General features: G+C 37.2%; 7 protein-coding genes, 2 long non-coding RNA genes and 1 pseudogene across 12 annotated transcripts; 7 read left to right on the top strand and 3 right to left on the bottom strand.

The window, feature by feature from the left end:
* Positions 1-27290: 27290 nt before the first annotated feature.
* LOC104103650 (respiratory burst oxidase homolog protein E-like) lies at positions 27291-35409 on the top strand. Of its 4 annotated transcripts, none has more exons than XR_004508948.2 (15): positions 27291-28232; positions 28406-28565; positions 29487-29535; positions 29771-29884; positions 30770-31195; positions 31272-31655; positions 31732-31827; positions 32568-32683; positions 32759-32929; positions 33019-33175; positions 33268-33456; positions 33615-33743; positions 33979-34053; positions 34602-34740; positions 34978-35409. XR_004508948.2 is itself a non-coding variant. In XM_009611563.4 (15 exons), the coding sequence occupies exons 1-14, from the start codon at positions 27566-27568 to the stop codon at positions 34709-34711; spliced, it is 2847 nt and encodes a 948-aa protein (XP_009609858.3). In that variant the 5' UTR covers positions 27291-27565; the 3' UTR covers positions 34712-34740; positions 34978-35409. The 4 variants fall into 4 exon arrangements, 3 of the variants coding, with proteins under 3 accessions (XP_009609858.3, XP_009609859.3, XP_018628783.2); XM_009611563.4 differs by having other exon boundaries at positions 33979-34057; XM_009611564.4 differs by lacking the exon at positions 34978-35409 and having other exon boundaries at positions 34602-34889.
* Positions 32314-33379, bottom strand: LOC117278584 (uncharacterized). Its single transcript, XR_004508949.2, has 2 exons — positions 33240-33379; positions 32314-33142 (listed from the first exon to the last, which is right to left on the bottom strand). It is a non-coding gene; the product is annotated as an uncharacterized lncRNA (long non-coding RNA).
* On the bottom strand, positions 33635-36295 carry LOC104103651 (uncharacterized). The gene is made up of 3 exons (XR_011409457.1): positions 36000-36295; positions 34128-35707; positions 33635-33773 (listed from the first exon to the last, which is right to left on the bottom strand). It is a non-coding gene; the product is annotated as an uncharacterized lncRNA (long non-coding RNA).
* Positions 36296-49493: 13198 nt separating this feature from the next.
* On the top strand, positions 49494-247829 carry LOC138895194 (uncharacterized; annotated as a pseudogene).
* Positions 73947-76024, top strand: LOC104103648 (peroxiredoxin Q, chloroplastic-like). Its single transcript, XM_009611560.4, has 4 exons — positions 73947-74223; positions 74331-74468; positions 75354-75443; positions 75558-76024. The coding sequence occupies exons 1-4, from the start codon at positions 74026-74028 to the stop codon at positions 75774-75776; spliced, it is 645 nt and encodes a 214-aa protein (XP_009609855.1). The 5' UTR covers positions 73947-74025; the 3' UTR covers positions 75777-76024.
* LOC104103649 (probable flavin-containing monooxygenase 1) lies at positions 76154-79550 on the bottom strand. The gene is made up of 5 exons (XM_009611561.4): positions 79031-79550; positions 78444-78684; positions 77406-77584; positions 76942-77294; positions 76154-76733 (listed from the first exon to the last, which is right to left on the bottom strand). Exons 1-5 carry the CDS (start codon positions 79475-79477, stop codon positions 76391-76393), a joined length of 1563 nt encoding a protein of 520 aa, XP_009609856.1. The 5' UTR covers positions 79478-79550; the 3' UTR covers positions 76154-76390.
* On the top strand, positions 226300-227395 carry LOC104102694 (uncharacterized). The gene has a single exon (XM_009610481.4). The coding sequence runs from the start codon at positions 226605-226607 to the stop codon at positions 227223-227225; it is 621 nt and encodes a 206-aa protein (XP_009608776.1). The 5' UTR covers positions 226300-226604; the 3' UTR covers positions 227226-227395.
* Positions 230454-231370, top strand: LOC104102684 (uncharacterized). The gene has a single exon (XM_009610472.4). The coding sequence runs from the start codon at positions 230641-230643 to the stop codon at positions 231199-231201; it is 561 nt and encodes a 186-aa protein (XP_009608767.1). The 5' UTR covers positions 230454-230640; the 3' UTR covers positions 231202-231370.
* Positions 247830-251650: 3821 nt separating the features above from the next.
* On the top strand, positions 251651-252250 carry LOC138895193 (uncharacterized). The gene has a single exon (XM_070179862.1). The coding sequence runs from the start codon at positions 251651-251653 to the stop codon at positions 252248-252250; it is 600 nt and encodes a 199-aa protein (XP_070035963.1).
* Positions 252251-272597: 20347 nt separating this feature from the next.
* Positions 272598-273508, top strand: LOC104102679 (pectinesterase inhibitor 3-like). The gene has a single exon (XM_009610464.4). The coding sequence runs from the start codon at positions 272788-272790 to the stop codon at positions 273391-273393; it is 606 nt and encodes a 201-aa protein (XP_009608759.1). The 5' UTR covers positions 272598-272787; the 3' UTR covers positions 273394-273508.
* The last annotated feature ends 14850 nt before the right edge of the window (positions 273509-288358 follow it).

Below are 288358 nucleotides of genomic sequence, written 5' to 3'. Positions count from 1 at the left end.
ATGCATTTGATGAATAATGTGTTCTAGCCATATCTTTATTTATTTGTCGTAGTAGTTATTGATAATATTCTGGTGTACTCACGTAGCCAGAAGGAGCATGCACAACACTTGGGTATTATATTACAGAGGCTGAGAGAGCAGAGACTTTATGCCAAATTCTCTAAGTGTGAGTTCTGGCTTAGTTCGGTGGCATTCTTGGGATATATAGTGTCTAGTGAAGGAATTAAGGTGGATCCGAATAAAATAGAGGCAGTTCAGCATTGGCCCAGACCATTTTCAGTTACTGAGATTCGGAGTTTTCTTGGCTTGGCCGGTTATTATCGTCGTTTTGTGGAGGGATTCTCGTCTATTGCATCACCTATGACTAAATTGACCCAGAAAGGTGCTCCGTTCAAGTGGTCGGATGAGTGTGAAAAGAGCTTTCAGAAGCTCAAAACAGCTTTGACTACAACTCCAGTATTGGTGTTGCCTACAGGTTCAGAGTCTTATACTGTGTATTATGAGGCATCGCGTATTGGTCTCGGCGCAGCGCTGATGTAAGACGGTAGGGTGATTGCCTATGCGTCCAGACAGTTAAAGGTACATGAGAAGAATTATCCAGTCCACGATCCTGAGTTAGCATCTATTGTTCATGCCTTAAAAATTTGGCGGCATTACTTGTACGGTGTCCAGTGTGAGGTATATACCGACCATCAGAGTCTACAACATTTGTTTAAACAGAAGGATCTTAATTTGAGGCAGCGGAGGTAGTTAGAGTTGCTGAAGGATTATGACATTACCATTCTCTATCATCCCGGAAAGGCCAATATGGTGGCCGATGCCTTGAGTCGTAAGGCGGAGAGTTTGGGCAGCTTAGCATACTTATCGGTAGTAGAGAGTCCTTTAGCCTTGGATGTTCAGACCTTGGCCAACTAGTTTGTTAGATTAGATGTTTCCGAGCCGAATCGAGTTTTGGCCTGTGTGATTTCTCGGTCTTCTTTATATGATCGCATCAGAGAGCGCCAGTATGATGATCCACATTTGCTTGTCCTTAAGGACACGGTTCGGCACGGTGATGCCAAAGAAGTCACTATTGAAGATGACGGTGTATTACAGATACATGGCAGGCTATGTGTGCCTAATATAGATGGTTTGTGTGAGCTGATTCTCCAGGAAGCTCACAGTTAGCGGTACTCTATTCATCCAGGCGCCGCAAAGATATATCAGGATTTGAGGTAACAATGTTGGTGGAGGCGAATGAAGAAAGATATAGTTGGGTTTGTAGCTCGGTGTTTAAATTGTCAACAGGTAAAGTACGAGCATTAGAGATCATGAGGATTACTTCCGAGACTTGAAATTCCGGAGTGGAGGTGGGAGCGTATTACCATGGACTTCGTAGTTGGGCTCCCATAGACCTTGAAAAAATTTGATGTTGTTTGGGTAATCGTAGATCGGTTGACCAAATCTGCGCATTTTATTCTAGTTGGTACTAATTATTTTTCGGAGCGGTTGGCTGGGATTTATATTCGCGAGATTGTTCGCCTACATGGTGTACCAGTGTCCATCATTTCAGATCGGAGCACGCAGTTTACATCACGAGATTGGAGAGCAGTGCAGCGAGAATTGGGCATACAGGTTTAGTTGAGTACAGTATTTCACCCTCAGATGGACGGACAGTCCGAGCGCACTATTCAGATATTGGAGTATATGCTACGCACTTGTGTCATCGATTTTGGGGGTTCTTGGGATCAATTTCTGCCACTCACGGAGTTTGCTTATAATAATAGCTACCAGTCAAGCATTCAGATGGCTCCGTATGAAGCTTTATATGGGAGACAGTGTCGGTCTCTGGTGGGTTGGTTTGAGCCGGGTGAGGTTAGAATATTAGGTGTTGACTTGGTTCAGGATGCTTTAGAGAAGGTCAAAGTAATTTAGGAACGGCTTCGCACAGCGCAGTCTAGACAGAAAAGTTATGCCGACATAAAGGTCTGTGATGTTGCTTATATGGCTGGGGAGAAGGTTCTTCTCAAGATTTCACCAATGAAGGGTGTGTTAAGGTTCGGGAAGAAAGGAAAGTTGAGCACTCGGTATATTGGGCCTTTTGAGATACTTAAGAAAATTGGAGAGGTGGCTTATGAACTTGCTTTGACACCTAGTCTATCAGGTGTTCATCCAGTGTTCCATGTATATATGCTCCGAAAGTATGTCGGGGATCCGTCTCATATTCTGGATTTCAGTACAGTACAGTTGGGCGGTAATTTGACTTACGATGTGGAGCCAGTGGCTATTTTAGACCGAGAAGTTAGAAAACTGAGGTCAAAGAGCATAGCATCAGTGAAAGTGCAGTGGAGAGGCCAGCCAGCCGGAGAATCTACTTGGGAGATTGAGCAGGAGATGCGGAGAAAATATCCACACTTATTAGAGACTCCAAGTATTGTTCTAAACCCGTTCGAGGACGAACGTTTGTTTAAGAGGGTGAGAATGTAATGACCCGTCCGGTCATTTTGGGTATTATAATCCCGTTCCCACATTTACTGCTCAATTTATGCTAAATAGTTATTTTATGACTTACCGGGTTAGTTGGTTCGGATCCAGAAGGAATTCGGAGTGAAATGAGACACTTAGTCTCATAATTAAAAATGTAAGTTAGAAAATTTGATCGGACATGGACCTATGTATAAACGACCTCGGATTTGAATTTTGATGATTCCAATAGCTCTATATGGAGATTTTACACTTAGGAGCGTGTCCGAAAAATTATTTGGAGGTCCGTGGTGGAATTAGGCTTGAAATGCGAAAGTTTAATTTTTGGAAAGTTTGACCGGGGTTGACTTTTTTTATATCGGGGCCGGAATCCAATTCTGAAAACTGGAATACCTCTGTTATGTCATTTATGGCTTGAGTGTAAAATTTGAGGTCAATCGGACGTGATTTGATAGGTTCCGGAATCATTTGTAGAAATTAGAAATTTCAAAGTTCATTAGGCTTGAATTGGGGTGTAATTCATGGTTTTAGCGTTGTTTGAGGTGATTTGAGGATTTGACTAAGTTCGTATGATATTTTAGGACTTGTTGGTATATTTGATTGAGGTCCCGAGGGGCTCGGGTGAGTTTTGGATGGTTAACGGATAAAAAAAATTGGACGTGTACAGCTGCTGGAATTTTCTGATATCTAAAGTTGTTTTCCTTCTATGCGATCGCGTGAATGCGTCTGTGATCGCGTAGGCTTAGTTGGTCAGTGGGGGTTTTGTTCTACACGATCGCATGGGGATATTTGCGATCGCGTAGGGTTAATTTTAGGCAGTGAGATTTTGTATTTCGCAATCGCGTGAAGCGGGACGCGATCGCGAAGCTATGTGAGTTTGTTATTCACAAACGCGTGAAGAAGTTCACGTTCGCCTAGAGGAAATTGGGTAGAAATGGAAATCATGCGTTTGTGCTTTGCGATAGCGTGGTTTGGTCCGCGATCGCGTAGGGACAAATCTGGGTGATGGAAATTGTTTTTTGCGATCACGTGGAAATGTTCGCGATCGCGTAGAGCAAATGTTTGGGCAAAGAGTTCAAGTATTTTCAGTTTTTGACGTATTGGAGCTCGGGAAGAGGCGATTTTCGGGAGTTTTTCAAGGAAAGCAATGGGGTAAATATTTTTAACTCAATATTGGTTAAATTATCTGAATCCATGGTTGTTTATATCATTTAATTGGTGAATTAAGTTGGAAAAGTTTGAAAACCCTCTTAGGTTAAATTGAAGATTTGAGGGTCGAGTTGGGGTCGGATTTGATAAAATTGGTATGGTCAGACTCGTGGTTGAATGGGCTTCCGAATTTTGTAACGTTTGTTGATTTCCAATACATGGGCCCCACGGGAGATGTTTGAGCTAAAATTCGGAGTTTTATGAAAAATTATCATTTTCTTATGGAATTAATTCCAATGAATTTTATTGACTGAAACGAATAATATAAATGATACTGCATCACCCTTCGTGCTTTTACACTCTTTCTCACCTTGGCAAGGATAATGTAAATAATATAAATGGCACGGCATCACCTTTCGTGCTTTTACAATCTTCATTACCATGAAAGTGATAATATAAATTTGGAAGAGTATTTAAATGCGGGGATATATACTTATCAATCAATTCTATACCAGAATACCGATCTTACCTTCCAAAATATTCAACAATAATTAAACTAGCAATAATCTCATGAAAAATGATCAAATAAACAATAATAACTTAAGCAAGAATATCTTAATTAAATAGTCAATTATTCACAATAAATAAATTCCACCCGCATACTTTGACTCAACCACAATGCAAAAGTACTCGTCACCTCACATATATAACACGTTGTACCCGCACATTAAATCACGTAGTAAATAGACAAATAAGTCTTACTCCCTCAAGTCAAGGTTAACCACGATACTTACCTCGCTTTGCAACCAACTCAAAATTCCAATAAACCTTTGCCTCGCGAATTCATGTCCGAAAGTTTCAAATCTAGTCACAAACAATTCAATATACTCAACACGAATTATAGAAATCAATTCTATATGAAAATACTAAATTTTCCAATTAAAATCCGAAATTTAACTCAAAAATTGCCCGTGGGGCCCACGTCTCGGAACACGACAAAAGTTATAAAATATGAACGCCCATTCAACCACGAGTCCAACCATATAAATTTTACTAAATTCCGACATCAACTCGACCTTCAAATTCCCAAATCTTATTTTCAAATCCCTAGGCCCAAGTCCTCGAATTTCATCTCAAAAATACGCAATCTAGTCGGAATAATCGATGATAACTCAATATTATTGACTAACAATGATCACAAGTAACTTACCTCAAGTTTTTTCGTGAATTCTTGCTAAAAAATCGCCCCAACCCGTACTTGAAATGTCCAAAAATGAGAATAATCTCGGAACCCCTCTGTTTTTAACATTGTTAGTGTTTTCGCATCTGCGATGCACTTGGCCGCATCTGTAGTCTCACAGATGCGAGGGTGGAGGTCGATTCTGCAGTTGGCTCGCTTCTGCGGACAATAGTCCGCTTCTGTGATGACCCAAAAGGTCATCTTTAAATTTAATAATTAATTATATGTTTTAAGGCCTCGAAAAGTACTATTTATCACTCCGCGACTTGCGTGCGCAGTCCGTATAATTTTTCGAACAGTTTTTATGTGAAAAATGGATTAAGATGTGAAATAGAGCCTTAAAACTCAACTGAGTTGACTTTGGTCAACAGTTTTGAGCAAACGGATCCGGATTAGTATTTTGATAATTCCGGTAGGTCCGTATCGTGATTTGGGACTTGGGTGTATGCCCGAAATTTAATTTGGAGGTCCCTATCTCAAGTTATGGTCATATAACGTAAACTAGTAATTTAAAGGCTAAAGATTTCCAAAAGTTTGACCACGGAGTTGACTTTTTGATATCGGGGTTAGAATCTGATTTTGGAAATTGGGATAGCTTCATTATGTCATTTATGACTTGTGTACCAAATTTGAAGTTATTCCGGATTCATTTAACATGTTTCGGCACAAGTTTTGAAAATAGAAAAGTTTGAAACTCTTAAGTCTGAATCGAGGTGTGAATTATAATTTCGATGTTATTTGATGTAATTTGAGACCCCGAGTAAGTCCGTATTATGTTACGGGACTTGTTGGGATATTTGAATAAGGTCCCGAGGGGCTTGGGGTGAGTTTTGGACGTGTTTTGGATCATTTTTGTAAAAAACTTGCAGGTCTGGTTCTGGTGTTTCGCACATGCGCAAGTTTAGCCACAGGTGCGTGGCCGCTTCTGCGATTCATCGATCGCTTCTGCGAAGGAGTCGCTTCTGCGCTCCTATTTTCGCTTTAGCGCCGCCGCTAGTGCGGCTACATTGTCCGTAGATGCGGACCCAGACCTAGTAACTCAAGTTCGCAGATGCAAACATCTGCCCGCAAATGCGATAGTGCAGATGCGCTTATTTGTCCGCAGATGCGGAAGTCCTGGGCAGAGAGTTTATATTCGAGGGTTTCTCCATTTTCTCCACATTTTGAGTTTTAGACTTCGGTTTTGGGAGATTCTTCGTGGGGTTTTCAAGCAAATCGACTGGGTAAGTATTTTTCACCCAAAATTTATTCTTTTCCATGATTATATCTTTATTTTTATCATCGATTTAGTGTCTTGAGTTGAGAAAAAATGGGGATTTTGAAGAAAACTTTCAAAACGAAAATTTAAGATTTGAAGGTCCATTTGATATCGGAATTTGATAATTTTTGTATGGTTGGACTCGTCTCGGAACGGGTGTTCGAATTTTGTAAGTGTTTCCGAGATTTGAGACGTGGGCCCCACTGTCAATTTTAAAGTGAATTTCGGATTTTATCCGGAATATTAGTAAATTAATATGGAATTAATTCCTATGATTCGTATTGAGTATATCGAATTGCTTGTGAATAGATTTGAAACTTTTGGAGACAAATTTAAAAGGAAAAGTTGTGGTCGAGTAATTGATTGAAATTGCAAAGCGAGGTAAGTGTCGTGGTTAACCTTGACTTGAGGGAATAGAACCCTTAAAGTATTTGTTATGTGAAATGCATGTGAACGACGTATAGGCGAGGTGACGAGTGTCTATACCTCATCAAATTAATTGTTTGCATAATTATTTAAAAAACTAAATTTATTTTAATACACGAATTAATTGTTATGATAATTGTTTCTCATGCTGATTTGATTTATGTGCATTAATTGCTACTTGACATTTAGCATATTAAATAGTAAACTGCCTATTTTCTCCCTGATTTTCACAATAAATTACTATTTGTCATTGTTTGTTTCATAATTAAATCATAATTATTGTATGCTTGTTATCTTAAAAAATTTATATTAATTGTTGCATTTATTGGGGCAATTTCTTTTATAAGAATTGGTAAATTGATATATTGGGGGATCGGGTTACACGCCGCAACAGACTTATTAAAAGTCCATATTAGGGGATCGGGTTGCATGCCGCAATAGACTTATTCAAAGTTCATATTGGGGGATCGGGTTGCACGCCACAACAGACTTATTAAAAGTCCATATTGAAGGATCGGGTTGCACGCCACAACAGACCTATAAAAAGTTCATATTGGAGGATCGGGTTGCACACCTCAACAGACTTATTAAAAGTCCATATTGGGGGATCGGGTTGCATGCCGCAACAGACTTGTTTAAAAGTCTATATTGGGGATCGGGTTGCTTGCCGCAACAGACTTATTTAAAGGTCTATATATACTTGATTAAAATAAATATAAGGGTAGATTGAAAATGAATATGTTGTGGGAGCGGGTTGCACGCTGCAACGGAAATTGATTGAAATAATAATTGATTATGACTGTTGAGTTGGCTTCAGCTATTAGAAATGATTTATCTGATTTAATTCTATTATTGTGGTTATTACTACTATTGCGTACAAGTTAATGTAAGTGACATGCCTTAGCCTCGTCACTACTTCGTCTAAGTTAGGCTTGACACTTACCAGTATATGGGGTCGGTTGTACTGATACTACACTCTGCACTTCCTGTGCAGATTTCAGAGTTGGTCCCAGCGGTGTACCATAGACTTGCTCGGATTTCAGCTACCAGAGGAGACTTGAGGTATAACTGCACGCCGTCCGCATTTCTGAAGTCCCCGTCTACTTTACTTTAGCTGTGTGTTTGTTTTCAGACAGTTTTATTTTATTCAGTCCTTTGTTTGTAATATTCTAGAAGCTAGTGCGCTTGTGACACTAATTCTGAGATGGTATTTAGACACTGTTATTTTTATGGATTATTCACTACATTTAGACTTTACTTCCGCATTTATTTCTTTGTTATTAATAAATTTAAAAATTATTTTAAAATGGATAATATTATTCTAACGTTGGCTTGCCTAGCAAGTGAAATGTTAGACGCCATCACGGACTGAAGGTGAAAATTTCGGGTCGTGACAGCTTCTGTGGTCCAAGGCCCCCTTAGCCCAGGCCGCATCTGCGACCATTTCATCGCTTCTGCGGTCGCGCTTCTGCGACGCGCCTTCTGCTTCTGCGGACCATCCACTTCTGCGAGTCCTGGCTCGCTTCTGCGAGCTCGCACCTACGATCAAAATTCCGCAGGTGCGATTACACCAGAATGCCAAAATTTTAAATTTTTCTTAAGTCAAAATTTTGATCCGTTAACCATCCGGAATCCACCCGAGGGACCCGGGACCTCAACTAAATACACTAACAAGTTCGAAAATATCATACGAACTTAGTCGAAACCTCAAATCACATCAAACAATGCTAAAATCACTAATTATACCCCAATTCAAGCTTAAGGAACTTAAGAATTTTTAACTTCTACATTCGATGCCAAAACCTATCAAATCAAGTCCGATTGACCTCAAATTTTGCACACAAGTCATAAATGACATAACGGACCTATAAAAATTTTCATACGTGGATTCCGACCCCTATATCAATAGAAGTCAATTTGTGGACAAACTTTGGAATCAATAAGCTTTCAAACTTCTAATTTTCAACAAATGGCGATAACTCAAGCTAGGGACCTCCAAATTAAATTTCGGGCATACGCCCAAGTCCCAAATTACGATACAGACCTACCGAAACTTTTAAAGCACTGATATGGGTCTATTTTCTCAAAACATTGATCGGAGTCAACTCAAATGAGTTTTGAAGTACTATTTCACATTTTTAATCAATTTTTCACATAAAAACGTTCCGAAAAAAATTACGGATTGAGCACGAAAGTCGGAAAAAGCTGAGTGATGCTATTTGAGGTTTTAGAATACAAAAATAATTATTAAATCTAAAGATGACCTTTCGGGTCATCACATATACGACATAATTTAAATTCGACATAACTTATAAATAATTTAGACAACCGTCACAAATATGTCGAAGTAAAATAGTGAAAGCGTAATACTTTTTGGAGGTGATTCAAAAAGGGACAACTATATATTTCACTTTAAGCCAAAGTTATAGAAGGAAACATACACCAAAAACGTCATCTATAAAGAAGTATCAGATATGATTCTACCTCACCGTATATTTATTTACTATAAATAAGATACTTTCTAACTTAACTAAATTGATCATCTTTGTAGGTTAAGCTGATATCATTTTGAATTAAAGTATTATGTTAATGTTATAACATTAATTTTTAGCATTTAAATTATTATTGTATTTTTATCATGTTAATTACTTTATAATGATCATTTCATCTTGTAAGTAATTTGTTACTAAATTTAGTTAGTTGTTCTTTCACGTAAAAGTTCTGACTAAAGATTTACGTGCAATACACGTACATAGTAACTAGTACTATATTAAAAGTACGGAGGTCTTTAATGAAATGTTGTTCGCCTTTTTTACCCTTTAGAAATAAATTTCACATTGGACATAATTGTAATTTAAGTTATTTTCTTAATATTTAGGGCATTTAAAACACATTATATTTTAGTTATTAAATATTTTCTTATTAAACTAGGTAAGAAGTCCTAATTTTTAGCCTCTATCCATCATACAATATTAATTAAATAAGAAAGCGTGAGTATTTTAGATCCAATAGAATACTATTAAATGCAATAATATTTACCTAGAATTAAATACTAAATTTAAAACTAATATTTCTTTTCATTTAAAACTTGATCTTTATCACCAAAAAAATATATTCTGAAGTCCCTCAAATTTTATGTTATATATAATTTGACACTTTATTTAATATTTATTTAATTACTTTTTAATATTTAAGAGCTTAAAATTGATTAAAATTTTACTTATTAATTTGTTTTCTTATTTGAACAATCTAGAAAGTTATAATATTTAGAGATTTATTAAAATTTCACTTGTATAAGTCTTACACGTAAACTATATATATAAATGATGAAAAAAATAGATAAAGGAAGAATAAAAAGATTTAAGAAAGAAGAGGTATGAGTTCTTGGACAATAACATAGATAGTTCACTTTTTAAAAATATACAAGATTACTGTATCAATAATATTATTCAAAATTATACTTTTAACTTTCAAGAGTTTTAAATACACTATTACAATTATACGCAATGTTGAGCAAACATCAATAAAAGAGCACAAAATAAATAAGATAATTTATGAAATTCTTTAATTTTTAATCCATTTATACATTTATAAATATGAGTCTGTTTATTGGCTAGCTTTCAATTGTAGATTCTCTTATTAGCATGCTTTATTCTTTTTCTTAATGTCTTTTTTTGTGTTTGTTATTGCACTTTTCAATTTTGTGTTTATTTATTATTAGTTTCCTACTATGTTGTAAATTGTATCCTTCAAGATTATTTATATTTTCGATGTTCTTTCCCATAAATTTGAAATTATAAAATTACAAACTTAGAACAAATTTTAAGCTGAATTATTGATAACTGAGGACTTATGAGATAGTTTCTTTGATATGGCTTTTTGGTACTGTCCCTTATTATCACGACCCAATTTTTTCTCTGTTGGGTATCGTGATGGCACCTAGTATTAGGGACTAGGTAAGCCTAATATTTATTGAATAACAACAATAATTAAATAACATCTAACAATTTTTGAAAATAGAAATCTCTATAAAATTTACAATTCCCAAAACCGGTAGTACAAGTCATAAGCTCTACAGAGTTTGCTACAAATTTCAAAATACAACTATTTGAAAATAGGTAAAACAGCGTGAATACAAAATAGGAAGATGACTCAGAAGCCTGCGAACGCAACAACAAGTTTACCTTGAGTCTCTATAGCAACAAGTCTGCACAGCTAGCTAATGATCAACTGACTTCGAAATACCTGGATCTGCATAAAATAATGTGCAGAAGTGTAGTATGAGTACACCCCGGCGGTACCCAACAAGTATTAAGACTAACCTCAGTGGAGTAGTGACAAGGAGTAGTCAAGACACCTACTGGACTAAATAACCTGAACAAGTATAAGTATAGAAACAACAGAGTATGATATCTACATAAAGACTACGCGAAGTGACAATTAATACAGTAATTGCAATAAGGAAGGAAAACAACAACTATCAGCCGAACACCATAATAATGACATAGAAGAATGAACGGAAACACAGCCTAAGTCCGATAATCACAGATAAAGAAAGGACAAGTAACAACTCAACAATACGACAACTTTCACACCGGGTTTTAGTCAATAAACTCCACGAGGTACCGAACCTCATACTATTCACAACTCACGGGTTCCAATACCTGAACCCCAACACTTCGCATCATGTGCCCTTATTACACTTCATAACCGCACTGACGACTCACGTGCCAAATAAAGCCATTCTCACATAGAAGGCAAGTAAACAAGGGTGTTCATCTATACTCAACAATATCAAGAAAACTTCTTAATTGATAAGAGTGCTCAACTACGTGTATGCTTGTGCAAGTATCCTAACATGGTTCATGCCAGCTAGTAAGTACAGGAAAAGAAATGGACATCACGTAGAATATTTTCACATAACTTTCCACAAGATAAAGCTCACACAGGTAAGTATACCACTACACAAGTATCAACAATAAGAATTCACCCAGGCCATCACAAGTAATCACAAATCAATCCCTGACACAACCCACCTTGTCTCGCCATGTGTGCAATAGTAATATAAATGCCCGCCTTGTCTCGTCACACGTGCATAATAATATTCGCACCTTGTCTCACCACATGCGCAACCCATATATATATATATATATATATATATATATATATATATATATATATATATATATATATATATATCCCTCCTTATCACGCCGCACGTGCAAATATCAATAGTAACAATAGCACAGCAAAAATCTCGTGCAACCCCATAACAATAACCGCACGGCAGAAACCTCATGCATCACAATAACAACAACCGCACGGCAGAAATCTCGTGCATCACAACAACAACTACAACAGCAACAATGACAATAATACAAGGGTACGACAAATAAGTCAACTCCGAGATTCCAGAACTCAAAGAAATAGAGGAACTAATTCACAAGGAGTAGCCACAATCGGGAATGCTGGTCATAATAAGAATAGCTTAACAAGAAAGGAAAGACTATGTAACAACGGTCCACAATATACAGTTCGACAATGAAGGAGCTAACACAAGTCGAATAATTCCAAATAAGGACAAGTCAACTAAAATATATGATATCTAACTTCTTTTAAGGTTGAAAAATTAGGAAAGAGATACAACAAATTCAGCTAAGAAGAAGCAGTGGAAAGATAACAATAACCTCAATAAGGCTAAACAATTACAGAAAAGATAGTAATAATTTCAAATAAAGATAAGCAGTTAGGGAAAGGATAACCTGGCAATAGAAAGGTAACAATTTCAGTTAAGGCACATATGAATCAAATAAATAATAAGAGTAAATCATGAAGCAATTAATTCTAATTAAGCAGGTAGAGGTAAAACTAGTAATTAAGAAGCTTAATCATAACAAGAACAACTGCATATTCAGTGAATACAAGGGCCTAAGAACCCTAAAAGGCCAATTTTCCATAAATAAGTCTGAGAACATACTCGTCACCTCGCGTACACGGACTACAATTAGCATAGAAGACTCAAATCCTAAGGGGCAGTTCCTCCACACAAGGTTAGGCAAGATACTTACCTCGAACCAAGCTCAATCAATCGGTAACGATGCCTTTTCCATGAATATCCGACTTAGAATGGCCCAAATCTAGCCAAAATCAATTACAAACCATAAATACAACTATAAGAAACTAATCTAATTAATGAAATCAAAGATAAAGCAAGAATTTAGAAAATTGCCCCAAAAAGACTCCCCGGACCCACGTCTCGGAATCGGGTAAAAGTCACAAAATACGAACACCCATTCACTCAAGAGTCCAACCATACTAGAATTTCTCAAATCCGACCTCAAATCGCCTTCCAAATTTCAAAAACTTAGTCTAGGAAGTTTCTACCATTTTTACCTAATTTCCAACTCAAATCCTTAATTAAAGGGTGGAATCAGCTATAGATTAATGAGATATAACCATAAAAGAGTTAAGAATCGTTACCCACAAGCTTTCTCTGAAAATCTCTCGAAATGTCGCCTCAATCCGAGCTCTCTAGGTTCAAAAATGGAGAATGAAATCAAACCCTCGCACTTAGCCCTTTTCTGCCCAGCGATTTCGTACCTGCGGGCCATGAATCGCACCTGCATCACCGCACCTGCGAAATTCCTATCGCATGTGCGGATTCCACTTAAAAACTTAGCATCCGCTTTTGTGATCAAAGGGTCGCACCTGCGTGTGCGCGCCTGCGGACCCATGTCCGCTTCTGCGGGTCAATAAGCACTTCTGCGGGCATCGCAGATGCGGTACCTCCTTCGCACCTGCGACCCCAGGCAGCTCCTCTCCTCTCCGCTTCTGCGCTTTCCTCTCCGCACTTGTGATCCCGCACCTGCGGTCTCCCCACCGCAGGTGCAAAAACACCAGAACTCAGATAGCTTCAGTAATTGCATAAGTCCAAAACTCAATCTGTTAAGCATCCGAAACACACCCGATGCCCCCGGGACCTCAACCAAACATACCAACTAGCCCTAAATCACCATACAGACTTAGTCGAGCCCTCAAATAACATCAAACAACGCTAAAAACACAAATCACCCTCCAATTCAAACTTAATGAACTTGAAACATCAAATTTCTACAACTGATGTCGAAACCTATCAAACCACGTCCGATTGACCCCAAATTTTGCACACAAGTAATATTCAACATTTCGGACCTACTCTAACTTCCGGAATCGGATTCCAACACCGATACCAAAAAGTCCACTACCGGTCTAAATCTCCAAAAATCCGACTTTTACCATTTCAAGCTAAATGAGCTACAGACCTCCAAAACACAATCCGGACACGCCCCCAAGTCCAAAATCACCCAGCGGAGCTAACGGAACCGGCGAAATGCCATTCCAGAGTCGTCTTCACATAGTTCCGACTACGGTCAAAATCCTAAGGCTTAAGCGTCCATTTTAGGGACTAAGTGTCCCAATTCACTCCGAATCATCCGGTAACTGAATTCAACCACGCATGCAAGTCAATACACATAATACGAAGCTGCTCAGGGCATTATGCCGCGAACGGGACTTAAATTCTCAAAATGACCGGCCGGGTCGTTACATCTTTTCCCTCTTAAACAAATGTTCATCCTCGAACGTGCCAAGAATCGCCTCGAAGTATTCAAATCACTGAAAGCACATATCCAACATACACCCGCGGGTGACCCCATGTCACCCCAATCCACATAAACCTGATGACACCATCTCAACTGTAATTCACCCTTTCTACCAACACCGATAAGCCTTAGAGTCAAAATTCTCATCTTCTATTCATCTCCAAAAGACCCGATTCTAAATCCATACACGATATCAATCTCAACCAACTATAACAACTCATGCCTACACCCACAAGGTACTACCAACCAACATGACACACCACACATAGGCCCATAATAACATTTCTGATCACAATAGCTGCCCGTAATCAAAACCAGCACCGGCAATTAGCCTCATAGCTGTTAGAGACCCATTTCAAACCTCCACAACGATGACAATGATGCAAGAAGCATGAAGACCTCATAACTATACACCCGGATCAACAAGTCTCATCTAACGCCACCGGGAACATACCCCTTAAGTTAAAACTCAAATAAGCACAAGACGAAAATGACTGATTATGTAAAGAGAAACACATAAGAGAAATATCAAACAAGCCCGACAGGCACAACTCTCTATCTGTATCATCCTACGAATCAATTTAAAAGGAAAAATCAAAGTATATGAACAAATCACAAGGATCTCATCCTGATATAACCTCCACCGCGACACGTAGCCCGGCTCAAACATATCAAATCACATGGAATCGTGAGGGTCTCACCCTCAACTCTGAACCACAAGCCGAATACATATCATACCAATTGAAATCTTCCACTAACTCAATTGTGCCAATAAAATCACATAACTTACTGAACTCTCACCCCGGTAGAGTATCAAATCACAAATCGTAACCAAATTACTCAGGAATCACATCAAACTTGCCATAATAGACAACATGAATTCACTTCTAGTCTCGTAACTTTCAATAATAAATTAAAACAACGTTAGACATGACTATCACTCATAAAATCTCTCAACAGGGGCAAACACATAAACATAATACTAAGTAATGAACTCACCCATAGGTGGGACAACAAATAGGGGAACTCGCCCCGATAAGCAGAATCGAATCAAAATACGAATGGTGCCCCTCTGTAACAAATCAAAAGCATACTTGTATGACATCATCTGGCGCAGTGGCCTCAATCCTACTATATGAAACACATCAACGGGCCGGGCCTTCCCCTCTTGGGCGCCCTCTACTGGCTTGAATACTCCGTTGTGACACACATGTCCGGAGTCTAGGACAATCTCTCACCTTGTGGCTGATATCTCCATACTCGAAGCAATATCTCTGCTGGCTTGGTTGTGGGAACTATGCGGTACGGGTACTCTGAGACCCATGAGCACCTGAAACACTGTGCGAAGCCTGAAGTGCAAACTGAACCGGCTGACCCACAAAACCTCTACCATGTCGTACTCTGCCTCCAAAATAAGGGCCAGTAGATCTCTCCGGTCTACGAGGTCTCCTCACCTCCCTGTCCTATCTCTCTCCTGACCTCGCATGTCCTCTCTCTCATGGCCCCGCCTGTCTCCTCTCTCTTGATCCCACATGCCCTCTACTTGGCAAGAGATCCCTACCACCTGCTGAAATTAAATATTCAACTCTAAATCCGGAGCCATACTAAACCGAATATCATGCCTGAGCCCCTCAATGAATCTATGGACACGCTCTCTAACTGTAGCGACCAAAGCAGGTGCATGTCTGGCCAAATCACTAAATCTAACGGCATACTCTGATACTAACAAAGTGCCTTGGCGCAGCTGCTCAAACTCTGCGCGCCATGCATCTCGAAGGGACTAAGGTACAAAGTCTCTCAGGAATATCTCTGAAAACTGAACCCATGTAAGTGAAGCTGACTTGGCCGGGCTACCCAACTCATACACCCGCCACCACTGATAAGCCGCTCCCCTGAGCTGGAACGTAGTAAAAGCAACCTCGCACGTCTCCACAATACCCATAGTACGGAGAATACGGTGACACTCCTCCAGAAAACCCTGGGCACCATCTGTCGCCAATCCACTGAAGGTAGGAGGGTGGTACTTTTTTCACCTCTTAAGTCTAAGTTGTTCTTCCTCAGATCCTGCTTCCCTAACCACAGGCTGAACTGGGACCACAGGCTGTGTCGCCATGACACCTGGAACCTGACCAACATGAACTCGCTGCTCTGGAGTGTGGGCTGTGGGAGTCTTAGCTCCTCCCCAGGTCAGTGAAATAGCTGGTACAACCGGAATCAACGCCGCCTGAGCCAATATACCAAACATGCTCAAGAACTGTGCTAAGGTCTCCTGAAGTCCTGGGGTAACAGCAGGCGCCTCCGGTACCTGCCCCTCAACTGGAACTACTAGCGGCTCCTCAACTGTTGCTCTGGTAGGTTCCCTAGCTGTGACACGTGCTCCTCGTCGGCCTCTACCTCTGCCCCTAGCGACATCTGCTCCGGGGGTAACGTCATCAGCAACTGCAGCTCGTGTCCTCACCATCTGTGAGATAATGGAATGATAAAAGTTTAAACTTTGAGACCAATGAACTCGCACGATAGGAATGAAGGAAGTGAAACTGTCCTAATAGTTCCGTAGCCTCTCGAAGATAAGTACAGACGTCTCCGTACCGATCCTCAAGACTCTACTAAACTCGCTTATGACTCGTAGTACCTATGAACCTAGGGCTTTGATACTACCTTGTCACGACCCAATTTTCCCTCTGTTGGGTATCGTGATGGCACCTAGTCTTAGGGACTAGGTAAGCCTAATATTTACTTAATAACAACAATAATTAAATAAAATGTAACAATTTTTGAAAATGGAAATCTCTATAAAATTTACAATTCCCAAAACCAGTAGTACAAGTCATAAGCTCTACAGAGTTTGCTACAAATTTCAAAATACAACTATTTAGATATAGATAAAACAATGTGAATACAAAATAGGAAGGTGACTCCGAAGCCTGCGAACGCAGCAACAAGTTTACCTTGAGTCTCCACACCAACAAGTCCGCACACCTAGCTAATGATCAACTGACTTTGAAATACCTGGATCTGCACAAAACAATGTGCCGAAGTGTAGTATGAGTACACCACGGCGGTACCCAGCAAGTATCAAGACTAATCTCAGTGGAGTAGTGACGAGGAATAGTCAAGACTCCTACTGGACTAAATAACCTGAACAAGTATAAGTATAGAAACAAAAGAGTATGATATCTACATAAAGACTACGCGAAGTGGCAATTAATACGGTAATTACAATAAGGAAGGAAAACAACAACTATCAGCCGAACACCATAATAATGACATAGAAGAATGAACGGAAACACAGCCTAAGTCCGATAATCACAGATAAAGAAAGGACAAGTAACAACTCAACAATACGACATCTTTCACACCGGGTTTTAGTCAATAAACTCCACGAGGTACCGAACCTCATACTATTCATAACTCAAGGGTTCCAATACCTGAACCCTAACACTTGGCATCCTGTGCCCTCATTACACTTCATAACCACACTGACGACTCACATTCCAAATAGAGTCATTCTCACATAGAAGGCAAGTAAACAAGGGTGTTCATCTATACTCAACAATATCAAGAAATCTTCTTAACCGATAAGAGTGCTCAGCTACGTGTATGCTTGTGCAAGTGTCCTAACATGGTTCATGCCAGCTAGTAAGTACATGAAACGAAATGGACAGCACGTAGAATGTTTTCACACAACTTTTCACAAGATAAAACTCACATAGGTAAGTGTACCACTATACAAGTATCAACAACAAGAATACCCCCAGGCCATCACAAGTCATCACAAATCAATCCCTGACACAACCCACCTTGTCTCGCCACGTGTGCAATATTAAAATAAATGCTCGCCTTGTCTCGCCACACGTGCATAATAATATTTCCACCTTGTCTTGCCACGTGCGCAACCCATATATATATATATATATCCCGCCTTATCATGCCGCATGTGTAAATATTAATAGTAACAATAGCACGGCAGAAACCTCGTGCAACCCCATAACAACAACCGAAGAAACCTCATGCATCACAATAACAACAACCGCACGGTAGAAACCTCGTGCATCACAACAACAACTACAACAGCAACAATGACAATAATACAAGGGTACGACAAATAAGTCAACTCAGAGATTCCAGAACTCATAGAAACGGAGGAACTAATTCACAAGGAGTAGCCACAATCAGGAATGCTAATCATAATAAGAATAGCTTAACAAGAAAGGAAATACTATATAACAACAGTCCACAATATACAGTTCAACAACGAGGGAGCTAACACAAGTCGAATAATTCTAAATAAGGACAAGTCAACTAAAATATAGGATATCTAACTTCTTTTGAGGTTGGGAAATTAGGTAAGAGATACAACAAATTAAGCTAAGAAGAAGCAGCAGAAAGATAACCATAACCTCAATTAAGGCTAAACAAATACAGAAGAGATAGTAATAATTTCAAATAAAGATAAGCAGTTAGGGAAAGGATAACATGGCAATAAAAAGATAACAATTCCAGTTAAGGCACATATGAATCAAATAAGCAATAAGAGTGAATCATGAAGCAATTAATTCTAATTAAGCAGGTAGAGGTGAAACTAGTAATTAAGAAGCGTAATCAAAACAAGAACAACTGCATATGCAGTTAATACAAGGGCCTAAGAACCCTAAAAGGCCAATTTTTCACAAATAAGTCCGAGTATGTACTTGTCACCTCGCCTACATGGACTACAATAAGCATAGAAGACTCAAATCCTAAGGGGTAGTTCCCCCACACAAGGTTAGGCATGATACTTGCCTCGAACCAAGCTCAATCAATCGGTAACGATGCCTTTTCCACGAATATCCGACTCCGAATGGCCCAAAACTAGCCAAAATAAATTACATACCATAAATACAACTATAAGAAACTAATCTAAATAATGAAATCAAAGCTAAAGCAAAAATTTAGAAAATCGCCCCAAAAGGTCTCCCCGGGCCTACGTCTCGGAATCGGGTAAAAGTCACAAAATACAAACACACATTCACTCATGAGTCCAACCATACAAGAATTTCTCAAATCCGACCTCAAATAGCCTTCCAAATCTTAAAAACTTAGTCTAGGAAGTTTCTACCATTTTTACCAAATTTCCAACTCAAATCCTTAATTAAAGGGTGGAATCAGCTATAGATTAATGAGGTATAGCCATAAAAGTGTTAAGAATCGTTACCCACAATCTTTCTATGAAAATCCCTCGAAATTGCGCCTCAATCCGAGCTCTCTAAGTTCAAAAATGGAGAATGAAATCAAACCCTCGCACTTAACCCTTTTCTGCCCAGCGATTTCGCACCTGTGGGCCAAGAATCGCACCTGCGGAATTCCCATCGCAGGTGTGGATTCCACTTAAAAACTCAGCGTCCGCTTCTGCGATCAAAGGGTCGCACCTGCGAACCCATGTCCGCTTCTGTGGTCTTCTTCCGCTCATGCGGGTCGTTAAGTGCTTCTGCGGGCAACGCAGATGCGGCACCTCCTTCGCACCTGAGACCCCAGGCAGCTCCTCTCCTCTCCGCTTCTGCGCTTTCCTCTCCGCACTTGCGATCCCGCACCTGCGGTCTCCCCACCGCAGGTGCGAAAACACCAGAACTCAGATAGCTTCAGCAATTGCATAAGTCTAAAACTCAATCCGTTAAGCATCCGAAACACACCAGAGACTCCAGGGACCTCAACCAAACATACCAACTAGTCCTAAATCACCATACGGACTTAGTTGAGCCCTCAAATCATATCAAACAACGCTAAAAACACGAATCATCCTCCAATTCAAACTTAATGAACTTGAAACTTCAAATTTCTAAAACCGATGCCGAAACCTATCAAACCACGTCAGATTGACCCCTAATTTTGTGTACAAATCATATTCAATATTACGGACCTACTCTAACTTCTGGAATTGGATTCCGACCCCGATATCAAAAAGTCAACTACCGGTCAAAATCTCCAAAAATCCGACTTTCGCCATTTCAAGCCTAAATGAGTTACAGACCTCCAAAATACAATCCGGACACGCCCCTAAGTCTAAAATCACCCAACGTAGCTAACAGAACCGATGAAACTCTATTCCGGAGTCATCTTCACACAGTTCCGACTACGATCAAAATTCTAAGGCTTAAGCTTCCGTTTTAGGGACTAAGTATCCCAATTCACTCCGAATCATCCGGTAACTGAACTCAACTACGCACGCAAGTCAATACACATAATATGAAGCTGCTCAGGGTCTTATGCCACATAATGGGACTTAAATTCTCAAAACGACCGGTCGGGTCGTTACACTTATTGTCTATATATTCATTAATGTGGTGCTTATACTTTCCTGAATTGAGGGTCTATTGGAAACAACCTCTCTATCTTCACAAGGTAGGGTTAAGGTCTGCGTACATATTACCCTCCCCAGATCTCACAGCGTGGAATAAATTATTATACACAACCAATATTCATGATCATCTTAAGAAGCTTACACTTTTATTTTATAAATGTTTTTAATTTGTTTTATACGATTTGAGATAGGATTCACGTGTATCGCGCGTACCCTAATACTAGTATATATAAAATATATATACTTATTATGTATAAGATTTGTATATTATATATTAATATATAAAAATATATATTAACCCGCTATTATTATTATTATTATTATTATTATTATTATTATTATTGGGGGTCGCTATACTATGTTAGTTTTCCCAAAAGAAGTTGTACAATCAAATTGAGGCGCTTGTTCCCAAATACTCGTATGATTGTTGGGTTAGTGAATAAGAAGTTTCCTTGCTAAAGTAGCTTACATTATATTACACTTTATATGCACCAACCTCTATAACATAAGTAAGCTTTTAATTGCTTTCTTCACCAGCAATTTAGAGAAACAGGTCTACGAAAATGGGTGTAATCACGAATTGTCTTTAATAATGTCTCAATCAAATGCTAGAATCACATTCTTTCACCTTGTGTTCATCTCCTCCCCAGAGGCGGATGTAGCTCACTGGCTACGGGTTCAACTGAACCCATAACTTTCGACGCGGAGTAAAAATTTGTATGTAAAAATTCATTAAAATTGCAAAAATAGTAGATATGAACCCATAACTTTAAAAATATAATGGGTTTAATGTTAAAAATCTTAAAATTGAACCCATAAGATTTAAATTCTGGATCCGCCTCTGCTCCTCCCCTATCATTGACAAATTGACTTGACTATATCTCTCAGGTAATTAGAAGTTTAGTAGTCTATGCATTGTAATATGTGACATGGACGTTAAAAAATTGCTATTTCTTGCGTATGTTTTTCGCCCATTGCAATGTGTGATATGGACGTTAAACATGCACGGTTAACTACACGTCCACTCGTTTTTAACGAATTAACGATAACAAAAAGGAAAAACATGTACTTCAACGTATTAACTACAGTAAAATTTAGCATATAGTTTCAATAAAAATGATTTAGAAAATCATTATCAAAGAACAGTTTGAATCTCCAAAGTAATAATTGGGAAAAATAAAATAGGATAGAACTATTACTAATTTATGAAAAATAGTAGCAAATGAAATAATTACATATTCTAACTTTTCAGTGTAATGGCTCCTAAAAGAGTAATTGAGAAAAAGAACACCAAGAAAGAAAGCATTTCTGCAAATGGGCTTATCGAATTGGTCTGATATCATGTGAAAAAATCTAAATATTCAACCCATAACCTTAATACAATAGGTGAAGTAGTCCATGACCGTTTGGAGATTTTTATACAACCAATGATGAATAATGATAATATTCTCTAATATATGCACAATATAATTTTTATTGAGCTGCCTTCCGCTCCAGGGACCTTGATTATACGGAGAGCTAATTCACGTGTTTCTAAGACCGAATGAAAGTTATATATGAGACTTAATTACCCTCCATGGAAACTCAATATATAGTAAGGTTATTCAAAGAGGTCAAGAATAATTTTCTTTGTCTTATGTCAATTTCAATAGTAAAGTTCAAAATATTTAGCCATACGCAATTTTCTCCAACCATGTAATATCAATTTAATGATCTTCACAAGTTCCCAACCTGCAGTTTACACGACCATCAACCTAAATTAAAATTTTTGCCATTTTTTTGCGAGCTGATTAAGTACTCTTCCCTACTTTTGAAGAAAAAGACATTTAGATATTATATGGACTAAACTTTGTTAACCTAGATTTATACTATTTTTCCTTCTAGAAGTTGTTTCCTTCAGAAAAAGGCATATGAAAAAGACTGGATTCATTCATCTCTCATCAGACCAAAGACAAATGTGAGTTATTAAAGTTTATGAATGTCAAAGCTAAGTTAGTTGAGTTTTACCTTTCAAATTCTAAATATATTAGATTCTAGAAACGTCTCATGCTTTAATTTCTCTTTTTTGACAAAATCAAATTACTAGTGAGATATGGCTTTCAGATAACGTTTTATTTAGTCTGAAAAGTTTGGTAAGTTCAATAATATAAACAAATAAGCGAATAAAAACCTGACTCTAGCTAGGCAGCTCTAATGACTCGTCTACCTTAGGCTTCCACATGTATAAGTTGGTACATGATACTATATATTTAGCCAACTTTATTAGTGCTGGTGAAATATAAACTAAAATTAGTTAGCAGTCGTTCACCAGATGAGACATTATTAATTGGGTCTGTTTTTGTTGACATTGCAATTAAATTTAAGTAATTCACGAGATCAACTAATTAAGAATAGACAGACGTAGTTTAGTACTAGCCCTAAGGTTTAATATGGGTATGAAAGTCGGAACCTTGAATTTCTTCTTAGCTTTTGTATGGGAACCATATTACTTATTTAATCGGTAAAAGATTCTTTTGATACAAATCATACAATTATAATTAGTGTAGAGTTATGAATTACCAAGCTAATCATTATTCTACTGCTATATGACGTTAGAGTAAAACTAAACTCACGTGTTGAAATTCCAACAATGGATAATTACTTTCCACGAAAAAATGACAAATAAAATAAATACAGTACTCCATATAATAAGCAAGATAAACATCAACAATAACAAACCCACTAAAATCTAACAAGTTGCTGTGTCTGAGAAGGTTAGTGTATATGCAGACTTTACTCATACCTTGTGAAGGTAGAGAGACTATTTTCGATAGACCATCGGCTCAAAGAAAGATGTAAAAGGCAACAACACAAGCGGTAACAACAACAAGGTAAGATGATGAGAGATAGCCAAAGACGAAAGAAACAACAGATAGTGATAAAATTCAGGAATAAGAAAATATGAGAATAATACTAATACTACTGATATGTAGAGACTACGTACTTACCTTCTACTCTAATTCTGGACCTCCACATCTTCCAAGATAAAAATTTAAAAAAAAATGAAAAAAGATATTACTTGGTCCTTAATTGGTGCTGAGTACCAGACAAGCTAGAATTAATAGAAATGTAGTACTACAAAACATGTAAGTGTTGGTAGGATTTCTAGAAGGAAAGTACAACACGACCTTTGTCTATTCCTTAGCCGTAACTTTGCTAGCCATTTTCTTCACAACTATTTAGTTCATTGGTTTTCCTTTGTTAACTTTTAAGTCAAATTAAAGGCATGTTATCGTTCAAATATTAAGCCAGGGTATATGCTGACAACAACCAGGTAATAAGCTAGCCCTGAATAATTACTATATGTGCAATGATTTATAAAAGTTTAGTACTAATTACTATCCACATATGTTTATTCAATTTACTGAATTTCGTATGCATTGACGTTTCCTTGTGCTATTCTTTTTGTTTATATGTTTTTAATTTACTTGAAATAATAATCATCATCTTAGATGAGGGATGAGTACACCCTCCCCCCTCTCGTCCAAGGAATTTTGAAAGTCATAATCCTCTATAATAATACTTTACTATAATGGTCAATATTTTATGTCATGTTATAATATATATTCTATATAATATCAATTTATTATAGCAATAAAAAAATATCGAAATTGTTATAGAGAAGTTTGACTGTATATGTATAAGAATATGGTAAGCTACCGACCGGCGTCTATAAGGATGATTGGGTAGCATGAACTTGGGGGAGGTCAGAGTGGAACGGAAGACACGGATATGAACGCTGGAGGACTAATTATTTAATTATCAGTCTTTAGTCTGAATATATATGATTGGTTATGACTATGATATTAGTATAAAAAATTACTTAAAAGTTTATCATAGTCGGAGCATACTAAAAAGCTTTTTAGTTTGGTATCCATAGTTTTCAAAAGGAGTTTCGTAGTAGTTAGTTGTTTGATTTAACTAATTCTTGATGCTGTCAACGCCACCTTCTGTTTAAATTTGTCATGTCTTTCGTAATAAGAAAGTTTAATTTCAACATAATTATTTCAAAAGACGTTGTTAGTATATATATCAAATACAATAATCACCTCAACTGCACACGTAGAAATATTTGAAAATCAAAAAGGTTCCACATATGATACATTGTTCCTCTATTTCTTTTTAATGTAATAGACACATTGATCGTTTAATTGATATCATTTTGTTAGCAACTATCCAATAACAAAAATCTAAATACATTCCTTAATTTGATAAATAAACAAAAATCTATATTCCTTCTCCCTTTTTTAAAGTGTAATAACTATTTGGTTAATCTATCGAGTTGGTGTAGTGTAGGAGTTCGTTTTACTCTGTAAGGAAAACGTGGTTTGGAAAATTGTAGAATATAATGTTGGAGAAGTTAATCGTAATTAGTCAAACTTGTGGTTGTTAATTGAATGAACACAAAAGGTGTGAGTTTTTTACTGTTACATATGCATCTTAATTGCCTCAATATTAAGAGAATAACTATTGCTGCTTTTAGCCCTAAAGTTCGTATTCTAGCAGTCACTGCAATAACCTGTTATTTTATATTTATTTTTTTTACTCAGCTCATTTTATTACTGTAGTATAATCATGGCGGAGCCACCTTATGCTAAGGGAGGTCACACTCATTCGTCAAAAAATTACACTGTTTAGTTAAGTTAAAAGTTTATTTTTATACGGTAGAAAATCGGCTAATCCTGGTAAGTGAGATAGCCACCTCTAATTTATTTTCACTAATTTGACTTCAACTTAAAAATTCTCAGGCTTGTCGTTAGGCTGTTCCTTGTCTCTCCCTCTACCAGAAAAATGTCAAATACTATTCAGTTAAACATTATTGTTCCCAACAAAATTTAATAGATAGAAGACCCTCTCTTAAGTACTGTCATTAACTTATAATAATTAGAGTTTCTTAATCCAGCTCAATTATCAGCTAAATTTACTTGATTATAACATAGAAATTAAGTTCTTCCAATCCCCCCCAATCCCATGTGGCGCAACAGATGCCGTAGTTTTAGCTGAAGTTTTCATCAAATTATCTTAGGCTTCACCAAGTTTTAAATTTAGGAAGTTCTGATCCCATCTTCTCTGGAAAATTCGAAAACTCTTCTTTGTGGTAATAATACCAAAATATCAAGTTGGCGCATCCGTCTTTATCTTTATTTTGATACTTATAGGCCTTTTGAATTCTCTTTTTCCCTATTTCATTAATTATGCCGTGATGTCGTCACTATTTTGTTATCGTGAACGACATCACAAGCAGCACATTGCACAAAGTATTTCACGTTCACGTGAGATTCGGGGAAGAGTAGCACCCCAAGAGCTGTCAACATTACACGAAATGCTTTGTGCGGCCCTTTTTCGGATCCTGCGTGAACACGAAATACTTTATGCATCATGCTGCCCGTGATGTCATCCACGATAACATAATAGATTTAGCTTAGAGTTTACTGCATGTGTACTAACGGCGATTGGTATTCCGACAAAATTGGTAACAAACCTAATATCGCATGTTAAATTATACTAATAGTATAATCTTTTCTAGCAGATTACCTACATAATTTTTACCCACATAATTTTTCAGGTTATTAATAGTACTTAGTATATTAATTATAGTTATAAATTTAAGTGACTTTATACTGATAGTATAATTAATTCTCTTACTCTATCACTTTATGAAATTTAAACTCTAAAAAAATATATGCATCAATAATTTCTGACAATTTTAGTGAAAAGATCAACTCCTAGGATTTGAATTTTGAAAGGAGAAAGAAAAGAGATGCAGTTTCTTTTACTATAGAATTGTTTTTCTAACACGCGTGTAATTCTATGGACGTAATATGGGTGTGTCACATGAGGTAACACTCTTCAAAGTTACATTTTACCTACTTAGTTTAATTCGCATGTCGTGTCCTAATTAAGGAGCCTTCCACGTAATTTACATTTCATCTGTGTACCATCTTAAAATAGCAATATTGAATGCTTACGAATTGATTAACCAAGTATTACGAGTTACTAGTAAAAATCAAGAAAAGGAAAATGGTAGATACGTAGTGGGTATTATGTTAGGAATGTACAACGATAGTTTACCAGTAACTTTTCATAAAAACAGTACCCCTAGGGGTCGTTTGGTACGTAGGACAAGAAGATAATAATCTAGAATTAGATGTCGGATTATCTTATCCCGCGTTTAGTTGAATTTTTGAATCCGGAATTAGCAATCCCAAGATTAATTAATCGCACAAGTAGGTATTATTTTATTCCACATTGAGGGTGGGATAATAATCTCAAGAATAATTAATGGGATCCTTACACAAATAGCCGGTAATATTCATTATTTACTTTTTTAACCATATACATAAATTATAAGTTGATTATACATAATTATACATATATAATACATAAATTAAAATGACAAAGATGCCCTTCTCCTAGCTCTTCCCCCAAAATGTTTTAAACAATTCAAAATTAAAATTAAAAATAAAAGTTTATCCCAACTTATCTTGTATACATCAAATATATGTTTATATTATATCTCATATATCCCATTTTTAGTTTAATGAACCAAATTAATATCTTTCAATAAAATATATTTATTAAATAATCTTGTCATTATTTAATTTCCCTATTATAATCTTATTGTTATAATGTGGAGGTAACTTATTTCCTTACCAAACAACCCTTATAGTAATAGAGAATAGTACAATGTAGTTATGTGATTAGTATATTATTAGTCGTAGGCTATTCTTTATAGAGTTTTCTTGAACAAACCCCAACTACTTTTTTCCTCTTTCTCTCTCTCTATCTCGCTTTCGACATGGCACCAATGTGAAATTGAGAGAGAGAGACTGGCAATGCTTAACCAAAAAAACGTTGAATTCGTGTTCAGAGATCAGTTGAGAGGTGTTTGTTTTAAGAACATTTCGGAACGAAGCGTGTGATCTCAGCCTTTTTTCTCTATTTAGTAAAAATTTCAAGCTCTATTATGAGCTGATAATTTATTTTGGTTTTACTATTGTATTCAGAAAACAATGCAGCTCAAACAATTCTTAAGATCATCATCATTTGGGAGCTGCAGCTCAAAGCGATCAACATACAGTAGGAACTTCGACTTACCGGAAGATACGCCGGCGACGGAGATATTGGACACCGGGCCGGAGTATGTCGGAGGAGCAATGTTACCGATTTTCCTCAACGATTTGCGGCAAAACAGCGACCTGCAGGATTTAGTGGAAGTTACGCTAGAATTGGATGATAATTCAATTGTTTTGTGTAGCGTAGCACCAACACCAACACACAATGCAGAAGGTAATGGAAGTGAAGAAGAAGCTCCCAACGGGTTTTTAGCACGTAGTGCGTCGGCGGCGTCGAAACTTCGCCGGAAATTCTCGTGGATCCGATCGCCGTCAGTGAGGTCACGGACGTCGGCGGCGCCATCAGAAGATGATCATTTTCAGTTTCATAATCACAACAGTAATCATAACAATACAACAAACACTGCACGAGAAGAGATGAAGTCGAAATTGAAGCTTGTAAGGAGTAAATCAACGGCTCAGCGCGCGCTTGGAGGATTAAGATTCATAAGTAAAACAACAGGTGAATCTGATACGAATGTGCAATGGAAAAAAGTAGAGGCGCGGTTTGATGCTTTGGCAAAAGACGGTTTGCTCGCTAGAGAAGATTTTGGTGATTGCATTGGTACATTCAAAGTTCTCAATTCATGTAAACCATATGAAATGCTATCTTTTTATTTGCTGAAATTATGTAAATAATGCATGAAATTAGTTTTACTGAAATGAAATATTTTTATATACTGTAGATATAATTAGTGTTATAGTGAATAATTATATTGTGTGGGGATGCATGTGCAGGAATGACGGATTCGAAAGAGTTTGCAGTGGGAGTTTTTGATGCACTGGTACGGCGGCGGCGTCAAAAGACGGCGAAGATAACTAAATCTGAGCTTCACGAATTTTGGTTGCAAATTTCTGATCAAAGTTTTGACGCTCGTCTCCAAATTTTCTTTGACATGTGGGTTCTCTTTCCTTTTCGTTTCCTTTTTACTTTTTTTGTTTTGTTTTATTTGAATTATTTCTTTCCACTTTGTTCGAAAGCATGCATTATTATCTTAACTTAACACGAAAAAGTAACCCTTTTTCTCCTATATTAAATAAGAATCTAATTTGTCTATCGGTATGTTTAAACTATCAGTCGTATATGCATTATTATCTTAACTTAACACGAAAAAGTAACCCTTTGTCTCCTATATTAAATAAGAATCTAAATTGTCTATCGGTATGTTTAAACTATCAGTCGTATAACATATTGGTTATGATTGGTCCACTTCTTCATTTTTTTTTGTTTCTCACCCGGTGTCCGGTACCCATATTGGGACCCTACTAAATCCGGATTCACGGGGAAAAAGCGTTTCCTAACAAAGATGACTTCATACCCAGGGACTCCTGATTAAGGATGAAGGAGTACTTACCACTACACCACACCCCTTGATTGGTCCACTTCTTGTATTACCTAAAGTAAATTTTATCTATGGTTTAATATTTGACCGTGCATCTGATAAGTTAGCCTGATTATAACAAAAAAGGGATTACACAATACTATAATTTACAGTTATCCATACTATATTCATAATTCAATGACCCACTTCATTCAAGAAAAAAAAAACAAAGAGAAAAACCAACACAAATATCCATACTAAAACGTATAGTAGTAGTGCAGTACCATACTTGATACGTGTATGCATTTTCTGAAGATTGAATGTTGGAAAACGAAAAAAGAAACGAACTACAAAACTAATGTATAGCATAAAGAAAAAGAACCCTCAACGCTTGTGGAAGAAAGGTAACTAAAATTATGGAGTAACTATTGTTATTATTTCATTTATACTTTTTAAAATTTTTTACTTGATGATGATATTACGTGTAATTTTTGTAGGGCGGACAGAAACGGAGATGGAAAAATCACGAGAGATGAAGTCCAAGAGGTAAGATTATCATGGGTTAACTGTTGAATCAAAATTTAAAAAGGTTTAAATTTAGGTCAAACTATATTTTATTTGTCCAGCATCCATTGGGAATAGGGGCATCTTCAATAATTCGGAAATGCATTAGTTTAGTTTTAGTTATATCATACATTAATGGAGGAGTTATATTTAATGGTATTAATACTGTTTCCTACAAGGATTTCTTATCCTATTTTATATTTTGTTCTTCCAACAGCTAATAATGCTGAGTGCTTCCGCAAATAAGTTGTCGAAATTGAAGGAACGTGCAGCCGAGTATGCTTCTTTAATTATGGAGGAATTGGACCCTGATGATCTTGGTTACATTGAGGTAACAATATCTTGTTCCTCAGATTATTTACAAACAATACCAGCCGAACATTTGATCGATTCAAGAGATGTTATAAAATAGATGTGAGCCTTCTACTTTAAATCTTTAAATCTTTAATTAGAGGTCTCGAATTCAAGGTTCGAAAATAAAAAATTCTTAAAAGGAGTCTTTCCTCTACTTAAACCATACGGGATATGAATTTAAATTAATCTAGTCATTAAACTTTGAATACCAAATAATTAAAAAAAATATATTTTATCTATCCTAAGTATCTATTAGCTGTGTTGTCCCAATCATGACTAGTACATACTCGGACCCATGATCTTCCACTTTTTTCCTTTTTTTTAGGGGTTAGTCTTTGGCACGACCTTCTTTTAGACGGCCAAGTATAAGTCAAAACATAGGGAATCCTTACTGTGTTTGGACTTTGGGGACCACTAGAACTTTTTTGAGAAAAGAAAAAGATTGGATTTAGAAATTCTGGTTTCTAACTTTTTAACCAAAGGAAAGGAATCAGAGCTCTAACTTTCAATGCTTAACAATCATTGAAAGTTAGTGCAGCTGGTTTCCACTAATTCTGTTTTGTGTAAGCTTAAGGTTATCTGACTACAATGTTATAATAGGTACATGAATTATATAAATCTATACGATTATTGAGTGAAAGAGATCACTTAACACTCTCGTTAAAAATCATTGTCAAAATTTAAAAGAAAGTGTGCCAAAAATCTTCCTATATTCTATTATTTTTTTTAAAAAACATTTCTATATTTAAAAAATTTTAACTTTAAAACTTCTCATTCTATCCTTAGTGATATTTTTATAGCCATTAAAGTATCATGACATGTTTAAAACTGCAAGTTCTAAGAGTATTCCCTTTCCTTTCAGTTATGGCAATTGGAAACACTTCTTTTGCAAAGGGACAATTACATGAATTACAGCAGACCGTTAAGCACAACAAGCGTCGGATGGAGTCAGAATTTAGGAACTCGTAGCAAGACCAGGAACTTAGTAAAGAGAGCAAGTTATGGACTCAAATGCCTTGTATTAGATAACTGGCAAAGGGGCTGGATTCTGTTGCTATGGGTGATGATTATGGCTGGACTTTTCACCTGGAAATTCTTGCAGTATAGGCGAAGAGCTGCATTTCAAGTTATGGGTTACTGCTTGACAACTGCTAAAGGGGCTGCAGAGACTCTCAAACTCAACATGGCACTTGTCCTTCTACCAGTTTGTCGAAACATTTTAACATGGCTACGGTCTACTAGGGCCAAGCTCCTTGTTCCTTTTGATGATAATATCAATTTTCACAAGGTAAACTACAACAACAAGAGAACATACTGTGCACCTGACAATTTCTCGATCTTAACAGTGTTGTTTCAATTGGCAGATTATTGCATATGCCATTGCAATTGGAATCTTGCTTCACGCGGGAAACCATTTAGCGTGTGATTTTCCTCGTCTGATTAACTCATCTCCTGAGAAATTTGCACTAATAGCTTCTGATTTTGACAACGTGAAGCCCACTTTCAAAAGCCTCTTGACCGGTATTGAAGGTATTACTGGCATTGCTATGGTGATTTTGATGGCGATTGTCTTCACACTAGCAACACGAGGCTTCAGGAGAAATGTATTGAAGCTGCCACCTCCTTTCAATCGATTAACAGGGTTCAACGCATTTTGGTATTCTCATCACCTTCTAGCAGTGGTCTATGTACTCCTAATAGTACATGGAACGTTCCTGTTCTTGGTTCACCAATGGTGGCAGAAAACAGTAAGGACATAGAACACCAAGTTGCTTTATAAAATCTAAAGATTGATATGCTGACAATATGTTTCCCATTTTGCAGACATGGATGTACATCTCCATGCCGTTGCTCCTCTATATAGCCGAGAGGAGTTTGAGAACATGCAGATCAGAACACTACACAGCAAAGATTTTGAAGGTGACTGGCTTTATCAAAGTTGTTTTTCCATCTATACAGAAATTACGCAAGAAGACTCCTTTCTGCATACAAATAAGCTTCAACTAAAACCTGCTATTCGCCTCCCTGTCTACAACCCCTCACCAATTCACCTCTCTCCAACGGTGTCAACACAGCTTAATACCTCTTTAAAAAGTTAAAAAAATAAAAAGGAAACATGCTCTAAGGTTCACAAATATAGAGCAGATGAAACGATCCAAACACCACAGCAAAACCATATATTCAATCAGCTACTTCATAAAGCAACAGAGTTTCTCTTATCCCATGCCATACTGTCCAGTGTGTACATCATAAACATGACCATCAAGCACCATCAGAAATCAATCCAAAACTCACACATTCCAACCACCAGCACCACAACATTTTTCACAATCGTCTATTGAGGAACTAAGATCACTGAGTAAATTTACAATTAAGCAAACTCAAAGTCAAGAGAGATACTCAACATATATAAAATCATTGAGTTACGGTAGGCTTTTTGTATTTAATTTGCAGTTCTGTATTCCTAGAGATAATACAAGCATCTGGTTCCTAATGACATGCACCCCCCAAGACAGTAGTAAAGGGGGAAAAAAACGACTGAGATAAGAAGACGTGGGTGAAGGAAAAAAAAAACAAGACAGGAGATCAATGAAGATGGTTTTCCTTTTCTTTTTTTTTTGAGTAAGCAATGAAAATTGTTTTTCTTTTGGTCTTTACAGGTTTCTGTACTTCCAGGAGATGTCTTTAGCCTTACCATGTCAAAGCCAAATGGTTTCAAATACAAGAGTGGGCAATACATATTCCTGCAGTGCCCAACAATCTCCTCATTTGAATGGTAAGTGTGGTGTTTCTGCATTTAAGTTAATCATGCCTCCACCAACAGGCATTTAACATAATGATGTTTCTCCAGGCATCCATTTTCTATAACATCAGCACCAGGAGATGACTACCTCAGTGTTCACATCCGCATTGTAGGAGATTGGACGAACGAACTTAAGCGGGTTCTCACAGAGGATGATAGTTCAGCATGTGAAATCGGGCGGGCTAAGTTTAAAGAACGTGGGAATGTTGATCAAAGAGGGTAAAACTCCTCTATTTGATTTTTGACCTGTCAAACATTATAATCGAGATTTCCTTATTAAGAAGTCTAAAGGGCTTGTAATGACGCAGTTTACCTCGATTGCTTGTTGATGGACCATATGGCGCCGCAGCACAGGACTATCAAAATTATGATGTCTTACTCCTTGTGGGACTTGGTATTGGCGCTACCCCTTTTATAAGTATCCTAAAGGATCTATTGAACAATTCAAGATCAGAAGAACAACTGGTACAAATTTTACTTCCAAGTTAATTTAGAACTAACCAAGTAGAATGTTAAGGGTCCAACTTACAGTCTCTCTGTCCATGATGCTACCTTAGGATTCGAATACTGAGACCAGCGCATCAGATGACAGCTGGACAAGTTATGCCTCTTCAAGCGCGGCATCAAGTGGAAAAAAGAAATCAATAAGGACAAAAAGTGCACATTTTTATTGGGTTACCAGAGAACCTGGATCCTTTGAGTGGTTTAAAGGGGTGATGAATGAAGTGGCCGAAATGGATCACAAAGTAATGTACACAGATTTGTTACAGGATATCTCAATTCCCCTCCCTCCTCCCCCCCCCCCCCCAAAAAAAAAAACCATTTATCCTCCTTTCTGGGATTCTGCTATGATCCATAACTAATTGGCTCAGCTATATCTTTTCTGATGATTTCAATGAAACAGGGTCTGATAGAGATGCACAATTATCTGACGAGTGTGTATGAAGAGGGCGATGCCAGGTCAACTCTCATCACTATGGTCCAGGCGCTCAACCATGCAAAACATGGTGTTGACATCCTGTCTGGCACTCGGGTATGATCCATCACCACTCTCAACCAAACCCTATAAAAGAGAAATGGAAAAGAAACATATAAGAAAGAACAGTTTTCAGCTTAGCTCAATGAGTGCCATGTACTAGATAGAGAAATTCTATTACTCGAAAGCTGCTAAATTTCATGAGAAGTCTTCAACCACAACACGGAATAGAGAAACAAACTTGAGGTGAATCGTTCTCCAGCTAGTACTAATTAAACTAATTCTACTGCAGGTAAGGACTCATTTTGCAAGGCCCAAATGGAAAGAAGTATTCAGCAAAATAGCTTCAAAACATCCATACTCCACAGTAGGTAAAGAATTTCTACAACCTAAACTTTGATAAACTGTAAGCATATGTGGTTCCAAGAAGTGTTGTGTTACCTGAACCTATTTGTTCACCTCTAGAGCTAAAGGACACTTCACCAATATGTCCAAACCTCCTGCCCATGGAAATTATCACATAATAGAGGCGAAGAAAGAAACTTTATATATAAAATAGAACATGAAACTTGAAGCGGAACTTTAGAGACAGAAAATATAGCTCACAATAAGGACCAGTATGTCACTATAAATCCTAACTTTATCTTTTGAAGGAATCTAAACAGGTAGTAACAGATGAGATGAAAAATGTGTTCTTTAAACTTTAAAAAAAAACTCATACAGTTGGATCAAGCTGATTAGAGAAACTATGTTAGTTTCTTCGTGACCATTTAGAAGAAAGAAGTAACCAACGGTGCGTTTCCGTGATAACATTTTTGTATTTTAGAGGGGAAGGGAAAAAGAGCTAAAAAGAAAGGAAGAGTTTTAATCAATCAAGCTAGATTTGTTAATAACACAGTTACACATGATTCACAGGAGTCTTCTATTGCGGGTTGCCTGCCTTGGCAAAGGAATTGAAGAAGCTATCACAAGAATTGACTTACAAGACATCCACAAGATTTGACTTCCACAAGGAGTACTTTTGAAATAGCAAATTTCGCAAATAAGCGACACGGTATACTTTTTTTCTTTTTATTTTTTGTAATTGTCCATAGATTAAGAGGAATGCATGTACCAATACACATTGATTCAGAGAAATGTAAATGCATATATATCATACAAGTTACAATAGAGAAAGAAATCAAAAGAGTAGAGTTCTATCTATTGGAAAATGTAAATATTTGTGCTTTTGGGATCTCCACATAAAGATGTTCCTACTGATACGAGAAAGCAATCATGTTTGTCGTTACAGTGTCAAATACATAGGAACAATATTGTCCCACTACTATGCACCTATGTGCAGTGTGTGAAGAAGGGTATATGACATCCTCAGTGCATGTGTGAATATCACTAAGCAGCAAGTGTGAGGATGAAAAGGATAATTAATGAAAAGAGCGCAAGAGAAGGAAGTAAATATGGAACCGGAAAAAAAAAGGTGTGATGCTGCTTTATGAGGGGTGAGTACATGACAAATCAAGCTACTACAAGGCAGTTACATCTATCAAGTGTCCTAACCAGCGATAGAAAGGATTATTTTCTTACTCCAAGATAAATAAATTGTCTCGTGTATTTGTTTCTAAATTTTGTTACATTTTCTTATTTTGTCAATAAGGTCCATTGACATATCAGAAATTACAGAGTGGATGAGAGCTGTCAATAAAGAATACCGAAGAAAGTTGATATATATTTTTGCATCAAACACAGGGAAACAGTGAATATAAATACATTTCAGCACTTATGCAGCAAAGAATCATGAAAGACTTCTCTATATCATGGGAAATAACAGTACAATGGGTTACCTACATGGAAAATGCAATTACAATAAGAAACTGTAAATATCCAAAACTTGTTAGTCTTTCAATCCCTTGAGAAGTTTGGAAGCCCATCGGCGTACACGACGCTTCAGTGTATAACCTACAACTACTCCAGCAACAAAGCAAATGGCACAGAGCTTTGAACAAGTCCATAGTGATACTGCTTGCCTGCAATCAAAGATATACAGCTTTACCATAAGAGCAGCACCCATTTCCATTTGTTACATTCCTTGCAATAAGGTGTTAAATCCTCATCAAAGATACGAGATTAACATCACGCGAAACAAGGTCAAATTGTAACAAATAAAATAAAACAAAATAAGCCAATATCAAGAACAAACTGAGCAAGCTCGTTCGGATAACACAGTTATAAAAGAACGAACTGCGCAAGCGGGCTCAGACACTACAGTTATAAAAAAACATATATGTATATAAAAGAGCAAACTGAGAAAATTAATACATGGGAGACCGAGTAAGCAAGAGTTGTGATTGATCAGCGGACGAAACAGAAACAGAGCCTGAAGATTTTACGGTAGGCTTTTGAAGAGCAGCAGAAATGGAACTTAAGCTGCTATTTGGATCCTGAGACATCGCGCTACGATAAGCCTTTTGTAACCCCTCCATAGTATCAGAGGCAAATTCACGAAATTGGGTACCCATTATCAATTCAATCTCCAATAATTTAAGTTTGCTCTTCTACTACTAGGGTTTTTAGGAGCTTGGACCGGAATGGGTCTTTCATTTGCAAACAAGTTATATTAATATATTAATAAAAGAGCCAAATATACATATCTACTTTAATATATTGTCCACGTCTATCCTCCGTTATACTATCGGAACATATCTATGTTTACCGTTAGCCAAACCTTTTAAAAATACCCTTCACCTAACGAAAAGCCACCAAATTAATAAAATAATAATTTAAAAAAAATCATTAACCCATAATCTGTTAAACCCATCATTTAAAAATTTAAAACCTAAATTTGTGAGACTTCTTAATACATTTTATTTATTTAGAGAGAGACGAGAATGATGGTGGAAGTAGAATTAGTAAGAACTTATATTTTTGATTACTAGTTGTTCATGGTGGCATTAGGATGTCATGTTATCACTTTCGATTATTTTTTTTGTGTGAATATAACATGGCATCCCTTTGTCTAATGTAATGCACACTTGACAGTTGGTTTGTATGTTGGTAACAACTGATATATACTTTAGTAATACTTGTATTTGGTTAATACATGAAGTTAGTGTACTTAGGTTGTTAAGTTGCTTTCCAACTTATTGGCGTACTTTCTTTCATTCTTGATGAATTTATTAGACGGTAGTTTGATATTAAATTGAATCTCCTCTAATTATTTTCTAGGTTGGAATCTAACGTTGGTTCTTAAGGCGTGATTTGGCGATAATTATTTGTTGCCCAAATGCTTAAAGCATAATAAGAAAATTATGGTACGTGAATACTCATCAACAAAGGCTCACTGCCGGAGGAAGAAATACTTCGGTAGTTGCCTTAAGACTTCAGAAGTATTAACCTAATAAGATGCTATAAACATTCAAATCATAATGGAAAGAAAATCATGATGAATACTCGATACAGTTTGACACGGTGAAAAAAACAAAGAGACAAGCTAGAAGAAATTTTTTTTTGGAAAAGTTAGAATATAATAAATATACAATAAGGATATTAAAAGAATCGGGACTCAATATATAAATGAATATATAGTTGTCGGTATTTTTATGTCTTTCAATTCTTGAGTTCAACAGGTAACTACGAAACAGATGACTAATATGTGAGGAAGAAGTATAGTAAATGAAAGGGGTTTAACGGGTTATTAATGGGTTTTAAAAAAAAAATACTTTTTTTAATTTGGTGGCTTTCCGTTAGGTGAAGGGTATTTTTAAAAAGTTTGGCTAACGATAAGGGTAGATATGTCCCGATAGTATAATGGAGGATAGATGTGAACAATATACCAAAGTAGATGGGCATATTTGACCCTTTTCCCTAAAAAGTATAGTGGATTATAATATGAGAATTAAAAAGTCTGTTTTGTCAAAGATTTTGCAAGTTCAAAATACTTTTTTTCAGCAAAATGTATTTATGAGCAGCAATATAAGCAGTTATGTGTAGTAAAAAAAAGGTTAACAAATTTCTAATTATGGATTAGAAATACCTTTGTAACAACTAAATTTCGTTCCTGAAAAATAATAATCAAGACAAGAAATATAGCGACAAATATTATATTCAATTTCAAGTGATGGGGTTATAATCTCTAGAATATCTCGAATCTAAAAAGACGTGGTCCTCTGATTCTTCTCCTCACGAATGATGGTTCAAGAGCTTGAGAGTTTGATCTTGAACTTGACGGATTTCAAATTTGCGGTGCGTCACGAACAACTTGAAGCTCGTCACGAACCAGGATTTGTTGTTGGGTTATCACGAACGGAAGATTTGAAGCCGCCCGCTTATGATTTGAGTTCGCCTTTGGAATTTGACCATAGATGATGATTGCAGATATGGATGGAGACCTTGATGCTATTCTTCACTTTAGCCTTTCCTTCTGCTTACTTGCTTGTGTCTTAGCTTTCTCCTTTGACCCCTTATATAGGTGTGGGGTGGAGTAGTCTCCAAGAAAATCCAAGTGGATCATTGGGCTTGAGACTTATGGGCCGACCTATTTGATAGAAGACCAATTGATGGGCTAGCCCAATAATACATTGGACTTTTATTTAAATCAATTCATTTTAGATTTAAATAATCGACCCGATTATACTAGCCCATAGTATCATTTGGACTAATATGTATTTAATACATGATGAAATCCAAATTACGTGTGGATTTAAATTTAATAAAATTTTGTTTATCTACAAATGCCCCCTGCTTCAAGGCTTGTCGAGATTTAGGCTTGCCGAAATGAATGGCGAGACTTGAAGTACCGGTGATGATTGTTGATACCCAATTTTCCCCTCATATTTTCTAAAAATGCATATATACTTTCAAAATGGCACATTTGCATCATCATTTATTTTATAAACCTATACAAGTATTTTCTATAACTTTCCATAATTTTTAAAGCTCTAAATCAATTTCGTTCTACATTTATATTATATAAATATCAACTAATTATCCTTTAAATTATTTTGTGATGACTTAATCATCCAAACTTATTATTTACACCAACATATATGTTTTATAATATTTTACTTCATTTTTTCAATAATTGCATTTGCATTTTTAGGCTAATTGCATATTTTTGTAATAATAGCCTATATTCATGTAATTATATTATTTGTGCCAAAATAGCTTTTTATATTTTTATAATATTAAGTTATTATTTTCAATTATTTTAGTGCACAAATAATATTTTTTGTTGTTTATTAATTATTTTTATAAATTATTTTTGATAATTTTTGGGTATTTAAACAACAGCCCAATTTTTAAACCAATTTCGGACCAAATGAATGGCCCAAACACTCAAATATCTAGCCCAATTATCCCAACCCAAAGCCAAACGACCCATGTCTAATACCCGATCGCGGCCCGCTTCTAAACGACCCGCCCGTCCAATTTTTTTATCTCAGCCGTTGATCTCTCAAGATCAACGGCCATCGTCCACTCCCCCCTCTTAAATTAACCTAACCCAGAACCCTACCCATTTCCCCTTAATCCGCCGCCCTAAATGCTCAACTCTCATATTCTCTCTTCTAGAGAACCCTAGCCGCCTCCCCTTAATCCCCTCTCCTAATCCCACTGATAATGGGATTCGACTACCATTCTCTTGCCATATTCGAATCATTTTGGTACTTGTTGTCCGTTTGTGTTATTACCTAGGTGCTTGCCTAAACATGGCAAGCAATATCTTCTGAAATCAAACCAAAAGTGGTTCGAATCTTTGATTTTGAGCACTATTTCGTCTATATACGTTCAATACCATACTGTGTGAGTTCGATTTTGTTTGGATTCTGCTAATTTACACTTTCCCTAAAAAAACTAGTGTTTACAGATTTTCTCTCTTAAATTGATTTCAAATCGATTTGCATGTTTCTTTTCCTTGTTTGTTGCTTAACTTATTTTGTTTCCTTATATGTTTGCTCGATTTTGACTGCTATATAAATGCCTCCCCCATTCCCTTTTGGACGGATTGGAATCAAAAAATTTCCACTAAAAAGCTAAAGATTTTCACTCTGTTGTTCGCTTATTCTTTTGTTCTATTTTGGCTCTTGGCCGGCTGAAAGCCAAGGCCACCGGAATTCCTATTTCTCTCGACCTTCCTTGGGTGTGAGCATTGCCCTGAGTTCCTTGAAGCCCTTAGGAACTTGACGCATCTAATGTCCTGGGTTATACTGCTTTGTTGATGTTCAAAATGATTCTATTCTTTTCTTGTTTGTCTACTTGTCAATCAGTAACTGGTGAGTTCTTTAGCCTTTGCAATGTTCATTCTCTTATATTCCTGATTAGCATATTCATGCCCTAGAAATTGCATAACCTAATGTGTTTTTAGACTATCTCTATATGTAACTCTACTTATGATATGAACCTCTCTAGCATTTGCTCATGCCTAAATTATCAGTTCTAAACTGTATTTGTGTTTAACTTGAGCAATTTAGACTGTTTGAAGTTCGTTTAGCTTAATGTATTGGTACTTTGAGTGTTTACATTGGTTATATGATGTCAGTTTATTTCCTGCCTTGTCCTGAATTTCTATAGTGATTGATTTGTATCTGTGATATGCCCCAATCCATGCTAAGACCCTCATTCTAGCTATGATTTGTTCCTATGATCATTTTATTCACTTAGTATGTCCTTACCGTGCCTAACTCTGTACTCCCTAGCAACTAGTTGGAACCTTTTCGAATAGCTTCTTAACTTGCGTTCCCTATAACATTTGATTCTGTTATCCTTATTGGTGTGAGTTGCACTGTTCAACCCATGGTGCTTAGCATAATTTGACCCTTAGGCTTGAACCTGTTAAGTTGATGTTCTGTTGTTTGTCCTATTTGGCATAATGCCTTGCTTATTAATTTCGTAATCCCAGAAACCATAATCCCCCTTGCTTTCTTACAAATGTTCCTTGCCTCAATGTGCTAAGTGTGGACTTATAATATTAACCTGTCTCTTGAGTTTGTTTACCCTCTGTGTTGATATGTTCATTGTGTGATCACTCTTGCAATGCCTGTTCCTAAAATGCAAATGCACTTCTTCAAACTCTGCTATTTGACTACTATTTTTGTTCTCATTGGTTGTTTACCCTATTCTAAACCTATAATTCTTGGGCGGCTGAAAGCCAAGGCCACTAAAGCTTTCTCTATTAACCTCCCTAGTGTGAGCACTGCTCGGGGTCCTTTTTGAGACCCTTGTGAACTCTGACACACTAGCGCCTGAGGTTCTTTGGCCATTTTCCTTACTACTCAGTTATGTCCTTCTTTCTGCCTGTTGAATGTGCAAATTGACTTGTGTAAGTGATTGTTTCTTGGATCCTATGATCAAACCATGGCTGTTGGGTTTGGTTCGAGTTTTCCTATGGTTTTTGGGCTATGCTGAGATATGTGTGGAGAAAGAGCTTAGTTGAAGGCTTGTCAGTGCTAGGTATCTTTTGGGCCTGTCTTGGGCCTACTGTTATTGCTTGTACTACTTTGTAATTTATTCATTATTGGGCCTGTAATAATTCTATAATAACAATTGGGGTGATAGTGAAATTGAGAAATGGGTATCTCTTAATATTTGCATGAAAAAGGGTAGAAAGCATGTTTATAGGATTTGTGTGATCTATTTGCTATCCGACTTGTTATATGTGAATCTCTTTGGGCACTATTAGAAATCATGTCATTAGGGGATCACACACTCACATAATTAGTATGTTTTCAATGCATGAGTATTCTATCTATTCTTGTGTCTACTGCTATGTGTTGCTAGACAGCATACCTATAGGAAATAATTGCTAATGACTGCTCCTTAATCTGCCCAGTAGATATCATGCCCATAGGATTTTAACTAATTAATTCGCTATTGCAATCTCATCGTCCATCTAGAAAGCATGCCTATAGGAGCTAATTGTATGAGAATCAGTTCCAATCACCAAGCTTTAGAAATCATGCCTATAGGACATCAATACTCGCTTTTCAAACACTGTTTTATTGTTTATCCACGCGATTATTAGGAAGCATAATAATTTTGAGCATTTCTAATAAGTTCCGTTGTTCCTTATTGTATAAATCACTTAGAAATCATGCCTATAGATGTATCAACTGATAATCTGTAATAAGCCACTTAGCAGCATCTAGCATTTACCAATTGGTATTTTGGAAATCATTAAGTCTAAAAATGGCTTGCACATCTGAATCAGATCATCTAGAAACCATGCCTATAGAGTTTAACAACTGCAATCCCTTCAATCTGAAAACTGCCTAGTATGTGAAATCTGTTTGCGTGCATTTGTTTGCCTAATTGCGGAGGCTAATGTGTGCCTTTAATTGGATCTAATTGCAGTCCTATTTGTTTTGAATTATCGCCTAGTTTTAACATCTTTGAGAAGCCTAAGTCAAATCTAGAACCACCCAAAAATAGAGGTCCAAATGCCTCCTAGACCATAGGCATGGGACGGGTAGTGCACGTATAAGGCACGATTTAGAATCAACTAGTGCGCTTTAGGTAATAACTTAAAGATGGTAATCGGGTAGCAGAAGATGATAGTCTGTACCCGCTGAATAATACGAGTAACACCCCATCTTGAGGGAGTTACGAAGTATTATTTATGTTGCACGGGGTGATCCTTTAGGCTAAAAAACTTAGGAGCCCCCATTTTATCCTTGAATCAAGTATTTGTATTTACTCAAAGTCTTTGATAATCAAACTTCCCAAACTTCTTGTTTTCTCTGTCTTTGTTTATCTGACTAATTCATATAATTCAAGTTCGGCCGGGACCCACAGTTGTGGACCTCGAAGAGTGCCTAACACCTTCTCTTCGAGGTAATTTCGAGCCTTTACCCGATCTTTGGTGATGCAAACTGGTCAAACCCGAGTCATATGCAAATAGGTGCCCTAACGCACCTTAAAAATCGTTAGGTGGCGACTCACCTCTTTTAATACCTCCTTTAAAAAAGTTGTCACATGTCGAGGCCCGATTTCGCGAGAAAACTAGGAGCGACAGCATGGCGACTCTTCTGGGGATATTTAGGCTCTTACCATAGCAAACTTGGTTTATATGAATTAGTCTTCTCTGATAAATGTGTTTCTTTGTTCTTTTATTATTTTGCTGCTACATGAATATCCCGCTCCTGTTTCCCTTTTTATTACTACATGCACACCCTTTCCCTTATTCTCCCTCGATTTGAATTCGTATTAATATGTAAATCCCTTCCCTTATTTTCCCTTCTTCGCTCAAATTGGCTCTAGCATGCGTGTTCCTTTTTTAGTCGTACTTATTTTCTCCAAGTCGCCTTCTAAATTACTACACCATGTTTCTCCCCACCTTTACTCCCTCGCTTACTTTTTACGATTTCCACATTGCACGAACTAACTTTTTCTTGTTTTCCTTTCTTTTCATGTCTTTTACGTTTCATTTTAATACTGCATTTACTGTTTTCATCATGCAAAATATTTGACAATGTGTTGTTTATCTTTGCATGAAGCATGCTCCACATCATATTCTACTCGTTCCCAATTAATACCATAGCGGCGCTTGATGAGTGTCCGCGCTCTTCCAAAATTACCCTTTAAATTTGGAAAGGCTTATTTGCGGTAAAATTAGTCAATCAGCGGTGCAGTCGACGGTTTTGTGCCTTTCCCTCTCAAGTTGTCCACTTAAGGGTACCAGTCTAGACTCTTCTAGAAACCCCACTCTAATATTAACTGTGCATGCATCATGTCAAAACCTAGTATGGGTTAGAACGCTGTCCGCGTGATAACCCGCTGAGGCAAGTCTTTTCCAAAGTCCGTCGGGATTTCCGTAATCCCAACGGATACCATCATGATATGTGCATTATTTGGAGAAAACATGCCCGTATACCGATAATTAATTTGCAAATAGTCAAATCCGGAGGGGGAAAGGACTAACTTTATTTGTTTTGCAGAAATAAGGTACGAAGTCCCAGGTTCAGCATGGTTCAAAATATCCCACCTTTGCTGCTGGATTGGTGGAAAAACCTCTCACCAAGTGACAAAAACCATGTAAAAAGAGTCCTCGAGAATTTACCCTCTTTATTAGACATTCAGCCAAACAATGCATTAATTGAGGCTGCCACCATGTTTTGGATGAGAAGAGAGTCGTCTTCCGTTTTGGCGACATAGAAATGACTCCTCGTTTAGAGAAAATAGGAGGTTTCGCTGGACTCCCATGGGATAGCCTTGGTTTGTTGGTACCGGAAAACCGTACTTCCCGGGGTTTATTGAAAATGATGGGTTTCAAGAAAAATGATGAGTTACTCTGTCTGAAGAAGTCTTATATACCATTTGAGTTCCTTTATGAGCATTATGGGCACAACAAGTCATATCGCCTTTACCATGATTAACTTGCCATTACTTCTTTGGTTTGGACATACCGTCGGGTTTTCGTATTCATTGTCTGTTTCTGGGAATGCTGATATTTCCGATGAAGGGAGAAAGGATCCACACTCGCCTAGCTATGGTCGCTAGGACTTTAATGGAGGGAATTGAGGGGCAAACTTACACCATTGTCCCTATTATTTTGGCGGAGATGTACGGGGCTTTAGACCGTTGCAAAAAAAGGTATGGGCACTTCTAGGGTTGCAATCTGTTACTGCAGGTATGGTTGTTAGAACACTTTCAGAGAGGTGAATACCGTCAAGAACTTCCGAGACGACCATGGAAGGACCACATAGCCTATCATCATCCGAAGAGAATGACTTTTATCCCAAACAGGTTTGCGCAACCAGGAAATGTTGTGAGCTGGGTACGTTTCTTCAGCAATTTGACTGATGAAATAGTGCATTGGATGTTCGAATAGTTCCCTTGCAGTGAGTTCATCATTAGGTCAAGAGAGACTCCTCATCTAGTGCTAATCGGGTTGAGAGGAATCTATCCTTATGCTCCTATAAGGGTTATGAGGCAAGCTGGGAGAAAGCAGGTTATACCTAGGGTTTCCAACATGGTCCAGTACAAAGTAGATCTCAAGGGGAACACCATTCCATTCAAGTTCGAGGCACAACATATGTGGCATCAAAAGATCATTCTGGAGAAAGATACCATCAAGCCAGATTGGTATCACGCCGGCCATGTGTACTTCTATCCATCATGGTTGGTAGATGATATAGCGGGAGATGTCAAGCCAGGGATTAATCTGAAGAATAGGGTTATAGACGATGCTGCTGAAGCAAAAATCAAATACAGGATGTTGCGCAAAAGGGTTTTCGAGTCTGAAGCCAAGCATTTGGAACAACATAAAGTGGACATGGAAGCAATCAATGATTGGAAAGGAATCGCTACTAAATCAATAGAGAGGTTAGAATATTTGGAGCAGGGATTGATGGAGCTTGAGGGAAAGATGAGGAAAAAGATCTTAGACTGTCATAATACAGAGGGCAACGAAGAAGGGCATCTAGCAAGGGCTTATCTGCTGTTGGACATGCGCGACCTGGGGAACCTGATTGATGGAGCTAAGAAGGCCAAGCATGGAGAAGGTCCCTCTGGGACCAAATAGATTAGGAATAATATTTTATTTACTTTCTAGACTCGTTTTAGACTTTGATTGTAATAAGGCAAATGCCAATTATTGTCGTTTTAGTAGAGATTTGGTTCATTTATCACATTAATGAAATGACACAATTATTGGCATCAATTTTCTCCAAACCTATATGTCTCTTAGGCCTACCTCGGGCACAATGAGGTCCCCAAAATTAGGACACGAATTTATAATACTGCAAATATCCTCTTAATAACCCTTACTGACTTGGTTACCTTTTTTGTTTTTCTTTTCTTTTGTTTATTCCCATTCCCCAAAGGTTGGTTCGTGCATACTGGCATCATTCGCATATCATACTAGATCCAGAGGTCCTCCACCTCCTCCTCCACCAAGTGATCCTAAAGGCAAAAGCAAAGGGAAAGAAAAAATGGACGATTTAAGCGGTATCAGAAAGGACAATGCAGAGCACGTTGAAACCTCGGACGACCGGAATAATCCAGCACATAACGAATTGGTCCTACGTCTGGAACAGAAAATATTGGAGCTACAAGGGGAACTTGAGAAGGTCCGGAACTTGGCAAACCTTTCCCTCACCCTAAACGTCCCCGACCTTAACCAACAAAACACAAACGCCCAAAACCCGGTACCTCCCCAAAACACACAAAATCCGCCAAATCCTCCCGTACCACATCAATACGCCATACCTCCTCAGAACCACAACCCTCAACCGATACCTACTCCTCAACAACACCATCACCACCCAACTCAACACCCATAAATAACCACATACCACACCTCTCAGAATGCACCGTAGCCTACTTCTGACCCGCAAAACTCAACCAATGACCACCATTATGCCTAAATTTTCGGAGTCCACCAAAGCAATCCCATATATATGGAAACCTTACCCCACACCCCACAACAGACACTATACATACCCGAATCCGCCGAGAAGGACCTGCTCATCAAGAACATAGTGGAGGAACTCAAGAAACTTACTGGCAGAGTTCAAAGTGCCGAAAGGGGCAAAGGCATTGAGGGTTTGAATTATGAAGATTTGTGTATTCAGCTAGATGTAGAACTGCAAGAGGGTTACAAACCTCCTAAGTTCGAAATGTTCGATGGAACTGGTGATCCGAAGGTGCACTTGAAAACATATTGTGACAAGCTTGTAGGAGTTGGCAGAGGTGAAAGAATATGCATGAAGTTGTTCATGAGGAGCCTCACCGGAGATGCCCTGTCTTGGTACATCAGTCAGAACCTAAAGAAATGGGTTAATTGGGTGAGCATGACATCGAATTTCATGGATCGGTTCAGGTTTAACACAGAAAACGCACCAGACCTTTTTTACATTCAGAATCTCAAGAAGAAGCCAATGAAAACTTTTCGCGAGTATGCTACTCGGTAGAGGTCTAAAGCTGCAAAAGTAAGGCCAGCACTGGAAGAAGAACATATGAATAAGTTCTTTATCAGAGCTCAGGATCCGCAATACTACGAAAGACTGATGGTTATTGAAAATCATAAATTTTCTGACATCATCAAATTGGGAGAAAGAATAGAAGAAGGGATGAAAAGCGGAATGGTGACAAATTTTGAAACACTCCAAGCCACAAATAAAGCCTTACAGTCAGGAGGTATCTCCAAGAAGAGAGAAGTAGGTGCGGTGATGGTAGTCCAAGGTCCAAAATCTCCTCTTACATACCAAACACTCCCACCCACATATCAGCCTTCACTTCCCAGATACCAACAACCTTACTGCCACTTACCATACTTATAACACCCAGCCAGCATACTACCACTCACCACCAGCCCGCCAAAACTACCAAAAACCTAGACCAAATTTCGACCGCAGACCACCCAGACAATACACCCCAATTGCTGAACCTATAGACCAGCTGTACGAGAGACTAAAGGTTGCCGGTTCTATCACTCCCATTCCCGTTTTTGCTATGGAAAACTCTTCCCAGTGGATTAATCCAAACAAGACATGTGCCTATCACTCAGTCATGAAAGGTCATACTATTGATGAGTGTCGTACTTTAAAGGATAAGATTCAGACATTAATTGACACCAAAGTCATACAGGCAAATGAGGCTGCACCCAATGTCCGTTATAATCCTCTTCCAGATCACAAGGGTAGAGGAGTAAACGTGATAGAGACCGATGAAGAATGGGACTCAGAGGGGTTAATTGGACTCATTCGAGAAGGGGATAATTCTGAAACATCTCCAGTCACTCTCACACCTATCATGGTACAGACTCAGGCACCAATTGAAGTTGAGATAGCTGCACCACCTCCGTTTGAGGTTGAAGTAACAACGCCCTTCACCGTGATGGTAGCACCTACGCCGTATTATAAGTCTAATGTTATACCATGGGATTATGTTGCGGAAGCAAGAAAGAAAGAAAAGGCAAAAATGGAAGAAATAGGTGCAACGTAAGCATGACCAGAACTGGTAGGATTTATACACCCGAGTATTTGGGAGGAACAAGCAAAAAAGCCGCCTCTAAACCGCCTGTCATTGATACTGGCCCAGATGATCTTTGGAGAAAGGTGCAGGCAAGAGAGTATTTTGTGGTTGATCATCTAAACAAAACCCCTGCTCAAATATCCATTTTATCACTGCTGCAAAACTCCGAGGCACATAGGAATGCCCTGATAAAGGTGTTGAATGAAGCATATGTACCCAACAACATCACCAGTGGAGAGATGGCCAACATGGTAGGGCAAGTGTTGGAAAGCCACAAGATCACTTTTCATGAAGACGAGCTGCCACCAGATGGACTAAGTCACAACAGGGCACTGCATATCACAGTGCAGTTTGAAGATAAGTTCATTGCTAGAGTCCTGATAGATGGGGGTTCGAGTCTCAACATATGTCCACTAACTACTCTGAAAAGATTGGGTAAAGGCATGCACGAGATACGAGCATGAAGTATGAATGTGAAAGCATTTGATGGGTCTTAAAGGGCCACAATTGGGGAAACCAACCTCAACCTACAGATGGGCCCAACCTGGTTTGATGTTGAGTTTCAAGTGTTGGACATATCTCCTACCTACAACCTATTGTTGGGACGACTTGGATACATGCCGCTGGGGACGTAGCTTCTACTCTACATCAGGTCGTGAAGTTTGAGTGGAACAATCAGGAAGTGATCATCCATGGGGATGGAAGTAATCCCATTTACACAAGTCAAATTGTTTCGGTCATCGAAAATAGAAAGAAGTTGGGTGGAGAAACATACCATCGCATCGAGCGCGTCAACGCAATTAAAAAGGACAAATGGTGGAGCAGTAAGATAGAAGGCATATTAGCATGGACAGTTTATGAGCTTGGCAAGGGTCTCGGTAAGAATCTCCAGGGGATCACCAAACTGATACAGCTAAAGCGTCATGACACAACTTTTGGGCTTGGGTTTGAATACACCTAGCACGAGTATCAGAATTGGTCGCCACCATGGCGTGGTCCTTATTACCCTCTAGAGCAACCAGTACCACATTTGAGCCAATCATCTAATCAAGCTGACATGATGTGTGAGTCCGAAGAAGATAAAGTTCTAGCTGGCATAAGGAATCTATTTCTGGAGGATGAAGACATGGATTGCGGTGCGATAGTTGAGGAGGAGGAGGAGGAAGGCCTCATTATTCAAACTGTGGAGGAGGGAGCTGTTCTCAAGAATTAGACTGCTGCACCATCAAGGGCCCGTCGAGTTCCTGGGTAGCCTGGCAATTAGCATTATTTATTTTGAAAGCAATTTTATGAGCATCTAAGACATTTTCAGTATTTTGTTTTAAGCATATTTTGTTTTGAAATAATTGCTCGAGTCATCGAGCCATACTTGTTTGGCATTTTCAAGATTTATCTAATGCATTGTTATTATTAGTATTTATTATTATTCTTTACATTTTTCTCTACATTATTATTATTACCTATCCGGATAAACCTACGACTGTGACATGTAATGAGACAACGCAACATAAGAATAATGATTCAGAGGATCTGGAAGATGATATAATACTCAAAAAAATTGTCAGAGAAGTGGAAAACTTTGAAAACAAGCCTAAGTCCAATTTGGATGAGCCCCAAACAGTTAATTTGGGAGACTCCGAAACGGTCAAGGAGACGCGTGGAAGCATTCAACTATCACCGTCAAAGAAGGAAGAGTATGTCCGGTTCTTAAAGGAGTATGAGGATATTTTTGCATGGTCCTATGATGATATGACCGGTTTGAGCACGTCCATAGTGGCTCACAAACTACCTACCAACCCTATGTGTCCGCTTGTAAAGCAGACGCTCAGAAAGTTCAAGCCGGATATGAGTCTAAAAATAAGGGAGGGAGTCACCAAGCAGATCAAAGCCAAGGTTCTCAGAGTGCTTGAATATCCGACCTTGTTGGCTAACATTGTGCCAGTTCTAAAGAAAGATAGGAAAGTCAGAGTGTGTGTCGACTATCGGGACTTAAATAGAGCAAGTCCCAAAGATGATTTCCCGTTGCCCAATATACATATACTGATCGACAATTGTGCCAAGCATGAACTCTAATCTTTTGTGGATTGCTTCGCTGGATATCATCAGATCTGGATGGATGAAGATGATGCCAAAAAGATAGCCTTTATTACACCATGGGGGGTGTATTACTACAAAATGATGTCGTTTGGCCTAAAGAATGCTGGAGCCACCTATATGAGGACCATGACAACCATTTTTCACGACATGATACACAAGGAGATAGAAGTATATGTGGACGATGTCATCATCAAATCCAAGAAAGTACAGATCACATAGCAGACTTGAGGAAGTTCTTTGATCGGCTTCGAAGGTATAATTTAAAATTGAACCCCGCAAAATGTGCTTTTGGGGTCCCTGCCGGAAAGTTGTTAGGATTCATCGTCAACCGCCGAGGAATTAAGTTGGATCTGTCAAAGGTCAAGGCTATCCAGGATTTGCCACCTCCGAGGAACAAGAAAGATGTGATGAGCTTCTTAGGCCGTCTCAACTACATTAGCCGCTTCATAACACAATCAACTGTGATCTGTGAGCCAATTTTCAAAATGTTAAAAAAGGAGGCCGCAAATAAGAACATCAAGAAAATATTGAGAAAGTTGGTAGACAGCCATAAGCAATGGCACGAGAAATTACCATTTGCCTTATTGGGGTATCGTACCATAGTCCGCACATCAACCAGAGCAACCCCTACTTGCTGGTCTACGGTACTGAAGTTGTCATTCTCGCCGAAGTTGAAATTCCTTCTTTAAGAATTATGCAAGAGGCTGAACTCAGTGATGCAGAATGGATACGAAGTCACTATGAAAAATTAGCTCCTATTGACGGGAAAAGAATGAATGCGGTATGCCATGGTCAACTTTACCAAAACAGAATGTCCAGAGCTTTCAACAAAAGGGTCAGACCTAGACAGTTCACACCGGGGCAGCTGGTACTGAAGCAGATCTTCCTGCATCAAGATGAAGCCAAAGGGAAATTTTTACCCAATTGGCAAGGGCCCTATATGGTTCACAGAGTACTAACAGGATGAGCACTCATACTTGTGGAAATGGACGGAGAAATTTGGCCAAAGCCCATCAACTCAGAAGCAATCAAGATATACTATGTTTAGATTGTTCGCATTTCTTCTGATGTATCTGAACTACGCTTGACTTGATTCCTGTTTAAGAGGGGATACGTAGGCAGCCCTGTGGGTTCGGTCACAACTCAATAAAATCTTCATTTTTACCATGGTCAGAAACTGTGGCAGAATTTTGAGGAGGATCCTCAAAAGTCCGGAGCAAGTCCAGCCAACTTCGTCATATGCAGACGGTCAAAGAATCGCTTATTAAACTGGGGAAGAATTTTGAGGAGGACCCTCAAAATTCTAATGCAAAGAAGTCGTAATGTCTCTAAAAGTGTCACAGTCATTGGTTCATCTAACTTACTTGATATTTCATACTACTATGTTTTAATTAGCTACATTCATCAAATGCACACATATTTTCTCAAAAACTTTATTTTATAAACAGCCAGATGCTACCCAGGACAACTCGAAGAGGATCTCAAAACAAGAGCAAAAGCAAAACAAGAAGGTGAAAGCACGGACCAACCTTCCCCGCAAAGCTCACGATTTTTCTTTGGATGCAGGCACAATGAACATAACAGGAATATTCACAAAAATCACTATTTTCATAATGATAAAGTTGCCAAACGCAAACATATCTCCAGCTAAGAAATACTCTACTATCACTCATCGCCCTCTTTTTGCATGAGGCTAAGCATTGCCTCTATAATTGCATAAGGCTAAGCATTGTCTTTCTTTGCATGAGACTAAGCACTGTCTCCTAATTGCATGAGACTAAGCACTGTCTCCTTTTCCTTGCATGAGGCTAAGCACTGCCTCCCTACTTGCATAAGGCTAAGCATTGCCTTTCTTTTCATGAGACTAAGCACTGTCTCCTAATTGTATGAGACTAAGCATTGTCTCCATTTCCTTGCATGAGGCTAAGCACTGCCTCCCTAATTGCATAAGGCTAAGCATTGCCTCCCCTTGCATGAGACTAAGCATTGTCTCCTTTTCTTGCATGAGGCTAAGCACTGCCTCCCTAATTGCATAAGGCTAAGCTTTGCCTTTCCTTGCATGAGACTAAGCACTGACTCCTAATTGCATGAGACTAAGCACTGTCTCATTTTTCTTGCATGAGACTGAGCACTGTCTCTTTTTCCTTTCATGAGGCTAAGCATTGCCTCCCTAATTGCATAAGGCTAAGCATTGCCTTTCTTTGCATGAGACTAAGCACTGTCTCCTTTTCCTTGCATAAGGCTAAGCACTGCCTCCCTAATTGCATAAGGCTAAGCACTGCCTTCCCTTGAATGAGACTAAGCACCGTCTCTTTTTCTTGCATGAGGCTAAGCACTGCCTCCCTAATTGCATAAGGCTAAGCTCTACCTTTCTTTGCATGAGACTAAGCATTGTCTCCTAATTGCATGAGACTAAGCACTATTTCCTTTTCCTTTCATGAGACTAAGCACTGTCTCCTTTTCCTTGCATGAGGCTAAGCATTGCCTCCCTAATTGCATAAGGCTAAGCATTGCCTTTCTTTGCATGAGACTAAGCACTGCCTCCCTAATTGCATAAGGCTAAGCACTGCCTCCCTAATTACATAAGGCTAAGCACTGCATTCTCTTGCATGAGACTAAGCACTGTCTCCTTTTCTTACATGAGGCTAAGCACTGTCTCCTTTTCTTGCATGAGGCTAAGCACTACCTCCCTAATTGCATAAGGCTAAGCTCTGTATCCTAATTGCATGAGACTAAGCACTGCCTCCTTAATTGTATAAGGCTAAGCATCACCTTATCCTTGCATAATACCAAATGCTACCTCTGTTATGCTACTTGAAATCTAGCACTATTTTCTACTTTCCTGGGGCTAAGCTCTGCCCCAATATTACACAAGACTAAGCTCTGTCTTGTTTCGCTTCGCATATGACCAAGCATCATGTCTTTGCATCTCATGGGCTGAAACATCGCCATTTTGTCCAAAGGTGTCATAGTCTAAAGGCATCATCCGTATAGGCGGAAGACACCATGCCATGGCCTGAGGACCTCTCAATATTGCACATCATTATTCAAAGGCGCCATGGTTCAGAGGCGCCATTCTCATGGCCCGAGAACATCATTTCATGGCCTGCAAATCCTTTATCACGCGATTCATGGCCCATGACATCATGGTCTACAGACATCATCCTCATCGTCCAAAGACGACTTTCATGGTCCAAAAGGAATTTGCATCATGTTTAAATTCTCGCAATAATCCCATATATACTTGCATGCATTGTGTTTAAGTTTTGCAGGTAATCCAGGAGGTAACCGTTCTCTTAACGGGAGCAATCTTTGCTCCGATTTTCGTTCAATGCTCACATCCTGCAGTTATTTCAAACACAGTCAACCACCATCAGTTACCCATTTTTACTTGATAACTGTTCAGATGCCCGTTCTAAGATACATCCGTTCACGATTTCATATAAACTCATTTGATATTGTCCTATCTAAAAGAGCCTTTCCGAAGCACACGACTATTCCTATAACAACTCCATCGGTTCAGTTCACCGTTGGATCCAGAACTACACACGGCCTGATTCCCGTAACACCAGGGATATGTAGGTAACTCATAAACCAGAGTTCGGCCTCCATTTTTCAAATCATCCCATTCGGTCAAAATTGGTCATCATTTCTTTACCCGACAATTCTTTCATCATTCCCGGGTAAAGAGGGGCAGCTTGTGATACCCAATATTTCCCTCATATTTTCTAAAAATGCATATATACTTTCAAAATGGCATATTTGCATCATCATTTATTTTACAAACCTATACAAGTATTTTCTATAATTTTCCATAATTTTTAAAGCTCTAAATCAATTTCATTCTACATTTTTATTATATAAATATCTAATAATTATCCTTTAAATTATTTTGTGATGACTTAATCATCAAAACTTATTATTTACACCAACATGTATGTTTTATAATATTTTACTTCATTTTTTCTATAATTGCATTTGCATTTTTAGGCTAATTGTGTATTTTTGCAATAATAGCCTATATTCAGGTATAATTATATTATTTGTGCCAAAATAGATTTTTATATTTTTATAATATTAAGTTATTATTTTTAATCATTTTAGTGTACAAATAATTTTTTTGTTATTTATTAATTACTTTTATTAATTACTTTTGATAATATTTGGGTATTTAAACAACATCCCAATTTTTAAACCAATTTCGGACCAAATGAATGGCCCAAACACTCAAATACCTAGCCCAATTATCCAACCCAAAGCCAAACGACCCATATCTAAAACTTGATTGCGACCCGCTTCTAAACGACCCGCCCGTCCAATTTTTTGATCTTAGCCGTTGATCTCTCAAGATCAACGGCCATCGTCCATTCCCCCCTCTTAAATTAACCTAACCCAGAACCCTACCCATTTCCCATTAATCTGCTACCCCTAAACGCTCAACTCTTGTATTCTCACTTCTGGAGAATTCTAGCTGCCCCCCTATTAATCCAATCTCCTAATCCCACTGATAAAGGGATTCGACTACCATTCTCTTTCCATATTCGAATCCTTTTGGTACTGGTTGTCTGTTTGTGGTATTACCTAGGTGCTTACCTAAACATGGAAAGCAATATCTTCCGAAATCAAACCAAAAGTGATTCGAATCTTTGATTATGAGCACTATTTTGTCTATATACGTTCAATACCATACTGTGTGAATTCGATTTTGTTTGGATTCTGCTGATTTACACTTTCCCTATAAAAACTAGGGTTTACAGATTTTCTCTCTTAAATTGATTTCAATTCGATTTGCATGTTTCTTTTCCTTGTTTGTTGCTTAAATTATTTTGTTTCCTTATATGTTTGCTCGATTTTGACAACTATATAAACCCCTCCCCCATTCCCTTTTGGACGGACTTGGAATCAAAACATTTCCACTAAAAAAGAAAAAAGCTAAAGATTTTCACTCTGTTGTTCGCTTATTCTCTTTTTCTACTTTGGCTCTTGGCCGGCTGAAAGCCAAGGCCACCGGAATTCCTATTTCTCTCGACCTTCCTTGGGTGTGAGCATTTCCCTGGGTTTCTTGAAGCCCTTGGGAACTTGACGCATCTAAGGTCCTGGGTTATACTGCTTTGTTGACGTTCAAAGTGATTCTATTCTTTTCTTGTTTGTCTAGTTATCAATCAGTTACTGGTGAGTTATTTAGCCTTTGCAATGTTTATTCGTTTATATTCCTGATTAGCATATTCATGCCTATGAAATTGCATAACTTAATGTGTTTTTAGACTATCTTTATGTGTAACTCTGCTTATGATATGAACCTCTCTAGAATTTGGTCATGCCTAAATTGTCAGTTCTAAAATGTATTTGTGTTTAACTTGAGCAATTTAGACTGTTTGAAGATCGTTTAGCTTAATGTATTGGTACTTTGAGTGTTTACATTGGTTATATGACATCAGTTTGTTTCTTGCCTTGTCCTGGATTTCTATAGTGATTGATTTGTATCTGTGATATGCCCCAATCCATGCTAAGACCCTCATTCTAGCTATGATTTGCTCCTATGATCATTTTATTCACTTAGTATGTCCTTACCCTGCCTAACTCTGTACTCCCTAGCAACTAGTTGGAACCTTTTAGAATAGCTTCTTAACCTGTGTTCCCTATAACATTTGATTCTGTTTGCCTTATTGGTGTGAGTTGCACTGTTCAACCCCTGGTGCTTAGCATAATTTGAACCTTAGGCTTGAACCTGTTAAGTTGATGTTCTGTTGTTTGTCCTATTTGGCATAATGCCTTGATTATTAATTTTGTAATCCCTAAAGCCATAATCCCCCTTGCTTTCTTACAAATGTTCCTTGCCTCAATGTGCTAAGTGTGGACTTATGATATTAACCCGTCTCTTGAGTTTGTTTACCCTCTGTGTTGATATGTTCATTGTGTGATCACTCTTGCAATGCCTGTTCCTAAAATGCAAATGCACTTCTTCAAACTCTGCTATTCGATTACTATTTTTATTCTCATTGGTTGTTTACCCTATTCTGAACCTATAATTCTTGGCCGGCTGAAAGACAAGGCCACTAAAGCTTTCTCTATTAACCTCCCTAGCGTGAGCACTGCTCGGGGTCCATTTTGAGACCCTTGTGAACTCTGACACACTAGGGCCTGAGGTTCTTTGGCCATTTTCCTTACTACTCAGTTTTGTCCTTCTTTCTTGCTGTTGAATGTGCAAATTGACTTGTGTAGGTGATTGTTTCCTGGATCCTATGATCAAACCCTGGCTGTTGGGTTTGGTTCAAGTTCTCCTATGGTTTTTAGGCTATGTCTAGATCTGTGTGGAGAAAGAGCTTAGTTGAAGGCTTGTCAGTGGTGGGTATCTTTTGGGCCTATCTTGAGGCTACTATTATTGCTTGTACTACTTTGTAATTTATTCATTATTGGGCCTGTAAGAATTCTGTAGTAACAATTAGGGTGATAGTGAAATTGGAAAATGGTATCTCTTAATATTTGCATGAAAAAGGGTAGAAAGCATGTTTATAGGATTTGTGTGATCTATTTGCTATCCGACTTGTTATATGTGAATCTCTTTGGGCACTATTAGAAATCATGTCATTAGGGGATCACACACTCACATAATTAGTATGTTGTCAATGCATGTGTATTCTATCTATTCTTGTGTCTACTACTATGTGTTGCTAGATAGCATGCCTATAGGAAATAATTGCTAATGACTGCTCCTTAATCTGCCCACTAGATATCATGAAAATAGGATTTTAACTAATTAATTCGCTATTGCAATCTCATCATCCATCTAGAAAGCATGCCTATAGGAGCTAATTGTATGGGAATCAGTTCAATCGCCAAGCTTTAGAAATCATGCCTATAGGACATCAATACTCGCTTTTCAAACGCTGTTTTATTGTTTATCCACGCGATTATTAGGAAGCGTAATAATTTTGAGCATTTCCAATAAGTTCCGTTGTTCCTTATTGTATAAATCACTTAGAAATCATGCCTATAGATGTGTCCACTAATAATCTGTAATACCACTTAGCAGCATCTGGCATTTACCAATTGGTAATTTGGAAATTATTAGGTCTAAAAATGGCTTGCGCATCTGAATCAGATCATCTAGAAACCATGCCTATAGAGTTTAACAACTGCAATCCCTTCAATTCTGAAAACTGCCTAATATGTGAAATCTGTTTGCGTGCATTTGTTTGTCTAATTGGGAAGGCTAATGTGAGCCTTTAATTGGATCTAATTGTAGTCCTATTTGTTTTGAATTGTCGCCTAGTTTTAACATCTTTGAGTAGCCTAAGTCAAGTCTAGAACCACCCAAAAATAGAGGTCCAAATGCCTCTTGGACCATAGGCATGGGATGGGTAGTGCACGCATAAGGCACGATTTAGAATCATCTAGTGCGCTTTAGGTAATAACTTAAAGATAGTAATCGGGTAGCAGGAGATGATAGTCTGTGCCCGCTGAATAATACGAGTAACACCCCATCTTGAGGGAGTTACGAAGTATTATTTATGTTGCACGGGGTGATCCTTTAGGCTAAAAAACTTAGGACCCCCCATTTTATCCTTAAATCAAGTGTTTATATTTACTCTAAGTCTTTGATAATCAAACTTCCCAAACTTATTGTTTTCTCTGTCTTTGTTTATCTGACTAATTCATATAATTCAAGTTCGGCCGAGACCCACATTTGTGGACCTCGAAGAGTGCCTAACACCTTCTCTTCAAGGTAATTTTGAGCCCTTACCCGATCTTTGGTGAAGCAAACTGGTCAAACCCGAGTCATATGAAAATAGGTGCCTTAACGCACCTTAAAAATTATTCGGTGGCGATTCTCCTCTTTTAATACCTCCTTTAAAAGAGTTGTCACATGTCGAGGCCCGATTTCGCGAGTAAACTGGGCGCGACAATGACTACAATATTTCCCCCATCATTTTGTAAGATACCGCACTGACAATTGTTTACATATTCTATTTTCGAAGAGTGACTTGACATCATCAATGATTGGAATTGGCAACTCTTTTACTTCATTCAAAGCGAGCCAAAACGACCCCTAATAGCAAGCTTGGCTCTTGTAGCTTAATTCCCCTTCTCTAGTGATAAAACGAATTTGGTGGCCTTTCTTATGTAGTATCAACTTAATTAAAGAATAATTAAGTTCATATCGAACTAAGTCAAACACATCCACCTAGGACAACATAGTGCTCAAAGAAAACTCTCACAATATGGTGCTCTTCCAATTTGGCTGCTACAATAATATATTTTCCTTACTCGTTATTTCCTCCTATGAATTGGAGAGACTCCACATTGGCCAGCATTAGTAACTTGACTATATCAAACATAAAAAATTTTAAAGCATTCCCCACTGTCCGATGGCATCAATCATGAAATTTTTTAAAGCATTCCCCACTTTCCCGTAAAAACACTTGGGCTAACAATAATTTTCCTTTTCTACTTTGATTTCCTAGTTTCAAACCTATTCATGTACAAATCAGACATGATATTTCCTTATTTGCACATGTCAGTAGTTTGAACACCAAGAATTTCCTTAATTTTTTTCTTGCTGGTTCCTATAAATTGACCACTTTCTCCTTGTATCGTTATCATAGCAGCAATGCTCCGCTCTTGATGAAAGCAACAGTACCACCTTTTGGTTAGTTTTAGTAGGTACTCTTCAATAGTTGGCATTACGCAATCCCGTTGCTTGATTCTCCAATTATCAGCTTTGCGCGTCTATCGGAAAAAAATCATATCTCATCGTAGGAGCTTCTAAAACTCAATCTGTTTGATCCTCCAAAAAGTAGACACTTAGAGACAAGACACGTTCAAAAACTGAGGTTAAATTCGTTTTGTACTGTCCCATGTGAACTTCTTAAACTTGGTTCCAGGTTCTGTCGTGTTCGATATTTTGGTTTTGCGCTTCTTAACCAAACAAATCATATCTTGGTGTAGGAACGCCGAAATTAGGAGCGGTTTGCAGCTACAGAATCTAGACTCGGAGTACTGCAACATATCAAAAATTTTGATTTAAATTCGCATTGTATCATCCCAAGTGAGCTTCCTAAACTTAGTTCAAGTCCTATCATGCTCAACATTTTAGTTTTGCGCGTCTTAACCAAAAAAATCATATCTTCGTGTAGGAGCATCGAAATCACGAGCGGTTTATGCCTACGGAAACTAGACTTCTGGAGATACGATATAGGTAAAAATTATAATCAGAATGTGCTGATATCTTCCCAAATACTTTCTCGAATTTAGGCAATATATTGTGACATGCTGTCCCATTCAGTCTTGCTGGTTTTCATAGATTCTTCCTTTTTCTTTTCGCAGACTCTCGGAGCAGCACATCTGACTATGAATTCCATCAGCAAGGATGCATTTTATCGACCACGATACACCATATCCAACCTTGAGATTATTAGCGACAAGCAAAATCCGCGCGCCCATGTTCTCGCTTTAAAAGTTCATCCTCCGGTGATAGGTGCTTTCGCGCTTGCTAGGAAGCCACTTGATGCCTCCCTTGATCTTGTAGAATGGTCGAATAGAGAGATGAAGGATGCATTGGACAGATTTTTGGGCAAAGCAACCAACATGAAGGTCGTACTTTTGAAGTCCTCTACCCATCAGAAGGTCGCGTCTTCTAGTCCTCCTCATCGTGATCATGATGGACGTCTCGCCTCTTGGAGTGTTTCTCCTTCCGGCTTTGGTAAAGTTCGCTATACGTCCAAATATTGGGAGTGGGTAGAAGATGTTCTTGCCCGCAACAAGTTGACTCTGGATGGCATCAAGGTCTATAACGCCATCTTTGCTTCGTTGTTCACATATGACTACAATGAGAATGTCCTCCGTGCCTTTTGTGAGCTTTGGCGTCCATCTACCAACACAATTTCTACCTCTATTGGTGAACTCTCCATCTCTTTGTGGGACTTGCGAGCAATCGGAGGCCTTCCGGTGCATGGGTCCTTCTACAACGAAGTTATCCCCTCGTCTAAGGAGTTGACACAAGCAGACGATCAAGGAAAACTTTTCCTCCCAAGAAGTTGTCTGCATCTGTTCTCGGCGTTCTACAAACTCATGAAGGATGATGTCCACGAGGTTTCCATTCGTGATTGGGTGGAGTTTTGGTTTCGAGGTCTGAGTAGGTATGCCAATCATCAAGGAATCGGACTAGAAGGCCGACGTTGAATCATAATCCTTCTGGAAATATTGACGCGAGCTTCCTACCACTAACCGATGAGGAGAATGCCCCCTTTATTGAGCTTGGTGTGGAGGAGTCACTTAGAGCTGAGACCTATTTGGCAGCTTTCCTTGCATGTTGGCTTTGTAAATTTGTGTTCCCCAATAAGAAGATAGACTACATACGTGCTGGCGTCTTCAAAATCACAAGTTTGATGACTCATGGAGAGAAGTTTTCCTTGGCGGTTCCAGTCCTTGCAAGTATCTACCATGGCATGAATGAGGTCTCCACTTCTCAAGATTTGGGTGCCTGCAAAGCACTCTTTCCTATTCATTACGTATATGGATGTATATAAGCATATTTCGACACCTACTATCGTGTTAAGTGTCCACAATGAGATCCGCAAATGTGCAAGGTTTCTGGCGAGAAGATGGCCAAGCATTTTGACCTTAGTAATGCCCGTGAGTTGTTTCAACAAGTTAGTGCGTGACAACTTCACCATTTGGCTATGCTACAAGGGAGGGAATTTCATCTTACTGATCGTGACGAACAATCAAATTCTTGGAGTGACTTTGTTTTATAAGTCTTCGCTCAAGCTTCATCACCCTTAAGCATGATGACATTCATATTGTGGAATCTTATAGCCCCAATAGGTTTAGTCATCAATTCAGCTTTTGTCAAGATGTTCCTGGCAACCTCATAGAGCGACCTTATGACGGCTCACTAAAAATGCTAGTGCAATTCTAGGACTCCTGTGTTCGTATTGGAGGTTCTTCAAAGGTTATTGTCCCTACGCGTCCTTCAGAAGAGGGGCCTCTAATGACTCGTGAGTATATAGATTGGTGGTCAGCTCGTTGAGTGCACTCTTCCCGACAAAGTACTCACATCATTTTGAAATTTCCAAGGAAAGATGATATTCCTTTATCCTCCAAAGATGATCAACGTCAAAAGAACACTCACGAAGGGTCTTCCAAGTCCAAGTTAAGATCGAAAGATCCTTCGCCAAGCACCAAGGTCTTATTCAAGTCTACCCCTTCGACGGGCGGGAATGCCCATGTGGAAAAAGGAGCTAAACATGTTTTGTTGACTTCCAAGACAACTACTGCCACTGTGGAGGTGACGATCAATCCTTGCAAAATGAAAGCGCCTCCTACTTCACCAAACAAAGATATTGCAAAGACAGCCAACGTCGTGCCAACAAACGAGGAAAGGACTCAAGCTTCTGCTTTGCCCAATGAGGTTGTGAATGTTAGTGCGACTTCCAGTTCGAACGAGAGTGATGTTAGTCACGACATACATTGGAATCGTTCAAAGAAGAAGGCTAAGGACACGAGCCATAATGAGTTTGTTGACTTGGATGCTCTTAGTATCGATACTGGATTTTTCGTAGAGGGTGACCCTATCTCAACAATGCCATTGTCTGAACTGGAGAAATGAGTAAATATTATTTCCTTCAAATTTGCTCCTTTTTTTTCGTTTTTCTTGTTTTTTTTTTGAACACCAAAGTTATTATTTTTTTTAATTGCAGTTGGATGTCGATGAGTTGTATGATGATGTACTTGGTGGCAACATGGTGGAAGACTGTGTTACAAGCCCAAATTCCCTCGGTGTGGCCGCAAAAAGTCCTCACACTTCATTTGATGGTGTTGAACATCATGATGCAAATAACGCTTCGTTGACAGATTTGAGTCTACCCAAAGAGTCACACCTCGTTCTTCCAGAAGATGTTGTGCTTTCCAAGCCAGCCATGACAAGTAAGATGGAGGCTACCGCAAGTCAAGCAAAACGTCAAAAAGCCTTCGAGCCTACTCCATGGCCGTTACATCTTGATGCTCCAAACTTCAAACCACAAGAGACTATTTCCCGTATTAAACTTTCTTTTGTTAACACGATGTGGCATACCTTGTGTGAATGGATCGAAGAGTTCTCTCTTGATTCTCTGGATAGCTTCACAAAGTTGGAGGAAAGTATCGCTTTGACTCTTGAGGAAATTAAGAAAGAAAATATTATTGATACTTCTATTTTAGAGGCTCTTGTTGAGGCTTTCTTCAAGACGTACGCAGATTACGATGCTTTAAGATCGTCCAAGATGACTAAAGAATTTCACCAAGAGTCACTTTCTGATGCACGACGACTCCTTGATGCTGCAAAACAGGAATATGAAAAAGTGAACGAGTCTGTAGAGAAACTTCAAGCCAATCTTGTGAGTGTTGAACAACAGCTAGCTGCCTTGGCCTCTAGAAAGAAGAAGATTGTCGCGCTCTTGGATAAACAACAAGTGAAGTTGGCTAACAGTCAAGAGAACATTGACATTATCGAAGGGGAGATTTATACCATTGAAGCCAATCATCCATTATCTGATGATGAAGCAGAGAAATTATCCCTCCTGAAAGGGGCAGTTGAGACAAGCCGCTAACAAATCCTTAGCTTCAAACCTTTTCCATGATTTTAGAGTTTTTTTTTTGCTTAGGATTCTCGACTTACGATTTTTTTTAATTATTTTTTTTAATTTTTTTATAACTAATATCATGTAATGGAGTACTTATTTCTTGGAGCAATAAAAGCATCTTTAGTTTTAGTATGTGATATCTCTCATTGAGACCTGGATTCCTTCTGTTACTCCCAATTATTTCTTTCTTAAATTTCAGCACATGTCTTGTGCGTTGGCTTTGTTGCTTCGCGCGCTCTTGTTAAAGAAAGTCATATCTTGAGCTAGGAGTGTCGGAATTACAATCTGTTTGCACCATTAGAAAGAAAACTCAGAGACCTAAAGTACCTATAAATTTCATGGCAGAGCTCCTTTCGGGCTATCAACAGAAAATTTGCGACATCGACTTAACTATAGTGAACTTTTAGATTTGCGTACCTTCGGCAAAAATAATTTTATCTTGAGCTAGGAGTATCAGAATTATAATCCGTTTATAATGTCAGAAAGTAGACTCAGAGATCTAAAATTCATATAAATTTCATAATAGAACTCCTTTCGGACTGTCAACAGAAAATTCACAAATTTGACTCAACCGCAGTGAACTTTCAGATTTGCGTACGTTGCAAAAATAATTGTATCTTGAGCTAGGAGTATCGGAATTACAATCCGTTTGTGGTGTTAGAAAGTAGACTCGGAGATCTAAAACTCATATAAACTTTATAACAGAACTCTTTTCGGACTGTCAACAGAAAATTTGCAAAATCAACTCAAGCGCAGTGAACTTTCAGATTTGCGTACTTTCAGCCAAAAAATCATATCTTGAGCTTGGAGTGTCGGAATTGCAATCCGTCCATACCGTTAGAAAATAAACTCAGAGACTTGAAGTACCTATGAATTTATGGCAGAACATTTTTCGGTCTACCAACAGAAAGTTTGCGAAGTCTACACAACTGCAGTGAACTTTCAAATTCGCATGCATATAGCAGTCTTTGCGGTATAAGACCTTCTGGATTAATCAAAGTTCCAGATCGTGTATTGCTTGACCCTTTGGAACCCAAGTTAAAATATTTCACAGTTAGGCCACATGATGGGGGAATAACTCACATTGGATTCAACTACACAAAGCTTTATGGTAGCATCATATTTTGAAGAAATGAAGCGAACTTGGAAAGGCATTCAAGACAAGATAGCGACAATCTTTCGCGTCAATTATTTTTATGACTTAGATTCTTCGAATAGGACAAAGTACAAATATTTTCATACTTTTAGTCTCTTGACAATGATGTATCAAATCCTTGTAGTATTAAAGCAATGAAATGTCTATTTTGGCCCGATACAAATTGCATTCTTTCTTTCTGCAATATGCGCCTATTTGAGTGATCAACGTGATGCCTCGGCTCGAATTTTGATGATCATGTCACGTTGAAACACATTTTTTTAAAGTTGATGCGACTGAACTTAGAATGAAACTCTAAGCTGCCTACGTACCTCGGTGAAGAGGATCAAGTCATAACGTAGTTCAAAATAAGTGAGTTATTTATTTTTTGTTTCCTAGGCCGCCTCTTTCAAGGTTTTCAACCTAGCGAATTTTTTTATGTCCTAACTTTTTCCTAGGCCGCCTCTTTCGAGGTTTTCAACCTAGCGGACTTTTTATGTCCTAACTTTTGCCTAGGCCACCTCGAAAGCGGACTTATTATGTCCTAACTTTTGCCTAGGCCGCCTCTTTCGAGGTTTTCAACCTAGCGGACTTTTTTTTTTGTGGGTGCCGTTCACAGTTTAGGCTCATGCAGGCCAGGAGCATGTCTTCTTCAAGGATAATACCTTTTCAAAAAATTTCCATTGATAGGGTCAATTCTCATACCATCTGCATCAACTAACTTGTAAGCTCCACTTGAATAAGCTTCTTGCACAACATATGGACCATCCCATTTTGAAGTGAATTTGCCTCCGGATTTGCGAGAGGTGATAATAGTTCTTCTTACTGCAAGAACTTGATCGCCAACTTGGAAGGACCTCAAGCAAACCTTTTTGTTGAAAGCACGAGAAAGACGAGCTTGATAACATTCAAGACTTTGTTGAGCTTCTAGCCTTTTTTCATCAAGGGACTCTAGTTCTTCAAGGCGCAGACGAGCGTTTTCTTCTTCAGTAAGACCTTCTTGGACAGGAGTCGCAAGGATAGTATTTGACACTCAAGAGGAAGAACTGCTTCGACTCCATAAATAAGAGAATAAGGAGTTGCTTGTGTCGGCGTGCGTTGAGTCGTATGATATGCCCACAAAGCTTCTTCCATTCTGTCATGCCAATCTCTTTTAGACTTGGAGACAACCTTCTTTAACAAGTTGCAAAGTGTCTTGTTAAATGCTTCGGCTAGTCCATTTGCAGCAGCATAATACATTGGCGAATTACGTTGCTTGAAGCCAAAAAGTTCACAGATCTTGGTCATCAATTTGTTATCGAACGGTTTACCATTATCTGTTATTATATAACTAGGAATACCGAAACGATATATGATGTTTACTCGAATGAAGTTTGTGACATTCTCTTTCTTCACTTCCTTGAGAGTGATGGCCTTGACCCATTTTGAGAAGTAATCAGTTGCAGCCAAGATGTATAGATGTCCTCCAGAAGATTTTGGAAGTGATTCAACAACATCTAATCCCCAAGCGTCAAATGGCCAAGATGCAACAGTAGGATGTAACATTTCAGGTGGTTGGTGTATAAAATTTGCGTGAAACTGGCAAGCCTTGCATCTTCGAGCATAATCTAAGCAATCTTTCACCATTGTCGGCCAGTAGTAACCCATCCTCTTAATGTGAAAGTGGAGCTTCGGCCTAGATTGATGTGATCCACAAACTCCAGAGTGTACCTCTTGCATAGATTGAGTTGCTTCATCTTCCCCTAAACAACGCAAGAGAACTCCCTCAAATGATCTTCGATACAAAGTGTCCTTGTAGTAAAGGAAGCGAGGGGCACGCCGACGAATTTCGGTCTTTCTCCTTGGATCTTCTGGGAGTATCCCATAACATAAGTAGTTGATCATGGTTTATCTCCAATCAACCTTCTCAGCTTCAGCGACGGCTACCAAATGCTCGAGCTTGCTTTCTTCATCCTCGTTCTCATCTGGTGGTACTATCCATTTTTGGCAGATAGTGATTTGTTTTTGGCCGGGCAGAGTCAATGTCGAAGCTAGAGCAGCTAAGGCATCGGTTTTCTTATTTTCCTTCCTTGGCACATGCTGAAGAGTTACATTGCCAAGCCATCTAATCAATTTCTGCGCATAATCATGATAAGGATGCAATTTTGGCCTTTTGACCTCGTAGCTACCTAGCAATTGATTCATCACTAACTCAGATTCTCCAAAAATATGTAATTGGAGTTGTCTCATATCAACGGCCATCTCAAGCCCAAGTATGAGTGCTTGATATTCTGCAACGTTGTTGGTGCAATGTTGTGTTAAGGTGAAAGAATATGGCAAGACTTTTCCTTGAGAAGTGATAAACACAAAACCTGTACCAGCTCTTTTACGATGTGCGGCACTATCAAAATACATTTTTCATGGTGGTTGCACTTCGATGACCATTGCATCCTCATCAGGTAGTTCATCAGTCAACTCCCAATCATCAGGTATTGGATGATCTTCCAAGAAATCTGCCAAAGTTTGTCCTTTCATAGCTTTTTGTGGGATGTACACAATCTTGAATTGTTGAAATTGGAGGTACCACCTTGCTAACCGATCATTGAGGACGGGTTTTGACATAACAAATTTGATCGGGTTCACCCTTGAGACGAGACGGATGAAATGAGCTTGAAAATAGTGCTTCAAATTTTGAATTGCGAAAATCAATGCCAGACACAACTTTTTGATCGGAGAATACTTCAGCTCATTTGGGGTCATCATTCTACTCAAGTAGTAGAGGGAATTTTCTATACTTTCACCATTTTCTTGGGCCAAAAGGGCTCCAACTGACCTTTCTTGGGCTGCAATATATAGAATCAATGGCTTTCCTGGTATAGGGGCTGCCAGAATCGGAGGTTTCATTAAGTAGGATTTGATACTTTGGAATGTGTTGCTACAAGCTTGGTCCCATTCAAAAGGTACACCCTTCTTCATGAGACGGCTAAAAGGCTGGCACTTCCCTGCTAGATTTGAGATGAATCTTCTAAGGTACGCCAATTTTCCTTGTAGACTTTTCAGTTCATGTATATTTCTGGGCTCGGGCATCTTCAAGATTGCATCAACTTTGGCTTGATATCTCCGGAGTCGTTCGAACACCATTCTTAAGCCTTGCAAGTGGTCTCCTCCCTTTCTTGATTTCACCACTAAATCATCCACACAGCATTTTCGCATACTTGTGGAGGATGTCGTCAAAGATATTCTGCATTGCCCTTTGATATGTGGCACCGGCATTCTTCAAGCCAAAAGGCATTACTTTGTAGCAATAAATTCCTTTAGGAGTGCGAAATGCAGTAAGCTTTTCATCTTTCGGTACCATACGTGTTTGATTGTAGCTAGATGATCCATCCACGAAAGACATCGCCTCATATCTGGTGGTGGCATCAATCATAAACTCTGGGATGGGGAGCGGAAATTCGTTCTTAGGGCATGCATTATTGAGGTCTCTAAAATCGACACAAACTCGAATTTGGCCATTCTTCTTCTTCTTCTTCACATGAACAATGCTTGAAATCCATGTAGGTTATTTAATCTCCTGAATGAAACCAGCTTCGATGAGTTTATTGGCCTCAACTTCGATTGATGGGATCAATTCTGGCCTGAAGCATCTTTGGGCTTGCTTAACAAGACGAGCTCCTTTCTTGACCGCGAGATGATGGACTGCTACTTTAGGATCTAAACCAGGCATCTCTTTGTAGCTCCAAGCAAAGACATCTCTATATTCTTTGAGTAGCTCCACATAAGTGATTTCTTCATCTGTGGTTAGTAGGGCACTTACATAGGTGGGCCTGGAGTCTTCTGCAGTGCCAAGGTTGACTTCCTTCAATGCGTCAACTGTCATTTTAATTCCTTCTTCTAGTTCCGAAAGAGCATCCTCGATATCTTCGTCTTCTTGGGGATCACCGTCATTAAAAGATATATGGCCACACAAAGAGGCATCTCCCAAATTTTCGTCGACCTTCCTTAGAAATGAAGTGTATTGCTCCTCATTCGCAGTAATGTGATATGCAGATCCTACATTTTTTTCATCTACGTCACGCTCTCTAGTGTGGATCACTGTGCGAGTCTTCACTTTGAGTACCTCTCCGTATGAAATCAAAAGTTCTGATTGTCGCCTCACTCTGGAAGGGATCAGGCTTTGACACTCTTTTGAGATACTTTGGACTCTAGATGGCAAAGGTCTTCTTATTTTTTCATAATTTCTTTGGGACTTGTTCTTCTTCCTTTTCAATGGCCCCAACCTCTCAAATACAGAAGTTCTTGTAGTTGGTTCTCCAAGTCGATCAAATACAGAAGGCCTTTTATTAGGATCAACGTGTTCATCTTCCATCGTGATCTAGTTACTACTTGCTCTTCTAATGGAAATGCGAACTGGTGGGGGTTGTTTGTAACCCAGACCCTTACGTGATTGCTTCGCCACATGCTCCTTATTCTTCATCGTGTTTGCTTTCTTAGTAGCTTCAGGTGGGAGCTTCCCTAGCTTAGACGGTTCGTTGGGATCATATCCAGCCTTTGCGAACAACCTGTAAGCATTCAGATCAAAACCTTCATTTGTGCGTTTCGTGGGGAGTGCCTTATTTTGAGGTATGTTAGGGGCCACAAACTTTTCCAGTAGCTTTGAAGATAACTTTATGGTATCGATCTGCTTGATAGGATGGTTAATTCTCTTAGTGCCTCTTTTTGGAGGCTTGATGGTTCTCCTTCATCTTTCTTCACTTTTGGGACGTAACGAAATAAAGGAGCTATTTTCTTGCATGCAGTTGCAGCATTATGTTTGTGAGCTTTCGAAACTTGGTATGCTTCTATTGTAACTTTATCTTCACCAGAAGCTACTTCAACCCTTTTGGACACGATATTATCATCTTTGGCCTTCATGATGTCATCAACTTTTACTCCCTTCACGATGTGGTTCTTCAAGTAGAACTTTGTATCAGCGAAGTATGCCTCGGCTTCAACGAACGGTTTGTCGTCAGCAACTATCTTCTTTTCGACTCCATCTTTATTATATTTCAAACATTGGTAGTAAGTTGATGGGACAACTTTGTTCTCGTGTATCCACGGCCTACCAAGCAACAAGTTGTATGAAGTCTTTGCATCAATCACATACATACATGCAGTTGATTGCATATCTCCCATGGTGATTTCCAGTTTGATAGCTCCTATGGCCCTTTGTCCCCCTTGATTGAATCCTTGAATCATCAGTCGGTTTTCAGAAAGTTCTTCAGTTGAGATGCCAAGTTCTTTCATTATGCAAATGGGAAGAATGTTAACTGCAGATCCGTCATCTATCAAGATTCTGTTTATCCTCCACTTGAGCACATAACCCACCATAAACAAAAGGGTGATTGTGTAGTGTCTCAGCAAGTAGGAGATCGTCTTCAGTGAAGGTGATTTTTGCATTACAAACATCTGCTTCTTGGAAGGAGGAGATAGTGATGGAGACAGTGTTTGTGTGACATCATTCTTTTCCTCTTCTTCTTTATCAGCATTACAACACAAGGCCTTATCATCATCATCAGAAATCCTCATGCGAAACCAACTGGGCAAGAATTCACCCAAAGTCACCGGGTGGCATGGCTTTTGGTGATGATGTGTCTCTATATCCACCTTCTTTGGGTTCTTAACCAGTAGTTTCTTCTTTGGTCTTCTCACCATCTTATTCCTCGTAGGTTGCTTCGTTGATCCTTTTTGCGGACTCAATTTACGGCGTCTTCGACGAGTCACCAAGATCCAACCTTCTTCATTAGGTTGATCAACTCGGACTTTGTCATCCTCCAATAATTCTTCATCTTTATTCCCTTAACAGGTGCATATCTCAATCGGATCGAATGAGCCAAAGGCAATGGACACATGGTTTGTGCTCGCCTTTTCGTCTTCAAGCTCGATCTTCTTTTGACGAGCCTAATCCATAACTTTGTCCTTGAAGACAAAACACTTCTCAAGAGGGTGACCTATAAGCTGATGATATTTGCAGTAATTCGGGTCATTGCTTTTTCCAGCTTCATCTAGCCGCTTCATCTTTGGCAGCTCAATAAGCTTTAGCTCGAGGATTTCTTCAAATATTGCAGGCACATCGGAGTCTAGAAATGGGTACTCCTTTTCTTGCATCTCTTTGAGAGTCAACTTTCGATTTGCATTGTCTTGAGAGGAAATTGTTTTCATACTCTGTTCTTGCTCACCTTGGTAGTAAACTTCAAAGGAGAGGCATTGACGTTCATGGATTCTTTGCTTTCATTCTTGGGTACGAACTTGCTCCATTTCTTGACTTCTTGCTTGTCTCTTCCCTTGCGAGGTTCGTAGATGGGCAGCCCTTCATTTCCGGTAGAAGCCATGCTCAACTCCATATCATGAGCACGAGTGGAAAGTTCTTTAAATGTCTTGGGCTTAATTCCTTGCAAGATGTAACGAAGTCCCCAATGCATTCCTTGGATGCACATCTTTATGCCAGAACCTTTGCTTAGTCTATCTTTGCAGTTAAGGCTTGCATTCCTCCATCGGTTGATAAAGTCAATAACTGGTTCATATTTTTGTTGGCGAGTGTTCGTAAGTTCCACCATGCTCACAATACGCCTCGTGCTATAAAAGCGATTAAGAAACTCTTGCACCAATTGGTCCCAACTGTCAATGGATCCAGCCTCGAGGTCAGTGTACCAATCAAAAGCATTCCCCTTTAGTGAGCAGACAAACTGCTTGACAAGGTAATTTCCATAAGTCCCTGCATTGTTTCATGTCTTAACAAAGTGCGCAATATGTTGCTTTGGATTTCCCTTGCTGTCAAACTGTTGAAATTTGGGAGGTTGATAGCCGGCAGGCATCTTCAAGCTATTGATTCTAGCAGTATACGGCTTTGCGTACGTGAGAGAAGACTTTGAAGCGACCTCATACTTATCTTTGATAGTTACCACAATGAATTCCTTCAATTATTCGATAGGAATTGATCCTTCGGAGGAGACATGAAGTTCTTTGGCAGATGACACTTGTTTTGTTGGGGGATCAGCCTTCTCATGGACTTCAAGGAGCTTTCCAGGTGCATGGCTTGATTCTCCATCCATCATGCTTTCAACTATGCCTGTCAATTTTGTGATACGAACATCTTGATCTTGAGCATACTTTGTTAAGCCATTAATTGCCTTTGTCAGGTTTGCGAGTTGCTCCTCCATTGTCAAAGTGTTAGTCATCATTGCCTCCATGATTATTGCAGATGATGAAGAATAACCGAGACCTTCCCATGGATTGAACTCAGTTTGGAACATGTCATGTGGTGAGATTGGCGTTGAGCCAACACTTAAAACTTCATCATCAGGTTAGGTAAGTTGACTCTTGGTATTATATAAAGTAAGTTGAGCAAGAGCTTTCTCCACAACTTCTGCAATATTATCTCCTCTCTCTGATTTCCTAGCAGAGGACCTTTTTTCTTCGGATGATGAAGATCTCAAAGCAAGCATTAGTGTTAACGACACTTGGAGTGCTTGTTGTCCTAAGACGTTCGCCTTGCTTCGGGTGATTGTTCCAAGACTCCCCATAGTAGCGTTCAGGATACTTTCAATGTCAGAAGAAAACTTGGAGTCAACAACTTTTGAGTCGATCTTCTTTGAAGCCATCTTAGCGATCTTGAATGTTGAGAGTTGAGAAGAGATGAGAGGTAGAGATGGTCCCACTGGGCCTGCCAAAATTTGTAACAACTAAATTTCGTTCCTGAAAAATAATAATCAAGACAAGAAATATAGCGACAAATATTATATTCAATTTCAAGTGATGGAGTTACAATCTCTAGAATATCTCGAATCTAAAAAGATGTGGTCCTTTGATTCTTCTCCTCATGAATAATGGTTCAAGAGCTTGAGAGCTTGATCTTGAACTTGACGGATTTCAAATTTGCGGTGCGTCACGAACAACTTGAAGCTCGTCACGAACCAAGATTTGTTGTTGGGTTATCACGAACAGAAGATTTGAAGCCGCCCGCTTATGATTTGAGTTCGCCTTTGAAATTTGACCACAAACGACGATTGCAGATATGGATGGAAACCTTGATACTATTCTTCAGAGGTTCTTTAGCCTTTCCTTCTGCTTACTTGCTTGTGTCTTAGCTTTCTCCTTTGACCCCTTTATATAGGAGTGGGGTGGAGTAGTCTCCAAGAAAATCCTAGTGGATCATTGGGCTTGAGGCTTATGGGCCGACCTATTTGATAGAAGACCAATTGACGGGCTAGCCCAATAATACATTTGACTTTTATTTAAATCAATTCATTTTAGATTTAAATAATCGACCCGATTATACTAGCCCATAGTATCATTTGGACTAATATGTATTTAATACATGATGAAATCCAAATTACTTGTGGATTTAAATTTAATAAAATTTTGTTTGTCTACAACCTTAAAAAAAGATTAAATTTTTTTCTATGAGAGCGAAAAGTTTATAAATACTTACTCAATAGTATCAAAATTTATAGTCTAATTAAGAGCCCGTTTGGACATAAGAATTTTTTTTAAAAAAAATAAATTCAAAACAATGTTGGTTATGAAAAATTTATATATTTTTCAAATCCAACTTGAAAATGCATTTTCGAATTTGAAAAACTGGTTACAGTTTTTCAATTGAAGAATTTGAAAGTTGGTATTTTTAAGTTTTACAAATTTATCCTATATTTTTAAAATTTATAAAAGGATCCCAATCAGTTATTAAACCTAGGTAACACCTACAACTACCCACCTTCTGATTGAGTGACCTTGGACTATATTTTGACATCCACTGTTGAGATCTACAATTTATACTTTTACTTGAAGGAGCCACTACAACTTGTATTACAGATTGTTCGTGCAGTTAAACAACCAACATGTTTGATTGTTTGTTTCAAGTAGAATAATCAAGTCGGGGTTGCTTTGATATTTTTTACAACTTGTGGGTATAAATCATGTTTCATGATTTTGAAAAAAGTACATCCAAATATGTTTCAAAAATTATAACCAAACACAACTTCATCTTCAAATCAAATTTTAGTGAAATTTCAAATTTTAAAAAAAAATCTTGGAATTTATATCCAAACGCCTACTAAACTTCGAAATTAATTTTTCTTTTCAACTACAAAAATATAAAAATAATGTATATATAAAACCAATTTGATGATTTAAAGGTGAATTTGTATCATTCGTCTATTTATGTGGCTCTCCTATGAAACAAAATTAGCATAAACTTAAAGAAAATCTTTTTTTTTTGGATTTCCCATCCCATGTCCGTTATCTGCATTGGATCCTGATTATATCCGGATCGCGCTGCGTAGGGCTCCATTCGGAGGGGGGAGGGTACTCCTTATCAAGATTTTTTCATACCCAGGACTCGAACCCGAGACCTCTAGTTAAGGAAAGAGCAGCCCCTTCAGCAACACCACATCCTTCGGTGGTGACTTAAGAAAATCTTATACCCATGTACAATGATAAAAAAATGTTCTCTTTTAAGATCTAATAGTGTTTTATTTACCAATATCGTTTACATTATATTTTTAGAGTCCATTAGTTAAATGGTCACTCAACTATCTGAAATTATCAAGTAAAGTCATCTTTCTTTCGTTTGTAAGAGAAAAGTTACTTAAATAGTCTATAGCACTCACAAGGTCACTCAACCAAAATTTTTCAACTTTTGATTATCATATACCTTTTACCCTCTAAAATAGGTACTCCATTTGATGTTACGGACTTACCTACAGAACAAATAAATTTTATCTATAAAATAAAAAATAAAAAATTATTTTTCTAGCATATATTATGTTAGAATAATAATAGAATTGAGTATAATTTTTAAGAATATATAATGTATACTATAAAAATACCTTTATTTTAAATAATTATTTTTATATTACCTGCATGGAATATATATTATCAAACCTTTATTTTCTTTCATTCTCAATTGTGTAAATATTTCTTTTGGAGTTTTTGTTATTAATATCAAAATTATTATTACGAATAAATTGGTCTATTTTTTTTTTGACTATGCTCAATATTTTATTATTTCCAACATTATATATGCTTAAACACTATTTTATTTTTTTAATTTATAAATAAAAAGTATTTTTTCTATATGTAAGTCCATAATATAAATTAAAAAGAGCAAAAAATCATAATATTAAAAAGTTTTAGAAAAATAAAAAGAAGATAAAAGTTAATAATTTAGAGGGTAAAATAGGTATTTGATAAGTAAAAGTTTGAAAAATTTAGTTGAATGATATTTTAAGTGCTAAAGACATAATTGAGTGACTTTAGTGTTAAAAAAACAAAAAGAAAAGAAAAAGAGTTTAGTAGGTAGTTAGAGTGACCACTATATTCCAAATCTCTTCCAAATCTCACCGACCGTACTGTCATAATCGGAATTGGGGTGAACAATGCTCCACGTCAAAAACCCCATCTCATCTTCGCTCGCATGCACACACTGTCTTAACTATACAAAAGCAACAATCTTGAAATCTACTACTACAATAACAACACATTTATCTTATCACATATTCCAAAAATGGCTTCTCTTTCTATCTCTGTAAAGCATACTCTCCCTTCTCTGCTCCACAATCAAATCCCAAAAATCCCCATTTCCCAGAACCTCACCATTGTTTCCAGATCATCACAATCCCAGTTTTATGGTCTTAAAATCCAAAATTCACCTTCTTTTTCAACCCCTTCTTCTTCTTCACCTAAAATTTCCATTGTTGCTAAGGTAATATAAATTGCATTGCATTTGTTACCTTCTCTTATAGCTTTTCCATTTTATTAGTGTTTTCTTGATTTCTTTTCTTCTCTGTGTATTTTATTGGATGTTTGTAGGTGAACAAAGGTATAGTGCCTCCACCATTCACATTGAAAGATCAAGATGGCAAAAGTGTGAGCCTTTCCAAGTTTAAAGGCAAACCTGTTGTGGTTTATTTCTATCCTGCTGATGAAACTCCTGGTTGCACCAAACAGGTATATCTTATGATACTTAGATTTTGCAGTTCTATTTCTTATTAGTCATGTAATTACAGATTTATGAAGAAAAGAATTAAAACAAGCTGCTTAAAATATCAATCTGATTGTGTGACTGAACTGGAGAAAATTTTATCCTTTATAAATAGTGTACTGATGAAAAATTCCCTGGAATCATGAAGTCAAGATTAAACATAGTGTACTGAAGGGGAGCTTTAGCGTATCTGGTTTGACCCGTGGTAACAGCCTCTTATAGAAATGCAGGTAAGACTGCGTACAATAGACCGTTATGGTCCGGCCCTTCCCCGGACCCCGCGCATAGCAGTAGCTTATTGTACCGGACTGCCCTTTACACGGTTATTATAGTGGTAATATGAAACTTAGTACTGGAGTTGCTAGGTCCTCTTTTGAATGACCTTCCAATTCTGACCTATTTGTAAATTATCAGTATATTAGGTCCTCTGTCTCACTGCATTTGAATTTTTGAAGTATCTTTGCTGCAATGCAATGTTTATTCAAATGCCCAATGTTTATGTACCTTAACACCTCATAGGCTAGTGTATGGGAAGTTTTGCTTTTATGGATTTGGTAGCACTTCCTCTGATAAGTAACAAGATAGACTTACTGTTTGACTGGTTTTCTGGAAATCAGCGGACAATTGCTTCTTCCTTCTCAGTTTATATCTTTTTAGACTGTGATTTATTTGCTCTAGTGCTGACCATAGTTTTGTTCTTTTCTAGATTACTGTTGTTGAAAATTTAACTAGTCAGAGTTAGATTTACATTGGGAAGAGTATTAGACTATTGTTTTTCGTTTAACAGCTTTGTAACAATGATCTGCAAAAGTTACTTTTAGTGATAACCGATATGTGAAAACTGTCTACAGGCCTGTGCCTTCAGAGACTCTTATGAAAAATTCAAGAAAGCAGGAGCTGAAGTTGTTGGGATTAGCGGAGATGATCCTGCATCTCACAAGGTATTACACATTTACTTGCTTAATGAGAAGTACCTTGTTGAACAGCTAAATATTTAGGTTGTGTTCTGTTGCCATCTTTTGAGGATAACCGAGCCGAGGTGTTTGATTCTGCAGGCCTTTGCAAAGAAGTACAGACTCCCATTTACCTTGTTGTGTGATGAAGGCAACAAAGTTAGGAAAGAGTGGGGAATCCCAGGAGACCTTTTTGGTACATTGCCAGGAAGACAGACTTATGTGCTTGACAAGAATGGAGTGGTTCAACTGATATATAACAATCAGTTCCAACCTGAAAAGCATATTGATGAAACATTGAAGTTACTTCAAAGCCTTTAAATATTAAGGTTCTCCTTTCTATATTCTTTTCCTGCCTTTTATCTTGTACTTTTTCTGCCAATTGTATGTGACCTGAGACACTGTACAACCATTTTTAGTTGTTAGAATGTGAAACGAGGTGTTAGTTTGTAGTCTTGCTACAATTTATGCTAGTAGAATGTTGAATTCGCGGTCTCCCGAGAATGATAAAACTTTTGTATATGGGCCTTTGCTCTTTGTAGTAACTGCATAATGTATAATTTTCTTCATATGCTTGAGCTTGCCACATCTTACTGTTGTCGAAGCCCCGTCGATAGTGATGGATGGTATACTAAGTTACAAATGAAAATGGAGTAACTCAAACAATCTTGAAATATTAACTGGTCAACTGGTAGAACTTATTCAAAAGAACCTTTATTCCTCCTTTTGTACTAATAAAGACAGAAGCTTTAGTCCTAAGCTGAGGTAATCTACATTTTTGGATACCTCGCTTGAGACCATTCATACATGTGATGTTTATTCGTTTTCTTTTTACCTCCCTTTCTAATCAGAGAAATATACAGTATAAGCAGATACATGAAATAACAAACTACTACATAATTAAGCAGGATATTTTCAGATGTTACTGAATTTGGTTACTTCCCCCTTGCATAATCTTGGCTGTTGTAGGGACTAAAGGCTTCAGCCAACCAATTCTTCTTCCTCCAAGATTGCCATCCCATCTCTTCACAGATTTCATCACTATGGTTGATACTGAAAGTGGAGATGCAATTTCTCTTGTAGAATCTTGTCGTCCTCTTCATAATCTCCATCTCTTGTGTTACCTGTTCAAGCATTTTCTCAACAGGGGGAAGTTTAAATAGATCATCTACAAGTCGTGACAGCCAAATGCAGCGTATCTCAGCTGAATGCAGGTTTGAAACACTTTCAAGATAGCCCACGAAAGCCATATTTGGAATCAATGGATGAACTGTACCCCTGTTAAGGAATTGGAAGATAAAATAAATTCAGTATCCACCATCAACTATCAGTGGCGGTTCAATAAAATTTGTAGCCAGAAGCCAAGCTTTAATGTTGGGGCCTAAAGACACTGCTTCACCGGCCTTACCCTCTAGCCGGCTCTATCAACAATATTTCTCTGGCTAGGAATAAATAGAAATGTTTCATCCAGAGAGTGCCTAATTACCTGTACAGTGGAATCATGCCAGAGGGAAACTCTAGCAGACTGCGAAAGGGATCTGGTAATATGTCTCTGAGTTTTTTCTTCCCATCAAAGCCAGTTGCAAGTATGACAACATCAGCTTCCAATTTGGTGTTGTCCTCGAATTCAATTCCTCCTTCCCAGAACCACCACTTCGACAATGTTCTTTTGAACAAGATTTTGCCCTTATCAGCCTCAGTGAAGAAATTTTCAGGCAAGATAGCCATCTGACAAGATGCATAGTCCTCCTCAAAGGGGTGTTCTGGTTTCAGTCCATACTTTTCCAGTGGAAGTTTCCATACCAAATAGGACTCGATTAACTTCGAAGCTCCTCTTCTCTGTCGCAATATATATATGACACTTATGTTAGTCCTATGTGAAATGATGCACTAGATTTCACGAAGAAAAAACACACACACACACACACACAAGAAAATAATGGGGCTGACCAGAGGAGAAAGCATTTGGCAAAGCAGGGTTCTGATCAGGCCTTGATTTGGTCTTGAATGTAGGAATTGAGAAGATCGAGTAGAATAGAACAAGTAAAATGGCAAACCCCAAATAGAGTAATGTGGAACTGTCCAATGCAAAGTCCTTACTACCATTGTACAAGCTTGGCCTTCAGGTCCTACAAGCAGTTACAAACAAACAAGTTCAAAAGATAAGCAAAAATTAGAAGTGAAAAAAAAGAAGCTAGGCGGTTTCTGTTTTTCAACCCTGAAATTTATTAATCTGTTGAGCAAGTTTGCTTTGGTCAAAGTCACGACTTCAATTGTAATGCGAAAAATCTATATTTAATGCGTATGACTTTGAAAGAAAAATATACCTATGATGCAGTCCTGAAGTCAAAGCATGAGACTTTAAAAATCAAAATACTATGCTTTTGACATTTATTCTCTGGTCCCTTTTTTGGTGACATCTCAGAAGAAACTAAAATAATTGTAAAGTTGAGGCTTACGTGGACAATCATGAATATGCTGGAATTGATTAATCAATATGATAACTACGGCAGCAGCTAGCATTTTCATGCAATATAAGAATAGTACTCATGTCAACAACCACAATTTAATTTCCTTTTATGGATTTTGACAAACTAACGTCCCTCTCTTTGCCTGCTTTTGGACATTACATATTTTTTATATTATATTATGCTGATAGTTGTAACAATATCTAGTTGCTGATGAAGATTAAAGGAGAAACTATGCATTGAACACAAATCTTTTTTTCTTTTTTGGGTTTCCCACCTGTTGTCTGCTACCCACATTGGGGCCCGACTAAATCCGAATTCGCGCTGGAAAGTCCCTTAGGTGATAAAGCACTCCTTAACAAAGGCGACACGATACTCAGGGTTCGAACCCGAAAACTCTGGTTAAGGATGAAGTAGTACTTACCACTCTACCACAAAAACCTTATTGGTGAACATAAATCTTTGTTAAGGAGTACTGTGTTCTTTGATGTATGAATGTATAATGAACAGAAATCTTTACCTTGATTTGCTTCAGCACATTCAACAGCAACATCTATTGCTGATTTTTTATAACCCACCACCACAACTTTCTTCCCTTTCAGAAGCTCAGTAGATTCTTCTTGATCAAGTTTAGAGTAATCAAGAGTATGCAGAACTTTACCCTTGAACATTTCTGGCCCTTTTTTCTGTGGAAAATTTGGCATATTTGGTATATCTCCATATTTTCCGGTGCACATCACCAAAAACTCGAACGCATACCACTGAAAAAGAATAAAACATGAAATGCATGCCAATTTATGTTAAATCCATTCTTCCTAATTCTATTGAAAACTAAGAAGGAAAATGAAATATAATTACATATATACTTTAGGTCAACAACAATAACAGACCCAGTGAAGTTCCACTAGTGGGGTCTGGGGAAGGTAGTACATACGCAGACCTTACCCTTGCCTTTGAAGGGTAGAGATACTGTTTCGATAACCTCTCGGCTCAAGAAAAATGGAAAGAAATAGTAGAAATAACAATATCAACTATAAGGACTAGAAAGAAAATAACAACAAAATAAAAGCCAGAAAATAGATGGAAAAATGAAAAGAAATTAAGAACCTGTAAAGTTTCAGATTGATCATTGGTTTGGACAGCAACCTCCCAAACTGGATTGCCATTCAACAAACATCCAAATTCACCATTAATTTTACCACCAAAATAATTCATTTCTCGGTCACCAACGAACTTGATCTCCACCACCTTAGAGTTGAACTTGACAAATTTCAGCACATCAAAATGTTGAGCATAGGAATATAAGTATTCCAATATTTCCTCATAAGTAGGGAAACTCATATTATCCCTTTGACTCCATGGGAAATCAGAGAACTCATAGTCACAACGAGGAGTTTGCAATTTAGTAGACTTATATGAACAGTGTTTCCAAACCCCTCCAATACAATTCGTGGCTTCGAACACCACTGGCTCGTACTTAGCTAGCTGTTTAGCAGCTGCTATTCCGCTAATTCCAGCTCCAATAATTCCAATTTTTGAACGGATTATAGCCATTAGAAAAAATAGTTATCTAGCTCGAGTATAATCAAGGAAGAAATAGAACTTGAGAATGTGTATATAATTTTGAGAGTTTATAGAAAGATGGGATGGTTTTGGACGTGAGGGTTTGAGGTGGTATTTATAGGAATTTGCATGAGATGAGATGAAATGTGAAATGAAGTGAGAAAAAGAGAGAGGTGATTGCTACAAGGCACGTGCTTAGACTTGTAAGAATAAGTCCATAACAATAGAAGGCACGTACGTACCTATAGGTATTATTAATTGTCAAATAGTTAATGTTTAATAATTATAAATAGATCTAATATTGTTGACATTTGCCTTTTTGGCTATATTTTATTGTGTTGTAGTACTGATATTGTTGTTACGCGAAGTTTGTTAGCTATGAAATGGAAATTTCATTTAGTCAAATTTCTCAATCTGCTTCAAAAAAAAATATCAGTTGAATTTCATTGCATCTTTCGTCCCTTATTTGCATCAAGAATATATTTGAAAATATAAGTTTGCTTAAAATTTTCGTAGAGTACATGCCTGGTAACATGTTGACCTTGCATTTTGGAGACAAAAAGAGCATAATAACTTTGAGATTGAGTAGGCTATTTTATTTTGAGACAAAAAGATGTCATTTTGTAAGTGTATGTGTGTATGTTGCTTATTGTAATTGTCAGCAAGCATTATAATATTCAAAGGAAGCAGACAAATATTTGTACAGAAAAGTCGTAGAATGTTCTTTAATTAAATAATGAAAATCTTTGGCATAATGTACTGATGACTAGATATATTTCGCGTTAGTTTAGTCATATTCTGGTACTTGTTAACTGCATTTGGAGGTCAAAGTCCTTAAATCTCGTAAAAAGAAGTATTCTCTGAGGTTTAAATAGTCTCGTCAAAATAAGAATTCTCTAAGGTTTTATTGTGTTACTACCTTGTATAAAAGTATAAAAGGTTACAAATAACAGACTAATTACTTTAATTATATTATACATGTTTCAGTACGTACTTTCACGTCTTCGCTTTCTAAGTGAATGTGAGATTTGAAACCCAAGACCCCTTGCTTGGTCTACTATGGTTCTAAAGTATGTATTTCATCTAAAAGTTTAAAATATTATAGAAAACACACTTAAATACTTTAATGTCTCAATATCTGAGAAATTAGATAAACTAATTTGTTTTTGAGGATTTGCACTCTAGATAATTTCGGGTTTCTGTTTCTGCCTTTTACCACATTCTTACTTTAAGCCTGACCATAAATTAAACAACAGTTAGTTAAATGTAACAATCCATGGAAGTTTCGTTCTTAGTAGAGCAAAGAACAAAAACAACTACATGTATTTTGCCACAAGATGGAGAGAGACATCGGAGTGATAGCTCGGAGGGAGAGAATTAAGAGAAAAAGGGATCTAGGGGAACTAAGTAACGGTCCAACACACTAGTCATATGGTTCGCTTTGGGCCTAGTCATACGCAACTTTAAAATACATAATTAGAGTGTAAGGCTTGTTTATTTATATACACACCATCTCTCCCGTGTTCAGTTGATATGAAATTCGTGGGGTGTTCTGAAGTCCAAAATAGTGGCAAATATGCATGAACCATTTATTCTCACGAACAAAGAAAAAGTTGAGAATTGATAAGGTGACCCTTACAAATTTCTGCAGCCCATGGGATTATGGAATCAAATGAAACATCCCAGAAGATGTGAAGAAGCTTGAAGGGAAATGAGAGTCCTATCCAATGTTTGAAATGTATTAATATAATGCAAGATATTCCAATTTGATATATCACATTATATTCATATTTGCAATATTGAAGATGAAAAGTACACGTAAATCACTTCAATAAACACAACTGGGATTCACTAATTAATGACCATGTCCTATTCTTTCTTCGTTCTAGATATATATTCGGTTTCCCCTCCTACAAGTCACTGCCTACTTAGAGAAAAGTAAAGGTACTTTTGAAGTACTGTACCCTTTTATTCTCTAGTCTATCCTCCCTTTGGCCGGCAGCTCGACGGATCTTGTGCCTTAAGGCGAAACTATATTGAGAGGCCCTTAAATTTATTCTATTAAATTTATACACTAACAACAAAATTTGCTTTCTAAACAATAAATTAATCATTTAAGACAAAAAAATAGCGAATTTAAAAATAAAAAAAAACTAGGAGGAAGAGCACAAAGAATAAAATGGTGGATTATCGAATATTGAGGTCCAAAACTCAAAGTGAAATTTTTGATTTGGCTATTATCATAATCAAGAAAAAGAAATAAATGTAATGATAGCTTAAGTTTTGAGCATTGATGGTGGCAAAAATATTTACTCCTTCTAATCAATTTAAATGATAATTGTAGTTCATTCTATTAATTAGAAGCACTTATTCGTGAATATCTAAAATAAATTGTAAATAACCTAATATAATATGTTAAATTACACTAAAAGAAAATCGATGCATGAAGGTTTTTGTGTTCATGCAGTTTCAGAGAAGATTGTAAAAGAAATTCATTATGTTGTCGATATATAACTTAATTCCACTATAAAAAGGATAAAATTAAAATTGAAGAGTGAAGAAAATATACTAATTAATGAGTGGGAAAATTATCATAATTTATGAACTTATTGGTATAAAATAACCTCAATCAAATAACAAAAAAAAATATACTGTAACATTTTTTTTTATAATAATTATTTATATAAATTATATAGTATATAGTAATAATAATAATAAGACTCGACCACATGATGAACATATTTTAAGCTAACGGTATGTCGAGCAAAAGTAGATTTGGGGCCTTCAAATTTTCGGGCCCTAAGGCAATGGCCTCACTAGCCAAGCCTTTAGAGCCACTCCTGCCTTTAGCGTAGGGCCACCGAGACCTTATTCATTCATTCAGAATTTTTTTTATTTTCACTCGATGTTTTGTATTTATATTGACGCTCGACTAAAATTGAATTCACGCTAAAAAGTTACATATTAAGGAATAAACACTCCTTAGCATATGCGGCTTCATATCCGAGGCTCGAAGCCATGCAAAAATGTCACGAACCCAAATTTTCTCCATAGGACGTCGTGATGGCACCTAGTCTCTAAGACTAGGTAAGCCTATCAATGCGGAATAACAATAGAAATATGAAATAAATAAGTCTGCAAATTCAGATAATTACAACTCCCAAAACCCGGTAGGAATAAGTCACAAGCTTCTAAGAATTTTTTCTCAATGTCTCTATATATCAGAGTCTAAAGAAAAATAAAGAAGCAACATAATAAGGATTGAAGGGGGCTCCGGAGTCTGCGGACGCTGGCAGATATACCTCGAAATCTCCGTACACATGTAGCTCACTGATATTTGGGCTGGTAGAAAGTACCTGGATCTGCACAAAAAGATGTGCAGAAGCATAGTATAAGTACACCACAGCGGTACCCAGTAAGTGTCAAGCCTAATCCCGGTAGAGTAGTGACGAGGTCAGGTCAGGCCTTACTGGAATAATAAAAGACATGGTGAAATATATAACAATATAATTAAAAAAATAAAATGACAATGGAAATGAATCAAGTAAATAGTATGTCACCATTTAACTACACAGAATAAGGGCAAATAATACCTTGCGGAAACAAAACAGGAATTTTCAACTTTAAGAAAATTACAACAATAATCAAAGGCAAGCGATCATAAATAAATATCAACAAGGGTACTCTCGAGGTACCACCTCGTAGTCCCAAATCATAAATAAATTCACAATATCTTATTTTCTTATATCACCGTGGGAGCCTTCACATTAAATTTTAGAGAAATCATTTTCAACTTTACTAAAATCACAACAATAATCAAAGGCAACTGCGGCCATAAATAAATATCAACAAGGGCACTCCCGAGGTACCGCCTCGTAGTCCCAAATCATAAATAAATTCACAATATCTCATTTTCTCATATCACCGCGGGAGCCTTCACATTAAATTTTAAAGAAATTATTTTTTCCGAAATAGCATCCCGTGTTTTAGCCACCTTTATCACACCGCATGACTTCTAGTAGTTCCCCTACTAGCCACGCGTATCAAGCCACCCTTATCACATCGCATGCGTTTCAACACCCAGACCTTATACCACCGCATGCTTATCAATATCACAATATATTACAATCTGCACCTCAAGTGCTCAAATATTTCAAATTGCCAAAATAAATCAACAACAATATTTTTCACAATAGGGAGCTCACGGCTCAATCACAATGAGTACAAAAATCTCACAAAATATTCGGGAATAAATAACTCAGCAAAAATAATATTTTCACAATTTTTAACACGTTGCCTCAATACCAAATTTAAAATATCAATTATTTCGTATTAATAATATTTAAATTAAAGAAATTCAACCTTCAAATAATGCACAGAATAAAAGAAACCAAGTTTCAACTAAATAGGTAAAATAATTAGCAGGATAAGGTCAAGTAAATTTAAAGTATAGAAATTAAATCAATGATGAAGAATATAACAAGATAAAATAATTTAATTAATATGCAACAATGATCTACATAATTTAAAGACATAATCTTCCACATTTAGTCTGTGTACACACTCGTCACCTCGTATACACGACTTTTGTCACGACCCAAAATCCATTAAGGTCGTGATGGCGCCGGACACCGCCGTCAGGCAAGCCAAAAATAAATACTTGATTTGGTTCTCATTTTAAATATTTTTTAAATCATATTTTACTTCGATTAAATAGTAAAAGATGGAATTCACAGTGTAAATAATAATATTCTTAACAATTTCAATACAGAACAACCCATAATCACCCCAAAACCCGGTGTCACAAGTGCATAAGCATCTACTAAGAAGTTAAAATAAAGTACAACATCTGTCCGGAATACAACTTAGATAGGAAGAATACAAATAACTCTGAAGGAGACTCTGCTGCCTGCGGGTCGTAATATGGAATGCAACTCACGTAAGTTCCCGCATGCATACGCGCCTCTGCTCTCACAAGGCCACTAGTCACATATGTACCTGCACAAAAATGTGCAGCAAGTGTAGTATGAGTACGTAATCAATGTGTACCCAGTAAGCATCTAGCCTAACCTCGGAGAAGTAGTGACGAGGGATCGACATCAACACTCACTAGTGGTCCAACAATATCAAGTATAGTAAGGAGGTGAGCAAATACGAGGCAAAGTAAATAAAAGAAATAAACAAGTGTAAATATGTGGTACAATTATCCTCCTTACGATAAACTCAAGCTCTTAACTAGCAAATTCCTCCTCAGCCGGAGTATATATATATGTATACTAGATCTCACCAAGCAGGTTGTTATAATTCGAATCAGGGGGAAATTTACAGATACCCCGGCTTCTTGCCAAATATTACGCACGATTTCCATGAGGATATGATATAGGAAATGTCGAGGCGTACGACCCGATGCAACATAAATATTTAAACTGTGCACACCCGAGGGTCGAATGGCCCAAACCATAGATACATCTATTAAACTGCCGAGGCGAACGACCGCTCCCATGAGAGTGTGGTACATAAATCCTGCCGAGGCGAACGGCCCGATCCCATAAGAGTGAAATACAAATTCCTGCCGAGACGAACGACCCGATCCCATAAGAGTGAAATACAAATTCCTGCCGAGGCGAACATCCCGATCCCATAAGAGTGAAATACAAATTCCTGCCGAGGCGAATGGCCCGATCCCATAAGAGTAAGAAGCTTTGACGGGTCCTTGACCCCACTCACGAATAAACGTGTGAGTTATAATTTCTTTAACAAAAACCTTTCAATGAAGTATATATATCGCGGAAACATGCCGTAAGAGGAGTAGAATTATTCGGTGACTAATCATGAACTCGTGAAGTCTCTACAATAACAAGTCTGGTCTTAAGTAGTTATGTAAAACAGAGGAATTTAATAGGCGAGAGACTGCTCAAATAATACAACTATAGCATGATGTGAACCTAAGCCTACCCGGACAATAACATGAATGTAGCTATGTACGCGCTCTCGTCACCTCGCACGTACGTAGCCCCCACAACAAGTAGCACACATCAATATACAACACCTAGGGGTAATTTTTCCCTCACAGAGTTAGACAGGAGACTTACTTCACTCCGACGTTCCAAAACCGGCTCCAACACCGCCCTAACACCGCCCTAACACCTCAAACCGGTGATCGCCGATCCAAAACTAGTCAAATAAGATGCAACTCAATCAAAATATACTCTAATACTCATAATTAATCAATTTATAATAATTTTCAACTCCGCTCGAAAAATCGATAAAGCAACCCTAGGGCCCACGAGCCCGGATTTCGAAAATTTTTGAAGACAAACACTACCCATAGGAACTCAAATATATAATTTATTCTCAATTTCATGCCCAAATTCGTGATCAAAATCCAAGAATACTAATTTCTAGGTTTTTCTTCAAAATCCCAAATTTCTACTTATTTCCATGTTTAAATCCATATATAAACCATGCATTTAACCCAAAATGAGAAGAAGTCACTTACCCCATAATAGAGGATGAAGATGGCACTCCAGACCTGCTCTAAAATCAGCTCCCATGGACAAAATGAAGTGAAATTGAACCCAACTCTCGTTTTAAAGAAAACACTACCCAACCACGATCTTCGCACCTGTCGTCCAATAGCCGCTGCACCTGCGAAAATTCCATCGCAAGTGCGGTTCAAGCTCAGCCCAACATTTCCCGCATCTGCGGCCCGGCAGCGCTTCTGCAGCTTTTCGTGCGCAGGTGCGGTCCCTCTTCTGTGGAACTTGTCCGCATCTACGGTCCCAGCATTCCCCCAACCAGAACCGCTTTTGCGACCCTCTTGTTCGCTTCTGCGGCTCCGCACCTGCATCCAAAACCTCGCAGGTGCGGTTACACCAGATACCAGCTGCCTTAGCATTTTTCTTAGTCCAAAAATCGATCCGTTAAGCATTCGAAACCCACCCGAGGCCCCCGGGATGCCAACCAAATATTCCAACAAGTCCTAAAACATCATGCGAACTTAGTCGAGCCTTTAGGTCACATCAAACAACGCTAAAAATACAAATCACTCTCTAATTCAAACTTAATGAACTTTAGAACTTCAAACTTCTATATTCGATGCCGAAACCTATCAAATCACGTCCGATTGACCTCATATTTTGCACACAAGACACATTCGACATTACAGACCTACTACAACTTCCAGAATCGGAATCCGACCCCGATATCAAAAAGTCCACTCCCGGTCAAACTTCTCAAAAACCTTCAAATTTCTAACTTTCGCCAAATGATCCCAAAATGACCTACGGACCTCCAAATCCACATCCGGGCGCGCTCCCAATACCAAAATCACCTTACGGAGCTATTCCCAGACTCGGAATCCCAAACGGATATCAATAACATTGAAATGCACTTCAACCCAAATTTAGGAAATTCTTTCAAAAATTCCAACTTCTATACTAGGCGCCGAAACGCTCCCGGGTCATATAAAACCCGATCCGGACATACGCCCAAGCCCAAAATCATCATACGAACCTGTTGGAACCTTCCAATCCCAATTCCGAGGTCGTTTACTCAAAAATCAAACCTTAGTCAATTCTTCCAACTTAAAGCTTCCGAAATTAGAATTTTCTTCCCAAACTAAATCCGAACTTCCTAAAATTCAATTCCGACCATACGTATAAGTCATAATACCTGAAGTGAAGCTGCTCAGGGTCTCAAACCGCTGAATGACGCGCTAGAGCTCAAAATGACCGATCGGGTCGTTACATTATCTCACACTTAAACATACGTTCGTCCTCAAACGTGCTAAGAACTGCTTTGGAGTTGTCCGAAATCATTGTGTAACACCTCGTGCACCTATCCGTGCTACCACAACCCAGTTGAGCACATTTGCGCGAGCAAACCTGAAAATCCTCCCTTTTATCTAGTCAAATAAGCCTTAGAGCCAAATTCCAATATCTGAAATTCTCTACCAGGTCTGTTTCCAACATACGAACACTGTATCCATCACTACATGATGTACCAACACATGATTGTATACCCTTAATGAATTCTTACCATGCACCGCGTAACTCATTTGCCTAAGGCAATCTTTCCAAGGCACAGTAGCTAAAATTTCCACTGACCCGAAGCCCGTGGTGTACCTCATGACCAATTATGCCCTGCTTTAACTCTCGCAATACTGCCACAACATAAAAGATGTGTAGAACTCATAACCATCTGCCAAATAACAATTTATGGAGTCTCTCCTCCCGACAAGAACCATTACCTCATTCTGGACTGAATAACAATATTTACTCTTTAATATGCTTCATATAAATCTGATCGCACTGATCCCAGATCCAATAATCTCGTCTCACCCAGTACAAGCTGCTCAGGCAATAAGCCACCTCAGACACTGCCAAAAATCTCGTATGATGCCACAATGTGCCAACATGCTACAAACTCGAATGTGATACATAAGGAAAAACGAACTCTGGAAAGAACTAAACCCACGTAACTAATTAAACAACCAAAAGGATGTTATGAACCTTCATCAAGAAATGAGAAGCAAAACACGCAATAATAGATATGGGAAACTGTACTCAATAACACACCGTTGCTACGTGCAACCCGATCCAACCATGATACCCGCGACGGCGTGCCACCCGATCTAACCACATACCTGTAGCGGCGTGCCACCCGATCCAACCACATACCCGTGGCGGCGTGCCACCCGATCCACACATAATAATCTAAAGAAAACACACATCGAGCCGTAACGCATATACTCACGAAATGCCCGTATATCAACTATAAGCACGCCAAATGCATAATACAAATCCTGGGGAGACGGGTAGCGTCACGCGCTACAAAACTCAAGCACAACTAAGGTGCGATATATGATCTGAATCTCGAGAGCCATCCTGCTCACATAATACCACAAACCATACGGGACCTTAAGACGAGTCCGAATAATCAAACCACCTCACAACCCACCTGGTATAATATAGATTACATGGAATAGCTGACGACAGAAATAACATCCAAGGCCCGAAAACCCTTCCGAAAATAACGCTATGCTGAGATGAGCACATCCGGCCTTTATATAGAGCCCATATTCACATTTAGATCCATCCACGGACCTCAAACCGATTCTGATCATACCATGCTTGGCTAAATAGCCTCTCAAGAACCCACAATGACCTATTCACGACACATAAGAACAACCGTCAAATCCAGAACAAACTTCCATATTCTACAACCAAATGAACCGAGCGCCCTTTAGGCATAAATTCTCACATTAGCGATAGTACCAAATCTCCATACTTGGTTCCAACCTTTAATCGATCAGGTGACTACATGTCACACTTATGCAATCTTCCCGTGGGGTACGCTCCCACGACTTTTCGCACCAAGTAACAAGTCTGCATATCCATACCACCACCCACACTAATGCTGTAAAGAAAATCAAGAAGCCGCAAATCAATACACAAAGCCTCTTACACAGGACACCGATCTCAGGTGACGCTAAAGACAATACCAGCTTACTCTAAACATCCGAATTCTTCCCTAATCATCCGAGCTCGTGACATTCTTGTAAACACCGAACCGCAACCTTGATCCTCAGCTTCCAATTTCCCCTACCGCTCGCTGCACCTAACATGCCAATACGTGAGAGTACCATAATTCCATAATAACCCCTGACTCACTAATAGGATAAACACTTCATCATATAGAAACCTTTTACTTAACTCATTTCAGGAGAACCATTGCCACACATGATTGAATTCCCATAACTGCAGAAAATACAAACCTCGAGTGGTGGTCTAAACCACCATAATTCTTCCGGGATCCATCTATACATAACATGCCATAATACTCGAATGCCTCCAAATAAAATCAATTACAGCGGTCGTCAAACCTCGCACGTACCGCCACAAATCACATGTATAACTCAACATGCTGAAGGAACTGATCATTGCCACCATCATGCCAATTCAACCATATCTAACCGAATCCGACTTCTTCTAATTTATCTAGACTTGCCTTAGGAATAATAATAGCCCCATTATAAACATCATGAACCCAAATCCGCACTCATCCTGAGTGACCTTATTTCATGAGACCACGTTGTCTCCAAAATCCACGAACTATTTCATACCCTCCTTATGCGCATATTCACATCTTCAACTGGTACACCCATTCTGAAAACCCCTCTATGAATCCGAAGTTATTTTCTCCCACTCCTCAAATGCTACACCGCAGGCCGACGATAACATAGAATATTCCAAGTCCCCTTTTTCCATAATCCGCTGCCAAAACTCGATACTTAACCATACCACGGACTGGAAATCCTTTGGCATCACACCTTAAACTTTGAACCTACTAGGACCATTGTTGAGAGTCACCCACTCTGACTTGTCCCCGAATATAATCAAACTCCAACGCCCTGCTAGCACATGAACACCCTTTCAAAGAAGCAACCGGCTGAATTCCTCTCCTTATACATCACATCCACATGAAGCATAAACTCTGGGTCTTCCCAAAACCTGAACATGAATCGATAAGGTCAAAGATAACACACATTCCTCAAATCCTTTGCTCAAATTACCACTGATGTGTTCTTTCCTTAGTTGTAATAACCCATCAATACTCCGATACCCCGAAACCGCACAAGTTGACAACTACGCAATCCAATCATAGACGGTGGGGCTCTCCCACTTAGCTTGAAACTATAATTACGTAACCCTGGGACCCACCAAGGTTCACCCACCAAGGTTCCTTCTTCCGTATTGACATCAGCTAAAAGTCCAACAAAGCATTCCAAACTCGAAGTCATGTTGCATCCAAATAAAATCCATCGTCCTAGTCACTGCCCATCACGATTCCCAAATTGCTCTAAGCTTCCCTCAATGCGTGTGGCTATCCTACCACAGAACCCATATGCTACCCTGCCACTCTCCCACTTTGGTCAAACCCTCTCCTTTAAGAAGCTCCCTGACTTCTACTTTTCACCCTTGACCTCCTAACAATTCAACCACCGCAAGACACCTCTCACATGTCCTTCCTCATCCTTCACTGCCCAATTGTTGCTCCAAACCCGAATCCATCTCTGTAATATCCGAACACATGAGTTGCCACTAACTCCAAACCTCTTAAAAGATCATCTTTCTCGAGCCATTAATACTAGAAGTACCAATTCGATTCCGAAATCGCTACACTCTGTTATCTCTGACAACCGCATCTCAGGCACCATTTCATAACACCCTGCCCCGAAGGCAAATTGAAGAAGACCATAACATCGGCGAACCTTAACGCATTCAACAAGGACGACAACACCACATCATAGATGAAAATTCCACCATGCTCAAAATACCAAGTCTCGTTACTCCATCAACCCAAACACTCATGGTCCGATTGCCTTTCCTCCGCTGGAAATAAAAAACTGAGCCTCTGAATCATGCACTGAGTAAAACCTCCTTTCAAGTCATTCATTGCCTCGACGCATAGACATGCATCCTACCATTACACAATCACGGTGCGATAACAATGCACGAATCGTCAGAACAATCAGTGACAAATCTTAAAACCATAGGAAATACTGATGCTGAGTTGAAACGACAGGACGACCTTCCTCAAGGCGACGGTAATAGCCCAATCAAACACGCAGGCAGAGACACCCTGCACCACCTCTGTAGTACCATGACAATTCCTCGATTCCCAATCTATAACAAGCGTTTCACGTCACATAAGATTGAATAGAAAAAAAATAAAGGTACAAGCCTCAAAAGAATCAATTCGCACGATGAGGAATTAAGAAGGGAAGTGCTCCTAACAGCCTTGTAGCCTCTCGCAGATAAGTACAGACGTCTCCGTACCGATCCGCAAGACTCTACTAGACTCGCTCATGACTCGTGAGACCTAAGTGAACCTAGCGCTCTGATACCATGTTGTCACGACCCAAAATCCATTAAGGTCGTGATGGTGTCGGACACCGCCGTCAGGCAAGCCAAAAATAAATACTTGATTTGGTTCTTATTTTTAATATTTCTGAAATCATATTTTCCTTCGATTAAATAGTAAAAGATATAATTCACAGTGTAAATAATAATATTCTTAACAATTTCAATACAAAACAACCCATAATCACCCCAAAACCCGGTGTCACAAGTGCATGAGCATCAACTAAGAAGTAAAAATAAAGTACAACATCTGTCCAGAATACAACTTAGACAGGAAGAATACAAATAACTCTGAAGGAGACTCTGCTGGTTGCGGGTCGTAATATGGAATGCAGCTCACGTAACTCCCAGCATGCATACTCACCTCTGCTCTCACAAGGCCACTAGTCACATATGTACCTGCACAAAAATATGCAGCAAGTTTAGTATGAGTACGTAATCAACGTGTACCCAGTAAGTATCTAGCCTAATCCTGGAGAAGTAGTAACGAGGGATCAACATCGACACTCACTAGTGGTCCAACAATATCAAGTACAGTAAGAAGGTGAGCAAATACGAGGCAAAGTAAATAAATGAAATAAACAGTTGTAAATATGTGGTACAATTATCCTCCTTACGATAGACTCAAGCTCTTAACTAGCAAATTCCTACTCAACCGGAATTTGCTACTAATTTCTAGGTTTTTCTTCAAAATCCCAAATTTCTACTTATTTCCATGTTTAAATCCATATATAAACCATGCATTTAACCCAAAATGAGAAGAAGTCACTTACCCCATAATAGAGGATGAAGATGGCACTCCAAACCTGCTCTAAAATCGGCTCCCATGGACAAAATGAAGTGAAATTGAACCCAACTCTCGTTTTAAAGAAAACACTACCCAACCACGATCTTCGCACCTGTCGTCCAATAGCCGCTGCACCTGCGGAAATTCCATTGCAGGTGCGGTTCAAGCATGAATATAGCCATGTACGCGCTCTCGTCACCTCGCACGTACGTAGCCCCTACAACAAGTAGCACATATCAATATACAACACCTAGGGGTAATTTTCCCTCACAGAGTTAGACAGGAGACTTACCTCACTCCGACGTTTCAAAACCGACTTCAATACCGCCCTAACACCTCAAACCGGTGACCGCCGATCCAATACTAGTCAAATAAGATGCAACCCAATCAAAATATACTCTAATACTCATAATTAATCAATTTATAACAATTTCCAACTCCGTTCGAAAAATCAATAAAGCAACCCTCGGGCCCGTGTGCCCGAATTCCAAAATATTTGTAAGGGGAATTTTTCCCCCACAAAGTTAGACAAGTTACTTACCTCGAGCCACGCTCAATCAGTTAAGTAGTATGCCTTTTTCTTAATTTTCCGACTCCAATCGGCTCGAATCTAATCATAATTAATTCTATTCAATCAATACAAATTATAGGAAAAAATTCCATAAGAAAATATAATTTTGCTAACAAAAATCCGAATTTGGTATTCGCAATTGCGAATGAACAGTACCTCACCAGAAACCAGCAAATTCAAACTTCTCCGAAATGATCCGAAACTACCCTGAAACTCATCCGGAACCTCCCGGACACAAACCATATATGAATTTCAATCATACAACATGCTATAGACCTGCTCGATCACTCAAAACACTGAAAAGAGGTCTTCTTGACCCGATATTGACCATCGTCAAACTCCCAAATTTCTTAACTTTACTAGTCTCTCAACCAATGATCCAAAAATACAACCAAGCCCATCGGGACCCGTCAAATCATACCAACAAGTCCTAAAACATCATACTAACTTAGTTGAAACCACAAATCATACGAAACAATGCTAAAACCACGAATCATACCCCAATTCAAGCTTAAGGAACTTAAGAATTTCCAACTTCTACATTTGATCCCGAAACCTATCAAATCAAGTCCGATTGACCTCAAATTTTGCATACAAGTCATAAATGACATAACGGAGCTATGAAAATTTTTAAAACAGGATTTCAACCCCGATGTCAAAAAGTCAACCCCCCGGTCAAACTTTTCGAAAATTTCACTTTCGCCATTTCAAGCCTAATTCCACTATGGACTTCCAAATAATTTTACGGGCATGCTCCTAAGTCCAAAATCACCCTACAGAGCTATTGGAATCATCAAAATGCTATTCCGGGGTCGTTTACCCATAAGTCAACATTCGGTCACTATTTTAACTTAAACTTTAAACCTTGGAACTAAGTGTCCCAATTTATTCCAAAACATTACCGGACCCGAACTAACCACCCTGGCGAGTCACATAACAATTATAAAGCATAATTGAGGAGTAAATGGGGGAACGAGGTTGTATTACTCAAAACGACCATCTGGGTCGTTACATTCTCCCCCTCTTAAGATGAGAATTATAACTGGAGTGGTGAAAAGTTGAGGATAGTGGTTACGCATATCATGCTCGGTCTCCCAAGTCGCCTCCTCGACTGGATGACCCCTCCAGTGTACTTTTACTGAGGCGATGCTCTTCGATCTCAACTTTCTAACCTGTCTGTCCAAAATGGCCATTGGTTCCTCGACATAAGATAGATCCTTGTCCAACTGGACTGAGCTGAAGTCTAACACATGAGATGGATTGCTGTGATACTTCCGGAGCATGAAAACATGGAATACTGGATGAACTGTAGAGAGACTAGGTGGTAGTGCAAGTCTGTAAGCCACCTCTCCAACTCTCTCAAGAATCTCAAAAGGTCCGATATACCTCAGGCTTAACTTGCCCTTCTTTCTGAAACTCATAACAGCTTTCATAGGCGAAACCCAGAGCAAGACCTGCTCACCAACTATGAATGCAACATCATGAACCTTCCGATCCGCATAACTCTTTTGTCTAGATTGGGCTGTACGAAGTCAATCCCGAATCAATTTAACCTTTTCCAAAGCATCTTGAACCAAGTATGTACCCAATAGTCTAGATTCACCCGGTTCGAACCAACCCACTGGAGACCGGCACTGCCTACCATATAAGGCCTCATACAGCGCCATCTGAATGCTCGACTGATAACTGTAATTGTAAGCAAACTCCGCAAGTGGTAAGAACTGATCCCAAGCACTCCCAAAATCTATCACACATGCACGAAGCATATCCTCCAGTATCTAAATAGTTCATTTGGACTGCCCGTCCGTTTGAGGGTGAAATGTTGCACTCAACTCTACCCGAGTACCCAACTCACGCTGTACTGCCCTCCAGAACCGTGATGTAAATTACGTACCCCGGTCAGAGATGATAGATATCGGTATGCCATGAAGTCTGACAATCTCGCGAATATAGATTCGAGCCAACTACTCTGAAAAATAGGTAGTCATCACAGGAATGAAATGAGCTGACTTGGTCAGCCTATCCACAATCACCCAAACTGCATCAAACTTCCGCTGAGTCTGTGGAAGACCAACAACAAAATCCATAGTGATCCACTCCCATTTCCACTCCGGAATATCTAACTTCTGAAGCAATCCACCTGACCGCTGATGCTCATATTTTACCTGCTGACAATTTAGACACTGAGCTGCATACTCCATTATGTCTTTCTTCATCCGCCTCCACTAATAGTGCTGTCTTAGGTCCTGATATATCTTTGTAGCACCCGAATGAATGGAGTACCGTGAACTATGAGCCTCCTGGAGAATCAACTCACGCAAAACATCTACATTAGGCACACATAGCCTGCCCTGCATCCGTAATACACCGTCATCTCCAATGGTGACTTCCTTGGCATCACCGTGCTAAACTGTGTGCTTAAGGACAAGAAGATGGGGGTCATCATACTGATGCTCTCTGATACGATTATAAAGAGAAGATTGAGAAACCACACAATCCAAAACTCGGCTCGGCGCAGAAATATCCAATCTGACAAACTGGTTGGCCAATGCATGAACATCCAAGGCTAAAGGCCTCTCTACTACCGGTAGATATGCTAAGCTTACCAAACTCTCCGCTTTACGACTCAAGGCATCGGCCACTACATTGGCCTTTTCGGGATGATAGAGAATGGTGACATCATAATCCTTAAGTAACTTCAACCACCTCCACTACTGCAAATTAAGATCCTTATGCTTAAACAAATACTATAAACTCCCGTGATCGGTATAAACCTCACAATGGACACCGTACAAATAATGCCGCCAAATCTTTAAAGCATGAACAATAGCTGCTAACTCAAGGTCATGTACAGGATAATTCTTCTCATGCACCTTTAACTGCCTGGATGCATAGGCAATCACCCTACCATCTTGCATCAACATTGCGCCGAGACTAATACGCGATGCATCACAATACACAGTATAAGACCCTGAACCTGTAGGCAACACCAATATTGGGCCTGTAGTCAAATCTGTCTTGAGCTTTTGAAAGCTCTCCTCACATTCCTTGGTCCACCTGAACGGAGCACCCTTCTAGGTCAATTTGGTCATAGGTGCGGCAATAGAAGAGAAACCCTCTACAAATCGGCGATAATACCCTGCCAAACCAAAAAAACTCTGGATCTCCGTAGCTGAGGACGATCTGGACTAACTCTGCACTGCTTTAATCTTCTTCAGATCTACCTTGATCCTATCACACGAAACTATATGACCCCAAAATCCCATTGAATCAAGCTAGAATTCATACTTTGAAAATTTTGCATATAACTTCTTTTCTCTTGTGCAGTAATCATGGCCTGAGAAACCTGAGGGACCTGTGGAATAGGTGGGGCCTGAGAAATTTGTGGAGGTGCACCCCCCCAAATCTGGGGCAATCCCTCATTATATGACCAGTGTCACCACACTCAAAACAAGCCCTCGAAGGACGTGGCTGTTGGGACTGGCTCGGGCCTGATCGACTAGACTGCCCGCTGAAAGAACCCCGTACAGGAGGTACAGTAGATACTGGCGATGCATAATAAGGAACCTGAGGTCTGGGAGTAGCCGGAATACCACTGGAAGCTGGAAGTGCTGAATGAATAGGACGACTCACATAGCCTCTACCATAACGGGCTGCAGCTGGGGCACGAGAATTATTATATGTGCCAGAATCTCAGGGTCTCTTAGCTTCTCTCTCTTCCCTCTCCCGGATCCGCATACCTTCCAATATCCTAGAAATTGACACCACCTGCTGGTACGTGATGTCCATCTCTAGCTCTCGGGCTATACTAAATCTGATACTAGGGTGGAGATCCTCAATAAATCTGCGAACCCGCTCTCGAACAGTAGCAACTAAGGTTGGTGCATGCCTAGCCAAATCACTGAATCAGACCACATACTCTGACACAGTCATAGAACCCTGGCGCAATTGCTCAAACTCTGCGCGCCATGCATTTCTAAGACTCTGAGGAACATATTCCCTCAAGAACATATCAGAAAATTGAGTCCAAGTAAGTGAAGCTGCCTCAGCCGGACTATCCAAATCATATGCCCGCCACCACTGGTAGGTCGCTCCTCTAAGCTGGAATACTGTGAAAGAAACCCCACTGGAATCTACAATGCCCATGGTATGGAGGATACAGTGACATTCCTTAAGAAAACCCTGAGCATCCTCTGAAGCTAAACCGCTGAATGTGGGAGGGTGGTACTTCTTGTACCTCTCGAGCCTGAGCTGCTCCCCTTCTGAAACTGCTGTCCTAACCTCAAGCCGAACTGGGACAACTGGCTGCACTTGTATAACCTCTGGGGCATGGTCAACCTGGTCCCTTGGCTCTGGGGTACGGGTGGCAGGAGTCTATGCTCCTCCCCCGGCCTGAGATGTGGCAGGAGCAAGTGGAATCAACCCTGCCTGAGCTAGAGTATGAAACATGCTCAAAACTGGGCAAGAGTCTCTTGAAGTGCATGAGTAGTAACAGGCATCTCAGGTGCCTGCTCTCCGACTGGAGCTACCGGTGGCTATGCTGCTACAGCTCATGCAGGTGCCCTGGCTGCACCACGTGGTCTTCCTCGGCCTCTGGCACAACCTCTGCCCCGACCCCGGCCTCTTACGGCTCTAACATGGGCGTGGGTGTCTGATTATCGGATCCAGTTGTGCGTGTCTTCATCATCTGTAAGAGAATAGAAAGACAATTATTTAAAATTTTGAAGTCAACAAATGCGCACGATAAGGAATCAAAGAAGTGAATATTTCCTAACAATTCCATAGCCCCCCGAAGATAAGTACAGACGTTTTCGTATCGATCTGCGAGACTCTATTAAACCTGCTTGTGACTCATAACACCTATGAACCTATAGCTCTGATACCAATTTGTCACGACCCCAAATTTTCTCCGTAGGATGTCGTGATGGCATCTAGTCTCTAAGACTAGGTAAGCCTATCAATGCTGAATAAAAATAGAAATATAAAATAAATAAGTCTGCAAATTCAGATAATTACAACTCCCAAAATCCCGTAGGAATAAGTCACAAGCTTCTAAGAATTTTTCCTCAATGTCTCTATATATCAAAGTCTAAAGAAAAATAAAGAAGCAACATAATAAGGATAAAAGGGGACTCCGGAGTCTGCGGACGCTGGCAGATATACCTCGAAGTCTCCGTACACAGGTAGCTCACTGATATCTGGGCTGATAGGAAGTACCTGGATCTGCACAAAAAGATGTGCAGAAGCGTAGTATGAGTACACCACAACGGTACCCAATAAGTGCCAAGCCTAACCCCGGTAGAATAGTGACGAGGTCAGGTCAGACCCTACTGGAATAATAAAAGACATGGTGAGATGTATAATAATATAATAAAAAAATAAAATGACAATGAAAATGAATCAAGTAAATAGTATGTCACCATTTAATTACACAAAATAAGGGCAAATAATACCTCGCAGAAACAAAACAGAAATTTTCAATTTTAAGAAAATCACAACAATAATCAAAGGCAACTGCGGCCATAAATAAATATCAACAAGGATACTCCCGAGGTACCGCTTCATAGTTCTAAATCATAAATAAATTCACAATATCTCATTTTCTTATATCACTGCGGGAGCCTTCACATTAAATTTTAAAGAAATCATTTTCAACTTTACTAAAATCACAACAATAATCAAAGGCAACTGCGGCCATAAATAAATATCAACAAGGGCACTCCCGAGGTACCACCTCGTAGTCCTAAATCATAAATAAATTCATAATATCTTATTTTCTTATATCACCGCGGGAGCCTTCACATTAAATTTTAAAGAAATTATTTTTCTCGAAATAGCATCCCGCATTTTAGCCACCCTTATCACACCGCATGACTTCTAGTAGTTCTCCTACTAGCCACGCGTATCAAGCCACCCTTATTTCACCGCATGCGTTTCAACACCCAGACCTTATACCATCGCATGCGTATCAATATCACAATATATCACAATCTGCACCCCAAGTGCTCAAATATTTCAAATTGCCAAAATAAATCAACAACAACAATATTTTTCACAATAGGGAGCTCACGACTCAATCACAATGAGTACAAAAATCTCACAAAATATTCGGAAATAAATAACTCAGCAAAAATAATATTTTCATTATTTTTAACACGTTGCCTCAATACCAAATTTAAAATATCAATTACTTCGTATTAATAATATTTAATTAAAGAAATTCAACCTTCAAATAATGCACATAATAAAAGAAACCAAGTTTCAACTATACAGGTAAAACAATTAGCAGAAAAAGGTCAAGCAAATTTAAAATATAGTAATTAAATCAATGATGAAGAATATAACAATATAAAATAATTTAATTAATATGCAACAATGATCTACACAATTTAAAGACATAATCTTCCACATTTAGTCTGTGTACACACTCGTCACCTCGTGTACACGACTTTCAACACATCATAATTATCATATCAATACCAATCCTAAGGAAAATTTCTCCCACATAAAGTTAGACAAGTCACTTACCTCGAACCACGCTCAATCAGTCAAGTAGTATGCCTTTTCCTCGATTTTCCGACTTCGATCGGCTCGAATCTAATCATAATTAATTCTATTCAATCAATACAAATTATAGGAATAAATTCCATAAGAAAATACAATTTTTCTAACAAAAATCCGAATTTGATATTCGCAATTGTGAATGAACAGTACCTCACCAGAAACCAGCAAACTCAAACTTCTTCGAAATGATCCGAAACCACCCTGAAACTCATCCGGAACCTCCCGGACACAAACCATATATGAATTTCAATCATAAAATATGCTATGGATCTGCTCGCGCACTCAAAACACTGAAAAGAGGTCGTCTTGACCCGATATTGACCATGGTCAAACTCCCAAATTTCTTAACTTTACTAATCTCTCAACCAATGATCTAAAAATACAATCAAGCCCCTCGGGACCCGTCAAATCATACCAACAAGTCCTAAAATATCATACGAACTTAGTTGAAACTTCAAATCATACAAAACAACGCTAAAACCACGAATCATACCCCAATTCAAGCTTAAGGAACTTAAGAATTTCCAACTTCTACATTCGATGCCGAAACCTATCAAATCAAGTACGATTGACCTCAAATTTTGCATACAAGTCATAAATAACATAACAGAGCTATAAAAATTTTTAGAACTGGATTCCGACCCCGATATCAAAAAGTCAACCCTCCGGTCAAACTTCCTGAAAATTCAACTTTCGCCATTTCAAGCCTAATTCCACTATGGACTTCCAAATAATTTTTCGGGCATGCTCCTAAGTCCAAAATCACCCTACGGAGCTATTGGAATCATCAAAATTCTATTCCGGGGTCGTTTACCCATAAGTCGACATCCGGTCACTATTTCAACTTAAACTTTAAACCTTGGAACTAAGTGTCCCAATTCATTCCAAAACCTCACCGGACCCGAACTAACCACCCCGGCGAGTCACATAACAATTATAACACATAAATTAAACAGTAAATAGGAGAACGAGGTTGTAATACTCAAAACGACCGGCCGATCGTTACAAAAAAAAGCTCTGGCCAAGGATGACATTCACACTTGATTAAGCATATGCCATCTTCAGCAAAAGGACAAAAATATTGACGATGTTCCCTTCTTGTTAAACATTCAAGCATAATATGAATACTATGATCATTACATTGTCCAAACAACTTATAAATTCCACAACATACTAGTCTTTTGAACATTTTAGTTGTAAAGGTATCTACCTCCTCATGTAATGGTTCAATGTATCAAATGATGCTGTGACATATATTTATCCGAAATGACTATAGTACCGCAAAATGACATGTCGGAGGAATAAAGTTTTAATAGCATTTATTTTCCTGGCCTCTAAAAAGATTTAAAAACGAATATGAGATGAATATTTATTCTTCTCCGTAAATCTGTAATTTGGTGTTTAATTTATTTGTATATGTTATTTTTGTTAACCAGTGAAATACTGAGAGATAGTTCAGCGACAGAATTACAATCATATGAATTAGAGACTTTAATACATTGTAGCGACCAGAAGAAGATGCCATCTATTTAAAACTTGAAGTTTACGTAACAAATAAGCCTTAGACCATATGAGGACTTACCCAGTAAGTTTAACAGAGGCTAAAGCTTTTACTAAACTAGTAAGTTTTAAAAATATTCTAACCCAAGTCAAACTTGATCGTCAAATAAAATGAGGTCGTTCTTGCATGATATTTCGCCGTAAATGTCTCGACTTTTACGGAGTTAGAATTTTAACTTTATGAGTTTTGGATTTTAGCATAACAAGTTCAAGTGTTAATATTGAGTTTTAAATTTAATATGTCTACATAATTAATAATTTTTTAACACAAATACACTATATAAGTAAAAGCTAAAAAATTCAATCGTACGCATATATTTGAGCTATTACGTCCTCCACTCCTTAATAAAAACAGCCTAGATTGAAAACCCAAGCCCTTGCCTTGATATTAGATTATTATGTGTAGGTAAAATGAAGTGTTGATTTTGACCAACGTTCGTTTCAATCTAAACATTTTGACTCAAAGGTTGAAGTCAGAAAATTCTACTTTTCAAAACTGTAGCACAAAGTCAACCAATAAAGTAATATATTGGAAAATTGCTCAAAAGATTGCTTGAATAAGAACTGTACTACCTAACTTCCAGAAACGGACAGAACCACAATTGTAAAACAAAAAAGAAGCTGCAAAATGGAAATTAGCTATGGAACAATATTATATAATTTGATGTTACACTCAAGGACCCGCTTAGCATGACTACTAATTACTATAAATTATTATCAATCTTAAAGATAATATCAAAGTTGATCGTGTGTTTTGTTTAATTCCGAACCATCTCATCTAAAAATTTAAACTATTAACGAAAAATAATACTTTTATTTACTTATGTCTCAACAAGCAAACATGTTTGCATGCTAGGTACAATCGACTCGTTCTTTATTTGCGTAGCCACCTCAAACTCATGCACCATATGAAGATATACTATAATGCATGATTTGAAAGATAAAAAAGATTATTACTTTGATTATTATGTTGAAAGATAAAAAAGATTTAATTCTCAAGAAGAAGAAGAATAAGACTTGAGTGACCCATGACCATAGACACATGCAATTAGTACAATATCCCATAAATCAGAACAAAATAGTCAAATATACATATTTCAAAAAGAAAACTGCATTCTATTTTGGTTGCCAAGTGTAGTCCAGTACAGCAAGGGAATGACATGGTCTAGCTCCCCTCCATTAAAATTTGAAAGATTGCAGAAGAAAGATATACGTATTATAATATTATAGAAGCATTAATTCCCATATGACAGTCACCTAAAACTCTGAAAATTATTAAACAACTGAAATGGCCTACCTTATTATGTTAATTAAAGAATTTGAGCATCCAATCAAAAAACTTTCGGACTACAGGTGGAGTAGGTTTAACTCTGGTTAATGTTAACAGGCAAAAAATACCGGATTATTTTATTTTTTTGAAGCTAACATCGGTTCCAGCAAATCGAAAAATGTTGGTTAACCTACAAAACAACATACTCAGTGTATTCCGTCAGTGTGCGTCTAAGAAGGGTAGAGTATGTATAGACCTTGACTCTACCTCGAATAGATAAAGAAGTTGTTTTCGATAAACTCTCGTCTAACCTAGCTAATCATTGAGTACTTATCCTTACGTATATAGTTCATAACAACATGGGGATCCATGAACCGTGCCAGTTCACTTGTGAATTAAGACCCTTCAATTCTTTTGTATTATTGACTAATGACTAACTAGTCATAACAACCAAAATGGAGCAGTCGTCTTATTGAAATATACATTTGACTATTGGGTTTTGATTTATTGAGTAGTACTGATTAGTTCATGTGTATGGTCATTGTTCAATTTTAGTCTTCTTATTCGACTTCTTCTTCTTTGTTGAGAATTCAAAGGGTCGTGCATTTAATAATTTTACTTTTTGAAACATCCTGCCTTAGCACCTTTCTACGTTGCATGAGTTTGGATAAATATAAATGTATAGATTTAAGAACAAGTCCAACTCCAACCATATACCTTTCATGCCAAGTTACTAATTTAGATTCTCTTTACGTATTGCGATTATATATAACTATTTTAACTTGCTAAGTTCGTATTGTGATCTTGCAAAGTTATCAAACGCTTCAAGCTTGACATCTGTAGTTTTGATTATAATCTAATATATATTATAAGCAGTTAACTAAGGGGGTCCTTGAGGTAACATCATGATCATATAATATTAATTATTCTTCAATAGCTAATTACCCAAAATTAATTCCTTTTAATTTGGTACACTTTGTACTACAATTTCAGAGTCGTAACAATTCTTTGACTTCAATCCTTGCGTCAAAGTGTTTAGATTGAACAAAGGTCATGGTCAACTTTTCATTTCTAATGCCCAAGTACAAGAATTTGAATTTAATTTCAATAAGGATGTATTTAATTTGTATACTAGGGAATAGGTAAAATAATTAAAAGTCTTTAGTCGTGAGTCGAGACACAAGAATGATCTCCTTTTCTTTGATGATCAAACTAGACTTTGATTAGATTAATTATTTTAAAAATTTACGTACTAGTCCAGTAAAAGTTTTACGTAGCTAGGTCGTTTCCATGGTCCAAAGTTTATTTATTACGTCAAGAGTCATGTTTTTAATCGGTGGCATCCTCTGGCAGCAGGAATAATGTATTAAAAATCTATCTATTTATATTATATTAAAAGCATGAAAGCCCTTAGTGAAATATCATTCGTCTTTATTACACGTTAAAAATAGATTTCATATTGGATAAAATTATAATTTAATTATTTTCTACTTCTAATATTTAGGATTTAAAATCAACTAAAATATTACATATTAAATAATTTCCTTATTCAAACTACTATTTAAAAAGGTCCTAATATTTAGGATGTTATAATCAATTAGAATTTACCTTATAGAGATACATGGTAAAATAGGAGTAGTAATTAAGTAATATATAAAACCTAACCTACGAAACTTCATAAGACATATACTTTCTTGAAGATGAGGAATCCAAAAGAGTAGAAATAATCGAATTCAATTTGACACTGATTTTGTTTTTTATTTAGGCCGTGTATATTTTTTTTTTTGTTTTTGTTTTTTCTTTTAGAAAATAAGATGAGCACAAGTTTTATGTAAGATTTTGTGAGAAAATAAGTAATAAATAATAGTAATTGATATTGACCATTTGTATAAATAAAAGTATTTATCGTCTATCCTTCTTAAACTGAAGGTAGAACTAGAATTCTATTAGAATACCTCTTCTAGGAGGGCTGAAAGAATTGATTAAAAAATTATTACTATAAATTTTGATATTGTTACTTAGAATTCCAGTACAATAACTCTATGCTTTCTAGGATGGCTTAAGAATTTAAATTTAAATTTTCCGAAATAAACTATAATATTAATATTTAAAATTTGTAACGAATCTAAAGTTCAATACTTTGATCATTCCTTGTATTGAAATTCAATAGCCACTTTAAGATAACTCTTATAGTCAACATCATATACTTTAATTAAATCAGTCAAATTGATGCTCACAAGGAACTATAATATTGTGTGCTTAGGAATTATAATCTGAATTCATCCTAAATATTAATTGTTCAAGTATTTTTATGAGTTTTTTACGTCAAGATAACCATGAGAGTTTTACTACACGTGAACTTCCTATTTAGTTTCTTTTGCATGATTTTATCTATTTAAAAACTACGTTTTGAGTCTTTGTATCCAAAATATTCACTTGAGGTCCAGTAAAGAAGAATACTTGTGATGACCCGATAGGTCATCTTAAATTTAATAAATTATTTCTGTGTTCTGAGACCTCAAATAGCACTATTCATTATTCCTTGACTTGCGTGCGCAGTCCGTATAATTTCCCGAAAAGGTTTTATGTGAAAAATTGATTAAAATGTGAAATAGAGCTTTAAAACTCAATTGGATTGACTTTGATTAACATTTTGAGCAAACGGATCCGGATCAGTATTTTGACAGTTCCGGTAGGTTCGTATCGTTATTTGGGACTTGGGCGTATGCCCGGAATTGAATTCGGAGGTCCTTATCTCAAATTATCGCCATTTAACGAAAAACTAGAAAATAAATGCTAAAAATTTTCAAAGTTTGACCGCGGAGTTGACTTTATTGATATTGGACTCGGATTGAGATTTCAAAAATTGGAATAGCTCTATTATGTCATTTACGACTTGTGTGCCAAATTTGAAGTCATTCCGGGTTCATTTAACATGTTTCGGCACAAGTTTTATAAATTAAAAAGTTTAAAACTCATAAGTCCGAATCGATGTGTGAATTATAATTTCGATGTTGTTTGACGTGATTTGAAACCCCGAGTAAGTCCGTATTATATTTCGGGACTTGTTGGAATATTCGGACGGGGTCCCGAGAGGCTCGGGTGAGTTTCGGACCGTTTCTAGGCCATTTTTAGCTGCTGATTTTTAGTTACAGCAGTGTGGTATGCGATAGCGGATAATTGGCCGCGATCGCGATGAGTAAAATGGGAGAAATTGACCAGTGCTTCGCGATCGCGGATGACCTTTCGCGATCGCGTAGAGGAAACTTCTCCTGCACTTACCCGATTTTGGAAGCTTATATCTCGCAATCTATAAGGAATTTGGAGATAATCCAAAAATAAAAGTTGTAGCCCTTTGTATTCAGTTTTCATAAAATTAAACTATTTGGAATTTGGAGTTATATGCAAAAAGTTATGGTTGGTATACTACAAGCTGTCCGAGAAGATGTTTTGAAATCGCGAAGAAGAAATTTATGTTGCACAGGGCTGAATTTGATAGCTTGTATCTCAAAATGTATAAGGAATTAGGAGATAACAAAAATATAAAAGTTGTAGATCTTGGTGTCTAGTTTTCAGAAAGATAAACCATTTATTATTTAGAATTTTGTACAAAAAGTTATGACTATTATACTAGAGGCTGTTTGGAAGAGTTAGAGAAGGCTGTTGGAAAACTTTGTTTAGAGTAAAAAAAATGCTGGAAAATTTTTGTACATCGCGATCACGGGAGTTTGGCCGCGGTCGCATAGGGTAAATGAATGGGAAACAGAACTTAAGTTCTGGAAATGGGAATTTGCCCATTTTTTATTATTCATGATTTTGAGCTCGGGTAAGGCGATTTTTGGGCGATTTTTACTGAAAAATATTAGGATAAGTGTATCTTATCCTATATTAATTATATTTCATGATTCCATACTCATTTACATCATGAATCCGTAAATTTATGAAAGAAAAATTATATTTTTATAAAATCTTCCAAAAATGTAAAATGAAGATTTGTAGGTCAATCCGATGTCGGAATTCGATAATTTTTATATGGTTGAACTCGTATCGGAACGAGTATTCAGATTTTGTGAGCTTTTCGGAATTCGAGACGTGGGTCCCATTTTAGAATTTTAAAATGAATTTCGAATTTTAATTCGAAAAATTAGTAAATTCATATGGAATTAATTCATACAATTTGTATTGAGTATATTGAATTGTTTATGACTAGATTTGAGGCTTTCAGACACTAATTCGTGAGGCAAGGATTTATTGGAATCTTGAATTTGGTTGCGAAGCGAGGTAAGTATCGTAGTTAACCTTAACTTGAGGGAATAGAACCCTTGAATGATTTGTTATATGAAATTCATGTGAACGACATATAGGCGAGGTGACGAGTGTTTATACGTCGTCAATTTAATTATTTGCATAATAATTTGAAAATCATAAATTATTTTAAATCATGAATTAATTATTATATTAATTATTTCTCTCATATTCCTTGCTCAATATTATGCCTTGAATCCATGCTATAATTGCTACATGCTTATTTGATTTACGTGACTTAAATGCTACTTGACATTTAGCATACTAATTATTAAATTGCCTATTTTCTCCTTAATTTTCACAATTAATTTCTACTTGTCATCACTTATTTATAAATAGATCATAATTATTGTATGCTTATTGTCTAATAATTTTTTATTGAATGTGGTATTTATTGGAGTATTTTTATTATCTTTAAGAGTTGTTAATTTATATTGTTGGAGCGGGTTGCACGCCGCAATGGAAATGAAAATGAATAAATTGGAGATCGGGTAGCACGCCGTAACAGATTATATTTTAAATTTATATTGTTGGAGCAGGTTGCACGCCGCAACGGAAATGAAAACGAATAATTTGGGGGATCGGGTTGCACGCCTCAACGGATTATATTTTAAGTTTATATTGTTGGAGCGGGTTACATGCCACAACGAAAATTGATTGAAATAATAGTTGCTTATGATTGCCGAGTTGGCTTCAACTGTTGAATTGAGTTAATTGTTTTATTTATATTATTGTTGTTATTACTATTATTGCGTACAAGTTAATATAAGTGACTTGCCTTAACCTCATCACTACTTCGTCGAGGTTAGGCTCAGCACTTACATAGTACATGGGATCGGTTTTACTCATACTACACTCTGCACTTCTTGTACAGATTCAGGAGTTGGTCCCATCGGCGTACTGTAGATTGTGCTCGGATTCAGCTACCAGTGGAGACTTGAGGTATAGCTGCATGACATTCGCATTTCTGAAGTCCCCTTCTACTTTATTTTAGTTGTGTACTTTCTTTCAAACAATTTTATTTTATTCAGACCCTTGTTTATATTATTCTACAAGCTCGTGCACTTCTGACACCAATTCTGGGATGGTATTCAGACATCGTTAGTATTATGGAATATTCACTTTATTTCAGACTTTATTTCCGCATTTATTCCTTTGTTATAAATTAATTTTTAAAAAGCATTTGTTCTAAAATGGCTAATATTATTCTAACGTTGGCTTGCCTAATAAGTGAAATGTTAGGCGCCATCACAGTCCCGAAGGTGAAAATTTCGGGTCGTGACAATAATGATGATATTTTTTGTGTAGAATTTTATTTTTTGGTCTTTTCTAACCAGAATGTGCATGGCGGATATTGCATATTGCTCTCCACTCTCCTCTTAGTAATCTAAAATTTTTGGATCACGATTTATATATTTCTTTTCTTTCGTTTTTCTTCACATATATGTTTCAATGTTTTTTAAAATCAAAATGAAGTTGTTGGATTCAAACTTTTGCAATAGTAACTTAAAATTTTAAAATTTATTGAAAATAATTCATATCGTATCACTTATTGCTTAAAGAAATGAAATAATTTGTATTTTGCTCGCGACAAAGAGGGAAAAAAGGAGCTTTTCTTTTATCTTTTAGCTGACCCTCTTTGTATATCTTCTAGAATGAACTTGAGAATAGCTTTCAAAGTTTTCATTTTAAAAAACTCTTAAATTTGTATAAGTCGTGTTCTTGATAAAGTGGAAAAGAAATATGATAATGGGTAAAACTTAAGTGATAAAATTATAAAACTGGAACAAAGTTTAAGTTGAATGATTAGTTTTGACCTCGTTTTATTTTTTGAGTTAGCTATATAGGATCAACATTAATCAATTTCAGGAGTTTACACTTTTATATACAACTCAAACACGGTCTTTAATATACTATTATATATTGCTTAAAAATACTCATGGATACGATATGTGATTGCTTTACAAAAGTTAATCATGAAGATGGGTACACACGTAATTGTCACGACCAAATTTTTCCTCCGTTGGGTATCGTGATGACACCTAGTCTTAGGGACTAGGTAAGCCTAACATTTACTAAATAACAACAATAATTAAATAACATCTAACAATTTTTGAAATGAAAATCTCTATAAAATTTACAATTCCCAAAACCGGTAGTACAAGTCATAAGCTCTACAAAGTTTGCTATAATTTTCTAAATATGACTGTTTGAAATAAAGTAAACAACGTGAATACAAATCAGAAGGTGACTCCAGAGCCTGCGAACGCAGCAGCAGGTTTACCTTGAGTCTCCACAGCAACAATCGGCACAGCTAGCTAATGATCAACTGACTTCGAAAATACCTGGATCTGCACAAATATGTGCAGAAGTGCAGTATGAGTATACCACGGCGGTATCCAGCAAGTATCAAGACTAACCTCAATGGAGTAGTAACGAGGTACATTCAAGACACCTACTGGACTAAATAACTTGAATAAGTAGAAGTATAGGAACAACATAGTATGATATCTACATAAGGACTACGCGAAATGGCAAATAATACGGTAATTTCAGTAAGAAAGAAAAACAACAACTATCAGCAGAATACCATAATAATGACACAGTAGATGTACGAAAACACAATCTAAATCCGGTGATCACAAATAAATTAAAGGCAAATAACAACTCAACAAAACGACCGCTTACACACCAGGTTTTAGCCAATAACCTACACGAGGTACCGAACCTCAGAATATTCCAACTCACGGGTCCCAATTCCTGAACCCTAACACTTAACATCCTGTGCTTTTATTATATTTTATTACCGCACTGACGACTCACGTGCCAAATAGAGCTATTCTCACATAGAAGGCAAGTAAACAAGGGTGTGCATCTATACTCAACAATATCAAAAAAATCTCTTAACCGATAAGAGTGCTTAACTACGTGTATGCTTGTGCAAGTGTCCTAACATAGTTTATGCCAGCTAGTAAGTATAGAAAAAGAAATGGATAACACGTAGAATATTTTTCCATAATTTTCCACAAGATAGAACTCACATAGGTAAGTGCATCACTACACAAATATCAACAATAAGAATGCCCTCAGGCTATCACAAGTCATCACAAATCAATCTCTGACACAACCCACCTTGTCTTACCACGTGTGCAATAATAAAGTAAATGCCCGGCTTGTCTCGCCACACGTGCATAATAATATTCCCATCTTGTCTCGCCATATGCGCAACCCATATATATATATATATATCCCGCCTTGTCACGCCGTATGTACAAATATCAATAGTAATAATAGCACGGCAGAAACCTCGTGCAACCCAATAACACTCGCATGATAGAAACTTCGTGCATCACAATAACAACAACCGTACGGCAGAAACCTCGTGCATCACAACAATAACTACAACAACAACAATGACAATAATACAAGGGTACGACAAATAAGTCAACTCAGAGATTTCAGAACTCATAGAAACGGAGGAACTAATTCACAAGTGTAGCCAAATATTGGGAATAATAGTCATAATAAGAATAACTCAACAAGAAAAGAAATACCATGTAACAATAGTCCACAATATACAGTTCGACAACGAGGGAGCTAGCACAAGTCAAATAATTCCAAATAAGGACAAGTCAACTAAACTATAGGATATCTAACTTCTTTTAAGATTGGAAAATTAGGAAAAAGGTACAACAAATTTAGCTAAGAAGCAGCAGCAGAAAGATAACCATAACCTCAATTAAGGCTAGACAAATACAGAAGAGATAGTAATAATTTCAAATAAAGATAAGCAGTTAGGGAAAAGGATAACATGGCAATAGAAAAGTAACAATTTCAGTTAAGGCACATATGAATCAAGTAAGCAATAAGAGTGAATCATGACGCAATTAAATCTAATTAAGCAGGTAGAGGTGAAACTAGTAATTAAAAAGCGTAATCATAACAAGAACAACTGCATATTCAGTGAATACAAAGGCCTAAGAACCCTGAAAGGCCAATTTTCCATAAATAGGTCCGAGCACGCAATCGTCACCTCGCGTACGCTGACTACAATTAGCATAGAAGACTCAAATCCTAAGGAGAAGTTCCCCCCCACAAAGTTAGGCAAGATACTTACCTCAAAGAAGACAAACCGATACTCTAAAATGAACTTCTCTGTGAAATGGCCTCCAGACGGCTCAAATATAACCAAAATAACTTCAAAGCACAAATAAAACTCATAAGAAATTATTCCGAGTCATAAAGACTTAATCTTTATTAAAATCTAAAAATCAACCCAAAAGTCGACCCCCCGGGCCCACACCTCGGAACCCGACAAATTTTATAAAACCCGAACACCCATTCCAATATGAGTTCAACCATACTAAAATTATCAAATTCCGATACCAATTCGTCCCTCAAATCATGATTTTTCATTTTGAAAATTTTCTTCAAAAACCTCTATTTTCCTCAACTCAAAATACAAATTAAATTATGAAAATAAAGATAATATCATGGAATATAATAAATTCTAGGTGAAGAACACTTACCCAATCAATTTTCTTGAAAAACCCATAAAGAATCGCTCAAAACCGAGCTCTACAAGTCAAGATATGATAAAAATGGCCTAACCCTCGATTTGGAAGATATATTCTGCTGCCCAGGTGTTTATGCATCGCGAACGCGGAAGAACAATCGCGTTCGCAAAGAAGAAAAATGAGTGTTGTCCAGTTTGTGCTTCACGAACGCAACAACACGCTCGCAAATGCGGAGGAGAAATGTATGATGGCCCAACGACTGCTCTTCGCGAACACGTGAACTAGTGCGCGAATGCAAAGAGTGGAGTGGCATAACTACGCGAACGCAAACGCGAAGAAGGGAAGGGCTGGCTTCCGCGATCACGAAATGAGGCATGCGAACGCGAAGAAAAATTATTCCTTCCTCCAAAATTACTCTTCGCGAACGCGTAGGATCAGACGCGAACGCAAAAGAGAAAACCAGATGACAGATTCAGCAGTTCAAAAATAGAAGAAAGTGCCCTGTAGCCCATCCGAAACACACTTGAGGCCCCCGGGACCCCGTCTAAACATACCAACAAGTTCCATAACCTAACACGGAAACGCTCGAGTTCTCAAATCACATCAAACAATGTCGAAACTACGAATCGCACCATGAATCAAACTTATGAACTTTCAAATCTTCCAACTTCTAAAACTCGCGCTGAAACCTATCAAATCAACACGGAATGACATCAAATTTTGCAGGCAAGTCCCAAATGACATAACAGAGCTGTTCCAACTCTCGAAATCGCATTCCGACCCCGATATTACCAAAGTCAATTATTGGTCAAACCTCTCCACCTTCCAAACTTCAATTTTTCCAATTTTCGCCAAAATGCTTCAAATCACCCTACGGACCTCCAAATCCAAATCCGGACGCACGCCTAAGTCCAAAATCATTATACGAAGCTGTTGAAATCATCCAAAATCTATTCCGGAGTTGTTTGCACAAAAGTCAAATTCCGGTCAACTCTTACCGCTTAAGCTTCCAAAGCTAGAATCCTTCTTTTGATTTAACTCCGAATCATCCGGTAACTGAACTCGACCACGCACGCAAGTCAATACACATAATACGAATCTTCTCAAGACATTATGCCGTCGAACGGAACTTAAATTCTCAAAATGACCGACCGGGTCATTACATCCTCCTCCTCTTAAACAAACATTTGTCCTCGAACGTGCCAAGAATCGCCTCGACGTCTTCAAATCACTGAATGCACATATCCAACATACACCCGCGGGTGACCCCACGTCACCCCAATCCACATAAGCGTCGCGACACCATCCCAACTGTTATTTATCCTTTCTACCAACACCGATAAGCCTTAGAGTCAAAATTCTCACCTTCCGTTCATCTCCAAAAGACCCGATTCTAAATCCATACCCGGTATCAGTCTCAACTAGCTGCAACAACTCATGCCTACACCCATAAGGTACGACCACTCAACATGACACACCACACATAGGCCCATAATAACATTTCTGATCACAATATCTGCCCGTAATCAAAACTAGCACCGGCAATTAGGCTTATATCCGTTAGAACCCAATTTCAAACCTCCACAACACTGAAAACGATGCAAGAAAAATGAATACCTCTTAACTATACACCCGAATCAACAAGTCACAACTAACATCACCGGGCACACACCCCGCAAGCTAAAACTCAAGAAGCACACAACAAAAAAATGACTGAATATGTAAAGAGAAACACATAAGAGAAATATCAAACAAGCCCGACAGGCACAACTCTCTCTATGAGTACCATCCTACAAATCAACTTACAAGGAAAAATAAAAGTACATGAACAAATCACAAAGATATCATCCTGAAATAACTTCCACCGCGGCACGCAACCCGGCTCAAACATATCAAATCACATGGAATCGCGAGGGTCTCACCCTCAACTCTGAATCACAAGTAAAATACATATCATACCAATGGAAATTTTCCAATAACTCAATTTTGCCAATAAAATCACAGCACTTACTAAACTCTCACCCCGATAGAGTATCAAATCACAAATCGTAACCAAAATTACTCAGGAATCATATCAAACCTACCATAATGGACAACCGAAATTCACTTCTAGCCTCGCAACTCTCAATAATGGATAAAACCAAACGATAGACATGGGCTACCACTCATAGAATCTCCCAACAGAGGCAAACACATATACAGAATACTAAGTCATGAACTCACCCATAGGTGGAGCAACAAATAGGGGACTCACCCCGATAAGCAGAACTAAAATAAAGTACGAATGGTGCCTCTCTGTAACAAATCAAAAGCATATATTTATGACATTATCTGGCGCATCGGCGTCAAGCCTACTATATGAAACACATCAACGGGCCGGGTCTCCCCTTTTGGGTGCCCTCTACTCGCCTGAATACCCCACTGTGACATATCTGTCCAGAGTCTGGGATAATTTCTCACCATATGGCTGGTATCTCCACACTCAAAGCAACCTCTCTGCTGATGTGGCAGTGGGAACTGTGCAGTACGGGTACTCTGAGACCCATGAGTACTTGAAACACCGTGTGAAGCCTAAAGCGCAAACTGAACTGGTTGACCCACAAAACCTCTACCATGCCGTACCCTGCCTCTAAAATTAGGACTAGTAGATCTCTCCGGTCTACGAGGCCTCCTAGCCTCCCTGTCCTCTCTCTCCTGACCTCGCCTGACCTATCTCTTATGGCCTCACCTGTCCTCTCTCTCCTGGTCCCGCATGCCCTCCACTCGGTGAGCGATCCCTACCACCTGCTAAAATGAAACATCCGACTCTAACTCCCGGGCCATGCTGAACCGAATATCATGCCTGAGCCCCTCAATGAATCTACAGACACGCTCTCTAACTGTAGTGACCAAACCAGGTGCATGTCTGGCCAAATCACTGAATCTAACGACATACTCTGACACTGACATAGTGCCCTGGCGTAGCTGCTCAAACTCCGCGCGCCATGCATCTCGAAGGGACTGAGGTACAAACTCTCTCAGGAACATCTCTGAAAACTGAACCCATGAAAGTGAAGCTGACTCGGCAGAACTACCCAAGTCATACACCCGCCACCACTGATAAGCTGCTCCCCTGAGCTGGAATGTAGTAAAAGCAACCCCGCTCGTCTCCACAATACCCATACTACGGAGAATGCGATGACACTCCTCCAGAAAACCCTGGGCATCATCTGTCTCCAATCTACTGAAGGTAGGTTGGTGGTAATTCTTGTACCTCTCAAGTCTAAGCTGTTCTTCCTCAGATGCTGCTGCCCTAACCACGGGCTGCAATGGAACCACAGGGTGGCGGGAGCCCGAGCTCCTCCCCCGGTCTGTGAAGTAGCTGGTGCAATCGGAATCAATCCCGCCTGAGTCAATGTACCAAACATACTCAGGAACTGTGCTAAGGTCTCCTGAAGTCCAGGGGTAACAGCAGGCGCCTCCGGTACCTGTCCCCCAACCGGAGATACTAGTGGCTCCTCAACTGATGCTCTGCTGGATGCTCTAACTGCGGCGCTTTCTCCTCTTCGGCCTCTGCCTCTGCCCCTAGCGACATTTGCTCCGGGGGCAGCGTCATCAGTAACTGCAGCTCGTGTCCTCACCATCTGTGAGAGAACGAAATGATAAAAGCTTCAAACTTCGAGATCAATAAAATCTCACAACAGGAATGAAGGAAGTGAAACTATCCTAATAGTTCCGTAGCCTCTCGAAGATAAGTACAGATGTCTCTGTACCGATCCGCAAGACTCTACTAAACTCGCTTATGACTCGTAGCACACATGAACCTAGAGCTCTGATACCAACTTGTCACGACCCAATTTTTCCTCCGTTGGTATCACGACCCCAAATTCCCTCCGTAGGATGTCGTGATGGCACATAGTCTCTAAACCTAGGTAAGCCTAACAATGCGGAATAATAATAAATATCTGAAATAAATAAACTACAATTCAAACAATTTCAACTCCCAAAACCCGGTAGAAATAAATCACAAGCTTCTAAGAATTTATTCTCAATGTCTCTATATATCAAGGTCTAAATAAAATATAAGGAAGCAACATAAAATGATAGAAGGGGACTCCGGAGTCTGCGGACGCTGGCAGATATACCTCGAAGTCTCCGTACGCAGGTAACTCACTGACGTCTAGGCTGGTAAGATGTACCTGAATCTGCACAAAAAGATGTGCAGAAGCGTAGTATGAGTACACCACAGCGGTACCCAGTAAGTGCCAAGCCTAACCTCGGTAGAGTAGTGACGAGGTCAGGTGAGGCACTACTGAAATATAATAATGGAATGGTAAAATATTTAATAATATAGTAAAATAAAATGACACTAGAAATGAATCAAATAGTATGTCACATTTAATGACACCAAATAATTGCAAATAATATCTCTTGGAATCAAAACAGAATTTCCTTCAACTTTATGAAAATCACAACAATTAATCGAAGGCAACTATGGCCATAAATCAATATTAACAAGGGCACAACCGAGGTACCGCCTCGTAGTTCCAAATTATAAATAATTTCACAATATCTCATTTCCTTATATCACCGCGGGAGCCTTCACAATTTATTTAAATAAAATATTTTTTTTTCCGAAATAACATCCCGCGTTTTAGCCACCGTTATCACACCGCATGACTTCTAGTAGTCACCCCTACTAGCCACGCGTATCAAGCCACCCTTATCTCACCGCATGGGCTTCAACACCCTGATCTTATACCACCGCATGCATATCAATATCATAATATATCATAATTTGCACCTCAAGTGCCCAATATTTCAATTTTTCACGAAAAAAAATCTCACAAAAATATTCAAGAATAAATAATTCAGGAAAATAATATTAAAATTTTTAATACGTTGCTTTAATATCAAAATTAAAAATGTCAAATACTTTATATTAATAATATTTAATTTAAATAAAATCAACCTTTAAAAATAATGCACAGTATGAAAGAAACCAAGTTTCAATTAAACAGGTAAAACAATTAGCAGGAAAAAGGCAAACAAATTTAAAATATATATCACATATCAATGATGAAGAATATAACAAGATAAAATAATTTAATAAATGCGCAACAATGATCTACACAATTTAAAAATATAATCTTTCACATTTAACCCGTGTATACACTCGTCACCTCGTGTACACGACTTACAACATATTTCAATAATCACATTAATATCAATCCTAGGGGAAATTTCTCTCACGCAAGGTTAGACAAATCACTTACCTCGACTTGCTCCAATTTAACCAAGTATTATGCTTTTTCCTCGATTTTCTGACTCCGATAGACTCGTATCTAGTCATAATTAATTCGATACAGTCAATAAAAATTATAGTAATCAATTTCATAAGAAAATATTACATTTTCATTAAAATCCAAAATTTGCCCATGGGGCCCACATCTTGGAATCCGGCGAAACTTACAAAATCTGACAACCCATTCAATTACGAGTCCACCCATACCAATTTTATCAAAATCCGATAACAACTCGACCTCCAAAACTTAAATTTTTATTTTTGGAAGATTTTGCAAAAATCTTGATTTTTCTACCATAAATTCACGGATTCATGATGTAAATGAGTATGGAATCATGAAATATAATCAATATAGGATAAGGAACACTTACCCCAATGTTTTCTCGTGAAAATTGCCCAAAAATCGGCCAAGAACCGTGCTCCAAAAATCCAAAACGAAATGAATGAAATGACCATTTTTGGTCCTTAAGTTTCTACCAATCCGTCACTAAAAGTCCATTTTCCGTCACTAAAAGTCCACTAGAAACTGCTCTACCAGCCTTCCTTCAATTGATCATAACTTTATGTACAAATGTCCAAATGATAAATGGTTTACCTTTCTGGAAACTAGAATCAACCGACTACATCTTTTATGTTTTGCAACTTTTCTGATTCCTTATGAATTGTGAGATATAAGCTTCCAAAGTCGGCTCCATGTATCAGAATTTCTGGCGAAACTGCTGCAAATATCCAACAACCTTCTTTGTCCGAAATCCATTCTGTTTACCTTCCGAATTCCACCCGAGACCTTCGGGACCTTAACCAATTATTCCAACATGTCCCAAAATACAATACGAACTTAGTCGAGGCTTCAAACCACATCAAAATGACTAATCGCACCTCAAATCAAAATCTATGAACTTTGAACTTTCAATTTCTACAAACAACACCGGAACCTATCAAATCCAGTCCAATTGACCTCAAATTTTGCACGCAAGTCATAAATGACATAACAGAGCTATGAAAATTTTCAGAATCGGATTTCGACCCCGATATCAAAAAGTCAACCACTCGGTCAAACTTCCCAAAAATTCAACTTTCGGCATTTCAAGCCTAATTTCACTACGGACTTCCAAATAAAATTTTGAATACGCTCCTAAGTCCAAAATTACCATACAGAGCTGTTGGAATCATCAAAATTCTATTCCGGGGTCATTTTCACATAATTCGACATCCGGTCACTATTTGAACTTAAACTTTAAATTTTTCATCAAAATTTCATATCTCGGGCTAGTGACCTCGGAATTTGATTCCGGGCATACGCCCAAGTCCCAATTCACGATACGGACCTATCGGAACATTCAAAACACTAATCCAAGTCCGTTTGCTCAAAATGTTGACCAAAGTCAACTCAGTTGTGTTTTAAACATCTAATTCACATTTTAATCCATTTTTCACCTGAAAACTTTCCGAAAAATTTTACGGACTGCGCACGCAAGTCGAGAAATGATAAATAGTGCTTTTCGAGGTCTTAGAATTCTAAATTAATTATTAAATTTAAAGATGACATTTTGGGTCATCACATTCTCCACCTCTAAAACAAACGTTCTTCCTCGAACGGAGTTAGAAAAAGAGCCTAAGCTGGTGAATAAGTGTGGATAACAGCGGCGCATATCATGCTCAGTCTCCCAAGTCGCCTCCTCGATCGGATGACCCCTTCACTGAACCTTCATGAAAGCAATGTTCTTTGACCTCTGCTTTCGAACATGCCTATCCAAAATAGCCATTGGTTCCTCAACATAAGATAGATTCTTGTCCAACTGAACCGAACTGAAGTCTAACACATGAGACGAATCGCCGTGATATTTCCGAAGCATGGAAATATGGAATACCGGATGAACCGCAGAGAGACTAGGTGGTAGTGCAAGTTTGTAAGCCACCTATCCAACTCTCTCAAGAATCTCAAAAGGCCCAATATACCTAGGGCTCAACTTGCCCTTCTTCCCGAACCTCATCACACCCTTCATAGGCGAAACCCGGAGCAATACCCGCTCACCAACCATGAATGCAACATCACAAACCTTCCGATCCGCATAACTCTTCTGTCTAGATTGGGCTGTATGAAGTTGATCCTGAATTAACTTAACCTTTTCCAAGGCATCCTGAACCAAGTCTGTACCCAAAAGTCTAGCCTCGCCTGGTTCGAACCAACCCACTGGAGACCGGCACCGCCTACCATACAAGGCTTCATACGGAGCCATCTGAATGCTTGACTGGTAACTGTTGTTGTAAGCAAACTCCGAAGTGGTAAGAACTGATCCCAAGCACCCCCAAAATCTATCACACACGCACGAAGCATATACTCCAATATCTGAATAGTGCGTTCGGACTGCCCGTCCGTCTGAGGGTGAAATGTTGTACTCAACTCTACCCGAGTACCCAACTCACGTTGTACTGCCCTCCAAAACCGTGAGGTAAACTGTGTACCTCGGTCAGAGATGATATATACCGGTACACCGTAAAATCTGACAATCTCGCGAATATAGATTCGAGCCAACTACTCGGAAGAGTAGGTAGTCATCATAGGATTGCAATGAGCTGACTTGGCCAATCTATCCACAATCACCCAAGCTGCATTGAACTTCTTCTGAGTCTGTGGGAGCCCAACAACGAAATCCATAGTGATCCTCTCCCATTTCCATTCTGGAATCTCTAACTTCTGAAGCAAGCCACTCGGTCGTTGATGCTCATATTTCACTTGTTGACAATTTAGACACCGAGCTACATACTCCACTATGTCTTTCTTCATCTTTCTCCACCAATAATGTTACCTCAAGTCCTGCTACATCTTCGCAGCACCTGGATGTATGGAGTACCGCGAACTGTGAGCCTCCTAGAGAATCAATTCATGAAAACCATCTGCATTAGGCACACATAGCCTGCCCTGCATCCGTAATACATCGTCATCTCCAATAGTGACTTTCTTGGCATCACCGTGCTGAACTGTATCCTTAAGGACAAACAGATGGGGGTCATCATACTGGCGTTCCATGATACGATCATAAAGAGAAGACTGAGAAACCACGCAAGCCAAAACTCGACTCGATTCGGAAACATCCAATCTGACAAACTGGTTGGCCAAGGCCTGAATATCCAAGGCCAAAGGCCTCTCTGCTACCGGTAAATATGCTAAGCTGCCCAAACTCTCCGCCTTATGAATCAAGGCATCGGCCACTACATTGGCCTTCCCAGGATGATAGAGAATGGTGATATCATAATCCTTAAGTAACTCCAACCATCTCCGCTGCCGCAAATTAAGATCCTTCTATTTAAACAGATGTTGTAGACTTCGGTGATCGGTGTAGACCTCACAATGGACACCGTACAAATAATGCAGCCAAATTCTTCAAGGCACAAACAATAGCTGCTAACTCAAGGCCGTGGACCGAAAATATTTTCTCATGTACCTTTAACTTTCTGGACGCGTAGGCAATCACCCTACCGTCTTGCATCAACATCGCGCCGAGACCAATACGCGACGCGTCACAATACACAGTATAAAACCTTGAACATGTAAGTAATACCAACGCTTGTGTCGGAGTTAAAGTAATCTTGAGCTTCTGAAAGCTCAACTCACACTCGTCTGACCCTGTAAATGGGCACCCTCTTGGATCAATTTGGTCTTAATAGTTAGTTGTTCATAATCAATTACAGAATCGTCATTTAACCTCATGTTAACAAAAATATCGTTGCAAACCTTCACAATACTGATAACTAGATACGAGGCATGAAGACCTCATAATTATTTACCCGAATTAACAAGTCATATTTAACGCCACCTAGGCGGGCACTTACCTCGTAGGTTAAAAATTAATAATTACAACATGAATTTGACAACTATGCATAGAGAATTTCATATAAGAATTTTTAAATAAGCCTAACAGGCATGACTCCCTATTAGTACTATAGTACAAATTTAATTTCACAAGGAAGAACTTAAACACAAGAATTTTCCTCACAAGGATCTCGTCTTTATATAACTTTCACCGCAGCTCGTAGCCCGATTTAAACATATCAATTTATATAAAAATGTGAGGATCCCATCCTTAGTTCTAAATCACAAGTAATATGCACATCGTGCCAATTGAAAATTTCCATTTTCTTCTTTTAAATAATTTCGGTTACACAAAATCACAACACATAATGAACCCCACACCGGTAGGGCATATAATTCACAATTTGCAATTAATTACTCGGAATTTACATCAAAATTTACCGAAATGAGTAACAGAAAGCCACATTTAGCCTCGCAGCTCTTATTAGTGACCAACACGAAATGATAGGCGTAGTTATCTCCATAAAATCTCCCAACAGGGGTAAACATATAAATAGATTATAGAATTATGAAGCTCACTCATAAGTGGAGCACAATAGGAGGACTCGTTTCTATACTGAGAACCGAATCAAGTTAAGGAAATTATTCCTTTATATTAAATTGAGGTCGTACCTGTAATGACACCATCTGATGTAACGACTTCCGCCATACCGCAAAACAAATATATCAACGGTTGGGTCTCCACCTCTAGGACGCCTTCTACCCGTCTGTCCTCCACCCCTAACTGGTCGTGTGGGTGGTGTAGTAACTGCAATGGGGCACGTAGCCTAAGTGCTTTGATGAAATAAGTCTCTCCCACGTTTGGGATAATTTTCTCATGATGTGCCTAGTATCACCATATTCATAACAACCCCTTTGCGGGTTAGGCTGCTCATATTGAGTCTGTTCTAAATAACTGGAATAACCATTGTAGGAACGCATGTCGGTGGTGCATTAAAAGAACTTACTGGAGCACCCCGAGTAATCCGATGTGCTGACTGGGCTGGCCGTCTGCCCGAGCCCCCTCCATAATGATTTATACTTGCAGAGTAGAATCCACTGAATCCCCCAGAAACTCGAGACGTCTTGGTCTCCTTAGTTTCCTTTTTTTTTTCTCACCCCGAACACATTCTAATATCTTGGAAATTTGTACAACTAGCAGAAATGAAGTATCAGCTTGTAGCTCCCGAATCGTGCAAAATTTTACGATTATAATTGAGTCCTTTAATGAGTCTGTGGACTTGCCCTCTAGCTGTAGGAAGCAAAGTAGGAGTATGACGGGCTAGCTTATTGAACTTGATGGCATATTCTGACACCATCAATGGGGACCTGACGCAACTGTTCAAACCCTATGCACCACGCATTACAGAGAGTCCGGGAAACAAACTCTTTCAAAAGCATTTCTAAGAACTGAGCCAAGTGGGCGGTGTTGCATTGGCTGGTCTGCCCTCTTCATAGGCTTGCCACGAACACTGGTGGAGAATTATCTCTCCCAAGGCAAATTTCTTCTTTTGTTATGCTGACTCAACACTGTTGAGCTGACCAATTTCTCAACATACTCTTCGATTCTTCTTTGGGGTAACCCTTACCCCTATTTATACACAACGATCACAAAAGTAGAGCTCCATATAGACAAATCTTATCACGAACCACATAGTCCAGATTCTCGTCAACAAGTGTACTTCCTCCGAAGCACCCCAAAATACGCAACAGTGACGTCCACGCTGAGTAGACCTTCTACAAATTTAGAGTTGTTTCTATAACTCCTTTGGTATTGAAGTATAGGATTATTAAGGAGGCGGACACACCGCAAGTCCCAACCTTATCCTCTACAAAATCTCAGGCCTTAAACATGTGTAAATTTTAGGGAACCTTTCAGTACCACATATATACATTTCAGGCCAAAACTAATATAATATGACACCGTAATCCACCTATTGATAGTGGACGGCGCGAAGTCATAGGTCACAACGTCCGATGATCCACAATAATAACCTTCACAGCTCGTATAAATCAACTAGACGCCAATGTCCATTGCACCCCGCACATGATTCACTAGGTGATCTCTCAATACGCCCGCATCTTCAGTCCGAACCACACGTTAAGGCAATGTTTGAGCATCTCTGGCTCCATCGTAGTCCATCTGCGGTATCACGAACCTTCGACGCACAACTGATACCGAGTGCGCAATGTCATACACGAGTGAATATAAAGGAATATGAGATATATGTTTCAAGCTAAATCAATGTCGCACGATAAGGAATCAAAGAAGTGAATATTTTCCTAACAGTTCCATAGCCTCCCGAAGATAAGTACAGACGTCTCCGTACCGATCCACAAGACTCTACTAAACCTGCTTGTGACTCATAACACCTATGAACCTAGTGCTCTGATACCAACTTGTCACGACCCCAAATTCCCTCCGTAGGATGTCATGATGGCACATAGTCTCTAAAACTAGGTAAGCCTAACAATACAGAATAATAATAAATATCTGAAATAAATAAACTACAATTCAAATAATTTCAACTCCCAAAACCCGGTAGAAATAAATCACAAGCTTCTAAGAATTTATTCTCAATGTCTCTATATATCAAGGTCTAAATAAAATATAAGGAAGCAACATAAAATGATAGAAGGGGACTCCAGAGTCTGCGGACGCTGGCAGATATACCTCGAAGTCTCCGTACGCAGGTAACTCACTGACGTCTAGGCTGGTAAGATGTACCTAGATCTGCACAAAAAGATGTGCAGAAGCATAGTATGAGTACACCACAGCGGTACCCAGTAAGTGCCAAGCCTAACCTCGGTAGAGTAGTGACGAGGTCAGGTGAGGCCCTATTGGAATATAATAATGGAATGGTAAAATGTTTAACAATATAGTAAAATAAAATGACACTGGAAATGAATCAAATAGTATGTCACATTTAATGACACCAAATAATTGCAAATAATATCTCTTGGAATCAAAACAGAATTTCCTTCAAATTTATGAAAATCACAACAATTAATCGAAGGCAACTGTGGCCATAAATCAATATTAACAAGGGCACTACCGAGGTACCGCCTCGTAGTTCCAAATTATAAATAATTTCACAATATCTCATTTCCTTATATCACCGCGGGAGCCTTCACAATTTATTTTAAAAAAATATTTTTTTTTCCCGAAATAACATCCCGCGTTTTAGCCACCGTTATCACACCGTATGACTTCTAGTAGTCACCCCTACTAGCCACGCGTATTAAGCCACCCTTATCTCACCGCATACGTTTCAACACCCAGACCTTATACCACTGCATGCGTATCAATATCACAATATATCACAATTTGCACCTCAAGTGCCCAATATTTCAATTTTCCACGAAAACAAATCTTACGAAAATATTCAAGAATAAATAATTCAGGAAAATAATATTCCAAAATTTTAATACGTTGCTTCAATATCAAAATTAAAAATGTCAAATACTTTATATTAATAATATTTAATTTAAAAAAAATCAACCTTCAAATAATGCACAGTATGAAAGAAACCAAGTTTCAATTAAACAGGTAAAACAATTAGCAGGAAAAAGGCAAACAAATTTAAAATATATATCACATATCAATAATGAAGAATATAACAAGATAAAATAATTTAATAAATGCGCAACAATGATCTACACAATTTAAAAATATAATCTTTCACATTTAGCCCGTGTACACACTCGTCACCTCGTGTACACGACTTTCAACATATTTCAATAATCACATTAATATCAATTCTAGGGAAAATTTCTCCCACATAAGGTTAGACAAATCACTTACCTCGACTTGCTCCAATTTAACCAAGTATTATGCTTTTTCCTCGATTTTCCGACTCCAATCAACTCGTATCTAGTCATAATTAATTCGATATAGTCAACAAAAATTATAGTAATCAATTTCATAAGAAAATATTACATTTTCATTAAAATCCGAAATTTGCTCAAAATTTGTCCGTGGGGCCCACATCTCGGAATCCGGCAAAACTTACAAAATCCGATAACCCATTCAATTACGAGTCCACCCATACCAATTTTACCAAAATCCGATAACAACTCGACCTCCAAATCTTAAATTTTTATTTTTGGAAGATTTTGCAAAAATCTTGATTTTTCTACCATAAATTCACGGATTCATGATGTAAATGAGTATGGAATCATGAAATATAATCAATATAGGATAAGGAACACTTACCCCAATATTTTCCCGTGAAAATCGCCCAAGAACCGTGCTCCAAAAATCCAAAACGAAATGAATGAAATGACCATTTTTGGTCCTTAAGTTTCTGCCAATCCGTCACTAAGAGTCCATTTTCCGTCACTAAAATTTCCTTTTTCGTCACTAAAAGTCCACCAGAAACTGCTCTACCAGCATTCCATTAATTGATCATAACTTTATGTATAAATGTCCAAATGATAAATGGTTTATCTTTCTGGAAACTAGAATCAACCGACTACAACTTTCATGTTTCGCAACTTTTCTGATTCCTTATGAATTGCGAGATATAAGCTTTCAAAGTTGGCTCCATGCATCAGAATTTCTGGCGAAACTGCTGCAAATTTCCAGCAAACTTCTTTGTCCGAAATCCATTCCATTTACCTTCCGAATTCCACCCGAGACCTTCGGGACTTTAACCAATTATTCCAACATGTCCCAAAATACAATACGAACTTAGTCGAGACTTCAAACCACATCAAAACAACTAATCGCACCTCAAATCAAAATCTATGAACTTTGAACTTTCAATTTCTACAAACAATACCAGAACCTATCAAATCCAGTCCAATTGACCTCAAATTTTGCACGCAAGTCATAAATGACATAACGGAGCTATGAAAATTTTCAGAATCGGATTTCGACCCCGATATCAAAAAGTCAACCCCTCGGTCAAACTTCCCAAAAATTTAACTTTCGGCATTTCAACCCTAATTCCACTACGGACTTCCAAATAAAATTCTGATCACGCTCCTAAGTCCAAAATCACCATACGGAGCTGTTGGAATCATCAAAATTCTATTCCGGGGTCATTTACACATAATTCGACATCCGGTTACTATTTGAACTTAAACTTTAAATTTTTCATTAAAATTCCATATCTCGGGCTAGGGACCTCGGAATTTAATTCCGGGCATACGCCCATGTCCCAATTCACGATACGGACCTACCGAAACTGTCAAAACACTGATCCGAGTCCATTTGCTCAAAATGTTGACCAAAGTCAACTCAGTTGTGTTTTAAATATCTAATTCACATTTTAATCCATTTTTCACCTGAAAACTTTCCGGAAAATTTAACGGACTACGCACGTAAGTCGAGAAATGATAAATAGTGATTTTCGAGGTCTTAGAATACAAAATTAATTATTAAATTTAAAGATGATATTTTGGGTCATCACAGTTGGGTATCGTGATGGCACCTAGTCTTAGGAACTAGGTAAGCCTAACATTTACTAAATAACAACAATAATTAAATAACATCTAATAATTTTTGAAATGGAAATCTCTATATAATTTACAATTCTCAAAATCGGTAGTACAAGTCATAAACTCTATAGAGTTTGCTACAATTTTCTAAATACGACTGTTTGATATAAAGTAAACAATGTGAATACAAATCAGAAGGTGACTTCGAAGCCTGCGAACGCAGCAACACGTTTACCTTGAGTCTCCACAGCAACAATCCGCACAACTAGCTAATGATCAACTGACTTCGAAAATATCTGGATCTGCACAAAAATGTGCATAAGTGCAGTATGAGTACACCACGGCGGTACACAACAAGTATCAAGACTAACCTCAATGGAGTAGTGACGAGGTACAATCAAGACACCTACTGGACTAAATAACCTGAACAAGTATAAGTATAGGAACAACATAGTATGATATCTACATAAGGACTACGCGAAATGGCAAATAATACGATAATTTCAGTAAGAAAGGAAAACAACAACGATCAGCAGAATACCATAATAATTACACAGTAGATGTACAGAAACACGATCTAAATCCGGTGATCACAAATAAATGAAAGGCAAATAACAACTCAACAAAACGACCGCTTACACTTCGGGTTTTAGCCAATAACCTCCACGAGGTACCGTACCTCACAATATTCACAACTCACAGGTCCCAATTCCTGAACCCTAACACTAAGCATCCTGTTCTCTCATTATAATTTATAACCGCACTGACGACTCATGTGCCAAATAGAGCCATTCTCACATAGAAGGTAAGTAAACAAGGGTGTGCATCTATACTCAACAATATCAAGAAAACCTCCTAACCGATAAGATTTCTTAACTACGTGTATGCTTGTGCAAGTATCCTAACATAGTTCATGCCAGCTAGTAAGTATAGGAAAAAAATGGACAACATGTAGAATATTTTCCCACAATTTCCCACAAGATAGAACTCACACAGGTAAGTGCACCACTACACAAATATCAACAACAAGAATGCCCCCAGGCTATCACAAGTCATCACAAATCAATCCCTGACACATTCCACCTTGTCTCGCCACATGTGCAATAATAACGTAAATGCCCGCCTTGTCTCGCCACACGTGCATAATAATGTTTTTACCTTGTCTCGCCACATGCGCATGGCAGAAACCTCGTTCATCACAATAACAACAACCGCATGACAGAAACCTCGTGCATCACAACAATAACTAAAACAACAACAATTACAATAATACAAGGGTACGATAAATAAGTCAACCCAGAGATTCCAGAACTCATAGAAACGGAGGAACTAATTAACAAGGGTAGCCACAAATCGGGAATGCTAGTCATAAATAGGAAAAACTCAACAAGAAAGGAAATACCATATAACAACGGTCCACAATATACAGTTCAACAACGAGGGAGTGAACACAAGTCAAATAATTCCAAATAATGATAAGTCGACTAAAATATAGGATATCTAACTTCTTTTAAGGTTGGGCAATTAGAAAAGAGGTATAACAAATCCAGCTAAGTAGCAGCGGAAAGATAACCATAACCTCAATTAAGGCTAGACAAATACAGAAGAGATAGTAATAATTTCAAATAAAGTTAAGAAGTTAGGGAAAAGGATAACATGGCAATAGAAAGGTAACAATTTTAGTTAAGGCAAATATGAATCAAGTAAGCAATAAGAGTGAATCATGAAGCAATTAAATCTAATTAAGAAGGTAGAGGTGAAACTAATAATTAAGAAGCGTAATCATAACAAGAACAACTGCATATTCAGTGAATACAAGGGCCTAAGAACCCTAAAAGGCCAATTTTCCACAAATAAGTCTGAGCACGTACTCGTCACCTCGCGTATACGGACTACAATTAGCATAAAAGACTCAAATCCTAAGGGGTAGTTCCCTTGAAGTTAGGCAAGATACTTACCTCAAAGAAGACAAATCGATGCTCTAAAATGAACTTCTAGGTAAAATGGCCACCGGACGGCTCAAATATAACCAAATTAACTTCAAAGGATAAATAAGACTCATAAGAAAATATTTCGGGTCATAAAGACTCAATCTTTATCAAAATCTAAAAATCAACCCAAAAGTCGATCCCCCGGGCCCGCACCTCGGAACCCGACAAATTTAATAAAATTTGAATACCCATTCCAATTCGAGTTCAACCATACTAAAATTATCAAATTCCGATACCAATTCGTCCTTCAAATAATGATTTTTCATTTTGAAATGTTTTTCAAAAACCTCCATTTTCCTCAACTCAAAACACAAATTAAATAATGAAAATAAAGATAAAATCATCGAATATAATTAATTCTAGGTGAAGAACACTTACCCAATCGATTTCCTTGAAAACCCCACAAAGAATCGCTCAAAACCGAGCTCTACAAGTCAAGATATGATAAAAATGGCCTAACCCTCGATTTGGAAGATATATTCTGCTGCCCAGGTGTTTATGAATCGCGAACGCGGAAGAACAATCGCGTTCGCGAAGAAGAAAAATGAGTGCTGTCCAGTTTGTGCTTCGCAAATGCGACAACACGCTCGCGAACGCGGAGAAGAAATGTCTGATGTCCAACGGCTGCTCTTCGCGAATGTGTGAAGTAGTGCGCGAACGTGAAGAGTGGAATAGCATAACTACGCGAACGCGAAGAAGGGAAGGGCTGGTTTTCGCGATCGCGAAATGAGGCATGTGAACACGAAGAACAAATATTCCTTCCTCCAAAATTACTCTTCGCGAATGCGGAGGAACAGACGCGAACGCGAAAGAGAAAACCAGATGACAGATTCAGCAGTTCAAAAATAGAAGAAAATGGCCCGTAGCCCATCCAAAACACACCCGAGGCCCCCGGGACCCCGTCTAAACATACCAACAAGTTCCATAATCTAACACGGACTCGCTCGAGGTCTCAAATCACATCAAACAATGTCGAAACTATGAACCACACCATGAACCGAACTTATGAACTTTCTAATCTTCCAACTTCTAAAACTCGCACCGAAACCTATCAAATCAATCCGGAATGACGTCAAATTTTGCAGGCAAGTCCCAAATGACATAACGGAGTTGTTCCAACTCTCGGAATGACATTCTGACCCCGATATCACCAAAGTCAACTATTAGTCAAACCTTTCTACCTTCCAAACTTCAACTTTTCCAACTTTCGCCGAAATGCTTCAAATCATCCAACATTCGCCGAAATGCTTCAAATCACCCTAAAGACCTCCAAATCCAAATCTGAACGCACGCCTAAGTCCAAAATCACCATACGAAGCTGTTGAAATCATCTAAAACCCTTTCCGGAGTCATTTGCACAAAAGTCTAATTCCGATCAACTCTCACCGCTTAAGCTTCCAAAACTAGAATTCTTCTTCCGATATAATTCCGAATCATCCGGTAACTGGACTCAATCACGCACGCAAGTCAATACACATAATACAAAGCTGCTCAAGACCTTATGCCGCCGAACGGGACTTAAATTCTCAAAACGACCGACCGGGTCGTTACAGCATTGCACGTATCCTAAGACTAGTACTATATTAAAAGTAGAATACGCTTAGCGAAATGTCGTTCGTCTTTTTTTACCCCTTTAAAATAGAGTTCACACCGGATAGAATAGTCATTTGATCATTTTTTTATATCTTTCTTTATTTTTCTAATATTTAGTACTTTAAAATCAACTAAAATTTAAATTATTAAATCTGTCCTTATTTAAATTATATTAGAACTCCTAATATTTAGAAATATTTTGCTTAAACTTATTTTTTACTTCACAATTAATTTGCGTTGTAATTTGTTTAGCTTAACTTTCTTCCGTCTATAGTTAGGTTTAATTTGCGTTGTAATCTGAGTTTTAGGTTGCCTTCTTTAATTTTAATAACATAACAATTTTAGATTAAACAAATTTTATTTTGGTAAAACACGCTGATTAATTTAGTACGGATTCAAGAATTATTTATCAAAATATTGGAAGAAAAAGTATAGTATAAACCAAACGTGTTGTTTTTTCCATTTATGATTTTTAATCTTGTACTAAATTAATATTTTTCAATTCATCTGTATTTTATGACATTTGAAAACTACACACAATAATTAAAACAAGTAAACAATAAAATATTTAAGAATGTATAAGAGAGAGAGAAGACATGGTTTGTAAAAGCCAATAACACAAATAATTCTCTAAACACAAAGGTCCAAAAATAAAACGTGAGAAAGATTGTTTTACCCTTTCAAAATATAACTATTAGTAAATAAAATTATGACTACAATTAAATATTTAAAGGACGAGCTAAATATTAAGATTGAGTAACAAAAAATAAATTATTTCCTTTAATAACAATAAAATAATATTTCCTTTAATAAAAAAATAGTATTAAGTTTTTAAATTAATTTCTTAGACGAAGAATCCAATTTAAATTAATCATATAAAGAGAATTAATTTATTTCAAGTTGATAAAACTCTTTATAGTACTAAAACTCGTGTTATTAATAATGCTAATTTGAAGCAACAAGGATGAAATAGTATAAGAGAAAACACATTCTAAATAAGTTATAATTATTTGATTTTCACATTTATTCCAACAAATGATCTTCATTCATAAATTTTAGAAAGATTAAAAGATTTAATTTTTTAATTTGTATTATCTGACAATTCTTTGAAGAATCGTAATAAAAATATAGCCGATCATGTTTGTGTCTTCTCTAATGAACTTGAGAACCATTTTTCAAAAATATTTTTAGAAAAAGACTTAAATATTCAAGAGCTTTGTGTTCTTGCTGAAAGTAAAAAGGCAACATTGACAACTTGTGAAATTAAACTGTTAAAAATATAAAATTGGAATAAATTTTAAGGTGACTATATTGAATGGTGATTGAGGAATTCTATGGGATAGAATTTCTTCCTTTATTGAGATAGCTATTTAGGATCAACGTTCATCAGTTTTAGGAGCTTACATTTATATTTTATTATTTGAATATAATTTTTAGTAATATATTTCTGAGAATCTTAAAAATAATTATGCAATGAGACGAGGTACACGCGCGTACATTAATACTAGCAAGTAACATGTTTTATATATATATATATATATATATATATATATATATATATATATATATATATATATATTAACATTATTTTAATCAAATATACATTACAGTTTTATTTTTTTCTTTTTAAATATCTTTTTAGGGCACGGGGAAGCTCGTGGCATATATGAATTTTTTATAGAGGAATTTTCAGAAACCACTATTGTTTAATGGTTATTAACTTCCTATAGCTATCATATACACAATTACTTTCTATAGCTACTATTCAGTTGTTACGCGGCTATATTTGTTGTATTCGCGCTACTGTATTCTTGAATACAATAGCGAAAATCGCCTAAAAATAGGGTAGTCCAGTTGTACGCGACTGTATTCGCTGTATTCGCGCTACTGTATTCATGAATACAGTAGCAAAAATCGCCTAAAAAATAGGGGAATCCAGTTGTTTAATAACGGAAACATGATCAATTAGTGTGTATCACTCTAAATTTAACTCAATAAAATCAATTCTAAAAAACTTTCGCTGCTACTGTGTTGTATTCCATATATTCGCGCGACTGTATTTATAAATACATTGAGGTAATCAAGAAATAATGTGTATACCGTTCTATTCAATTCAACTGTTGTCACGACCCCAAATTCCCTCTGTAGGATGTCGTGATGGCACCTAGTCTCTAAGACTAGGTAAGCCTATCAATGCGGAATAATAATAAATATCTTAAATAAATAAACTACAATTCAAACAATTTCAACTCCCAAAACCCGGTAGAAATAAGTCACAAGCTTCTAAGAATTTATTCTCAATGTCTCTATATGTCAAGGTCTAAATAAAATATACGGAAGCAACATAAAATGATAGAAGGGGACTCTGGAGTCTGCGGATGCTGGCAGATACACCTCGAAGTCTCCGTGCGCAGGTAACTCACTGACGTCTAGGCTAGTAAAATGTACCTGGATCTGCACAAAAAGATGTGCAGAAGCGTAGTATGAGTACACCACAACGGTACCCAGTAAGTGCCAAGCCTAACCTCGGTAGAGTAGTGACGAGGTCAGGTGAGGCCCTACTGGAATATAATAATGGCATGGTAAAATATTTATCAATGTAGTAAAATAAAATGACATTGGAAATGAATCAAATAGTATGTCACATTTAATGACATCAAATAATTACAAATAATATCTCGTGGAATCAAAACAGAATTTCCTTCAACTTTATGAAAATCACAACAATTAATCGAAAGCAACTATGGCCATAAATCAATATCAACAAGGGCACTCCCGAGGTACCGCCTCGTAGTCCCAAATCATAAATAAATTCACAATATCTCATTTTCTTATATCACCGCGGGAGCCTTCACAATTTATTTAAAGAAAATATTTTTTTTCCGAAATAGCATCCCGTGTTTTAGCCACCCTTATCACACCGCATGACTTCTAGTAGTTCCCCTACTAGCCACGCGTATCAAGCCACCCTTATCTCACCGCATGCGTTTCAACACCCAGACCTTATACCACCGCATGCGTATCAATATCACAATATATCACAATTTACACCTCAAGTGCTCAAATAATTTAACTTGCCAAAATAATTCAACAACAATATTTTTCCACAATAAAGAGCTCACGGCTCATGCCAAAATAAATCATCAATAATAGTTTTCCACAATAAAGAGCTCATGGCTCCCTCACAATGAGTATAAAAATATTCAGGAGTAAATAATTTAGGAAAATAATATTTCAAAATCTTTACTACGTTGCTTCAATATCAAGTTTAAAAATGTCAAATACTTCATATTAATAATATTTAATTTAAAAAAATCAACCTTCAAATAATGCACAGAATAAAAGAAACCAAGTTTTAACTAAACAGGTAAAATAATTAGTAAGAAAAGATCAAACAAATTTGAAGTATATATCTCAGATCAATGATGAAGAATATAACAAGATAAAATAATTTAATAAATGCGCAATAGTGATCTACACAATTTTAAAATATAATCTTTCGCAATTTAGCCCGTGTACACACTCGTCACCTCGTGCACACGACTTTCAACACATTTTAATAATCACATCAATACCAATCCTAGGGGAAATTTCCTCCACATAAGGTTAGACAAGTCACTTACCTTGACTTGCTCCAATTTAATCAAGTATTATGCTTTTTCCTCGATTTTCTGACTCCGATCGACTCGTATCTAGTGATAATTAATTCGATACAGTCAACAAAAATTATAGTAATCAATTTCATAAGAAAATATTATATTTTTATTAAAATCAGAAATTAGCTCAAAATTTGCCCGTGGGGCCCACCTCTCGGAATCTGGCGAAACTTATAAAATCCGACAACCCATTCAATTACGAGTCCACCCATACCAATTTTACCAAAATCCGATAACAACTCGACCTCCAAATCTTAAATTTTCGTTTTTGGAAGATTTTGCAAAAATCTTGATTTTTCTTCCATAAATTCACGGATTCATGATGTAAATGAGTATGGAATCATGAAATATAATCAATATAGGATAAGGAACACTTACCCCAATATTTTTCCGTGAAAATTGCCCAAAAATCGCTCAAGAACCGTGCTCCAAAAATCCAAAACGAAATGAATGAAATGACCATTTTTGGTCCTTAAGTTTCTGCCAATCCATCACTAAAAGTCCATTTTTCGTCACTAAAAGTCTACCAGAAATAGCTCTACCAGTCTTACTTCAATTGATCATAACTTTATGTACAAATGTCCAAATAATAAATGGTTTAACTTTCTGGAAACTAGAATCCACCGCCTACAACTTTCATGTTTTGCAATTATTCTATTTCCTTATGCATTGCGAGATATAAGCTCCCAAAGTCGGCTACATGCATCAGAATTCTGGCAAAATTTCTGGCGAAACTGCTCTACCAGCTTTCATTCAATCCATCATAACTTTCTGTACAAATGTCCAAATAATCCATAGTTTAACTTTATGGAACCTATAATCAAACTACTTCAACTTTCATGTTTTGCACATTTTCTGATTTCTTATGATTTGCGAGATATAAGCTTCCAAAGTTGGCTCCACGCACGAAATTTCTGCAACAGAAATTTCCAGCACTCTTTGTCCGAAATCCATTCCGTTTACCTTCCGAAATCCACCCGAGACCCTCGGGACCTTAACCAATTATTCCAACATGTCCCAAAATACCATACAAACTTAGTCGAGGCTTCAAACTACATAAAATAACATCAAAACGACAAATCATACCTCAAATCAAAATCTATGAACTTTGAACTTTCAAATTCTATAATCTTGTGTCGAAACACATCAAATCAATTCGGAATGACTTCAAATTTTGCACACACGTCATAAATGACATAACGGAGCTATGAAAATATTCAAAATCGGATTTCGACCCCGATATCAAAAAGTCAACACCTCGGTCAAACTTCCCAAAAATTCAACTTTCGGCATTTCAAGCCTAATTCCACTACGGACTTCCAAATAAAATTTCGATCATGCTCCTAAGTCCAAAATCACCATACGGAGCTGTTGGAATCATCAAAATTCTATTCCGGGGTCGTTTGCACATAATTTGACATCCGATCACTATTTGAACTTAAACTTTTAATTTTTCATCAAAATTCCATATCTCGGGCTAGGGACCTCGGAATTTGATTCCCGGCATACGCCTAAGTCCCAAATCACGATACAGACCTACCAAAACTATCAAAATACTGATCTGAGTCTGTTTGCTCAAAATGTTGACCAAAGTCAACTCAGTTGAGTTTTAAAGCTCTAATTCACATTTTAATTCATTTTCACCTGAAAACTTTCCGAAAAATTTTACGGACTGCGCATGCAAGTCGGGGAATGATAAATAGTGCTTTTCGAGGTCTTAGAATATAAAATTAATTATTAAATTTAAAGATGACATTTTGGGTCATCACATTCTCCATCTCTAAAACAAACGTTCGTCCTCGAACGGAGTTAGAAAAAGTACCTAAGCTGGTGAATAAGTGTGGATAACAGCTGCGCATATCATGCTCGGTCTCCCAAGTTGCCTCCTCGACCGGATGACCCCTCCACTGAACCTTCACGGAAGCAATGTTCTTTGACCTAAGCTTTCGAACATGCCTATCCAAAATAGCCACTGGTTCCTCAATATAAGATTGATCCTTGTCCAACTGAACCTAACTAAAGTCTAACACATGAGACGGATCCCTATGATATTTTCGAAGCATAGAAACATGGAATACCGGATGAACTGCAGAGAGACTAGGTGGTAGCGCAAGTCTGTAAGCCACCTCTCCAACTCTTTCAAGAATCTCTAAAGGCCCAATATACCCATGGCTCAAATTGCCCTTCTTCCCGAACCTCATCACACCCTTCATAGGCGAAACCCAGAGCAATACCCGCTCACCAACCATGAATGCAACATCATGAACCTTCCGATTCGCATAACTCTTCTCTCTAGATTGGGCTGTACGAAGTCAATCCTGAATCAACTTAACCTTTTCCAAGGCATCCTGAACCAAGTCTGTACCCAATAGCCTAGCCTCGCCCGGTTCGAACCAACCCACTGGGGACTGGCACCACCTACCATACAAGGCCTCATACGGAGCCATCTGAATGCTTAACTGACAACTGTTGTTGTAAGAAAGCTACGCAAGTGGTAAGAACTGATCCCAAGCACCCCCAAAATCTATCACACACGCACGAAGCATATCTTCCAGTATCTGAATAGTGCGTTCGAACTGCTCATCCGTCTGAGGGTGAAATATTGTACTGAACTCTACCCGAGTACCTAACTCATGTTGTACTACCCTCTAGAACTGTGATGTAAACTGCATACCCCGGTCAAAGATGATAGATACCGGTATGCCGTGAAATCTGGCAATCTCACGTATATAGATTCGACCCAACTGCTCGGAAGAGTAGGTAGTCATCATAGGATTGCAATGAGCTGACTTGGTCAATCTATCCACAATTACCCAAGCTGCATTGAACTTCCTCTGAGTCCGTGGGAGCCCAAGAACGAAATCCATAGTGATCCTTTCCCATTTTCATTCTGGAATCACTAACTTCTGAAGCAATCCACTAGGTCGTTGATGCTCATATTTCACTTGTTGACAATTTAGACACCGAGCTACATACTCCACTATGTCTTTCTTCATCTTCCTCCACCAATAATATTGCCTCAAGTCCTACTACCTCTTCGCAGCACCCGGATGTATGGAGTACCGCGAATTATCAGCCTCCTGGAGAATCAATTCACGAAAACCATCTATATTAGGCACACATAGCCTGCCCTGCATCCGTAATACATCTTCATCTCCAATAGTGACTTCCTTGATATCACCGTGCTGAACTGTGTCCTTAAGAAAAAGTAGATGGGGGTCATCATACTGACGTTCCATGATATGGTCATAAAAAGAAGACTGAGAAACCAAACAAGCAAAACTCGGCTCGACTCGGATACATCTAGTCTAACAAACTGGTTGGCCAAGGCCTGAACATCTAAGGCTAGAGGCCTCTCTGCTACCGGTAAATATGCTAAGCTTCCCAAACTCTCCGCCTTATGACTCAAGGCATCGGCCACTACATTGGCCTTCCCAAGATGATAAAGAATGGTGATATAATAATCCTTAAGTAACTCCAACCATCTTCGCTGCCGCAAATTAAGATCCTTCTGTTTAAACAGATATTGTATATTTCGGTGATCGGTGTAGACCTCACAATGGACACCGTACAAATAATGGAGCCAAATTCTTCAAGGCACGAACAATAGCTGCTAACTCAAGGTCGTGGACCAATTTTGTTTTTTTTTATACCTTTAATTGTCTAGACGCGTAGGCAATCACCCTACTATCTTGCATCAACATCGCGCCGAGACCAATACGCGACGCGTCACAATACACAGTATAAGATCCTGTACTTGTAGGTAATACCAATACTGGGGCTGTAGTCAAAGCTGTCTTGAGCTTTTGGAAGCTTAACTCACACTCGTCTGACCCTATAAATGGTGCACCCTCTTGGATCAATTTGGTCTTAATAGTTGTTCATAATCAATTACAGAATCATCATTTAACCTCATATTAACAAAAATCTCGTTGCAAACCTTCACAATACGGATAAATAGATGCGAGGCATGAAGACTTCATAATTATTTACCCGAATTAACGAGTCACATTTAACGCCACCTAGGCGGGCACCTACCTCATTGGTTAAAACTCAATAATTATAACACAAAATTGGCAACTATGCACAGAGAATTTCATATAAAAATTTTCAAATAAGCCTAACAGGAATGACTCCCTATTAGTACTATAGTACAAATTTAATTTCACAAGGGAGAACTTAAACACAAGAATTTTCCTCACAAGGATCTCGTCCTTATATAACTTCCACCGCAGCTCGTAGCCCGATTTAAACATATCAATTTACATAAAAATGTGAGGATCTCGTCCTCAGTTCTGAATCACAAGTAATATGCACATCGTGCCAATTGAAAATTTCCATTTTCTCCTTTTAAATAATTTCGGTTACACCAAATCACAACACATAATGAACCCCACACCGGTAGGGCATTTAATTCATAATTTGCAATTAATTATTCAGAATTTACATCAAAATTTACCGAAATGAGTAACAGAAAGCCACATTTAGCCTCGCAGCTCTTATTAGTGACCAACACGAAATGATAGGCGTAGTTATCTCCATAAAATCTCCCAACAGGGATAAACACATAAGTAGATTATATAATTATGAAACTCACTCATAAGTGGAGCACAATAGGAGGACTCGTCTCGATACTCAAAATCGAATCAAGTTAAGGAAATTATTCCTTTATATAATATCAAGGTCGTACCTGTAACGACACCAACTGATGTAGCGACCTCCGCCATACCATAAAAGAAATATATCAATGGCTGGGTCTCCACCTCTAGGACGCCTTCTACCCGTCTTTTCTCCACCCCTAACTGGTCGTGTGGGTGGTGTAGTAACTACAATGGGGCACGTAGCCTGAGTGCTTTGATGAAATAAGTCTCTCCCAAGTTTGGGATAATTTTCTCATGATGTGCCTTGTATCACCATATTCATAACAACCCTTTTGCAGGTTAGGCTGCTCAAATTGAGTCTGTGCCAGATAACTGGAATAACCATTGTAGGAACTCATGTCGGTGGTATATTAAAAGAACTTACTGGAGCACCCCGAGTAATCCGATGTGCGGACTGGGCTGGCCGACTGCCCGAGCCCCCTCCATAATGATTTATACTTGCACAGTAGAATCCACTGAATCCCTCAGAACCCTGAGACGTCTTGGTCTCCTTAGTTTCTTTTTTTTGTACACCCCGAACACATTCTAATATCTTGGCAATTTGTACAACTAGCAGAAATGAAGTATCAGCTTGTAGTTCCCGAGTCGTACAAAATTGTACGATCATAATTGAGTCCTTTAATGAGTCTGTGGACTCACCCTCTGGCTGTAGGAAGCAAAGTAGGAGTATGACAGACTAACTTATTAAACTTGATGGCATATTCTGACATCGTCAATGGTGACATGACGCAACTGTTCAAACCCTATGCGTCACGTATTACGGAGAGTCCAGAAAACAAACTCTTTCAAAAGTGTTTCTGAGAACTAAGCCAAGTGGGCGGTGTTGCATTGGCTAGTCTGCCCTCTTCATAGGCTTGCCACGAACACTGGTGGAGAATTATCTCTCCTAAGGAAATTTTTTTCTTTTATTATGCTGACTCAACACTGTTGAGCTGACCAATTTCTTAACAAACTCTTCGATTCTTCTTTGGGGTAACCTTTACCTCTATTTATACACAACGATCACAAAAGTAGAGCTCTATACAGACAAATCTTGTCATGAATCACATAGTCCAGACTCTCGTCAACAAGTGCATTTACTCCGAAGCACCCCACAATCCGCAATAATGACGTCCACGCTGAGTAGACCTTCTACAAATTTAGAGTTGTTTCTATAACTCCTTTGATATTGAAGTATAGGATTATTAAGGAGGCGGACATACCGCAAGTCCCAACCTTATCCTCTACGAAATCTCAGGCCTTAAACATGTGTAAATTTTAAGGAACCTTTCAGTACCACATATATACATTTCAGGCCCAAAACTGATATAATACACAACCCCGCAATCCACCCATTGATAGTGGACGGCGTGAAGTCATAGGTCACAACATCCGATGATCCACAATAAGAACCTTCACAGCTCGTATAAATCAACCAGACGCCAATGTCTGTTGCACCCCGCATATGATTCACTAGGTGATCTCTCAATACGTCCGCATCTTCAGTCGGAACCATACGCTGAGGCAATGTTTGAGCATCTCTGGCTCCCTCATAGTCCATCTACGGCAATGTTATACACGAGTGGATACAAAGGAATATAAGATATATGTTTCAAGCTAAATCAATGTCGCACGATAAGGAGTCAAAGAAGTGAATATTTCCTAACAGTTCCATAGCCTCTCGAAGATAAGTACAGACGTCTCCGTACCGATCCGCAAGACTCTACTAAACCTGCTTGTGACTCATAACACCTATGAACCTAGTGCTCTGATACCAACTTGTCACGACCCCAAATTCCCTCTGTAGGATGTCGTGATGGCACCTAGTCTCTAAGACTAGGTAAGCCTATCTTAAATAAATAAACTATAATTCAAACAATTTCAACTCCCAAAACCCGGTAGAAATAAGTCACAAGCTTCTAAGAATTTATTCTCAATGTCTCTATATGTCAAGGTCTAAATAAAATATACGGAAGCAACATAAAATTATAGAAGGGGACTCCGGAGTCTGCGGATGCTGGCAGAGACACCTCGAAGTCTCCGTGCGCAGGTAACTCACTGACGTCTAGGCTGGTAAAATGTACCTGGATCTGCATAAAAAGATGTGCAGAAATGTAGTATGAGTACACCACAGCGGTACCCAGTAAGTGCCAAGCCTAACCTCGGTAGAGTAGTGACGAGGTCAGGTGAGGCCCTACTGGAATATAATAATGGCATGGTAAAATGTTTATCAATGTAGTAAAATAAAATGACATTGGAAATGAATCAAATAGTATGTCACATTTAATGACATCAAATAATTACAAATAATATCTCGTGGAATCAAAACAGAATTTCCTTCAACTTTATGAAAATCACAACAATTAATCGAAAGCAACTATGGCCATAAATCAATATTAACAAGGACACTCCCGAGGTACCGCCTCGTAGACCCAAATCATAAATAAATTCACAATATCTCATTTCTTTATATCACCGCGGGAGCCTTCACAATTTATTTAAAGAAAATATTTTTTTCCCGAAATAGCATCCCGCGTTTTAGCCACTCTTATCACACCGCATGACTTCTAGTAGTTCCCCTACTAGCCACGCGTATCAAGCCTCACCGCATGCGTTTCAACACCCAGACCTTATACCACCGCATGCGTATCAATATCACAATATATCACAATTTCCACCTCAAGTGCTCAAATACTTTAACTTGCCAAAATAATTCAACAACAATATTTTTCCACAATAAAGAGCTCACGGCTCATGCCAAAATAAATCATCAATAATAGTTTTCCACAATAAAGAGCTCACGGCTCCCTCACAATGAGTATAAAAATATTCAGGAGTAAATAATTTAGGAAAATAATATTTCAAAATCTTTACTACGTTGCTTCAATATCAAGTTTAAAAATGTCAAATACTTCATATTAATAATATTTAATTTAAAGAAAATCAACCTTCAAATAATGCACAGAATAAAAGAAACCAAGTTTCAACTAAACAGGTAAAACAATTAGTAAGAAAAGATCAAACAAATTTGAAGTATATATCTCACATCAATGATGAAGAATATAACAAGATAAAATAATTTAATAAATGCGCAACAGTGATCTACACAATTTAAAAATATAATCTTTCGCAATTTAACCCGTGTACACACTCGTCACCTCGTGCACACGACTTTCAACATATTTTAATAATCACATCAATACCAATCCTAGGGGAAATTTTCCCCACACAAGGTTAGACAAGTCACTTACCTCGACTTGCTCCAATTTAATCAAGTATTATGCTTTTTCCTTGATTTTCTGACTCCGATCGACTCGTATCTAGTCATAATTAATTCGATATAGTCAACAAAATTATAGTAATCAATTTCATAAGAAAATATTATATTTTTATTAAAATCCGAAATTAGCTCAAAATTTGACCGTGGGGCCCACATCTCGGAATTTGGCGAAACTTATAAAATCCGATAACCCATTCAATTACGAGTCCACCCATACCAATTTTACCAAAATCCGATAACAACTCGACCTCTAAATCTTAAATTTTCGTTTTTGGAAGATTTTGCAAAAATCTTGATTTTTCTTCCATAAATTCACGGATTCATGATGTAAATGAGTATGGAATCATGAAATATAATCAATATAGGATAAGGAACACTTACCCCAATATTTTTCCGTGAAAATCGCCCAAGAACCGTGCTCCAAAAATCCAAAACGAAATGAATGAAATGACCATTTTTGGTCCTTAAGTTTCTGTCAATCCGTCACTAAAAGTCCATTTTTCGTCACTAAAAGTCCACCAGAAACAGCTCTACTAGTGTTATTTCAATTGATCATAACTTTATGTACAAATGTCCAAATGATAAATGGTTTACCTTTCTGGAAAATAGAATCCACCGACTACAACTTTCATGTTTTACAATTATTATGATTCCTTATGCATTACGAGATATAAGCTCCCAAAGTCGGCTGCATGCATCAGAATTTCTGGCAAAATTTCTGGCGAAACTGCTCTACCAGCCTTCATTCAATCCATCATAACTTTCTGTACAAATGTCCAAATAATGCATAGTTTAACTTTCTGGAACCTATAATCAAACTACTACAACTTTTATGTTTTGGACATTTTCTGATTCCTTATGATTTGCGAGATATAAGCTTCCAAATTTGGCTCCATGCACAAAATTTCTGCAACAGAAATTTCTGCAACAGAAATTTCCAGCACTCTTTGTCCGAAATCCATTCCGTTTACCTTCCGAAATCCACCCGAGACCCTCGGGACCTTAACCAATTATTCCAACATGTCCCAAAATACCATACAAACTTAGTCGAGGCTTCAAACTACATCAAAACGACAAATCGCACCTCAAATCAAAATCTATGAACTTTGAACTTTCAAATTCTATATCTTGTGTCAAAACACATCAAATCAATTCGGAATAACTTCAAATTTTGCACACAAGTCATAAATGACATAATGGAGCTATGAAAAGTTTTAGAATCGGATTTCGACCCCGATATCAAAAAGTCAACCCCTCGGTCAAACTTTCCAAAAATTCAACTTTCGGCATTTCAAGCCTAATTCCACTACGGACTTCCAAATAAAATTTCGATCATGCTCCTAAGTCCAAAATCACCATACGGAGCTGTTGGAATCATCAAAATTCTATTCCGGGGTCGTTTGCACATAATTTGACATCCGGTCACTATTTGAACTTAAACTTTTAATTTTTCATCAAAATTCCATATCTCGGGCTAGGGAACTCCGTATTTGATTCCGGACATACGCCTAAGTCCCAAATCACGATACAGACCTACCAAAACTATCAAAACACTGATCTGAGTCTGTTTGCTCAAAATGTTGACCAAAGTCAACTTAGTTGAGTTTTAAAGCTCTAATTTACATTTTAATTCATTTTCACCTGAAAACTTTCTGAAAAATTTTACGGACTGCGCATGCAAGTCGGGGAATGATAAATAGTACTTTTTAAGGTCTTAGAATACAAAATTAATTATTAAATTTAAAGATGATATTTTGGGTCATCACAACTGTATACATTGTATTCAAGTCACAGATATTCATTATTCATTATTATACATTGTATTCAATTCACCGTATTCAATTCGACTGTATTTAAACAATAAAAAATACAAAAGATAGTGATATTCAGTTGTATTAAAAAAATATAGACCTTCGGAATACATAAATACATGCGAACAAATAATGTATTTATACAAAAATACAGTGTATTTGAGTGTATTTGTACAAAATATAATGTATTTGTATCATTGTATGTGACTAAAAAGCAAAGAAGAGTAGAAATTAAAGTGGAGCCGGCGAAATCCAAATCGAAGTTGTGGCTTTCGAGGAAGAAAAGGGCTTCGGGTTTGGAAGCATAAGTGATTTCACAGAATGTGTTGACGAGTGCTTCTCTTGTGGATCGGCGATGGGGTTTGCTTGATTTTCCATATTTTTCTGTTGTTGCTTCTTCGTCTTTCTCTCCTTCTGCTTCTATTAGGAGTACTAGTATGTATTACTTCTCCTTTTTCTCTAGAGGCAGAGTTTGATATATATTCATTTCTTCAGCCGAAGTTGGAGTTTTATGACTATGGACAGATTTGAGGGATAAGAGAGAGGATTGAAAATTTTGCTGATAGAGAGAGAAGGAAGAGAGATATTTCACGCCTCAATAGTAGGGTATAAAATAAATACCTATTTTGCTATAGAATAGAAAAAGGTAGCTATAAGTAATAATATTTTAAAATTATTTTGGTTTATAATAAATAAGGTGCAATAGTTTGCTATAAGAGGTAAAATTTCCTTTTTTATATCACTAATATAATTTAACTTATTATAACATGTTATTCACAAACTCTAGGTTATCAATAAATCATATTAAATCTTGTTATTCGATCATCGAGGGATATTAAGTATTCCTTAGACTTCTTTGTTTACCCTAAAAAATGATTAATAATTATATTTGTACGCTATTTAAATGATATGTGATTTAATTAAATACGAATGATCTAAGAACAACAAGTAATGAAGATAAAGATAAAATAAAAGACCAAACCAATAGTAATGTGACGATCAAGCCTAATCTTAGGTTGAATAGTGAAATTCGACCTCGATCGGACCCTCGATATGAGCTCGGTTGCGAGTAAAGGAGAGAACAAATGAAAAACACTTTTCAATAATAGCTAGAAGACAAAAATAAACTTTTATTGCTTTGATTTACATGTCACAATGTGTCAAAATAAAATAAACTTTTTCCTTTATATAGTAGGGGAATTTCAGTCTTAGTACAAGTCTAAATAAGGTAAAAATCTTCTTTTTCCGGTAAATGTCGATTCATAGCCAATGTCGGACAAGATTCGAGCCTTAATATCCGATTGATGGCGAACATTACGGCTCCCTACTTGTCATGCCTAACCGTTCCTGCATTTTTCGTGGTGTAAAAACTTTACTTGGTTTGGGTCCGTTATTTTACCGTGCCCAATCCCTCACACACCGTTCATTCCTCCTGGGTTCCGATATAAGGGGTCCTTCAGTCTTGCTTATAGTCGCGTCGGTTTGTGCTTCCTTCTTGTTTCCTTATCGGGAAATCGGCGAAAACTTTTGCCCCCGATTTTAACTGTACACAGATAATCCCCTCGCTTTTCGGAGAGCAGATTTATCGAAGCGATGAGAAGCGATGAATTAACCCCGATTCCTTATCCCGTACGCTATAACCGAGTTGACGGGTCAGTGAAACGTCCCATCAGTCGCATTATTATTATGCCGGACACGTGTCAGCCGCCGGTTAATTATCCACGAATGCGAAACGTCACCCATTGATTACCCCTTCTCTATAAAAGTTTCGGTCCCTTTTTTACTTTTTTACTTTCCGATTCCAGAGCTCCTTAATTTACCCTCGAACTCTTCACTTATTCTTAACCCCTTTAAACCTTCATACATTGTTTCCTAGATTTTCATATTTTCATCTTCCATCTTCAAATCTTCATACTCCATGTTTAAATCTTCAAATCTAACCTTCACACCTTCATCCTTATCTTCAAATCTTCATCCCCACCTTCAAACCTTCATATTTTCCAGTATTCGATGGCGAAGACTTTGAAATATGTGCCTCAACAGACCGTCCCTTCAATTTCTAAACCGGCCACAGATGCTGAGGCAGCCGTGCCTAAGGTGGCCCCGGAACCTTCCCTGAAGAGCTTCATCCCCGGAGGCTGCTGCATTGAGAATGACTTCAAGGTCAAAATAGCTTCCAGTTAACAAGACGGAGGCGGGGTGTATGGAGGTACATGTGCTCCATTATCGAGGATACACTCCCTATAGTTCGGGAGGGCTGCAATTGGGAGGGCAAAGAAGTAGTCATCCCCTGTCCCTATGAGGAAATTACCACTCATGTGGAGGGGTACCTAAGTGTTTACACTTACCCTTTCACACTTGCCCCGGTGGATCCCATAATCCTTAGCTTTTGCAAAAGGCACGAGGTCTGCCTCGGACAGATTCACCTGTCCTTTTGGAGGATCGTTATCCTCCTCCACCATTTTGTCAATAACAGCGAAGTACCTCAATTCACCATCGCCCACCTGCTTCGTCTCTTCAGTCCCCGAGCTTTTCGAGGGGGGCTAATCAAGCTCGTTCGTCGGGCAAGTAAAGCTCTGTTTTCGATCACTAATGAAGATCAGGATCGAGGGAGGTAGGGGAGATTTATTCGGGTAAAAATAGAAGATCGTATTCATTCCTAATGCTAGCCATTCCTTGATGAGTGGAACTCAGTCCGTAAGTTTCTTTCCCTTCTGAATACTTGGGAATTTCTTTTGTTCTTTTTTTTAATGCATGTTTCTACTATCGTGCATCGGTTGCCAGAGTTTCCAACTCAGTCCCTCGCTTCAAAGAGTGGGTCGAGGGGTTCTGCAAATACCTATCATACTTTGAGCGCAAGTGGCGCAACCTCTCAAAGGGCAAGTGGGAGGCTCGTTCCCATGGTAAGTGCTCCTCTCGAACAAGTCTACTTTCATACTCAACCGTTATTTCCACTAAGTTATTTTTCTTTCATAGGTTTGCCCAAGACCACTGAGCTTCAACCGTTGGACGAGGATGAGGCTCCGTCCTCACTTGATAAACCCCCCGCTTCGGAACAGCCTGGAGCTGCTGCGCAGGAGGAGAAAAAGAGAAAAAAGAGAAAATCTTCGAATTCCCCAGACGCCAAAGCTTAGAAAAAGAGAGTAACAATTTAGGGTCGTAAAAGCAGCAAGAAGAGTACCCGGGCCATGGTACCGGACTCTGACTCCCACCGGCTCAGGGATTACCCTAAAGATGACGATCTAGAGTTCGTCGCTCATGGGTCGGCCATTGATGAGGAATAACAGGTGGAAACCAGAGAAGGTGGACAAGAGTGCGACCCCTCTTTAGCCCGGGAGCCCGAGGGAAAATCTGAGGCTACGGTCTCCCGAGAAGCCATCCCTACTCTGAGGGAAGTTGCCAGTGTCGTCGACATCACAGAATCGCTATCCCATATAGAGTCTTTATTCAACGAGGCTCAGGTCGTCAAGGAAAAGCCAAATGAGATGGTACGAGCCACAGACGAAACCCTCAATATGTTCTTTGATGATGTGGACATGGGCACGTTGGAGGATTATTTTGGGCTTAGTCACCTGGAGATCCCGAAAAAAGACATGTCATCGGGGGCAGGTGAACGTAGCTCGAGCCCGAAGCTGATGATGTAGTTCCCTACTTCGAGCGTGGATCCTGATCACAAAAGAACGGTCGTGTTTACTATCTCGGTGGACACCCAGGTGCAGTCCGCTCCGGTAAGCGTGACCATCTATCTTCGCTGCCTGGTGACTGGAGAGGACATGCAAAAATGAACGAAGTGAGCACCTCGAGCCTCTTCAACGAGGCACAACAGGCACTGAATCAGGTAAGTTTCCCCTTCCTTGTGCCCTCGTACATCTTATTTAACTTCAGCATGTCCTCATGATCTTACCGTTTTGTTTTTCAGGCTTTGATTCTCCACCATGAAAGCTTTCATCGATCTCAGATGGAAGTCATCTAGCTCAAGTTTGAGATCAAGAATCAAGTCCGGCAGAAGGACATGTACATGGTTCTCAGCAAGCAAAAAGACGAGGCTCTTAAGGATTTCCCTATTCTTCGAGCCGAGCTGGAAAAAGCTCAAAAGGAGGCTTTGTCCGTGAAGTGGGAGCATGCCGAACTGGTCGAGAAGGTAAAGATTTTTGAGGTTAAATACGAGAGGTTACGCGTAGTGACTAACGACGTAACCTCGCAGGTCCAAGAGAAGATAGACTAGATTGACCAGCTCTGGGCCGAGATGAACAAGCTCAAAACTTTGACCGAGACGCTGAGGAGAAGGATTGGCCTTCTAGCCTCAAAAAAAAGGATACAAAATAGGAGTTAGTGTCGATCAATGACCAGCTCTCTGTGGCAGAGGATAAGGCCGACAAGTGGTGTCGGCTAAATGATGAGCTTCGGGCACAACTGGATTCAGCCGTCTCGGAAGGGGACGACCTCGGCCAAGAATATACTATGTTGGAGTCCAAGTTAGAGGCAGCCTCGATTAATTCCTCCGAGGTCGAGGAAATGTTGGACCAATACAAGACATATGTGGAAATAGTTGAGGCCCGCTTGATAAAAAGGCCGAGTATTTAAAGCGTCTATCCCGGAAGGGGACCCTTGAGGAGATTCATACCTGGGGGTTTGATTTGTCGGCCAAGATTGAAGAGGACAAGAGGCCCGAGGCCGAGGCAAAGGAGCTAAACGAGCCCAAAAGTCCCGAAGGTTCCGATGTTGAGTCGAGCTCTGTTGAAGATTAGGCGGAGATGCCTTAGCTCCTTTTTGTCTCTTTTTGTATATTTTTTTTTGTTTTATTTGAGGTCGTTTTATTATGCCTTTGTAAATACCTTTTGGAAAATATATAAAAAAATTTCCTTCGGCAACACTGTGCCTTTTACTTTTCAGCATCTGTTTGTAATTTTTTATTTGTGGATCGTCATTAATGCCTTAGCATAGAATTGGACGTAATCTGGATTACCCGTTCTCCGGAAGCCCGAATGAGGCCTGGTTACGATAATAACTCTGAGTTGTTCGTGGCTTCGAAATCTTGATAAAAACCGAAGGCCTTTAAGATACTTGAGTATTTTAGTCATACACGACATTGTTTTGCTGAGAGTAACCCTTTAATAGATTTAAACATACGTAACGGCCTTACTTTTTGAGTAAGGACTTGGACGTCTCCGAGCCATTTTAGGTTGACCGTAGCCTTTCATGTTAGGGCCCTGCCTAATAGGCTCTGTTCCTCCGGGATTCGATAGCCCATGCCATCCGATTTTTTTTATCAGACGACATTCCCCGAGTCGGGGTAGCCCGTGGGCTCTAGGATTTAGGATCCATTATTTGTTCTAAGTAATTTAATGAATGTATCGATGGTGCAAAATGCATAGTGATAAAATATAAAGGGCCAATTTCTTTCATTGCTTTGTATGTAGAGTACATAATCGGAGGCGCATAAGCCTTGTGCCATGGCAAAAGTGGGCTACATGGGTACAGTTCATTTGACCGTTTGACCCATACAACGAATCCTAACTACCAAGACTTGGCTTTTAATATTAAGTAAGAACACCTTCTAAGGATCCTAACTTGGGGGTAATGGCCCACAATATTTGTGGCCGAACTTGTGAGGGCCCAATACTGTTGGTCCGGTGTAGGTGATCAGCAACTCCGGCATTAGGACGACCTTCAAAACTAAGATATCACGTTTTACTGTTTCCTCGTTAAAACCCTTGCTGTAAAACCCACTTCGAAAAAAACGATTCAAGGGAAAAAGAGTGCAACATGTGCTTTCGAACCTAATAGTCATATTTGACCTCGTTCGAGTACCTGCATAAGTTAGTCCGTAATATAACAAATTTCAAAAGGGAATCGTCCTCGTACCTTAGCAATATTACTGCTTTAAGTGTGCCATATTCCAGTTGTTTGGTAGTTGTACACCATTTCCCGACTCGAGTTTATATGAACCTTTCCCGGTTATTTCGATAACTCTATATGGTCCTTCCCAGTTTGGGACTAGTTTCCCGTCATTTGGGGTTCTTGGTGTGTAGAGTTACTTTCCTTAACACCAAGTCCCAGACTTGAAAATGTCGAAGGTTAGCTCTTCGGTTGTGGTACCTCCCCACTCGCTGCTTTTGGGCGGCCAACCGAACTAGGGCGACTTCCCGTCTTTCGTTAAATAAGTCCATACTCGTGGTCATGGCCTCGTTGTTTTACATTTCAGTAGCATACTGGAACATGAGGGTCAGTTCACCCACCTCGATCGGGATTAAGGCTTCCGTGTCGTGGACTAGAGAGAACGAGGTCGCTCTGGTACTCAACTTCGAAGTCGTTCGGTATGCCTACAAGACTTTGGGCAAGATTTCCTTTCACTTTCCTTTCAAATCGGTCAGTCTCTTTTTCAAGTTTGGGAGTATAGTTTTGTTCGTCGACTCCGCTCGTCCGTTCCCACTATTGTGGTATGGTTTTGATAATATCTTTTTGATTTTGTGGTCTTCGAAAAACTTACTTACCTTGTTGCCGATGAATTCTTTTCTGTTGTCACAAACGATCATGGTCGGTATCCCAAATTGACATATTATGTGATCCCATATGAAGTCGATGACCTCTTTCTCCTGGACCTTCTCGAACACATGAGTCTGTACCCACTTAAAAAAATAGTCGGTCATGAGTAATATGTATTGGGCTTTACCGGACGCCCATGGCAGGGGACCGACGATGTCCATCCCCCATTTTATAAACGGCCATGGCGACAGGACCGGGTGAATCATCTCTCCCGGTTGATTAATCATTGGGGCATGTCTTTGACACTCGTTGCATTTCCGTACAGAGTCTTTCGCATCTTTCTCCATTTCATTCCAGTAGTAACCGACTCTGATTAACTTACGAACCAGGGATTTTGCCTCCGAGTGGTTCCCGCAAGTTCCCTCAGCTCTGATTACCTCTCTCATAGCGTATTCAGTCTCTCCCGGACCCAAGCACCTAGCTAGCGGCCAAAGAAGGATCTTCTAAACAACACCAAGCTGAACCTGGCAGCTTTAGTGCGTAGGGCTTTTGATTCTTTGGGATCCGATAGCAATTTTTCTATCTTCAGGTAGTCTATGTATTTGGTTCTCCAATCCCAAGTCAAACTTGTCGAGTTTACCTCAGCGTGACCTTCTTCTACCACCGAGTTCATCAGTTGTACCACTACCCCCGAGTCAAATTCATCGGAGTCAACAGATAACCCCAGATTGACCAGTGCGTCATCCTCGCTATTTTGATCCTGAATGTACGTGTTGTAGAGTCCATTCCTTGAATTGGTGCAAGGTCACCTGCAACTTATCCAAGTACCTCCACATCCGTTACTCCTTTACTTTGAACTTCCAATTAGTTTGATTTACGACAAGGAGGGAGTCACATTTGGCCTCGATCTCTTCAGCACCTAGACTCTTAGCCAATTCCAGACCTGCAATCATAGCTTCATACTCGGCTTCGTTGTTAATCAATTTTACAATTCTAATGGACTATCTAATTACGTTACCTACAAGTGGTTTTAATACGATACCGAGCCCGGACCCCTTTCGTGTTGGAGGCACCGTCCGTGAATAGGGTCCAGATCCCCGAGATAGTCCCCGAAGTGAGTATTAATTCCCTCTCAACCTCGGGTATCAAGGCCGGCATAAAGTCGGACACAAAGTCTGCCAAAGTCTGAGATTTTATTGTAGTTCGGGGTTTGTACTCGATATCATATCCGCTAATTTCAACGACCCATTTAGCCAGCCGTCCCGAGAGCTCGGGCTTATGCATGACATTCCTCAGCGGTTAAGAGGTCACGATACATATGGGGTGGCATTGAAAGTACGATTTTAATTTTCTAGAAGCACTTATTAAGTCAAACACTAATTTTTCTAGGTGAGGATACCTTGTTTCGGCATCGCCTAGGGTTCTACTAACATAATAAATAGGAAATTGTGTACCTTCTTCTTCCCGGACCAGGACACCACTTACCGCCACCTCGAAAATTGCCAAGTAAAAGTACAACTGTTCGTCCACCTTCAGAGTGTGCAACAAGGGGAGAGGCTCGATAGGTATCCCTTGAGTTCTTCTAAAGCTTGCTGGCATTCCGGGGTCTCAGGGAAGTTGCTCTTCTTTTTCAATAGTGAGAAGAACCGACGGCATTTATCCGACGATCTCGAAATGAACCGGCCCAACGGGGTATCTTCCCGATCAGTATTTATACTGCCTTAACATTATCGAATACGGCGATGTCCTCTATGGCCTTTATTTTATCCGGGTTGATCTCTATTCCCCGTTGGATACCATGAATCCAAGAAACTTTCCCGAGCTGACCCCAAATGCACATTTCTCCGGTTTTAGATTCTTGTTATACTTCCTTAATATGTCGAAGGTTTCCTGTAAATATTTCAAATGGTCCTTTACTCGCAAGGACTTAACCAACATATCATCAGTATAAACTTCCATTGATTTCCCTATTTGATCTTCGAACATCCGATTGACTAGGCATTGGTATATGGCACCGACGTCCTTTAACCCGAATGGCATTACGTTATAACAGTAGGTGCTGAATTTGGTTATGAAATAGGTCTTTTCTTGATTTCTCGGGTCCATCCGAATTTGGTTGTACCCGGAATAGGTATCGAGAAAACTCAGTATCTCGTGTCCGGCCGTAATGTCGATCATTCGATCGATCTTAGGCAAAGGGAAAGAGTCCTTCGGACATCCTTGTTTAGATTCTTATAATCTACATACATCCGAAGTTTATTTCCTTTTTTAGGTACGACTACTACGTTAGCTAACCAATCCGAGTATTTAACTTCCCGGATGGAACCTATTTTCAGAAGTTTGGATACCTCATCCTTAATGAATGTGTGTTTAATCTTGGACTATGGCCTTCTCTTCTGCTTGACCGAATGGAACTTCGAATCCAAGCTCAACTTGTGAGTGGTCACCTCTGGTAGAATCCCTGTCATGTCTAGATGGGACCAGGCGAAACAATCGGCGTTAGCTTTAAGAAAATCAATAAGTTTTTTCCTGAGCTTGGGGGTTAATCCTATGCCTAGGTATACCTTTTGATCTGGTAGGTGCTAGATCAATATAACTTGCTAAAACTCCTCGATCGTCGATTTGGTGGCGTTAGTGTCATCGGGTGCTATGAATGATCTCGGGACGCTTTAATCATCCTCATCATCAGCTCCTTGCCCCTTCTGTTTTACGGCTCAACTGAGGCTGGTATCATTTATTGCTATTTAGTTTCTTCTTCTTTGGTCGGTTCCCCGCCTTTTTATATTTAAACCACAGGCACGAGGATTACTTCATCGACAATGAACATTTCCTTTGCGGCTGGTTGTTCTCCGTAGACAATTTTGACTCCTCCCAGAGTGGGACATTTTAGCACCTGGTGTAAAATCGAAGGCACCGCTATCATGTTGTGAACCCATGGCCTTCAGAACAAGGCGTTGTACCTCATATCCCCTTCGATCACATAGAACTTTGTTTCTTGGGTGGTCCCTGCAGTGTTTACTGGTGAATTTATCTCACTTTTTGTGGTCTCGTATGCCATGTTGAATTCGTTCAATAACCAGACCGACGGTACGATTTGATCCTGTAACCCCAGTTGCTCTACGACCCTTGATCTGATGATGTTGGCTGAGATACCTGTATCAATCAACACACATTTAACCTGAGATTTATTGGTAAGTACGGATATTACTAGTGCATCGTTGTGAGGCTGTACGATGCCCTCGGAGTCTTCGTCGCTGAACAAGATAGCTCCTTCCAGGACGTAATCCAGGGTGCGTTTTACTCTCGTGATAGAAACTTTGGTACATTTTATCATCAGCCCTTGGTGGACATCAACTCCCCCAATGATCATGTTGATTACGTGATGAGGCTTCTTTTGTTCGACCTATTTGTTGGCGTCCCTGTTTCTGAAGTGATTTTTGGCTCACTCGCTTAAGAATTCTCGAAGGTGCCCATTGTTGAACAATCGAGCTACTTCTTCTCTTAGCTATCGCAATCTTCGGTCATATGACCGTGAGTACCATGGTACTTACACACCAAACTAGGATATCTCTGGGCAGGGTCGGACTGCAATGGTCTTAGCCACTTAGTCTCTTTGATGTGCCCTATGGCTGACACTATACTTGCAGCGTCCACGTTGAAATTATACTCCGATAATCTTGGTGCCTCCTTACTCCCAAGTAACCTGTCAACCTCGCTCTTGCTCATCAGGCCTTTGTTGCTCAGTCCTCGATCATTTCTCTTGTCGTTCCTTATCGGGTGTCATCCGGATCGATTTCCCCTCTGATCCGTGTCGTATGGCTGGTATCGATCTCGGACCGGCCTCGGCTCTTGATCGATGATTCTCTTAGACCTTTCATCGGTTCTGATAGGGTAAACAGACCCTGAAGGGGTACCGAGGTGGTCGTCCTTGACTCTGATCTTCGATTGATACCTGTTGTGAACGTCGGCCCAAGTGACCGCCGTGTACTCCATCAATTTTGCTTTAGTTGTTGAGAGGCCATGAAACTTTGGGGGTTGGGCCCTTGAGTAAATTCCTTAACGGCCTAATCATCCACAACCAATGGCAAATCCATCTGTTCCATCTGGAACCTTGACACGAACTCCCTAAGCATCTCGTTATCCCTCATTTTGACCTTGAAAAGGTATGACTTTCTCGTCTCGACCTTGATGGCACCGGCATGGGCCTTTACGAAATCATCTGCAAGTATAGCAAACGAGTCTATAGAATTCGGAGGCAAATTGTGATAGCATATCATTGCTCCCTTGGAAAAGCTTTTCCCAAATTTTTTTAGCAACACCGACTCGATTTCGTCGTCTTCCAAGTCATTCCCTTTGATCGCGCATGTATAGGAGGTTACATGCTCATTTGGATCCGTGGTCCTATTATACTTGGGATTGTGTCACGCCTCGACCTCGGGGAGCGTGACTGGCGCTCAACCGAGATACCATGGTTAAGCAAGCCTACTAGATGCCTTCTACCCAACCTTGCCCATTAACAATATAAGAATCAGTACAAGAGATAGACATGAGAAGCGTCAAATGTTCCATATTCTTTTTCCATTACTAAATGATATTCATTTATGAATTTCAAAATATTACAAGTTTATAGATATGATGAAAAATATGTTTGCCCAAATACCGACACTTACTAGTTTAATTCCCAACATTAAATACCACCCACAACCTGTCTACGGAGCCTCTAAGAACAACAGAAGTGAAGAATGGAAGTGCCGGTGATAAGGCCTGGCTATACCTCAAAACATAAAGTACAACATCAAATGACATGAAGCCCGGAACATAGTAGGGCTCACCAAAATCTGCAGAACAGAGAGTAACTGCTAATAAGGATCAAAACCGCCCGCTGTCGTACCACCTACATCCATTGAAGATGTAGCTCCCTCAGCAAAAGGGACGTTAGTACATATGGAATAGTACTAGTATGTAAAGCTAAATATCCTCTTTAAAAATAGAATGCCAATATAAGAAAGGGAAAACCATAGAAACAACAAGTCACAATCAACAATATCTAAATGCCCAATTAAAACATAACAATTTTCAAAATACGAAAATAATATATATTTTTGGTTGGGAGATCATTAGCACTGATATACCACAATATTTTTAGCACGGAGTCTGATTACGCCCGATCGTCCAGGCCATCTCCCCACGAACAATGTGATTTGACATGTGATGCGAAATAAATGGTGTTACCAAGAGTAGTACCACCATGTGCGCAACATGGCATCCGACCACCACCCGACCGGCTAGGTCGTCTCCCAACATATGCCATGTGAGTCGACATTAAATCTAGGGCTATCAACAATCTCATCCCAATTAAGGGGAATAATCACAATCACATCAATATTTCAATCTCATCCCAAATAAAGGGAATAATCACAATCCACTCCTACACCGGCACATGTAGTTTCGGGTGTCGGCCTTACGACCCACTCTTCCTCGGTTTGCTAATGATACTCCCAAAAATATTTTGTTTTGCACACAAGGGAAACAAAAGTACAAACATATGTTATATTCATGTCATTATCTTTTATACTATAAATATCTTCATTAGTACTTTCAATCATTCACAACATCGTTATTTCCTTGGCTCTCTTGGCCATACTTATGATTCTTCATTTATGGAATGTTGGCCGTATTTCTTATTCCACATTTTTATTTATTTACTTTCATGGATCATCATAACAAACATTAACATATTGAATATTCCAGAAATCATAACTTCAAGTTCATTAGTAATGGAAACTTTAGACACAATAGGTTTCTTCCCAAAGAATGGGGCAAACTGACCAGCAATAGAAACACACGTTAAAATCATAAACGATCAATACACCATTTATTTTTGAAATATTTTTTCCCAAAAGGGCAATGCACAATTTCATCTCGTGAGTAGGTAAGAACTCTAGTCACATTGGAATTACTTATAAAGGAGAGCATGGTGATTTACGATTGAAACACAAATTCGATTCAAGTGCTCTAGTTACAACAACCATGGCCACATTTTATATCTCACTCTTACTTCTTCCACTTCCGAACTTAGTCATAGTTTATCAACAATAAGGACACTTGGAAATCGAGATTTGATATGTATATGAACAATAAGAGTCTTAGCACATTGAGTTTTCTTCCACAACTATAACGACCCAACTGGTCGTTTTGAGAGTTCTAGTCCCGTTCCCCTATTTACTACTCATTTTATACCTTATAGCTGCTATATGACTTGCCGCGGTAGTTGGTTCAGGTCAGGTGAGATTTCAGAATGAAATGAGATACTTAGTCTCAAGGTTGAAAACTTAAGTTGAAATGATTGACCTGATGTTGATCTTTGAGTAAATGACTCTGGAATGGAGTTTTGATGGTTCCTTTAGCTCCGCTAGGTGATTTTAGACTTAGGAGCGTGTCCAGATTGTGGTTTGGAGGTCCGTAGTGGAATTAGGTTTGAAATAGCGAAAGTTTAAATTTTTGAAAAGTTTGACCGGGAGTTGACTTTTTGATATCGGGGTCGGATTCTGATTCCGGAGGTTGGAGTAGGTTCGTAATGTCAAGTGTGATGTGTGTGAAAATTTTGGGGTCAATTGGATGTGTTTTGATAGATTTCGGCATCGTTTGTAGAAATTGGGAGTTTATAGTTCAATAGGCTTGATTTGGGGCACGATTCATGGTTTTGAAGTTGTTTGATATGATTTAAGGGCTCAACTAAGTTCGTAACGTGTTTTAGAACTTGTTGGTATGTTAGGTTGAGATCCTGGGGGCCTCGGGTTGATTTCGGGTGGTTAACGGATCAAGTTTGGATCTTAGAGAATTGCTGAAGTTGGAAGTTGCTGCTGTAATCGCACCTGCGGAAGTCTCATCGCATGTGCGAGCTCACATAAGTGAGCTTTCCATTGCAAATGTGGCCTGGCGTGGTTGGGGATGTGATCGCAGGAGCGACAGGTGGACCGCAGAAGTGGTCCCGCACCTGCGGGCGTTTGTTCGCAGAAGCGCAAGGGCGCTTGGTGAGGCAGCTTCGCAGAAGCGGACAGCCCCTCGCAGAAGCATGTCCGCAAAAGCGGACTGGACTCCGCAGAAGCATGAGTGGTTGTATATGTGGCTAACCGCAGAAGCGGTTTAGCTGGGCAGAGTTAAAAATACAAGGGTTCGCGATTTTTCTCCATTTCAAACATTTTGAGCTCGGTCTAAAGCGATTTTAGACAGGATTTTCGAGGGGATTCTTGAGGTAAGTCCCTTGTGCTCGTTTTTGATCAACAATCTTGTTTCCCCATTGATTTTCCCCCTAGGTATTTGGAGGGTTTGATTTGAGGATTTGGGTGGCGATTTGGTGTCGGATTTTGATAAATTTGGTATGGTTAGAGGATGGGTTTTGTGACTTTTGTCGGATTTTGAGATGTGGGCCCGGGGGCCGGCTTTGAGCTGATTTCGGATTTTGATTAATATCTTCATATATTCTAGTGAAATTGATTCCTTTAGCCCGTGTTGATTGTATCGCATTGTTTATTGTTAGATTCAAGGCATTCAGAGGCCATTTCGCGAGGCAAGGGTGTATTGGAGTTTGAGATTTGCTCGGATTAAGGTAAGTAACATTTTTAAATTTGGTTATGAGGGTACGAAACCCCGTATTACGTGTCATGTGTTTGGTTTTGAGGTGACGCACATGCTAGGTGATGGGCGTATAGGCGCGCACCGTAGGAATTGTGACTTGGCCAAATTCCGTAGAACCGTGTAGTTGTATAATCTGTTGTTATCTGTACATTCTCCATGTATTAGAGAAATTGATCCACAAATCATGTTTAGACTACGTGTTGGCATTGTAGGGACCTACAAAGGTCATATACATATTGAATTATCTGCTAAATTGCTGTTTGTACTCAGTCACAGTTTATTTGTATATTACATCTTAGTCTCTATTGTTCATTTTTTTATGCATCATATCATTGCTATCTGGGCTGCTTATTATGATTTCTGAGAGCCCGAGAGACTGGAGAGGTTGATGACTGAGTGATGCCGAGGGCCTGATTGTGAGGTATTATACTATAGCATGTGAGTTGTCCGTGCAGCACATGAGTCGTCCGTGTGGATCCAGATATTATACTATAGCACGTGAGTTGTCCGTGCAGCACATGAGTTCTCCGTACGGATCCAGATATTATATTATGGCACATGAGTTGTCCGTGCAACACGTGAGTTGTCCGTGCAAATTATAGCATTTGGGCGGAAGGAGCCCCTCCGGAGTCTGCAAACACCCCCAGTGAGCGCAGGTACCTACTGAGTGCGAGTGCCGAGTGCTGAGTGAATGGGAGGGATGAGTGACTGTGGCCATGAGAGGATGCATTTGATTTCATACTTATTGCATTTAGCTACCATGTATCACTGTCTTGATAATTTCTGAAGGATATTACACTCTGTTTCAGTTGAACTTGACATGAAATTACTATTTTGGCCTTAATTGTTGAACTTGAAAGCATTCCTACCTCCCATGTTAAAATCACTGTAATTGAACTATAACTGTAAAGCTCGACACTACTTTCAGTTCTTTATTTAGTATTGTTACTTGCTGAGTTGGTTAAACTCATACTATACCATGCACTTCGTGTGTAGATCCGGGTATTCCCGGACATAGTGGGTGTTGATTTGCGCGCACAGTTGGTCTTCTGGAGATTTTGAGGTAATTGCCGGCGTTTCATAGACCTTGTTTCTCTTTCCCTATCTTTTCACTTATTGTATTTAGTTTCAGACTATATTAGACAGTGTTTTCCAGACTTGTGATGTATAAACGCTCATGTACTTAGTGACACCCCGATGTTGGGATGTTTCGTGTTGTATTTTGGGATTTTCTATCTTGTTTATGAGAAGTTGTCATCATTTAAACTATTTAAAACCCTTTTCTGTTAAGTGTTGGAGTTATTTCATAAATGTCGGCTTGCCTAGTACCACGATAGGCACCATCACGACATGTTAGGATTTTGGGTCGTGACAACAACTTGGCATAATAACTTGCAATAAAACATGATTGAAATCATAATATTCCGACACATTGGTCACGTTTGGATACATTCCCGAAGGAGAGCACAATACGATATGAGCATTCGGTACACATTTGTGGTACATATCTTTTAACACAAGCTTACTCGGAATTGTAAAATTTATAAGGAATAACTCGAAACATGGGAACTAGGAACTTGGATCAACCACACATGAAACTTACGGGGCCATTATGGAATCCGATTCTAAAAGAGAAGTTTAGCCAATATACCTTGCCTGAGCTTTCCTTAAGTTACTACAATGCCCCAACACTTCTAGCAATAACAATCTATAGGAAGGTAGCGATAATCGGTTAATAATTAGAAGGATTCCCATGGTGTAACTCTCTTAAGAATTTTGTCAAACACCTAGTATGCAAAATAGACTACAAAGCTCTTCAATGGTAATCCCTTCCTCCCTCAACTAATTCAACAAGACACTAACCAAAATGGTTCATTAACCCCACATACTACAACCTATTATCACATGCATGGCCTATTTCCAACCTCACAATATATTTGAACTCATAACCTCTTGCATGAAAGATTAGGAGTGGGACTTATCCAGATAGATGATAATCTAGTGATTGGCTTTCTTGATTCTTGAAGATTGGCGCAAGAATAGGTGATTAGAATGCTAGATTTCTTCCTTCTCTCTCTAAAATGCTCTTACCTCTCTCTAAAATCATCAGACAATCGTTCCAAAATAAGCCCCAAAGGCTATTTATTAAAATGGGGTCGGGTTATAAAAATAGAAAAACGGACCCTCCGAACTCAAGTCTGCGGTCGCAGAATGGACCCCGGAACTGATATGCGATCCGTAAAATGGATCGCAAAAGTGATTCCCAAAAACTGCAATGGTCTGGACAGGTCTGCGGTCCGCAGACTACTTATACGGCCGCATAATGGACCGCAGAATCGGCCAACAAAATTTTTCATACAAATTTATGACGGATGTGCGTACTGCGAAATGGAAATGTGACCGCAAAATGGACCGCAAAACGACCTTCAAAATTCAACTATTTTTCTTCTCAACTCTGCGACGGGTATACGGCCTGCATAATGGATCTGCGGTCATGAATTTGACCGCATAACTGGTCCTTCAGCATTTTCCACCAACACCTTGATGCATTCTTCAACCCAAAAAGTTCGTACACATTACCAGACCTCGGCACCACAAAACTAGAATTCCTTAGCAAAATTTTACTGGGCCTTACAGATTGTCGGGCATTCAAAACCTCTTCGGGATCGGCTTCAGTGCCGCGCTCGGGGGGAAAGGCTTCTGAATGAACTTTATGGAGTCTGGTCCCTTCATTATCGGAGGCGCTCCCGTGATCTGATCGACCTTGGAGTTATACATTTCCACTACTTTCTTGTCGTTGGCCTCAATCTTTTTCTCACCAGACTCCACCCGTTTTGTCAATGCTTCGAGCATCGTCATCACCTCAGAAGTTTCCCAGGGCCTGAATTCACCCAGTTGCACGGCAACTTGTTCATCCCTCTGAGTATTTTCCCGGGACTACTCGAGTTCGACCCTGTTAGGGGCGTGGCTATGGTTCTGCAACTGTACTATCGTCGCTTGCTGAGCCTCAACATTTTGAAAATCAAACGCAAGCTCACCCCCATCACCTTCACCTCTGGGTGCCTCTCGAGCCGCTGGCTGGGGTTCCCCACGAACGTTGTTTTCATGATCGGTCGATAGATTGATGTTGATGGAAACCTGTGAGTTTGCATCAACCGGGTCGGCGACTGGGACACCATTTGGATCGACAGGGGGCACATCATTGCTAGGTATCACACTATTATTCTCACCATGGTGGCCTAACTTAGCATCAACGTTCAAGTGAGCAGACTGAGAATTTGACATCCTTAGGCTTACCTGGAAATCAAAACTTCAAAGAACAAGCGTAAAATAGGGTGTGTTATGGAGATTTGCATTAAATCATCACTATTATCCTTAGCCCTGCGGTGGGCAGCAAACTGTTTACCCTAAAAAATGAGTATCAATTAATTTTGTACGGAGTTTAAAGGATATGTGGTTTAATTCAATACGAATGATCTAAGAACAACAAATAATTAAGTTAAAGATAAAATAAAAGACCAAACCAATCGTAATGTGATGATCAAGCCTGATCTTAGGTTGAACTGTGAAATTCGACCTCGATTAGACCCTCGATATAAGCTCGATTGCGAATAAAGGAGAGAACAAATAAAGAACACTTTGAATAGAAGCTAGAAGACAAAAATAAACTTTTATTCCTTTGATTTGCGTGTCACATTGTGTCAAATAAAAAAAAAAATTTCCTCTATATAGTAAGGGAATTTCAGTCACAGTACAAGTCTAAATAAGGTAAAAATCTTCTTTTTCGGTAAATGTCGATCCGCAGTCAATATCGGACGGGATTCGCGCCGTAACATCCGGTTGATGACAAATATTACGGCTCCCTACTTGTCATGCATAACCGTTCCCGCATTTCCCGTGGTCTAGATACTTTACTTGGTCTGGGTCTGTTATTTTATCGTGCCCGATCCCAAATACACCGTTCATTCCTCCCGGATTCCGATACGAGGGGTGCTTCGGTCTTGCTTACAGTCGCGTCGGACCGTGCTTCCCTCTTGTTTCCTTATCCGGGAATCGGAGGAAACTTTTGCCCCCGATTTTACCCGTACACATTCTTTTCTGTTAGTTAGTAATCTTTTAAGGTAGATGGTACTTCGATCGTATATTAATTTTTTTTATTTATCAAATGATACAACATTAGTTATTACTAATCTTCACATTGTACTGGAGGCTGAGGACTATATTCTCCTCCATTTTTTGTTATTTTGCGATGGTAATATAAAGGTAAGGCATAATGCCTAACCCCCTCCCCTCTCCTCCCCTTCCCTCACACACAAACAAATTGGTAGAGTTTGATTAAAAAAATCAATACTATTAAATAGAGTTATTTGCAATTACTTTCTAAGTGATCTGATTATATGTGTGTAAATACTTTTTGCGCCGTCAGTGCATAATAACTTAACTCTAAATAAAAAGTGCTCACTAAAATATGGTGAAAACCTATCTTACACCTCTAAATTCAAGATGTACAGCAACTCCAATACTGCTAAAGTATTATTCAATACAGGGTCATTAAACTACTGAATTACAGAGGAAAAAGAATTCATCATTTTTGCCAGATGTATAAAAAAAATTCTCCTACTTCTAAAGTATATCCCTCGGATCGATATTGGTTATAAGAATGTATGTAGTATAGAGAAGCATTTGATACAATGAAGCATTACGTGAGAATATTGCAATTACTACAATACGTACCAAAATTACTGCAGTGAGTTATTGTAAAAGGAAGAAAAACGAATATCACGCATCAAACCTTGTTAATTTATTATGAGTAAGCGGCAAGTTGAAGTAAAATTATGTATTACTCCATTAATAATGATTAAGTGATAAAACTTATGTAGAAAACTAATTTTTTTGCACTTATTCTTTGGTGCATGAACCAATTGAATTGAGGGTAAGGATTTTCCACAAAATACATTTCAAACATTGACAGAACATTGTTTAATTCATTTCCCACAAGCTTCTTCCTATCTTCTCGGATGTTTCAAATGTTTCCATCCCATGGGCTGCAGAACATCTTCAGAGTTCAGAGGTCACATTCTTAATTCTTAACTTTCTTTTTTACGTGAAATAAAAGATTCATGCATAATTGCCAGTTCTTTATTTGCTTTTTCTCTATTGTACTAATTCTTTTCCACAGTGTGTTATCGCTCTCAAATGTCTCTCTCTTATCTCTGACTTTTGATATGCAGTTGTTTGTAGTTATGCTCTACTATAACTTCCATGAATAGTTCCATATAACAAACTTGCAATATTATGGTTAAGCTTAAAGGTTGAGTAGAATGGTAAGTATGCGTTCATCCTTAACTAGAGATTTCGAGTTCGAGTTCTGGGTATGAAGTACTCTACTCCAGAGTAGGATTTTCCAGCGCGAATTCGATTTTTTCGGAATTAGATACTGAATATGGGGTGGAAAACCAAAAAATAAAAAAAGTCTAGAGTTGAAAATTATAATAGCAACACCCTCCCACACACAATCACATCTTTTATTTTGTGACTAATAGAATTTGCCAATTTAATTAACCAGCTCACAAGTAATTTCAATTTTCTTGGTCCCACAGTCTGTATGATACAAGAACAAAGAATTTGAAACTCTGAAATTATACGTTTTCGTCAAACAAAATTGTCAATATTTATTTACTATTACACTTATACAATATGCTAGTCAAAATAAACATTTTCAAAAACGTCCTAGTCATCACATAAAATAAGAAAGAGAGAGTAATACATTTCATATGATATAAAAAGATTTATGAGACTTTCGTTTTACTTAGAGTACAAGTTTCAAACTTTTTATTTTATACTTTCAAATACACTCTTAATTAATTAACAATAGTGTCAAGTCAAACTAAGGCCTCATTTATTTTATTTAAGATTAAGACGTCTGAATCTGAATATATATCTAAATATCAAGATGTGTATTAAATTAAGACATCTAAATCTGAATACACATCCGAATATTAAGATGTGTATTAAGATCTGAATACTAAATGATTAAGACTATTTGATTTTTAATATCTAAATGTATAAAATTTATTTTTATTTGAAAATTAATAAACATAAAATTCAAATGAAATGCTAATTAATCTAATATTTTATCAATAAAATATATAATATTTTTTAAAATATAGCAGTTGCTGGTGGTGATGGCTAACAGTGGTGCTTGTAAATGCCGATTATAGGCGGTGGTAGGTTTGGTTGATGGTGGTGGTTCAGGGTTGTAGCTAGTGGTGATTAGTAGTGGTGGCGATTATGATTGAGGATGGTGGTGGTGAGTGGTGATAGTTAACAATGGCGGGTGGTGGTAGTAATTGTGACTGAGGAAGGTGGTGGTGGGTGGTGGTAATAAACATAAAATTCAAATGAAATGCTAATTAATCTAATATTCTATCAATAAAATATATAATATTTTTTAAATATAGCAGTTGCTGGTGGTGATGGCTAACGGTGGTGCTTGTGAATGCCGACTATAGGCGGTAGTTGGTGGTAGGTTTGGTTGATGGTGGTGGTTCAGGGTAGTAGCTAGTGGTGATTAGTAGTGGTGGCGATTATGATTGAGGATGGTGGTGGTGAGTGGTGATAGTTAATAATGGCGGGTGGTGGTGGGTGATGGTAGTTTATAATGATGGGTAGTGCCGGTTATGATTGTTGACGGTGATTGGGTAGTTAGTTGTGGTAGTTGAGGTGTTTAAGTGTTTGTGGTTGAGAATGATAGTGGTGGGAGTGGTGCGGATGGTGGGTAGTGGAAGTCGATTATGGTGGCGATGGCTGTTGAGTATGGTGGTGGTGGTGGTAGTGGTAGTGGCGGCATGGTGGTAGTTGATAATGGTAGGCGGTGGCGACAATTAATAATGAATATGGATGATAGCATCTTAATTAAATTAAGTCTATGTTATGGATCTTGATCATACAGACCTATTCAAACCCATTAAGTGGTTGTGAAGTAAAAAAAAATAAATACACTTATTGATTAAGATCGGAATAATTAAGATTCAAATTTTAAAAACAAACGCACTGAATGTTTAAGATCAGAATGATTAAGATTCAAACCTCCATCAAGTGCAAATAAATGAGGCCTAAGATGGATTAATTTCCGAAATTTTCTAATCGAAAGATTATTTTCGCTTACTGGTGTTTATGTTACTCGGTTTATGCTTATTGAATACTCTAACGTCGTTGTTCTCCTAAAGAACAATGCTAAATAAAGGACCGAAAAACAGAATGAATACTGATTCACTTTTTTGAAGCAGATATTGAGAACTTACTAAGGGTGTGTTTGGTATAATTTCTCATTTCTTTGGGTTAGATGTGAAGGTAGGTGGAGTTTTTGAAAAATATTTTCCTAATTTTTTATAGGGAAGTCATTTGCTTCCATTTTCAGAAAAATGTGATATTTAGGTGGTAGAGATCAACACTTTGATGCGTTGAAATTTGTCACGTTCAACTTTAAGGGGGTAGAGATCAAGTTCGTTGGTGATCGAGAAATGAATTATTTTGGTGGTAAAAATTAATGGTGAATATGGATGTTTGTTGAATAGCAATACAGTTTGGGAGGTAGCTGTCCAAACCAATCAATCTGAAACTTTACAGGTTTTTCTTTCATTTATAACATTACATTAAGTATATATTCTGATCTAATTATTTATGAGATACTTTTCGTTTTTCGAAATTCAAACTTATTAATTTTGACTGTATATTCGGACATAGAATCTTTATGTTTTTCAAAATAAAATTTACATATTCGGAAACTATGTAAAAAGTATTATAAGTCACAATAATTAATTCAAAATATTTAAATATATATAAAAAATCACGATCAAAGAATAACGTAACTAGTTTGACTCTCAAAATCCGAACACCTTCACATAAATTGAGACGAAAGGATTATGTTATATTTCATTTCCTTTCTTAGTTTCAATAGAATTAGGAAGAATGGATGTAACATAAATTGCGCATTTTATTTTTGATTCTTTTTCAGTGGTATGCGTTCGAGTTTTTGGTGATGTGCACTGGAAAATATGGAGATATACCAAACATGCCAAATTTTCCACAGAAAAAAGGGCCAGAAATGTTCAAGGGTAAAGTTCTGCATACTCTTGATTACTCTAAACTTGATCAAGAAGAATTTACTGATCAACTTCTGAAAGGGAAGAAAGTTGTGGTAGTGGGGTATAAAAAATCAGCAATAGATCTTGCTGTTGAATGTGCTGAAGCAAATCAAGGTAAAACTCTCTTCCTTATTCATACCTCAAAGAATACAGTATATCTTAACCTATAGTTTATTGAATGGGATTTTTGCTTGTCGTAGAAAGTTTTGTAATATATGTATTTTTAAAGTGGACTGTCCCACGTTCGAAGGCAAACATGAGTTTGAGCCGTTGTGTATAAAAAGACACATGTATATTCCATTTTGGGCTCTAAATAAAAGTGTGGTAGCTGTAACAAATTGAGCTTTTGATTTTTTTTTTTTTCCATAAAGCCATTAACTTAATGTCTTATCAATGGATAATTACTCCTCTTCATCAGCAACTATATAAATTGTTACAAGTATCAGCATAATATAAAATTAAAAACAATAAAATAGCGTAATGTCCAAAAACAGGCAAAGAGAGGGACGTCCTTTTGTCAAAATCCATAAAAGGAAACTAAATTGTGGTTGTTGATATGAGAAGTAGTACTATTCCTATAGAAAATATAGCAAGTGCACGACATATTAGTGAAAAACAAGCTGTTGCCAACTTGCCATAATTATCATATTTGATTAATCAACTTATGGTTGTCCACATAAGACTCTAAAAATTAAAAAAGGGAGCAGAATAAATGTCAAAAGCAGTATTTTGATTTTTCAAGTCTCATGCTTTGACTTCAGTACTGTATCATAGGTATATTTTTCTTTCAAAGTCACACGCATTAAATATTTAGAATTTTTGCATTAGAATTGAAGACAGGACTTTGACCTAAGCAAACGTGCTCAACAGATTAATACTGAAGGGCAAAATATAGAAACCACTACGTTTTTTTTCACTTATAATTTTTGCTTATCTTTTGAACTTATAAAACTTTTTTACTGTTAGAAGTAATTCTTTCATTTTTTTCTTTTCCTTTTTTTTTGTAGGACCTGAAGGCCAGAAATATATACTATTAACCATGAATTTTGGTTTGGATATAATATTTATTATGGAGCAATTGCTTATTCAATTTTAATAAAGTTTTAAATAGATCACATATCCGTTTGTGTCATTTACTTATATAGTAAATGATTTAATGTATAGAGTTTAGCTTATACACGGAAGATTAAATCATCGGTTATTATGAGTATAAAGATCATGTTCACAATCTAATGATGGAATTGGACAAACTATTAGGAATGAGTGTAGCACAAGATTGAATATAATTTATCTTGATTATGGGAATGGTTTAATTCCAACTTCTTGTGCTAGTACATTTTGTATGTATTGAACGGACCAAGTAGAAATAAGTATTTTATACTGACTTAATAAAATAAATTCTCTAGCCATTAAATGTACTTATACTCTTAATCTTAATATAATTATTATTAGTTGTGTATATTATTATTGTTTTGATTTATTAAAAGGCGATATCCTTTCGTGGATCAATATACCTAGTAAATTAGACAATAATGATATACATTGGCAAAGTAATAGTTAGTTGATAGAATCCACGACTCTCGGTCTAGAGATTGATGATACACCTTTATGAAAGCTTATAAGTTTTCATGTGTAAAACCTGCATGTGGATTTTGTATACGTCACACGAAATAAGTTAAGCGAAAGTCTAAAAGAAATAATCAATGAATTAAATTGTCAGTAATTTAATTTATTTGATTAGTATCTGAATCTTAACATGGGGAGTTAAATAAGATTTAATGAAAGAATTTCGAAATTGAACTGAGGAGTGCAATTACGAATGTTTAGTGGAATAATTCGTAATTGATTATGGTAATATTAATTCGGATATTTCGAATTAAGTTCATAATAGGAAGTCTCGTTAATTAAATATTGTGGTCCTAGTTGTGCCCGATTAATTATGAATTAAATAAAATTTTATTTCTCGGTGGAAAAGGAAGACACAAAAGGTTTAGGAAAATGTTTTAAACCCTAAAACCTGTGGCTATATAAAGGTGTCTTATTCCATAAGGAGTCTATGTTGATAGTTTTTGTCCATGTTTAAAGGTCTTTTCGCGATCGCGATATTAACTGTTTGCTTCCGCTGTTTATACCGTTTTTCAACAATTGGTATTAGAACCTTGAAAGTAGATAACCCAGAAAATATGTGCATGTCCGATTACAAATATGTTCATGATTAACAGCCTTGTCAAAGTTTTTTATGCAAAGTTCAAAAACTTGTGTGTTATTCACCGCCGCAGTTGATGACAAATAAATTGTCACGAATTAAGAGTTTTCTTCTGATGTTCGAACGAAAAGTTATTAAGAATGATCGGCCAATGGGGAACGAATTGTTAAAAGAAAAAGGGCGAAGTTTGGTTTGGCATTCGTTGGTTTTTGACGGCGGAACTTAGGTTACTGCCAGACATTGGAAAAAAGTTTTATTTCGTTTGGGCTTTTGGTTATTTGAACGTGTAGCCCACTAGGAAAGAAAGATGATTGCTAAGTGTAAATGTTTCAGTTCGACCGATTACTTTATAAAATTTATACCGTACTAATTTTTCAGTTATTTTATTATATATAATCAAAATTAAATTTTTGAAACCGTTCCAATTATTTCGATATCGATACGGTTCGTTTAATTTTCGGTATTTTTTTAAATATCATGTAAAAATCACTAGTAAAAATAGAATGTCATAACATACATATTTTTATAGGACTTATCAAAACTCTCTAGATAATTTTACTGTTTAAATTGTGATGAATTAAGAAAATATGAAAGATGGCTAGAGTATAGATCCATCAACTACTCTACAACAGTATAAAAGAAACTAAGCAAAGACAAAGAAAAGATAAATCACACGAGTAGAAAAATATTAACTAAGCTATGACTCATGAATAAAATCTACAGAAAATTAAATATTCAAAAAGAAAAATCTAAATTATACTAAAGATAACATATTCAATACATTGTAGTTTGCTACTCATAACCGCTAGAATACTTTGTGTCTTGGGAATTAGGATTTTGAATTTAATTACTTACTGGCTTGTAACAATTTTTATAATTCCTAGGCCCAAAGAAAAATTTAATTATTATTTTTAAACTTAACATATATATTTTTCACATGTAAATTTATTCGGTACGGTTCAATATTTTTTCACTTTATTTTCATAAAATAAAAAATCTACCTTAATTATCGGTACGATTATAGATTTATAAAAAAACCTACAATTTTATTAATAGAAACCTAAAAATCAATTCGGTGCGATATCGGTTTAGTCCATTTTCAAATAAACATTTACACCCCTAACTGCCATGTTACTTTTAGTTGTATATTGGTGGTTACTTTTCTATGTAAACTTTTCTTGCATTCTATGTTTGTGGCCAGTGATATGTTTCCAATTGTCATAAGATTGTTTTTACATTCAAGGGGCCAATCGCTTGCCGGAATTTTCTGATTGAGATAGAAATATTATCCTAGATGTTTATGAATGTAACAACCGGTATGGCACTATTACAAGACGTATAGTCCAATTCGATGTCATATTTGGATTGGAGTTTTGTTTAATTCATCTAGCCGGATGAACTTTATTTAAAAGGTTGTAATTATATGAGCACTTTATTTGTATCCTTTTCTTTCTCACATTATATTATAGTATATAATCAAGAATTTATGATTAATAAATAAGTACCATTAATGTAGTTTATTTATTGAGAATCATTGAAAATTCTTAAAGTTTTATACTTGTGAGATGATATGATACATGGATTGGGAATTATAATATAAATAGGATCTACTAAAGTAGTCTATTTATTTGAGTCATTGAAAAGGTGCTCAATGCACCATGTGAGATTTGTCGTAAGTGTAAGCTAGTGTTTATGGGTTACCTGTCCAAAAGAGATTACCGTAATAACGCTAAATTAAACATGAGAAGAGATATTGAGGTTTTCATCCAAAAGAAAAGGAATATTTAATATCTCGGATTCTCACGTGTACAAATAATTAAGAGGACAATTTGGTGTAAAAGGCGGTTTTATGTACTTTACGCCAAAGGAAGGACATAATCAATGTCACGTGCTCATGGAATAATTATTAGGATAATAGAAAGTATGATCGTATTTATTTTAATCCATAAAAATGCCAAAAACGGTTATTCTCCGAATTTGATCATAGATTTTGGAGGTCATGATTTTGACGAACTCCAATTAACCTGAAATTTGGAAGGTCCATCGAAAATGACTTGGTGAAAAATACTTACTGCAGTATAGTGAATCATGTCATTTAATGTGTTTCGAGGTCGTTTAGAAGGAGTTTTAAGCATCTTATCGGGTTAAATGAGTTTTAAATATGAAAAACTATTCTTTATATATTAGTTTTATTTGTGTTAAATTTGAAACATGATTACACATGGTGGTTTAAGTTGATATGGTATATGAAAAGAATTTAAACCACATTGATTTAATCTTAAATTCGACCAAAGGGATTTATTCGAATTTGGTCTAGTTTCGATCATCATAAATTTCATGATCTCCAATTGACCTAAATTTGGTGGGTTCATCGGGAACAACTTGATAAGAAATACAAAAGTAGTGATTACGTTGTATTTTGGTAGTTCGAGATCGTTTAGATGGATTTTTGGCGGTTTAAGGGATTAAAATGTGATTTATATGAAAAGTTATTCCTTTTATGTCAGTCTTATTTGTTAAATCTGGAACATGATGGCACATGTTTATTTAACATGAATTGATATATGGTTGGAATATATGCCATATTTTAAATTCCTAAAAATGCGTAAACGATAGCTTTTCAAATTTGGTTGTTGTTTTGAAGATCATGACTTTTATGATCTCCGATTGACCTAAAATTTGGTAGGTCTATCGGAAAATCCTGGTGAATAATACTTGATGTATGCCGTGAATAACATTAATTTTAGTGTTTCATAATTATTTAGGTGGGTTTTTGAGCATTTTGTTAATTTTGGAACATAATCCTTAGAGAAAATTTCGTGGTTGTGATCAAGTGGTGATAGGAATTAACTCTTATGGTCTTCCACTCTCTATTTATAGTGAGATAATAAATTTACGCATTGACATTAGGTCGTTCTCCATATCAGATAAATTTATTATGAACTCATAGTGTATAATTACTAGTTATTGATAACTTGTATTGACTCTCCATCTGAGCTTACATGTTGAATCAATTTTGTAATTATAATGTAACCATGATTAAGTGGTGATAGGAATATTTTTCTAGGGTATCCCACTATTAATTTCAAGTGAGTGCAAATTTACGCGTCTAGTTTAGGTCTTCCTCCATATCAGATAAATTTATTGCAAGCTCACTAGGTGAAATACTAGTAATTGATTGTCACGACCCCAAATTTCCTCTGTAGGATGTCGTAATGGTACCTAGTCTCTAAGACTATGTAAGCCTATCAATGTAGAATAACAATAGAAATCTGAAATAAATAAATCCGTAAATTCACATAATTACTACTCCCAAAACCCGGTTGAAATAAGTTACAAACTTTTAAGGATTTATCCTCAATATATCTATATATCAGAGTCTAAAGAAAATAAGGAAGACAACATAATAAGATAGAAGGGGACTCCGGAGTCTGCGGACTGTCATGACCCAAACTGTAGGGCCGCGACGGGCACCCGGTGCCTTACACAACCGAGTACCAACGTAACGTATCCTCTTATCATACCGGCATGTGTAAAGGAACCGGAAAGGCCGTCATGAGATAACTAGAATTAAATATAAGGGAATACTAGACATGTGATGACCCATCATGATATAGAAGCTTATGCATGCGACATACAGGCCTATAAGGCCGATGTGATTATTTGTATACTCAAAACATAGGCCGACAAGGCCATACAAGTATCCATATACATGACATCTGTCTACAAGCCTCTAAGAGTACATAAATATCATAATTGTCGGGACAGGGTCCCACCATACCAATTAATACATGTCCAAATCATACTGACCAAATAGGCAACTCTGGAGCAAGTGGAGTGCACCAACACCTTCCACTGAGCTGATAGCCTATTAGGAGGACTCTCAAACTGTCTATCGGGACCTACGGGCATGAAATACGGCATCCCCAAGAAAAAGGGACATCAGTACAAATAAAGTACCGAGTATGTAAGGCATGACATTAGTATATAAAAGATATGAAAGAAACATGGAGTAAAGAATTCAACCTGAAATTCTGAATAGCTCTGTGAATCATGAGAAATTTATAATATCATGCATGTGCATATAAATGGCATACCATGCATAGGTATATGCATACATAACATCATCAAGCCTTTGAGGGCATCCTATCATATCATCTCAACCAATGTGGGCGAAATCATCAACGTATACCAGCTGATCAGGTGGTGGTGCGTATATAACGCCATAACCTTTTCCATATCCCATATACATATAATATAAGCGTATATAACGCCATCTGGTCATGTGTCAATATACATATATAAATGAATGCAATGCATAATGAATTAAGTCAGTCAGATCTCTCTGAATGTCATAAGATCAATATGCCTTCGGTTAATATCATGAAATAAACTTTATCAACTTACGTATTTTCTGAGACCCATGAAAAGACGATATAATAATAGGACACATGGGGAATCAAGAACATAGGCACCCCTAGTACTTCTAAGAATAGAATCATTTGTGAAAGTTGCGTTCTTGCTAGTTTCGTTGCATCATATGGATCATGCCAAAAGGAAAGAAGGGAAAACCTTAACATACCTTTGCAATCTTCTCTCCAATCGTCAACCAAGCTCAATATGATCTTCTTACGTCTACAATGAGTAACCCGACTTCGTCGTCATTATATAAGCATTGTAACTCTCATATTTCAAAATCAATATTCTACAAGAAAACGGTCAGCCCCTCCCTTATTTTTACTACATCCCATAAGTTACTAAAAGTCACCAAACAACCCAAATAACAACAATATAATTCACAATAAGCTCTCTGATTATTTCACAACCATTTTGAGCGGCAAGCTCGATTTACAATTAACAAAATATAATTTAATCCAATTCCTTTTCCATGAATCTGCCTGCAACCTATATAACATCATACTTATGCTTACCATATCATTTGTATCCCAAAACATCATAAGAATAATCTTCAAAAATAGTCCACACGCCTAGCACCTTAACCTTTATCGTCACCCTCTTGTTTTTCGTGTTATCTTCTTCAATCCACTGAATTAGCACATAGATAAGCTTAACAAAAACAGCCACAACATAATCAAATATTTATAACAATTTTCAGCCACAACAAACCATATATATAGCCTCAACACAGCCCACAAAAAAAGGATAACGATTCCTTATGCCATGTCAATTACTATCTTGAAGATTTTAACTCAAACAACACATGATTAACCTCAAGCACAACCAAGAACATGATTTACATGCCTTAGGAATTAGATACAACTTGAAATACCCAGCTGGTGTAGCTCACAACAACCCTCAATCACACCACAAGACTATAGTGACTCTCTTCTTCACTTAGGCTAACTTTGATGTTTGATTACAATGTATTTCTTTGGAGCCTTTGGCGAACTGTTTGGGAGGGTTTGGAGTGTGTAAGTTTGGAAGGAGGACGAAAAATGAGCAAAGCTCATCCCAAAAACAAGATAAGAATAAGTGAAGGTCGGGCCCCGACCAAGTGGGTCCCATAGGATCTTCCTACGCAGTCTCGCAAAAACGTAAATATCTCTCTACACCGATGTTGTATTGACGAACGGTTTGCGGAGTTAGAAACTAGATATATGGGAATTTAATTCAATATAAATATCTCCCAGTAACTCTCAATATATTAGGATAAAACGGCCCCGCAACCTAGCCTATAAACCTGCCAGTTTCTCTGAAGTGCGGCAACGTGACTTATCGACCCTACTTTAAAAATCCATATTTCTCTACCCCTATATCGTATGAATAAATGGTTTGAACCTTTGGAAACTAGGTTCAAATACCTTCATTTGGGTATGATATATGTCCCAAAATGACATCATAAAGCGTAGGAATTAATTTCTCAAAACGACTCGTTACAAGGCACATCTTAGCTCGATTTTTCCGCAACTTAAATCCGATTTTTCCAAAATTTATATTTCTATCCAAACATTATATATAGTCATATCATGACTTTAAACTCATTTAATATCATAATTATTAAGTCTTATATTCATCTTAACTTATTTAAGACTTCGGCAAACCTTTTTTATCCTTGTAGTAGGATTTTATCCTTTTTGAGCTTATATTAGATAATCCTATAATGACAGTGACATCTGAAGTATGGGGTGTAACAACATGTCCCCTTAAAAATATTTTTTCCCGAATGATAACTCTTAAAGGCTTGCGAAAACGGGACGTAACATCGTTAAATCACTTTATATACTTTCAAAGAGGATCCCATTTTCAAACTTATATCAAATGACTTTCGACGTACTTTCACGTACAAAAATATGAAGTGTAACATCATTCTGTAACGACCCGACCGGTCGTTTTGAGCTCCAGCGTGTCGTTCGGCGGTTTGAGGCTTTGAGTAGCTTCACTTTAGGTATTATGACTTGTGCGTGCGGTCGGAATTGAATTTTGGGAAGTTCGGAGTTGATTTGGAAAGAAAATTCTAATTTCGGAAGCCTTAAGTTGGAAGAATTGACTAAGGCTTGATTGTTTGAGTAAACGACCTCAGAATCGGTATTGGAAGGTTCCAACAGGTTCGTATGATGATTTTGGACTTGGGCGTATATCCGGATCGAATTTTGGATGACCCGGGAGCATTTCAGCGCCTATTGTGGAAGTTGGCAATTTGGAAGGATTTCGTAACTTATGGTTGGAGTGCATTTCAATGCTATCAATGTCCGTTTAGGATTTTGAGTCTGGGAATAGCTCCGTATGGTGATTCTGGTATTGGGAGCAAGTCTAAAAGTGGATTTGGAGGTCTGTAGGTCATTTGGCAAAAAATAGAAATTAGAAGGTTTTTGGAGAGTTTGACCGGCAGTGGACTTTTTGAAATAGGGGTAGAATTCCAATTCTGAATGTTGGAGTAGGTCCGTAATGTCAATTATGACTTGTGTGCAAATTTTGAGGTCAATCAGATGTGATTTGATAGGTTTCGGCATCGAAGGTAGAAGTTTGAAGCTTCAAAGTTGATTAGGTTTGAATTGGATAGTGATTCGTAGTTTTGATGTTGTTTGATATGATTTGAAGGCTCGACTGATTTTCATAATGTGTTTTGGGACGTGTTGGTATAATCTGTTGAGGTCCCGAGGGCCTCAGGTAGAATCCGGATGGTAAATGGATCGAGTTGGGACTTGGAAGAAAGGCTAAGGGTTGTTGTCATCTGGTGTAACCGCACCTGCGAAGTTTTGGCCGCAGGTGCGGAGGGCGCAAAAGCGACATAGGAGCCGTAGAAGCAGAGCAGGTCGCCTAGGTGAAGGACCGCAGGTGTGGAGTTTTGGCCGCATCTACGCAAGCATATAAGCGAAGGGTTGAGCGCAGAAGAGGAAGAAGGCGTAGAAGCGAAAGGGGTCTCGCACTTGCGAAGCCGCAGATGCGGAAATGGCGCTGGGCAGAATGGTTTTAAGAGCGAGATTTGGCTCTTCTTCTCTCATTTTTCACTTGGTTGGGGCGATATTGGAGAGCTCCAAAGGGATATTTTCATCAAGCAACACAAGGCAAGTGATTCCCACTTATTATAAGTTAAATACATAGATTCTATGAGGATTTAAGCATGAAAATTTGTAGAAATTGTGGGGTTTTGGTAGAAAACCTAGAATTTGGTATTTTTGGATTTTAACCACGAATTTGGGCATTTAATTGGAAATAAATTATATATTTGAGTTCGTGGGGTTATGGGTAAAGTTTATCTTCGAAAATATTCGGAATCCGGGCACGTGGACCCGAGGGTGATTTTTATCGACTTTTCGAACGGAGTTGGAAATTGTTGTAAATAGGATTATAATGAGTATTTGAGTATATATTTATGGAATTTATCAATTTTGACTAGTTTTGGAGCGTTGGGCGTCGATTTGAGTTGTCGGAAGGCCTTGAGAGCCGGTTATGGAAATCCGGAGAGAGATAAGTCTCCTTTATAACCTTGTAAGAGAGAAATAACCCCATAGGTAAAATAATACGATATATGCTTCTATTTGTAGGGGCTACGTACGCACGAGGTAACGAGAGTCTGTGCGTAGCTACTATTATGCTAACTCTAGATAGTCTAGGACCCAAATCATGCTATACTTGCGATATTTGCAACCTTATTGTTAATTTAAATTGCTTAAATCATATTGAACTTGGTAAATAAATTTTTAAAAGGTTAAACTTCATTTTTCTTAACCGTTAAATGAGAATTGACATTTTCTTGGATAATTGCTCCATAAAGAATTTCTGATTGATTGTTGAATGTGTTTATCTTTTGTGGAGCGGGCTGAACACCTCGGCAAATTAAGATGCATCTATGGTTCGCGCCGTTCGACCCTCGGTAGTGCACAATTTAAATATTTATGTTGGAGCGGGTCGTATGACCTCTGCATGATTTGCGCATGATTGAATTGATTGCATTGGAATTTATAATATATGATATTGCCTCCTTGGCCTGAGATAAATTGTTAAATAATGGGAAATAAATTTGGAGATTTCTTAATTATAAAAGAACTGCTTACTTACTTCAAAATATTGAGCTTGCAACCGTTTTATATAATTCATACTTAATTATATCATTGATATCCTATTTATAGCCCATAGTAAGTGTCGAAGTCGACCCTCGTCACTACTTCTTCGAGGTTAGGCGGGATACTTACTGGGTACGCGTTGATTTACGTACTTATACTATACTTGCTGCACATTTTTGTGTAGGTACATATATGTTTAGTGTCCTTGTGGGCGCAGAGGCGCGGTTATGGCGGGGACTTAGGTGAGCTGTATTCTATACTACGATCCACAGCCAGCAGAGTCTCCTTCAGAGTACTTACATTTTTCCTGTCCAAATTGTATTCCGGACAGTTGTTGTATTTTATTTTATATTCCTAGTCAATGCTCATGCACTTGTGACACCGGGTTCTTGGATGATTATGGTTTGTTCTGTATTAAATTTGTTTAAAGTATTATTATTTACTCTGTAAATCCCCATTCTTTACTATTTAAATTGAAGGAAAATATGATTTCAAAAGTAACAAAATGAGAACCCAATTTAGTATTTATTATTGGCTTGCCTGACAGTGGTGTCCGGCGCCATCACGACCTTTATGGATTTTGGGTCGTGACACATTCGTCCTCGAATGTTGACTGATGTGCTTATCAGTCTCATAACCTATAGCTCTTGCTAATACTTTAATATTGTCCTTGCTATCTAGGCAATTGTTCTGTGAATAAATTGAAAGACCAGTGCATTTTCCCTATAGGCCTCTTCTCACATCACGACTTGTGATCGAAATTCTTCCAATATCGTAACTTTGACTACCTTCTGTGATGAAGCCTGTGTGACTCTGTCCTTTTATGCACGGATCTTCTCTTTTTTTTTCTCCAGCTTTTTGCCAATCTCTTGGCCTCACTTTGTGAACATATACAGAACTATGACAAGATATCCCTCGGGGAATATATAGGTGTACTGAAGTCCTTTGCTTGGTACTTTGTCGAATGTACCACTATTGCTATTTTTTATTTCCTATCATTGGTTATCTGTCCTTATGGATTTAGTGCATCTAGGTAGGTCGTATTGTACTATAACACTTACTTTAGCTTATTATTACCGAGGTGTGCTACAAAACTCTAGGTTACTCTCCCACTGCTTATCTCATAACCCTCTAGCGCAACCCTGCCACATTAGCAACACAAAATTGACCTTGATATCTGAGGACTTCATATCCTGTAATCTCAAATGGTGTCTTCTCCTTTTGAGGGGTTGTATCTTTGTAATGAGCTAGCACATGATCTTCATACTGGCATTCCTTCAATTAAGTTACTAAAGAGGATGTTTCCATGTCCTGAATAGTAACTTCGGTACCACCTGAATCTAGTAATCAAACACAAGCTATCTCACTCTTCTCTGGCTGTAAATATGATAGGCTACCCATAAATCTATGGCTAAGGGCATCGACTACTACATTCGCCTTCCCGGATGGTATAAAATATCAACATCATAGCCTTTCACTAGCTCCAACCATCGCCTATGACGTAATACATTGTCACTAGGGCTCACGTCTCATCGGGGAACATCTGAAGTGATTTTCCTGGTCCACCTAGGGGTGATACTAAACTTCAATAACCGTACTTCATATCATCCCAACGTGATTCATCTTATGGGGGTATTCTAATACCGTTCCATCCAAGAAAATCCCTTTTCTTTAAATTATTACTCAACCAAAGCCCTAAACGTCATCCTCTTATCTATCACCATTATACCCTTATTATACTACTAGGGCTGCATTTCATCTCTTCTAATTGCTCCTATTCTTAGACTCCTCTAAGTTCGTTCAGACTGTACTGAGCTTATTACATCGTAGACCCGAAAGAAGTTTTGATGTTTTTACTCGCCTATAACTATCCTTAGTTATTTACCTCTGCGCCCTTGTGCTTGTAGGGTTGATTCTGAACTGAAATTTTGGTTGTCTCCTTAGTGGCACTCTCTTTTATTTCTGTAACACTTATACGATACCTTTAATTACTCCAACTCTTATCTGAATATTTCTCAAGGGTTACGACATCATATCTGCGAGACTGAATTCACTATGTTAGGGTTCACTACGTCTATCTTGCATGATCTATTTATTTATCTCTGACCTCTTGTCTAGACATAACTAGGCTCTTCCTGAATTAACTACTAACTACTCGTTGGTCTATTCTCATATCTATATTCTGCGTAACCCCTCTTGGGTTATGTCCTTTGTCTTAACATACCTATCGTACTGTCTCCTTATGTATCAAGTGTTCATTCTCACTTATTTATCAGTATCATCCGGTGCAGAACCCTTGCTGCCTCTCTCTGGCGTCATGCTTGCATAATGTTCTAGAGTCGTATCATATCTGTAGGATCTGAATAAATGCAAAATCATTCCTTTCACCTTTTTACCACATTCTTTCTTTACTATTCCATAGTTACCTCTTCATCTTTGGCGTCTTTTCACATCTTTACTGACATCTTACCCGCCTTGCGGTAACCCTTCTATACCAAAGATAACTAAAGTTCTTATGCATGAGGGTGACACCTAGTGTAACTGGCACACTTAGTCCTTTAAGCTTAACTCTGCTCACAGTGCTTGCTTTAGGGAAGCATCTTCCTGAATGACCTTTAAAGTTATTCTTCTGTTGTGCATTCTATTATCGCCGCAACGTGATCTCTAAAATTCTCATGATGCCGACTATTGTCAAATCATTTGGTCCCTAATTCATATTCATTTTATCTTGTTCACCAGCTCATGCTAATTTCTATTACTCCGGTGTCTAATGTTTCCTTCTGGTAATCACGTTGGAGTCACCAACTTATTTCTCGAAAGAAGGATATGACTTTATGGCTTATACTCTTCTATTGTTTTAAGGCATGTCTCCTCTTGTCTTTTCCTTCACTTGACTATAGACTATGTCATCGTGTCATATTTTGATTTACCATTATCACCCATATATCACATCTTACTAATGATGCTTCATTTACTCTCTTCTTATTCTCCGGATAATATTTTTGTCTATCACTTTATTTTGAAAACTTCAACAAAAACGTTCTTTCACTTTTAGCTCCCCTTGCTTCATCTCACTGGCTCTTCGGAATGCCTAACATTCTCCTTTTTTTTACTCAGGGTTGGAGTCGTACTAAGGTAAATACTTATCCCTTATAGGATTCCACTGCCTATCTTCTGAAATTTCTGAACATTCTAGTATTCACATCTGACTGTACTATTCTAGAGTTCACTATCTGTGTGTCTCACAAGGAGATCTATTACCACATTTGCACTATCTTCGGAAATGTTAGCTAATGATAATAATACATCCACCATTTTTGGGTTACTCTAACCCCAGCTGGATCCTGATATCCTATCCTTCTCTTAAACTATATCTGCTGGCTCCCATAGGGTATATATAAGATAAGTGTGGCCAATTGTATATAACTCTATTACTGTTGAAAGTTACTTATAATGCTTGTATTTCTCTGTTTTAATTGCAAATACTAATAATCTTCATTAACTAGGTATCTCGTGTCCTTCTTCATCTTGTTTCTTTTACTTGCCAAAACTTGTATCTACCATCTGATTCTCTTATTTATTTTTACCATATATGCGGACTGATATTCTCTCGTTAGGGATCCTTATCAAGAAGCTTACACATCTTAGTACACACATGATCTGCTGAAGACCTCACATTTACTCATCATAAGCATGATGCAAAATCGAGTTCCTCTAACTCAACTCTTCCACAGCCACATTCAATCTCTTACCAATTGTCTTTATGGATGTAGGTATCGTTGTATTATGAATAAAATAAAATTTAGGAGTTTGAATTCTTACAATAGAGCTCTACCACACGATCTAGAGTAAGAAAAAAGAGTGACAATCCTAAATGCCTTGTAGCATCCTGCTTTTAAGTATGGTGTACAACACACCCATAAACAAGACTCTACTAGACACGGTCTGTAGACTCCCTGGGACAGAACTGCTCTAATACCACTTTTGTCACGACCCAAACAGTAGGGCCGTGACGGGCACCCTATACCTTACACAACCAAGTACTAACGTAACGTATCCTTCTTATCATATTGTAATGGGTAAATGAACCGTAAAGGCCGTCATGAGATAACTAGAACTAAACATAAGGGAATACTAGACATGGGATGACCGATCATGATACAGAACATAGGCCGAGAAGGCCATACAAGTATCCATATACATAACATATGTCTACAAGCCTCTAAGAGTACATAAACATCATAATTGTTGGGACAGGGTCCCACCATACCAATTAATACATGTCCAAATCATACTGACTAAATAGAAACCTTTGGAGCAAGTGGAGTGCACCAACACCTTCCGCTAAGCTGATAGCCTACTAGGAGGACTCTCAAACAGTCTATCGGGACCTGCGACTATGAAACGCAGCATCCCCAGGCAAAAGGGATGTCAGTAAAAATAAAGTACCGAGTATGTAAGGCATGACAGTAGTATATAAAAGATATGAAAGAAATATGGAGTAAAGAACTCAACCTGAAATTCTGAATAGCTCTGTGAATCATGAAAAAATTATAATATCATGCATGTGCGTATAAATGTTATACCATGCAGAGGTATATGCATATATAACATCATCAAGCCTTTGAGGGCATCTCATCATATCATCTCAGCCAATGTGGGCGAAATCATCAACGTATACCAGTTGATCAGGTGGTGGTGCGTATATAACGTCATAACCTTTTCCATATCCCATATACATATAATATACGCGTATATACTGCCATCTGGTCATGGGCCAATGTACATGTATAAATGAATGCAATGCATAATGAAGTAAGTCAGTAACATCTCTCCGAATGTCATAAGATCAATATGCCTTCGGTTAATATCATGAAATAAACTTTATCAACTTACGTAATTTCAAAGACCCATGCACAGACGATAGAATAATAGGACATATAGGGAATCAAGAACATAGGCACCCCTAGTACTTCTAAGAATAGAATCATTTATAAAAGTTGTGTGCTTGCTCGTTTCGTTGCATCATATGGATCATGCCAAAAGGAAAGAAGGGATAACCTTAATATACCTTGCAATCTTCTCTCCAATCGTCAACCAAGCTCAATATGATCTTCTTACGTCTACAATGAGTAACCCGACTTCATCGTCATCATATAAGCATTGTAACTCTCATATTTCAAAAATAATATTCTACAAGAAAACGGACAGCACCTCCCTTATTTTTACTACATTCCATAAGTTACTAAAAGTCACCAAACAACAACAATATAATTCACAATAAGCTCTCTGATTACTTCAACATCCATTTTGAGCGGCAAGCTCGATTTACAATTAACAAAATATAATTTAATCTAATTCCTTTTCCATGAATCTGCCTACAACTTATATAACATCATACTTATGCTTACCATATCATTTTTATTCCAAAACATCATAAGAATAATCTTTAAAAATAGTCCACACACCTAGCACCTTAACCTTTATCGTCACCCTCTTGTTTTTCGTGTTATCTTCTTCAATCCACTGAATTAGCACATAGATAAGATTAACAACAGCATACACAACATAATCAAACTTTTTATAACAATTTCCAGCCACATAAAAACCATATATATAGCCTCAATACAAACCACAAAAAAAAAAAGATAACGATTCCTTATGCTATGTCAATTACTATCTTGAAGATTTTAACTCAAACAACGCATGATTAACCTTAAGCACAACCTGAAACATGATTTACATACCTTAGTCAGTATATACAACTTGAAATCCCCAGCTGGTGTAGCTCACAACAACCCCCAATCACACCACAACACTATAGAGACTCTCTTCTTCACTTAGGCTAACTTTGATGATTGATTATGGTGTATTTCTTTGGAATTTGTTTGGAGTTTTTGGAGAACTGTTTGGGAGGTCTTGGAGAGTGTGAGTCTGGAAGGAGGACGAAAAATGAGCAATGCTCTTCCCAAAAACGAGATAAGAATAAGTGAAGGTCGGGCCCCGGCCAAGTGGGTCCCATAGAGGCTTCCTACGCAGTCTCGTAAAAATGCAAATATCTCTCTACAACAATGTCGTATTGATAAACAGTTTGCGGAGTTAGAAATTAGATACATGGGGATTTAATTAAATATAAGTATCATCCAGTAACTCTCAATATATTAGGAGAAAACTGCCTCTCAACCTGGCTTATAAACCTGCCAGTTTCTCTGAAGTGCGTCAACGTGACTTGGCGACCCTATTTTAAAAATTTATATTTCTCTACCCCGATATCGTATGAATAAATGGTTTGAACCATTGGAAACTAAGTTCAAATACTTTCATTTTGGTATGATATATGTCCCAAAATAACATCATAGCTTATGAATTAATTTCTCAAAACGGCTCATTACAAGGCAAATCTTAGCTCGATTGTTTCGCAACTTAAATCCGATTTTTTCCAAACTTTATATTTCATATCCAAATATCATATATAGTCATATCATGACTTTAAACTCATTTAAATTGTAATTATCAAGTCTCATATTCATCTTAACTTACTTAAAACTTCGGTAAACCTTTCTTATCCTTGTAGTAGGATTTTGTCCTTTTTTAGCTTACATTAGATAATCCTATAATGACTATGACATCTGAAATACGGGGTGTAACCACATTTTCCCTTAGAAACATTTGTCCCCGAATGATAACTCTTAAAGGCTTGCCAAAACGGGACGTAATATCGTTAAATCACTTTATATACTTTCAAAGAGGATTTCATTTTCAAACTTACATCAATTGACTTATGACGTATTTTCACGTACAAAAACATGGGGTGTAACACGGACGTTGGCAGATAAACCTCAAAGTCTCCTCGTACGGATAATTCACTGATGTCTGTTCCGATAAGATGTACCTGGATCTGCACAAAAAGATGTGCATAAGCGCAGTATGAGTACACCACAACGGTACCCAGTAAGTGACAAGCCTAACCTCGGTAGAGTAGTGATGAGGTCAGGTCATGCCTTACTGGAATAATAAAAGACAAGGAGAAAAGTTTAACAATATAATAACAATAATAACAATGGGGATAAATCAAGTAAGTAGTATGTCACAATTTAACTATACAGAATAATGGCAATTAACACCTCGCGGAAGGAAAAATCAGAAATTTACAACTTTAAGGAAATCACCCAAATATAACCAAAGACAATGCAGCCATAAAGCAATATCAACAAGGGCACTCCCGAGGTACTGCCTCGTAGTCCCAAATCATAAATAAATTCACAATATCTCATTTCCTTATATCACCGCGGGAGCTTTCACATTAAATTTTAAAGAAAATATTTTTCCCGAAATAGCATCCCGCGTTTTAGCCACCTTTATCATATCGTATGACTTCTAGTAGTTCCCCTACTATCCACGCGTATCAAGCCACCCTTATCTCACCGCATGCAATTCAACACCCAGACCTTATACCACCGCATGTGTATCAATATCACAATATATCACAATGTGCACCTCAAGTGTCCTAATATTTCAACTTGCCAAAATAAATCAACAATATTTTTCCACAATAAAGATCTCACGGCTCATGCCAAAATAAATCAACAACAGTATTTTCCATAATAAAGAGCTCACGGCTCTATCACAATAAGTACTAAAAGCTCACAAAATATTCAGCAAAAGTAATATTTCACAAATTGTAACGACCCGACCGGTCGTTTTGAGCCTTAGCGCGTCGTTCGGAGGTTTGAGGCCTTAAGTAGCTTCACTTCAAGTATTATGACTTGCACGTGTAGTCGGACTTGAATTTCAAGAAATCCGGAGTTGATTTAGAAAGAAAATTCATATTTCGGAAGCTTTAAGTTGGAAGAATTTACTAAGGTGTGATTTTTGAGTAAACGACCTCGGAATCGGGATTTGAAGGTTCCAACAGGTTCGTATGATGATGTTGGACTTGGGCGTATGTCCGGATCGGGTTTGGACTTGGAAGGAAAGCTAAAGCATCTGTCTTCTGGTGTAACCGCACCTGCGAGGTTTTGGCCGCAGGTGCGAACCGCAGAAGCGGCCAAGAGGGTCGCAGAAGCAGTTCTGGCTGGGGAAGACTGGGACCGCAAATGTGATCGAGTTTCGCAGAAGTAAGACCGCACCTGGGAATGTGGAGCCGCAGAAGCGAAGGTGCAGAAGCGTGTATGGGGCCGCAGATGCGGAATTGAGGGGCCTAAAAGAGGACCGCAGAAGCGGTATTTCAGCCGCACCTACGGGGCCGTAGAAGCGGTCAAGTGATCGCAGGTGCGAGAGGTCGCTGGGCTGTGTGCTCTTTTAAGAGCGGGTTTTGGCTCATTCTTATCACGTGGAGCCGCACTATTTTCACCATCAATCATGAGGTAAGTGATTTCTACTAGTTGTGAGTTAAATACAAGGTTTATACATGGATTTAGACATGAAAAGTTTTGTAGAAATTTGGGATTTTGAAGAAAAACCTAGAAATTTATATTTTTGGATTTTGACCACGAATTTGGGCATGAAATTGGAAATAAATCATATATTTGAGTTCGTGAGGTTATGGGTAATGGCTATCTGCGAAAACATTCGAAATCCGGGCACGTGGGCCCGAGGGTTGCTTTATCGATTTTTCGAGTGGAGTTGAAAATTGTTATAAATTGATTAATTATGAGTATTAAAGTATATTTTGATTGGGTTGCATCTTATTTGACTAGTTTTGGAGCGACGGGCATCGGTTTGAGGTGTTAGAAAGGCTTTGGAGCCGGTTATGGAATTTCTAAGCGAGGTAAGTCTCCTGTCTATCTCTGTGAGGGGGAAATTACCCCTAGGTGTTGTATATTGATGTGTGCTACTTGTTGTGGGGGATACGTACGCGCGAGGTGACGAGAGCCCGTACGTAGCTACATTCATGTTATTGTCCGGGTAGGCTTAGGTTCACATCATGTTATAGCTGTACTATTTGAGCAGTCTCTCGCCTATTAAATTCCTCTGTTTTACATTACTACTTGAGACTAGACTTGCTATTGTAGAGACTTCATGAGTTCATGATTAGTCACCGAATAATTTTACTCCTCTTACGGCATGTTACCTTGGTATCTATGTTTCGTTGAAAGGTTTTTGTTAAAGAAATAACAACTCACATGTTTATTCGAGAGTGGGGCCAAGGACCTGTCAAAGCTTCTTATTCTAATAGGATCGGGTCGTTCGCCTCGACAGGATTTATGTACCACACTCTTATAGGATCGGGTCGTTCGCCTCTGCAGGATTTATGTACCACACTCTTATGGGATCGTGTTGATCGCCTCGGTAGGATTTATATACCACACTCTCATAGGAGCAGGCCGTTCGCCTCAACGGTTTAACAGATGTATCTATGGTTCGTGTCGTTCGACCCTCGGTGGTGCACAATTTAAATATTTATGTTGGATCGGGTGGTATGCCTCGGTATTTCCAATATCATATCCTCATGGATTCGTGCGTAATATTTGGCAAGAAGCCAGTGTATCTGTGAGTTATTCCCGATTTGAGTTATGACGATCTATCTGATGAGATCCACTATATCTATCTATCTATTTATATATATGCTCCGGTTAAGGAGAAAATTTCTAATGGAGAGCATGAGTTCCTCGTAAAGAGGGGGATTCGTACCACGTGATTTATTACTTGTTTACCTCATTTATTTACTCGGCCTCATATTTACTTATCTCTTTACTGTACCTGATGTTATTGGACCACTAGTGAGTGTCTATGTCGACCCCTCGTTACTACTCCTCCTGGGTTAGGCTAGATACTTACTGGGTACGCGTTGATTACGTATTCATGCTACACTTGCTGCACATTTTTGTACAGGTACATATGTGACTAGTGGCCTTGTGAGAGTAGAGGCGTCTATGCATGAGGGGACTTACGTCAGCTACATTCCACATTACGACCCGCAGCCGGCAGAGTTTCCTTTAGAGTATTTATATTTCTCCTGTTCAAATTTGTATTTCGGACAAATGTTATATTTTATTTTACATTCCTAGTTGATGCTCATGCACTTGTGACACCTATTTTATTATCATTTACTCTGTAAATTCCATATTTTACTATTTAATGGAAGGAAATATGATTTCAAAAATATTAAAATGAGAACCAAATTGACTATTTATTGTTGGCTTGCCTGACAACGGTGTCCGGCGCCATCACGGCCTTTAATAGACTTTGGGCCGTGACACAAATTTAACACCTTGTCTAAATATTAAATTTTTAAATGTAAAATACTTTATTTTTAATAATATTTAAATTAAGAAATTCATCCTTTAAGTAATGCACAGAACAAAAGAAACTGAGTTTCAACTCTATAGGTAAAACACTTAGCACGAACAGGTTAGGAAAATTTAAAATACAAAAATATATTAATGATGATGAATATAATAGAATAAAATAATTTAATAAATATGCAACAGTGTTCTACACAATTTAAAGACATAATCTTCCACATTTAGCCCGTGTACATACTCGTCACCTGGTGTATATGACTTTCAACACATCAACATTTTAATATCAATACCAATCCTAAGGGGAATTTCCTCCACACATGGTTAGACAAGTCACTTACCTCAAACTACGCTCAATCAGTCAAGTACTATGTCTTTTCCTCGATTTTTTGACTCCGATAGGCTCGAATCTAGTCATAATTAGTCTGATTCAATCAATAAAAATTATAGAAATAAATTCCATATGAAAATATAAATTTTCTAACAAAATTCGAAATTTAACCCAAAAATCACTCGTGGGGCCCATGTCTCGGAATCCGACGAAACTCAAAAATCTAATAACCCATTCAATTACGAGTCCAACCATACTAGTTTCACTCAAATCCGACTCCGAATCGACACCGAAATCTCAAGAAATCATTTTGTGAGATTTCAAAAAATTTCCCCAAATTTCCATCTCAAAACACTGATTAAATGTGAAAATAATGATATATTCGTGTATATTGACCAAATCCGAGTTAGAATCACATACCCTAATGTTTATCCTTGAAAATCTCTCAAATATCGCATCTCCCAAAGCTCCAATTTGTCAAAAATGAAAAATGGGATGAAATCCCCGTTTTATAACTTAAAGTCTTTGTCCAGGCGCTGCCCTCAATTTCCTGACCTCGATTTTTAACCTCGATTTTTGACATATGAAGGAAACCATATCAGCCAAAAACCAGCAAACTCAACTTCAGCAGTCTCCCAACTTCAATTCTTGATTCGTTAACCATCTGAAACTCACTCGAGGCCCTCGGGACCTCAACCAAATACACCAACAAATCCTAAAATATCATACGAACTTAGTTGAAACCTCAAATCACATAAAACAACGCTAAATTCATGAATCATACCCCAATTCAAGCTTAAGGAACTTAAGAATTTCCAACTTCTACATTCGATGTCGAAACCTATCAAATCAAGTCCGATTGACCTCAAATTTTGCACACAAGTCATAAATGACATAACGGAGCTATGAAAATTTTCAGAACTGGTTTTCGACCCTGATATCAAAAGGTCAACTCCCCGGTCAACTTCCCAAAAATTTAACTTTCGTCATTTCAAGCCAAATTCCACTACGGACTTCCAAAAACTTTTTCGGACACGCTCCTAAGTCCAAAATTACCGACAGAGCTATTGGAATCATCAAAACTCTATTCTGAGGTCGTTTACACATAAGTCGACATCCGGTCACTATTGAAACTTAAACTTTAAACCTTGGAACTAAGTATTCCAAGTCATTCCTAAAACCTCACCGGACCCAAACTAATCACCCCGGTAAGTCACATAACAAATGTAAAGCATAAATTGAACAGTAAATGGGGGATTGTGGCTACAACTCTCAAAACGACCGGTCGGGTCGTTACATTGATATCATGTACTTACTCTCCATCTGAGTATACATGTTGGATCAATGGAACTAGAGCAATTTGTTATGATGTTCACTTGACGTAAATTAACAGTATATTCTCCATCTGAGTTGGGTCTGCTTTAATTTATTGGAGTAAATAATCTAGCATTACATGTATATGTTGCATGAGTAGTTCTTTTCCCATCGAAATTTGCTATTCAAGGTGCATGAATATATGTGTGTAGTGTGTTTGAAATTTTCGTATTAAATGGTTATATACAATTCACTAAAAATAATAGTTTTCTCTCCATCTGAGTTGGTTCTATGTCTTTTTGGATTGTATAATTCTTGCATTATATAATATACTTTGCATGAATTACTCTTTTCCCATCAAAATTTGTTATTCGAGATGCATGTATGTATATATATTGAACGCAGTCTGAATTTTATAATTCAGTGTTAATTGACTTATTATGATCTATTTAATATTATATATCTCAACTCCACAATGATTTCATGTAGTTTGTCGTATTACTTGTCAAAAACTTCCTTTGGTCGCGATAAGACATTAATTTAAAGGATGCCATATATGTACCATTTGCTATATGGAATTTAATTTCGGTTTTTGAGAAAAATAAGAGATGGATATCTGGTTTATTTTCGAATATCTCTTGTGTTATAAATCTTGATAAATATTTTATCTCTTGTGATACATTGATACATGACCTTATTATTATTAATAACTCTCCTGAGCTCAATAATATTAATCTACCTTATATGTGCACTTGCGTCTAAGTCATAATTATCTGGATAGGGTTTTAATTGGTCAATGATGAACCTTAAGGTTCATTGAAAGTAGAGGCACTACCAAAGAGAGCTGGTGATAAGTTAGAACTAATTCAGTTTTTCTTATACTATCTAATGAATATATAGGTAAGAGGTAGTTTTGAGTATTTTTATGACATTTATAAATGATTACTTGGATTATGAATATATTTATTTGATGCACCTTAAGTCTGAATGCTTTGAATAATTTCAGAATTTTAAGGCTTGATACGGAGAAGCACCATAAAAATATATTAAATTACTACGATCTGATCATAGGTGGCTAGCACTTCTCTACAAAGTTCATTAGTTACTTATCAAAATAGAAGATTATATCTCAATTATCTACACCGGATACTCCATAATAGAGTGGTGTAGTAGAGAGAAGAAATAGGACTCTTATGGAGATGTTTAGATTAATGGTGAGTTATTTTGATTTATTTCTTTTTTCATTATGGATATGCCTTTGGAACTGCAATTACATTCTGATTTTAGTTCTTTCTAAGTTAGTATCTTCGACCCCATAGAACTGTGAATTTAACATAAATCCGTTCTGCGACAAGTTCGGTTATGGAATTGTCCAATATATATATACTGAAATGGAAAACGGATAATACAAAATCAAAGATGAATGTTTGCGCGTTTATTGGATATCCAAGGGAATGAAAGGAGGTTTATTTTATTTTCCTAAAGAAAAGAAGGTAATTCCGTGATGACCCAAAATGTCATATTTAAATATAATAATTAATTCTATGTTCTAAGATCTCGAAAAGCACTATTTGTCACTAATCGACTTGCATGCAAAGTCCGTAAAATTTTCCGGAATGTGTTTATGTGAAAAATGGATTAAAATGTGAACTAGAGCCTTAAAACTCAACTGAGTTGACTTTGGTCAATATTTTGATCAAACGAACCCGGATCAGTATTTTGATAGTTTCGGTAGGTCCGTATCGTAATTTGGGACTTGGGCGTATGCCCATAATTTAATTTGAAGGTACCTAACTCAAGTTATGACCATTTAACGAAAACTAGTAATTTAAAGGCTAAAGATTTTCAAGTTTGACCACGGGGTTGACTTTTTGATATCGGAGTCGGAATCCAGTTTTGAAAATTTTCATAGCTCCGTTATGTCATTTATGAATTGTGTGCAAAATTTGAGGTCAATCGGACTTGATTCGATAGGTTTTGGCATCGAATGTACAAGTTGGAAATTTCATAATAGACTAAGGTTTCAAGGGAATTTGTACAAGATCTAACTTCAAACTATTATACCTATCTTGATATGAAGAGTTATATGGTTTATTACCTATCAAAAGAAAGGTCTGTGTGTCTAGTTTCCAACGCTTTAAACCGTTTGTCATTTGGACATTCCTACAAGAAGTTATGACCAAATTACCAAAAACTGTCATAATGCAATTCTGCGACCAATTATGCGACCATTATGCGATCGCAAAATGGTTATGCGACTGCAAACTGGTCGCAAAATGGTCCAGAACAACCCAGTTCTGGGCACCAATTTGTGCGATCAATGTGTGACCCGCACACCAATTGTGCGGTCTATTGTGCGACCGCATAACTGAGTTCTGAGGGTTAATTTTTCTATTTTCATAACCCGACCCTATTTTGATAAATAGGCTTTGGGGTTTATTTTGGAGCAATTATCTGAGGTTTGTTTAGAGAGAAGTGAGAGTGTTCTAGAGAGAGAAAGTAGATGAAGTGTTGTTTTTATCAAATTCTTGTTCAAGCCTTGAAATCCAACAAGAAATCCCTCAAGTTCTTCATCAAAGAGGTAAGGTTCTAACCCCTAATCTTCAATTTCGAGTTTGGGTAATGATGGGTGATTAAGAATATGATTCTTAGAGTAAGTATTCCTTATCCTATATTGATTATATTTCATGATTTTATACTCATTTACATCATGAATCCGTGAATTTAGGGAAGGAAAATTAGATTTTTATAAAATCTTCCAAAAACGAAAATTTAAGATTTGAAGGTCCATTTGATATCGGAATTGGATAATTTTTGTATGCTTGAACTCGTAGCGGAATGGGTGTTCGGATTTCGCAAGCTTTTCAGGGATTTGCGACGTGGGTCCCACTATCAAATATTTAAATAAATTTTGAATTTTTATCCGAAAAATTAGTAAATTCATATGGAATTAATTCCTATGATTCGTATTGAGTATATAGAATTTTTTGTGAATAGATTTGAAGCTTTTGGAGACAAATTTAAAAGGAAAAGTTGTGGTCGAGTAATTGATTGGAATTTGCAAAGCGAGGTAAGTGTGGTGGTTAACCTTGACTTGAGGGAATAGAACCCTTAAACTATTTGTTATGTGAAATGCATGTGAACGACGTATAGGCGAGGTGACGAGTGTCTATACGTCGTCAAATTAATTGTTTGCATAATTACTTGAAAAATCATAAATCGTATTAAATCATGAATTAATTATTTCAATAATTATTTCTCTCCTATTATTTATCAAATATTAATTCTTGAATTCCTGCATTAATTGTTACATGCTATTTGAATTATGTATCTTAATTGTTATTTGACATTTAGCATATTAAATATTAAACTATCTATTTTCTCCCTGATTTCCATAATAATTTGCTATTTCTCATTGTTTGTTTCATAATTAAATCATAATTATTGTATGCTTGTTGTCTTATAATTTTATATTAATTGTTGCATTTATTGGAAAAATTTCTTCTATAAGAATTGGTAAATGAATATGTTGGAGGAGCGGGTTGCACAACGCAACAGGATTGATTGAAATGGATATATTGGAGGATCGGGTTGCACGCCGCAACGAACTTATTAAAAGCTCATAGTTGAGGATTGGGTTGCACGCCACAACAGACATATTAAAAGTCCATATTGGAGGATCGGGTTGCACGTCGCAACAGACTTATTAAAAGTCCATATTGGAGGATCGGATTGCATACCGTAATAGATTTATTAAAAAGCTGATAATATATATATATATATATATATATATATATATATATATATATATATATATATATATATATATATATATATATATATTTTTTATCAGGTTACACGCCGCAACAGACTTGATTAAAATGAATATATTAGAGGAGCGAGTTGCACGCCGTAACAGAGTTCATTAAAATGAATATATTGGAGAAGCGGGTTGCACGCCGCAATAGAATTGAAGGTGAATATATTGTAAGAGCGGGTTACACGCTGCAACGGAAATTGATGGAAATGATAATTGGTTATGACTGTTGAGTTGGCTTCAATTATTGTTACTAATATTGCATACAGGTTAATGTAAGTGACCCGCCTTATCCTCGTCACTGCTTCGTCGAGGTTAGGCTCAGCACTTACCAGTACATGGGGTCGGTTGTACTGATATTACACTTTGCACTTCTTGTGCATATTTCAGAGTTGGTCCCAGCGGCGTACAATAGACTTGCTCGGATTTCAGCTACTCAGAGGAGACTTGAGGTATAACTGCACGACGTCCGCAGTTCTGAAGTCCCTGTCTACTTTACTTTAGTTGTGTGTTTATTTCCAGATAACTTTATTTTATTCAGGCCCTTATTTGTATTATTCTAGAAGCTCGTGCACTTGTGACACCAATTCTGGGATGGTATTTAGATACCGTTATTTTTATGGATTATTCACTATATTTCAGACCTTACTTCCGTATTTATTTATTTTTTTATTAATAAATTTAAAAATTATTTTTAAATGACTAATATTATTCTAACGTTGGCTTGCCTAGCAAGCGAAATGTTAAGCGCCATCACGGTCCGAAGGTGGGAATTTCGGGTCGTGAAAAATTATTAGCACAAATACGAGTTCTCTATAATAGGATTATTTAATAAACTACGTTCCTAGAAGTAAACTAATTTTACAGGAACTAAGCAAAGAAATAACAAATGAATCATCTGAAAATTCAAACGCTCAAGAACATACAACTCTATATGTCGCAATTGACGTTCCATTACACTTAAGTAGTGGGAGAAACGTTAATAGACAAAAAAAAATTACTACCTCCAAGTAGTGGGAGTGATGTTGAGAAGAGACCAATACAGGAAGAAGTCATTAATATTTCAATACCGTAAGGTAATGAAGATAATATTAGTAGTACTTCGTCGTAATGGGAGAATAGTAAGGAAAATCATAGTTTGGTATGTACTCTTGGGAGATTTTCATTACAAGATCCCTGACGAGCTTAATACCAAACTAGTTAGTTACGACAAAATACTACTAGACAAAGATTGCATTTGAAAATAACTTGGCAAGTTCCTTTTAGCAAGAGCTTATTGGCAGAGACTTTTAATAGTCGTGCAAAAGGATAGCTGTGAAAGTTATAGATACGTGGTTATGAGTCTAAGTGGGAGATTGTTAGGGTATATACTATTAACCATGCATTTAGACATAGTATATTCTAATAATTGTCATGGTTAAAAGTCTAAGTGGGAGATTGTTCAGATATATACTATTAACCATAGAATTTGGTTTTGATATAGTATTTATTATGGAACAATTGCTTATTCAATTTTAATAAAATTTAAATAGATCATATAATTCTTTCGAATAAATATCTTTCACATATAATTCTTCCGATTAAATCTCTTTCAAATATAATTCCTTCAAATAAATATCTTTCAAATATACTTTCTTTAAATAAATCTGTCTCAAATATAATTTCTTCAAATAAATACTTTCGAATGTAATTCTTTCAAATAAATCTTTTTGAATAAAAATCCTTCCAAATAAATATTTTGAATATAATTCTTTCAATTAAAAAGTCACCATGTGACACTTCATTTCATAATCATACAACTACGGGTCTCAGCCCATTTTTATATTTTTCATAAACACGGGTCTCAGCCCACTTTAATATTTTCACGGCACTTCGTGCCTATAATTAAATCATCATATTTTCCTGGCACCTCGTGCCCTCATTTCATATCACAACTGCAAGGACAATTCACGTGTCAATTTCATCATTATTTACTCACGACACCTCGTGTCCGCATTTCATATCATAATCTGCTTGGCAATGGCAACATACCTCAATTTCAACATAAATCAGATTATTACCAATTTACCAACAACAAGACCAATTGCACAAGATATAAAAATAAACACAATAAAAATCACAACATTACATAAAAATTTCCAACGTAACAACCCTACATCATCCCTGACAATATCCATCTTTATCTCTCCTATAATGACAACATCATCACCGTGTTGTCACATATCCTTCAATGATCTGGATCCTCATGAAGATGAAGATGTGAAAGATGCTCCCCGAAACTTGAAGAAGGGGTGAAGTCAACGATTGATGCCTTAAAAGAAGTTAACCTTGGCACAGATGAAGAACCAAGGCCCACATACCTAAGTGTTTTACTAGCAATCGATGAAGAAAGCACTTATATTGAGTTACTCAAGGAGTTCAAGGATGTCTTTTCTTGGAGTTACAAAGTGATGCCTGGCTTGGACCCTAGTAGCAGTTCATCACTTTGCAGTCAAGAATGGCGCTCATCCTGTTAAAGAAGCCCAAAGGCGCTTTAGGTCGGACTTGGTTCCCTTGATCGAAAGTGACATTAACAAACTCATTGAAGTTGGATTTATTCGCGAAGTTAAATACCCAACATGGGTCTCAAGTATTGTCCCTGTAAGGAAGAAAAATAGCCAGATTCGGGTGGTGTCAAGGCCCCAAATTCCCTCTGAAAGATGTCGTGATGGCACCTAGTATTTAAGACTAGGTAAGCCTATCAATGCAGAATAACAATAGAAATCTGAAATAAATAAACCTGTTATTCACCTAATTACAACTCGGAGTCTGCGGACGCTGGCAGATATACCTTGAAGACTTCTCGTATGACTAATTCACTGATGCCTGGTCGGATAAGATGTACCTGGATCTACACAAAACGATGTGCAGAAACTTAGTATGAGTACACCATAGCGGTACCCAGTAAGTGCCAAGCCTAACCTCGGTAGAGTAGTGACGAGGTCAGGTCAGGTCAGGCCCTACTGGAATAATAAAAGACATGGTAAAATGTATAATAATATAATAAAAATAAAATGACAATGAAAATGAATCAAGTATATAGTATGTCACCATTTAACTACACAGAATAAGGGCAAATAATACCTCGCAGAAACAAAACAGAAATTTTCAACTTTAAGAAAATCACAATAATAATCAAAGGCAACTGCGGCCATAAATAAATTTCCACAAGGGAACTCCCGAGGTACCGCCTCGTAGTCCCAAATCATAAAAAAAAAATTCACAATATCTCATTTCCTTATATCATTGCGGGAGCCTTCACATTTAATTTTAAAGAAAATATTTTTTCCGAAATAGCATCCCTCGTTTTAGCCACCCTTATCATACCGCATAACTTCTAGTAGTTCCCCTACTAGCCACGCGTATCAAGTTACCCTAATCTCACTACATGCGTTTCAACACCCAGACCTTATACTACCGCATGCGTATCAATATCACAATATATCACAATTTGCACCTCAAGTGCCCAAATATTTCAACTTGCCAAAATGAATCAATAATAATATATTTTCACAATAAAGAGCTCACGGCTCATGCCAAAATAAATCAACAACAATATTTTACATAATAAAGAGCTCACGGCTCCATCGCAATGAGTACGAAAATCTCACAAAATATTCAGCAAAAATAATATTTCACAAATTTAACACCTTGTCTAAATATCAAATTTTGAAATGTAAAAAAATTCATTTTTAATAATACTTAAATTAAGAAAGTCATCCTTCAGGAAATGCACAGAACAAAAGAAAATAGAGTTTCAACTAAACAGGTAAAACACATAGCAGGAACACGTCAGGCAAATTTAAAATACGAAAATATATTAATGATGATGAATATAACAGAATAAAATAATTTAATTAATATGCAACAGTGTTCTACACAATTTAAAAATATAATCTTCCACATTTAGCCCGTGTACACACTCGTCACCTCGTGTACACGACTTTCAACACATTACAATTATCACATAAATATCAATCCTAGGGGGAATTTTCCTCACACAAGGTTAGACAAGTCACTTACCTCGACTTGCTCCAATTTAATCCACTAGTCGGCCTTTTCCTCGATTATCCAACTCTGAATGGCTCGAATCTAGACAAAATAATTCGATACAGTCAACAAAAATTATAGGAATTAATTTCATAAGAAAATACTATATTTTCACAAAAATTCCGAAATTAACTCAAACATCGCATGTGGGTCCCACGTCTCAGAATCCGACAAAAGTTACGAAATATGAACGCCACTTCAAGCACGAGTTCAACCATATGAATTTTACTAAAATCCGACATCAACTCAACCCTCAAATATTCAATTTACACCAAGAGGGTCTTCTAAATCTTCCAACTTAATTCACCAATTAAATGTTAAAAATAACTATGGATTCGAGTAATTTGTCCAATATTGAGTTAAGAACACTTACCCCGTTGTTTTCTTTGAAAATCTCCCAAAAATCGTCTCTTCCCGAGCTCCAATTCGTCAAAAATGATCCCATTTTCAGAACTTTAACTTTCTGCCCATGCTTTTTCTTCTATGCGTTCGCGGCCAAAGGCACGCGATCGCGAAAAACAAAATAAGGTTGCCCAGAATAAAGCTTATGCGATCGCGGATGAAGTAACGCGATCGCGAAGAACAAATCCCCACTGTCCAAAATTGACACTGTACAATCACGGATAACTCCACGCGATCATGAAACACAACATTCCCAGACCTACGTGATCGCGGGTTCATCCATGCGATCGTGAAGGGTTAAGCGCGTGGACCAGCTTCTGCATCGTTTCCTCTTTGCGAACGCGGTCTTAGTCACGCGTTCGCATAGCACAGCTTGCCAAACTTACGCGATCGCGGACTTTCCCACGCGATTGCATAGCACAAATTTTCCAACTGCCCAATTAAGTCTACGCGATCGCAGACCTTCTCACGCGATCACATAAAAGGAAACCAGACACCAGATTTCAGCAATTCTAAGTGCAAATGTTTGGTCCATTAACCGTCCAAAACTCACCCGAGGCCCCGGGGACCTCAACCAAATATACTAACAAGTCCTAAAATACAATACGAACTTAGTCAAAACTTCAAATCACATCAAACAATGCTAGAAACACGAATCACACCCCAATTCAAGCTTAACGGAAACTAACATATTTCAACTTCTATATTCGATGCCGAAATCTATCAAATCAAGACCGATTGACATCAAATTTTGCACACAAGTCATAAATGATATAACAGATCTATGAAAATTTTCGGAACTGGATTCCGACCCCGATATCAAAAAGTCAACTCCCGGTCAAACTTTAAAATTTAAATTCCTATTTTAGTCATTTCAAGCCTAATTTAACTACGGACTTCCAAATAAAATTCCGAACATGCTTCTAAGTCCAAAATCACCATACGGAGCTGTTGGAATCATCAAAATTCAATTCCGGGGTCGTTTACACATAGGTCGACATCCAGCCATCCTTTTCAACTTAAGTTTTAAAATTTGGAACTAAGTGTTTCAATTCATTCTAAAAACCTCACCGGACCCAAACCAATTACCCCAGCAAGTCACATAATAGTTATAAAGTACAGAATGAGCAGTAAATGGGAAAACATGGCTACCACTTTTAAAATGACTGGTCGGGTCGTTATATGCATTGACTTCTGAGATCTCAACAATGCGTGTCCCAAATATGAATTCCCGCTTCCTATTCCATATATGATGATTGATGCTACTACTGGGTATGAGGTAATGTCATTTATGGACGGTTCATCGAGCTATAACCAAATTCGCATGTCGCCAAAAGATGAAGAGCTTACTGCATTTCGTACCCCAAAGGGTATTTATTGCTACAAGGTAATGCCTTTTGGATTAAGGAACGCTGATGCTACTTATCAAAGGGCTATGCAGAATATATTTAATGATCTTCTCAACAAGAATGTCAAATTCTATGTGGACGACTTGGAGGTAAAATCAAGAAAGAGGGGCGACTACTTGAACGACTTTCCGCCTTTGGAGTTACTTCCGGAAAGTTCCATGGTTTCATTGTCTGGCATCGAGGGATTGAAATTGATCAAGCCAAAGTAGATGCAATCTTGAAAATGCTGGAGCCTCGGGATATTCACGAATTGAAAAGTCTGCAAGGAAAGTTAGCTTACCTTAGAAGAATCATATCAAACCTAGCTGGGAGGTACCAACCATTCAGTCGCCTTATGAAGAAAGGTGTCCCTTTCAAATGGGACTAAACGTGTAGCAATGCCTTTGAGATCATTAAATCTTACTTGATGAAGCCTCTGGTTTTAGCAGACCCTATACCTGGAAATCCATTGATACTATATATTGCGGCGCAAGAAAGGTCTGTTGGAGCACTATTGGCCTAAGAAAATAATGAGGGGAAAGAAAACTCTCCTTACTACTTGAGCAGGATGATGACACCAAACGAGCTGAATTATTCGCCAATTGAAAAGTTGTATTTGGCGCTAGTCTTCTCAATTCAAAAGTTGAAGCACTACTTTCAAACTCATGTTGTTCGTCTTGTTTCTAAAGAAAATCCCATCAAGTTCGTGATGTCAAAACCTGTTCTTAGTGATCGACTAGCGAGATAGCATCTCCAATTTCAACAATTCGAGATTTTGTACATCCCTCAAAAGGCTATAAAAGGACAAGCATTGGCAGATTTCTTGGTTGGTCATCTGATACCTGATGACTAGGAGCTAACTGATGAAATACCTGATGAGGACGCAATGGTCGTTGAAGTTCAACCTCCATGGAAGATGTACTTTGATGGCGCTGGGCATCGCGGAGGAACTGGTGTTGGCGTGGTATTTGACACTTCCCAAGGTGAAGTCTTGCCCTACTCCTTCACCTAGACACAACTCTGTTCCAACAATGTTGCTGAGTATCAAGCATTAATACTTGGGTTGAAATGGCTATTGATATGAAGCAGTTACAGTTGCAAGTCTTTGGTGACTCCCAGTTGGTGATCAACCAGCTTTTAGGTAGATACAAGGTCAAGAAACCTAAACTACGCCTATATCATGATTATGCTAAAACATTAATTGGGTGGGTCGGTAACGTGACTATTCAACATATACCAAGGAAAGTGACACGACCCAAAATCTAACCATGGTCGTGATGGCGCCTATCGTGTTACAAGGCAAGCCTATTTCCCAAAATATTACTACTAAATCTATTATAAGAATTTAATAAAACATTTTCAATATTTGAATTTTTCATAAATTAATCAACTCTAAATATAATTATAGAAAATACGGAAACGAGCTTCAAACATCGGGGTATCACTAAGTCATGAGTGTCTAAATCTATGAACTAAGAAATAAAACTGTCTAACTGTCAATACAGTCTAAAAGAAGAAATGATAAAAGGAGTAACAAGGTCCTGCGGACACTAGCAACTACCTTGCAGTCTCCAACGATAGCCGGCCTGAACTCAACGATCGTCGCGCTCTAACTCACCTGGATCTGCACATAAAATGCAGGGTGTAGTATGAGTACAACTGACTCAGTAGTAACAGAAATAACTAAGGAACTGAGTAGTAGTGACGGAAAAAGTAGAACAATTCAATTATTTCTTTATCACAATTTAAAATAAATAGAAATAAACAGGTAAATTCCATCAACTCAATAAATGCTTGGTGAACATCTGATGCACTGCCTCGGTAGTGTTGGCAACAGAGTCTGGCTCCTCAGACTGGCCAGCCGGTGCCACCTGTGCTGATGGTGCTGCAGGATCTGGGTCTGAAGAGTGTGGGTCAATCAACATGTCGAAAGGGATGTCTCCGGCTGCAGCAAGTTTGGTCACCTGCCTCCAGAGCTTGTCCACTGACTTATTACTGGCCTGGGACTTTCTCATCTTCTTTACTTATTTTCCCAGCTCTTCGATCACTGACCCGTGTTGTACCAAGGTAGCCATGAAGGTGTTCTGGTTCTCTAGGAGCTTCTTCAATGTCTCCTCAACTGTCGAGCGAATCTGAGGTGCTTGAACTAAAGACTGTGCTGCAACAGTACTAGATAGGTCAGACATCTTTACAGTGGTTGTCTGCATCTAGTTATTGAGGCTCGCCAATGTCTCTGAGACTCGCAGCGTAGAAAGTGGTTCAGTAGGCAAGGGCATCGGCTTCAAAGCCGAGGTGGAACCTGTGATAGGAACTGCAGAAGAGGCTATAGATGATGGTGGTGGCATAACTGCAGCAGTAGAGGAAGGCTCGGTCGAAGTAGATGGGACATCAACTCCCTCCGCAACTACCACAGCTGGCTCATCAGACTGGCTTGTGGTGGTAGACGGTTGACCTTTTCTCTTCAGGTTGCTTGTATTCTTAAGTGAGTACCATGAGAAAGGCTTCTTTGGCCGCACCTTTGTATAATAATCCCTTGACTCTACCCTCGCATCTATGAGATACTCTGTAATAGTGTTGGGATACGGGTAGGACGAGTCATCTTGCCAAGCAATGACTGAGATATTGGCCGACATCATGATACCCACATTGATAGGTTACCCGGCCATGATCGAAGCACACAACAGGTACCTATTGAGTGTTGAGTGTTGTACACTCCCCCGAAGATAGGTCTCATTCTGGCTCGGGTACAGCACTCAACACTTGATTGGTACCTTCACTCACTTGGGGTGAGTACAAACTCCGGAGGGACTTCCAAAGCCCAATCTCTAAGCACGGACAACTCATGTGCCATAATATCAATCCCTGGATCCGTACGGTCAACTCACGTGCTACGCAGACAACTCATGCGCTATGGTATCAATACCTGGATCCGCATGGACAACTCACGTGATGCACGGACAACTCACGTGCCTCAATCAAATACCTCACAACAAGCCCTCGGCCTCACTCGGTTATGTACCTCTCTAGCCTCACCATCATCAACAAATAAGGGAAACACAGCCCACGTCAAGTATCACAGCATATCAGCAAAATAATAGGGACTGAGGTAAACATGTACAATAAAATCTATGACTGAGTGCAAATAATGTGAGCATTAATAAAGCCTAAGAATGATCTCTAACAAGAAGGCAAACAAGTTCAACAACAAATAAACACATAACCACAGATAATAGCTATTAGGCCTCACAGCCTCACGGGATGGACCAAGTCTCATTCCCTCGCGGTGCACACCCACACGCCTATCACCTAGGCTAGCCCATTTAGTTGGGCTACAAATGATGAGCCCATTTTTTTAGGCCCAAGATATCATCTTCCTAGAGGCCCAGTTTGGTGTCACACGTGAAATGACGTGGCACATCAAGTCAAGCGAAAGAGCCAATACGATCGTGCCATGTGGCAAAATGACAAGGCATGCCAAGCCAAATTAAAGGGCTACTGAAACTGCGCCACGTGTGCAAGTGACATATTCTGGCCAATCAAATGCGGCCTTGTCACACTTCACTTTGATTGGTCGAAAAAAGTTTGTTCTTATCATAATTCTTCCCTCCCAAAACTATAAATAGGGATCTTCATAACTCAGAGAAGACACCAGAAGTTATAACAAGAACCAAGAGGGAGCTCGTGGAACAAACGCTGCAGATTTCTCTAAAGGCTACAAGCATTCAAGTGTTCTAAGGATTAAAAGATCAAGATGAAGATTCAAGAACAAGCTGCAAGCACTTGGATTAAAAATACGTCAAGATCAAAATCAGGCCTCAAGCACTTGGATTAAAATAAAATAAAGTTTAAGGTACACTCAAATTATTTGAAATCAAATACTACGATTGTTGCAATATTTTTCGGTCTTGATTTTATTTTCTTGACGCAAATTTATTGTTTACACATATATCCGTTTGTGTCATTTACTTATATAGTAGATGATTTAGTGTATAGAGTTTAGCTTATATACGGAAGATTAAATCATTGGTTCTTATGAGTATAAAGATCACAATCTAATGATGGAATAATTATTGAAAGATTCAAAATCTAATGATGGAATTAGACAAAGCATCAGGAATGATTGTAGCACAAGACTAAATATAATTTATCTTGATTATGGGAATGATTTAATTCCAACTTCTTGTGCTAGTACATTTTGTATGTATTGAACGGAGCAAGTAGAAATAAGTATTTTATACTGACTTAATAAAATAAATTCTCTAGCCATTAAATGTACTTATACTCTTAATTTTGATATAATTATTATTAGTTGTGTATTTTATTATTATTTTGATTTATTAAAAGGCGAGATTCTTTTGTGGGTCAATATGCTTGGTAAATTGGAAAATAATAATATACATTGGCAAAGTAATAGTTAGTTGATGGAATCCATGTCTCGGTCTAGAGATTGACGATACACCTTTATGAAAGTTTATAAGTTTTCATGTGTAAACTCTGCAGGTGAATTTTGTAATCGTCACATGAAATAAGTTAAGCGAAAGTCTAAAGGGAATAATCAATGAATTAAATTGTCAGTAATTTAATTTATTTTATTAGCAACTGAATCTTAACATGGGGAGTTAAATAATATTTAATGAAAGAATTTCGAAATTGAACTGAGGAGTACAGTTACGAATTTTTAGTAAAATAATTCGTAATTTATTATGGTGGCATTAATTCAGATATTTCGAATTAAGTCCATAATAGGAAGCCTCATTAATTAAATATTGTGGTCCATGTTGTGCCCGAATAATTAGGAATTAAATGAAATTTTATTTCTTGGTGAATAAGGAAGACCCAACATGTTTAGGAAAAGGTTTTAAACCTTAAAAACTGTGGCTATATAAAGGGGTCTTATTCCATAAGGAGCTATGATTTTTACTACACGATTTTTCTTAGAGAAACTCGCCCACATGAGTTTCGCTAATTTCGGGCATTATTCGTGTCACACAGCAGAACACCGGGGAACTAGAAGATGATCATGTGGATGGTTTTTGCTCATGCTTGAAGGTCTTTTCGCCATCACAGTCATGCTTCAAGAGATAAGTATCTATTTTATGTTTGATTAAAATATGTGATTATGTGTTGTTTATATTGCATGCAAGTGATCTTGGATATTTGTAATTTTGGATAGATATTGCTCTTGAATCAACTTACGAAGTCGTTAACTGATAGAGCCAATAGGCCTGGCTGTTTCACTAACTCTGAAATCTAACCCTTCATTAGGTTGGTCAACTGAGTTTTTGGGCCAAGTGACAAAACTGAATCGGGCTTTAGACCAATATATTTTTGAGAAATATATAGAGAAATTTTCAAAAACCACTATTGTTTAGTGGTTATTAACTTCCTATTGCTACCATATACATAATTACTTCCTATAGCTACTATTAAGTTGTTAAAGTAGCGTATTCGCTGTATTCATCAGCAAAAAACGCCTAAAAATCATAGTAGTTCCAGCTGTAGGCGCTTGTATTCACATGTATTCGCGCCATGTATTCATGTATAGAGCAGTAAAAAGCGTCTAAATTCAAGGCAGTCCAGTTGTACGCGCATGTATTCACATGTATCCGCGTCATGTATTCATGAATACAGTAATGGCAATCACCTTAAAAATAGGTATGTCCAACTGTCTAATAACATAAATAATATCAACTAACGTGATACACTCCTAATATAACTCAACAAAATCAATTCGAACATGCCTCATTATCAACCCCATTAATTAGAATGATTTTTCAGTTTTATATAACTTTTGTATTTAGTACGTTTTAATATTATTTTTTTACTGTTGCATTCATCATATTCAATATATGTATTTACTGTATTCGTTATTTTATATACAGTGTATTCAAATATATTTGTATTAATAGTATTTTAGTTATTCCTAATACATGTTATATATTACTATTGTATTCACTATATTACATTGGTTGTATTCACTATATTTCTATTTGTATTTAGTGTATTTTACTGTATTTTAAAATTAAATGTACTCACTATTTATATTTTGTTCTGTTTTTATGTTTATATTCAGTCTATTTCAATATTTATATCATGTATTCATGCATGAATACATATGTATTCAGCTGTATTGAAAACATACAAACCTTCGAAATACATAAATACAAGAAAAAATGTATTTATAAAAAAATACAATGTATTTAAGTTAATTTGTACAGAACACAATGTATTTATATCATTTTATGTGACTAAATAGCAAATAAGAGAAGAAAAATCATCAGAGATTGCATTTTAGGTCAAGCAAAATATTGTATACATTGTATTAAAACTAAAATAGAGACAAACAAAAACCTCGGCCTTCGGATCTTCTCTAGCGTAAACAATATTGCAGTATCCATGTAGAGGACTCCATTGCAATATCTGGCGTAGAAGAAAGACGCAGTGGACCTCTTGTTTCAAAGTTGTTGAATCCGTGTCACAGCCTGAAATTCTCACATTCGGGACCGTGATGGCGCGAAATATTTCACTTGCTAGGCAAGTGTAATGACCCGACCGGTTGTTTTGCGTATTACAACCATGTTTCCCCATTTACTTCTCAAATTGGGCTTTACAATTGTTGTGTGACTTGTCGGGGTAATTAGTTTGGCTCAGGTGAGGTTTTGGAATGAATTGGAATACTTAGTTTCAAGATTTAAAGCTTAAGTTAAAATAGTGACCGGATGTCGACTTATGTGTAAACGACCTCGGATTCAAATTTTGATGATTCCAATATCTCCGTATGGTGATTTTGGACTTAGGAGCGTGTCCGGAAAATGTTTTTGGAAGTCTGTAGTGGAATTTGGCTTGAATTGCCGAAAGTTAAATTTTTGGAAAGTTTGGCCGGGGGTTGACTTTTTGATATCGGGGTCGGAATCCGATTCTGGAAATTGGAATAGGTCCGAAATGTAAAATGTGACTTGTGTGCAAAATTTGAGGTCAATCGGATGTGATTTGATGTGTTTCGGCGCAAGTTGTAGAATTTGAAGTTTCAAGGTTCAATGATTTCGAATTGAGGTATAATTCGTCGTTTCGATGTTGTTAGGTGTGATTTGAGGCCTCGAGTAGGTCCATGTTATGTTATGGGATTTGTTGATACAATTGGTTGAGTTCCCGGGGGCCTCGGGTGAGTTTCGGACGGTTAATGGATCAAATTTGGACTTAAGGAAATGCTGGAACTGCTGCCTACTGGTGTGATCGCACCTGCGAAGATTTTGATCGCAGGTGCGAAGACGCATGTGCGCGAGATCAATCGCAGAAGCATCCAAGAGTGGGACTGAGCAATGCTGGCAGGTGCGAAGTCGCAGGTGCGAAGGTGTTGACGCAAATGCGGACCGGGGCTGGCCTGGGGCGAAGGCAGGTGCGAAGGGTTTTCGCAGATGCGAGAAAAGGTCCGTAGATGCGAGGTTTTGGGAGGCTGGCTGTTTCCACAGGCGCGAATTTTTGTCCGCAAAAGCATATGCGAAGGTGCGAGCCCAGGCACCGCAGGTGCGGAAATGTCTGGGCAGTGTTTAAAACGAGGGTTCCGAGAATTTTTCTCATTTTCAGATTTTGGAGCACGGTTTGGGCGATTTTGGAGAGGAAATTTTTCACATAACTTGGGGTAAGTGTTCATAACTCCCTTGTGATTATATTCCATGAATTAATCTTAATTTTTGGTGTAAGATTATTGAATCTTCAAGAGAAATAGAAGGAAATTTCTATAATGTCACAAAATGAATTTTTCAAGTTTGAATATCGATTTGAAGTCGGATTTGAGTGAAATTAGTATGGTTGAACTTGTAATTAGATGGTTTGTCGTATTTTGTGAGTTTCGTCGGATTTTGAGACGTGGGCCCCACGGGTATTTTTGGGGCATAATTTAGGGTTTTTGTGGAAATTATTAGCTTTTTCATATGGAATTAATTCCTATGAATTGTGTGGACTGAATCAAATTAATTGTGGTAGATTCAAGCCGTTCGGGAGTTGATACACACATTATGGGCTTTCAGGAGCATTGTTTAGCTTGCTCAACATTGGAGTCGGCTTGTTCGAGGTAAGTAACTCTTCTAATCTTGGAGTGTAGGGTATGAACCCTGAATATATGTATTTTTTTTAATTTTGGGAGGTGACGCACATGCTAGGTGACAGGCGTGTGGGAGTGCACTATAGAAATTGTGACATAATTATTTCTATGGAATTTTATAGTTAAATAATCTTGGCATTTTCCATGCGGTTTTATGTGTTAAAGAAATTGAGCTGAAAAACATATTAAAAATCATGTTGAGGATATGTGCCAGTATTATTGGGACCCTCAGAGGTCATATTATTGTGAATTATTGTGTTAAATTGTAAATTCATACTCAGTCATATTTATTTCATTGCATATCATAACTCAGTTTTATGACTCTATTTTGATGCATATAAATGTTTTTGGGGCGAATGCCCTGTTTTACTGAAATGCCCGAGTGGCTTGAGAGATTTATGACTAAGTGAGGCGAGGGCCTGATTTATGTTACATATTTATGGGATCGGGCTGCACGCCGCAGCATGTTTGATATCGGCCGAGGGCCTGATTGTGAGGATGAGTGTAGATCGGGGCTGCCCACCTGCAGCTTACTTTATTATTATGGCACGTGAGTTGTCCGTGCAGCACGTGAGTTGTCCGTACAGATTATAACGCTTGGGCTGAAGGAGCCCATCTGGAGTCTGTACACACCCCCAGTGAGCGCAGGTACTTACTGAGTGCGAGTGTCGAGTGCTGAGTGACTAGGAGGCATGAGTAATTGTGAGGTATGCCCGAGTGGCAAGAGTGATTGTGAGGTATGCCCGAGTGGAAAGAGTGATTGTGAGGTATGCCCGAGTGGCAAGAGTGATTGTGAGGTATGCCCGAGTGATACGAGTGACTGTGAGGTTTGCCCGAGGGGTTGTATATGAGTGATGTTCTGCCCGAAGGGTTGTTTATGATTTTATCATTAAATTGCATCGCATTGGCATGCACACATGACATACAGGCATAGAGATGTATTTTTCCTCATGCTGTACAACATCACATCATTCATGATTTCTCACACATTTTTTTATAGATGGGCATAGTGATGCATTTGTTTTACACGGGTTATCCGGAAGGAAAATGAAATATATTATTTATTATTGAGAATATTTTTGGAGAAATTTATTATTTTCAAACTATTTATATTATTGGAAACTTCGGCAAACGATTTAGGTTTTCACTGATGTATTTGAAAAGAAGAACTATTATTTTTGAAATCATGATTTGGCTAAGAATTTTATCTCTGAGTTACTTCTCGTATTATTTGCTTTATGTTATTATGGACTGTTGTGGACTATTGGTTATGGACCCGACATTGGTGGAAGCTCGTCACTACTTTCAACATACAGCTAGGTTTGTTACTTACTCAGTACATGGGGTCGGTTGTACTGATACTACACTTATGCACATTGCGTGCAGATGTTGGTTGTTGTTGTTGTTGTGCTCGATGGTTGCGGGACTTGAAGATGTACCTGCGTTCCTGCTGTAGCTGCCCCTTGTTCAGGGTAGCCTTAGATTTTATAAAAGCTCTGTTTATGTACTATTCAGACAAAATATGTTTTTATTTCATTTTCGCTTTGTATACTCTATTCTTAGAAGCTCATGATTTGTACTACCAGTTCTTGGGTAATGTATAAGGTTAAGATAATTATTTACTTAAATTTCTTTAATAATTATTTTTGGAATTGGATAGTTGAAAGTTTGCTTACCTAGCGGGTTGGGTTAGGTGTCATCACGACTAGTTGGATTTTGGATCGTAACAGCAAGCCAACGTTAGAATATAATTAGCCATTTTAACAAAATTTTAAATTAATTAATAACAAGGAAACAAATGCGGAAGTAAAGTCTGAAATAAAGTGAATAATCCATAATAATAGTGATATCTCAATACCATCCTATAACTGGAGTCACAAGTGCACGAGCTTCTAAAATAATACAGATAAAGGTCTGAATAAAATTCAAGCTATTTGAAATATAATACACAGCAGAGATAATATAGAAGGGGACTTCAGAACTGCGAACGCTGTACAGTTATACCTCAAGTCTCCACTGGTACCTCAAGTCCGATTGACCTAAAATTTTGCACACAAGTCATAAATAACATAACGGAGCTACGAAAATTTTCAGAACTGGATTCTGACCCCGATATCAATAAAAGTTAATTTATGGTCAAACTTTGAAATCTTTAAGCCTTTAAGCTTCTAGTTTTCGCCAACTGGCGATAATTCAAGCTAGAGACCTCCAAATTAAAATTCGGGTATACGCCCAAGTCCCAAATCACGATACTGACCTACTGAAACTGTCAAAATACTGATCTGAGTCCGTTTGCTCAAAATATTGACCAAAGTCGACTCAGTTGAGTTTTAAGGCTCTATTTCACATTTTAATCATTTTTTTCATATGAAAACATTCCAGAAAATTATACGGACTATGCACCCAAGTCGAGGAATGATAAATAGTGATTTTCAAGGTCTTAGAACATAGAATTAATTATTACATTTAAAGATGATCTTTTGGGTCATCACATTCTCCACCTCTAAAACAAAGCGTTCGTCCTCGAACAGAATTAGAAAAGTACCTGAGCTGGTAAAAAGGTGTGGATATTTACTCCGCATGTCCGACTCGGACTTCTAGGTAGATGCCTCTACCAGCTGACCCCTCCATTGCACCTGAACTGAAGGATAACTCTTAGACCCCAATTGTCCGGGTTAGAATAGCTACCGACTGGACTGAGCTGAAATCTAACACATGGGATGGATCACCATGATATTTTCGGAGCATAGACACATGGAACACCGGATGAACCGTTGATAAACTAGGTGGTATTGCAACCCTGTAGTCTACTTCACCCTACCCTTTCAAGATATTCGAAGGGTCCTATATACCTAGGGATCAACTTGACCTTCTTCCCGAACCTCATTACACCTTTCATAGGTAAAACCCGAAGCAATACTCTTTTTCCAACCATGAATAAAATATTTCAAACTTCACGGCCGGCATAACTCTTTTGCCTGGACTGAGCTATGCGAAGTCAATCCTGAATAACCTTAACCTTATCCAAGGCATACTGTACCAAATCGGTACCCAACAACCGACCTTCTCCAGGTTCAAACCAGCCAATTGGCGATCGGCGTCGCCTTCTGTATAATACCTCATATGGAGCCATCTGAATGCTTGACTGGTAGCGTTTATTATAAGCAGACTATACAAGTGGCAAGAACTGATCCCAAGAACCTCCAAAGTCTATAACACAAGCGTGAAGCATATCTTCCAATATCTGAATGGTGCGCTCTAACTATCCGTCTGTCTGTGGATGAAATGTTGTGTTCAACTCAACCTGTGTGTCAAACTCACACTGTACAACACTCTAGAAGTGTGAGGTAAATTGCGTACCTCGATCTGAAATAATAAACACGGGCACACCGTGAAGGCGGACAACCTCACGAATGTAAATTTCAGCTAACCGCTCTGAAGAATCAATAACTGCCATTGGATGAAATGTGCTGACTTGGTCAACCTGTCTACAATGACCCAAACTGCGTCAAATTTTCTCTGAGTCCGTGGGAGTCCAACAACAAAATCCATAGTGATACGCTCCCACTTCCACTCAGGAATCTCTAACTTCTGAAGCAAACCACCAGGTCTCTGATGCTCGTACTTAACTTGCTGACAATTCAGACACTGAGCACATATGCAACTATATCCTTCTTAATTCTCATCCACAAATAATGTTGCCGCAAATCTTGATACATTTAGGTTGTACCTGGATGAATAGAATACTTGGAACTATGGGCCTCTTCCAGAATTAATTCACGAAGCCCATCCACATTAGGCACATAAATACGACCCTGCATTCACAGAACTCCATCTTCCCCTACAGCAACCTATTTGACATCACCATGCTGCACTGTATCCTTAAGGACAAGTAAATGAGGATCATCATATTGTCGCTCTCTGATGCTCTCATATAAAGAAGACTGAGCAACTGTGCAAGCTGGAACCCGACTAGGTTCTGAAACATCTAACCTCACGAACTGATTAGCCAAAGTCTGGACATCTACAGCTAATGGTCTCTCACCAACCGGAATATAAGCAAGGTTGCCCATACTCACAGCCTTTCTACTCAAGGCATCGGTCACCACATTAGCCTTTCCGGGGTGATACAAAATGGTGATATCATAGTCTTTCAACAAATCCAACCATCTTCTCTACCTCAAATTAAGATCTTTTTGTTTGAACAGATACTGAAGGCTACGATGATCAGTGAATACCTCACACGAGACACCGTAGAGGTAATGCCTCCAAATCTTCAGCGCATGAATAATGGCTGCCAATTCTAAGTCATAAACAGGATAATTCTTCTCATAAACTTTCAATTGTCGCGACGCGTATGCAATCACCCTTCCATCTTGCATTAATACTGCACCAAGCCCAATGTGAGATACATCACAATATACCATATAAGATCCTGAACTTGTGGATAATACCAATACTGGCGCCGTAGTCAGAACATTCTTGAGCTTCTGAAAGCTCAACTCACACTCGTTTGACCATCTGAATATGACACCTTTCTGAGTCAGTCTGGTCAATGGGCTTGCTATAGATGAAAATCCCTCCACGAACCGACGATAATAACCTACCAAACCCAGGAAACTCTGAATCTCTGTAACTGAAGTAGGTCTAGGCCAATTCTGAACAGCCTCAATCTTCTTAGGATCCACTTTTATACCATCTGCCGATACAACATGCCCCAAAAGGACAACTGAGTCTAACCAAAATTCACATTTTGAAAATTTGGCGTATAACTGATTATTTTTCAAAGTCTGAAGCACACTTCGAAGATGCTGCCCATGCTCCTCTCGACTGCTGGAGTAAATCAAGATATCATCAATGAACACAACCACAAAGGAATGCAAATAAGGCTTGAACACATGATTCATAAAATCCATAAATGCTGCTGGGACATTTGTCAACCTGAATGACATCATTATGAATTCGTAATGCCCATACTGAGTCTGAAAAGCTGTCTTAGGGACATCAGATGCCCTAATCTTCAACTGATGGTAACCAGACCTCAAGTCGATCTTTGAAACCACCTTGGCACCTTGAAGCTGATCGAATAAGTCATCAATTCTTGGCAGTGGATACTTGTTCTTGATAGTAGCCTTGTTCAACTGTCGATAATCTATACACATTCGCATTGAACCATCCTTATTCCTTACAAATAACACTGGTGCACCCCAGGGAGAGACACTAGGTCTAATAAATCCCTGATCAAGCAGGTCTTGTAACTGCTCCTTCAATTCTATCAACTCCAGCTGGGCCATACGGTATGGTGGGATAGAAATGGGCTGAGTTCCCGGAGCTAAATCAATACACAAGTCAATATCTCTGTCGAGTGGCATTCCCAAAAAATCTGCAGGAAATACTTTTGGAAATTCACGAACAACTGGTACTAAGTCCATAGAAGGAACATCCGTACTGGGATCGCGAATATAAGCCAAATATGCTAGACACCCTTTCTCGACCATATGTCGAGCCTTCATATAAGAAATAACCTGCTAGCAGAATAACCAAGAGTTCCTTTCCACTCTAACCGAGGTAACCCCGTCATGGTTAGGGTCACCGTCTTGGCATGACAATCCAGTATAGCATGATAAGGTGACAGCCAATCCATACCCAAGATGACATCAAAATCTACCATATCAATAAGTAGAAAATCCACACTAGTCTCAAGACTACCAATAGTAATCACACACGAACGATAGACATGGTCTAGTACAACAGAGTCTCCCACCGGTGTAGATACACACACAGAAGCACTCATAGAATCACGAGGCACAACCAAATACGAAGCAAAATAGGAGGACACATAGGAATAAGTAGATTATGGATCAAATAGAACTGAAGCATCTCTATGGAAAACTGGAATAATACATATGATCACGACATCATATGACTCGGCCTCAAGCCTATATGGAAAAGCATAAAATCGGGGATGGGCCCCACCACCCTGAACTGCGTCTCTGGGATGGCCTCTAACTAGATGGCCTCCACCTCTAGCGGCCTGACCTCTACCTCTAGCTGTCTGACCCCTGCCTCTAGCTAGCTGAGCAAGAAGTGAAGCAACTAGTTCCAATATGATGGCACGAAAATCCTGTCAAGATCTGTTACTCGAGAACCTACGGTAATACCTCCTGATGTGACCAATGTTCCCACACTCATAACACCCATCCTAATGCCGTGGTTGCTGAAGCTGAAGCTGCCCCAAACGGACCGGATAACCGTTGTAGTGACTCTGGAGTGGTGGTGTATTGATAGGAGCTGAATGTGCACTAAATGCTAGTTGCCTAGAGTAAGGCATAATAGGATCGTGACTCCCTGAAGCATAAGGAGATGCCTGAAGTGCTGAATGAAGCGGTCTGGGAGGATGACCCCTACCAAAATTACCCTTGCCTCTAGACGAGGCACCAATGAAACCTCCTAACTGACGAGACCTCTTATCAGACCTCTGGGCTCCTCCTCGCGATATTAACAGCTTCCTGAAAGGAAATCTCACTTCCAACCTCCTTGGCCATCTGAAGCCTGATAGGGTGAGTGAGTCCCTCAATAAACCTCCTTCTCTCTCTCTCTCTCTCTCTCTCTCTCTCTCTCTCTCTCTCTCTCAGTAGGTAGTAAGAGGAGAGCATGATGGGCTAAATCCATAAAACGGGACTCATACTGAGTAACAATCATACTGCCCTGCTGTAGATGCTCAAATTACCTGCGGTAATCCTCTCTCAATGTGATAGGGAGGAATTTCTCTAGAAATAGTCATGAAAGCTGCTCCTAAGTCAATGCAGGCGATTCAACTGGTCTGGTCAATGTATAATCTCTCCACCACCTCTTGGCGGAACCTGTCATCTGAAATACGGAAAAATTGACCTCATTGGTCTCGACTATACCCATGTTCTGCAGCACCTCATGGCAGCGGTCAAGATAATCCTGTAGGTCCTCAGAAGGTGTACCACTTAAGTGAACTGGACAAATCTTAGTAAAGTTATCCAGTCTCAATAAGGCCTTAGAAGACATGGCGGGCCTATCACCGGCCTATGCCGCAACAACTGGCTGAACTACCCCAACTAATGGGAATGCTGGAGCATGATTCTGGGGAGCCATATACCCCGGAGCGGGAGTAGTGGGAGTTTGTGCTCCTCTCCCAGCCTGTGAGACGTCTGGTGCCGCTAAAAATGTACCATTCTGGGCCACGCCTTTCATAAGACTCGCCAAACGGACTAGAGCATCCTGAAGCACTGGAGTAGCTATGAATCCTTCCGGGACCTGAACTGGTCCAACTGGTACATTCTGAACTGGAACCTCCTCCCGAAGATCCACCTGAGGATCTACAACAGGTGCTACTACTCGAGCTCTAGACTGAGCTTTACCTCTGCCTCGGCCTCTAGCACGACCTCTACCCCTGGCCAAAGTTGCCACCGGGGGCTCTGGTCCCTGCCCGTCAGTAGATGTATTACGTGTCCTCGCCATCTGCGAGAGAATAAGAATAGAATAGTTCAATCATCAATGATAGAATAAAATCGCACGACAGGATAAAAAAGATGTGATATTGTTCCTAAACTTCATAGGCTCTGAAAGATAGGTATAGACGTCTCTGTACCGATCCTTCAGACTCTACTAAATTTGCTCATGACTCGTGAGACCTATGTAACCTAGTGCTCTGATACCAACTATCACGACCCGAAATTCCCACCTTCGGGACCGTGATGGCGCCTAACATTTTACTTGTTAGGCAAGCCAATGTTAGAATATAATTAGCCATTTTAACCAAATTTTAAATTATTTAATAACAAGGAAACAAATGCGAAAGTAAAGTCTGAATTAAAGTGAATAATCCATAATAATCTGGATATCTCAATATCATCCTAGAACTGGAGTCACAAGTGCACCAACTTCTAGAATAACACAGATAAAGGTCTCAATAAAATTAAAGTTTTTTGAAATATAATACACATAAGAGATAATATAGAAGGGGACTTCAGAACTGCGAATGCTGTACAGTTATACCTCAAGTCTCCACTGGTAGCTGTATTCGAGTAAATCTACAGACCAACTCTGAAATCTGCACAACAAGTGCAGAGTGTAGTATCAGTACAACCGACCCCATGTACTGGTAAGTGTCGAGCCTAACCTCGACGAAGTAGTGACGAGGCTAAGGCAGGTCACATACATTAACCTGTACGCAATAATAATAATAACAACAATAATAGAAATAAAATAGGTGTCTCTTTTCAACAGTTAAAGCCCACTCGACAGTCATAACCAATTATTATTTCAATCAGTTTCCGTTGCGGCGTGCAACCCGATTCCACAATATATTAATTTCAATCAATTATGTTACGGCATACAACCCGCTCCCCCAATATAAACTTTAAATAAATCTGTTACGGTGTGCAATCCGATCCCCCATATAAACTCTAAATAAATCTTTTGCGGCGTGCAACCCGATCCCCCATATAAACTTTAAATAAATCTGTTGCGGCATGCAACCCGATCCCCCATATAAACTTTAAATAAATTTGTTGCGGCGTGCAACCTGATCCCCCATATAAACTTATACAACTCTTAAATGTATTAGAAATACTCCAATAAATACCACGTTCAATGAGAAACTATTAAGCATCAAAACATACAATAATTATTATTTAATTATAAAACAAACAATGTCAAGTAGCAATTAATTGAGGAAATCAGGAAAAAAATAGGTAGTTTAATATTTATTATGAAAAACGTCAAATAGAATTTAGGACACATAAATCAATTAAGCATGTAACAATTATTGCAGGAATTCAAGAATTAATATTTGACAAGGAATATAAGTGAAATAATTATTATAATGATTAATTCGTGTCTTAATTAATTTAATATATTTAAATAATTAAGCAAACAATTAATTTGACAAAGTATAGGCACACGTCACCTTGCCTATACATCGTTACATATGAAATTCACATAGCAAATAATTCAAGGGCTTTATTCCCTCAATTCAAGGTTAACCACGACACTTACTTCGCTTTGCAACCAAATTCAAGAATCAAATAAACATTTGCCTCGCGAATTCGTGTCCTAAATCCTCAAATCTAGTCATAAATAATTCAATATACTCAATATAAATCGTAGGAATTAATTTCGTATGAATTTACTAATTTTGTGGATTAAAAATTTAAAATTCATCTCAAAAGTCAATAGTGGGACCCACGTCTCGAATCCTGGAAAAACTCACGAAATCCGAACACCCGTTCCGATACAAGTTCAACAATACAAAAATTATCGAATTCTGACACCGGATTGACCTTCAAATCTTAATTTTACATTTTTGGAAGAGTTTATAAAAATTTCATTTTTCTTCCATAAATTCACGGATTCATGATGTAAATGAGTATGGAATCATGAAATATAATCAATATAGGATAAGGAATACTTACCCCAATGTTTTTCCGTAAAAATCGCCCAAAACTCGCCTCTCCCCAACCTCCAATTAGTCAAAAAAATGGAAAATGGGACGAAGTCCCCTGCTTTATAACTTACAGTTATATCCAGGCTGCCCGCGGCCCTCGATCCTCAGCCTTCGATCCTTGACCTTATCCTGGGCCTCGATCTTGGGCCTTTGATCCTGGGCCTCGATCCTAAGCCTCGGCCTTCGACCCTTGGCCTCGATCCTCGGCCTTCGACTCTCGGCCTCGGTCTTCGGCCTTCGATCCTAGGCCTCGGTCTTCGGCCTTCAATTTCTGCCCCCGGATTTCCAGCAAAAACTATTGCAGTAACTATTGCAGCTGCTATTTAAGTCCAACTTTTTATCCGTTAACCATCCAAAACTCACCCCAGGCCCTCGGGACCACAACCAAATACACAACAAGTCCTAAAACATCATACGAACTTATTTGAAACCTCAAATCACATCAAACAATGCTAAAATCACAAATCACACCCCAATTCAAGCCTAATGAAACTTAAGAATTTTCAACTTCTACTTTCGATGTCGAAACCTATCAAATCAAGTCTGATTGACCTCAAATTTTGTACACAAGTCATAAATGACATAACGGAGCAATAAAAATTTTCAGAACTGGATTCTGACCCTAATATCAATAAAAGTCAATTTGTGGTTGAACTTTAAAATCTTTAAGCCTTTAGGCTTCTAGTTTTCGCCAACTAGCGATAATTGAAGCTAGAGACCTCCAAATTAAATTTCGAGCATATGTCTAAGGCCCAAATCACGATACGGACCTACTGGAACTGTCAAAAATACTAATCTGAGTCCGTTTGCTCAAAATATTGACCAAAGTCAACTTAGTTGGGTCATCACAATCCGCCATTAAAGAGGAAATTTGGAGTTTTTTGCTGAAAACCTAACAATGGTGAAGATTTTTTTAAAAAAAGTGAAGAGAAAAAGACGAAGCTTGAACCGACCAACAATCCAAAAACTTTAATACTTACCACGAATTTTTGGAGCAAAAATGTAGAGAGAGAGAGAGAGAGAGAGAGAGAGAGAGAGAGAGAGAGAGAGAGAGAATCGTATTGTGAGATAATCGTACTTCAAAATCGCGAATACAATCTTGCTGTGAGAGAGAGATCGTGGAGAGAGAAAGAAGAAATATTTTGCTGTGATTTTGGGAGAGAATAACTGAAAGAATGAGAGAGAAAAATGGTACATAGTTTAATGCCTTAATGGTAGTGTATACCATAAATACCTATTTTGCTATAAAAGATAGCTATAGAAAATAATATTTTAAAAGAGTTTTGATTTATAGTAAATATGGTATAAACCTTTGCTACAAGAGGTAAAATTTTCAAACGTGTATATTTTTGAAGAATTAACCCAAATAGCCGGCCACATAATCTCTTAAACTAAAATTAACCGATAGATATATAATATGTATAATTCATGTATAATACTCCCTCCGTTCCAGTTCATGTGAACTTATTTCCTTTTTGGTCCACTCCAAAAAGAATGACCCGTTTCTAAATTTGGAAATAATTTAGCTTAGACTTCCAATTCTACCCTTAATGAGATGCTTTTATAACCACACAAATACTTTAGTCCATTTTTGACTTGTTTAGGACCACAAATTTCGAAAGTCTTCAATTTTTCTTAAACTCTATGCCCAGTCAAACAAGTTCACATAAATTGAAACGGAGAGAGCATGTGCATAACTGTGTATAATCAATGTATAATATTTGTATACCGGCTGGAAAAAGTAAATAGTTAAATTGGTCGACTATTTGTGTAATAATCCCTATTTGTTTAGGGAATCTTACATAAATGTCCCAAATAAGTTCTAACTTACCAACCTCTAGCCATTAATTATAGACATACCAAAATTAAGCACATATAAAAATTGAAATCCCAAATAAATATGGTTCTTTCTCTCCAAGAATCATACACAAAGATCTCCTTCCATATTTTTAAGCGTGATCAACAAGAAACATTGGATGCAAGATGGAATGAAAATCTTATGGATGATGTCACGACCCAATTTTATCATAGGCCGTGATGGCGCCTAACACCGTTGTTAGGAAAGCCAACACTGATAGATCTGGTGATTTCCATTTTTAATATGTTTGCAAAGTGAATAACTTTCCTCATTTATAAAAGTTTTAGAAATTTACTACTGTTAAGTAATTAAACAAAAACAACTGAGCGCAAATCTAAGTCACAACAACAAAACCAAAATCATAAGTCTACTAGTGTGTGCCAAGACCTGGTGTCACAAGTGTATGGGCTGCTAGTAGAATATACAAAAGAATACTAGTCTACTGTCTCAAGGAAATAGACAGAAATATAAATCCAAAAGAGAGACTCTGGCTACTGCTGAACGGCTCGAAAGGGCAGCTCATCGTGTAGTCTCGAGCTAGAAGTCAAACGTGTGCGCCGGACTGGTAACCAGATGCACCTGCCTCAGAAGTGTAGCGTGAGTACGTAAACAACGTGTACCTAGTAAGTATCTAGTCTAACCTCGAAGAAGTAGTGACGAGGGGTCGACTTCGACACTTACTAAGGGCCAAAACATAATAATGAGAAGTTCTAATAAAGCAGGTAATGTACAATAATAATAGAGATCAAAACTGGAAGTAAGTAAGCAAATCCTTCTTTCAAGTAAGAATCAAACCATTTCTTTCATCTATTCCTATTACCTTTCAAGTCCGTGAAGCATTATTAAATATAAAAAGGGATTTCGGTATCACTACGCACGAGTTATGCCGAGGATGTATGACCTGATACAAATATACATAATAATATATTGTGCACTGCCGAGGGTCGAACGGCCCGAACCATATAATATATCAATAAATCCTGCCGAGGCGAACGACCCGCTCACATGAGAGTAGTGGAAGTTTACCCCGCTCGCGGAATATATTTGGGAAGCGGTTGAACATATAATTTCTCAATTTATCGTATTATTCCTCAATTTCTTTAAAAAAAAATAAGAAATTCAACTTGGAGCTTTAAAAATTGAGACCTTCAACTTCCACTTTAATCCAACAACTAGTAAGCATAAACAAGAAACGGTATCAACAAATCATGGTGTAAGCCTAGATCTACCCGGACAAAAGCATGAATAGTAGCTACGCACGGACTCTCGTCACATCGTGCGTGCGTAGCCCCCATAATTAAAAGTACATATTGATTTATGTTCACATATGGGGTTAATTCCCTCATACAAGGTTAGAAAAGAGACTTGCCTCGTCTCAAAGTCTACTTCTAGGTTCAAGAATGCGCTCACACCCTCAAATCAGTGTCGAATCAATCCAAACTAATCAAATAATATACAAACTAATCAATACGTGCTCAAGAGTTCGTATTCCAACTATTAAAGAGGTTACCCAATCCTAAATGCAAGATTCTAAAAATTCACCCCGGGCCCACGTGCCCGGATTCCGAAAATTTTTGAAGAAAGTTGTTACCCATAACCTTAGAAACATAAATATATGATTTTTACTAAGTTCAATAATCATTTTCGTGGTAAAATCCATTTTTTTAAACCCTAGGTTTTTCATCTAAACCCAAGATTTCTACCAATTTTTATGTTAAAATCTACCCATAATATATGTATTAAACTCACATTAAGTAGAAATTACTTACCTCACAAAACTAGGTCAAAATCCCCTCCTTCAAAGCTCTCAAATCGCCCAAGAGTGGATGAAAATGTGATAAAAATGTCCTAAATCCAGTATTAAATAAACCCTCACTGCCCAACGACTTTTGCACCTGCGGTGCTTTGGGCCGCATCTGCGGTCCCGCACTTGCGGCAAATGCCTCGCAGGTGCGCCTTTCCCTCACCTAGCTGGGCTCCGTATCTGCGGACAAGGAGGGTTGCTTCAGCGAGCCTAGCCGCGCCTGCGCTCACGCAGGTGCGCCCAATCTTCCGCATCTGCAGATTCTGGGCTGCCCTTCATTTCTCGCTTCTGCGGCTCCTGGCTCACAACTGCGAGCCCGCACCTGTGGCTGGCCAAGTGTAGGTGCGATTATGACAGATCTGGGAGCTTCAGTTGTTGCTCCAAGCTCTAGACTTGGTTTGAGCCTCGTCCGATTGATACTCGGACCCTCCCTGCCCGAACATACCAACAAGTTTAGAATTATATAGCGGACTCGCTCGAACTCTCGGAACGCCCGAAACAATATTAAAACTAAGAATCGCACCCCAAAACCAATTGAATCAAACTTATGAACTTCAAGTTCTTCTATTCACTCAAAATGTGCCGAAACATACTTAGACTACTCGGATTGACACCAAATTTTGCGTGCAAGTCTTAAATAATATTACATAACTATTCCCGGTCCCGGAATTCTGTTTGGATCTCAATAACACCAAAACCCGCTCCAAACCAAATTTAAAGAACCTCAAAATTTTCAAGAACCAACTTTTGATATTAGGCACCGAAACGCTCCCGGGTCATCCAAAATCCGAACCGAGCATACGCCCAAGTCTGAAATCATCATACGAACGTATTGAAACCGTCAAATCCCAATTCCGAGGTCGTTTACTCAAAACATTGACCGAAGTCAAACTTAGCCTTTTAAGGCCAACTTAAGGGACTAATTATTCTGATTTCAACCTGAACCCATCCAAATCTCAAACTAACCACCCCCGCAAGTCATAAAACAGTAAAAGCACATTCGAGGAGTCTTATTTAAGGGAACGGGGTTCTAGAAAGCAAAATGACCGATCGGGTCGTTACATTCTCCACCTCTTAAACAAACGTTCGTCCTCGTACGGTTCTAGAATCATACTTGGAGTGTTGAACAAGCGAGGATATCTGCTCCTCATGTCTTCCTCGGACTCCCAAGTCACCTCCTCGACTGGTTGGCCCCTCCACTGGACCCTCGTTGTGGAAATCATCTTGGATCTCAACTGGCGATCGTGCCTATCAACAATGACAACCGGCTCTTCTTCATAACCCAGACACTTATCTAACTGAATTGAGCTGAAGTCTAACACATGTGACAAGTCGGGATGATACTTCAGGAGCATAGACACGTGGAAAATCGGATAAACTCCCGATAGACTGGGAGGCAAAGCAAGCTCATAAGCAATCTCCCCAACTCGCCTAAACACCTCAAATGGGCCTATAAACCTTGGGATCAACTTGCCTTTCTTCCCAAACCTCATGATCCTCTTCATCGGCGAGACTTTCAAGAGAACTTTCTCGCCACCATGAATGATAAGTCACGCGCCTTCCGATCCGCGTAACTCTTCTGTCGGGATTGTGCTGTGCGGAGTCGCTCCTGAATCAGCTTTACCCTTTCCAAGGAATCTTTCACCAAATCAGTACCATACAACCTAGCATTGCCGGGCTCAAACCATCCAACGGGAGAACGACATTGCCGACCATATAAAGCCTCGAACGGAGCCATCTCGATGTTGGACTGGTAACTGTTGTTGTAAGCAATCTCGGCCAAGGGTAAGAACTGATCCCACTGTCCTCCAGGTCAATCACACATGCTCTGAGCATGGCCTCCGATATCTGAACTTTCCGCTCCGACTGCCCATCGGTATGTGGATGAAATGTTGTGCTGAGCTCCACACGGGTCCCCAATTCACTTAGTACTACTCTCCAGAAATGTGAAGTAAACTGAGGACCTCTGTCTTAAATGATGGAAACAAGCACACCATGCAGCCAAACTATCTCCTGGATATAAATCTGGGCCAATATCTCTGAAGTATATGTAGTCATTATAGGAATGAAGTGTGCCGACTTGATCAATCTGTCTACAATGATCCAAACTGCATCAAACTTCCGCAAAGTCTGTGGCAACCCAACTATGAAGTCCATAGTGATGCGCTCCCACTTTCACTCAGGTATGGTCATTTGTTAGAGTAGGCCTCCTAGCCTCTGGTGCTCATACTTTACCTTCTGGCAATTTAGGCATCTAGACACATACTCAACTATATCCCTCTTCATCCGCCGCCACCAATAATGCTGCTTCAGGTCGCGGTACATCTTTGTAGTACCTGGGTGAATGGAATATCGAGAAATGTATGCTTCTTCTAGGATCCTTTCCCTCAAACCATCGACATTAGGAACACATAGGTGACCCTGAAGTCGCAGAACACCATCCTCGCCAATAGAAACCTCTTTGGCACTACCCTGTAGTACCATCTCTCTGAAAACCAACAGGTGCGGATCATCAAACTGTCGAGCCTTGATCTGCTCCAACAGTGAAGACTGGGCAACGACGCAAATAAGAATTCGGATGGGCTCAGAAATATCCAACCTCACAAGTCTGTTAGCCAAGTATTGAACATCCAAGGCTAGTGGACTCTCCTCTGCTGAAATGAATGCCAAGCTACCCATACTCTATGTTTTCCTACTCAAGGCATCTGCAACTATATTCGCCTTTCCCGGATGATAAAGAATGAAGATGTCATAATCCTTCAGTAACTCAAGCCATCTACACTGCCTCAAATTGAGATGCATTTGCTTGACCAAATGCTGCAAATTGTGATGATCGATGTAAACCTCACAGGACACCCCATAAAAATAATGCCTCCAGATCTTAAGAGCATGAACAATCGCGGCCAACTCCAAATCGTTCACAGGATAATTCTTATCATGGGGCTTCAGCTGACGTGAAGCATATGCAATAACTCGTCTCTCCTTCATCAATACACAACTCAAGCCAATGCGTGAAGTATCGCAATACACAGTATACATCCCCAAACCGGAAGCCAACACAAGGACTAGTGTTGTGGTCAAAGCTGTCTTGAGCCCAATCTTCCACATCTGTGGATTCTGGGCTGCCCTCCATTTCTCACTTTTGTGGCTCGTGGATTGCACCTGCGAGCCCGCACCTGCGGCTGGCCAAGCGCAGGTGCGATTATGACAGATCTGGGAGCTTTAGCTATGCTCCAAGCTCCCGACTTGGTCTGAGCCTCGTCCGATTGACACTCGGGGCTCCCGGGGACCCGCCCGAACATAACAACAAGTTTAGAATCATATAGCGGACTCGCTCGAACTCTCGGAGTGCCCGTAAAAACATTAAAACTAAGAATTGCACCCCAAAACCAATTGAATCAAACTTATGAACTTCAAGTTCTTCTATTCACTCAAAATGCGCCAAAACGTACTTAGACTACTCAGATTGACACCAAATTTTGCATGCAAGTCTTAAATGATATTACAGAACTATTCCGAGTCTCGTAATTATGTTTGGACCTTGATAACACCAAAATTCACTGCAAACCAAATTTAAAGAACTTCAAAATTCTTCAAGAACGAACTTTTGATATTAGGCGCCGAAGCGCTCCCAGGTTATCCAAAACCCAAACCGAGCATATGCCAAAGTCTGAAATCATCATACGAACCTATTGGAATCATCAAATCTCGATTCCGAGGTCGTTTACTCAAAACGTTGATCGAAGTCAAACTTTGTCTTTTAAGGCCAACTTAAAGGACCAATTGTTCTGATTTCAACCCGAACCCTTCCAAATCTCAAACTAACCACCCCCGCAAGTCATAAAATAGTAAAAGCACATTCTAGGAGTTTTATTTAAGGGAACAAGGTTCTAGAAAGTAAAACGACCGGTCGGGTCGTTACAGATGAGGTAGGAAATAAGGTGACAAAATACAAAAATATATATATATACAAGACTCCAAAAATCTAAGAAAAAATTAATCTTTTTCAATGGGTATAGTTAAAATTCATTGAAAACATATAGATGAGTCAATATACAAATTTTGAGGAAGATTGGAAGTGATTTGGATTGATTTTGGTATCAAAATTCGTAGTTAAAATCGAGTTTAAAAAATTCTTTTGCGACACATGCATCAAACACGTATCACGCATATATCACACACACAGGTATACATGAATATACATGTGATACACATTTGATACAAATATGATACATATGTGATTCATAAATTATACACAGTGTAATACACATATTTTTTTTATGTTTCATCTTCGAGTTGTATTTTCAAGTGGTCATAGCTGGTAGTTTTCCTTATTTTTAGCCCCTTCCAAAATAATAACCGACAATATATATATATATATATATATATATATATATATATATATTATGTATATATATATTATATAAGTTTTATATACTTTTTAGCTACGAATACAACTATTTTTTATCCACCTGCCAACTTTTTATTTTGCCCAATACTTTGTAGTTAAGATTTCGCTCACCATCATTCGGTGCAATTGTAGGTCATGGACACTGGACACACCAAGTTGTTGATGATAGTCTAGAGTCTAGACCACTATACAAAGTTGAAATATTTTTTGGTCGAAAATATAAATGCAGCAATAAACTGATGCAAAAACCACTTTTTTAACTCTGAAATTAAATTAATAAAAACTGAGAATAATAAAGAGTCCGAAATTAAGTAAAAACCACTTGTCTGCCAATTGGCTAAGGATGAAATAACTAATTATCTTTCTTATATTTTTGGGTAGAAGTAGGAAATAGGATTAAACTTAATAGTTATTCTAACATATATATTAGTGGTACGAGTACCACCAGGGTTCATTGTTCTGGCAGCTATCGTACATACACTATTGGAAAGATTTCTAACAAAATAGTTCTATTTTAAAAAACTGTAGTTTTATTTGAATATGAAAACTTGTATTTGTTACAAAAAAACATCAGGATCAATGGGACAGAAAAACCTTCGCGCTATAGACTTAATAGCCAGAGAAAAATAATAAATCCTCGCTTTCATTATCATCCATAAGTAAATACTAACAGAAACTTCTGGCCTGTCATTAATCAATTCGGACAAAACTACCTGCAATAATGGGGAATAAATATAATGCCCTCAAATTCAAACACTATCTTCTCCACCTTAACCTAACGTCTAGAATAAAATACTTTTCCGTCTCATATTATGTGTGTCGAATATTAATTAGGAAAGGAATTTGACTATTTTACCCTTATTTCATTTTTTACTTTTAAAATGACAAATAATTTGAGATAACTATTTTTAATAATCACGACTGTTAATATGAGCCAAAGGGAGAGTATAAGACTATATATAATTTCCTTGTCCAAATATTGGGTCCAACAACTAAATCCTTAATCATTCCAACACATCATAGCCTACTAACTTTAAGAGATTTCTTACGCAAAAAAAAAAAAAATGAATAAACCAAATCACAGTAAACGAAATGAACCAATGGTATGATTATTGGCCAATAAATTGAATGAAAATCATAGAAAATCTAAATTCAAAATACTAAACGAAACCAAAAAAAAATTATAGGATTTATTTTCCATTCCCAATTTCGATCACTACAGTAAGTAAAAGCAACGGAATATAGGCCAATAGCAATTCCGGCACGATGTGAGAAACAGGTTTTACATAACGGTAAAACTGGGACGGAAACATTTTCATGTGATCAATGAGTCACGGCAGTGAAAAAGTATAAATAAAAGAAAAACATGTTGCCGTACTTAATATTTCGTATCAAAACCAGTTATTTAGTCTTGATGATTGCAAATTAAAATAAGATTATTTGTCAATTAATCATTGTGAGAAGATATAAATTTATTAATCAAACACATATTATCTATTTAATAATTTGATATAAATATATCGAGTATGAATTAAAAGAATTGTCAAGGGAAAGGTTGTTTACCTTGCACTTCCAAATATTTCTATTTTTTTCGGTTAACCATTTAATTATTCAAATTCACATTTCCAAAATTATAATCTAAGATCTTAATTAGGGGTGGAGAACTCTAATCTTTACACTCGACTTGGCGTGGTTAAGTATCTCCACTTCCATATATATATATATATATACGCGGTCAAACCTCTTCGTAACCGTCTTATTTGTTCTGAATTTTTTTGGTTGTTATTAGAGGTGCAAAAATCATAAAGAAAAACAGTTATCCACCCATATTATCCATTAAAAATGGGTTGGATAATGAACTTTTTAACAACAGGTCGAATATGGATAAGAACCATATTATCCACTTAGAAAATGGATAACCAGATGGATAATTAATGGGTTAACTTTTATATTTGTAAAGACTCAAATTGGGAATTTCTCAAGTTTGGGATACTAGGAATTCTTCCAAAAGTGATCATATTCAAGAAGCCACGGATAATACGGATATTCATATTATCCGCCGGATAGCTCATTTTTTATCCGTATTAAATATGGGTCGGGTCGGATAATTTACCCCATTTTTAAAATTACATATTTTCGACACGTTCATATCCAACCCGACCCACCCGTTTGCCACCCCTAATTGTTATAGTGAAATGTTGTTATAGAAAATGTGGGTTAATTTCACTAATGGTCGTCCAACTTATCATTTATTTCACAAAAATCACTTATCTATTTTTCATCACTTAAAAGTCACTCAACCTTACCTTTGTAACTTAAAGTCATTCTAGTTCAAAGCCTATAAAATATCCTATAAAAATATGATATAGCATTAAATTTAACTAAAAAATCTAATTATAGTGTCACATAAGCTTAAATGGACCATACCCAATTTAGACTCATTTCATCCACAATTTGATTTGACCCATAACCCAAACGGGTTTTAATATTTTGAACATTAGACATGGCATGGACCTATACAATATCCAATAAAAAATATGACACAACATTACATTTAATTAAAAAATCTAACAATAATGCCACATAAACTTAAATAGACCATATCTAAGTTAGACCAATTTCTTCCCGATTTGACCTGTAACCAAAATGGGTTATTAATATTTGAACAATTAACTGGACTAGCACTTTGATTTTGTGATTAATTTGTAGAAAAAGAAGTCTAAGAAATTTAAGAAAAATTAGGTCTTTTGAATTTATCTTTAAGTTTTGGTTGTACATTTACGGTCAATGACACAATACGTTCTCTTTCTTTTGTCCAAACTATCGCTATAGATTGTCTACGATTGTGGTGTGTATTGACAACTTCTACCATGCAATTTCATTGTGGGTGTTTCTTACTGAGCAGTATTTTTGTCTGTTAGTATTGCTTAATAAGCAATATTTTGACTTTAATGGAATAGTAATTTGTGAAAATAGGTTCTTATTAGCTTGTTGTTCTTGTCTGTTATTGATACATATATATGTTATGTAAGATCGATATGGTAGTATTTTAACTTCATAAAAAATTATAAAATGATATGAAGGATGCAAAAACTGGTTATGTGCTAGTTCTGTTCATATTTTTAATGAAATTATAGGTGGTGGCATTAAGGTTATTACGTAACAAATAAAATAAGATATTTTTAGCACAAAATAATTGTTCTCTTCTTTTCCTTCTAATGTTCAAAATATTAAAACCCATTTAGGTTATGGGTCAAATCAAATTGTGGATGAAATGGGTCTAAATTGGGTATGGTCCATCTAAGCTTATGTGGCACTATAATTATATTTTTTAATTAAATTTAATGTCATGTCATATTTTTATAGGATATTTTATAGGATTTGAACTCGAATGATTTTTAAGTTACAAAGGCAAAGTTGAGTGACTTTTAAGTGATGAAAAATAGATAAGTGACTTTTGTGAAATAAATGATAAGTTGGATGACCAGTAAAATTAATCTTAGAAAACGTATATTATAACGTAGCATGAAAATTGATTCTATAAATAATTTGAATTTTATAGTGAATGAATGTTATATAGGGAGACGTGGAATATATAATATGGTACCATGTAATTGGAATTTGGATCTGCCTTGGCATCTTCGCTCACGATTCCTAGCATCTAATCTCATATGCTTCTCTGATTTCCTTCTTCCTCTTGTATCCGACGGCTCACATTTGTCACCCCACTCCCATATATTCCCTACATTAAAGTACTCCACTTACCTAAGAGAAAAGGAAAAGGAAAACTGATCAGGAAAAGTTTCAAAGAAAATTGATCAAGACATGAATGCATTGGAATCTCCGCTTGAAGCTCTTGCTTTCAGTTACTTGAGCTTCGGTTTCATTACTATCGTCAACAATGTCTGGACATGGGTCGCGGTTCTCACGGCCGCCATTAGCTTCTGGAGAATCAAAACATGTTCGACGTTACCTGCACCGGAGCCACGTGCAGACTTTTCCGGCCATGCCCCATCTCCACCCCCGCCGACGCCAACTTTGGTAACGTCGTCTATGTCTTCACCGTCATCACAGGTAGAAAGGGAGTCAACTGATCAGCAGGCAACAATATCAACAGCTACTACTATTATGTTTCATGTTGTTGCTTTGACCAAAGAAGAAGGAAAAAAAAGGAAACTAACGGTGTATTTTAAGCAAGATATTGCCGGTGGAGAATATGACGGTAACGGTAATGAGGAAGGAGAAGACGGCGGCGTAGAGTTGAGTAAGGAGCTGTTTGAGAATTGGGAGAGTGCGGTGAAAATGAGGAAAGGAGAAATGGAGTGGTACTCTTACCAGGACATGAGGGTTATTGACGGCAGCGTCGTTAGGTTGTGGGACGGTTGTAGACGGCGGAGGAATGCAGAAACCACTGCTTTCTCGGTTGGTGTAGTTAGTACGTCGTAGTTTAGGAGTCGTACGTAGCTAGTAGGTTGCTGTTATAATTAGTAGAGAATGTAATAACGGGTTTCACCACTATGGAATTTTAGCAAGAAAAATTGTACATATTCTAGCTATTAGTGTTTAGTGGCGGAGCTACTATATACTATAAATAACACCACCCTTTGATTAGTTAATGAATTTATTTTTTTATATTTAAAATCCTAGCTTTGTTAGCGTTTGTAATACCTAAATCTTTACAACGGAAATGCTGCATTTTTTGTCTTTGTTCTCTAAGCTTATAACGCACAGATTGTAAAAACAACAGCAAAGACAGGGCCCTACATCGTACGTAGCTTGTTGAATCCATATTTGCAACTTCATTTTCATGCTTTGAAACTTATACTACTCGTTTGACTGCTTACACTTTGTTACAGGAAGAAATTACGTAGTCTGCTTGCATTTCCTAATATTTTTTTTGGCTAAAGATAACATGGAAATATATCAAAATTACAATACATATCTAAATGCATGTTTTGTGTTCTTATAAGTTGTTGTCAAAGTATATATATTAAGAATAGTTACGGGTAAAATTAAAACAGTCCGAATTCAATGTACTAACTGGAGTACATATAAAGTTAAAAGCTGCACGGTCCAGTCTTGTCTGCCACAAGATTTAAAGAGAAAACAACCCCATTTGCGTTACGTAATTAAATATTTAATATTCTCCGGGAACGGACTTATAGTTTGGCCAAGCTTCTTGCCACGTCAAAGGATTTTTTATTTTTTCAAAAAAAAGTTTTTTTTTCTCAATTTGAAGTGTTTGATCAAGTCTTTTTTTTGAAAAAAAAATGTTTTTGGCTGGAAGTAGAAGTAGAAAAAAGTAGATTCTCTCTAGAAGCAGAAGCAGAAATAGTTTTGACTTTTCTTCCTACCAAAAATATTTTTTACAAAATATTATATATACCAAAATAGCCTTACTTAGTTGAAACTATTAAGTAATATAAAATAACTTTTGGGATGAATTTTCATATTTATTGGATGATTTTTTTATATATTTAAATTATCTTGAAAGAATAAAGTACTTTTTAATTTTATTTTTATATTTTACTTAAATAAAATAAAATATTTAATTATTATCTTTAATAATAAATATTTATAATTATTTATTTATTTATATATTATTTACTTATATAATATTAACTATTAAGCAAATCTCTTAATATCCTTATTTGTAATTTGACATATAAAAATACTTTTTAAAAAGATTAGTCAAACAAAAATTATTGTTCAAAATTATTTTTCAAAATTGATTAGTCAAATTGGTAAAGATGGTAACAACGACCCCATGTAAGATAAATGGTTAAACAAATGGAGTAGTGGAATTGAATCCAAGAGTAAATATGCGAATATCCAACTAAAGAAGCCAAATTAGAAATTCAAACATTTCTTATTATTAACTCACGCAACTACTGCCGTTTGATGTGATCTTTCCTTTTGTTCTCCTTTTTATTTTGTCTTTTTAAATTTTCTCTTACATAAATAAGAGCAGCAACTATTTTTAGGCTGTGTTTGGTATGAAAGAAAATATTTTTCGAAAAATATTTTTTAATTTTTTCATGTTTGATTGATTTAAATATTTTGAAAAATATTTTTCTTATTTACTCATTTTCCTCCAATTGGAGAAAATATTTTCCATATTAAGAGAATAGAAAACCTTTTCCAAAACTCCTTCTCAACCTTTCTACTCTATTTCCCACTCTCACCAACCCACCCCACACTCACTCACCTAACCCCACCTTATGCCTACCCACATCCACCTCCTCTCTCCAAAAAGACTTTTTTTTTTTTTTTTCAAATTTCAGTCTTTTTTAATCACCACCCACCCTACTACCCCCACCACCACTCCACTCCGCAAAAAAATATATATATAATTTTAAATTTTTATTTTTTCATTTTTTCTGCACCACCCACCCCCACCCCTGCACAAAATTTTTTTTACTTTTTTTTGTAATTTTAAAATTTCTATTTATTTCCTTTTTTCTGTACCACCCACCCCCTTTCCCCACTCCACACCCACCCACCACCCCTCCCCGCACAAAAAAAAAATACTTTTTTTTTATAATTTTAAAATTTCTGTTTTTTCTTTTTTATGCACCACCCACCCCCTCCCCCCATAGGATTTTTAAAAAAAATTATTTTTCGTAATTTCAAATTTCGTTTTTTTTGTAGTTATGAAATTTGTGGGTTCGAAGGTTGTTGGTTCGAAAGTGTATGACTTCATGTTTATTGTATCTAAATTATTTATGAATACTCTTGAGAAGTTATTTTTCTTAATTTGCATACCAAACATCGGAAAATGAATAAGATTACTACTTGTTTTCCAAAAAAATATTTTATTGAAAAATATTTTTCACCAAAAACTAAACCAAACTCACCCTTAATTTCATTCCAATTCAATCCTGAGAAATGGCGCCGTCCTATGCGATCTTGTGATTACACTCTCAGACGCTATGAGTGATAGTGAACGAGTGTGTATTCATATCCTCAAATTGAACAAGTGACTCTAGTTGTAGTTGGCACAATTTGGTCTCCCCATCGATGTGTCCTGCCTCACGTGCACTCAAATACATGGGAACTTTATACATATTCATTCTTTATTTTTTCTAGTCATATACATAATTTATACATTAATTATACATAATTATATATATATATAATACATAAATTATGTATATATTATACCTTTGCCGGCTATTTTTAATTTAAACAGTTGGGTGAACGGTTATTTTGGTTAATTCTTCCAAATACATTGTGGTGGGGTGTCAAATGGGCAGATTGGGCAAAGTTACTTGGAATGAGATGAGTTGGGTCAACTAAATTTGGGTCATAACCCAATCCGCCCAACTTTTATCAAACTTTAATTAATGTATGTTGTTTTCTTATGAATGGTTTAATTATCAAATAAGACTTTTTTTTCTTCTTTTTGTTACTATTATATACTATAACATATCAAACAAAAAATATATATTTTAAAGATATTTTAGCAAAGTTATTCATTATTAAGTTTCGAATAAAAATCAGTTCAACTTTAGATGGCATGAGATGAATTGGGTCAAGAATGAGTTCAACAAATGAACGGGTCAATATCCGACCTAACGCGCGCGAATTGGACGGGGGAGATGGGTTAGGCTCAAATTGCCACTCATTCGTTCATATAGTAACAGCCATAGGAATTTGGATCTTACCTTAGCATCTTCGCTCACGATTCCCAGCATCTAATCTAAAGATGCTTTTCACTGTTCCCTTAATTATTTCACGGCTAGCTCACGTTCATCACCCCAACTTCCATATATATATATTCCCTTCTTTACGCTCGACTTTCTGCATTAACATAGAGAGAAAAAGAAAACTCTAGATATATAGACTCTTTGTAAAAGACATGAATACAATATTGGAATATCCGCTCGAAGCTCTTGCTTTTAATTACTTGAGCTTCGGTTTCCTTACTGTCGTCAACAATGTTTGGGCATGGGTCGCCGTTATTACGGCTGCCGTTAGCTTTTGGAAGATCAAAACTTCTTCAACTTTGCCCTCACCGGAGCCACGTGGCGACTTTTCCGGTGCCCCATCTCCATCTCCACCGCAAACGACGTCGGTACCATCATCTTCAACAGTTACTACTGAGATGTACACTGGTGTTGTTATGAACAAAGAAGAAGGAACAAAAGGGAAACTCACGGTTTATTTTAAGCAAGATGACGGCGAAGAATGTGACGTCGATGGAGACGACGGTGATCAGAAAGGAGAAGACGGCGCCGTTGAAATGTGGTTTGAGAATTGGGAAAATTTATTGAAAATGAGAAATGGGGAAATGGGGTGGTATAGATACCAGGACATGAAGGTAATTGACGGCAACGTAGTTCGGTTGTGGGACGGTTGTAGACGGCGGAGGAAGGCGGAAACCACCGCTTTCTCGGTTGGCGTAGTTAGTACTTGGTAGATTTATAGAATGAATCAATGGTAGTAAGAGTAGTAGCTAGGATTTTATTAAATATGGAATCCATGGACGCAGAAGTCGAGCTAGTGTATTTTGAGTTAAGAAATTCATTAAATATGTACAAATATTAAATTTGGAACTCAATTATAAGTCGAGCTACAGGTTAATAGTGTATTTTGTGTTAAAAAATTCATTAAATATGTACAAATATTAAATTTAGAACTCAATTATAAGCACTTAAAGTCGTAATTCTATGATTCGGAACTCATAAGGTTGAAATACTAACTCCGCTTGTGCATCTAGCTAAGCCTCGATGACCAAAGTTAATTACTCCCTCCGTTTCAATTTATGTGAACCTATTTTCTTTTTAGTCCGTGCCAAAAAGAATGACCTCTTTCCCTATTTGGAAACAATTTACTTTTATGCAATAATTTATAGCCACACAAAATATATGTGCCTCATTTTACACCACAAGTTCAAAAGTCTTCTCTCTTTTCTTAAACTCTGTGCCCAGTCAAATGGGTTCACATAAATTGAAACGGAGGTAGTATTTGTTATCTGTGTTGTACAGAATAATTGGTATCCAAAGGTACCTTTTATTTGTATGGATGGCTCGAGGCCGAGGTTAGTAAAGCATTTGTTTTAGACCTCTAAAATTTTGAGGCCCCAAAAAATATTAATGGTGGAATACATAATATTTTCACTTAAACAATATTGAAATTTGTAGAAAAAGGTATAAAATATGTGTAAAAAAAAAAGAAGAAACAAAAAATCTCTACTATTTGGCATTAGAAATATTATAGAACTTTGAATTAAACTACTCAAATCTTCATATTAGTAAATAAAATTTTTTTACAACAAGATCCAAGGAAATATATTGCAAACATATGACTAAATCTTCTTAACTTGAATTCACCTGGCTATTATAAATAATAATATTACTAAGTAAAGTTAAAAGTTCTATATCTTGTAAAATAACTACAATATAAACAAGTATGAAAAAAAGGAAAGATAACATTAAATTGTGTGCATATATTTGTATAGGTTTATAATTTTTGAATTATTATTATTATTATTATTATTATTATTATTATTATTATTATTTAAGTGCTACATGAACACCTAAAAGTTGAAGTCACTATGTATAACCCTTTGAGTCAAGTACACGAATCATAATGGTTTGACAAAAATGACAAGAAAACTGATAAATAGAATTTTTAAAGTAGAACAACGCACCGTTTGAGCCTTAGCTGTTGTGATGTTGGTGCATAATATGTTATGCAACTTGAGATACTGATATAGGAGTACCTCTTAATATGTTTCACTACCAATCTTGACCATTAAGAATCGGTATCACTAGAAGCGAACCAACGCTCAGAAGCAGCATTCCATGCCTCATCTTCACCGTTGGAGCGATCGTGGTCTTGGTATTTTGGCAACGAAAAATTGGCACCATCGTCCATCCCTAATTTGCATAATTTAGAAGATTCAGCCGACCAAATAAAGGCAAAATGAGAAGAGATGAAGCTCAGCTATGCAAAACAGGAATTTCAGCAACCAAACAACAACTCCATAGCTTAATTATCACGTGAAATTCCAGGAATAAGAAGCAGAAGAGTAGAAGTTCCAACTAGCTTTAGAATATCTCTTTTGTTTTTTGTTTTTGTACTCAATTTTTGAAACTCTTTCGTTTTCTAGTGGGACAATACATGTGAGCACTTAATTTTTGACTATATTTGAATTTTTACTACCTTCTACTATGTAAATATTTTTAAAATTTTAATATATATATTTTTTTAGCTTTGTTACATTTTTTTAATATAGAGTAAGAATTAAAAATAATTTAAAAGGTCAAATTATTACTATTAGTATTATTTTTATTTTTTATCTTTATTTTAAAATAAATTAAATTAAAAACAATCGAAAAAAATAAATATTTTTTTTTAAAATTTTCGGATGAGAATAGAATAATAAGAAAATTAAAAGTATGGAATAAAAAATTAAAAGTAAAACTAGGTAGAAATTATTTGTTAAAAAAAGTAAAAGAAACTGGAAAATTAAAAAAATAAAAGTAAAACAATGTGAAAATTTAAAAAAATGAAAAGTAAAATAAAGATGAAATTAAAAAAATACAAGTAAAGGTAGCTGAAATTTATTTTTAAAAAAGTAAAAGAAAGTGGAAAATTAAAAAAAGAAAAGTAAAATAAGTGAAAATTAAAAAAAGAAAAGTAAAATAAGTGAAAAATAAAAAAAAGTAAAGTAAAAAAAGTGGGATATTAAAAAATAAAAGTAAAGGAAAGTGGGGAATTATTCTTTTAAAAAAAGAAGAAAAATGGAAAGTGGGAATTCTTTTTAATTAAAAAATATTAAATAAATAAATAAAATAAAAAAAACTGAAAAAATTCTGAATTTTTTCCCTATAAATAAAAGAGAAATGTGAGGAGAAAAGAGGAGAAGGAAGGAAAAATAGAGGAGAGAATTGAGATAAAAACAAAATTTTTCTTCTGCGCTAAGTGAATTTCTACTCGTTTCATTATTTCTTTCGAAAATTCAAGCAATTCATCACCCTATTTAAGACCCAAAAATACCTCAAATTCAAGCCTAAAAACACCTTGTGAAGCTTCATTGATAGTCACCTCTCTCACGCCAAAAACCAGCAGCCTCACGAGGTACAATCGAGTTTCGGTCCGGGCTCGAATTTTAGAAGGTTCGTCACTAGATTTTCTGCTCATCTGCCGATTTACCCTTGGTTTGGTGTATTTGCTCGACTCAGAATTGTTTTGCATTAATCAAGTTCTAAAGGAATTTTTCTGCTTAAAGGTTCATTGTTTATCCTCCCTTTGTTAATTATTTCATTGTTTTGTGTGATATTCTTATAGAGGTTCATGTGATAATTTTTTGTGTTGTTTTATTTATACACATTATCATGTTGTAGTTTCATTTTACATGTTTCAAGCGATTTGTCAACAGATTATTTGAATAGGATTTCATCTTAATGAGATTTGTTATTTAGAATTAAGAATAAAGATCTTGCCATATTAATAGGTCATGCGTTGGAGTTCAAGTAAGTGAACCAGAAATGAGTCACCACATTTAATAGGAAAGAAAGAATTAGACATGGGTTGGATTGAGTATAAATTTATCAGGCCCAATAATTTTGTCACTAGACTAATAATTAGCTCATTCTTCCATAATGGATAAATGTCTCCTAATTTCAAAGATAGAATAATAAGTTGTAAATATTTCTAAGTGTGGATGACTTTTCAATACTTTTAATAACTAATATATTTCAAATTAGTTTAGGAAAATAATACAAGTGCGCATTCACATGACTTGATCAATCAACTTCGAATAATAATAAATGTGTTATTGATTGCGTACACGTACGAGTGACATGATTTTTGACGCCAAACAAAAATGAGTACATGTACGCGTGACTTATTTCAAGATAATTTTTATAAATCTAATCAAGCAATAAAAGCGGACATAGGTAAAACATGAGAACCAATAAAACACAGGTTATCCAAAAATAATATAAGCCAAATGTAGTCAATAAAGCGACCGTGCTAGAACCACGGGACTCGGGGAATGCCTTACACCTTCTCCCCAGTCAACAGAATTTCTTACCCGAACTTTATTTTCACAGATCAATAATAACATATTCAAACCTTCCTTTTACTAAGTATTCAAATAAATGGTGACTTGGAACACCCAAAAAATCAATTTCAAGTGGCGATTCTGTAAATAAAATAATCCCTACTCAAATTTGTCACTTTAATTGGAAAAAATCTTTAACCCACAACAATCCATAACACATATATCTTTTGTGGGGGGGGAGGGGGGAGGGGGGAAAGGAGGTGTGACAGCTCTGGCGACTGTGCTGGGGACAAGAACCCAGAACTTCTAATTCAGGGTTTAGAATTCGAGCTTGTAATGTGATCTATACTTGGCATTTTTGATTGTTGATATTACTGTGTTTGTGGGCCTAATGTACTAATTGTCGCTCATTTACCGCTTTGATATTATTTGAACTATATAAATTGCCTTCTTACGCCTCCCTTCTGAGTCTTCTGAATTTATGGTGCACACGTGCGCGTGGCCCACTTTTCTGTTAGAGGTCATTCCAAATAGAACGAGGCTGGATCAACAACTAGGTCGGGTAGACTTCCGTACTCCCCGTACGTTGCCCCCACCTCGGCTTGAGCTTTCCGCTTGGGTAAGCCACGTCTAAAATACTCCCCCCAAAATTTTAAACCTAGAATAACATAGCCGCATGCCGGATCCCTAGTAGGAACGTTTGTTTGCATCACAGACATTTGACTTTGGGAACTCAACACACGGGTTGGGTCCGTCTAGGACAGGTGTACCCGATAATTACAAGACCATCGTGATGCATCTTATGTGCTACATGTACATTATGTTTGATTCGGTTTGTGCATGTTGACCGATTTCTAAAACATAAAAATAAGAATTGAGAGAAAACCAAAAGGAAGAAAATAGGAGAGAGAAAATTTACCCCTTTTTTTAAAAAAAAACATTCTCGGTATTTGAAAATCCAAAAACCCTTTCAAAACTTTACCCCAAAATGATTATTACAAAATAAGATTGAATTTTTCCCAAAAATAAAAGTGTCATCCCATTCCTGAAATATTGACCGAACTATGCGGGTCTGATTCTCACCGGATGTGAGACACGTAGGCAAACCTCATCGGTTCCGGCCCCAAATTTTCAAAAATTCAAATATATTTTCATTTAATTCCTTCTTTAGCAGTCTTTTGCTTCGAAAATCCCAAATAAAAGAAAAAGATTTTAAAGCCAAAAAATATTTTCTTTCTTTTTAGAAGTCTCAAATTTGAAAAACAAAATCAAATCAAAATCCAAAAATGAGTTTTTTTTTTAGAAGTCTAAAAAATATATATATATTTTCTTTCTTTCGAAAATTATCAAAAAAATAAAAATAAAAATAAAAATAAAATTAAAAATCCAAAAATATTTTCTTTCTTGTTTAAAAATCTTTCTTTTGAAAATTTCGAATAAAAAAAGAGAGAAAATTCTAAATCCAAAATATTTTTCTTGTAAGGAGCTTTTGTGGTACGATTTTCAAAAAAAAAAGATTGATGAATAAATTAGGAAAAGAGTTAGCTTATTTACTTTGTTTCTGGTATCCTCGAACTACGCAAGATCTGATTCATGTTCCCACATGATACGTAGGCAACCCACATCAGGTTCGATCGAATGGTTAAAAAAACAAGAAAAAAAAAGTAAAAAAAGAGAAAAAAAGTGTGTGTTGTTTTGAAATAAAAGCTAGTCAAAGGTGGTCGGTTTGTTGGTTTGTAATGGCGAGTCACGAAAATAATCCAGGATCACTCTATCATCTTCTCAACCAAGGGAATAAGCGCTGCTATTGTTGATCCAACTAAGGTCGCGAAAAGACAAGTTGACAGTTTGGTGGTAAAAAATAGAGGTAAACATTGGTTAACTTTTACCAGGTTTGAGCAACAGGACATGCTTTGTGTGAGATGATCTGTGATGATAGGGAGATAAGAGAATTTATTCAAGTCTTTTGGCAAATCTGTTGCTATAAAATTTTCCATGTCGTTAGTCCTGAAATCCGATAGCCAATATTGGGAATGGTTTGATCAAAAAGTCAAAATTTGAATGTTGATTCCAAAGCAATCAAAATTAGTGAATGCCATAGTAATGCTGATGTGCAAGTCCCTAGCTAAGATGTTGCTTAGTAACTGAAAATCCACTCCTCTTTCAGCCGGGGAGGAGTCATGGCAGCTTATTTTATCATCTTTTCTTCTTCTTTTTATGTTATCGGACCCTGCTATCCTTTATTCAATAAAAAGCAGTCAGTCATTTTGTGTCATTTTGTGAATAGTTCTTTTTACGCTAGTTCTAGCGACATGACATGCATGCAGAATTTTTGGCCAGATCTTAGAAAACTGATTTAGTTTTGAATTCGATAAGTGAGAAAGAGACACTTTTGAATATGAATAAAGACATGAAACATTTGAAAAATAAGTATAAGCCAAGTATACATGGAACCAAAGCAGTCATACCCATGGAAGTTAAGGATCTCTACCTATGAATTGTTGTGAAGATCGGGCTTAAGGATGATCAGATGGGTTGAAGTCTGTTTAGCACTAAAAGATAGAAAGTATTTTTCAAAAGAAGGTGCAATACATATAATTTGAAACGAATCAATCAGTCTCGAAATGCACACTTCCATATCAAGAAAGAAAGGTCACCCAAATTGACAATGGTAATTCCTTACGAGGAAATTAATGCTCTTACAAATTTACGCTGGACAAGACCCAGAAGACAACATGTTTATCAATGTCATGATTGAAGAGATAATATGTTTGGCGTTCTTGAGGCTAGGAGGCCCTTTTTCTGCTACCCAAATACTTTATATCATTTGTTACCCCTTTTGAGCCTTGTTATAATCTTTGACCCCCCTTCTTGGAATCAAGTCTAGAGTCATAAGTCCAAAAACAAAAATAGTCTAAGTTCCATGCCCCTAGAACATAAGAGCTGAGGCATTTTGCAACCAAAAGAAAAAAGAAAAAAGAGAAAAAAAGAAAAAAAGAAAGAAAGAAAGATGAAAAAAGAAATAGTTAGGCCATATGTTTGAACTACGTTTGAATTAATTCCTTAAAAAAGGGATACGTATGCAGCCTTACACGGTTCGATCCAACCAAATAAGAATTCTAAAAGAAAAAAGAAAAAAAAAAGAAATCCAGTATCTAAAACTGGGGCATGAGTTTGTTTTCGTACTTTGAAAGAGTCGATTCCAAGAGTTGAAAGTGTAAAACCCATCATATTGAGTCTACTTTGAGCCTTCATGCCGTCATTTCTTTCTAACCATATCCAAAAGCCTTCTAAACAAGACCTCCTGATCAATTTTGAGAATGCCAAGGGAAATACGCAATGAGCAATGGTTGTCATATGGAGGACATGGTCATGGTTCTCACTCAAGGAATCAAGAAAAGAAAAGAAAAAAAAAGAGAAAAAAATAAGAGAGTCTTACTAGTGAAAACCCTCACAGGCACTATAAGACGACGGAAAGTAGAGATAAATAAATGAGGAGACTTGTTGGTGAAAATCTCTCGGGGAACCACTAGTCGAAAGTAAGCCGTAAAACTGATGTATAGAATTAACACAAACAATCCCGACTTCAAGGCCCGAAGGAATAACGGAATGAATGATTAGAACAGTTTGATAGATCAGGTCGTTGAGTCCAAAATGCATGTCATGATCATTATGGCTAGTTACCTCATCCAAAAAAAAAATAAAGCCTTTTCCTTCTTTATATATATATATATATATATATATATATATATAACTCTTCCTTCTTTCCTTCCCGATGAAGGCATCTCTTGTAAATATTATTTTTTCGCATTATTATATTCTTTGCTTTGAGTCACTCCTTGTCAAAATAAGTAAGAAAGGATTTCAAAATCTGCTACTAGCTTTTCAGTTTCACAAAGCAAATTCTGGCCAGAACATTCAAGATAACATTATCGGAGAAGTAACATGCACACAGTTGTTACAGTCGACAAGTCTTGAGGATTCGTGCAGTACAAAGGTTCCCCGAAAGATATGTTTGTCTCCCTACTTGTCAAAAACAAGCAAAGAAAAGACCGCAAGATTGATTACGAGTTCCCTGTAGTACTGAACAGAGACTATGAAGTGTGCACATCACGCAAAAGGCGCATACCCAGTTGCGATTCTCTCTGACAAACAAATTGCTCGAAAAGCAAGAAGCCACTCAAGATATCAGAAAAGGCCACCTAAGCAAATATCTCCAGTTGGGATAAGGTTGATTGATCCACAAACACAATCAGGGTTGGTACAGAGAGCAAAAGTCTCTTGAAAGAAACAACAGAGTCTACCAGCAGTGTAGCCAACTACCAATATAGTCGATCTTCCTGAAGCGAATGCGCACAAAGCCAAGCTGCCAAAAACATCAAGGCCTCAAACCGACCACCACTTTGAAAACTCACAATTTTTCTTTATTTGAAGTAGGAACAAAGCAGCGCATAATGGCTGTGAATACCTAATTTTTGTATTGTTTTAACACCTTCTAAAGTCATTAGTGTTTTGTTGCTTTAATTATTTTTCCCAATTTTTGTGTCTCTGGTTGCATATTTCCTATCATAAAAATACCAAAAAATAGTTCTTTCTTTATTTGTGCATTTTAGGAATTAACTAACTATTCAATTGGTGAATTAATCTAGTTAATTGATCATTTGAATAAGTTACTTAATTAATTTATTTGTTTGTGTAAATTTAGTTTAATAAGTAGGATTAAGAAAGAAATTGGGCCAAATTTGAAAGAGAAAGTGTCCAAAAGTTCAAGATAAAGGGTTGCCCTTGAAAGAGTCTGAAACGACGTAGTTTTGCCTCAATACTACGTCGTTTCATGAAGTGACCCAAGATCAAATCTCACTCATTGATCACCCCTTGATCTAATGGTCCATATTTGATCTCTCAAGAGATATTTAAAGCCTAAAAAAATTGAAAAATTCCCTCATTTCCCCCATAACTCTTTCTCTCTTCTCTCTCTTCTCTCCACTGCCGCCGCCGGAAATCACCCACCGGCGGCGGACCACCTCCAAACACCTTCAAATTAACACCATATAATCTCCACAACCTCCTCTTCCCATATCTCCAAACCAATTCCTTCAAAAAACCCTCAAACTCCTTGAATTTTAGATCTAGGAAACTTTAGCCGCCACGTTTTGGTCTAAATTCTTGAAGCTCCGGCCAACACCACCCTACAACACATACATGAATGGATAGAGCTCCACGAGACCTATCTTTTCCTACCCATTTCACCCCCGAAATCCCCGTCGCCGCCGGCCCGCTCCTCACTGCCGCCGCGGCTCCACTGCCTCACCACCGCCAAAATTTCCCAAACCCCCATCTTAGCTATTTTTCGACTCAAAGACACTTGTTTCTTTTGGCGAGATGTTGAAACTCATTTCGTTCTAGCATCTACCCGAAAGAAATGTGCATTTCGGAGTCGGGCAGTCGCCTTTTAGCATCTCCTGCGTCTTCTCGTGGCTCGAACAGCTTCAAGCATACTTGTTAGATCTCCTGCGTCTTCTCCTGCATCTCCTTAGTTTCTGATTTTTGATTTTTCTGTTTTGGTTGTTTTTTGTTAATTAGAGTTTCAAGTTAGGTTTATTTAATTAGTTATCTCTATTTAGTTTAGTGGTTTGTTAGATTTGTTATTGATTTAAACATGATCTTTAGTGTATTAGTTAAATCGTTCACTTAGTTAGTCGATTATTTAGTTGTTGTTAGTCGTTGTCCGATTGTTAACGATGCTCGTTCTGTTTTGAGCATTAGTTTGTAAATTTAGTTGTTTGTTTAGTAATTAGTTTGCACAAATCGAATTCATTCCCATCAAGTTGGTTTCAATACTTAGTTCAATTACATTTTTAGTATCGTCTATGCTTTGTCAGTTCATAGTTGTTCAAGTTTGATTTGTGTTGAGTAAGTAGTTTGTTGTTGATGGTTAAAATCTGAAGTTTAGTTTATTTTATCACAAAATAGGGTAATAGTATCTTACTTTTACTAGTAGGGTGACTGAAATGATATTTTTTCTCCTTGCTTCTGACACAGCAGATTTTCAGTCTGTCCTTTCATCTTTGGGACAAATCTTGAATAGTGTTTAGCACACAAAGTCAGTATTTTGGACAGATTTTTGATGAACCAAAATCTGTCCTAAAAAAGGGACTTTATTTGCCTATTTAAGGGGCTGTTATTTTCCTCACTTGAGGACGGGGATCACACATTTGTTGGGCAGTCTTTACACCCTAAAAATACAACATGGAGAGTAAAAAATCAGCAACTAAAGCACCCTTTAGTAAGCGGAAATGGTGAGCTTTGTGAGTAAATTTTAGAGTGCAAACTTTTAGAAAAGTATAAGTCTTCTTTAGAGCTGGTTCTGGGTTTCTTCTAAAGTTTTCGGGCTGTTTAAACACGAAACTGCTGATGCTTTCTGCTATGTTTGTTGCTTTTGTTTTTTCCTGTTGAGCTCTATTTCTTTACTGCTGTATTTATTTTCTGCAATCCAGGTATTTTCTTAAAATTTGCAATGCAGGTTTTTATATTCAATGGATGAGGATATGGCTCTTTTTCAGCTCTATGGATATGCTTGATATGCTTTACTGGAATAAATGAATGTTTAGCATGTTATTCATATAGCCACATTTCAACATGTACATATGTAATATTTGGTAGATCTTCGATTTTTCTTTACATGTGTAGCTCAAATAACATTATGTTAAGTGTATCTAGTTAAGGAAAAGAAACATCTTTTAGAATTATTATGTAAAGTTTAGTTTCCTTTTGCCTTGGTTTTTTGTATTTGTGGTTTTGTCATTTTAATTTTTTTCTTAGTGCTAAAAATAAATGATAGTAATACTTCTCTTCTTGGTTAAGTTGAAATGAAGTTGAAGAATAGTATGTGATGAGTGTGCTGGAGAGAGGAGAGAACCAGTGAAAGAATTTCTTAAATGTGTTATGGCTATTTTGAACTTCTGTTTGGTTGAGCTTGATGCATATGTTTTTTTCTAGTTATATGTCTAGAAGTCCATGTTCATTAATGCATTATTTTTAGCTACATGTCCTAGTTGGGTTTACATTAACTTTAAGAATATTTTAGGCCACTATCACCTTTGGTTTAAATTTGCTGGCCATTTTTTTTTAACATCAAGGCTACTGGAAAATTTGAATTTGTCAAGTTTAAAGTAGTAAACAAGTTTTGACTCAGTCTTTTAAACACTAGATTTCTTTATTAAATAAATAGTTTTAACAAATGAATTAATTTAAATGCTAGGCAATTAGTAAGCGCGTTTTTAACTTCACGAAATCGCTTGAGTAGCGTGAATTTTAACATTCAATAAATTAGTTCAATAACCTCACACCATAACCATTAGTTTTAGTTAATTCTTTGCTAAAATCGCTGATTCGCTTTCGTAGCGCGATAGTTAACTTTTAATAAATTTCAAAAAATAAAAAAATAATTTTTTCAAATGCAGTAATTTTCCCAAAAGTCATAGCGTGCTAATAATCCTTGTCATGACTACGCATTCGGTTGCGTAGTGTGGTTATGATATCTTGTTATTCTTTATCAATTCTAATAAAGCAAGTATTAAAAGCGGATAGGTAAAACATGAAAATCATATAAATCACAGTTTGTCCAAAATTAATTCAAGCCAAGTTTTAAGTCAATAAAGCGACCGTGCTAGAACCAAGGGATTCGGGGAATGCCTTACACCTTCTCCCCGGCCAACAGAATTCCTTACCTGAACTTTATTTTCGCAGACCAATAATAATAGAGTCAAACCTTCCTTTGACTAGGGATTCAAATAAAAGGTGACTTGGAACACCCTAAAAATCAATTCCAAGTGGCGACTCTGAACAATAAAATAATCCTACTCAAGTTTGTCACTTTAATTGGAAAAACTCTTTAACCCACAATCAACACACATTATCTTTTTGGGGGTAGAAAATGGGTGTGACAGCTCTGGCGACTCTGCTGGGGAGTCTCAAGAATTCGAGGTTGTACATTTACTTTATTTGTCTTTATTAATTTTTGTATATACTGTGATTTATTTGGGCCTAATGTGCTATTTGTTCGCTTTTTACCGTTTTGATATTGTTGAACTGTACATATAAATTATATCTTCTCTCACATCCCACTGAGTCTTCTGATAATTAGTTATGTTGTGTTTGCCTACCAGCATCACAAAATTTCTATCTTGAGATAAAGCCAGTTAGCCTACCAGCTTCTGGTGAAGGATTTAGTCACACATGTTTAGGCGGGAGAGTCGTTAGCTAGCCAGTGTTGTTCTACTACTAATGACGCTTGATGCTCCTCGGCTCGGGTTGTCTGCCCGGGTAAGCCAGGTCTAAATACCATCTCCTTTAGGATTTACTAACTTAGAAGAACAAGCCACAAGCAATGAATATCCCTAGTAGGCTACGCTTTATTTGCATCATGTGCATTTGACTTAGCAGCGCTCGACACAGGGGCCGAGTTTTGTTTTAGGACAGGCCTTGTTGAGACCATTATGTCATGTTATGTGCTACTTGTTGCATTATTTGGGAGGCTTGCATGTCGACCGACTTTAGCATAAATCAATTGAACGAAAAGAGAAAAAATGATGTGGTCTAGTGCATATGGTTTTTAAAGATTAGTTTTCAAAAAAAATAACATAGTCGATTTTAACCGAACTACGCGGGTCTGATTCTTACCGGATGTGAGATACGTAGGCAAACCTCATCGGTTCCGGCCCCCAATTTTCAAAAAATCCAAAAAAATATTTTCCTTTAATTCCTTCTTTAGAAGTGTTTCTTTGAGACGTCAAATCCAAAAATCCAAAAATATTTTCTTCCTTTTTAAAAAAATAAAAAATTAAAATCCAAAAATATTTTCTTTCTTCTTTAGAAGTCTTTATTTCACCAATTCCCAAAAAAAATTGAAAATATTTTCGTTGCTAGGAGATTTTGTCGGATTAATTGTATATTAAAAAAAGAGTTAGTTTGTCTATTTTATTTATTACGTTCCTGAACTACGTAATGATCTAATTCATGCGGTGGCATGATACGTAGGCAATCCACAAAAGATTCGATCAAAATATTTTTTAATGATTCTAAGATAAGGGATCAAAATGAGGCGTGAGTGAAAAGAAAAAAAGGAGAGAAGAATATAAGAGCGTCAATAAGAAGCAACCTCATAAGCCGGAATGAAACATGAAGCTTCCAAAAGCATGTTAGAAATAGTGACAATGATAGGAGCACGACACATTACGTGTGATTCATATCTATAAAATGCTTAACCCTAACACGTTTGTTGTCTCTTATATAGTAAGCTTAAGGTGGTTGGTTTGTGGTGAAACTGGCAACACACCATTACTTCACCAGATCTAAGGGAACAGTAGTAATGGCCAACGATGATGAGATCGAGTAGATCAGTGACGACCCCCAGGGTCAATCAGTTGAACAAGAGTCAGAGGAAATAAGAAAATTGAGACATCAATTGTCTGATGTATATTAAGCTTGGGTGTCTGATCAGCCTCCACCCCGGGGTCCCTCAGAGGGAACTTTCACCGTACCCCTGGCTACTCAACCACCGCTCCATGAAACGAGCGACCACATTCCACCACCAGGGTATGTGCCAAACTACAGCCTCCACGCTGCTCTGGTACCTCTAATGTGCGACCTCCAGTCGCACCGGTCAAGAACACTCCTCTAGTCGTGTCTGGCGCACAGGTATACACAATCCCTCCTCCACCTCATGTGATGAGGCCAATCAATGAGCCATCATCTCATGTTTATGATGGCCAATACTACTCTCCAAATATGGCTTTGGGGGTCTCGGCTCCATATAATCAAACTCCTCAGTACGAGTCACTAGTGGAATATGAAAAACCTGCCAAGATTGTTGAGCCGGATGAGATGGCCAGGAAAATGAAAAGTCTTGAACAGAACATAAAGAACATACAGGGACTAGGTGGTCACAAAAGTGTTCCGTTCAGTGATTTATGCATGTTCCCTTATATCCATTTGCCACCGGGTTCAAGACCCCAAAATTTGAGAAGTATGATGGACACAGCGACCCTATCGCCCATTTGAAAAGGTACTGCAACCAGCTGAGGGGTTCAGGTGAAAAAGAAGAATTGTTGCTGGCTTATTTTGGGGAAAGTCTTGTGGGAGTAGCCTCCGAATGGTTCATTGACCAAGATATCTCTCACTGGCATGTCTGGGACGACATGGCCCAGGACTTCGTCAAACAATTTCAATACAACATTGATATTGCGCCGGATCGCAATTCCCTATCCAATATGAAGAAAAAGCCGACTGAAAACTTTAGGGAGTATGAAATCAAGTGGAGGGAGCAAGCGGCTAGAGTTAAGCCACTCATGGATAACCACGAGTTGATCACTATTTTTTTGGAGGCCCAAGAGCCTGATTACTTTCAGAACATGATGTCTGCAATGGGCAGACCTTTTGCGAAAGCGATCAAAATAGGAGAAATGGTCGAAAATGGCCTCAAGACTGGCAGAATTGTAAGTCAAGCTGCTCTCAAAGCCACCACCCAAGCTATCCAAAATGGGTCGGAAAGTTTGCCAAATAGAAAGAATAAAGATGAAGGGTCTATGATGACTTCGGGATCCAGGGAAGTTCAAAGAGGGGCATCGCACCCTTATGTGCAAGTTCAGCAGGGGCAATCCAGCTACCCTCAACATAACTATCCCCCGCCAATTCCTCAGTACTCTATGGGACCGCCACAGTATACAGTGTTTAATGCTCAATCCTATGCTCGTCCTCCCAATCAACAGGTACGGGCACCAGCTCCAAGATTCCGCCGACCTCAGCAGCAAAATTTTCGGGCACTCTACAATGCTCGTCCTAGGTAGGATTATGGTCGAGAGCAGAGGCCGGTGTAAAGATTTACTCCATTGGCCGAATCATACTCTAGTCTGTTCCAGAAGTTGAAGCAGATGGGCGTGATTGGACCCATCGCTCCCCACCATATGCATCTCGATTCACATGGATTTCAAGCAAATGCTAGATGTGAATATCATTCAAGTGCTCCAAGGCATAGCACCGATGACTGTTGGACCCTGAAAAGAGCCATAGAAAGACTCATTGTTGAAAAATTGATTGTAGTCACGAATGGCGAGGACCCTCCTAATGTGACCAATAACCCGTTACCGGTACACAATGATGTTCATTTTGTGGGAATGATTGGCCAAGATTGTGAATACAAGCCGGTTGGTCGAGCAGAAATGACAGTGGTAACGATTCAAGAGGGAACCAAACTGGAAGTAAGTCCAAGGCGAGATACATCGTTGATTGTGAAAGGCACCCGGAGCTCAGAGAGGGCAACTTTATTTGTTCCAAAAAGCTCGAGGTTGGAAGTTCGCTCCAATGTTCCAAGCCCAAAGTTATACGTCCTTGGAGGTCACCCCATCACAAAGCATAATCAGGGCGGTACGACGGGTATAATAGAGCCGATCATAATCAAGCCTGCAACACAACCCCGTGTAACAAATACGAAAACCATCCCTTGGAACTATAACAAAACTGTAGTAACATACGAAGGCAAGGAAATCATAGAAGAAGTGGGGGAAACTGGAGGTTTGACTCGATCAGGGAGGTGTTACTCTCCAAAAGAGTTGAGGAAGGATAAGCAAATCAAATAAGGCCAAATGCCAATAAAGAAACCGGTTACTGAAGAAGAGGCGGAGGAGTTTTTGAAAAAGATGAAAGTTCAGGATTAAGTCATCAGGCGCCCATCTGGAGAACGAGGGAATTTTTCTCAAGTTTTAAGTCATCAGGCACCCACCTGGAAAATGAGGGAATTTATTTCAAGTTTTTAAGTCAGCAGGCACCCACCTGGAGAATGAGGGAATTTATTTCAAGTTTTAAGTCATCAGGCGCCCACCTGGAGAACGAGGGAATTTATTTTAAGTTTTTAAGTCAGCAGGCGCCCACCTGGAGAATGAGAGAATTTATTTCAAGTTTTAAGTCATCAGGCACCCACCTGGAAAACGAGGGAATTTATTTCAAGTTTTTAAGTCAGCAGGCGCCCACCTGGAGAATGAGGGAATTTATTTCAAGTTTTAAGTCATCAGACGCCCACCTGGAGAACGAAGGAATTTATTTCGAGTTTTTAAGTTAGCAGGCGCCCACCTGGAGAATGAGGGAATTCATTTCAAGTGTAAGTCATCAGGCACCCACCTGGAAAACGAGGGAATTCATTTCAAGTTTTTAAGTCAGCAGGCGCCCAAGAGACCAGGGGCGTCATCATGGACCCAGAACCAGTCGAAGCCGCGGACTCAACTATAGATAACCTCGACCCCGTTCAATTAGACCCCAACGACTCCAGCAAAAAGGCCTACATCAGCTGTAAACTCTGAGAACCATGTAAATTTAGTCAATTTTTAATAAAGAATGCAGTCTTGTTTGCCTTCATCCATGCAGATATGCCATGCATCCCCAAGGAGATTTCCACACACAAATTAAATGCCGGTCCATTCTACCCCTGGTAAGGCATGTCAGACGAAAATTTAACCCCACCATCAATGATGTCGTTCACGAGGAGGTGGAAAAGCTATTAGAAAATGGCTCCATCAGGGAGTCAAAATACCCCAAGTGGATCGCCAATGTAATGATGGTCAAAAAGCAAAATAGGAAATGGAGGATGTGTGTAGACTTCACAAACTTAAACAAAGCATGCCTTAAGGATTCGTTCTCATTTCAGCATATCGACCACATCCATTGACCAGCTGAGAAAGACTCCTGCCCAAATCTCTCTGTTATCTTTGCTCATACACTCAGAAGAACATGCTCGTGTACTAATTGAAATCCTGAACAAGGCATATGTATCAGAGAAGACTGTCGTGAATCAGTTAGAGAAGATGACCAACAGATTTTTTGAGGTGAACAGAATCTCCTTTGCTGATGATGAACTTCCCGAGGAGGGATCCGGGCATAATAGGGCTTTGCACCTGATTGTCAAATGTGAGGGGCATTATGTAAAGCGAGTCATGGTTGATGGAGGCTCGAGTGTAGATGTATGCCCTCTCTCTACCTTGTAGAGCATGAAGATCAACACGGATAGAATCCGACCCAGCAATGTTCGCATCCGGGCTTTTGATGGCTCAGCGAGAGATACTATTGGCGAGATCAACCTCACCATGACGATTGGGCCTTTTGATTTTGAAATTGTCTTCCAAGTAGTGGACATGGAAACTTCTTATAACTTTCTTCTTGGAAGACCATAGATCCATACGGCCAGAGCTGTGCCATCCACCTTGTATCAGATACTCGAATTCAAGCACGACATGCAAGAAATTATTGTTCACGGAGAAGACGAGTCATCCATTTATAAAGACCCATGTTGAGGGATAGGTTGTTGTGGACCATGTTGAGGAAGGAAAGCCCATTCTGCATCCTCGTCTCTCCGCCATATCTGTAATGGTGGCTGCACTTATGGTAAGACAAGGTTATGAGCCAGAAAAAGGCTTGGGGGCATCATTGCAAGGAATTTCAGAACCCATTTCTCCGTTCAGTAACATGGGTACTTTTGGTTTAGGCTTCAGGCCAACACAAACAGACGAAGACAAAGCCAAGCACCGCAAAAAGCACGGGTGGGTCTTGCAGCAACCTATCCCTCATATTTTCTACACTTTTGTCAAGCCACGATTCAAAGAGGGTCAAAATTCCTCGGCGCATGCAAACATTGATGGAATTTGCCATGGCCTCAGCCAGATATTTTCTAAAGTGAATATGATTTAGGCTGGTGAAGGCACTAGTCGTGCCGATATGCAACTAATTGGCCCAAACACTATGCTCAATAACTGGGAAGCAACTCCTCTCCCCACAAGGAAGGAGTCTTGGTAGTTGACTTTTGCAGCTTCTTTCATTTGTACTTTGGGTTACTTTCAGGGTTGTAATCCAAATATCTTAGTATGATTGTTTTATTTTGATGTTAACCCTTTTATCCTTTCAAATTCAATGAAATGCAGTTCAGTTTCGTATTAAATTTTGTATCTTTTCCTTTTCCTAATTCCTGCCATTTTATTTCCATTTCAGTTTTGTTAATTCGTCTTTAATAACATGACATGCATGCGGAATTCACGTCCAGATCTCAAAAAGTTGTCTAATTTTGAAATAATGCATCAAGAGGTCGAATATGATGAAGATAAGGTTGTTGATGAAATAAAAAGAGAGTTAGAACAATTTGAAAACAAGGCCCAGCCACAATGAAACTGAGCCAATTAATATCGGAGGTCATGAAAAAGTCAGAGAAATAAAGATAAGCATTCACACTGAACAAAAAACCATAGATGCCTTGATTCAACTTTTATTTGAGTATAGAGATGTGTTTGCTTAGTCTTATGATGATATGCCGGGTTTAAGCGCCGATTTAGTAGTTCATAAGCTTCCCACGTATCCTGATTTTCCACCAAACCAACAGAAGCAACGTAAATTTAAAACGGATATGAGTGATAAGATCAAAGAGGAAATAATGAAGCAATTGAGCGCCAATGTTGTCAGAGCCATACGATACACCACCTGGGTGGCAAATGTTGTGTATGTGCCAAAGAAAGATGGAAAAACTAGAGTCTGTGTTGACTACAGAGACCCTTTGCCAAACATCCACATTCTTGTAGATAATTGCGCAAAGCATGAGATACAGTCGTTCGTGGATTGCTATGCTGGGTACCACCAGATTCTAATGGATGAGGGTGATGCAGAAAAGATCGCTTTCACCACTCCATGGGGTACCTATTGTTACAGGGTCATGCCATTTGGTTTAAAGAATGCAGGGGCAACTTACATGAGGGCCATGACCATCATTTTTCACGACATGATGCATAAAGAGATTGAAGTATATGTCGATGATGTCATCATAAAATCAAAGACACAGGACGATCACGTGCACAATTTAAAAAAGTTCTTCGAACGGCTTCGAAGGTATGACCTTAAGCTCAGTCCATCCAAGTGTGCATTTGGGGTTCCATCTGGGAAACTCCTCGATTTTATAGTTAGTCGGAGAGGCATCGAATTAGATCCATCTAAGATAAAGTCCATTCGAGATCTGCCACCCCCGAAGAACAAAAAGGAGGTCATGAGTTTGCTCGGGAGGTTAAACTACATCAGTAGGTTCATTGCTCAGCTCACAACCACATGCGAGCCCATCTTTAAGTTACTGAAAAAGGATGCTGCAATCAAGTGGACGGACGATTGTCAAAATGCTTTTGACAGGATCAAAGATTATCTATCAAAATCCCCTGTACTGGTCCCACCTGAACCTGGTAGGCCTTTGTTTTTATATCTATCGGTGATGGATAATTCCTTTGGATGTGTTCTGGGGCAACATGATACAACAGGTAAAAAGGAACAAGCAATATATTATTTGAGCAAGAAGTTCACCAATTATGAGGTTAAGTACACTTTTTTAGAAAGGACATGTTGTGCCTTGACTTGGGTCGCTCAGAAGTTGAGACATTATCTTTTGACCTATACTACTTACCTCATATCCATAATGGATCCTCTGAAGTATATCTTCCAAAAGCCAATGCCCACTGGAAAGCTCGCAAAATGGCGAATCCTGCTCACAGAGTTCGACATCGTCTATGTCACTCGCACCGCGATGAAAGCACAGGCTTTGGCCGATCATTTGGCAGAGAATCCAGTTGATGATGAGTACAAGCCACTTACCACATACTTCCCAGACGAAGAGGTCAACTCGATAGAGGAAGTAGTTCCAGACGACAACCCAGTATGGAAAATGTATTTTGATGGAGCTGTCAATATCAAAGGAGTTAGGATCGGGGCAATCCTCATCCCACCTATTGGACAGTATTATCGGACAACGACCCGACTTCGATTCTTCTATACTAATAATACGGCAGAATACGAAGCCTGTATCATGGGTTTGAAAATGACCCTCGATCTGGATGTGCATGAACTATTGGTTATGGGAGATTCTGACTTACTTATCCGGCAAGCCCAAGGCAAATGGGAAAGTCGAGACATCAAGCTTATTCCATACAGACAATGTGTACAAGATTTGAGCAAAAGATTCAAATCCATCGAGTTCAGGTACATTCCCAGGTTTCACAACGAGCTAGCCGATGCTTTGGCTACTTTAACCTCGATGCTCCCTTATCCGGGAAACACTCATATCGATCCACTAGAAATCCAAGTTCGGAATCAACACGGTTACTGCAATACAATTGAGGCAGAACCAGATGGTGAACCATGGTATCATGACATAAAACGATTCCTAAAAATAAGAGAATACCCAGAGCATGCCAAGGGAGATCAAAAAAGAACTATAAGGCGGCTCGCCAGCGGTTTCTTCCTGAATGGGAAAATTTTGTACAAAAGGACCCCATATTTGAACTTGTTGAAATGCGTAGATGCCACAGAAGCTGAGCGGATCATGAGTGAAGTGCATTCGGGGGTATGCAGACCTCACATGAATGGATATGTTTTGGCGAAGAAGATTCTGCGGGAAGGGTATTATTGGCTTAAAATGAAGCGATATTGCTTCATTTTTGTTCGCAAGTGTCACCAATGCCAGATTCATGGTGACCTGATTCACTCGCCACCTTCGGAGTTGCATCCCATGTCCTCTCCTTGGCCTTTCGTTGCTTGGGGAATGGATGTTATTGGGCCAATTGAGCCAAAGGCTTCAAATGGGCATAGATTCATTTTGGTTGCAAGTGATTACTTCACCAAGTGGGTGGAGGCCGTCACTTTCAAAGCAGTCACCAAGAAAGCAGTGGTAGACTTTGTTCATTCCAACATCATCTGCTGCTTTGGTATCCCAAATACCATTATCACTGACAATGCAGCCAATCTCAATAGTCATTTGATGAAGGAGGTATGCGAGCAATTTAAAATTATGCATCGCCATTCTACCCCTTACCGGCCAAAAGCCAATGGAGCCATTGAAGCGGTGAACAAGAACATCAAGAAAATTCTTAGGAAAATGATCCAAGGTTCCAGACAATGGCATGAAAATTTGCCTTTTGCTCTTTTGGGATACCGCACGACTGCTCGAAAATCTGTTGGTGCAACTCCTTATCTGTTAGTATATGGAACGGAAGCTGTAATACCGACTGAAGTCGAAATTCCCTCTCTTCAGATCATTGTGGAGTCAGAGATTGAAGATACAGAATGGGTAAAGACCCGATTAGAACAACTAATGCTGATTGATGAAAAACGGCTAGCAGCAGTGTGCTTGGGCCAGTTATACCAGCAAAGAATGACACGCGCTTACAACAAGAAAGTGCATCCAAGGCACTTCGAGGTAGGCCAACTCGTTCTGAAATGCGTTCTTCCACACCAAGTAAAAGCTAAAGGAAAGTTCGCCCCAAACTGGAAAGGACCCTACATCATCAATAAAGTGTTACCAAAAGGGGCCTTTCACTTGGTATTAGAAGAAGGACGAGTACCAGACATAACTATTAATGCATATGCAGTCAAAAGATATTATGTCTGATATATACCCACTGTGAAACTTTCATGCATGATTTTCTTAGATCGAGATGACGAAGTCTACCATTGCTCGCTATTCCAAACAAGTGTCACCCTTTTGTTACCCCTTTTAAGATGTATTTTTCTTCCTTGTTTTCCACTTTTTGGAACCTGTGTACTTACAAAAAAAAAAGAAGAAGTCAAACAACAAATTTTCTGAGTCATTGAACTACGTTCGACCTGATTCCGAAAGGATACGTAGGCAGCCTTACCCTGGGTTCGGTCCCATCGCAACAAGAAATTCATATTCCCAATACTCCAAAACTGGGGTAGAAGTTTGTTTTTATCTTACGGTTTTTTCTATAGAAACAGTTCCAAAAGTTGTAATTCAGTTCAAGGTTTTTTTTTTTGCCTTTTTCTGTTAAGAACTTGTGATCGATCTTTGAGAATACTTGAAATCCCCATGCCAGGGGCATTGGCCAACTTTCCGCATGTCATATCTTAGTTAAAAAAAAGAAACAAAAGAAAGAAGATATGAAAGAGTCTTATCGGTGAAAACCCGTATAGGCACTGTAAGGCAACAGTGAGCACAGAAATGCGAGAGTCTTATTGGTGAAAACTAGATGGGCACCATAAGGCGACAGTGATTAGATAAATGAGAGAGGTCAGTTAACAAAAACCTGCAAAGGGCGCTAATAGCCGAATGAGGGTCTTTGATGCTCCGGCATGAGCACAACCAAGACAGTTTCAAGATGAAAATTTGCGACGTATTTTGAGAATTAGACAGCTCAGACAAATCAGGCGTCCAGTCTAAAATGCATGTCATGATTCATTGAAGTCGGCACATATCTCCAAATAAGTCTCCTTATTTCTCTCCCCGAAAGGGACACCTTTTATTTAGACACGATTCCTTTTTTCACTTCCAATTGCTCGTCTATTCTTTTCCATAATTTTTCTTAGATTCCCTTTCGGTCTAATCTTGCATCAAAAGCAAAGCAAAAACTGGCTGCAAAACTGGATACAGTTTCCCCGTAATACCGAGCACAATTTGGAGCATATTTGGCATCGACGAAGGCAGGAATCTATCTGTGATCTCTTTTGATAAGGCAGACAAAGTGTCTCAAAGAAACTGAAAAGGTCGCCTAAGCAAGACTTGCTTCATGGAAAAAGTTGATAAGCACTACAGATAGAAATTGGTTCTGGGTGCAAGACAACTAAGTTTGATTTTAAAGGAAAATTGCCTTGCCTTAGGGACAAGGATTAGCGGTACCATGGACATTCGGGTATGAAATATCCAGAGGCAACGTTAGAAAGACAATGTCTCTAGAAAGCGATACAGAGTATCCGGGAACCTCGGTACCACACTGACAAAATCAGTTCTTCAACAGCGGAGGGGTGAATTCAAACTACTCAGGGCATCAAGGCCACAAACCAACCACCACTTTAAAAACTCACAAATATTTCTTTGTTTGAAGCAGGATCAAAGCAGTGCAGAATGGTGATTCTCAAAGGGCGAATGTCACCAAAGGTAAGTTTCCTCAAAATCTCCACTTTCCTTTATTTGAAGCATGCATCATTACTGTCCATACCTCCCATTTTCGTAGCTTAAACCAGGTAGAACCTTTTTGCCTAGGGGGATCCAGCTCATAGTTCCGGGTAGAAGTACTCTTCGCCCAGGCTTGTTTTTCGTAGCTTAACCCAGGTAGAACCTTTTCGCCTAGGGGGATCCAGCTCATAGTTCCGAGTAGAAGTACTCTTCGCTCAGGTTGTTTTTCGTAGCTTAACCCAGGTAGAACCTTTTCACCTAGGGGGATCCAGCTCATAGTTCCGGGTAGAAGTACTCTTCGCTCAGGATGTTTCACGTAGCTTAACCCAAGTAGAACATTTTCACTTAGGGGGATTCAGCTCATATTTCTGGGGAGAAGAACTCTTCGCCCATGCTTGCTTTTTGTAGCTTAACCCAGGTAGAACCTTTTCGCCTAGGGGGATTCAGCTCATAGTTCTGGGTAGAAGTACTCTTCGCTCAGATGTTTTATAGTAGCTTAACTCAGGTAGAACCATTTCTCCTAGGGGGATCCAGCTCATATTTTCGGGTAGAAGTAATCTTCGCTCGGGCTGTTATACGTAGCTTAACCCAGGTAGAACTTTTTCGCCTAGGGGGTTCCAGCTCATGTTTCCGGGTAGAAGTACTCTTCGCCCAGGTTTGCTTTTCATAGTTTAACCTAGGTAGAACCTTTTCGTCCAAAGGATTCAACATCCTTTCGGTAATACAGGGTACCAACCCCTGGTTACATTCCTTCTCAGTAATACAGGGTGCCAACCCCTAGTTACACTTCTTTCGGTAATACAGGGTACCAACCCCTGGTTACATTCCTTCTCAGTAATACAGGGTGCCAACCCCTGGTTACACTTCTTTTAGTAATACAAGTTGCCAGCCTCTGTTACACTCATTTAAGTAATACATGGTACCAACCCCTGGTTACACTCCTTTCAGTAATACAGGGTACCAACCCCTAGTTACACTCCTTTATGTAATACAGGGTACCAACCCCTGGTTATACTCCTTTCGGTAATACAAGGTACCAACCCCTGGTTTCATTCCTTCTAAGTAATACAGGGTGCCAGCCCCTGGTTACACTTCTTTCAGTAATATAGGGTGCCAACCCCTGGTTATACTCATTTCAGTAATACAGGGTGCCAACCCCTGGTTACACTTAATACAGGGTACCAACCCCTGGTTACACACCTTTCGGTAATACAGGGTACCAACCCCTGGTTGCATTCCTTTCGGTAATACAAGGTACCAACCCCTGGTTACATTCATTTCGGTAATATAGGGTACCAACCCCTGGTTATGTTTCCTTTCGGTAATACAGGGTACCAACCCCCGGTTACATTCCCTTTCAGTAATACATGGTACCATCCTCTAATTCCATTTCCTTTGATAACATAAGTTACTTCCCCTTGTAATTGCATATCCTCACATAGTTAGTTTATACTACTCCCGTTGTCTTCATTTCAACAAATTAGATACTTTAGCTTTCTCTAACTCACAAAATTTTCCTAGTGTCAAACTGGGACAGAAAAATTTTGTTCGTTTTGTTCGTCTTTGATGGATTTGCAGGCCCCGCCGCATAGCACAAGTGATGATTAAAGCTTGCAGTTTCAGCTTTCTCATCAGAATAAATAAGTTTTTCGGTCACAAGATAGTTGGAGTTAGCATGGATAATGTGTTAGCGTCCCAGCTTCTCGAGTTTCATTTTCTCGAATTCTGATCCGAAAAGCAAGCAATCGAGAATGAGCCATGATCTTTTCCTCAAAGACCATCAAGATCCAATCTAAGGTCAACACAAGCGAGCAGGTCAAGAATCAAGATTTGACTCCACAAGACACATAGATTAGAAATTTTGTAACTCTTAGTTTGTAGACATATGTAGTTCTTTCTCTTTTCCTTTTGATGTAAGCAGCAAGTAACACTAACAGCAACAACAACAGCAACAACAATCTTAAATCTAGTGTCTGGTAGTCCCATCTACCAAATTTTCCCAGAACTACACTGACCTATTCCTTTAAATAAGGATATGTAGGCAACCTCAGAAGCAGGGTTCGGTCACCATTTTTTTTAAAAAAAATGCTTTCATTGGAGTGATATGTGAGAAAACATTAGCCATGGCATTCACTTTTCTTTGCACGAAAACTCTTCATGTTCTCGAGCAAAGAGGGGCAGCTGTGAATACCTAATTTTTGTATTGTTTTAACACCTCCTAAAGTCATTAGTGTTTTGTTGCTTTAATTATTTTTCCCGATTTTTGTGTCTCTGATTTCATATTTCCTATCATAAAAATATCAAAAAATAGTTCTTTCTTTATTTGTGCATTTTAGGAATTAACTAACTATTCAATTGGTGAATTAATCTAATTAATTAATCATTTGAATAAGTTACTTAATTAATTTATTTGTTTGTGTAAATTTAGTTTAATAAGTAGGATTAAAAAAGAAATTGGGCCAAATTTAAAAGAGAAAGTGGTCAAAAGTGCAAGATAAGGGGTTGCCCTTGAAAGGGTCTGAAACGACGTAGTTTTGCCTCAAAACTACGTCGTTTTTATTAAGTGACCCAAGATCAAATCTCACCCATTGATCACCCCTTGATCTAATGGTCCATATTTGATCTCTCAAGAGGTATTTAAAGCCTCAAAAATCTGAAAAATTTCCTCATTTCCCCCATAACTCTTTCTTTCTTCTCTCTCTTCTTTCTGCCGCCGCCGCAGCCGGAAATCACCCACCGGCGGTGGACCACCTCCAAACACCTCCAAATTAACACCATGTAATATCCACAACCTCCTCTTCCCATATCTCCAAACCAATTCCTTCAAAAACCCCTCAAACTCCTTGAATTTTAGATCTAGGAAACTTTAGCCGCCACTTTTTGGTCCAAATTGTTGAAGCTCCAGCCAACACCACCCTACAACACATACATGAATGGATAGAGCTCCACGAGACCTATCTTTTCCTACCCATTTCACCCCCAAAATCTTTGTCGCCGTCGGCCCGCTCCTCACTACCGTCGCGGCTCCACTGCCTCACCACCGCCAAAATGCTCAGAACCCCCATCTTAGCTATTTTTCGACTCAAAGATACTCGTTTATTTTTGGGGAGATGCTGAAACTCATTTAGTTCTAGCATCTACCCAAAAGAAACGTGCGTTTCGGAGTCGGGCAGTCGCCTTTTAGCATCTCCTGCATCTTCTCGTGGCTCGAACAACTTCAAGCATACTTGTTAGGTATAATCGCCATCTCTTTAATTAATTTCTGATTTTTTATACTAGTAGATTAGTTTCTGATTTTTGATTTTTCTGTTTTGGTTGTTTCTTGTTAATTAGAGTTTCAAGTTAGGTTTATTTAATTAGTTATCTATTTAGTTTAGTGGTTTGTTAGATTTGTTATTGATTTAAACATGATCTTTAGTGTATTAGTTAAATCGTTCACTTAGTTAGTCGATTATTTAGTTGTTGTTAGTCGTTGTCCGATTGTTAACGATGTTCGTTCTGTTTTGAGAATTAGTTTGTAAATTTAGTTGTTTGTTTAGTAATTAGTTTGCACAAATCGAATTCATTCCCATCAAGTTGGTTTCAATACTTAGTTCAATTACATTTTTAGTCTCGTCTATGCTTTGTCAGTTCATAGTTGTTCAAGTTTGATTTGTGTTGAGCAAGTAGTTTGTTGTTGATGGTTAAAAGCTGAAGTTTAGTTTATTTTATCACAAAATAGGGTAATAGTATCTTACTTTTACTAGTAGGGTGGCTGAAATGATATTTTTTCTCCTTGCTTCTGACACAACAGATTTTCAGGCTGTCCTTTCATCTTTGGGACAGATCTTGAACAGTGTTTAGCACACAAAATCAGTCTTTTGGACAGATTTTTGGTGAACCAAAGTCTGTCCCAAAAAGGAACTTTATTTGCCTATTTAAGGGGCTGCTATTTTTCTCACTTGAGGACGGGGATCACATATTTGTTGGGCAGTCTTTACACCCTAAAAATACAACTTGGAGAGTAAAAATTCAGCAACTAAAGCACCCTTTAGTAAGCGGAAATGGTGAGCTTTGTGAGTAAATTTTAGAGTGCAAACTTTTAGAAAACTATAAGTCTTCTTTAGAGCTGGTTCTGGGTTTCTTCTAAGATTTTCGGGCTGTTTAAACACGAAACTGCTGTTGTTTTCTGTTGTGTTTGTTGCTTCTTCTTTTTTTTTCCTATTGAGCTCTATTTCTTCACTGTTGTATTTATTTTCTGCAATCCAGGTATTTTCTTAAAATTTGCAATGCAGGTTTTTATATTCAATGGATGAGGATATGGCTCTTTTTCAGCTCTATGGATACGCTTGATGTGCTTTACTCGAATAAATGAATGTTTAGCATGTTATTCATATAGTCATATTTTAACATGTACATATGTAATATTTGGTTGATCTTCCATTTTTCTTCACATGTGTAGCTCAAATAACATTATGTTAAGTGTATCTAGTTAAGGAAAAGAAACATCTTTTAGAATTATTATGTAAAGTTTAGTTTCCTTTTGCCTTAGTTTTTTTTATTTGTGGTTTTGTCATTTTAATTTTTTTCTTAGTGCTAAAAATAAATGATAGTAATACTTCTCTTCTTGGTTAAGTTGAAATGAAGTTGGGGAATAGTATGTGATGAGTGTGCGGGAGAGAGGAGAGAACCAGTGAAAGAATTTCTTAAATGTGTTATGGCTATTTTGAACTTCTGTTTGGTTGAGCTTGATGCATATGTTTTTTTCCAGTTATATGTCTAGAAGTCCATGTTCATTAATGCATTATTTTTAGCTACATGTCCTAGTTGGGTTTACATTAATTTTAAGAATATTTTAGGCCACTATCACCTTTGGTTTAAATTTGCTGGCCATTTGTTTTTAACATCAAGGCTACAGAAAAATTTGAATTTGTCAAGTTTAAAGTAGTAAACAAGTTTTGACTCAGTCTTTTAAACACTAGCTTTCTTTATTAAATAAATAGTTTTAACAAATGAATTAATTTAAATGCTAGGCAATTAGTAGGCGCGTTTTTAACTTCACGGAATCGCTTGCGTAGCGTGAATTTTAATATTCAATAAATTAGTTTAATAACCTCACACAATAACCATTAGTTTTAGTTAATTCTTTGCTAAAATCGCTGATTCGCTTGCGTAGCGCGATAGTTAACTTTTAATAAATTTTAAAAAAAAATAATTTTCTCAAATGCAGTAATTTTCCCAAAAGTCATAGCGTGCTAATAATCCTTGTCATGACTACGCATTCGGTTGCGTAGTATGGTTATGATATCTTGTTATTCTTTATCAATTCTAATAAAGCAAGTATTAAAAGCGGATAGGTAAAACATGAAAATCATATAAATCACAGTTTGTCCAAAATTAATTCAAGCCAAGTTTTAAGTCAATAAAGTGACTGTGCTAGAACTACGGGACTCGGAGAATGCCTTACACTTTCTCCCCGGTCAACAGAATTCCTTACCTGAACTTTATTTTTGCAGACCAATAATAATAGAGTCAAACCTTCCTTTGACTAAGGATTCAAATAAAAGGTGACTTGGAATACCCTAAAAATCAATTTCAAGTGGCGACTCTGAACAATAAAATAATCCCTACTCAAGTTTTCACTTTAATTGAAAAAACTCTTTAACCCACAATCAACACACATTATCTTTTTGGGGGTAGAAAAGGGGTGTGACAATGGCGATTCTCAAAGGACGAACGTCACAAAAGGTAAGTTCCTCAAAATCTCCATTTTCTTTTATTTTCAGCGTGAGTCACTACTATTCATACCTCCCATTTTTGTAGATTAACTCAGGTAGAACCTTTTCGCCTAGGGGTATCGAGCTCATAGTTCCGGGTAGAAGTACTCTTCGCTCAGGATGTTTTACGTAGCTTAACCCAGGTAGAACCTTTTCGCCTAGGGGGATCCAGCTCATAGTTCCGGATAGAAGTACTCTTCGCTCAGGATGTTTTATGTAGCTTAACCTAGGTAGGACCTTTTCACCTAGGGGGATCCAGCTCATAGTTCCGAGTAGAAGTACTCTTCGCTACGTTATTTTACGTAGCTTAACCCAGGTAGAACCTTTTCACCTAGGAGGATCTAGCTCATAGTTCCAGGTAGAAGTACTATTCGCTCAGACTGTTTTTCGTAGCTTAACCCAGGTAGAACATTTCGCCTAGGGGGATCCATCTCATAGTTCCGGGTATAAGTACTCTTCGCTCAGGTTGTTTTACATAGCTTTACCCAGGTAGAACATTTTCGCCTAGGGGGATCTAGCTCATAGTTCCGGGTAGAAGTACTCTTTGCTCAGGTTATTTTATATAGCTTAACCCAGGTAGAAATTTTTCGCCTAGGGGGATCCAGCTCATATTCCGAGTAGAACTACTCTTCGCTCAGGTTGTTTTACCTAACTTAACCCAGGTAGAAACTTTTCGCCTAGGGGGATCCAGCTCATATTTCGGGTAGAAGTACTCTTCGCCCAGGCTCGTTTTTCGAAGTTTAACCTAGGTATAACCTTTTCGCCTAGGGGATTCATTTTCATTTCAGTAATACAAGGCACCAACCCCTAGTTACATTTCTTTTCTATAATAAATGGTGTCATCCCCTAGTTACATTTCCTTTCAGTAATACAGGACGCCATCCCATGACTACATTCTTTTCAGTAATACAGGGTACCAACCCCTGATTATATTTTTTTTCCGTAATACAGGGTACCAACTCCTGGTTATATTTCCTTACCAGTATCAGAGTACACCAATCCCTAGTCGCTTTTCCAGTATAGAGTCTCCACTCCCTAGTTTCTTTTATTTTATACATAGGGTCTCCATTCCCTAGTCTCTGTTTTTTTTCGGGGTACACCATTCCCGACCTTTTATTGCTTTCAATAAAGAAGTAATTTAGAATTTTGTTACAATAACTCACAAAATTTTCCTAGTGCAAACTGGGGCAGAAATATTTTGTTCATTTGTTTGTTTTAGTGTCTGAGTAGGTTTTACCTCAAGGCACAAGATTCGAGATGACCAAAAGAAGAAGTCTCATTTCAGAATAAAAGAAAGAAAAAATAGGTGAATCCAAAATGCAAAAGCAGTTGAAAAGATGTGGAATGCTCAAGACACGACTGAAGCCACGAGCATTGGAGTCCCGTTTTGATTAGAAGATGCTATAGAACAATGAACTAGCACCTACAGCTAGCGAGCATCAAGGTTTAGATCAGAGTCTGCATAAAGAACCAGTTAAGACTCAAGATCAAGTTTCAAAAGACTCATAGATAGGAATCTTGTAACTTATAGCTGATAGGTTTGTTTAGTTTCTTTTTCTTTTTTATAATAGCAGGATCGCGGACCGGAGCCTCGACGGAACCTCACTCGACTCCTCAACTCATCATTCCACCATTCTCCTTGAACTACACGTAACCTGATTCCCCTATAACCCGGAATATGTAGGCAGTCCAAAACCAGGACTCAGTTACACCCTATCATTTATTTCTTTTCCTTTTGAATAACGATTTGGTCAAAAATTAGTCACATGGCTCACCTAGTCTTTGCCTGAAAACTCTGCATGTTTTCAAGCAAAGAGGGGCAGTTGTGAGCACCTAATTTTTTTACTATATTTGAACTTTTACCACCTTCTACTATGTAAATATTCTTAAAAATTTAATATATTTTTTTTTTATCTTTGTTACATTTTTTTAATATAAGGTAAGAATTAAAAATAATATAAAAGGTCAAATTATTACTATTAGTATTATTTTTATATTTTTATCTTTATTTTAAAATAAAATAAATTAAAAAAACCGAAAACAATAAATATTTTTTTAAATTTTCGTATGGGAATAGAATAATAGGAAAATTAAAAGTATGGAATAAAAAATTAAAAGTAAAAGTAGGTAGAAATTATTTTTTAAAAAAAGATGAAAAATTAAAAAAATAAAAGTAAAAAAATGTGAAAATTTAAAAGAATGAAAATAAAAGAAAGATGAAATTTAAAAAATAAAAGAAAAGGTAGCTGAAATTGTTTTTTAAAAAAAGTAAAAGAAAGTGGAAAATTAAAAAAAGAAAAGTAAAATAAGTGAAAATTAAAAAAAGAAAAGTAAAATAAGTGAAAAATTAAAAAAAAAAGTAAAGTAAAAAAAGTGAGATATTAAAAAATAAAAGTAAAGGAAAGTGGGGAATTATTTTTTTTTAAAAAAAGAAGAAAAATGGGAAGTGAGAATTCTTTTTAATTAAAAAATAATAAAATAAAATAAAAATAAATCTGAAAAAATTCCGAATTTGTTTCCTATAAATAGAAGAGAAATGTGAGGAGAAAATAAGAGAAGGAAGGAAAAATAGAGGAGAGAATTGAGAGAGAAAAAATTCTTCTTTTGCGCTAAGTGAATTTCTATTCGTTTCATTTTTTCTTTCGAAAATTCAAGCAATTCATCACCCTGTTTAAGACCCAAAAATGTCTCAAATTCAAGCCTAAAAACATCTTGTGAAGTTTCATTGATAGTCACCTCTCTCACGTCAAAAACCAGCAGCCTCACCAGGTACAGTCGAGTTTCAGTCCGGGCTCGAATTTTAGAAGGTTCGTCGCTAGATTTTCTGCTCATCTGCCAATTTGTCCTTGGTTTGGTGTATTTGCTCGACTCAGAATTATTTTTGCATTAATCAAGTTCTGAAAAAAAAAATTTGCTTAAAGGTTCATTGCTTATCCTCCCTTTGTTAATTATTTTATTGTTTTGTGTGATGTTCTTATAGAGGTTCATGTGATAATTTTTTGTGTTGTTTTATTTATACACATTATCATGTTGTAGTTTCTTTTTACATGTTTCAAGCAATTTGTCAACAGATTATTTGAATAGGATTTCATCTTAATGAGATTTGTTATTTAGAATTAAGAATGAAGATCTTGCCATATTAATGGGCCATGCGTTGGAGTTCAAGTAAGTGAACCAGAAATGAGTTACCACATTTAATAGAAAAGAAATAATTAGACATGGGTTGGATTGAGTATAAATCTGTCAGGCACAATAATTTTGTCACTAGACTAATAATTAGCTCATTCTTCCATAATAGATAAATATCTAATAATTTTAAGGATAGAGTAATAAGTTGTAAATATTTCTAAGTTTGGATGACTTTTCAATACTTTAAATTACTAATATATTTTCCGACTTCCAAATAATTTCCTATCCATAAACTCTTGGTCTTACAATAATTTCAAATTAGTTTAAGAAAATAATACAAGTGCGCGTTCACATGACTTGATCAATCAACTTCGAATAATAATAAATGTGTTATTGATTGTGTACACGTACGCGTGACATGATTCTTGACGTCAAATAAAAATGAGTACACGTACGCGTGACTTATTTCAAGATAATTTTCATAAATCTAATCAAGCAATAAAAGCGGACATAGGTAAAACATGAGAACCAATAAAACACAGGTTATCCAAAAATAATATAAGCCAAATGTAGTTAATAAAGCGACCGTGCTAGAACCACGGGACTCGGGGGAATGCCTTACACCTTCTCCCCGGTCAACAGAATTCCTTACCCGGACTTTATTTTCGCAGATCAATAATAATAGAGTCAAACCTTCCTTTGACTAGAGATTCAAAAAAATGGTGACTTGGAACACCCAAAAAATCAATTCCAAGTGGCGACTACGTAAATAAAATAATCCCTACTCAAATTTGTCACTTTAATTGAAAAAACTCTTTAACCTACAACAATCCATAACACATATATCTTTTGTGGGGGAAAAAAAAAGTGTGACAATACATAATTACCCCATTAGGGTTGTAGCATATTACCAAATGCACCCTTATATTTTGGGAGATCCTATGACCTCTTTGTGCTTGTTAGAAGTATAATAAGTACAACCTTCTAAGCTGATGTGACATAGAGAGTGTAAATCAACTGATGTGGCATAGAGAGTGTAAATCACTCTCTTGAAAAGAGCGAGAAGTAACAAAATTATTAAAAAATTATTTTTATCAGCATTTCTGTCATTAAATATTAATTTTTCTAGCTTTTTATGATTTTTTTTCTCTTCCTTTCATTTTTTGTTCTTCTGTCTCTTTGGCATGACAACATGGTTGCCTTCAGCTTTCTCCTTCATCATTACCCCCTCTTTTCTCCCATTTTCTATACCATTATTAATCGGCAAATATAATATAAACAAGATTTATTTTTTGGTTACTTTTTGTCGCATTCAGTATTTTATTCAGGTTTTGCATTGGGATGTCGTTGCTTTTAGAATCTAAATAGAGTTTCTTGCTATCGAGAATTATCGTGTTTGTTAATATTTTTTATTTGTGCAATAGTTTGATGGTACTAAATTACTTGAATTTTCTGCGAATTCTTCAAAATTCATTGTGCTAACAAAAATTCCGACGACCTCTTCGCTGGAAAATATGGGGATCAAGTTCAAAGATTTAAAATATGAAGCAATCACTTACTTGGAAATCTAAAATTTCACCAATTGCAGAGATGAAAAATCGACTGGGGAGAAAAGACCCATCGATTGTAATAGTAATTTTGATTGGCGATGGTGAATTTGATTTCCGGTGGACATGAGTGGTGGCGACAATGGCTATGGAGGAGCCACTGTTATGTCGGAGAAGAAGAAAACAAAAAATAAAAGATAAGAAATAAGAAAGAAAAGCGAAAAGGTAAAATGAAATGAATAAATAACAAAGAAAAACAGTATAAAAAAAGAAAGAAATTACATGGCAAAATGTGATTGGTGCGTGTTGTCTACTAATTTTCTTGAAACTAGAACTAGCCACCAAAGGGGAACTTATTTCACTTCAAGCAATGATTGAGGCTTCATAGGACCCCCTCAAAGTTTGAGGGTCCAACTGATAAAGTTATACAACCTCAATGGGGTAATTATATATTATCCTGTTTCTAGATCTGAGATTTAATTTTTGAACCTAGAAAGCTATCTTTTGTTGTGAGAGGTGTGTAATTTTGGATTCTTATTAAAAATTTCAGCTATCTTTTGTTGTAGCTTGTTGGATCAACATTTACTCTTCATTTAATTTTTCATATGTTCAACTTACAAGTATTTGCCTATTTTTCATCAATGCGTAACATCAACACTTGTAAATCATCAAAACTTAAGAAGTAATTATGTACTTCGATGAATGACTAGCGCGATCCTCCTATCATCTTGTAATCTCATAGTCTACTTACACTTTGTTTTTCATAAGAAAATAGTAATACATAGTTTGTTTGCGGATATTTTCTAAAATCTCTGTGGCTATTCAATGTGTTAAAAAAAATTTAAAAAAATAAAACAACTAACTACAATTCACACGAATGGTCATTTAATTTTGTTTTCAGATAATTTCAAACAATAAGATAAAGTTCAACGAAACAGAATCTCTTTATTGGTTACAAATTTGAATTTATAGTTTTTGAATGAAAACTTTTATGTTCAACTAAAGATAAAGTGGAAATATATTAAAATCGCAAATGCATTTCTAAATGCTTAGTTTTGTATTCTTATGAAGAAAACTTACGGGTAAAAGTAAAACAGTCCGAATTCAATGTACTAACTACAGATTAAGTTTAAAGCTGCACGGTTTAATCTTGTCTGCCGCAAGTTTAAAAAAGATAAGAAAAAGATTGAGACATTCGCAAACGAAATCGGTTAATTACAAATAAAAAAGAATTAATATTGTCAGACTAAAATTCATATACTTTAAATCATGAATATTTAGTTACGAGGTAACCAACAGCTATACACCATTTAAGAAATGGTTAAACAAATGGAGTAGTAAAATTGAATCCCAACAGTAGATATGCGAATATCCAACTGAAGCAGCCAAATTATAAGATATTCAAACATTTTCATCATTAACTGATAATGCTACTGTCATTTGATGTGATCTATATCCTACAAAGAGTATTCTATGTTACGTATACAGGACAAATTGGCCTAAAAAATTAATTAGTTAATTTGATTCATTGATTTTTTTCTTCTCTCTTAAAATAAACTGTGTCCTGTGTACTTAATAGAGTAATTGATTATCTCGAAATTATATTCATTTTACTAAAAAAGAATTTTATATAGTAAAAAATTCAGCATTATTGTAATATTTTATGCAAATAAAAACCCGCTCTTATGCTAAAATACTCAAATGATTGTAAAAAAATTATATTCTTAATCCACTTTTATACAAAATATAATTGGTTCACTAATAACCGTGTCTAAAATCTAAAATTACCCAAATTGGGACGAAAGTAAGTACATGGTTGTAGCAGAAAAACACATTGAAGTAAGTTAAAAGTGATTTGATATTAACCACACATTAAATTAAAACATAAATATCCATTATATAAATTAGAATTTTCATCGTCTTTTTCATTCCAATTTAGACCGGAGTGATGGCGCCGTCATATATAGATCCTGTTGATGACACTCTCAGACACTGATTAGTACTCCATCCATATCCTCAAGTTGAACGTGTGATTCTAGTTGGCATATGGCGCTATTGGTCCTTTTTATTTGAAAGTTCTATGGTTTCTGTTCTTTTTGTTTTTCGTTCAGCGTACAGTACTCGTATTGGGGTCTGATGAAATATTAATTCATGCCGAAAAATTATATATTAGAGGATAACGTACACTCTAGCAAAGACGATTATATATGCATAGCTCGAATCCTAAACCATATGGGATCATATGAAGGGGCGGGTTATAACCCCAATTATGGGGCCGATGAACTTATGCTCTTACTATCACACTGGGTATTTTATATACGTATTTTTTAGAATTAATATAATATTATCTGTTGGCACTTATACTTTCAAAAGATTGAATGGTGCACTTGGTTAAATGTTGGGTTGTTTACCTTAAAGAACAGAGATCAATTCTTACTAATACTAATTTTTTACTTTTTTTTTAGTAGTGCACCCATATTCAAGAAATTCTAAATTTGCCTCTGATATGGTTTCAGTTTCGAAACTAAACAACTATATATATTATACTAGAGATATATATAGCTTCCCAGTTTATTCTTCTTTCTGTGATACGGACTTGTGATAAGTAAACACTTATAAAACCCTTTAATGCACCAAATAAAGCTTTCAAGAATGTGCCAAAGAAAGAGGTTTCTCCTATTAAACACACATTTTTTTTCCTGGAAAAAATTAAAAACAAGAATAAGAAAAAATAATTGTGGACCTCTGCTAGTCTGAAGGGCTAAGGACGTTGTGGTTTATAATATTTTTACTAGTTTTAGGATACGCGCTTTGCGCGTTTACCAATATCATGAGTATATAATTTTTTTAAAGATAAGTAACTTATATTAAATAATCTTTTTGAGTTATTGAACAATAATTAACGAAAAAGATCTAAGCTCCTAAAAAATATAAATATTGATCTCATTTAGCATGTTCAATAAATAAAGAAATTATGTCTTACATATGCGTTATTATAATTTCTTAGAACATATTTGGATATCTTATGCACATCCTTGTTATTTTGTTACCTAATACCAAAAACAAATAACAAGTTAAACTATAACATAATATTTTGCTCTATTTTTTATTGTTTTAACCGTCAATGCTCTTCTCGTGAAAATAAATTTATGTACCTTAAGAGTTTTATTTAAAATAATTTTATTTATATGATGATTTTAAAAAAGAAATAAATTGATTATTTTGCTAATTACTCCCTCCTTTTTAGTGTATGTGAATCTTCTCACTTTACAAGAGTTAATTTGACTAACCTTTAAAGCTAAATTGAATTAGATTAATTTGATATTTTAAATTTAAAGCTTAGATATTCCAAAACTATACGAGAAATACTATGAAGCTGCAATTGTTTCATGTCAATATGATAAAAAAAATATTTAAAATTTTTGATCAAAGGTTATATAGTTTGAATCTCGAAAAACTAAAAGGTTTTATATAAACTGAAACTAAGGAAGTAATTAATTCAAAGACTTAATTACTTGTTCTCATTATTAAAAAAATAATCTTATTTTTTTCCGCATTGGGGTTTAGTACTTTTACAATAATATAAAAATATAACAATTTTTGAACTCCTTCCCTACTCGAATAATATTTTCTCTTTATTATTTTTTGTATAATATTTGAAATCTACATTCGCGCGTTGCGCATGTATCCTATCTTGATGAATAAAATATTATATTAAACATTATACTTGATACATAAACTAAAAATTTAAACTCTTGAAATTGAAGAATATTGATTATGCTTCCTTTTTAATTTCAGCAAAAATATATAGCCTTTAAAAATTTTAGAGCTTTTCTGGAAAAAAAACTTCAGTGTTTATTTTTGATTTAGTGATTTTTTTTTTCGTTTACCTTTTTTTTTGGAGTATCCATTTATAACTTTGTTTGCTCTAAGTTTTTCTGTCTAGCTTCATTCTCATCTTTATCTATTCATATTATTTCATGGATAAGATGATTGAAACAATAGTCTTTTTTAATTATTGAAAAATAACTTGCACGATTGATATGTACCTCGAATAGTTGAGATTGCAGTCTGTGCAATATTAGTTTCTTGCTTTTGAGTTAGTTGTGTTGCTAAAATTAATTATCGTTATATTTCTTTAACGAAGATCAAAGAATCTTAACCCTAAAAGGAGTCCTTAGTGGTTAAAAAAAGGAGTCATAGGACTAAAAATATTTTTTTACTTAAACGTTTCCAAACGTTGCTTTTCTGTTAATAGATTTGTTATGTTACATCATTATTTAAGGATGGATTTATGCAAGATGTTTAATATTAAAACTTTGTGTACATACCTCAAATAAGGAAGGATTTAATGTATTAATTTAGTTTATTTAAAACTCCTAAATATTAGGGAGAAAACTTAAAATGACGATTTTGTCTAATATAAAATTTATTTTTAAGGGGCAAAAAAGACAAATAATATTTTCGCTAGGGCCTTCGTGCTTTTATATAGTATAGATTAAAGAGTTCTTAAATATTTAAAATTTAAGTTTAAAAGAATTTAAATTCCGATTTTAGACCAATAATTTTTAAACTTCCTCCAAGCCACATATATTGTTTCTAATCTACTACCATAAAAAGGAAAAAACGAATGTGACATGTACATTTCTTCCTACTATTTGGTAAAGGAGAATATTCAAGAGCAAACTTCATTTGTAGTCATCCGAAAAAAACTAATTGCAATAGATAGTCACAAAATAAACCATATAATTAATAGCCCAAAATCATTTACAAAGGGCTACCCCAAAACCATCGTTGCTCCATTTATCTCTTGGGCGTATGATTTTCATGGTAAGAAAATATTTTCTCCAACTAAAAGAAATTTTCTAGTGATTTTTTGGGATGCTTGATTTATCATTGCCAAATTGGTACTGATCCAGAAAGTTTTTTTTAGTTAATCATGATTTAAGGGGTGATTTTACTTAAAACAAATATTGAACCCTTAGATATGAAAATGGTCATGTGTGATAAATATAAACGTGTACTTGGCAAACTGGAGGACACTGTAATGGAGAGACCCTAACAAATAGGTTAATTTCCTCATTGATTTAACTTGGTTAACAGGTTTATTAACATCATATCATCCTACCCATTGGACACCCACAACAGCGGGTTAGTTTGCAAGTAAGCTAGCGTTCAACCCGACCTAACAAGTAGTTGGAGGCATAGGGAGGCCTAGAATTTGGAAGAGAACAGTGGTAAAGCAGACTTGGGCTTCTGAGTATCTGATTACACATTATTTAACTTATATATACTGTAAAAAAAAATATACTATATCAATGAATTTAGCCCATTGATCTAATTTTTCAAGTGTCACTATACAAAATATATACTAAATAGACTGTCACTACACAATTTATATACAATAGACTGTCACTATACAAAATATATACAAAATAGACTGTCATTATACACAATATATACTAAATAGACTGTCATTATACAAAAAATATACAAACTATACTGTCACTATACAAAACATATACAAAATAGACTGTCACTATACAAAAAATATACAAAATAGACTAGCACTATACAAACATATACTAAATAGACTGTCACTATACAATTTATATACAATAGACTGTCACTATACAATATATATACTAAATAGACTATCACTATACAAAAAATATACAAAATACACTGTAACTATACAAAAAATATACAAAATAGACAATTTAGGCTATTAGATGTAATATATTTGGGCCGGAAGGCCATTTTATGTCAATGAGGAAAAATATGGACTATTAAAATTTTGAGGAGATATAGAGAGTAGTTTTCTCAATATTCAAGGATTCCAAATGCTGTTATATGAAGATTATCATTTGTAGAAAATATTTTATTTTGGAAATTATTTTTTAACAAACCGTCGAGTATAAATTAAGTGAAAGGTGATAAACATACAAAACGGAGGAGAGAGTACGATTATAGTGATATGATGTTATTTTGAAGTGTTAAAAATTAACAATAATGTAGCTGTTGATTAAAACCAATGATATTGAGTTTGAGTTGGAATATCTGTAAATTAAAATAATTTAATTTCGCTCATATTTGAGGAAAGTCATTTTAAGACTTCTACTGGAAATATTTTAGATAAACAAATACATAAAAATTATTCGTATCGTAGACTAAATTTTAATAAAATAATTTTTATCATATCAAATTATAATCAATATATACCGACTAGAAAATGTAAACAGTGAAACTGGTTGGCTATTTGTGTAATAATCCCATAAATACTTGGGATGTGGTTGTGGTCCTTGTGGAGCTGCAAAATTGGGCTTTAATTGGGGTTTCTTGTCCAGATCTCGAACAACACCACAAAATTTCGTGCGACATAAATGGCATAAAAGGCCCATATATAGGTTGGTTTTAAGTGGTTTTATTATGATAGATTATAAACTCAAGGTTAGTATTAAACAACTTGTATATTCAGAGTAAACTTTTTGTAGTCTTATATAACTTAAATTCTTTATGTATGTTTTTAACACGCTTAATCCTAACCTAACCCGTGACCCTAGAATCATTAGATTAATTTGTTCACCCTGCACTATCACCTGATTAATCTTTCTATGAGCCAAAAGAGAAGTTATTCTTTTCGTATGTTTACTTTTTCTTTTTTCCTTTTTTTTCCTAGTAGATAGATGGTTAGGAAGTCTTCGGTTGTAACGAAATAATATCTTCTTATTTTTTGGCCTGGAAATATATATAAATGAGCTGCCTTAGGCAGGTGCAGTATTTTTCATATGGACATACATTTATGGGAGGCAAAGAAGGGGCCATTTCGAGGAACAGTTGCTCTGCAACTCGCACATGCCCTGCCTTTTGGACATAAATAAAGTGAAAATGAAAAGACTTTGATAACTCAAATTGCTTTGCTCTCTCGTGATTTCACACTCAATAATACATAAAATTGGACCATCACAATGTGTACCACTCCTATCTTTTCTGACATTTGTTTTCAGATTCATGCAACTACAAGTTCTAATTTCTAAACTACCTAAATGGTCTATTTAAATTTTCTATCCAAATACGGAATTTTTTACCATATTGTTGCTATTCTTGTTTATGATTTAGGGGTACCGGCTCAAGTATAAACTAATTACAAATTCATCTTTATGTAAACAATAATTAAAACTTGATAATAATAATAATAATAATAATAATAATAACTACTCTAAAACATTAATGACTCTTTTCGCTACATTTTAAATAATTTTTTGATCATTTTCTTATGACCCTTAATATTTAATTTTTTCAGATATCAAGAAGAAATTAATTTCTTTTTCTAATGTTGTACTTGAAATAAAGAACCTAGGAGTATTGTTATATTTCTAATAAATAAATTAAAGTTAATATGATCAATTTTATTATTAATTAATATTAAAAGGTAATAAAAAATTTGGAACCAAGGGAGCAGTAAATAGAAGAGATATTTGCAACTTCTCCTCATGTGAATTGACACCTGGCAGGTAAGTCAAACTTACACACCATCCACATGGGGTTAAATAGTCAAATTTTATCTAAATATTGTACGGCTTTTAATAATCCATAAAATTAACTGTTTGTGTGACCCTACGTGATATAAATAATTTGCTGTCCTTTTACCTTTTGGTTTGTCCCATTCTTTCTGATTGGCTGGTTTTTCGACATAGCCAGTTAATAATTGACAAGTGCCAACTTTCCACTGCCAGTATTGTACTCTTTGCTCTGTTCAGCGGCGGTGCATTTACTTCTTCCAATTTTTAACTTTTCTTTCAAATTCAATGAAATTGAACTTACTCATGTTATGACATTATTTGCTAATGTCCCAACTATGTGGATACTTTATCGTAAACGTATTTCCAAAATTGTGTAATAAAGAGTGGAATCTCACACTATAATGTCAAGAAAGTTGCCCACTCTTAATTAATATATTTCGACTAATTAAAATGCCGATAGAGACAAACGAAGATGGTAAAATCAAATCTCTCTATAATAGTCACGTTTGTTCGATATTTTTTGGATGTTATATTGATGTGATATTATAAAGGACATATACTATAACATAACATAAAAGATCGATTCTGAGAAAACCTTAGCTTTTATGGTGAATAATTGTTATAAAGAAATGTTAGATCGAGATTTGACTTTACTTGCGAATCAAGGCAGAATTAAAGGGAATCAATTGACACTACATCTTCAGAAAATTTCAGCATAAATAAGTAACTATAAGAAATTTTGAAGCCTCTCGACTTTTTTTATATGTATTTTTTAACTAACAGTAACTGTTTGTATGATTCTTCCTCCAAAATTTGAAGGCCTATAAATGCATGCACACCAATACACACCAACCCCTAGAATTTAAGAAATCAGCAGCTAACCTCCCCTCCCACCCACCCAACCCCACCCCCCCCCCCTCTCTGTTTCTTGTACCCTCGTAATAAACCCTTTGCCATTGCCCCCTACCAACAGCCTTATACTTATATCACACTTTCATACAAAAACCATCACAAATTTATCACAAGAAAAACCAAGAATCCTTCGTATAGTAAGCTAAGAAATGACAACAAAAATGCCTTTATGCAAAACTCTACTTCTTGCTCTTATTCTCCTCCATCTTTCCCACTTCACAACTGGGAAAAAACCAAACACATCTTCTTCTTCCACTGATCTCGTCCGCACATCTTGTGTGCACGCCAGCTATCCGACGATTTGCATCAGAACACTTTCCTCCTACTCAGGTTCAGCAATCAACACACCTCAAGATTTAGCTCAAGCCGCTGTAAAAGTAAGCCTTTCCCGAGCCCAAAAAGCGTCTGATTTCCTCTCCGCGCTGAAAGTACAAAGCAAAAGAGAAAAAGGAGCATTGAGTGATTGTGTCGAACAGATGGCGGACTCAATGGACGAGCTGAGCAAAACTCTATCGGAACTCAAGCATTTGAGCAAAGGGAATGCATTTAAGTGGCAAATGAGCAATTTGGAGACGTGGGTCAGTGCTGCTTTGACAAATGAAGATACTTGTATTGATGGGTTTAAGGAAATTGACGGCAAACTTAGGTCTGATGTGAAACGTAAGATTACTAATGTTGCTAGAGTTACTAGTAATGCACTTTACCTTATCAACCGACTTGATAATTCTCGGAACAAATTTGCTACTCATCCTTGATTATTCGGTTGGTTAAATTAATCTTTTTTATGGTAGCTATATTTTTATAATATAAACTATAGTAATATTTGTGCAATTGTAATGTATGATTGTCTAAATTTCAGTTTGGTACCTATTCTTGTGTGTTGATTTTACTTGTCAGATTGTCTCATACCATAGCTCCAATTATGTTTTTTGTTTGACATTTCTTGCTTACTGTTGGATCTACAATTAAATCCCTTTGTTCAAGTGACTCAGTTGAAGCTTTGCGCATAAAGAGAAATGAGGCCAGGAGAGCAGAGTCCATTATATATGTCGTTGTAAGAATACGTTTGGATTAACTTATTTTAAGTGACTTTTAAGTATAAGCCATAAGTTAGGAATTATATCTTTTGGCTTTTAACTTTTTTTTTTGGTCATTTTAGCTTAAAAACAAATGTTTAAAAGCACTTTTTTACTTTATCCAAACAATACAAAATGACTTAAAAGCTATTTTGGCTTAAAAGCACTTAAAACAAGTCAATCCAAACGGGCTCAAAGTGTTTATGTATGAAAAGGCATTTTAGGTAGAAGAATTAACCCAAATATTTGCTCAAATAATTTTATAAAATAAAAATAAATGGCAGATGTATAATATATAGTATATATATCGTTTATGTATAATGTGTGTATAACTATGTATAATTTATATATACTGATTAGAAAAATTAACCAGTGAATCTGACTAGCTATTTGTGTCACAATCCCTTTTAGGTAAATGTTTATATTAAGTAGAGGTTGGAATTGAAGTTAGAAAAGAGGGCCTAAAATCTGTTAAGAGTAGGAGTAAATATTAACCTTAGTAAAATCCCAATTCATATGACTTCTAGAGTCCCATACCAACACATTAATTTGTGCCCCTCTCTGTTTCAATAATTTTGTGAAACTTTCACAAGGGCAATTTCGTTTCTAGTCATATTAATTGGTTTCTGCACGCTAGCATGTTTTTTTTTGGGGCAAACTTACTAGTAAGTATTTAAAAGATGAACGATGGATAGTTGGTAGAATTAATTTCTTGTCATGTGAATTTAGGTTGGAAGTGTCCCCTGTACAACAAAAAAAACTAAAGACTCTGCAATGTACTCGAACTGAAAATTAAATTCAGTGTGATACCATAACGTGAGATTAAAATGGGTGAAATTAGGGACAACTTATTCATGTACATAGTTTTGCATTGTCATGTCATGTGCAATTTCGACTAGCTTTTTAATAATTAATCTAAATAGTCGTCAACTCAAAGATCCTTAGTTTTTGGAAGGAAAAACGTCTATTACTTCATTAAGAACATAATATGTCCAAAAGAGCGTATATCATCATTTACCATTTAACTTGTGAACAACCCTTTTCATGATACAACTTTCACTAAGAAAACATAAAAATTTGCTATATTATGAGTAGAGGTGTACAAAGAAAATCAATAAACCGTACCAAACCGATAATTCGAGTCAAACAGTAAAAAAAAAACCTGACGTGGTTTGGTTTGGTTTGGTTTGGTTTGGTATTGGAAAATAAAACCCGACCATAATTGGTTTGGTTTTGTTTTAACTAAAAAAAGTCAAACCGAAACCAAACCAACTTGACAGTACATTTATATAATGTTTAAAAATATTTTATACATATAAATATTTATTGTAATATAATTTATAAATATTTCTTAAACTTTTTCACAGTTTTATCTTTTAACATATTATTTTAAGTTTAGACTTAACATTCTTGAATGGTAAATAAATTTTATAGCCCATAAATGTAGTAACTCAAATAAAATTCAAATCAATACTAATGCTAACAAAAGAAATTCAATTCAATACTAGGAATGACGATAGTGTTGAATATTAATTTTAGTTTTACATTGATTTATAATAAAAATGTATAACTTAGTTTATCTTTTTCTTTAGTGCTTAGTTATGTAATTAATATTAGTACTTATTAGCTATACTTATTTTAGCATGACTTATATAGTATTTTTAGATTATGTTAAATTTCATTATGGCTTATTAATTAGCAATATTTGTTTTATGTAATTTTATTTTTTTTATCTTTGTTATTGAATATTTTAGTATAATGCTATGAATTATCTCATATTATTATGTTACTTTCTTATAAAACACATTATATAGTTGTATTTTACTATGACTTAAGAAATATTTGAAGTACAAGTTACATATTTTATGCTATGAAGACTTTACCGGGAAAAAACCCTAAAACCCAAAAAAACTCGAAAAATCCGGAAAAAATCGAGATTGAAAAAACCCGACTTTGTTGGTTTGGTTTGGTTTATAAATTTAAAAACCTGACACCATTAGTTTGGTTTGATAATTGAAAAATTCGAACCAATCCGACCTATGTACATCCCTAATTATGAGTAACATAATTGAAGTTCGTACTCTTGTACTCTAGGTCATGCAATTCCAAAAGGTTGTTTACGTTACTTCAAGCACATACGCCAACATCTCGATACAATTAGACATGAGACTTTTTTAGGACACCCCAACAATTAGATTTCTCAATATATTTTACTTCTTTTAAGTCGGGCCTGCTGGAGGGTCAAGCCACCAAAGCAAAGGCTTTAGGCCCAGCTTTTGAGGCCCCATTTGTTTTATTAATAGTCTAGTTTTTATAGTTAATCTTTCTTAGCAAAATACTATTTATTGACTATTGTATGGTAAAAAAATAAAGTACAAGATTTTTTTTTTTTTTTAAATGAAGGAGAACAATTTAGCTATGTGATTGATGGTGACAATTGAAAATTTTCATTTCATTTCTTATAATAACACTTGTACCGCATACTTTCCTTGTTTCTTCCTGTTAAGATATCTATTCTTTGAAAAATAAGGGCAAGGGAATTGGATAAATTAAATTGTGCATATTCCTTTTCATCTTTTAAAGTTTTCAAGCATTACAACAAGCAAACTGAATCAGTGAAATTATAGTAATATCAAATTATCAACTTTTAGAATTAGATTATATTATTTCAACTTTCTCTTATATTATTAAATTTAGCACTGGTAGATTTAGCTTATAGGTGTATATTGCTTTCCATTGAATATAAGAATTCAGATGTGTCAACTAAAAAATATAAATCAAATTACCCAAAACACACAAAAAGGAAAAAAAAAAAAAGAAAAAAAAAAAAGAGGAGAAGAACTGAACTTCAATACAATCTCATAAAAGGAGCTATTTAATCAATGTCTTACGAAAACTTAAATGAATTGGTTAAATTGTAAACTAAAAAAGAAATATAAAGAAAATCGATTATAAAAACTTATTAACGACGTTGCATCTTAAAAATTTAGAAAATTTAATTTAAATAAAAGTATATATGTGAATTTTTTCTCCAAAAAAAAAAATTTAAGGTCCCTTTATAAGTTTTGCTTGAGGCCATCAATTTGGTTGAGCCGCCTCTTCTTTTAAGGATATCATTAACTTGCTCATCTCTTTCATAATTCAAAGTAGTAAAAACGAAGTATTATTTTATGTTTCAAACCCTACTTGATATTTCACTGGCTAGTTGTGCCACTTTTTTACATTTTACATCAGTAGTATATTCTATTACAACCTAATTTAATAGTTTATTTAAATATCTTATTTTTAATAATTTATGTCCATTAGCTTCTGAGGGCATGAATGCTGTTTGTGGAGTCAATGAGAGAGTGCCTTAAACAGGAGGCGAACAAAAAAATAGTACTATAATATTTCCATTTCAAAACTAAAAAATCTCAAGGTAGCTGGTCTCATATTCGCATGTAGAAGTAGCTAGGGAAGGATGGGGCTTGTACGGCAGAGGTTAAAAACAAGAAACTAAATGAAAATCTCAACTTAATTTCCGAAAATCCCCCTACACTCATATATATATATATATATATATATATATATATATATATATATATATATATATATACATATACATATATATATATATACTAGTATCTATGAACGTGCGTTGCACGTTAATAATGGTACGTGATGATTTTAACATTTATTTATATGAAGGAACAATAAAATTTAATTAATGAGAGAAATTTTATGTATAATAATACAACAATCATCCAAATACCGAAAAATATTACTACATTAGCATAATACATGAATTTAAAATAAAAGAACATCATCAAAACTTACACAAATGATCAACTTTGTCATGTTAGTTTGATAATTACAGTATATATTATAGTTTAAAAGTATATAATGTGATAGTATCTTAACGAACACTTCTTTGTGGACAATATTTTATTGTGTATATTTCCTCCTAATGCGTTGGTTGCTCTGCCTTAACTAGAACTCTTGTTGTCAATCTTAACATCCCTCTTAAAAGTACAACATACAGTTGTTCGTGCAAGAAAATATATTGCGGTAAATATAGTCAAATATTTAGGATGTTTGTCCTTAAACATTATTTATTATATTTGCAAAACATAAACATACTAAAAATTATTTTCACACAAATTTAAAAGGAGATTCCTTAGTTTTCGGAAGACGAAAGTTGAATTCAGGAATAAGAATATACTTAGAAGCACATTAACCAGTATCATAATTTTGGCATGTATGATGTTATTGTCAAAACTTTTGTATACCATCTGTGTGCTATTACATAAGCTATTCGGCGTATCTAAGTTTTTCAGTAGAATGACAAGCATATTTTTCTTCAAAATTAACCTATATACAATGGAAGATCAATTTTAGCTTAATCTATTATATATATGGTGACACTAATATGCGTAAGAAATAAGAAACTTGACAACATACATGTACGATAGAAGGCCATTTGGTATTAAAGTATTTAAGTATTCTTCTTGGTAGTAATTATTGGTATCATTTTCTGCTGACTAAAAAACTGAAAAATATTTTGTTTTTACTATAAAATTTTGCAATCAACCTTTTATTTAGTTGATCAACATATTCATTTCTGTTAGCTAAGATATATTTTTAATTCTTATCATGTGATTTGCACAAATTACATTTTAATATAATGATAGAAATATTTCTCTTATTAAATGCACTACTATTACCATTGGGATTGATAACCAAGTATTCAGGAAGAACCAAATCATTATTTATTGGATGTTCTTCTTCGTTTTCAACCCAAAGCAAGAAGACACTGAATATTGATTTTGTTCTTATTTTATATTTCTGTCATTTGAATTTTTTCCGTTTGAGGCTAGAAGTATAACTTTGGCAAGCTAGCTTTTACAGTCTCTGTTTTTGTCGATTTTGGAACTACTGGTAGTACTTGACAGAAATCACCTCCCAAACCATTAATTTTTTACCAAACAGTTTATTAATATCCAATATATCTCTAGAACTCATGACAATTATTTAGATCGTTTGACACTTAGCCATAAATGATTCATTCTATATTATCAATTTTATTTTTCTTATAAATTTAGCACCATTGCTCTGTTTTGATATATTTGTGATAGTTATTTAAGTTGTTTGAAGAGGTACATCAAATCTAAAGTGGGTGGCCTCGCAATAAAATCGTTATTGATACACCACTTGCTATTATTGGTAACACGGTCATGCCTCTTGATATGATATTTGCAAGTAATGCATGACATAGTAATATTATTTTGATTTCGTCGGAGACATCTATAATGAATAATCCTGTTATACCAGAGTCACTCTTTATATATAATCTTGAAAGCTTGTTCTTGTTTATGATTTAGTTTTGATTGTGCTTCCTCATACACTTGTATAATTTTTGATTATTAATAATATGTTGTTATGAAAATAATTATATTATAGATGTTTATTTATTACTCCGCTATAGATAATCTTCCTGAAGAAGATTATCCATTTAGTACTCTGTTAAAGTTTATCTACAAGCAGCTGATGTAGGCAGGTTGCAAGCAGCTCAATGAAATGATTTGCAGCAGCTTCTTATTAAACAGGCAGGTTACAAGCAGCTCATGCAGACAGCTTACAAGCATCTAAAGAAAAGCTTTGCAGCTGCTTTCTGAAAAGCCTTGCAGCTGCTTTCTGAAAAGCCTCGTAGCTGCTTCCTTTCTTTTATAAATAGAGGAGTTTTCAGTTCATTATGTACATGAATTTGAAGTTGAATAATATATCAGTTTCTCTCTATACTTGTCTTCAGTTTATCTACTTTATAGTATTTATTTTATAACACGTTATCAGCACGAGTTTCTAATCTTGTCATCAGTCTGAAAGTATTTTTATCAGAATGAAAATCACCAATTGACTGTAGGCAACTCGGCAAATAAAGGTGGAGTGCTTCTTCTCTCGTGACGTAATTGGTGAGTCTTTGTTATAAATTCCATTTCTCTGAACACCTGAGATGCAATCCTACTGGTATTCTTAAGATAAGTACTACTATTAAATTATGTTCTTTATGTATTTTGAGCTTGAATAAATATATGTTTATCATATATGTTAATTACTGTCTTTCTAGCCAACAAATGATGCCGATGCCGTTTTACTTGGATGTGGTCTCGTGAAATTGAAAAAAAATAATTGATTTTACTTAAGTTGTTATATGGTAGCGAGACACACCAGTTTTTATATGGCAAACGATTGCGGTCTACGTACATGTATACAATAGTTATTTTGTGCTTATTGTCATCCTAATTATCTTAATAATGGATTACAAAGTGGATACCATTGTTAGATCCACTTAAACTCCAGCAGAGTTTGCAAGAAATATACAACCACCAGAAGTGGTTATATTTCGTATATTTCATTGTAACTAAATTTTGTTAATCACCAGAAGTGGTATATGCCTATGACCACCAGAAGTGATAATTTAGGCTTTCTGTGGTTATAATTAAAGATAAGTTAGAGAAATATTCTCTATATTACATGCACGCCTCGATTTGCTCCTGAAGTAGTAAATATTTTAAAAGAGGTTGAAGCATCACAATTGATGTGATTAATGCGCGTTCAGATAATTATATTCGATTTTCTGAATGATGAGAATTTTTGATAAATATTAATCCATTCCCTGAAGTGAATGTGATAATATTAATAAAGTCGTAGATATGAATGTGCTCTTGATGTAAATATATTACAATTCACCTCCAGAAGAGGTAATATGATTGAGAGAATATATACTCAATTTTTCATATTTTAATTTGCTCCTAAAGAAGTAACACAATTGAAATTTTCTCCCGAAGCAGGAAAATATTATGAAATTGTATCTTTCTGTGCGTAAATAAAATAATGAGCTATTCAAAGTTATTTTTGAAGCACATTTCCATTCCCTGTAGTGAATGAAAAAATACCACAACTCACCTCCGGAAGAGTTAGAATAACAAATGATATAAATATTATTTTTGTGGCATAAAGATCATTGTCGCACGTACCTGTGTACGTAAAACATCTTGGATAATTTTATTAAGTATCATTCTAAGGCAAAAGCATTCTTGTAAAATATTTTCTACTACAACCACATTAATATATTATGGTTAGTTATTGAGTTCCCCGAAGAAAATAACAACTCGTGTATCTTTCCTTAAAAGATGCAATGACTATGTGATTGCCGTATTGATACAAAATATTCAGATGTTAATGATATTTCTCCTTGAAGGAGATATTTGTCAAAAAGTTAGTGGTAGAAATATTAAAATTCTTAATTTTCTTCATTTACAAATTTAGAATTAGTTTTATATTATTCATTTGATTATGATTTTCTCTCATGATACCAGAAGTGTCTGAGCAATATTTGTTAGTACAAAATGTATCAACAACTCCTGAAGAGCTAATTGTTGTCTAGAAGACATATGACACCAGTAGTGTCTGGTAAATATTAGATTGTGAATAATAAAGAAAGGCTCTCGAAGAGCTTATATACAAATATGTCATTCATATTATATGATTATGGTCAAAACATGTGTTATAGTAAACCCGAAGTTTACTGATACAAATGGCTATTATATTGAGACCACAAATGATTGGAAGACTGAAAATCTCCATATTTTCACAATCATATGTGGTAAAATAATATGTATGTGAGAAGTTACCCACCTTATTCTTCAAGTTGTACTATATCATGTATCACAGTAAACCAGAAGTTTACTAATGCAAAAGCAGTCACAGTAAATCAGAAGTTTTACTGATGTACAAGTAGCTATAGTAAATCAGAAATTTACAGATACAAAAGTAGCCACAGTAAATCAGAAGTCTACTGATGCAAAAGATTATGCCATAGTAAACCAGAAGTTTACTTAGAGATAGCACATGCTATGATAAACTTGAAGTTTTCATTTGCCATCTTTAAATGAGATATTTGAGAATTCAGATAAGCATATACTGAAGAACTAGAAGATTCTTCAAGAATTCTCTTGTGTTGCTTGTTCTCATAATAACTTGATTATACCAGCTAAAGTTGGGACTAAAATCCCTGAATTCTGAAATATATAAAAGGTGAATTTGGGCCCATTCCCCTATCATGTGAACCACTTATAGATACATATATAAGATGGTTACATGTATGTTTATTGTCAACCTGTAGTTTGGCATTTGAAATTATCTTTCTCAATTAAAAACATAATTTTCAGATTATGAAATCAAGATAGTTCATCTTGATGATGTTGGTTTATATCCAAGCTAGTTTAGCATTGAATACCTCCTATTAATGGCTAAACTATTGCTTATGAGAACAAAGCCTCATGTGTTGGTCTAATATTTCCTAAATTGCATACAGTAGCACTTGTATGCATCAGACCAACAAAATATGATAAGTCCTCCCCTCATAATTGGTTTAGGATCAGAAACCAAATATTTTTACTATCTAATAACTTTTGATGTGTGGTATATGATTAATTTCTCTATCACAATGCACAAAGATAGGTTTTCCAAAGAAGATTGAGGATATGAGTTAGTTTTTCTAACATTTGGGGGATGGAATAAAACAGCTAAAAAATATGCTATATGAATTAAATTATCATTAATATGATCCTCGCTTAGAAGATAATTCAAGTCAAATGCCAGAAGCATTTGCTGATCCAAAATTAAATATCATATTCCAGCTGCAAATGCTCCTATTAAAATTAAGTCCCTGAAGGATAGAGTTTACTGTACGCATGAAGCGTGGTAGACCAATCGGTTCCAAAGGTAACAATCCTTGAAAAGAATAGGAGCAAATGATCAAAATGATCATAATAAGGAGGAAATAAGCTCTGGAAGAGCCCACGACATAACATTTCATGAAACTCCGGAAGAAGTTCAGGTACCTGAAAATAAAGAAAGTGATGAGATCTCAACAAGTTATGTCACTTGCGAACCGATATAAAATGATCGTCGACGATATGTTTGATACAATATAGTGCACAATATTGTAAAAGATTGTGAGGATCGGACCTGTAGTCCAGACACCTGAAGATGTCATGCCATCTAAATGCAAGGCATAACCTATATGACTCATTTGATTAAGTCTATATGAAGATCCCTGAAGGATTTAAAATGCCTGAAGCATATAGTTCAAAGCATCATGAAATGCATTCAATCAAAGTACAAAGATCTTTGTACGGTTTAAATCAATCTGGGCGCATGTGATATAATCGCCTCATTGAATTGATGAATGAAGATTATGTAAATGAAGGCATTTGTCCATGCATTTTTACAAAGAAAATAACATCATAGTTTGTTATACTTGTTATTTATGTTAATGGCATAAATAACATAGGAACTCCAGAAGAGCTCCAAAGGAAAAAACTTTGTCTTAGTCTGCAAATTGAATATTTAGCAGACGAGATCTTTATCCATCAATCTGTCTATACAGAAAAGATCTTAAAATGTTTTTACATGGACAAAGCGCACCCATTAAGTACACCAATTGGGTGTTCGATAACTTGAAGTGAATAAGGATCCGTTCTGACCTCCAGAAGAGGATGAGGAACTCCTTGGTCCTGAAATACTCTATCTCAGTGCAATTGATGCACTTATGTATCTTGTTAATGCTACAAGGCCTGACATAGCATTTTCTGTTAATTTACTAGCAAGATATAGCTCTTCTCCTACACGGAGACATTGGAATGGGATTAAGCATATATAGTGATATTTAAAGGGAACTCTTGACATGAGTTTGTTTTATGCTAACAAAGGTAGTGCAAATCTTGTTGGTTATGCAGATGCAGGTTATTTATCCGATCCCCATAAAGTTCGATCTCAAATCGGGTATGTGTTTACATGTGGAGGTATTGTCATATCATGGCACTTCACAAAGCAATCTATTGCTGCTACTTCTTCAAATCATGCTGAGATAATAATTATTCATGAAGCAAGTAGGGAATACATATGGTTGAGATCAATGATTCATTTTATTCGAGAAAAATATGGGTTGGAATGTGATAAAAGACCCACAATTTTATACGAAGACAATGCTGCATGCATAGCCCAATTGAAGGGAGGATTTATAAAAGGAGATAGAACGAAGCACATTTCACCAAAATTATTCTATACACACAATCTTCCGAAAAATGGTGACATTGATGTGCAACAAATCCGTTCAAGTGATAATCCGGCAGATTTATTCACTAAATCTTTACCAACTTCAACTTTTGAGAAGATGGTATACAAGATTGAAATGCAGAAACTTAAATATTTGAAACAAGGTTTTCATCAGGGGGAGTAAAATACGCGATGTACTCTTTTTTCCTTACTAAGGTTTTTTTCCCACAGGGTTTTCCTTATATGGTTTTTAATGAGGCAGCTAGCAATGCGTATTACTAAATATGTGTACTCTTTTTCCTTTACTAGAATTTTTTTCCACAGGGTTTTTTCCTAGTAAGGTTTTAATGAGGCACATTATCTTTTAATGAATATCCAAGGGGGAGTGTTATGAAAATAATTATATTGTGGATGTTCATTTATTACTCCACTATAGATAATCTTCCTGAAGAAGATTATCCATTTAGTACTCTGTTGAAGTTTATCTACAAGCAGCTGATACAGGCAGGTTGCAAGCAGCTCAATGAAATGATTTGCAGCAGCTTCTTATTAAACAGGCAGGTTACAAGCAGCTCATGCAGACAGCTTACAAGCAGCTAAAGAAAAGCCTTGCAGCAGCTTTCTGAAAAGCCTTGCAGCTGCTTTCTGAAAAGCCTCGCAGCTGCTTCCTTTCTTTTATAAATAGAGGAGTTTTCAGTTCATTATGTACATGAATTTGAAGTTGAATAATATATCAATTTCTCTCTATACTTGTCTTCAGTTTATCTACTTTATAGTATTTATTTTATAACATATGCTAACATTTTTACTTTGTGTTCTAACGCTCTTTTATGGAATAAATTTATGTACCCTTTTTTTCTTTAAAACTTGAATAAGAACTTTACTGGTATGATGAATTTCAAAATAATTGAATTGGATTCTCTTGCTAATTAATTAATTAAAATATTTAATTATTTAGTTTTAACATAAAACTAATTTATTCTATGTTGTTTCAGATCTTAGTTGTAACGATCCGACTTGCCGTTTTAAGAATTTATGACCCGTTCAGCAATTTAAGGTCCTGAGCAGCTATGTATTGTGTATTATGACTTGCGAGTGTGACCAAGTTTGATTTTCGGACGATTCGGGATCAAATTGGAAGAACAATTCTTATTTAAGAAGCTTAAAAGAAACGAGTTGATCGGAGAGTTGACTTTTGAGCAAATGACTCCGAAATAGAATTTCGATGGTTCCAATAGCTCCGTATGGTGATTTTAAACTTATAAGTGTGTACGGATATCTTTTGATCTATACGGAATTTGGAGATGATCCAAAAACGAAAGTTGTAGTCCTTTGAGTCTAGTTTCCAGAAAGGTAAACCAATCATCATTTGTACATTTGTACCGAAAGTTATGGTCAATTTACTGAAGTCTGATAGTGTAGTAGCTGCTGAAGTGCGGCCGCAGAGACCTTAAATGTGCGGACCGCACAAAAATATGTGCGGTCAGCACTTTGGAGGTCAGATGTGGTACCATATAAATGAGGTTTCTATCTCATTTTTCATTTTTGGACATAGAGAGCCCGGTTTGCGATGATTTTTCGTGGGTTTTTCAAACAAATCATCGGGGTAAGTAATTCTAACTCGGATTTGGTTAATATACATGAATATATCATTGTTTTCATCATTTAATTAGCATTTTGAGATGAAAATTTTGGGAAAAATTGTAGAAGTTTTATAAAAAGAATTTTTGGGATTTGAATGTCGATTCGGAGTCGGATTTGAGTGAAACTAGTATGGTTGGACTCGTATCGGAATGGGTGTTCGGATTTAGTAAAAATTCTGTCGGGTTCTGAGATGCGGGCCCGCGTTGACTTTTGGTTGATTGTTTTATGTAAAATTATAAGTTGACGTTTTATTATCCGAAATTATTTCCGATGAATTTAATGAAGTTATACAATTAATTTGGTTAGATTTAAGGTGTCCGAAGGTCAATTCAAGCAAGAGGGCGATTTTAGAATATCGTCCAAACTTCAAAAAGGTAAGTATCTTGCCTAACCTTGAGTGGGGGAATTACCCTTTAGGCATTGAGTTTTATGTAGAAGTTATGTGATCGAAAGCCGGGTACGCGAGGTGACGAGTACATACTCGGGCTTATATGTACAAATTTTATTGGTTTAAAGTCTTAGGCATTTTTATCTATTAAATTGGATAATTGTTGGCATTTAGTAAATTTGGTGTGATTGTCACTTGGAGTTTTATGTGAATTCCGTGTATTTGTTAATTTGATATTTTCTTGGAATTTAATTCCTTATGAATTTTCCATCTGTAAATAATTAATTAAATAAGTTTAAATTGAGGCGTTAATATAATTATCTAAAATTTGGATTTAAGAAGGCGTTGTTCCTTGACGAATCACTTTTCAGTTCATGTTGTTGAAATTGGTATTGAGTTATAAAGGCCGTAAATCATATTGAGGCAAAGTGTTAAATTGTGAAATATTATTCTGTTGAGTTGTTCACTTCCGGATATTTTTGTTATGATTTTATGCACATTATGATCGAGCCATGAACCCCTTATTGTGTAAATTAATGTATTGTTGATTTCTGTGGCGAGTTGTAATATTTGAGCACTTGATGTACAATCTGTGATATGTTGTAATATTTGAGCACTTGACGTGCAATTTATGAGATGTTGTCATATTGGCACGTGATATTGTTAGGAGGTTTGTTCGGGTATTTGCACGAGGTTTCTGCCATTTTATTGTTACTATTGATATATGTGTATGCGGCGTGACAAGACAGACTCTATATATATATATATATATATATATATATATATATATATATATATATATATATATATATATATATATATATATGTGTGTGTGTGTGTGTGTGTGTGTGTGTGTGGTTTGAGCATGTGGCGAAACAAGGTGAGAATATTATTATGCGTGTGCGGTGAGAGAAGGCGGGCATTTATTTTATTATTGCGCACGTGGCGAGAAAATGTGGGTTATGTCGGGGATTGATTTGTAATGACTTGTGATGGCCTAAGGGCATTGTTGTTTGTTGAAATTTATTTATGATTTGGGACTACGAGACGGTACCTCGGGAGTGCCCTTTTGTTGATATTTCTCTATGGTTGCACTTGCCTTTGGTTATTTTATTTTTCCGTAATATTTAAATTTATATATTTTCCGTGATGTATTATTTGGCTTAATATTAAGTGTTTTGTATTTTTTGTAGTATTGTTTTGGCTTTGGCTTTTTTGTACGAGACTCTGAGGATTTGTATTTCTGGTTTGTACTTGTTCTTGATGATTGAGTTATTTTAAATAAAAGAAATTACTATTATGTTTTAATTTAATAAGTTGTACATCCAAATCAGTAGCTTATCTGATGCTTTATTTAAATTGAAATGTCATTTTCTTCACTCAAACTATTTCTAAAATAAACTCATTTCTTTGTTGAGTTCTTACTTGGTTTAAAATTTGTAACCTTACTTTATTGAAAATAAATTGATCGTGCGAATTTTATGTATTGACATATTTTGTACGAGAGTTGTCCGTGCGGTTGTGATAGAGATATGGGCACGAGGTGCAGTGAGAATATGAAAGGGGACTGAGACCCGTATTTTATGATTATGATATAAGATATTTATTTGAAAGAGTTTTATATTCGAAGGATATTTATTTGAAGAAATATATTTGGAGGGTATTTATTCGAAAGAATTATATGTGAAAGATTTATATTTGAAAGACTTGTTTAATTGGTTGTACTTGTGTTTCTTATTCGTCTGAATAATAATTATGGTGTTTATGTTGCCTTGCTGTTTACATCACTAGTTGATTATTGTTGCTATCACTGCTATTTGTTATCTATTATTTTTGTATACTATATTGCACAGGTTATTAGACTAGTGAGTATCTTGACTGTACCTTGTCACTACTCCACCGAGGTTAGTCTTGATATTTACTGGGTACCGACTGTGGTATACTCATACTATACTTCTGCATATTTTTGTGTAGAGCCAGGTATTAGAGATATCGAAGTCGGACAGAGTTAGTGTGTTGATCACGAGGATTCAAGGTAGAGCTGTGTCACGACCCAATTCTCCCTCCATAAGATGTCGTGACGGCACCTAGTCTCTATGACTAGGTAAGCCTAACAAAAATGCGGAAATAAATAAATGGAAGGAAAACTTAAATACTAACAGCAATAGATAACTGATAACAATGTCGCTCGGCATGTATAATAACCAACACTCTAGTAATACACGGTATTCCCAAAATCCGGAACATCATAAGTCACAAGCTACAGAAGGAAACTAGAATCTCTATACACCATAGTCTAAATAAATAAATACGGAAAGTAGATGACATAGAAGAGAATAGAGAGGGACTCCGAGATCTGCGGACGCGACAGATTGTAATGACCCAACCGGTCATTTTGACTTTTAGAACCCCGTTCCCCTAAATAAAACTCCACGTATGTGCTTTTATAAATTTATAACTTGCGGGGATGGTTGGTTAGGGATTTGGAAGTGTTCGGGTTGAAATCGGAACACT

This window comes from Nicotiana tomentosiformis, chromosome 7, assembly GCF_000390325.3.
Source record: "Nicotiana tomentosiformis chromosome 7, ASM39032v3, whole genome shotgun sequence".
NCBI classification, from domain to species: domain Eukaryota; kingdom Viridiplantae; phylum Streptophyta; class Magnoliopsida; order Solanales; family Solanaceae; genus Nicotiana; species Nicotiana tomentosiformis.
The sequence above is the reverse complement of the archived record's forward strand: the minus strand, read 5'-3'. Positions and strand labels throughout refer to the sequence as shown.

Coding starts and splice junctions, on each gene's coding strand:
- LOC104103649 (XM_009611561.4), bottom strand. CDS start 79,477: ATGGCTATAATCCGTTCAAAAATTGGAATTATTGGAGCTGGAATTAGC. Junction 78,685..79,030: donor ATCAATCTGAAACTTTACAG/GTTCTTAATTTC, acceptor ATTCTTTTTCAG/TGGTATGCGTTCGAGTTTTT. Junction 76,734..76,941: donor GGCATGATTCCACTGTACAG/GTAATTAGGCAC, acceptor ATTCCTTAACAG/GGGTACAGTTCATCCATTGA.
- LOC104102684 (XM_009610472.4), top strand. CDS start 230,641: ATGAATACAATATTGGAATATCCGCTCGAAGCTCTTGCTTTTAATTAC.
- LOC104103648 (XM_009611560.4), top strand. CDS start 74,026: ATGGCTTCTCTTTCTATCTCTGTAAAGCATACTCTCCCTTCTCTGCTC. Junction 74,224..74,330: donor AAATTTCCATTGTTGCTAAG/GTAATATAAATT, acceptor GGATGTTTGTAG/GTGAACAAAGGTATAGTGCC. Junction 75,444..75,557: donor ATGATCCTGCATCTCACAAG/GTATTACACATT, acceptor TTGATTCTGCAG/GCCTTTGCAAAGAAGTACAG.
- LOC104102694 (XM_009610481.4), top strand. CDS start 226,605: ATGAATGCATTGGAATCTCCGCTTGAAGCTCTTGCTTTCAGTTACTTG.
- LOC104102679 (XM_009610464.4), top strand. CDS start 272,788: ATGACAACAAAAATGCCTTTATGCAAAACTCTACTTCTTGCTCTTATT.
- LOC104103650 (XM_009611563.4), top strand. CDS start 27,566: ATGCAGCTCAAACAATTCTTAAGATCATCATCATTTGGGAGCTGCAGC. Junction 32,930..33,018: donor GGGAATGTTGATCAAAGAGG/GTAAAACTCCTC, acceptor GTAATGACGCAG/TTTACCTCGATTGCTTGTTG. Junction 34,058..34,601: donor ACATCCATACTCCACAGTAG/GTAAAGAATTTC, acceptor CATGATTCACAG/GAGTCTTCTATTGCGGGTTG.
- LOC138895193 (XM_070179862.1), top strand. CDS start 251,651: ATGCATCGCCATTCTACCCCTTACCGGCCAAAAGCCAATGGAGCCATT.